At 44.2% G+C, this 288,358-nt stretch overlaps 2 protein-coding genes across 2 annotated transcripts; both read left to right on the top strand.

Moving 5' to 3' along the window:
* Positions 1-84,318: 84,318 nt before the first annotated feature.
* GFER (growth factor, augmenter of liver regeneration) lies at positions 84,319-89,207 on the top strand. Its single transcript, XM_077449375.1, has 3 exons — positions 84,319-84,521; positions 87,565-87,770; positions 88,471-89,207. Exons 1-3 carry the CDS (start codon positions 84,336-84,338, stop codon positions 88,631-88,633), a joined length of 555 nt encoding a protein of 184 aa, XP_077305501.1. The 5' UTR covers positions 84,319-84,335; the 3' UTR covers positions 88,634-89,207.
* Positions 89,208-153,826: 64,619 nt separating this feature from the next.
* SYNGR3 (synaptogyrin 3) lies at positions 153,827-284,857 on the top strand. Its single transcript, XM_077449374.1, has 4 exons — positions 153,827-154,134; positions 248,032-248,266; positions 270,388-270,530; positions 273,164-284,857. Exons 1-4 carry the CDS (start codon positions 154,036-154,038, stop codon positions 273,371-273,373), a joined length of 687 nt encoding a protein of 228 aa, XP_077305500.1. The 5' UTR covers positions 153,827-154,035; the 3' UTR covers positions 273,374-284,857.
* Positions 284,858-288,358: the final 3,501 nt, after the last annotated feature.

Here is a 288,358-nt window from a genome sequence, read left to right as displayed (position 1 = left end):
AACTGGGGGGGGGGGGCGAAGCGCCGCGCCACCTACCTGAAATTTGTTTTGTCAGGTTGGGATGTCTACCATCCCATCAGTAAAAGGCGCATGACAGCCCGCCTGGAGTTTTCCAAAAGGTATAAAAAAAGACAGCACTATTAAGTAAACTGTTAGCCCTTGTACACACGGTCGTCCATCGGATTTTGTCTGACGGATTTTATCCGAAACTGGTGTTGCATACTCACGGTCGGACAAAGTTGATGGAAAATCTGATCGTTCAGAACGTGATGGCGTTATTTCGTTACGACAGGACTACGTTCAGGCTAGTAGCCAATAGCTTTGGTCTAGGAATTTGATCTGAGTATGCGTGGCACTTTATACACACAATAACACTGCGCGGTACCAAAAATATAGGAAAAAGCTGCCAACACGCTAAAACTAGGATTTTTTAGCCAGAGATATCAAATATAAATATAAATATGTAAGCACTAAATATATGCTGCCACAATAATCAAAATGAAAAAGTGAAGGCAGAAAAAATTGATAAATGTGAAAAAGTGAGCAACATATATGTTGAAAAAGGATATAGGAAACCCTATACAGTGTATTCATATAACCATGCATTTTTTGTGAAATATAAACACAAATATGAAGATATAAACACAAGTGGTGAGGTATATAAACACAAATAAAGTTTGTGTCAGGGGCCTCCCCAGATGATGACCCATAGGTCGAAACGTGTCGGGAAGACTCTACCACTGCCTATTTTATCTGATATGTTTGATATTACCTACTGGAATGTGAGTTTGATATTTTACTTTTATTAAAAAAAAAATTCAAAAAACGTTATTACACCATCTTGGCTTTATCCTTCCATTTTTATGTCTTGGTTGATGTCGGAGCTGTCTCTTTAAAAGCTGTTACCATATACAGTCTAACACATTGAAAGAACCATTTGTCTTGGGATCCATACAACCATAGAACGCTGAACCAGTGCCTCAGTATTTGGAACCATAAGCGATTTTTTGACCCCTTAGATATATGTCTATTCGGGTCATTTCCATCCGGTAAGCCTGCGCTTCTTAACCACTTAAGGACCGCCGTATTGCCATTGTATGTCATCACAATGGCACAGGCAGGCACAAGCACGTACATGTACGTGCCTGCCTTCCAGCGGGTGGGGGGTCCGATCGGACCCCCTCCCGCTGGATACGGCGGTCCGTTTCCCTCCGGGAGCGATCCGTGATGAGGGGATGGCCGTTGGTTTCTGGCCACCCCCTCTCGATCGCTCCTGGCCAATGACGAACTTCCTCCCACTGTGTATTGTTTACACAGGAATTAGGAAGTGATGTCATTCTCCTCGGGGCGGTCTTTTTGACCGGACTACGAGGAGAAGACTGAAAGTAAGTGCACCAAAACACTACACTGACACATAGGTACACATAGGTACACAAACCCCCCAGGTTCACCGCCAGGTTTTTATAGCGCTAGGTACCCCGATATACTACCCAATAATGGTTTTAACATCCTGATTGCCCCTAGTTAACCCTTTCACCCCCTTTTGCCACTGTCACTAAGCGATCATTTTTCTGATCGCTGCATTAGTGTCGCTACTGTCGCTAGGTAGCTAGTTATTTTTTTAGGTTCACCGCCAGGTTTTTATATCGCTAGGTACCCCGATATACTACCCAATAATGGTTTTAACATCCTGATTGCCCCTAGTTAACCCTTTCACCCCCTTTTGCCAGTGTCACTAAGCGATAATTTTTCTGATCGCTCCATCAGTGTCGCTACTGTCGCTAGGTAGCTAGTTATTTTTTTAGGTTAACCGACAGGTTTTTATAGCGCTAGGTACCCCGATATACTACCCAATAATGGTTTTAACATCCTGATTGCCCCTAGTTAACCCTTTCACCCCCTTTTGCCAGTGTCACTAAGCGATCATTTTTCTGATCGCTGCATCAGTGTCGCTACTGTCGCTAGATAGCTAGTTATTTTTTTAGGTTCACCGCCAGGTTTTTATAGCGCTAGGTACCCCGATATACTACCCAATAATGGTTTTAACCCCCTGATTGCCCCTAGTTAACCCTTTCACCCCCTTTTGCCACTGTCACTAAGCGATCATTTTTCTGATCGCTGCATTAGTGTCGCTACTGTCGCTAGGTAGCTAGTTATTTTTTTAGGTTCACCGCCAGGTTTTTATATCGCTAGGTACCCCGATATACTACCCAATAATGGTTTTAACATCCTGATTGCCCCTAGTTAACCCTTTCACCCCCTTTTGCCAGTGTCATTAAGCGATAATTTTTCTGATCGCTGCATCAGTGTCGCTACTGTCGCTAGGTAGCTAGTTATTTTTTTAGGTTCACTGCCAGGTTTTTATAGCGCTAGGTACCCCGATATACTACCCAATAATGGTTTTAACCCCCTGATTGCCCCTAGTTAACCCTTTCACCAGCGATCACAGTATAAGTGTCACTGGTGACGCTGGTTAGCCAGTTAGTTATTTAGGTTCCCCGTCAGGTTTTTATATAGCGCCAGGGACCCCCATATACTACCTAATAAAAATTTGAACCCCCTGATTGCCCCTAGTTAACCCTTTCACCACTGATCACCGTATAAGTGTTACGGGTGACTCTGGTTAGTTTGCTTTTTATAGCATCAGGGTACCCACCATCTATTACCCAATAAAGGTTTAACCCCCTGATCACCCGGCGGGTGATATCAATTAGGTTTTAGGGTCTGCGTCGCCCCAGGCAGCGCTAGGTTAGTGCCAGTACCGCTAACACCCACGCGCAAAGCATACACCTCCCGTAGTGGTATAGAATCTGAACAGATCAATATCTGATCTGATCAGATCTTTACTAACGTCCCCAGCAATTCTGGGTTCCAAAAAAACGCATTGTTAGCGGGATCAGCCCAGATACCTGCTAGCACCTGCGTTTTGCCCCTCTGCCCAGCCCACCCAAGTGCAGTATCGATCGATCACTGTCACTTACAAAACACTAAACACATAACTGCAGCGATCGCAGAGTCAGGCCTGATCCCTGCGATCGCTAACAGTTTTTTGGTAGCATTTTATATTTAAATCCGGAAGGCAGTGCTTGGTTTTCGGGGTCCCGTACGTGGCTAGGCTCCCAAAAAGTCCCCCACATGTGGTATCCCCGTACTCAGGAGAAGCAGCAGAATTTATTTTGGGGTGTAATTTGACTTCTGCCCATAGCATGTGTGAGCAATATATCATTTAGTGACAACTTTGTGCAAAAAAAAAAAAGTTTGTAATATTCCCGCAACTTTTGGCAAAATATAAAATATTCCATGGACTCAACATGCCTCTCAGTAAATAGCTTGGGGTGTCTACTTTCCAAAATGGGGTCATTTTGGGGGGTTTTGTGCTATTTTGGCATTTTATGGCCTTGGAAACTGTGATAGGTAGTGAGGAGTTAAATCAAAAATTTGCACCCTTAGAAATCCTGAAGGTGGTGATTGGTTTTCGGGGTGCTGTGCGCGACTAGACTCCCAAAAAGTCCCACACATGTGGTATCCCCATACTCAGGAGAAGTAGCGGAATATATTTTGGGGTGCAATTCCACATATAACTATGGCATGTGTGAGCAATATATCATTTAGTGACAACTTTTTGTAAAAAAAAAATTTTTTTTAATTTTTTGTCATTATTCAATCCCTTGGGACAAAAAAAAAAATATTCAATGGTCTCAACATGGCCCTCAGCAAATAGCTTGGGGTGTCTACTTTCCAAAATGGGGTCATTTGGGGGGGTTTTGTGCCATCTTGGCATTTTATGGCCTTCAAAACTGTGATAGGTAGTGATAGGTAGTGAGGAGTAAAATAAAAAATGTATGCCCTTAGAAATCCTGAAGGCGGTGCTTGGATTTCGGAGTCCCGTACGTGGCTAGGCTCCCAAAAAGTCCCACACATGTGGTATCCCCGTACTCAGGAGAAGCAGCAGAATGTATTTTGGGGTGTCATTTCACATATGCCCATAGCATGTGTGAGCAATATATCATTTAGTGACAACTTTGTGCAAAAAAAAAAAAGTTTGTAATATTCCCGCAACTTGTGGCAAAATATAAAATATTCCATGGACTCAACATGCCTCTCAGTACATAGCTTGGGGTGTCTTCTTTCCAAAATGGGGTCATTTTGGGGGGTTTTGTGCTATTTTGGCATTTTATGGCCTTCGAAACTGTGATAGGTAGTGAGGAGTTAAATCAAAAATTTGCACCCTTAGAAATCCTGAAGGTGGTGATTGGTTTTCGGGGTGCCGTGCGCGACTAGACTCCCAAAAAGTCCCACATATGTGGTATCCCCATACTCGGGAGAAGTAGCGGAATATATTTTGGGGTGCAATTCCACATATAACCATGGCATGTGTGAGCAATATATCATTTAGTGACAACTTTTTGTAAAATTTTTATTTTTTTTTGTCATTATTCAATCCCTTAGGACAAGAAAAATAAATATTCAATGGGCTCAACATACCCATCAGCAATTTCCTTGGGGTGTCTACTTTCCAAAATGGGGTCATTTGGGGGGGGTTTGTACTGCCCTGCCATTTTAGCACCTCAAGAAATGAGATAGGCAGTCATAAATTAAAAGCTGTGTAAATTCCAGAAAATGTACTCTAGTTTGTAGACGCTATAACTTTTGCGCAAACCAAAAAATATACGCTTATTGACATTTTTTTTACTAAAGACATGTGGCTGAATAAATTTTGCCCTCAATGTATGACTAAAATTTAGTTTATTCGATTTTTCTTATAACAAAAAGAAGAAAATATCTTTTTTTTTCAAAATTTTCGCTCTTTTTCCATTTATATCGCAAAAAAAAAAAATCGCAGAGGCAATCAAATACCATCAAAAGAAAGCTCTATTTGTGGGAAGAAAAGGACGCAAATTTCGTTTGGGTGCAATATTGCATGACCGCGCAATTACCAGTTAAAGCAGCGCAGTGCGAAATTGGAAAAAGACCTCTGGTCCTTAGGCTGTTTATTGGTCCGGGCTGAAGTGGTTAAGGTGGTGGGATTTGCACTGCAGTGGAATTTTCATGGTCAAATGTGATTTGGATTCCGGTTTTCATCACATTTTGTTGGGACTCATGTTTGTGTATTTATTATTACAAAATATGGACTCTACTTAATCATTATTTGTGTTTATATACCTCACCACTTGTGTTTATATCTTCATATTTGTGTTTATATTTCACAAAAAATGCATGGTTATATGAATACACTGTATAGGGTTTCCTATATCCTTTTTCAACATATATGTTGCTCACTTTTTCACTTTTATCAATTTTTTCTGTCTTCACTTTTCATTTTGATTATTGTGGCAGCATAAATTTAGCGCTTACACTTTATATTTGATATCATGCGTGGCACTTTGTCCGATCGGAATTCTTTACACACAATCAGACAAAGTCCGATCGGAACATGTTGTCAGAAAATATTATAGCCCAGCTCTAAAAATTTGTCGGTCTGATATTCCGACGGAAACAGTCCGATGGAGCCCACACACTGTCGGATTATCCGACAACGCGGTCCTATCGGACATTTTCCGTCGGAATGTCCGACCGTGTGTACAAGGGCTTAGAGCTGAAACTCAAAGTGATATGAAACACAAACAAAACAATGAAACAAAGGGAGCTGCGCTGTGATAAACCAAAAATTTATTTAGACAAATAAAAACAACAAAATACATTGAATGTGTGTACGTCACATCAAAATACACATATATTGATATACCCTCCAAACCCAAAGTCTATAGTGCTGAATGCTCAAAATTAAATGTGCGCTAACACGATATACACAAAGTCTATAACCGATGAAGTCACCCCTATGATAGTATTGCAACACCCAGTAATAAATCTTTATCAGATAGAAGACGGTGTGAATCCACATCTTAACTACTTTCCGTTCGCACTACAGCCGAATGACGGCCACAGCGCGGACCTGAATTTCCGGGAGGCCGTCATATGAGGGTCTCCTCTTTGCACGCTCCCTGCGATGTGATCACCGAGTCACCGAGACTCGGGCGATCACAGATACGAGTAAGCAAGTAAGACCACTTAAACACAAAACCTTTTTCTGACATTTGTTGGTTTCAAGTTGAAATCATTTTTTTTTGTTTGCTAGAAAATTACTTAGAACCCCCAAACATTATATATATATATATTTTTTTTTTTTTAGTAGACACCCTAGAGAATAAAACGGTGGTTGTTGCAATATTTTATGTCACACTGTATATGCGCAGCGGTCTTTCAAATGCAATTTTTTGGGAAAAAATTACTTTAATGAATAAAAAAAAAAAAAACATAATCAGTAAAGTTAGCCTTTTTTTTTTTTTTTTTTGTATAATGTGAAAGATTTTACGTCTACGTGATCTTTTTATTCTAAGCAAAAAAATTGTGATTCTCATTGTGGCCAGAATCCTGCAACTCTACAATAAAGTATTTTGTCTGACCTGGAACAACTATATAGATCAGGAGTTCTATCTTCACTTGCCGCATGCTTGTTCCGGCCAATGATTTAAAAAAATGTATAGAAGCCAGGGGATCAGCAAAATGTAAATGCATTTTTTTTTTTGCGTCTTCATCTGCTCTGCAGTTTTGCCTTATGGCTGCCTTATGCCTTATTTTTCCTTATGGAAAATAAAAGAATTATTTTATTTTCCATGTATTTTTCACTGTAGGTTTGTTTTACAGTAGAGTTGCAGCTTCCAATAGGTCTTTTTAGAGAACCTATACTTTCAGTTTTTTGTGCACCGTGTGTGCACCTACCGTAGCGCAGTTTCTTTTTCCTTTTTTCCTTATTTTTCCTTATGGCTGCAGGAGGTTTATGTTTGCACGGCCGATCAAAAATGCACAATTTACTGCCAATAACAGAGGCGTGGGCAGGAACATGGATTAAGTATGTTTCTTTATTATCAGTCTTAACATAATTCTGTTTACCTAAAGATGAATCACAGAAGCTGATAAACATTTACTGAGGTTCAGGCAGGTGGAAGGAGGAAATAGTTACAGATATAACTGTATTCTGGGAATATCCAGCGAGAGATTGAAAGTGCTTGTGGCTAACAAAGAGCGGCCCGTATGTAAATTTCACTACAAGGAAGGAGTCACCAACATAAAGCAAAAGACAATACAGGTATATGAGATCACACGTGCATAAAATGTGTAAAAGGTCAGCCTTTGTTATACTTGTAACTTGCTATACTTGCTATATTTGTAACCTGTGGCATAGAAATAGCAACCAACATGTCTGCAATGGGGCCTGGGGGTGGAGGGGGCCCCTTATGTAAACATAACACATATCCATCACTATATCATTAATCACTTTTTCAGGCACTTTTTGCTTACATTTTTAACATTTTTTGCTAGAAAATTTCTTAGAACCGCCAAACATTTTTTTTTTCTTTTAAGCAGAGGCCCTAGAGAATAAATTGATGCATGTTGCACTGTTTTATATTGCACAGCATTTGTGCACCTGTTTTTCAAAAGCAATGTTTCCTGGTGCCTCCATGGCAGCATACCTGTGACAAGCTCCGCCTTGGCTCCTCCCTCAGGACTAGTGAATATTATAAAAGAAATCGTTAGCACAGCCCCAGCATTCTCCTTTTTTTCCTCATACCTCATGGCAGTGAATCCTGGTCGGCGTCCTTACCTTCTGCATTCGGCAGCTTCCGTCCGGGTTCAAGCCTCTCCCGGACGCAGTTCCTTCTCTTGGGCAGCTAAACGCGCTTATAAGGTTGGAAGTCCCTTCTGTAGGATCTTTTGGGACAAGCAGTTTGTCTCTTAAGTAAGAGCTTTATCTGCAAGTTGATCAGGCACCAGCTCGTTCATGGTAACAGAGGCAGCAGCTATTACTACATTTCTTTTTTTCCCTCCTTCTTTCCTTCCCCTTTTAGGTTTTACATCTTTGGCTTTTCTCTTTCTCCCCTTCGTCCTTTCTCTTTCTTCTTCCCTCTCTATCTTCCCCTCCTCAACTTTCCATTTCTGTCTTTCTTTTGACCTCTCATTTTTTCTTTTATTTTTCGTTGCTTCTTTTAGAGGAAAAACCCCTCTCCTAGCCCCTGCCATTGTTAGCTCCGTAGGAGCCGCGCGCGCTCAGCCCCGGCACTTTATTCGCCCCCTCGGCGTTCCCCGCGGTGCTCTGCGCATGCGCCGGCGGTGCGAGGCTTCCGGGTTTCCGTTCCGCCGGTCGGCGCATGCGCAGTAGTTCCCGGGGGGCCGCCGCGCCCATTTTGGATAAGGGCATCGTGCCCTGCCTCTCCTGTTTCACTATTTATCTCCCTGTCGGCCTCAGTGGGACGCCTGTGGCCGCAGGGAGTACTGCGTCTGAGAGCTCCAGGGAGCAAATACCCATTCCTTTTAGGTAAAATAAATAAATAAATAAATGTAAAAAAAAAAAAAAAAAGGGGAGCGATTAATTAAATAATTTAAGATAAATATATTAAATTATTATATAAACAAAATTAATAAGAATTATTTAAATAGATGTTCATCTGGGTTAAAAAAAAAAAAAAAAAAAAAGACAAAGGTAGAGAACCCATTGTTTATAGAGGTAATTTCACTTTTACCAAGTCAAGACGTGGTGGGTTGATCTTTCTTCTCTAAAACTATTTTCTTAGCTGCTGTTTCTGCTAATCCGTCTAGTATGAGCCATTTGCCGCACGCACAAGATCCTACTCTACACCTGAGGTAAGGACCTACGTCCAGGTAAGTCGATACACTTTTTTAAAAATGGATAAAAGAGTGCACTGTGGCTGGTACTTTTATGTATTTCAGTCCTGTATGCCAGAAGACGTCTAAGAAGACCTCAAGGCAACATGGAGACGATGATGACTCTCGTCACAGCAGGTCATCCAGGGGAAAGCATCGGCCCAAAAGCGCCGTCATTCATGCTCCCCGAGACCTAGATCTCCAAGATGTCAGCCCTGTGGGGCTACCCCACTTCCAGACAAACTGATCTGTCGAAATTGCATCAGGGACTATGCAGCGGACAGAGAATCTGAAAGTCTCCAAGTGGCAGACCTACTTAAGAAAGCAGTAAATGATTCCACTGCGGAATTGGTAGCTACAATGCCGACGCAGCCAGCATCTCCTCCTCAGGAGCAAACGGCTGAGGCTCCCATTCCCGGGCCGTCCACAAGTGGAATTTCTTGTCCGACCCTTGCATCTTCCTCTAAAATCATCAGGAAGAGAATGCCATCTCAGTGGAATCATCTGATGACCTAGATGCCTCTGGCTTTGCTTTCGCCATGGTACAGCTTTCTGTACAGGCAGTTAAACAAGAGAGCGGCTGGGAAGAGACCAACACAGAGGTTAAAAGTCTAAATCGTACTTCCCCTTTCTCAAATGCCAGATATCCTTTTTCCCTCTCATGGAAGGGATGTGATTGAAGAAGAGTGGAAAAAGACAGAGAAAAGATTCTCCATTAATCAGTTGGGAACGTTATACCCTCTCTGAGGCTAGTTCCGCAGTGCTGGAGGGTTCTCCAGTGGTCGATGCAGCAGTGGTAAGGTTGGCAAAGAATGTCACGTTGCCCCTGGAAGACTCATCTTCTTTAAGGTCCCACTGGACAGGAGGATGGATCTGGATCCAAAAAGGCTTACCAGATGGCAGGCAACGTCTGTAAATCTGTGATAGCTCTGACATCAGTGTCAAATGCACTACGTGTCTGGATTAATAATATAGATTCGGCAGGCCAACAGGAAATCCCAAAGGAGGATGTAATCAAGGCCTTGGATGAGCTGAAGCTCTCAGCAGACTTTATTGGTGAAGCCGCCATTGATTCAATTCGTTGCTCCGCAAGGGCAATGCTCTTGGAAAAGCACACAGTCTACGTTCCTCAAGACCTGAAGGCAGAGACCAGTGCCTACCCCACAGGATTCCACTAAATCCTTGGACGCCAGGCCAGCCCAAGCTATGGGGGCCAGGTTAAAACACTTCTCAAAGATCTGGGAACAAAAGTGCAGGGATCCTTGGGTAGTCTCCACAGTCAAATACAGCCATTTCTGGTTGTCCCTAGACAAATCTCCCAAGGACTTCTTCTCCCCGAAAAGGGTGTCAAGGTTCCCTCCAAATAAAAAAAAAAAAAAAAAAAGAGCGGAGGCACTACAGCGATTTCTTCTCTCCTTGCAAGAACAGCAAGCAGTAGTCCCAGTGCCTCCATCAGAGGGTTTTTCGGGTTGTTACTCCTGTATTCTAGTCCCCAAGAGAAATGGAGGGTGAAGACCTGTGATAGGCCTAAAGAGACTAAACCCCTTTATCTTCCTAGAAAAATTCAAACTGGAGTAACTACAGATGATTATTCATGTAGTCTAACCAGGGGACTGGTTATTGTCAATAGGCTTGCAGGACGCTTACCTGCGTATACCCATACTCCAGTTCCAGAAGTATCTGAGATCCATTTGGCTTCAGCACGTCGCCAGCAGTCTTCACAAAGACCCTGATTGCCATCATAACCCCTCTGAGGGAATTGGGGCTTCAGGTATGCCATTACTTGGACGACACTCTACTCCTGGCGGAGGATCCAGCCCAGTTAGGGGAACACAGGAACATTCTTTTGACAACTCTAGCAGAATTCGGATGGAAGATAAACCAGGAGAAAAGTCACCTTTCTCCAACCTAGGAGATGGTTTATTTGGGTGCGCTGTTCAATAAAAGGAACAGAACAGTGGCTCCCCCACCTCAGAAGGTGACATCCATTATTCAACAAATGAAGAAAGTGAGTACGAGATCCTACCTGACAGTCTCAAACTGTTTGGGCCTGATAGGCCAGATGTCGTCTTGTATCCCTATGGTCCCCTGGGCCCATTAGCATTTGAGACATTTCCAGCTGGAGTTCTTGAGACTGTGGAACAGACGGTATCTATCCCAAACCATACACTTGACGACCTTGATGCTCAGGAGTCTACGTTGGTGGATGAAGAAACAGACACTTCTGATTCCGCGCCCATTAGGGCATGTCGACTGGATCACAATTACTACCGATGCCAGTGCAGCAGGTTGGGGAGCACACTGCAACCAGATTTCAGTGCAGGGAAGACGGTCCTTCCATACAGCAGGCTTGGTGTCAAATGTCCTGGAGGTCAAGAATGGCCTACCTCGCATTTCTATCCCTAGAGTTCAAGATTACAGGGAAACCAGTTCTCCTCCAAATGAACAACAGGGCCGCAGTATCTTATGTACACCGGCAAAGGCGGACACACAGCAGGTCCCTCCTGAAGGAGGTGGAACCCATAATTCTCTGTGCAGAAAGGAATCTAAAGGACCTGAGGGCAGTCTATCTGCCCGGTCATCTCAACTCGAGGGCCAACAGCCTTTTCCACAGGTTCATTGATGCCAACGAATGGTCTCTACACCCGGAGATTTTGACTGGATAGTGAACTAGTGGGGTCCCCTCGAGCTAGGCCTATTTGCAACAGCATTCAATACCAAACTCCCAAGGTTCGTTTCAAGGCTTCCTCACCCCCAGGCGGAGACAATAGATGCCCTCTCAGCCCCCTGGGCATGCAACCGGGCCTATGCCTTCCCTCCACGGCCTCTCATTCCAAGATTCTTGTCAAGACTTATGACAGAAACCACGACGGTGATAGCGGTCATACCGTACCGGCCAATTCCCCACAGCAATGTATCTGAGTACCCGGCCTCCAGTCAAGGTTACAATAATACCTCTTCTCCTGTCGCAAGGATGTCATACCCATCCAGGCCCCCGCAGGCTGGACCTTCACATCTGGCAGCTGAAAGAGAAAGGTTCCAATCCCTAGGGTGTTCCAATAAAGTGATCGCAACCTTGCTCAAGGCAAGAAAACCACCCACAAACGGCATATACGATAAAGTGTGGAACAAGTTCAGGGCCTTCATGCTTGGCAGAAGCTGTGATCCAGGTTCCCCATCATCCTCTCAAATTCCTGAGTTTTTACAGGTAGGCCTAGACCTAGGCCTTGTAAGAGGTACACTAAAGGTACAGGTATCAGCGATTTCAGCAGCAACCAGTAGAAGATGGGCCGAGGATCCTTTAATAATCCAGTTCTTCAAAGCTGTCAAAAAGATCCGACCGCCAACAAAACAATCCTTTCCCACTTGGGACCTTGCTATCATCCTTATCGTCCTTAGCCAATCCACCTTTCTGCCCCTTCGGAGTCAGCATCACTCTGGAATCTAACCTTGAAGCTAGCCTTCCTGATAGCTATAACCTCTGGCAGACGGGTTTCAAAGCCCCAAGCTTTAGGAACAGATCAAATTCACATGATATTCTATCCGGTCAGAGTAAAACTCAGAACAGTGCGAGGATTTATTCCCAAGGTTGCATCATCCTTGAACATGTCGGAACCTTGGGCACTCCCAACATTTTCTGAACAGGACTCTGGCTCTTTTTATGAGCTGGACATTGCCTCCACTTTGAGATGCTATCTGCAGGGGATCCATCAGGCTGTTTATAATTCCCTGGGATAAAAAAAAAAAAAAAAAAAAAACAAACAAAAAAAAAAAAAGAAAACAAAACAAAAAAAAAAAAAAAAAAAACAAAAAAAAAAAAAAAAAAACAAAGGCAAGGAGGCATCAGCAAGAACGATTGACTCATGGATCGTTAAACTCATCCACAAGGGGTACAAGACAAATGGGCTGGAACCCCCTTCGGCGCTCAGGGCGCACTCCACCAGAGCGGTTTCTGCCTCTTGGGTGGTAAGAGCGAATGTGTCAATTGAGACTATTTGTAGGGCAGCGACTTGGTCGTCCCAACATACGTTCCGAAACATTACAGGGTGGACCCAGGGGCTCTCTCATCAGTGGAGTTTGGCATATAGGCAGTCACATCAGCTTTTGCTTCTTATAAATAATAATTTCTTTAAAATAAACTTCTAAGCATCATCCCACCCATCTTTAGCTAGTTATTTGTCACAGGTATGCTGCCATGGAGGCACCAGGAAAACAGAAAATTGTACCATACTTACCGTAATTTTCTTTTCCTGGTGCCTATCCATGGCAGCATACAATCCCACCCTCGGTATTCTATATTACGGAGAATGCTGGGGCTGTGCTAACGATTTCTTTTATAATATTCACTAGTCCTGAGGGAGGAGCCAAGGCGGAGCTTGTCACAGGTATGCTGCCATGGATAGGCACCAGGAAAAGAAAATTACGGTAAGTATGGTACAATTTTCTGTTTTTATGTCACAGGGTATTTGTGCAGCGGTTTTTCAAATGCAATTTTTTGGAAAAAATACACTTTTTTTAAAAATTTTAATGCAAAAAAAAACTAACAATTTTTTTTGTAAAATATAATTTTTTGCTAGAAAATTTCTTAGAACCCCCAAACATTATATATGTTTTCTAAAGCAGAGGCCCTAGAGAATAAATTGGTGCATGTTGCAATATTTTATATCACACGGTATTTGTGCAGCGGTTTTTCAAATGCAATTTTTTTGGAAAAAATACACTTTTTTAAAAAATTTAAATGCAAAAAAACACAACACATTACAATTTTTTTTAGTAAAATATAATTTTTTGCTAGAAAATTTCTTAGAACCCCCAAACATTATATGTTTTTTTTTTTTTTTTTTTTTAATAAAGCAATGTTTTATGTCACAAGGTATTTGTGCAGCAATTTTTCAAATGCATTTTTTTTGGAAAAAATACACCTTTTAATGCAAAAAAACACAATACATTGTGTTTTTACAAAACAATTTTTTTTTTTTATAAAAAATAAAAGATAAATAGATACCAAACATGTCATGCTTTAAAATTGAGCATGCCCGTGCAACGGTGATAAGCGACAGAAATTTTACTATGCATAGGTGACACTTTAAAAGCCTTTAGGGTTACCAGTTTAGATTTATACAGGAGGTCTGGTGCTAGAATCACTGCCCGCGATCTGACGTTCACTGTGATACATCAATGTTTGAGGCACTTTAAAAAATCTTTTATTATTATTTATTTAGTTACATTTTTTTTAAATCACTTTTATTGCTGTTACAACTAAACATCCCTTGTGACAGCAATAGGCATGTGATAGGTATTCTTTATGGAGAGATCTAGGGTCTAAAAGACCCCAGATCCCTCCTCTGCCTTTAAAAGCATTTGATCGCACTGAAAGTGATGTAAGTTCCGGGTTGCTAAGCCAAACCAGTCTTTGTTCAGCTCTATGATCAGCCCTATCAGGGGTTGACACCATGTTTTACTGCACAAAGTGACACCAACCCTAGTGACACTACTGCCTCTCCCCCCAGCTCTGCCATTCATAGAAGCCAGTACTACAGCTCCTATGAATGAGACAGGATCTAAGAATGGAGGGTAGATGAATGATGGATAGGTCAACCCCCTCCATTCAAAGATCATATCACATTAATGAAAGCTGTAGTACAGCTTCTATGAATGGCGGAGCTGGGCATAAAAGGGCGGTCATAGTTGGGCACTCTTGATGACAGCCTGTGTCGACTCCTTAGTTGTATTAACCCTCACCGCTCTAGAAGGTTACGTAGGGGGGAGGAGGGTGTGGAAGGAGGCATCAGCACAAAGGACACTGACTGTAAGTTATGTCCCTTGAACTGATTTTTGTGTTTTGTTCTTTATTTTGGTCACACTTAGGCTTTGAAAACAACTTTTGGATTGACATTAGCATGTTAAAGCTTTTATGAGATTTTATCTCTTGTGTTTAGATCTACCTTGGGTACTAGGCCCAGAAACAAAAATGTGATAAATTGCAGTTTATCAATCCATCTCACCAGCTTACCAGCTTACGTGGGGCATGATGATGTCATACCTGACGTCTTCCTGATAGACGATAGGCATGCCCCAGAAAGACATCATGTATGACGAAACATGTCGGGCGGAGGCCCCACGTAACCCCGGAAGTGAGGGTGATTTTTTTTTTTTATATCTGACCCTTTGAGATTTTTGAATGAAATCTAGACACTACCTGGATATTGTAAAAGCCGGTCCATGACTGCCGTTTGACCCCACAGAGGACTATATCTGCAAGCGCTTATGACCTCACTTCAATAGGAGGTCTACACCTTCTGGTAAGAGTTCGTACTCACAGAGTGACCAGTATATGGATAACTCCTTACCCTTGGTGGCGGCGGGATAGCTTTGGATCATTCCATAATTATGGAACTTTTACTCACCTGTATTGTTCTAATCACTGGATCAGTATTTTTTTTGTTTTTAATTTGAATTAGCGTGGCTTTTGTATATACAGTGCCTTGCAAATGTATTCACCCCCCTTGGCATTTTTCATGTTTTGTTGTCTCACAACCTGCAATTAACATGGATTGTTTGAGGATTTGCATCATTAAATTTACAGAACATGCCCACAACTTTGAAGATGTTTTTTTTTTATTGTGGAGCAAACAAAATTGGACAAATTAACAGAAAAAGTCAATGTGCATAACCATTCACCCCCCTAAAGTCAATACTTTGTAGAGCCATCTTTTGCAGCTGTCTCCTATGAGCTTGCCACATCTTACCACTGGGATTTTTGCCCATTCCTCATTGCAAAACTGCTCCAGCTCCTTCAAGTTGGATGGTTTGTGGTTGTGAACAGCAATCTTTAAGTCTGACCACAGATTTTCTATTGGATTGAGGTCTGGGCCTTGACTAGGCCATTCCAACACATTTACACGTTTTCCCTTAAACCACTCAAGGGTTGCTTTAGCAGTGTTTTGGGGTCATTGTCCGGCTGGAAGGTGAACCTCCGTCTTAGCCTCAAATCACACACAGAGTGGTACAGGTTTTGCTCAAGAATATCCCTGTATTTAGCACCATCCAACTTTTCCTCAACTCTGACCAGTTTCCCAGTCCTGACTGCTGAAAAACATCACCACAGCATGATGCTGCCACCACCATGCTTCACTAGATGGTGTTCTTTGGGTGATGTGATGTGTTGGGTTTGTGCCAGACATAGTGTTTTCTTTAATGGCCAATAAGTTAAATTTTAGTCACATCAGACCAGAGCACCTTCCTCCATACATTTTGGGGGTCTCCCACACTCCTTTTCACAAACTCAAAACGTGCCATTTTGTTTATTGTTGCAAGTAATGTCTTTCTTCTGGCCACTCTGCCATAAAGCCCAACTCTATGAAGCGTACGGCTTATTGTCCTCCTATGTACAGATAGTCCGGTCTCTGCTGTGGAACTCTGCAGCTCCTCCAGTGTTACCTTAGGTTTCTGTGCTGCCTCTCTGATTAATGCCCTCTTTGCCTAGTCCATGAGTTGTGGTGTGTGGCCGTCTCTTAGCAGGTTTGTTGTTGTGACATGTTCTTTCCATTTGGTAATGATAGATTTGATGGTGCTCCTAGGGATCATCAAAGATTTGGATATTTTTCTATAACCTAACCCTGATTTATACTTCTCAACAACATTGTCCCTTACTTGTTTGGAGAGTTCCTTGGTATTCATGGCAGTGTTTGGTTAGTGGTGCCTCTTGCTTAGGTGTTGCAGCCTCTGGGGCCTTTCAAAAAGTTGTGTATATGTAATGACAGATCATGTGACACTTATTCTGCGTATACACGACCGGACTTTTCAACGGACTAGGTCCGACGGTCTTCCTGACAGACTTTCCGAAAGAACGGACTTGGCCACACACAAGTACACCAAAGTTAGAACGTGATGACGTACGACTGGACTAGAATAAGGAAGTTCATAGCCAGTAACCAATAGCTGTCCTAGCGTCGGTTTTCGTCCATCGGACTAGCATACAAACTGATTTTTCGACCGGACTTGAGTCCATTGGAAAGATTTGAAACATGTTTTAAATTTAAAATCCGTCTGATTTTTAGACAACAAAGGTCCGATGAAGCCCACACCCGATCGGATTCGTTCTGTCGGACCTAACCCGTTGAAAAGTCCAGTCGTGTGTACGTGGCATAGGATTGCACACAGGTGGACATCATTTCACTATGTGACTTCTGAAGGTAATTTGTTGCACCAGAGCTTTTCATTATTATTATTATTATACAGTATTTATATAGCGCCGACAGTTTACGCAGCGCTTTACAACATTAGGGTAGATTTTATGGGCTTCATAACAAAGGTGGTGAATACATACGCACATACCAATTATCAGTTTTTTATTTATGAAAAATAGTTTTATGTACAGTGGTGTGAAAAAGTGTTTGCCCCCTTCCTCATTTCCTGTTCCTTTGCATGCTTGTTACACTTAAGTGTTTCGGAACATCAAACCAATTTAAACAATAGTCAAGGACAACACAAGTAAACACAAAATGCAATTTGTAAATGAAGGTGTTTATTATTAAAGGTGAAAAAAAATCCAAACCATCATGGCCCTGTGTGAAAAAGTGATTGCCCCCTAAACCTAATAACTGGTTGGGCCACCCTTAGCAGCAACAACTGCAACCAAGCGTTTGCGATAACGTGCAATGAGGCTTTTACAGCGTCCTGGAGGAATTTTGGCCCACTCATCTTTGCAGAATTGTCCTAATTCAGTTACATTAGAGGGTTTTCGAGCATGAACGGCCTTTTTAAGGTCATACCACAACATCTCAATAGAATTTAGGTCAGGACTTTGGCTAGGCCACTCCAAAGTCTTCATTTGGTTTTTCTTCAGCCATTCGGTGGTGGACTTGCTGGTGTGTTTAGGATCATTGTCCTGCTGCAGAACCCAAGTTCGTTTCAGCTTGAGTATACGAACAGATGGTCGGACATTCTCCTTCAGGATCTCTTGGTAGACAGCAGAATTCATAGTTCCTTTTATCACGGCAAGTCTTCCAGGTCCTGAAGCAGCAAAACAGCCCCAGACCATCACACTACCACCACCATATTTTACTGTTGGTATAATGTTCTTTTTATGAAATGCAGTGTTCCTTCTACGCCAGATATACTTGGACACACACCTTCCAAAGAGTTCCACTTTTGTCTCATCGGGTTCACAGAATGTTGTCCCAAAAGTCTTGGGGATCATCAAGATGTGTTGTGGAGAAATTGAGACGAGCTTTGATGTTCTTTTTGCTCAGCAGTGGTTTTCTCCTTGGAACTCTGCCATGCAGGCCATTTTTGCCCAGTCTTTTCCTGATGGTGGAGGCATGAACGCTGACCTTAACTGAGGCAAGTGAGGCCTGCAGTTCCTTGGACGTTGTTGTGGGGTCTTTTGTGACCTCTTGGATGAGTTGTCGCTGCGCTCTTGGGGTAATTTTGGGCGGCTGGCCACTCCTGGGAAGGTTCACCACTGTTCCATGTCTTCGCCATTTGTGGATAATGGCTCTCACTGTGGTTCGCTGGATTCCCAAAGCTTTGGAAATGGCTTTATAACCCTTTCCAGACTGATAGATCTCAATTACTTTCTTTCTCAATTGTTCCTGAATTTCTTTGGGTCTCGGCATGATGTGTAGCTTTTAAGGATCTTCTGGTGGACCTTACTGTGTCAAGCAGCTCCTATTTAAGTGATGCCTTGATTGTGAACAGGTGTGGCAATAATCAGGCCTGGGTGTCTAGAGAAATTGAACTCAGGTGTGGACAACCACAGTTATAGTATGTTTTAACAAGGGGGGCAATCACTTTTTCACACAGGGCCATGATGGTTTGGATTTTTTTTCACCTTTAATAATAAACACCTTCATTTACAAATTGCATTTTGTGTTTACTTGTGTTGTCCTTGACTATTGTTTAAATTGGTTTGATGTTTCGAAACACTTAAGTGTGACAAACATGCAAAGGAACAGGAAATGAGGAAGGGGGCAAACACTTTTTCACACCACTGTATATATTTTTTGAATTTTACTTGACCAACTTAGAATATTGTGTTCTGATCCATCACATATAATTCAAATAAAAAAAACCCATTGAACTAAAGGCTGTAATGTAACAAAATAGGTAAAAAAGCCAAGGGGGTGAATAATTTTGCAAGGCACTGTATACATCATTGAGAACACACCTGGATGCACCGGAAAGTATTTCAGGACAAATGGCCAAGTGTCTCATCACCCATCTCAGAAAAAAAAAACATTGTAGACGCCACCATTGTAGAAATCGTCCTAAATTTCACAATCTTGTGTCGCTGATAAGAAAGGACAATAAGTTACAATTTATGACAACATGTGATAAATTTACTTGTGTCACAGAGGTGACAACCCAGGATATAGACCATTGCATTGCAGTGACTCAGGAGTCATTTCTGTCGTAATATGAAGCTTTTTGTGTCCCGGGAGAAAAATATGTAAACAGTTCGATCGTCTTTGCTTGTGACTTTTGTCTTGTACTCCTTGAAGAAGAAAATATGTGATATCATTCTGTACATTTATGTTCTGTTTATGTGAATCACCTTTAGCCCTCATATTGCTACATATGCAGATTCTATAAGTGGAACTGCAGGCGAACATCTAAATACGTCGATAAAATACCTATAACTGTGTTTCCTGCCAAAGAATTTCTACTTCTGTCCATCCAGCCTTGAGATTTACACAGCTCTGCCACACAGCGCAGTCCTGTCTGGCAGGTCAAGACTTGACTTTTTATCTGCTGCACTTCAGTGACACTTACAGGTCTTGCTCCTCCCCCAGCAGGAGACTGGACAGTGAAAGGAAATGCAGCAGACTGATAAGCTTATTGCTCCATCAGTCTGCTCTCTCCTTCTATTAGAACGTTTCTTATACTGCAGCATAGCTAATTGTCTCCTTGTGCTGCTTCTCCCTTCTCCGATCTAAGCTCTGCTATACAGGAACTGCAAGACACAGATACCAAGCCAAAATCAGGTGCATACACTGATTATATTTAAAAAAAAATGTGGTGTACCCACTACTCGCCTGCCATAGAGCAGAATGACCGCAGTAAGTGGTTTCATTATACTGACTGGGTGTGATATGATGTCCAGCAGGACAAGCTGCGATCGTGCACCTGCGGGGGCACGCAACACGGTGATCCATGGTGTGGAGTGTCAGTCTGACACATTGCATCTCCGATCGAGGTAAAGAGCCTCTGACGGAGGCTCTTTACCACGTGATCAGCCATGTCCAATCACAGCTTATCACAATGTAAGCAAGATAAGCCATGTATCAGCTTTTCCTCCACTCGCTCTGACAAGCAGCTGCTCTCCTGACAGGGGGGTCATTACTGATTGATTATCAGTGCAGCCCCCCTGAAGATGCCCACCAATGACCATCAGGAATGCCCACCAATGGCCACCAGGGATGCCCACTAATGGCCACCAGGGATGCCCACCCCTGTGGCCACCAGGGATGCCCACTAGAGCTCACCAGGGGTGTCAATCATTGCCCATCAAGGATGGCACTCTGTGCCCATCAGTGATGCCTGGCAGCGCCACTGATAGTGCTGCCAATCAGTGCCATCTATCAGTGCCGCCTATATGCATAGCTCCCAACTGTCCGTGATTTTGAGGGACTGTCCCTGATTTGGAGCAATGTCCCTCTGTCCCTCTTTCCTCCTCATTTGTCCCTCAATTTGGTCTTATCTATATAGTTGTATATAAAATGCACTTTTTATCTTTCAAAAAGTGTTTCCCAGTGCTAAACCTTTCATCCAATTTCTAAATTGCTGCATTTATAAGTTTTAAAAGCCAATATAAAGAAATAGTAGTGGTAAAAAAAAAGCCCTTGTGGATTTAATTAACTTTTTTTGTTAATTCTCCTTGAAGGGGGTGTGGCAGGGGGCGCGTCCTATGTCTACATTAATTTGCTAGTAGGTGTCCCTCATTCCCATCTCCAAATGTTGGGAGGTATGTATATGTGCCCATCAGTGCTGCCTATGAGTGCCCATCAGTGCCCCCCATCAGTGCCTATGAGTGCTGCATATAAGTGCCACCTCATCAGTGTCATTTCATCAGTGCCCATCAGTGAAGGAGAAAACGTACTTATTTACAAAATTTTGTAACAGAAACAAAGAAAAACATTTTCAGCCTTTTTTTACTTGTAACGCAAAAAAATAAAAACCCCAGAGGTGATCAAATACCACCAAAAGAAAGCTCTATTTGTGGGAAAAAAATGATAAAAATTTTGTTTGGGTACAGTGCCGTTTGACCGCGCAATTGTCACTCAAAATGTGAAACTGCTGCAAGCTGAAAATTGGTCTGGGCAGGAAGGTGTATAAGTGCCCGGTATTAAAGTGGTTAAAGATGTATTAACCCTTTCTCTGCTGGGTCAGTACTGGCCTGACAGTGGGGGGGGTGGTTTCACACACAATTTGGTGGCTGTAGCCACTCCTGCCTGTCTTTTTGTCCGCTATGTAATTGTAGCACCCTGGAGTTTGACCTCATTGCACTTTTCTCTTCGACCACTAGGTGGCCAGGTACCTGGTGGTACTGGATATGATAAAGGCATTGCAAGGTCAGGTTGTGGGTATATGGGGGATCTCAGGTAATGGGCAGGGGTTTTCTTGGATCCCTTGGCCTGCTGGGAGTAGGGTTGCCACCTTTTCTTCAAGCCAAACAGCCGCAACAGCAAACTCTGGTACCTGCCGTTACTGTTCACACCAGCCCTAATCGCCAATGTGAACGTAGCCTCAATATTTTAGGTTTAATGTACACTGCTGATGGTAAATGGACGTTCAGAGGCAGCTGGCTGCCTTTTTCAGCTGCCCCTGAACTCATCCAATGTTATCTTATGTGTCGTCTTTAGGCAGTTGCGTTTAGCAGACATGGGCGCCATCAAAAAATTTGTTTTGGAAGCAAAAATAGGAAAAAGAGCTGCGCCAAAAAAACATATATAAAAAACGACACCAATAGAAAAAACTAATAATTAAACCAATACTATAAATAAAAGTTCATGAAGAATTTTTTGTATTGACGAGAAAGAAATCGATCGCACCACAGTGATTCCACACTTCCTTATGACTACTGTGCCCAGCCACGACAAATAAATGCGCTTGCCAGACGGTAAAGTGTAAGGAGTGTTTATGATATCAAGCTAATGACAGCTCCTCGCCTCCACCAGACGCTTTGCAAATCAGGAACCAACGATCCATGTATTGAGGATTCATATGATGCTCCACATTTTCCATTACTACCCAATGTATACGTTCAGAATATAAAAAGAGAGAAGCTTCCCATAGTGTAAAAAACGTCAGTAGTCGTTTAATTGTAATAGAAATACACTTACATAAAACCAAAGATAATCGCACTTAAAAACAAGCTGGCCGGCAGATCGGGAGCCCGTCCTCCTCTCGTAACACGTGGTGACATCACAGCGTGCCCTCCCATACGCGTTTCATCAGACGTGACGTTTTTCCCCATTGAAAACGTCACGTCTGACGAAACGCGTATGAGACAGCACGCTGTGATGTCACCACGTGTTACGAGAGGAGGACGGGCTCCCAATCTGCCGGCCAGCTTGTTTTTATGTGCGATTATCTTTGGTTTTATGTAAGTGTATTTCTATTACTATTAAACGAGTACTGAAGTTTTTTACACTAATAGAAATACACTTACATAAAACCAAAGCTAATCGCACATAAAAACAAGCTGGCCGGCAGATCGGGAGCCCGTCCTCCTCTCGTAACATGTGGTGACATCACAGCGTGCCCTCCCATACGCGTTTCATCAGACGTGACGTTTTTCCCCATTGTTCCCCATTGAAAACGTCACGTCTGACGAAACGCATATGAGAGAGCACGCTGTGATGTCACCACGTGTTACGAGAGGAGGATGGGCCCCCAGATCTGCCGGCTGGCTTGTTTTTATGTGAGATTATCTTTGGTTTTATGTAAGTGTATTTCTATTACAATTAAACGAGTACTGAAGTTTTTTACACTATGGGAAGCTTCTCCTTTTTTATATTCTGAACGTATACATTGACATACATATTAATGGAAAATGTGGAGCATTATATGAATCCTCAATACATGGATCGTTGGTTCCTGATTTGCAAAGCATCTGGTAAAGGCGAGGAACTGTCATTAGCTTGATATCATAAACGTTCCTTACGCTTTACCGTCTAGTAAGCGCATTTATTTGTCGGTGGCTGGGCACAGTAGTAAAAAGGAAGTGTGGAATCACTGTGGTGCGATCGACTTCTTTCTCTTCAATACACAAAATTCTATGTATATTGGTTTAATTATTTGTTTTTTCTATTGGTGTAGTTTTTTATATATGGTTTTTTGGTGCAGCTCTTCTTCCTATTTTTGCTTCCATTTCTATGTGTGTGTATCCCACAGTGGAGCAGCAGCCTTAAATTACTTGGACATTCATTTGTCAATTCTTTCAATTATTATTATTATTTAATTTTGTTTTATATATTGATTTTATATTTATTTACTTAACACATATTTCTTTCTTATTCATAAGGAGGAAAGAAAATTTATTTTTTGGACCTCAGTGTGGTTTTACCCCCCTTGTTTTAAAAAAAAAAATAGTTTTATTTCTTTCCGTTCTGTTTCGTTTTAAAAAAAAATCGTATTTCATAATTCGTGTCTGAAATTCAATTCAGATTCGTACGAAATACGAGTTTTCGTTAGATTCGTAAACTTTTCGATAAAATAACGAAAGTTCGTTATGATGAATTTATCACTATGAGGGGGGGGTAGAGGAAGATAGTACCGTGAAAATTGGAGGATCTCAAGGAATTCAGTGGCAGTGAATCAGTGGGTCTAGTGAGAGACCGGGAGCTTAGTAGTAAAGATACACTAAAGCACATAACCCCCCACCCAACCATCTAATTTTTTGAGCCTGTAGAAAATATAGGGTACTGAAGTTTGTCACCATTTCACAGGCGCATACAAATTTAAGGTTGGACATGTTGGGTATCTGTTTACTCGGTGCAACCTCGTCTTTTATATTTTACCAAAATGTGAGTAGTTTATTGCATTCGCTTGCCCTTAAATTCACTTTAGTGTGTTTTTTACTGAAATTTGTGGTAGACCTTCGCGATATTAACATGTGACATAAAAAATTGGAACTACCCCTATTTTATTCTCTTGGGCGTCTCTGCTTTCAGAAAATGTATCATGTTTGGGGGTTTTGTGTAATCTTCAGGCTGAAAATTATTTTTTAAACATGTGTGCAAAAAATGCAAAAATGGCTTTGGCAGCGAAAAAGGTTAAAGCATATATAAAACCAAAACCAAAAATGGAAAAAGTAATGTGTTGCAACTGACCAGTTCTTAGAAGAGGGGGCTGCATTCGTTTTCTTTTCTTTTTTTTTTTTTTTTGTAATCCTGCAAATAACACACTTCTTGTCCCCATGTGGCTACACTTATTTATTGCACTGTATCTATGGAGGGGGGCCATGGATTTCATCCAGGCTGGACATGTCTTTCTCTCTTCATCTACATTACATGGGGATGAGGTGATTAGTAGTTCACAGAAGGAAGATAACATTGTGCTTTTGGTTCAGCTCACAGGACACTGCATTTCAGATAAGATCAACAGCTATTTGCCCTATGTGCCAAAAATGTTCTGAGACCCCCATATGCAGTCACCACATGTACAGTAAGACTGTTAAAGTGACTGTAAAGGAAATGAAAAAAAGTCTATATTTACCTTTCTGTGCAATAAAATTGCAGCAGCGGCCCGTCCATAAGGGGCGCAGGGGCGCTGCCCCCTATCAATGCGTCCGGCCCCCTAATCCACATGCCGGGCACCGGGCGCATTAATTCCAATGTTTTTTTTTTTTTCATTTTTCAAGCACATGATTAGAGCCAGAGGCTGTAATAGGCTTCAAAAAAGGATGGTTTCGGGGCGCAGAGAGTGTGCGCCCCAAGCACACCCACTTGTATGACAATAACGAATGAGGAGGAGGGAGGAGATGCACAGCGAAAGCTGCCGTGATGCAGAGGAGAAGGAGACGCGATAGAAGCTGCTACCCACAGGAGCGCTGGCCACCTGTGACCTAGATGGGGTAAGTGTGGGGCTGGATAACCGACTGGGGGGGGAGGGTGGTGGCTGATCGGGGAGGTGGTTGTTTGCCAACCCCCCCCAAAAAACACCACTCGCCACTATAGAGTTGCCCAGAGCAGCCCAGCTCCCCCGATGGCACTCCTGGCTCCTCCTCTCTTGCTGGTGCCCCCAATAGTAAAGCTATTTCCATAGGGGCACTCATGCGGGCTTGCTCCTGAGCCTCGCTGCTGCAGCATACCTTGGCAGAGGCAGTGGGACTTGGTCCAGCTCCCCACCACTGGAGTTGATTGACAGGAGTGGGAGCTAATTCTATTGATATGCCCAGGGAGGAGGGACAAAGCCAGGAGAGCTGCAGCTCCCCTGCACAGCGCCGGATCGTGATGGGGTTCAGGTAAGTATGGGGGGGGGCTGAGGGGGTGAGTCTGTGACACAGAAGGTTTTTTTGTCATAATGAATAGAATGCATTAAAGTAATAAGGAAGCTGCAATATATAATTTTTTATCATTTGTGTAGATAGCCTATAGGTTGCAGTCACACCTGAGTGACGCGGCACATCACTTTTTAACCATGTTTTTGGCACAACAGCATAGGGCAGCCTATTCATGTTTGAATGGGCTGCCCCTAAGCACAAAAAACCCATCAAAGTAGCAAATGTATTTTTTCTCGGCACCTAACCCATTTTTTGTTACGCTTTTTTGATGTGTTTCTTGTGTGTTTTGTTGCACGACAAACAGGCAACAAAAACGTGTGACTGCTACCCGTGTTTGATGTGCCATAATGAAATAATGGCACCACAAGCACAGTGCGCACTTTGCCACGTTTTTTGTGCCTTTCTAGAAACGCAGACAGAAACGTGCGTTTGAATGTGACTTTAATGGTTAAAGAGCTGCATTTATTGTTTATTTTATATCTGATAGAAGTTTGGTTTTAATAAGGCAGTGCACAAACAAGAATAAAATTACTCTTCTTTCGTCATGACAGCCAAACAACCATAAAAACAAGAATTGCTACAATTTATTGTCGCATTGCAACATTTGTAAAATTACTTGGTTATGTAACTATTCTAGAGTACAGTCACACAAATATTTTTTCTTCAGCTTTAACGAAGCACAATGGGGTTGGTACCCAAAATACCCAATCATGCAAAGAAGCATTCTGTTCTCTCTGTATTGCTTCCTTTGTGTGCTGCCAGTCCCTCTGCTTTCTAATTAAAAACTGACCACACTAGGCATGAGAGGACACCCATGGTCAGTTTGGAACTCAGCCTGCTCTCCTCCAATGTTCAGACATTATTAAAGCCTTTGTTATCCTAAAAAAAAATGGATCCTGTTCCTTTAAAGCACTAATAACAGCACAGTGCTTATGCTATGTAATTTTGCCCCCTGTTTTACCTGAAATACCTGGCTGATTTTGCCTGGTTCTGCCCCCCCCCCCCCCCCCATAAACTGACAATGGTTTATCATGGCTACTGAGCCCTGACACCATGGTCAGTTTACACGCCTTTGTCATCCGCTCTCTCTTCTGTCCTCTACCCCTTTCCCTCCTTGCCTGCCAGCTGTGCTAGTGCCTGCCCCTCCCTTCCTGCTGCTGAAAAAAGTTATAATTTTTAGGTAATTCTCTGTTTTGTTTAAAAACTCCAGTGTCTGTGCTTTATTAAAAAAAAATGCCTCTGTATATCTTATTTTCAAGCACCTCTCAGCGCTCACGTGACTGCCCGCCGCTTTCCTCCTCTCCTCCCCCCTCCTCCCAACTGATTCTCAGCTTCTTCCTTTATAGCTGTCAGTTGCCCTTCTTTTTATTTGCTCCAGTTCATCAATATCCTTTTGGTGAATTGGTGCCCAAAGTCTTATTATATTTATTACAGGTATTTATATATAGTGCGACAATGATATGCAGTGCTTTACAGTGAGGGGGAAAAAGTATTTGACCCCCTGCTGATTTTGTATGTTTGCCTATTGAGAAAGAAATGATCAGTCCATAATTTTAATGGTGGGTTTACCATAACAGTGAGAGAACAACAACAAAATTATCCAGAAAAATGCATTTCAAAAAAGTTATAAATTAATTAGCATTTTAGCCCTGGTTCACATTGATGCTACTTTGAAATCGCGCTACTTCACTTGAAGTAGCACGATTTCAAAGTAACAAGGTCTGTGCAATTTCAGGGAATACTTGATAGACATCTGTGTGGCTTCATACACAGATGTCTATTGAAGTCACACCTGAAATCGGCAAAGGTAGTGCAGGAACTACTTTTGCAAATCGGTGCGGCCCTGCAAAATCAGTGTCGTACAGATTGGAGCAGAGCCATTGCCGCTGATAGGCTGCGACTTGTCATGGGATTTGATCTCTTAAATTGCATGACAACTTGCTCCAGTGTGAATCTAGGCTTAATGAGTGAAATAAGTATTTGATCCCCTATCAATCAGCAAGATTTCTGGCTCCCAGGTGTCTTCTATACAGGTAACGAGATTAGGAGCTTTCCAAGGATATCAGGGACAAGATTGTAGACCTACACAAGGCTGAAATGGGCTACAAGACCATCGCCAAGCAGCTTGGTGAGAGGGTGACAACAGTTGGCACGATTATTCGATAATGGAAGAAACACAAAATAACTGTCAATCTACCTCGGTCTGGGGCTCCATGCAAGATCTCACCTTGTGGACTTTCAATGATCATGAGAACGGTGAGGAATCAGCCCAGAACTACACCGAAGAATCTTGTCAATGATTTCAAGGCAGCTGGGACCATAGTCATCGAAAATTGGTAACACACTACACCATAAAGGACTGAAATCCTGCAGCACCCGCAAGGTCCCCCTGCTCAAGAAAGTACATGTACAGGCCCCGTCTGAAGTTTTTGCTAATGAACATCTGAATGATTCAGAGGAGAACTGGGTGAAAGTGTTGGGGTCAAAGGAGACTAAAATCGAGCCCTTTGGCATAAACTCAACTCCCTATGTTTGGAGGAGGAGGATTGTTGCCTATGACCCCAAGAACACCATTCTCACCATCAAACATGGAGGTGGAAACATTATGCTTTAGGGGTGTTTTTCTGCTAAGGGGACAGGAGAACTTCAACGCATTAAAGGGACAATGAACAGCAACATATACCATCAAATCTTGGGTGAGAACCTCCTTCCCTCAGCCAGGGCATTGAAAATGGGTCATGGATGGATATTCCAGCATGACAATGACCCAAAACAAATGGCCAAGACAACAAAGGAGTGGCTCAAGAAGAAGCACATTAAGGTCCTGTAGTGGCCTAGCCAGTCTCCAGATCTTAATCCCATAGAAAATATGTGGAGGGAGCTGAAGGTTTGAGTTTCCAAATGTCAGCCTCGAAACCTTAATGACTCGGAGAGGACCTACAAAGAGGAGTGGGACAAAATCCCTTCTGAGATGTGTGCAATCCTGGTGGCCAACTACAAGAAACATCTGACCTCTGTGATTGCCAGCAAGGGTTTTATCACCAAGTACTAAGTCATATTTTGCGAAGGGGTCAAATACTTATTTCATTTGTTAAAATGCAAATCAATTTATAACTTTTTTGAAATGCATTTTTCTTGATATTTTTGTTGTTAGTCTGTCTCTCACTGTTAAAATAAACCTACCATTAAAATGTATAGACTGATCATTTCTTTGTCAGAGGGCAAACATACAATCAAGGGGATCAAGTACTTTTTTACCTCACTATATATATATTGAACAATTTATATCAGTCCCTGCCTCCAAGGAGCTTACAATCTAAAGTCCCTAACTCACATTCATACATACACATACTAGGGCCAATTTAGGCAGGAGCCAATTAATCTACCAACATTTATATAAATGGAAAATACCGCGCTAGATACCAAAAAAAAAGAGAAAAAACAACTAAAAATAAAGATAAAAAGCAGCTGCTAAAAAATGTGAGATACACACAAATACACATATAAAGTTCAATAAAGCAGCGCTAAGAAAAAAATAATAATTACAAAATATAATAGTGATGTGAATAAAGTCCAGAACAGACACACACAATGAGTGTGTGTGAACTCCACACACAGCAACTTATGTGTTAGCAAAAATATATATAATCCATATAGTGCACACTGGTAATATTCTTGTGAACACCTCTCAAAGACAGTGCGCCTCCACCACATAGAGTGCGTGCTTACCAAAAGGCAAGCTCTAATGAGCCTGCGGTTAAATACCCAGCCAGGGCCTCTGTCCGGAAGCGTGTTGAATATCCATAGGTATTGATTGGGAAGAATTTTGAACTAAGCACCAGACGACCAGGGAGGCTCCATGGTCCAACATGTCATTGGAGTGTGGGAGGAAACCAGAGTACCTGGAGGAAACCCACACAAGCACAGGGAGAACATGCACACTCCATGCAGAAATTTCCCAGAGTTCTATATAAGCCAATTTCTATCCATTTACAGATACAATTACATGTTGTCCAATTATTTAGTGGACGTGGTACTTTACACAATTCCAAACATACTAGGACATTTTTTATCAATGCCCTTTGGAAACATCAGTGTAGTCATTTCATCACCTGTAATGAAATCAACAGGTGTGTGTAGGCCCTTATCTCTTTTGGATAAACAGCTCCTTTCATTTAATTAGAACAATCAGGTTTTTATGGAAAGTTTATCAGAATATTGACCAGCGTTCATGGCTCATTCTTCTGGAATGGTTTGGTAAGGTGTAGAGACTCTACAATGAGTAATATGTTAAATATATACCTGATTGCTCAACGTACGTTCTAAATAAATTGTATAAAGCTGGGTTCCCACTATTGCGAATTGGATGCAGCTTTCTCCACATCCAATTTGCACGACAGGAGATTGTGACCGGCTGTCTATGGAGCTGGTTCACACACCCTTGGAGCAGCTGCGGAGCGAATTGCACAGGAGTCCTGTGCGTCTTTGTCTCCTTTTTGGGTCCTAAAATAATGTAGTGCCTACCATAGAACTCTTTACGTGGAGTCACATTCTGTGTCTACAACAAACTTTAGTATTCGGATGTGCCTCAGCTTAGTAATAGTGCAAATAATGTAGATTGTAGAGCAAAAAAAGTTGAAGATAAGGTGAGATTGATCACAACTACATCCTACAAATCGCTGGCTTAGATTGAAAGAAGGCCCAACTATAACTAAATTTGTAACAGACATCCACAGATTATAGATAGGAGATAAAATTCCTTTAAAGTAGAATTATAGGCAAAACTTTTTTCATTTTGGATAAAGCACGGGAGGGTTATAACCCCTGTCAAATTATTTTTTGCCATATGTGTCCCATTAAGGAGATTTCCTTTCACTTCCTGTCCTATGGCCAAACAGGAAGTTAGAAGAAATCCCTGTAAATGAAGGGAATTCCTGGGGTGCCTCTAGGTCACCAGAACTAGTGTCCCCATTGGACGATATGCCCTCTATTACTTTTTGGGAACAACCCAATATTCTACTTTTACTTACAATGATAATGATAAACAGGACAAATAGAGAGGGTGAAATTACTTAATGGGGGCACAGATAGCAATATGAGTTGACAGGTGCTCTAATGCACAACGCTCTATCCAAAACGAAAAAAAAAGTTTTACCTATAGTTATACCTTAAAGATCACTTAGTGAATAGTAAGCACAACAAATCTCTTTTTTTGTAAGTAGATGTTTTATGCACAATGGAAAGATATACAGTGCCTTGAAAAAGTATTCATACCCCTTGAAATTTTCCACATTTTGTCATGTTACAACCAAAAGTCTAAATTTATTTTATTGGGATTTTATGTGATAGACCAACGCAAAGTGGCACATAATTGCGAAGTAAAAGGAAAATGATAAGTGGTTTTAAATTTTTTTTTTTTTATGAATAAATATGTGAAAAGTGTGGAGAGCATTTGTATGCCCCCCCCCCCCCCCCCCGAGGCAATACTTTGTAGAACCCCCTTTCACTGTAATTACAGCTGCAAGTCTTTTTGGGGATGTTTCTATCAGCTTTGCAAATCTAGAGAGTTACATTTTTGCCCATTCTTCTTTGCAAAATAGCTCAACTTCTGTCAGATTGGATGGAGAGCGTCTGTGAACAGCAATTTTCAAGTCTTGCCACAGATTCTCAATTGGATTTAGGTCTGGACTTTGACTGGGCCATTCTAACACATGAATATGCTTTGATATAAACCATTTCATTGTAGCTCTGGCTGTATGTTTCGGGTCGTTGTCCTGCTGGAAGGCAAACCTCCACCCCTGTCTCAAGTCTTTTGCAGACTCTTATGCCGCCTACACACGACCGGTTTTCCCGTCGGAATAAACTCCAAAGGCTTTTCCGACAGAGTTCTGACAGAGTTCCGCTGAAACTGTCATGTGTACACACGTTAAGAACCCGATGACGTACAGCATGTACTACAGGACTAGAAAAAGGAAGTTCAATAGCCAGTAGCCAATAGCCTCCGTCTTGTACTTGCTTCAGAGCATGCGTCCTTTTTGGTCCATCAGAACAGCATACAGACGATCGTTTTTCCCGATAGGAATTGATTCCGTCTGAAAGATTTAAACCATGTTCTATTTCTAGGTCTGTCCAAATTTTCATTAAAAAAGTCAGATGAGGCATACACATGATCGGAATATACGATGAAAAGTTTCCGTTTGACTTTTTCTGTCGGACATTCCGCTAGTGTATAACAGCGACATAACAGGTTTTCTTCTAAGATTGCCCTGTATTTGGCTCCATCCATCTCCCCATCAACTCTGACCAGCTTCCCTGTCCCTGCTGAAGAAAAGCATCCCCACAACATGATGCTGCCACCACCATGTTTCACAGTGGGGATGGTGTGTTCAGGGAGATGTGCAGTGTTAGTTTTCTCCCACACATAGCGTTTTGCTTTTAGGAAAAAAGTTAAATTTTGGTCTCATCTGACCAGAGCACCTTCTTCCACATGTTTGCTGTGTCCTCCACATGGTTTCTCTCAAACTGAAAATGGGACTTCTTACGGATTTCTCTCACCAAAGACTTTCTTCTTGCCACTCTTCCATAAAGGTCAGATTTGTGGAGAGCACGACTGATAGTTGTCCTGTGGACAGATTCTCCCACCTGAGCTGTGGATCTCTGCAGCTCCTCCAGAGTTACCATGGACCTCTTGGCTGCTTCTCTGATTAATGCTCTCCTTGCCCGGCCTGTCAGTTTAGGTGGACGGCCATATCTTGGTAAGTTTGCAGTTGTGCCATACTCTTTCCATTTTCAGATGATGGATTGAACAGTGCTCCGTGAGATGTTCAAAGCTTAAAATATTTTTGTATAACCTAACCCTGCTTTAAATTTCTCCACAAATTTATCCCTGACCCGTCTGGTGTCTTCCTTGGCCTTCATGATGCTGTTTGTTCATTAAGGTTCTCTAAAAAAAACTCTGAAGGCTTCACAGAACAGCTGCATTTATACTGAGATTAAATTACACACAGGTGGACTCTATTTACTAATTAGGTCACTTCTGAAGGCAATTGTTTCCACAAGATTTTAGTTAGGGGTATCAGAGTAAAGGGGGCTGAATACAAATACACGCCACACTTTTTAGATATTTATTTGTAAAACAAATTTGAAAACGATTGATCTTTTTCCTTCCACTTCACAATTATGTGCCACTTTGTGTTGGTCTATCACAAAAAAAACCCAATAAAATACATTTACATTTTTGGTTGTACCATGCCAAAATGTGGAAAAGTCCAAGGGGTATGAATACATTTTCAAGGCACTGTATATACAGGTTCATCTCAAAAATTTGAATAACATCAAAAAATTATTTTATTACAGTACGTAATTCAATTCAAAAAGTGAACCTCATATTATATAGATTCATTACACACAGAGTGATATATTTCAAGCATTTCTTTACTTTCATTTTTATGATTATGGCTTACAGCTAGGGAAAACCCAAACTTTAGTATCTCAGAAAATGTGAATATTACATAAGACCAATAAAAAAAAAAGGATTTTTGTATAGGTATGCACTCAATACTTGGTCGGGGCTCCTTTTGCATGAATTATTGCATCAATGCGGCGTGGTATGGAGGCGATCAGCCTGTGGCACTGCTGTGGTGTTATGGAAGCCCGGGTTGCTTTGATAGCGGCCTTCAGCTCCTCTGCATTGTTGGGTCTGGTGTCCCTCATCTTCTTCTTGATAATACCCCACAATTCTCTAGGGGATTTGCTGGCCAATCAAGCACAGTGATACCATGATCATTAAACCAGATATTGGCACTTTTGGTAGTATGGACAGGTGCCAAGTCCTGCTGGAAAAAGAAATCAGCATCTCCATGAAGCAGAGGGAAGCATGAAGTGCTCTAGACTTTCCTGGTAGAGGGGGTCGCTGATGTTGAACTTGATGGACCAACACCAGCAGATGACATGGCTCCCCAAATCATTACTGACTGTGGAAACTTCACACCTCACACAACTTGGATTCTGTGCCTCTCCACTCTTCCTCCAGATTCTGGGACCTTGATTTCCAAATGAAATGTAAAATTTACTTTCATCCGAAAAGAGGACTTTTGATCACTGAGCAACAGTCCAGTCCTTTTTCTCCTTAGCCCAGGTAAGATGCGTCTGGCGTTGTCTCTGGTTCAGGAGTGACTTGACACAAGGAATGTGACAGTTGTAGCCCATGTCCTGGATACGTCTGTGTGTGTGGTGGCTCTTGAAGCTCTGACACCAGCCATAGTCCACTCCTTGTGACTATCCCCCAAAAATTTTTGAATGGCCTTTGCTTCACAATCCTCTCAAGGCTGCAGTTACCCTGTTTATGCAACTTTTTCTACCACACTTTTTCCTTCCACTCAACTTTCTAGTAATATGCTTGGATACAGCACTCTGTGAACAACCAGCTTCTTTAGCAATGACCTTTTGTGACTTACCCTCCTTGTGGAGGGTGTCAATGACAATCTTCTGGACAACTGTCAATTCAGTTTTCCCAAGGATCGGGTAACCTACTGAACCAGACAGAGAGACCATTTAACCACTTGACAACTGGGCACTTAAATCCCCTTCCTAACCAGACCAATTTTCAGCTTTCCGTGCTCTCACATTTTTGAATGACAATTACTCAGTCATGCAACACTGTACCCATATGAAATGTGTGTCCTTTTTTTCATACAAATAGAGCTTTCTTTTGGTGGTATTTAATCACCACTGGGTTTTTTATTTTTTTGCGCTATAAATCAAAAAAGATGGACAATTCAGTAAAAAAATAAGATAAAAATCTTTGTTTCTGTTAAAATGTATTAGCGAGTATTGGCAGAGTATTGGCGAGTACTGGCAGAGTATTGGCAGAGAATTGGCGAGTATTGGCAGAGTATTGCAGGGTATTGCAGGGTATTGGCAGAGTATTGCACAGTATTGGCAGAGTATTGCACATTACTGCAGAGTATTGTACGTTATTGCAGAGTATTGCGCAGTATTGGCACAGTATCTCTCCCCTCTCCCCTTGCACTGTACAGATTGGTACAGAGAGGGGAGGGAGGAAACCGGTGTCATGACATGACGCCGGTTTGTTTACAAGTGATCACTCCATCATTTAACAGAGCGATCACATGGTAAACGGCCGCTACAAGCGATCCGTGATGCGTCGGGTCTTCTGGGAGAACGTCTCATGGACGTCCACCCAGAATAAGCCGACCGCGCTGTAGCCGTCTTTCGGCTATGGCCCGGTCGGCAAGTGGTTAAAAGCTCAGGAAACCTTTCTATGTGTTTTGAGTTTATTAGATGATTAGAATGTGACACCATGGGGTTGATTTACTAAAGGCAATTAGATTGTGCACTTTGCAAAGAGCAAGTGCAGTTGCTCCAGAGCTTAGTAAATGAGCAGAAGCTCTCCTGACTTCCATCATCCAATCATGTGCAAGCAAAAATGCATTTTTTTTAATTTTCCTTGCACGTGATTGGGTACTCTTTGTGTAGTGAAGCTTTACCTCATTTACTAAGCTCTGAAGCAACTGCACTTGCAGAGTGTAACTTCCATTTGCAAAGTGCACAACCTATTTGCCTTTAGTAAATCAACCCCCATGAGTCTACAATATTGAACTTCTTCACAATATTCTACTTTTATGAGATACTGAATTTTGGGGTTTCACTAGCTGTAAACCATAATCATCAAAATTAAAAGAAAGGAATGCTTGAAATATATCACCCTGTGTCTAACAAATCTATATAATATATGAGTTTTCACTTTTCAAACTGAATTACCAAAAAATATAAAAAATTTACTTTTTGATGATATGTAATTTTTTTGAAATGTGCCTGTGTATTTATATATATATATATATATATACATATACAGTATTTATAAATATTATATGTATGATGCAGTAATATACTTGTTAATATTCAAACTCGTATAGTTTAGATTTCTACCATATCTGCACTCCTCTGAGGAAGTGAATGTTGTTCATGAAACGTGTAAGGAGCAGATATACCCCTAGTGAAAAACGATGTGAAATATGTAATCTGTAAATATTATATGAGTTATTTCAATGGTGGAAAAAGTATGTAAAAAATACAATATATAAGATAATTAAGGTCACCAACCCCATAACAATATATCTATATTTTATGAGTCTGTTAAGAAAAAAGAAAACAGGTTTTTATGATATTTCTGTTGTATACCCATAAAGTCCTAACTAATATTTATTTTTTGTGAAAGTTTACAGGAAATGTGTTTCTCAATTGTCTCTTTAATTGGAGGCACTTAACCTTCACACACAGCATTAATAACAGATAATGCAGGTTGTACGACCTTAGATGTGACGCAGGACTCTGGAATTTGGAAAGCACTGTTGTTATAGACTTTTGATTAGTTGTGTGGTCACTAGGACAGAACTATTGTTGTACATTCTGGATTATTCTGGAGCATCACTTTTTTTCTCAGAGAATGGGTGCAGGAACTCAACCATGTCCGCCACACACACATACTTGCCCCATAGTTCCCCCTAGTTCCTGCTGAAAAAAGCCCTGATCTGGAGTATTCTGCCATAAGCACTGGATTATTTTTGCGGGCTCTGGAGTATCAACTCTGGAAAATAACCCCCCCCCCCCAGGTCTGCACTCATCCCTCTATGGTCCCCCCCCCCGTACTCACCCCTCCATGGTCCCCCCTTTACTAATCCCCCCACTTTCCCTGCAATCACTCTCATTAAAACAGCTGCTGTCTAACTAATTGCCCAAAGGTAACAATACTTAATATGTACAAAATGAAGCTACCAAGAGGAACTCATAATTCATATTTGCAACTGGGTCTGGAGAGGAGTCAAGAGTGGGAGTACCGCCAGGATGGGGGTCATGGGAGAAGTAAAACGTGTGGACTGTGGAGAGGAAACTATAGGTTAAAACCAGAGTCACCAACCTGGGGCCGTCTAAGCCCTGCATGGTGTACCTGAGAGGAGGTCAGTGACAGCGCTGCCAGGCAAGTCTGAGGGGGGAGTGAATACATTAATATTAGGGGGCACTGATATAAAAGTTTCCCCCTTATATCAGTAACACCCCCATTCTTTCTGTGGAAGGTGGTCTCTGGAAACCAGAGTCCCCCCGCCACGTTCCAGTGGTGCCCCTTGAACAATGGACCAATTTTACCACTTTTAACTGGAATTTGCTTTTATATATATATATATATATATATATATATATATATATATATATATATATATCATACACTCTTCAAATGTGCTTTACAATGCATGCTTTTCCCTTTCAAGAAAAAGGAAATAATGATGTTTTGATGTTGGGCTGGTATAATAATGCTATGGGGCTGGTATGACATTTTTTCCAGGGCTGGTTTTTATTTCCAGTTTGGCCCTGCATGCTGGTATATTAATTGGCTCCTGTCTAAACTGGTCCTAGTATGTGCATGTATGGATGTGAGTTAGGGACCTTAGATTTCAAGCTTCTTGAGGGCTTTTGTATAGCACTGCATAAATTGATGGTACTATATAAGTACCTGTAATAAATAATTAAAGTGATTGTAAAGGCTCGTTTTTTGTTTTTTTTAATAACAAATACGTTATACTTATAAGAAAAAAATCGATGCATTTACTCACATTCCCTCCAAAGTGTACATCACCACTGCGCTACAATTACCATTTCTTGTGAGATATTTATACACACATATTTGCACGTGTAGCACTGTATATATATATATATATATATATATATATATATATATATATATATATATATATATATATATACTTACAGGTGTGTATGGGATTGCTATTTTTGTTTTAGGGAGTGTGAATTTAAGTAATAATTCTCTGGCCTTAAAGGAGAATTATCACACTGATTTGAAATACGTTATACTTACCTGCTCTGTGCAAAGGTTTCGCACAGAGCAGCCAAGATCCTCCTTTTGTGGGGTCCCCCAGTGGCGCTACTGGCTCCTCCTCCTCATCACGTGCCTCCAAGGAGAGCCGCATTTCATGGGGGGCACTCGGGCAGGCGCGCTCCCGAGTCCTGCTGCTGCGTCTATTGACACAAACAGCAGGACTCAGCCCTGCCCTCCGGCTCCCATGTCACTGGATTTGACTGACAGCAATGGGAGCCAATGGCTCCTGATGCTATCAATCTATCCAATGAAGACCCGAGACACCGACTGGAGCTGCTCTGCTCGTCCTCTACGCTGGAAAGTTCAGGTAAGAAAAAGGGGTGAAGCTGCACCACAGAAGTTTTCACGTTAATGCATAGAATGCATTAAGGTGAAAAACCTTGAGGGTTTACAACTTTTCCGTTTTGAATTTTTTTGAACAGCGAGAGCGTCATCACAGGATATCACTTGTGTGGCAAATAATAATTTTTTTTGCAGAGTAAATTTGCAAGAGTATTTTTCCTATTAAATATAATATATCATTAGATCTAATATAGACTCTAGCCCCGATTTAAAGGATAAGTTCACCTTTTAGGGCATGTTATATGTTACACCCATAATTTGAGTGTAATGAGTAACAAGCTCCATAACCTGCTCCCTGATCCCCCAGTGGGTGGGGGATCTTTGGGGGATACAATCCTTTGCAGGCTCCTGAGGGGAAAAATAATAAATGTACATTTTCTTCCCTGCATTTATTATATAGCGCACCTACTCCTGATAGGTCCCGCAATTTTTCCCAAGTTCTATTCCCTAGTGGGTACAAGCAGCCAGGCACATTGTAGCTTCCCACTCTCTCCTCCCATAAACAAGGCAGGACGTGTGTTTTTTTTTTTTTTGATTTATTGCTTATTAAATTTGGGTAGGGTGCAGAGGGAGCCTTAAAATACTCAAGATTCAGTGCAAAGGGTAATCTCTCTGACTGTAACTGTCATTTCTGGGAAGGCCATGATCAGTGGCCTCACCTTAGGATGCCAATGACGAGGTGGTGCTGGATCCGCGGTAGGGCTCCTAGAAGCTTAAAGAGGCTGCTCTGCTCATCCACCTGCTGCTCCTTGCTCCAGCATGCCTCCCGGACAAACAGGAAGTGGGTACTGAGACCCAATTGGCCTGGGAGTCCTAAGATTCCGAGGCAAGCGGGTCTCAGGACCCACTTCCTGATTGGCCAGGAGGAGAAGCAGGAAGACATTAGCGAATATTAATTTGCTAATGTCACACAACTGAGTGGACTCATGGCACAGTGCTCTGCTCCCCAAGCCCACCCTTTTTTGAAGCCAATTAGAACCTCAGTCTCTAATCATGTGCTTAAAAAAAAAAAACATTGAAATCCATGCGTCTGGTACCCTACATGTAGGTTAGGGGCCGGGCGCATAGATTAGGGGGCGCTGCCCCTGCGCCCCTAATGGAGCAGCCTCCACTGGTGAAACCCATCCTGAGGCTAGTGACAAGAGAACTACATCTCAGGGGGCTCCAATGTAAGAGTATTCCTAAGCCAATAAGTCTGGGGCAGACTCTTCTAGACATGTGCGATTAGTTTTGTTACAAATCAAAATTCAGATAACATTTTCGTTATTCGGATATCCAGAATCTCCAACACACAATAGTAACAAATTTCAAGAATCTGAAATAAATTATAAAGGAAACAATGAATTCATTTGTATCCATTTGTTTCAGTCAGACATGATGTGTTAGTTTGGGCCTTTCGTTAAAGCGGTAGTAAACCCGCTATTTTTTTTTTTTTTTTTTAACACCTGCAAAGCAAAAGGCATAATGAGCTAGTATGCACCGCATACTAGCTCATTATCAAATACTTACCTTAGAACGAGGCCCCGACATCTGGCACGATCCACGCCGAGGGAGCTGACATGCTCCCTCTGCGTTTCTTCCGGGTATTGCGGCTCCGGCGCTGTGAGTGGCCGGAGCCGCGATAGCGTCACTCCCGCGCATGCCACTGCCGGATTTTCAGGCCGAGAATCCCCTCGTGCGCATGCGCCGCTGCAGTCAGCGGCGCATACCGAGGGGAATATCTCCTAAACCGTACAGGTTTAGGAGATATTTTTTTTACCTACAGGTAAGCCTTATTATAGGCTTTCCTGTAGGTAAAAGTTACAAAAAAAGAGTATACAACCACTTTAATGTTTAAAGCATCTGAAATAAAGTAACTAGACTTGTGCACAACGGAAAATTTTGTTTTGTTTCTATTTGTTTTCACTGGTAAAATACATAATTTTGTTCTGTTATATTCGCTATGTTACATGTTATCGTTTTCAGATAATTTGCTAGTTCTGTAGAGTGTCGATATTCTTTAAACCAAATAGATTTGTATTTTGATTCGATGTTTATGTATGTATATATATATTCGCGATAATGATTCGTAGTTTGGAAAGTCCTTTGTTTATTGAATCTATTAACACACACAATGACAATATCTCTCCTCCTCTGCTCAAATACAATACAACACCCTTCTCAGGAACGCACTTTGCCAGTAATCCAGCCTCCAGCACAAAATAATCAGCTGATTGGACTGTAAGATTTACTCTGAGTTGACCTTTTGTTTCATTAGATCTTTAACGAATAAACAAATCATGTCGAATTCATTCGTTATATCCGCTATAATTTCTTTTGTATAAGTTGAAATTCGTTATTTTTTGTTTGGAAGCATCCAAATGTCCGAAAGATGCAAAATTCGGCCAAATTTCGATTCGTTACGAGACGTATTGCACATGTCTAAATGTAACTACGTAACAAATTATCCAAATTTATTGGGCTCCATTCAATTTTATTCTAGTGAGCGTAGCGTGAATATACTAATAAGATTCTTTTTGTATTGGGCTCAATTTTGTCAGACCATTTATTATTTATTTAACTGCTTGCTGACCGCACTATAGCTGAAAGATGGCTACAGCACTGTCGTCTAGTTCTGGGAGGGAGTCTTTTTATGTCCTCCCAGAACCCTGCCCCCCTGCGCACACCCTGGGCATGCATCGTCCTTTGGGCACAGCTGATCACAGATCGAGCTAAAGGGCCAATTACAGCGGCCCTTTACCATGTAATCAGCTATGTGAAATCACAGCTGATCCCATGTAAATAAATGCCAGTTATCTGCATTCCCTTTCCTCATCGCTGTCACTGTGTGAGGAAAGGAATGCCGATAATCAGCTATCCTCTGACAGCACCCATTTACACTGATAATCCGTGCCCTGATCATCAGTGCAGCCCCATCAGTGCCAATCAATAGCCATCAGTGCCGCCTATCAGTGCCTATCAGTACCGCCTCTTCAGTGTCCATCAGTGCAGCCTCATCAGTGCCCATCAGTGTAGCTCATCAGTGTCCATCAGTGCAACCTCATCAGTGTCACCCAGTGAAGCCTATGAGTGCCCATCAGTGCAGCCCATCAGTGTCCATCAGTACAGCCTCATCAGTGTCCATCAGTGTAGCCTCATCAGTGTCCATCACTGCAGCCTCATCAGTGTCCATCAGTGAAGCCTCTCAATGCCCATCACTGAAGAAGAAAAATTACTTATTTGCAACATTTTATAACAGAAACTGAAAAAAAAAGTTTTTTATATTTTTTCAAAATTTCTGTATTTTTTCGTTTGTTTCGCACAGAATAAAAAACCCAGTGGTGATTAAATACCACCAAAAGAAAGCTCTATCTGTCTCAAAATTATAAAAATTTCATATGGGTACAGTGTTGCATGACCGCGCAATTGTCATTCACAGTGCGAAAGCACTAAAAGTTGAAAGAGGGTCTGGGCAGGAAGGGAGTGAAAGTGCCCAGCAGGCAAATGGTTAATTTGTATGTGCACGGCCGAACAAACATTCAGTTGGGAGTAAGGAAATGAATTCAATTTAATAAGATAACAAATTAATATTTACGTTTCGGATGAAAGTGGCGCGGTAGTCTTTGACTCTTTGATAACCAGCTGATTCTTTTTGCACTACACACAAAATGGAAACATATTGCAATAAATACAATAAGGTATAAAACTGCAAAAAGATGATTCCTACTTATTGTGTTTGAGTTGGATGATCTCCAGTCTATATCATCCAATCAGCTCATTCAATTTCTCTTTGTGGGTTGGACTAGGAGGGATGACCAAGAGTGCATAAGTAATCTCCTAAAATACCAAATTACCATGTTAAAACGAATATATCCAATCTTCTGAAAAATAACTTCCGAAAATACCAATCAATTTGGAACAACAAATATGCAAAACAAATCTGAATATTCAAAATGAATTCTGAAAACAAATCATTTTAACATAACGATTATTACAAAACAAAATGACTAACTTAACAAATTAATCAGAAACAAAACAAATGTTTCCGTACTTTCCTTTTTGCGCATCTCTGGTCACTTCAAGAGTTAACAAGGACAATCTCTAGGATCGTTTTTATACTGGTACTTACTTTGTGCTTGAATGCTTTCCTACAATCCCAGACAACTTCTGTGCGCCTCCAGGTCAGATCCTCTTTGGACTTCCTGTAAACTTCTCCCAAAAACTTTGGACGCGCTCTCCTTGAGCTGGAAAACAGATGGCCTCTTCTAAACTTCAGCTAAGTGACCCAGAGGGCCACAGCCCTTGGGCTTGGTCTTCTTCCACAGGAACATGGACCCTGCTGTTCTAGGCCCTGGCCTATTTATATAACCTCATCCCCCTACTGGACATTTTTCCTGTCAGGGATTTGCTGAGGCCCGTAATGAATAGGCAAGTCTTTCATCCACTAAATTCTGGAACCTACCAGAAATCACGGGAAAGCAGTCAAACCTGCAACCAGCAGAACCCAGAACAGCCAAAAGCAATTGAACTTCACTCCACTGGCTAAAAAAATGAAATTTGCCTCAAATGTTAGCAGCATATCTAAGAGGGTGCTACAATATTTTTTTCTCAAAACGTGAACTTCATTTTTCAACCAAATGGTGGTTCAGTAGAAAACTTACAAATACAACATTTTAAATGAGTGTGCACAGTTATAAATGACATTGGTGACCCCCCTCTTACGCTGTTTAAATTATGTCAAACTTTAATTTCACAACCCACTTTCTGGAAACTTCCCAAATGATAGTTTGTTGTCACCTTTTTTAGCTATTTCCTTATTTGTTATACAATATCTCATAAAAGTGATCATATGTGATGCTGAGCCTTCGGGATTCAAAGAACTGAAATCCAATGAATGAAAGGGGTTGGCCAGGGTCAACCAGGCTAGGGAGGAAAGTGCTGGATGATGATGGATGTCCTCAGCCAGGAAAGGAGGCAGGCTCTGTCTGACTTGCTTATGTTAGTAAATAATAGAAAAGCAAGGCTTGTACAGTATAGGAGTATACTACATATAACAATATCTCACAAAAGTGAGTACACCCCTCACATTTTTGTAAGTATTTTATTATATCTTTTCATGTGACAACACTGAAGAAATGACACTTTGCTACCATGTAAAGTAGTGAGTGTACAGCTTGTATAACAGTGTAAATTTGCTGTCCCCTCAAAATAACTCAACACACAGCCATTAATGTCTAAACCACTGGCAACAAAAGTGAGTACACCCCTATGTGAAAATGTCCAAATTGGACTCAAAGTGTCAATATTTTGTGTGGCCACCATTATTTTCCAGCACTGCCTTAACCCTCTTGGGCATGGAGGTCACCAGAGCTTCACAGGTTGCCACTGGAGTCCTCTTCCACTCCTCCATTATGGCATCATAGATCTGGTGGATGTTGGAGACCTTGCACTCCTCCACCTTCTGTTTTGAGGATGCCCCACAGATGCTCAATAGAGTTTAGGTCTAGAGACATGCTTTGCCAGTCCATCACCTTTACCCTCAGCTTCTTTGCAAGGCAGTGCTCGTCTTGGGGGTGTGTTTGGGGTCGTTATCATATTGAAATACTGCCCTGCGGCCCAGTCTTCTCATGCATTTCAGTATGTCATAGTACATGTTGGCATTCATGGTTCCCTCAATGAACTGTAGTTCCCCAGTGCCGGCAGCACTCATGCAGCCCCAGACCATGACACTCCCACCACCATGCCTGACTTTCGGCAAGACACACTTCTCTTTGTACTCCTCAACTGGTTTCCGCCACACACGCTTGACACTATCTGAATCAAATAAGTTTATCTTGGTCTCATCAGACCACAGGACATGGTTCCATGTCCTGAGGCTTCCTTCTGGGGTGACAGCCATACAGACCAATTTGATGCAGTGTGTGGTATATGATCTGAGCACTGACAGGATGACCCTTCAACCTCTACAGCAATGCTGGCAGCACTCATACGTATATTTCCCAAAGACAACCTCTGGATATGACGCTGAGCACGTGCACTCAACTTCTTTGGTTGATCATGATAAACAAAAAAAGAGATAACATTTTGAAAAAAAAGCAATATTTTTTACTTTTTGCTATATCCCCCAAAAATATATAAAAAAAAATGTTTTCCTCAGTTTAGGCCGATATATATTCTTCTACATATTTTTGGTAAAAAAATCACAATAAGCGTATATTGATTGGTTTGTGCAAAAGTTATAGCGTCTACAAAATGGGGGATAGATTAACCTCCCTGACGGTATGATTAGTTCTGGTTTTAGGTGCTGAAAGCGGTACAATTATTTTCCATGGAAATTTGGCGTTTTATATTGTAGTCCTGTAATTCTTAGGAATAACTCTCTTAAATCTGTTCAAACCAGAGTCTAGCAGACATCCCAGGTATGATAAAGTTTATAATATAATAAATAATAATAAAAATTATTCAATAATGGAATCAAATCCAAAAACACAGAAATTTGCTAATTTGCAGAATTGTCGATGTCATTAGATTTAGTGGTTGATGACGAATTTCCCCACAAATCGCTATCACTCTATTCTGCAAGTGATTCTAATTTATTATCGCTGTTTTCTAGTTGGTCTAAAATTACTTTTGACATAAAGGGACACTTTTTGGTTGCTATGGACAATCTCCAAATTTCAGGCAGAAAAAACAGTATTTATAATATAAAAGTGCATGCAGGGCACTGCACAGACCACTAGGGACAAAGGGGGTGTGTAATTTTTTTATACAGTACTGTAATCTGTAAGATTACAGTACTGTGTGTGCTTTGTGTGTTGTTACTTTTTTGAATTTGGCGCCAATCTCCGCTCCCGTGCGCCGTAACGTCGCAGGGAACGGAGCTCGGCGGCACTCGGGCACTGTGTGAAACGAGCGGAGGACAGCTCGATCACACAGCGCGGAAGACATTGCTGGATCCAGGGGACAAGGTAAGTAACCTCTCCCTGTATCCAGTGATGCGATCCCGAGTCTGGCTCGGGGTTACCGCTCGTGGAACTAAAATCCCAGCCCGAGCTAGACTCGGGATTACCGCCAGGGAGGTTAATGGCATTTTTATTATTATTTATTTTCTTTTTTTTATTAGTAAGGGTGGCAATCTGTCATTATCGTGACTGTGACATTATGGCGGATATATCGGGCACTTTTGACACTATTATGGGATCATTATCATTTATACAGTGATCAGTGCTAAACAAATGCACTGTGTTACTGTGATTACTGTGTAAATGACACTGGCAAGGAAGAGGTTAAACACTAGGGGGCGATCAAGGGGTTAAGTGTGTCCTAGGGAGTGATTCTAACTGTGGAGGGGATGGGCTACTACTCACATGACAGTGATCACTGCTCCCGATCACAGGGAGCAGTCATGTCACTAGGCTGAATGGGGAAATGCCATGTTTGCATCTCCCCGTCCTGCGGCTCCGTGACACGATTGCCGGGACACCGGCAAACATGGGGTCCCGTGGGCATGGTCACGCTGTACGTGGCGGGCGCACCCACTAGCCCCGCCAATTAAAGGGGACGTGCAGTTACGCCCATTTGTCCACCGCTGCCATTGTGCTGTCGTATATCGGCGTGCAGCAGTCGGCAAGTGGTTAAAGCCCCTGTATGTTTTTACTCAATTTTTTTATGCAAGAAAAAAGAAGCAACAAGGATGTTTGGAGTTGCCAGCTCTATTCTTTGTATTTATGTCTGTACCAGTGTAAGAGAGAGCATCAGAGCCAGAGCACTCACTGTGGATCTTATTACAAACATGCAAAGGACTAAAGCCCACATGATCGGACTTCCCGATGGGAAATGTGTGATGTCAGGCTGTTGGCAAAAAATCCAATTGTTGTCGGACTTTATCAATTTTCCGCCAACAAATGTCTGTTGTCAGATTTACCAATCGTGTGTACACAAGTCCGTCGAACAAAAGTCCAAAGTACAAACATGCATGCTCGGAAGCAAGGACGAGCCGGAAGCAGTCGGTCTTGTAAACTAGTGTTTGTAATGGAGAATTAACATTCGTGACGTGGAAAATTATGCAATCTCCAAATGCAGCGCACAATTCTCTTCTTCAATGGGATAATAATGAAGCTGCTTTGCTGGTGATACTGATGGAGTTATTGCAAACAAATTTTCAAAGGCTTTTTTTCCAGTAATATCAAGAATAATATTATGCTTTTTTTGTTTTGTTTTATTTGGGCAAGTTACCACAACACCATTATCCTATAATTTTATTTATTTTTTTCAATAATTTTTATTGATTTTAAGTAGAGAAAATCAAGGTACATCAATCAAACATCAACATGCGGTAAAACAGCAGATAGGAGCAGACAACATAGTACATGCATGTGAGTAACATATGGTGTCAAATAGTTCAGATAAGAAACAAAGGAAGAAAATAAAAATGTAACAGAACGTGTTATTAAATGAGGCCGGGATCTAAATAGATCACAGAAAAAACGTTGAGGTAAACTACCGGGAGTGGGTAATCTTAATCAAGATAAATTGGCGCAGTAGAGAGGGCCTAAATAACTATTCGTCTATAATCACATATATTGCTGAGGGTGTATCTCACACCTACACCCTATTGCGTGAGGACCTGGGAGGAATGACAGAAGGTCTCCTACCACCCCGAAAAGGGCACTTGCTGTGGCAGGCGACCCCCCCCATCCGACCCAGTCCCAGTTAATCATTCAGTGTCCAGGCGAGTATAAGGCCATCAGAGGCCAAACTAGTTAAACATGAAAAGTATGGAAAACTAAATACCTCAATTGAACCAGGTACTCCAATGCGGAGCTGGACCCACTAGGGTCTTAGCTCCCAGAAAAACCAAGTAGGGCTATAGTAGCGCTATGTTACGGCTATGAAAGATGAAAAACCGCGCAAACTAAGAGGTGGGTAATAAGTATTGCAAATTGTGCATGAATCGTAGAAGAGATGGGATCAGTCAACTCAAAACTCTGCGAAGATAGGTCAAATAAGGAGGAGTAAAAATGGGGGAGGGGGATAGAAAGAAAAAAGGGATCGAGACAAGGAGAGGAGTCAGAAGGGGGGGAAGGGAGTCAACCAGGGCTGGGGACCGTAATCAAGTTTATAAGCCCGGGAAAAGGGAAATTTTGTGGAAGGTGGCCCAAGGTTCCCAAACCCTCTTAAAGAAGCAGGATCTATCCTGAATGCGACTAACAATCTTCTCTTGTGTCATAATCCAGGAGATTTTTCGTTTCACTGCCGTGAATGGGACTGTATTTTGTTTCCAGTGTGCTGCTATGGTGATTTTGGTGCCCAGGAGGATAAAAAACAGGAGTGCCTGAGAGGGCTTATTGTCTTTTTCCACTTTGAGGTTAAGTAGCGCCACCTCAGGGCTTTGGGGCACCGGAACTGGCACAAGCTTACGAATTAGGGCAAATACCCTATTCCAAAGGCCCCTAATGTGTGGGCATGTCCACCACGTGTGGATTAATGATCCTACATGACCACAACCGCGGAAACAAAGTGGGGACACCTCGGGATAGATCTGAGCCAGCCGAGCAGGAACTCTGTACCACCTAGTGATAAGTTTAAGGCTAGTTTCAATCAGGGATACGTTGAGGATCCCAGTGAAGGATCTTTGGAAGCAGGTAAACCATAAGTCACTATCCCAGGAAATATTAAGATAATTTTCCCATGTTAAAGCATAGGGTGGTTTAGCCACTGAAGAAGCTAAAGATGTATAAATTGTTGATATCCCTCCCCTCTGACTCGCGATGTCTGCACACCAAGACTCATATGTCGTGATAACCGGGGGATCAGGTCTGTTGGGCCATCTTGAGTGCAGGAAATGGGTGAGTTGGGAGAATCTACATTTTTTGGCAGGGGGCATCTCAAGTTTTTTCAAGCAAAAAGCAAGAGAGATAGGGCCTGATGCGGTAAAAAAGTTGCCAATCCTAAATAATCCTTTGTTGAGCCACCAACTGAAAGCCAGGATGTTCATACCTGGTGGGAAATCCGGGTTATGGAAGATGTGCGTTAAGGGTCGGAGATCCGAGATCAGTGCATAATTTTTGTGTAGCTGATCACACAGGGCTAACAAATGAGAGAGGGTGGGTGACATGATAGGGGGTCTGCTTTTAGGGGGGGACCAAATGAGGTAGTCAATGGTGTGATGGGGAGTAGCCTGTCTTTCCATAGATACCCAGTCAGGTTTGGGACCCCGGGCATAGACCATTGAAATCTGGGCCAATTGTGCTGCTTGATAGTACCACCAAATGTTCGGTAATGCTAAACCTCCTTGCATTTTAAGTCTATATAAAAGATGTTTCGAACCTCTACAGCCCTTGGAACCCCAGATAAATTGCAGGATTTTGGATTGAAGTGGTTGGATTTGTGATTTCTTTAGTGGGATAGGGAGGGATCTAAAAAGGTACAGGAGACGGGGAAGGAAGGTCATTTTGATCGCAAAAACGCGGCCTAGCCAAGAAAGGCCAAGTCGTGACCAGGTTAATAGTTCCTCAGATAGTTTCGAGAGGGCGGTGGGATAATTGTCCGAGTACAGAGTGTCCACACTAGGTGTTAGGTTAATGCCCAGGTAAGGTAGAGTAGCGGGGCACCACGTGAATGGGAAGTGGTTTTGTAGGGTAGTTACTAAATTCAGGGGCACCGAAACATTTAAGGCTAGGGATTTCGAGGCATTCACTTTCAAGCCCGAGGCTTGTCCGAATGTATCTAAGAGTGCGAATATGTTGGGTGTGGAAATCAGTGGGGAAGTGACAAAAAGGAGCAGGTCATCCGCGAAAAGAGCACATCTATGTTCTTGTTGGCCGCAACGGACTCCTCTGATTTCTGGGTGGGATCTGATGGCAATAGCCAGGGTCTCAATTGCTATGGCTAACAGCAGGGGTGAGAGAGGACACCCCTGTCTGGTGCCCTTTTCAATATGATACGTCTCAGAATAACATCTTTGCACTTGGGGTAGAATACAGAGCTCTGAGGGTCCCTAAAAAGAGAGGACCAAAGCCCCATCTCTCCAGGACATTAAATAAGAAAGGCCACGTAAGCGTATCAAATGCCTTTTGTAAATCAATAGACAGTAAAAAGCCTTCTTGGGAGGGACTGCCATCCCAACGTGAGTTAAAGCGGAGGTCCACCCTAAAATGGACCTTCCGCTCATCGGATTCCTACCCCCCTCCGGCGCCACAATTGGCACCTTTCAGGGGGGAGGGGGGTGCAGTTACCTGGATAATCCAGGTAACTGCACCCACTTCCGGGCTAGCTCTCTGCGGAAAGGGGCGTACATTACGCCCCTTTCCGCAAGTGCCCGCCCCCTTCCGCAAGTGCCCCGCTGCCTGCTGGGAAACACACAGATCCCAGAGGCAGCGGGGACCGTCCTCATTGCGCAGCGCGGCTCGCGCATGCGCAGTAGGGAACCGGGAAATGAAGCCGAAAGGCTCCATTTCCTGATTCCCATACCCAAGATGGCGGCGGCAGCACTCGAGTGTCGATCTAGAGATCGGCTTCGGGTGCCGACATCGCGGGCGCGCTGGACAGGTAAGTGTCACTATTTTAAAAGTCAGCAGCTGCAGTATTTGTAGCTGCTGACTTTAAAAAAAAAAAACGCGGAGTCCCGGCGGACTCCCGCTTTAAGGATGGAGATGATGTCAATTGCTCTCCGTATCTGATCCGGTCCTTATCTCCCCGGGATAAAGCCCACCTGATCCTTGTGTACATACCGTGCAATAAATGTTGAAATCCTATTGGAAAGCACCTCAGTTAAAATTTTAAGATCATTATTTATGAGCGAAATCGGACGATAGTTTTGTACCAAGGATGCGTCCTTGCCGGGTTTGGGGATAACAGAAACATAGGCTAAGTTTAGGGCTTTATCCAGGGGAGAACCAGAATGGGGCAATGACCGAGGCAAATTTCTTATAATAACCCACAGAGAATCCGTCAGGGCCCAGGGCAGAGTTAGGTTTGAGTCGTTTGATCACTTCAAGGACTTCGGGAACCGAGATCGGTTCCTCCAGTAGACTAGCATGGTCTGGAGATAATTTTGGGAGGGGAATAGAGTCCAGGAATTCATCCACTGAAGTCCGTGGATCAGCCTTATCGTGTTTATAAAGGGAGGTGTAAAACTTGTGGAAGGAAGACATTATGCGGAGGGGATTCTGTGTCAGAACCCCGTCCGGGTCCCTGATTTTCGGGAAAGCGGAGGACCGGAGCTTCGGGGATAGTTTGGCTGCTAATTTTGCCCCCATCTTGTCTCTCTGATAGTAAAACCGTGCTCCCGACCATCTCAAGTGCTTTTCAGCCTCAGTAGTGAGAGCTAAATTGAGGGCAGTTCTGGCCGAGTGCAGGACTTCTAAAGATTCTCTAGTGGGATTACTTTTGTGGGCTTTGCTTAGCAATCGGAATTCCTTGGAAAGCCTTCCTTCCCTTCTTTAGTTGAGAAGAAATTTGGATGATCTTCCCCCTAATAACTGCTTTATGTGCGGCCCATAAAACTTCCGGGGAGGTGAAGGCGTTTGGTGAAATACTCTTGTATGTCAGTAGAGATAGCAGCACAATGAGCAGGGTCACTAAGAAGGCCCTCATTAAGTCACCAAGTAAATCGAGTGCTTGGGTTGTGTGCGCACTGAAAGTATAGGAGCACCATGGAGTGGTCAGATAATGAGGTGTCCCTGATTTCCGACCTTAGAGCCAGGGGAATGACGTGTGACTGGACAAAAATGTGGTCAATCCTGGCGTGTACCTGGTGAGGGGCTGAATAGTGTGTGAAGTCTTTACATGTGGGGTTCTTTTCCCTCCAGATGTCCACCAAACCCATCGAGTGCAAAGTGTCTGCAATTTTAGTGCTCTGCTTAGGAGGTTTCCTATTGCGTGCGGAACTTTTCCCTGCTTTATCCAGAGAATGGTCAAAAGGAAGGTTTGTGTCTCCTCCCATTATTACCTTATCCTCCAATAAAGGGCTCAGCGTGGACATCATGGAGCGAAAGAAAGTTGATTGACCCTTATTAGGGGCGTAATAGGATACAAATGAATAAGAGATTCCTTCCAGGGATCCCTTAACCAAAATAAACCTGCCTTCCTTATCTCTAACCACGTCTGTGGACGCGAATCTAAGGTTCCTGTTCCCATATTGCTACCCCCTTCGTTTTGTTTTTGGCATTGGACAGGAAGAACTGAGGGAAACGACTATGCAGGAAGGAGAGATTGTAAGAGGCCTTAAAGTGAGTTTCTTGCATGAGAACTACATCTATCTTGTGGGAGTGGTAAAGTTGAAACAGTTTTCTCCTTTTGATAGGAGAGTTTATACCCTGCACATTATGTGTCGCCACACAGAGGGCAGGAGGGGTCCTGTGGTCAGACATCGCGAGTCAGAGGCATTAGCAAACACTTCACAGAGGGAGATCTTACCGTAGCCTTACGAAAGCAGGGGTCGTCCCTGGCAGGAGAGGCCGCAGCATGAGGGACTGTAGTAGACAGTGGAGAGGGACCCTGGTAGACCCAGAAAAGAAAAAGAGGAGAGAAGGGAGGGGTGATGAGTTGACCGATCCTGTAGAGAAAAAACAGATGACATAACATCCACCTGGAAGCTCTGGTTAGCTTTTGAAGAAAACCAAAATAAACTTGTGTAACAGAAGAACTGTCTGCAGGGGAGGAAGACAAAAGTCAGTCCCCAGCAGGTAAAACCTGAGATTCAGCATCTCAGGTAAAATTCCCAACTAAAAGGGAAGTGTGGGAGTCTCTGAATGAGGGGAAAAAAACCAGGACTGGTGGGGGCGCAGTGCAAACCACTCCGACCAGACCCCACCCAGGGCCCAATACCCATTTAATAGAAGAGGAAAGCAATAATAACCAACATCAATAAACATCAAACATAAGCATAAAAAAACAAAAAAGTTCACATATGGAGAGCCATAAGCTTGCGATAGCTATCTTTAGCCAAACGGAGAAGAATGTCAAGTCACAGTGTCAGCGCCAGGCGTTGGCAGTGATGGGGATGGGGAGAAAAAAGAAAAGGGGGGGGGGGGAAGAAAAAACCGGATAGGCCAAAAGGCTCGTGTTGAGAGTCTTTGGGGATGTCCGTGGCGGTGCGGATAGCACCCTTCAGAAGTGGGATGAACCCAAAAATGTAAAAATGCGCAGATTATGCGCTATCTCTATTGAGAGCAGATTAAAGGGCTAGTATCAGTAAAAAAAAACACAGACATTTTTAGAAAAATCTTCCTCTTAAGGTGGACGCCCGTCCTTAGAGCGCTTCGCTTTCTGCTTTTGCCATAGAGGTTTGTTGGGACTTGCCGGGGGCGGCCTCTTTGTGGAACCTGAGGACTTGGAGTCTGCGGGGCTAGCCGGAGATTGTGAGATGAGGCCCAATTGTAGAAGGAGGCGTTCGCCATCATTGAAGTTAGAGAAACCATGCGGTTTGTTAGAGTACGCGAAGTTCAATCTGAACGGGAAGGCCCAACGGTATGCAATGGAGTTTTGCGTGAGAACTTGTAAGAGGTTTCAAGGATCTCCTCAGTTGGATCGTGTATGGGGATAAATCCGAAAAGACTTGGACTGGGTGGCCCTGGAAGGACAGGTTTTCAGTCTCTCTGGCCTTTCGCATGACCTCTTCCTTAGTCTTGAAGAAGTGGGGTTTGACCACAATGTCTCTAGGTAGACCATCTTGGCGTGGGGGTTGAAGTGCTCTGTGTGCACGATCAAGCTCTAGACGATGGTCTGGAAGATCTGGTAGAAGGGAAGAAATGAAAGCGCGTACCACGGTATCAGTATCCTTAAATGATTCGGGCAGGCCTCTGAGCCTAAAATTATACCTGCGGTTCCTGTTTTCAAGGTCATCTAACTTGGAGTAAGCAGCATCCAGCTGCTCCTGTAGCTCAGATATTCTATCAGTATTCTGTATGGTTCTGGCGACAGTCTGATCAGTTTTAACTTCAATCGCCTCAATCCTGGCCCCCAGCTGGTGTAAGTCAGCTTGAATAATAGAGGTGATATGGGAGGCGTTCTGTGCTAGGCCCCTAGAAAGCATTTTGGAGAATGTCTCCAATAGGGAAGGGAGATCAGTGGGGGTAGATGAAGCAGCCCCGTGAGCCACTGGTGAGGAAAGATAATCCTCCATAGGAGTGAGTGGGGAGCCCTCATGATATCTCCCCAGCAAAGATTCTGTGGATGCTGGGGAGATAGTATCATCTGTGGGTAACTCACGGTGTGATGAGAAGGATCCTTGGTGTGTGGATCGGAAGGGCCACGATCCGCGATGGATTGCTCCGGATTGTGTGTCAGACCTTGTGCAGAGGAGACGGCGTCCGCCATCATGGCAACAGTCTCAGCCTGGATCTCCGGGTCTAGTTGCCGGGATAAGCTGCGTCTCGCCGTGTTGCCTGTCAGCCGAGCGGATGGCTCTGGTCCGCCGCGGTGTTGAGGCGAATTTCTGCCGGTGAGTTCTTCTCCGGGTGGCGCTATGGTGAGGTATCTCGGCCGAAGTGAACGGAGCTCTCAGGACATGCGACCGTCCATTGAGCTGCCGCCTATCCTGTAATTTTTAAGATCAAAGATACAACTATGTTGGTGTCCCTTGTCAATTTTACATTGTATTTTTTTTATGTAACTGCCTACTCCCAAACTGTCATTTGAAGTAAAACACATAACCAAGTATTATTCTACACAATTGTTTTATTGTGCATTAAAAAAAGGAAACAAATAAAATTAGACATGCTATCTGCCAATTTAACTTAACCAAAAAGTGCATTCTATGCATCCAAAAATATAGAAAATATACCAAATCCAACCATTATTCAACCAAAAAATAATGTCAAAGAAATAACTCCAAGGCCAGTAATAAATAACACGGTATCTCCTCCGATTCCGCGACATGTCTGGTTGATGAACGGCAGTTCAGAAACAAACTGAAAAAAAAGCACGAAATGAAAAGTGCGAAATAAAAAGCGTTAATCAACATTCACCAAACATACTAACACGAAATTAGCAGAAGGAGCCAAAAGGTGGCGCTAAAGAGCTGAAAAACAACGTAGTACGTCACTACATTTGTATTTGTTGACCAACAATTGTGTGGCGTGTGTATGCAAGAAAAGTTTGGGCCAATGCCCTTCAGACAAAAGTCCACGGTGTTGTTGGCCAACAATTCAATCGTGTGTACGAGGCTTTACACTGATTTTGAGCATTGCATTACCTGCTTTTACCCTTTTTAAGGCCTTTAGATCCTCAGACTCTAATCAGGTGCTTAAGAACAAAACAAAAAAAAACATTGAAATCCATGCGTCCGGCCCCCTGCATGGAGATTAGGGGCCGGGCGCATGGATTATGGCGCCCCTGCGCCCATAATGAGCAGGCTGTGAGCAAAATCAATACAGTCAATAGAAAGTACATGGATTCATACAGTATATACACATACACTCCCAGACATGTGCAATGCACAAATGTGGATGCGCAAACTAATGTTTGTATGTCTGCATCTACATGTGGGTAGCATTCAAAACATGTTTAGCTAACATGTAGATGTTGAATTAAGATTTGTGAACTTCACTTTGCAAATTGTGAACCAAAAGCAAAGAGTGTGAGTGCCGCTCAGACTCCAGAGGATCCTAATCTGTGAGCCAGCTGCTGTGAGTGCTGGCTTGGATGGAGCTCGTCCCGGTGTCTTGTCCAATACTGTCCCCCATCGGATAGTGTCTGCCCTGTACTGCGCTTGCAGTACGGAGGACAAGGAGATGCCGAAGTCTCCTGTGCACTGAGTTCAGGTTCAAGCCCCACCATCCAAGTGTACATAGAGTTAGAATAAAAAATTGCAGAGCGAAGCGAGGCCGTGCCCGAAGCGTGGCGAGCAAAGATGATGCTGTTTAACATCATCTATCGTATGTCCACTTGCATGGTGGGGCTTGAACCTGGATTCAGGGCACAAGACACTATTAAGTGCGCAGGCGCCGTTCATCCTCTGAGACTTTTGGCATCTCCTTGTCCTCCATACTGCGCATGCGCTGCGCCTGCGCAGTATGGGACGGACATTATCCGATGGGGGGACAGTTTTCGGCAGAACACCGGCTCCAAACTTCAATATGTAGAAAGAAAGGTGTCCTGTAAGCTGCAAGCCCTGTGTAGGAGAGTATGTAACAGCCTCAGTCCACCTACAACCAGAACCCCCACCCCCAGGAGAGAGTAGTGTAGCATGCTGCGTGGCCGGGGAGCACAGCATGAACAGAAGTGCACAGAAGCTTCCAAAGACTGGGTGACTTAAATTCATGGAAGCTGGAGGGAGCAACTGTGGATAGCTCTGACTCTTAAATTCATGGAGATGGCATTCTAGTCTAGAGGGGAATTATTCAGAGTGATTCTTATCATCTTAACTGGAATCGGTGAGTAGTAAATCTTCAGTCAGATATGCCAAGTAACAGAAGAAGCAATAGTCTGCAGTGAGCATTCTACAGGGAAAATACCTTTACTAGGCCAAGGCCATGGATGATACCCATCAAAGTGAAATCTCTATGGGCATCTCATATACTCCTTTGTTTCTTCCAAGTTATATCCTGGCAATAAAGAGAAAGAAAACAAAATCATTGACTATTTAATGTCTTTACATGGTGCAGGGTGATTGGCGGATTGCTATAACCAACTCAGCAGCCCTTGCAATAGGGTGACCAGACATCCCCGGCTTCTGGGGACAATCCCCGAATTGAGGACACTGTCCCCGAAACAAGTCTGTCCCTGGTTTTATCCCCGGATTGGATTTGAACAGAGGCCGGCGCAATTTCAAAGACAGTCAGTGCAGAATAAAAAAAAAAATATCTGAATTACGACCCCCCCCCGCTCTGCAGCACCTACTAGCTTAGGGGGGTGGGGGTGTATTTTTTTTCATTACCTGTGCCCCTTTCTTATGATCATGTGCTGGTGGAGAGAATATTTCTTCAGTTTCGGGTGCATGCCCATTCCGTTCCTGCTCGCATGTTCTTCTGTCTTGGCTCAAGTCCTGGTCAGCCACCTGCCCATCTCCTTGCCTTCCCTGGCCGAGTGATCTTCCTCTGTTCCCCACCCAGTAATAGCCAGGGCCCGAAGAGTAAGACTTGACAGGCTGTGAGGCGGGCAGAGGCTGCGATAGGCAGAGATTCGCTAATTTCCGACATTACTAGTAAAAAAAATATGTCCCCGGATTTCATTAAAAAATTCTGGTCACCTTACCTTACAAGGGTACCGCTACATAAACAAAGCATGTCCCTGTTCTGCCTAGTGTCATGATAGAGATCACCGCTCCCTGTCATCGGGAGCGGAGATTTCTGTCATGTGAGTAGTAGCCCACCCCCCCAATTAGCATCACTTCCTAGGACACACTTAACCCCTTGATCAGCCCCTAGTGCTTAACCCCTTCCCTGCCAGTGTTATTTACACAGTAATCAGTGTATTTTTATAGCACTGATCGCTGTATAAATGACATTGGTCCCAAAATAGTGTCAAAAGTGTCTGATGTGTCCGCTATAATGTCGCAATCATGATAAAAATCGCAGATCGCCGCCATTGCTACTAGAAATTTTTTTTATAAAAATGCCATAAAAGTATCCCCTAGTTTGTAGACGCTACCAATCAATATACGCTTATTGCAATTTTTAAATTTTTATTACCAAAAATACGTACAAGAATAAAATCGGCCTAAATATTTTTATATATTTTTGGGGGATATTTATTACAGCAAAAAGTAAAAAATATGTATTTTTTTTTTTTCAAAATTGTCGCTCATTTTTTGGTTTATAGCGCAAAAAATAAAAAACACAGAGGTGATCAAATACCACCAAAAGAAAGCTCTATTTGTGGGGAAAAAAGAACGTCAATTTTGTTTGGGTACAACGCCGCACGACCACGCAATTTTTAGTTAAATCGACACAGTGCAAAATCGCAAAAAGTGCTCTGGCCAGAGAGGGGGTAAAATCCTCCGGGGCTGAAGTGGTTAATATCACAGTCTTCTGATACACAGGTGCTCCTTCCTGAACACACATCTTTCTTCCATAAGACTGCACCTCATTTCTTCTCAGTCCTCCACTCTGTTTCTACACAATGGCACTCTTGTATGAGCTTTGGTTTTGCTATCTCCAATCTCAGTATGATGCATTCTTTCTCCATTTCTCCTGTCCGTTTTTACTTGGTTAATATCTTGTGGTGCTTCCTTGTTGGAGACAGATCAATGCGTGTTTGTCCAAAGTTTAAAAAAAAAATCACTTTTCCCCACTTCACAAATACCTTAGCCATTTCCTTGTGACAGTAAATATGGTGAGGTTTTGGATGACACTTTCGAGAAGCATTGTTAAACAGCAAACATCTGATTATATAGTAATTGTTTGCTAGCTGAGTTTACAAGACACATATTTGCATGCTTGCATAGTTCACTTGGTCAAAAACAAAAGTCACCTTTCCCTTGTGTTGAACCTTCCACAAACTGCTCAAAATCCTTCAAGTCCAACATTGGGCGCATAGAAGAGTGCCGGCAGAAGAAAGACCAAATGTGGCCTAGTGAGTCTGACACATTTTCTCATATACATACAGGGCCGTTTTTAAGGAAGGGCAAAAGGGGCAGCTGCCCTGGGCCCTGTCATTGTTGTGGGGCTCAAAGCAGCTGCCTCATACTTGCCAACTATCCTAGTTTAAATTCCCTCGTCTCTTGAGGTTTTAGTCCTGTGCTGTGCCCCGATATCTCAGTGTGAAGTGCTGTTACTAATGCTGCCCAGCTCTGCCCTATTGTTGTGTGTGTACAGATGACTCACCTGCAGACCCTGTGTTTACATGTAAATTACCAGCATTCATATTTAAATAGCGGCAACATTCATATGTAAATAGCGACAGCCGGCAGCATTCATATGTATATCATGCCTCCCTGAGGTCATATCCACAGTAATCTCTAGCAACCAATCAACAAGCAGAAATCGTGTGCTGTAACCTCTAGTAACTAATCAGTGAGCCGTAATGTGTGCTGTAACCTCTAGCAACCAGTCAGTGAGTGGTAATGATACACTGTAACCTCTGGCAACCAATCGCAATCGCTGCCTGATCTGATTCAGTAAACTGATTTTCAGTCTAGCTGCTATTTATTGTATGTCTCAGAGCAGGTGGAGAGCAAAACTGCATGGGGGGGGGGGGGCAAGAAAAGTTTTGCCCAGGGTCCATCAATATTATATACATCCCATCACCATGCTTGACTGTAGGCATTACCATTTCAAACAGGGGGGCCGGGGATCTATGGATTTTGTGGGGGACCCTATGCCATTTTTTTTTAATTGGCGCAGGGTTCCCCTTAATATTCATACCAGACCCAAAGGGCTTGGTAATAGACTATGTGGGATCCCATGCTGTTTTTTGCAATTACTTTTATCTGTATTGCCGGGACCGACAATTCATTATAGCCGGGACTGTTCTAAACACGGGAAAATGCAACACTTTATAGGCATACTATAGACACCCCCCAGGCATGAAATTGAAAGGAATATTTCACTTTTATTGTTTCACTTTAAGCATTATTAAAATCACTGCTCCCAAAAAAAGGTCAGTTTTTAAAACTTTTTTTTTGCATTGATACATGTCCCCTGGGGCAGGACCTGGGTCCCCAAACACTTTTTATGACAATAACTGGCATATAAGCCTTTAAAATGAGCACTTTAGATTATTCATGTTCGTGTCCCATAGACTTTAACATTTTTTTTGCCTGTTCAGTATGTTCTGGTGCGAACCGAACTGGAGGGGGGCTTGGCCCATCCTTACTCCTCACCTGATTGCCACCACACATGCTTGACACCATCTGAACCAAATAAGTTTATCTTGGTCTCATCAGACCACAGGACATGGTTCCAGTAATCCATGTCCTTAACCTGCTTGTCTTCAGAAAACTGTTTGCGGGCTTTCTTGTGCATCATCTTTAGAAGAGGCTTCCTTCTGGGATGACAGCCATGCAGACCAATTTGATGCAGTGTGTGGCATATGGTCTAAGCACTGACAGGCTAAGCCCCCACCCCTTCAACCTCTGCAGTAATGCTGGCAGCACTCATACCTCTATTTCACAAAGACAACCTCTGGATATGACGCTGAGCATGTGCACTCAGCTTCTTTGGTCAACCATGGCGAGGCCCATTCTGAGTGGAACCTGTCCTCTTGAACCATTGTATGGTCTTGGCCACTGTGCTGCAGCTCAGTTTCAGAGCACATTCACACCTGAGCATTTTCAGCTCATAAAACGCACAAAAAAATGCCTAAAAAATGCCCAACAAGAAAAATCCCATTCATTTCAATAGCACCTGTTTATATCTGAGCGTTTTGTCACCTGAAGCAAACGCTTGAAAAGTGCCTTAACCTCAAAAAAGAACATGAGCTTCTTTGGGGCAGATTACAGGTGTTTTTCTGCTTTTTACATTGTTGACCTGTACAAAATAGCTGCAAAAACACGGCAAAATCACAGAGAAAATGTGGTAAAAATCAATGACTTTGTAATGCTCAGGTGTGAATGCAGCCTCAGGGTCTTGGTAATCTTCTTATAGCCTAGGACATCTTTATGTAGAGCAACAATGATTTATTTTCAGTTCCTCAGAGAGTTCTTTGCCATGAAGTGCCATGTTGATGGGGCATAATTCCTCCCACTCACACCAACAATGGGGCACTAGTCTTCCCACTGAAACCAATGACGTGACACTATTCCTTCCAGTGACACCAATGATGGGGCACTATTACATAATGATGGGGCATAATGCCTCCCTCTGACACCAATGATGTGGCATAATTCCTCCCTCTGACACCAACAACGGGGCAATCTTCCTGCCACTGACACCAATGATGGGGCATTATTCCTTCCACTGACACCAATGCTGGGGCATTATACCTTCTGCTGACAACAATGATAGGGCACTATTCCTCCTCCTTCTAACCACAGGCACTAAGTAATCGTCTTACTCCCACTGACCACCCAGCCTGAGACATTGTTTACTCCTACTGATGCTGGGGCATTTCTTCCTTTAGACCTTTCATCATTTTTTTTTTGTATTCACAAATGTTTAATTTTTTTGTTTGTTTAACAAGTTAAATCATAAGTCATAAGCTGGCAATTATGGTCAGCCAAGTGGAAAAGAATGGGGAAATGCAAGACACAAAGAATGAGATACATAATATAAAAAGTAAGTAATTGAAGCTCCAGGTGGTTCTTTATGGTTATTGGTGTAAGGTAAGAAACATGTACCTATACGGGAATTTTTCTTAAGTGATATAAGAAGTAATTATGTGCAAAATGGAGGAAAGGATTATGTGTAAGACTATATTTCAAAGGATTGCAGAATGGGTGAAAGGAGAAGGGAACGAAAAAAAAAAAAAAAGTAATTATGAAAAAAAGAGGGGTCCTAGGGGAGGAAAGGGGGGGGGGGGTATAAGGACGGGGAGTGGGTCCCATGAGGACCAGCGTGCCACCAACCCTATGTGATGTGATATGATCAATTCAGTTACACAGAGTGAAGAGAGTTGTCAAGATTCATGTGGCTATTGTAGCCCAACCGTGCAGTTCAGACCTTAAAGGGATAGTTCACCTTTACCACAAAACTGCCTATGCAGATAAGGGGCATCTGAAGATAAAAAGAAACTGTGCAGCTCTGACTAAAGTTGAATAAAGCCCTTGCAGTAAGTGTAGGCCATTTACATAGCTTATGAAGCCTGACTGCATTACTCCCAGAACTTTGCTCTCGGCATGTTGCTAAGTGAGGCCTAGGCAGTCTGGTCATCTCCTGTAGTCGCATTTGCAGTCTGGTCATCTCCTGCAGTCGCATTCGCAGTCTGGTCATCTCCTGCAGTCGCATTCGCAGTCTGGTCATCTCCTGTAGTCACATTCGCAGTCTGGTCATCTCCTGTACTATGTCGCATTCGCAGTCTGGTCATCTCCTGTACTATGTCGCATTTGCAGTCTAGTCATCTCCTGTAGTCACATTCGCAGTCTGGTCATCTCCTGTAGTCACATTCGCAGTCTGGTCATCTCCTGTAGTCGCATTCGCAGTCTGGTCATCTCCTGTAGTTGCATTCGCAGTCTGGTCATCTCCTGTAGTCACATTCGCAGTCTGGTCATCTCCTGTAGTCGCATTTGCAGTCTGGTCATCTCCTGCAGTCGCATTCGCAGTCTGGTCATCTCCTGCAGTCGCATTCGCAGTCTGGTCATCTCCTGTAGTCACATTCGCAGTCTGGTCATCTCCTGTACTATGTCGCATTCGCAGTCTGGTCATCTCCTGTACTATGTCGCATTTGCAGTCTAGTCATCTCCTGTAGTCACATTCGCAGTCTGGTCATCTCCTGTAGTCACATTCGCAGTCTGGTCATCTCCTGTAGTCGCATTCACAGTCTGGTCATCTCCTGTAGTCGCATTCGCAGTCTGGTCATCTCCTGTACTATGTCACATTCGCAGTCTGGTCATCTCCTGTATTATGTCGCATTCGCAGTCTCTGGTCATCTCCTGTAGTCGCATTCGCAGTCTGGTCATCACCTGTAGTCGCATTCGCAGTCTGGTCATCTCCTGTAGTCGCATTCGCAGTCTGGTCATCTCCTGTACTATGTCACATTCGCAGTCTGGTCATCTCCTGTACTATGTCACATTCGCAGTCTGGTCGTCTCCTGTAGTCGCATTCGCAGTCTGGTCATCTCCTGTAGTCGCATTCGCAGTCTGGTCATCTCCTGTAGTCGCATTCGCAGTCTGGTCATCTCTTGTACTATGTCGCATTTGCAGTCTGGTCATCTCCTGTAGTCGCATTCGCAGTCTGGTCATCTCCTGTACTATGTCGCATTCGCAGTCTGGTCATCTCTTGTACTATGTCGCATTTGCAGTCTGCTCATCTCCTGTAGTATGTCGCATTTGCAGTCTGGTCATCTCCTGTAGTCGCATTCGCAGTCTGGTCATCTCCTGTAGTCGCATTCGCAGTCTGGTCATCTCCTGTAGTCGCATTCGCAGTCTGGTCATCTCTTGTACTATGTCGCATTTGCAGTCTGGTCATCTCCTGTAGTCGCATTTGCAGTCTGGTCATCTCCTGTACTATGTCGCATTCGCAGTCTGGTCATCTCCTGTAGTCGCATTCGCAGTCTGGTCATCTCTTAGCATGTCGCATTTGCAGTCACTGTATTTTATGTGAAATATATATATGCATATGAGCGTATCATTTTTTTTTTTTTTTGGTGGGGGAGTGGATCTTGGGATCAGCAGTATTTGGTCAGGGTTCTGACTGGTTTTTGTAAGTAAGTCATTTTGAGCAGCTTTTTGGGTTCTTATCTGTAGTTTGTGTCATCACATATCTAGTAGTTATGATTTCCCAGGAACTGAAACAAAAGAAAAGGAGAACGTCTAGGGAAAGTAGAGAACAGTTCATTACTACCGTAATTCTTAAAGTGATGTTAAGAGATATATATATATATATATATATATATATATATATATATATATATATATATATATATATATATATATATATATATATATATATATACTGTTATCAGCAGACCCCTAGCAATACAGTACCTTGGTATGGATCTATGGCTGGAGGAACTGTCTGCAAAAGCCTGAGCATTGCACCCGGAATCTTCTGTGTGGATGCATTTATTAAACCCTTAACGCTGGCGCCTCCTGGTCCTTTAAGGGGTTTCAGATGCAGAGAGGCAGGGAAGGGTTTCTGATCATGTGACCACCACGGTTGGCTGTCACAGCGGTCATATGATCGAAATGCTAGCTGCTAGTATGCATCAGGAGTTTACCGGTACCCACCGGCTACCGTGTTGGGAGCACGCAGGGAGCGTAAGTAAGTTGTTTTAACTGGGCTGCATATATGCGATCACTCTGCGTTAAGGCTAACACCAGTAGGGGTTAAAAGAGAAGTTCAGGATTTAAAACATATATATTTTTAAACCCGGGCAATCTCTTGTGGGGTCCCTCAAGGTTCACCCCTGTCACCAGTGCTCTTCAACATCTACATCCGCCCACTCCTCAAAATCATCAAATTATCAGACCTCTGCTTCCACTCATAAGCTGATGACACTAAACTTTACTTTTGCATCACCGGACAACAAGACCATCATCAGCAACTAGAAAAAGCCGTAACTTTGATAGATGACTGGATGACCACTAGCTCCCTCAAACTCAACGAATCAAAAACAGAGCTTCTTCTCCTACACCAAAACTGAAATTCCAAAACTAAGACCCCATTGACACCTCCCACCATCTTTGGACAGTCCATCTCGCCAAGCACCAAAGCCAAGAGTCTCGGAGTCATCTTTGACTCAGAAATGTCAATGGATGCACAAATAGGATCAGTAGTCAGCGGATCTCACCATCTCCTCCGCCTGCTACATAGACCCATCCCCTTCATTCCAACAGAAGACAAAGCAACAGTAGTTGGAACAATCATTATCTCCTGACTCAACTAGGCAAACTCCCTCTACATAGGGCTACCCCAATATCAACTTGCGTGCTTACAACTCATCCAAAACACGGCGGCAAGACTAATAGGAAGGAGGAACCTACATTGGCTAATTGTAAAGAATCGGATTACATTCAAGACCCTCTGCCTCACACACAAATGCATACAAGGAAACACTCCTCAATACCTACTCGAGAAGATAACACACTACACATCCAACCACAGTCTTCGATCATCTAACCAAAACCTCCTTCTCATTCCCAAATCCCGCTACAAATCAAAGGGAGAATGAAGATTCGTAGTCCAAGGACCACGGCTATGGAACGCTCTACCAACTTACATCCGTATGGAAGAAAACCACCAGGTGTTCAGGAAAAAACTCAAGACCTACCTCTTCTAAGAAGCTAGACAACACAGGCTGTTACTAGTAAAAACAATAAAAAAAAAAAAAAAGTCCCTAAATCTATCCCAAAGTTTGTAGGCACAATAACTTTTGCGTAAACAAATCAATATAACCCTATTGCGATTCTTTTTACCAAAAATATGTAGAAGAATATATATCGGCCTAAATATGAAGATATATTTTTTTTGGATATGTAAAAAGTTTACAAAACATTTTTTTTTTTTTCAAAATTTCGCTCTTTGTTTATAGCACAAAAAATTTAAACCACAAAGGTGATCAAATACCACCAAAAGAAAGCTCTATTTGTGGGAAAAAAAGGGTACAGCGTCCTGTAACTGCGCAATTGTCAGTTAAAGCGACACAGTGCAGTATCGCAGAAAATGGGTAGGGTAGCCACGCCCACACTCCTTGCGCATGTGCGATCGCATTTTAAACTCTTATTGAGGATTTTTTTTCTCTCTGCTAGCAGTCAGCTGTTTTAAACATGTTTACTTGTTTTTTTGTCTATGACTCGGTGGAGTCTTTTTAACTGTTTGAGCACTACGCTTCAATAAATCCCCTGTTATAATTGTATCACACAATTTGGAGCATTTTTTTGTTTTTTGGTGATACGTTTTGGATATCTCCCATAAGTGACCAGCCAAGTCTAAGCCCTTGTACACACGGTCGGACATTCCGACAACAAAATCCGACTGATTTTTTTCCGACGGATTTCGTCCGAAACTGGTGTTGCATACACACAGTTGGACAAAGTTGCCGGAAAATCCGATAGTTCGGAACATCATGACGTTTGTACGTTACGACTAGACTACGTTCAGGCTAGTAGCCAATAGCTTTGGTCTCGTAATTTGATCTGAGCATGCGTGGCACTTTGTCCGATCGGAATTCTCTACAAATGATCGGACAAAGTCCGATCAGATCATGTTGTCGGAAAATTTTATACCCGGCTCTCAAACTTTGTTGGTCGGACATTCGGGCGGAAAAAGTCCGATGGAGCCCACACACAGTCGGATTATCCGACAACACGGTCCGATCGGACATTTTCCGTCGGAATTTCCGACTGTGTGTACAAGGGCTTAGAAGTAGGAGACACCTGTAAGAATGGAATAATCCTCGGCACCTGGACATCCGCAGTGGGTTCTGTGATCTGATCTGCCTTTTATGACCTCCCCTAACAAGGGGGTCACTGGGGATCTGGTAAGTCTCCATCTTATAATTGGTGATTAGAGGTGGTCAAATTGAACGAGTTAAATTGTCAAGACTCATAGTGTTTTTTATGCACAGGATTTTGTTGATTATTTTTTTTTCATATATATGGACACTTTATTTATAGATGAACTTTGAGTCATGAGGCTTGAGTCACTTTCTGGCCCTACCTTCTATACATTACTTTAAATAAAACAAAATGATACATACGCAAGCTATGTATTAGAGCTACACAATTCAGGATAAACTGAGAATAAAAATAGAGATCACGATTCTGAACAAACAACTAAACAAAATTACATATCTTATGTTAATTGCTGAAGTCTATTAAAAATATTAAATTAATCTGAAAATTAAGATTTTTTTTTCACAAAATTGTCATTGTAATAGGTTATTTCTCTCACATGGCATGTGTATACCACAAATGACGCCCCAAAATACATTCTGATGCTCCTCCTGAGTATTACGATACCACATGTGTGGGACGTTTTCACAGCCTGGCCACATAGAGAGGCCCAACATGCAAGGAGCACCATCAGGTGTCCTTGGAGCATAAATTACACATCTAACTTGTTGACTACCTATTACACTTTTGAAGGCCCTGGAGCACCAGGACAATGACACGTGGCACTGATACGTGACACTGATGACACGTGACACTGATGTGGTACTGATGACAGCTGGCACTAATACGTGGCACTGATGACACATGACACTGATGACAGATGGCACTAATATGTGGCACTGATGACACATGACACTGATGACAGATGGCACTAATATGTGGCACTGACACATGGCACTTATACGTGACACTGATGACAGATGGCACTAATACGTGACACTGACAGAAGACACTAATAGGTGGCACTGATGACACTTATGACAGCTGGCACATATATACGTGGCACTGGGGACAGATGGCACTGGAGACAGGTAGCACTGGGGACTAGTGATGGACGAACTTCCGACGGGACGTTTCGCGAACGCGAAACGCGAACGGGCACAAACGTTCGCGAAAACGACCGTTCGCCGCGGGCTCCATTGACTTCAATGGGAGGCGAATTTCGCAAACCTTTAGGTCGAATTTGCGGCCACGGGGTAATTATTAGGGGGTAGCACGTAGTCCCACCACCTGGACAATAGCATAATACATGTATGAGGTGAATTTGGGATCGATAACTACAAGCATTTTTTTTTTATTTGGGAAATTGTTCTGACAATTCAGGACTATGGAGCTAATGAAGGCAATGGAGGAGAGGGAAGGTCAGGGACCAGGGTAGGCAAACAAGAGGGTGCAGGAGATACAGAGCACTGACAGCAGCACCGTAATACAGAGCACTGACATCAGCACCGTGACATACAGCGCTGACAGCAGCTCCGTGACATACAGCGCTGACAGCAGCTCCGTGACATACAGCGCTGACAGCAGCTCCGTGACATACAGCGCTGACAGCAGCTCCGTGACATACAGCGCTGACAGCAGCTCCGTGACATACAGCGCTGACAGCAGCACCGTGACATACAGCGCTGACAGCAGCTCCGTGACATACAGCGCTGACAGCAGCTCCGTGACATACAGCGCTGACAGCAGCTCCGTGACATACAGCACTGACAGCAGCTCCGTGACATACAGCGCTGACAGCAGCTCCGTGACATACAGCGCTGACAGCAGCTCCGTGACATACAGCGCTGACAGCAGCTCCGTGACATACAGCGCTGACAGCAGCTCCGTGACATACAGCGCTGACAGCAGCTCCGTGACATACAGCGCTGACAGCAGCTCCGTGACATACAGCGCTGACAGCAGCACCGTGACATACAGCGCTGACAGCAGCTCCGTGACATACAGCGCTGACAGCAGCTCCGTGACATACAGCGCTGACAGCAGCTCCGTGACATACAGCGCTGACAGCAGCTCCGTGACATACAGCGCTGACAGCAGCTCCGTGACATACAGCGCTGACAGCAGCTCCGTGACATACAGCGCTGACAGCAGCTCCGTGACATACAGCGCTGACAGCAGCTCCGTGACATACAGCGCTGACAGCAGCTCCGTGACATACAGCACTGACAGCAGCTCCGTGACATACAGCGCTGACAGCAGCTCTGTGACATACAGCGCTGACAGCAGCACCGTGACATACAGCGCTGACAGCAGCTCCGTGACATACAGCGCTGACAGCAGCTCCGTGACATACAGCGCTGACAGCAGCTCCGTGACATACAGCGCTGACAGCAGCTCCGTGACATACAGCGCTGACAGCAGCTCCGTGACATACAGCGCTGACAGCAGCTCCGTGACATACAGCGCTGACAGCAGCTCCGTGACATACAGCGCTGACAGCAGCTCCGTGACATACAGCGCTGACAGCAGCACCGTAAGCAGCCCCAGGAGGAAGTCAGCACAGCACAGGGATGGTGTGATCCCCTCATAATAAGAACCCCCAGGAGGAAGTCAGCACAGCACAGGGATGGTGGGAGCCCCTCATAATAAGAACCCCCAGGAGGAAGTCAGCACAGCACAGGGATGGTGGGAGCCCCTCATAATAAGAACACCCAGGAGGAAGTCAGCACAGCACAGGGATGGTGGGAACCCCTCATAATAAGCAGCCCCAGTAGAAATATGACACCGCTCAACCTCTTCAAAGAGGAGGGTAGGGGCATATAGTACGGTGTGCTTTTTTGGGTCAGGGAAGTGAGCCAAATGAATTAAGAAGGTTTGTGTGCTTGATTCCAAAAATTGTTTATAGACATATACATGGTCTACTGATCACATGTGTTGAATTCCTCCGAGATCCATGCCTCATTCATTTTTAGAAATGTGAGGTAGTTAACACTGTCGTGAGCTAGGCGAGTACGCTTATCGGTCACAATCCCCCCTGCTGCGCTGAACGTCCTTTCGGACAGGACACTGGATGAGGGGCAAGCCAACAGTTCGATTGCAAATTGGGCAAGCTCTGGCCAGAGGTCAAGCCTGCCCACCCAGTAGTCTAGGGGTTCATCACTCCTCAGAGCGTCCACATCGGCCGTTAACCCAATGTAGTCGGACACCTGACGGTCTAGGCGTTCCCTGATGCTGGATCCGGATGACACCTGTCGATGGGTCGGCTGAAAGAATGACCTCATATCCGAAGTCACCAACACATCTTCAAACCGGCCTCTTCTTGCAGGCGCTGTTGGATTGGTACCCGCAAATCCTTCTCTGGGAGTGGGAATTGCTCCTCTGCCAGCGCACGCAAAAGCAGAATGCAGCATTTCTCGAAGCAAGGCCTGGAAGTGCTGCATTCTGACAGCCCTCTGCGACGGCGGTAACATTTCCGCCATTTTGTGTTTGTACCGGGGATCTAAGTACGTTGCCACCCAGTACTGGTCCTTGACCCTCATGCTTTTTATACGGGGGTCCCTATTAAAACACTGGAGCATGAAGGCCCCCATTTGCACTCAAGCGGAAGGTATGTGGTGGTGGTGGTGTTGTTGGTGGTAGTGTCTTTGGGGGTGCACATAGCAGAGAGTGAAGAAGAGGGTGCAGATCGAGAGGATGAGGAGGGTGCAGAAGAATAAGGCTGAGTGAGCCACTCAACCAAGTCTGGTGCGTCCTTTAAAGTAATTGAACGCACCTTCTGCAACTTCCCACTTTGGCTCAAGGCTGTTGCTCCTGCCCTACCCCTACCACCCCTGCGGAAGGGCCTGCCTCTTCCTCTGCCTGTCATTTTTTAAATCACCCTGTGACAAAACTCTTAGTCCCTATACCGCTGAAGGACTGCTGCAGTATAGGGCAGCGGTCAGCAGTAGTGCACGTCAACCCTATGTATTGTGGACCGATAGCGGTCCTTACAGAACAGCAGACTGTACTGCACTCAGGCCTATGTACCGTAGCACCCTATACCAAGTTACCAGTCCTTATAAAAACTTTTGTGGACCAAGCAGGTTGTGTGTTAGTGATTAGCAGACTGTACGTCAGTCCCTATACCAATGAAGGACTGCTGCAGTATAGGGCAGCGGTCAGCAGTAGTGCACGGCAACCCTATGTATTGTGGACCGATAGCGGTCCTTACAGAACAGCAGACTGTACTGCACTCAGGCCTATGTACCGTAGCACCCTATACCAAGTTACCAGTCCTTATAAAAACTTTTGTGGACCAAGCAGGTTGTGTGTTAGTGATTAGCAGACTGTACGTCAGTCCCTATACCAATGAAGGACTGCTGCAGTATAGGGCAGCGGTCAGCAGTAGTGCACGGCAACCCTATGTATTGTGGACCGATAGCGGTCCTTACAGAACAGCAGACTGTACTGCACTCAGGCCTATGTACCGTAGCACCCTATACCAAGTTACCAGTCCTTATAAGAACTTTTGTGGACCAAGCAGGTTGTGTGTTAGTGATTAGCAGACTGTACGTCAGTCCCTATACCAATGAAGGACTGCTGCAGTATAGGGCAGCGGTCAGCAGTAGTGCACGTCAACCCTATGTATTGTGGACCGATAGCGGTCCTTACAGAACAGCAGACTGTACTGCACTCAGGCCTATGTACCGTAGCACCCTATACCAAGTTACCAGTCCTTATAAAAACTTTTGTGGACCAAGCAGGTTGTGTGTTAGTGATTAGCAGACTGTACGTCAGTCCCTATACCAATGAAGGACTGCTGCAGTATAGGGCAGCGGTCAGCAGTAGTGCACGGCAACCCTATGTATTGTGGACCGATAGCGGTCCTTACAGAACAGCAGACTGTAACGCACTCAGGCCTATGTACCGTAGCACCCTATACCAAGTTACCAGTCCTTATAAGAACTTTTGTGGACCAAGCAGGTTGTGTGTTAGTGATTAGCAGACTGTACGTCAGTCCCTATACCAATGAAGGACTGCTGCAGTATAGGGCAGCGGTCAGCAGTAGTGCACGGCAACCCTATGTATTGTGGACCGATAGCGGTCCTTACAGAACAGCAGACTGTAACGCACTCAGGCCTATGTACCGTAGCACCCTATACCAAGTTACCAGTCCTTATAAGAACTTTTGTGGACCAAGCAGGTTGTGTGTTAGTGATTAGCAGACTGTACGTCAGTCCCTATACCAATGAAGGACTGCTGCAGTATAGGGCAGCGGTCAGCAGTAGTGCACGGCAACCCTATGTATTGTGGACCGATAGCGGTCCTTACAGAACAGCAGACTGTAACGCACTCAGGCCTATGTACCGTAGCACCCTATACCAAGTTACCAGTCCTTATAAGAACTTTTGTGGACCAAGCAGGTTGTGTGTTAGTGTTTAGCAGACTGTGCGTCAGTCCCTATACCGCTGAAGGACTGCTGCAGTATAGGGCAGCGGTCAGCAGTAGTGCACGGCAACCCTATGTATTGTGGACCGATAGCGGTCCTTACAGAACAGCAGACTGTAACGCACTCAGGCCTATGTACCGTAGCACCCTATACCAAGTTACCAGTCCTTATAAGAACTTTTGTGGACCAAGCAGGTTGTGTGTTAGTGATTAGCAGACTGTACGTCAGTCCCTATACCAATGAAGGACTGCTGCAGTATAGGGCAGCGGTCAGCAGTAGTGCACGGCAACCCTATGTATTGTGGACCGATAGCGGTCCTTACAGAACAGCAGACTGTAACGCACTCAGGCCTATGTACCGTAGCACCCTATACCAAGTTACCAGTCCTTATAAGAACTTTTGTGGACCAAGCAGGTTGTGTGTTAGTGATTAGCAGACTGTACGTCAGTCCCTATACCAATGAAGGACTGCTGCAGTATAGGGCAGCGGTCAGCAGTAGTGCACGGCAACCCTATGTATTGTGGACCGATAGCGGTCCTTACAGAACAGCAGACTGTAACGCACTCAGGCCTATGTACCGTAGCACCCTATACCAAGTTACCAGTCCTTATAAGAACTTTTGTGGACCAAGCAGGTTGTGTGTTAGTGATTAGCAGACTGTACGTCAGTCCCTATACCAATGAAGGACTGCTGCAGTATAGGGCAGCGGTCAGCAGTAGTGCACGGCAACCCTATGTATTGTGGACCGATAGCGGTCCTTACAGAACAGCAGACTGTAACGCACTCAGGCCTATGTACCGTAGCACCCTATACCAAGTTACCAGTCCTTATAAGAACTTTTGTGGACCAAGCAGGTTGTGTGTTAGTGATTAGCAGACTGTACGTCAGTCCCTATACCAATGAAGGACTGCTGCAGTATAGGGCAGCGGTCAGCAGTAGTGCACGGCAACCCTATGTATTGTGGACCGATAGCGGTCCTTACAGAACAGCAGACTGTAACGCACTCAGGCCTATGTACCGTAGCACCCTATACCAAGTTACCAGTCCTTATAAGAACTTTTGTGGACCAAGCAGGTTGTGTATTAGTGTTTAGCAGACTGTGCGTCAGTCCCTATACCGCTGAAGGACTGCTGCAGTATAGGGCAGCGGTCAGCAGTAGTGCACGGCAACCCTATGTATTGTGGACCGATAGCAGTCCTTACAGAACAGCAGACTGTACTGCACTCAGGCCTATGTACCGTAGCACCCTATACCAAGTTACCAGTCCTTATAAGAACTTTTGTGGACCAAGCAGGTTGTGTGTTAGTGTTTAGCAGACTGTGCGTCAGTCCCTATACCGCTGAAGGACTGCTGCAGTATAGGGCAGCGGTCAGCAGTAGTGCACGTCAACCCTATGTATTGTGGACCGATAGCGGTCCTTACAGAACAGCAGACTGTAACGCACTCAGGCCTATGTACCGTAGCACCCTATACCAAGTTACCAGTCCTTATAAAAACTTTTGTGGACCAAGCAGGTTGTGTGTTAGTGATTAGCAGACTGTACGTCAGTCCCTATACCAATGAAGGACTGCTGCAGTATAGGGCAGCGGTCAGCAGTAGTGCACGTCAACCCTATGTATTGTGGACCGATAGCGGTCCTTACAGAACAGCAGACTGTACTGCACTCAGGCCTATGTACCGTAGCACCCTATACCAAGTTACCAGTCCTTATAAAAACTTTTGTGGACCAAGCAGGTTGTGTGTTAGTGATTAGCAGACTGTACGTCAGTCCCTATACCAATGAAGGACTGCTGCAGTATAGGGCAGCGGTCAGCAGTAGTGCACGGCAACCCTATGTATTGTGGACCGATAGCGGTCCTTACAGAACAGCAGACTGTAACGCACTCAGGCCTATGTACCGTAGCACCCTATACCAAGTTACCAGTCCTTATAAGAACTTTTGTGGACCAAGCAGGTTGTGTGTTAGTGATTAGCAGACTGTACGTCAGTCCCTATACCAATGAAGGACTGCTGCAGTATAGGGCAGCGGTCAGCAGTAGTGCACGGCAACCCTATGTATTGTGGACCGATAGCGGTCCTTACAGAACAGCAGACTGTAACGCACTCAGGCCTATGTACCGTAGCACCCTATACCAAGTTACCAGTCCTTATAAGAACTTTTGTGGACCAAGCAGGTTGTGTGTTAGTGATTAGCAGACTGTACGTCAGTCCCTATACCAATGAAGGACTGCTGCAGTATAGGGCAGCGGTCAGCAGTAGTGCACGGCAACCCTATGTATTGTGGACCGATAGCGGTCCTTACAGAACAGCAGACTGTAACGCACTCAGGCCTATGTACCGTAGCACCCTATACCAAGTTACCAGTCCTTATAAGAACTTTTGTGGACCAAGCAGGTTGTGTGTTAGTGTTTAGCAGACTGTGCGTCAGTCCCTATACCGCTGAAGGACTGCTGCAGTATAGGGCAGCGGTCAGCAGTAGTGCACGGCAACCCTATGTATTGTGGACCGATAGCGGTCCTTACAGAACAGCAGACTGTAACGCACTCAGGCCTATGTACCGTAGCACCCTATACCAAGTTACCAGTCCTTATAAGAACTTTTGTGGACCAAGCAGGTTGTGTGTTAGTGATTAGCAGACTGTACGTCAGTCCCTATACCAATGAAGGACTGCTGCAGTATAGGGCAGCGGTCAGCAGTAGTGCACGGCAACCCTATGTATTGTGGACCGATAGCGGTCCTTACAGAACAGCAGACTGTAACGCACTCAGGCCTATGTACCGTAGCACCCTATACCAAGTTACCAGTCCTTATAAGAACTTTTGTGGACCAAGCAGGTTGTGTGTTAGTGATTAGCAGACTGTACGTCAGTCCCTATACCAATGAAGGACTGCTGCAGTATAGGGCAGCGGTCAGCAGTAGTGCACGGCAACCCTATGTATTGTGGACCGATAGCGGTCCTTACAGAACAGCAGACTGTAACGCACTCAGGCCTATGTACCGTAGCACCCTATACCAAGTTACCAGTCCTTATAAGAACTTTTGTGGACCAAGCAGGTTGTGTGTTAGTGATTAGCAGACTGTACGTCAGTCCCTATACCAATGAAGGACTGCTGCAGTATAGGGCAGCGGTCAGCAGTAGTGCACGGCAACCCTATGTATTGTGGACCGATAGCGGTCCTTACAGAACAGCAGACTGTAACGCACTCAGGCCTATGTACCGTAGCACCCTATACCAAGTTACCAGTCCTTATAAGAACTTTTGTGGACCAAGCAGGTTGTGTATTAGTGTTTAGCAGACTGTGCGTCAGTCCCTATACCGCTGAAGGACTGCTGCAGTATAGGGCAGCGGTCAGCAGTAGTGCACGGCAACCCTATGTATTGTGGACCGATAGCAGTCCTTACAGAACAGCAGACTGTACTGCACTCAGGCCTATGTACCGTAGCACCCTATACCAAGTTACCAGTCCTTATAAGAACTTTTGTGGACCAAGCAGGTTGTGTGTTAGTGTTTAGCAGACTGTGCGTCAGTCCCTATACCGCTGAAGGACTGCTGCAGTATAGGGCAGCGGTCAGCAGTAGTGCACGTCAACCCTATGTATTGTGGACCGATAGCGGTCCTTACAGAACAGCAGACTGTAACGCACTCAGGCCTATGTACCGTAGCACCCTATACCAAGTTACCAGTCCTTATAAGAACTTTTGTGGACCAAGCAGGTTGTGTGTTAGTGATTAGCAGACTGTACGTCAGTCCCTATACCAATGAAGGACTGCTGCAGTATAGGGCAGCGGTCAGCAGTAGTGCACGGCAACCCTATGTATTGTGGACCGATAGCGGTCCTTACAGAACAGCAGACTGTAACGCACTCAGGCCTATGTACCGTAGCACCCTATACCAAGTTACCAGTCCTTATAAGAACTTTTGTGGACCAAGCAGGTTGTGTGTTAGTGATTAGCAGACTGTACGTCAGTCCCTATACCAATGAAGGACTGCTGCAGTATAGGGCAGCGGTCAGCAGTAGTGCACGGCAACCCTATGTATTGTGGACCGATAGCGGTCCTTACAGAACAGCAGACTGTAACGCACTCAGGCCTATGTACCGTAGCACCCTATACCAAGTTACCAGTCCTTATAAGAACTTTTGTGGACCAAGCAGGTTGTGTATTAGTGTTTAGCAGACTGTGCGTCAGTCCCTATACCGCTGAAGGACTGCTGCAGTATAGGGCAGCGGTCAGCAGTAGTGCACGGCAACCCTATGTATTGTGGACCGATAGCAGTCCTTACAGAACAGCAGACTGTACTGCACTCAGGCCTATGTACCGTAGCACCCTATACCAAGTTACCAGTCCTTATAAGAACTTTTGTGGACCAAGCAGGTTGTGTGTTAGTGTTTAGCAGACTGTGCGTCAGTCCCTATACCGCTGAAGGACTGCTGCAGTATAGGGCAGCGGTCAGCAGTAGTGCACGTCAACCCTATGTATTGTGGACCGATAGCGGTCCTTACAGAACAGCAGACTGTAACGCACTCAGGCCTATGTACCGTAGCACCCTATACCAAGTTACCAGTCCTTATAAGAACTTTTGTGGACCAAGCAGGTTGTGTATTAGTGTTTAGCAGACTGTGCGTCAGTCCCTATACCGCTGAAGGACTGCTGCAGTATAGGGCAGCGGTCAGCAGTAGTGCACGGCAACCCTATCTATTGTGGACCAATAGCGGTCCTTACAGAACAGCAGACTGTACCGCACCCAAGCCTATGTACCGTAGCACCCTAGACAGACCAAGTTACCAGTCCTGATAAAGAGCTTTGTGGAACAAGTGAGTTGTGAATGATTAGCAGACTGCAGCAGAAGGGCAGCAGTCAAGTATAATATTCTTTCTATATTTGGAAGAAAGAATATTATACGTGTACAAGCCTATTACCGTACCACTGATACCAGTCCTGAAAAGAACCTTTGTGGAACTAATAGTAACAGCAAGTCTTTAAAATTATCCTCACTGCCTGACACACTGCTTCCTGCCTGTCCCTATACAAATTGGCAAAAAAGAGTAGGCTGGAACGATTAGCTGGAACAGCTCTTTTGTGGACCTGATAGTAACAGCTAATGATGATGATGATGATGATGATGAAGAAAGACTAATCTGGCTGAGCTGTCCCTAAAATAGCAGCATACAGCGCTCTGTCCCTTTATCTAAACTGACAAAAGAAACTCAGGCTGCTGACCTAACACCTATACCAGTCCTGAAAAGAACTTTTGTGTACCAAATAGCTAGCGTTTTCTCTGTCCCTACTCCACACAGGATCCTTTCCCTACAGTGACAGAAGAAAGAATGTAAAATGGCCACCGGATCGGGTGTATTTATAGGTTAGGGGGAATGTCCAAGTGTCCATGAGCTGTCATGTCTCAATTGGTTGTCCTGTAACACATGATAAACGTGTCACGAAAGGTTAAAGTTCTTGTATACATTAAACACGTAAGTCCGCCGGGGCGAACGACGGAAAAAGGCGTTCGAACCCGCGGACGGCGAAAGTCGGAAATTCGCCGCGAAACGACCGCCGGGCGAACCGTTCGGCCATCACTACTGGGGACAGATGACACTGAGAGCACTTTATTTTACACTTTTTTTTATGCTGCTTTTGATGCTGCAGCCGTTCGCTCTCCCTCCTCACACACTGTCTCTGTATGAGGGGGGAGAGCCGGCGATGAGAGATGATCTTATATGTTTACATGTGAGATCATCTCCCATTGGACACTGCGTTCGAGTGCTAAATGGCTGCTGTGATTGACCATTTAGAACGATTTGTGATTAGCTGTTCAAGGGACACGGCCAACACAAAACTTCCCTGATGAGCGCCCGCGGCGGCACGCATTGGGGAAGTAAACAAGAGGACATCCAGGGACGTCCTCCTGGAAATTGGAGTCTGTGCTGCAGCCATCTATCGGCTATAACGTGGACACCTAGTGTTTAAAACGTAAACAGGCGGGCCCCCTATTGTAGGGTGACCAGACATCCCTGGTTTCCGGGGACAGTCCCCGGATTGAGGGCACTGTCCCCGGAGCCAGTCTGTCCCTAGATTTGTCCCCGGATTGCATTGGTATGGAGGGGGTCATCTGTTACTCTCGCCCTGGGTGAAACATTTGGGGGGGTACACAATCATTACTGTGCCCCCCCCCAAGTGTGCTGTGTTGCCCCCCCTGCCCAGAGACTCCTGTAGTCTAGCCTGTCCCCCGTGATCCCTCTGGTGAGGGTGGCCCGTGTGTGTGTGAGAACAGCGGAGGGGAGAGGCACTGCAGAGCATACGGCGGCTATTGGAGAAGCTTTTGGCAGGGGATACTGATGAGCAGCTGGGTGTTGGGAACAGTACCTGGTGCTGGGAAGAGCCCTGCTTCGATAGATTATCATGGAGGCCATGGAGAAGTGAGCAAAATCAACCAATCTACACTGTTCATGTGGGGGGGGGGGGGGTGAGTAGTGCATAAATCAGGTAGGTCAGTGTAGTGGTCAGTATAGAACTCAGGTAGGTCAGTGTAGTAGTCAATATAGGAATCAGGTAGGTCAGTGTAGGAATCAGGTAGGTTAGCGTAGAGGATAGTGTAGGAATCAGGTAGGTTAATGTAGTGGTCAGTGTAGGAATCAGGTAGGTCAATGTAGGTCAGTGTAGTGGTCAGGGTAGGAAACCAGGTAGATTAGTTCAGTGGGCAGGTAGGTCAGTGTAGGAATCAAGTTGGTCAGTACTACTGTACTAGTGGAAGGGACTCAGGGAGTGCTAAAAGTCTGGTGGGGGTGCACATTTCTTGCCTTGTCCCGGGCGCTGACAACCCACACTACACTTCTGCTGCATATATAATTTGAGGAAAATATGCGTATAAAATAGTTTACCATTTGGCAATTAAAAAAAAAAAATATGTCCCCAGATTTCATTTTAAAAATCTGGTCACCTTACCCTATTGGGCGTGGCCCATGGGCTTGAGCCCATTCAAGCCCAATGGCAAGTCCGGCCCTGTGTGTCAGCAATGATCGTATAGGGAAAACACATGTTAAAATGCTATTTGCATGGCTCTCACATTCATTTGTTTGCTTTAATACTTGACTTAGCACAAGTATGCAGATAATCACCTCTGATTTTCTTAATCTACAAACTCATTCTCGGCTGGTAGCTAAGAAAATACTGAATCAAGAGGTTCTGCAAAACAGGCAACTTATACCGACCTCAACAATCACAGCACTTTATCTCTTATAGCATGTTGAATTTAACCCTTTCACACTTAAGTCTATTTCTGATTTGGTGTTTACAAGTTAAAATACATATTTTTTGCTAGAAAATTACTTAGAACCTCCAGACATTATACCTATATTTTTTAGCAAAGACCCTAGAGAATAAAATGGCAATTGTTGCAATATTTTATGTCACACAGTATTTGCACAGCTGTGTTTTAAACGCAACTTTTTGCCAGTCTGTCCCTAGCCGCCGGAAGAGGCGGATCGTGAAACGGGTCACCCAGTGGGATGGGAGGCTCGGTCAGAACGGCGGGAGGCGGCGGGAGGGGGGACGTTCCCCCCCACTCCTCCGGGATAACAATCGAGAGGCTTTTAGGTTTTTGTGCCTTTTACTGAAGCGTGGCTTCTGTCTGGCTACTCTACCATACAGGCCTGATTGCAACACTCCGTTGCAGAGATGGTTGTTCTTCTGGAAGTTCTCCTCTCTCCACAGAGAAATGCTGGAGCTCTGTCAGAGTGACCATTAGGTTCTTGGTCACCTCCCTGACTAAGGCCTTTCTCTCCTGATCGCTCAGTTTGGCCCGCTCTAGGAAGAGTCCTGGTGGTTCCAAATTTCTTCCATTTACAGATGATGGAGGACACTGTGCTCAATTGGACCTTCAATGCTGCAGACATTTTTCTGTACCCTTCCCCAGATCTGTGCCTCCATACAATCCTGTCTCGGAGGTCTACAGACAATTCCTTGGACTTCATGACTTGGTTTGTGCTCTGACATGCACTGTTCACTGGGGGACCTTATATAGACAGGTGTGTGCCTTTCCAAATCATGTCCAATCAACTGAATTTATCACAGGTGGACTCCAATCAAGTTGTAGAAACTTCTCAAGGGCGATCGGCGGAAACAGAATGCACCTGAGCTCAATTCATGGCAAAGGCTGTGAATACTTATGTAATTGTTTTCATTTTTTATTTTTAATAAATTTGAATTTGTAAGGATTTCAGACCAACTTCTTTCACATTGTCATTATGGGGTATTGTTTGTAGAGTTTTGAGGAAAATAACAGATTCAATCAATTTTAGAATAAGGCTGTAACATAACAAAATGTGGAACAAGTGAATTTATCTCCCATCGGTGTGAATTTAGTAAACTGAAACCTTGTTGGGTGCTCTGGCATTCTGCACATCACAGCTGATCTTGGCAATGCCTTATTAATAAGCATAAAAAAAAATTCTGAAGAGGCAATCTCATGTAATATAGTATATACAAGTCCATTGGTACAAGATGACTGCCCTCTACTGGTCATCATGCATTATTGTTAAACCCAGGTAAAATTGCATGATAAATCCACTTTAAGACCCCTTTCACACCACACTGCCGATAGCGTGGGCAGTAAAACGCCGCTATTTTTAGCTGCGTTTTACCGCCAGATTTGCGGCACATTTCGGGCGATAGCAGGGCGCTTTTACCCCCCGCTAGCGGCCAAGAAAAGGTTAAAAGCGCCGGCAATACACCGCAATAGCAGCGTTTTGCCAGCGGTATTACAGCTCTGCCCCATTGATTTCAATGGGGAGCAGCGGTGGAGGAGCGGTAAACACACCGCTCCTTCACCGCTCCAAAGAAGCTGCTGGCAGGACTTTTCCCCGACGTCCTGCCAGCGCACCGCTGTAGTGTGAAAGCCCTCGGGCTTTCACACTACATACAATGGTGCAGCTTCTTTAGGGTGGATTGCAAGCGCTGTTTTTAACACTATAGCGCCTGCAAAATGCCCTGGTGTGAAAGGGGTGTTAGATATAAGGCCTCGTGCCCACGTACGTTTTTCCAGCCTCTTTTTTAGCGTTTTTTTTTTCAGCTTAAAAACGCCTCTACATGTTAGCCTTTGGTCTCATGCCCACCATTGAGCTGTAAATGGCATAGCCATTTAACCTGCAAAAAGAAACCCAGGACCAGTGCGTTCCAAGGCTCCAGCGCTAGAGCTGTAAAAACGTCAGACGCCGGCAAAAGGTGTTATGCCCTGTACACACGGTTGGAAATTTCGACGGAAAAGGTCCAATCGGATTATATTGTTGGAAAATCTGATCGTGTGTGGGCTCTATCGGACTTTTTCCGTCTGAAAAAAATTGAGAGCAGGATCTCAAATTTTTCAACATAAAAATCCGATCTGACTTTTTCCGATCGTTTGTAGAGAATGCCAATCGGACAAAGTGCCACGCATGCTCAGATCAAATTACGAGACCAAAGCTATTGGCTAAAAGCCTCAACGTAGTCCCGTCGTAACAAACGGACATCACCACATTGATGTTCGGATTTTCCGACAACTTTGTCCGACCGTGTGCATGCAACACCAGTTTCTGACAAAATCCGTCTGAGAAAATCCAACGGATTTTGTGGCCAGAATGTCCGACTGTGTGTACAAGGCATTAGGCTACATGCCCATGGACGTTTAAAAAAACAGGCTGTAAAGCCAGTACAGGCACCAGGAAAAAAGCAGTATTAGAAACGCAATTTTATCTGCGTTTTGCATTGAATTCAATGCATGTTACTCTGTGCTGGCATTCAGCCGCGTTTTTCTGTCTCTGTTCCAAATTAATGCTTCCCTATGGAAGCCAATTGATTTGAATAGAGGTTGCACCAGAAGTTGGATCAATAGGATTTGACTTGTGGTGCAACTTGCGTGCTGAGAATCTTGAGTTCAGAACCCAGCGAATATTTTTTTTTTTTAATTTGCGTGAGGTTCTCCCTTAGGAGGCCATTCGGTCTGGTATGGATCTTAAGGGGAACCCCCACACCAAAAAAATGGTGTGGGGTCCGCCCAAGATCCATACCAGACCCTTATCCGAGCATGCAGCCCTTTAGGTCAGGATAGGGGGGGTGAGCGCCCCTCCCTCCTGGACCATACCAAGCCATATGCTCTCAACATGGGGAGTTGGTGCTTTGGGGCAGGAGGGCCTTGCGCCCCCCCACCCCAAAGCACCAACTCCCCATGTTGATGAGGACAAGGGCCTCTCCCCAACAACCCTGGCTTTGGTTATTGGGGTCTGCAGGTGGGGGGGGGTGTTTCGGAATCTTGGGTCCCCTTTAATAAGGGGGCCCCCCACCCTATGGAAATGAGTATACCCCCTACCTATTCACCTGGGGAAAAATGTGTCAATAAAAAAAACATACTACACAGGTTTTTAGAGTAATTTATTAGGCAGCCCCGGGGGTCTCTTCCGACTTCGAGGGTCTGTAATGCCATGTGCGCAACGACTTATATAGGCATGGGGCAGGGTCACCGGGTGAAGTCATCCAGTGACCCCGCCCCTTATCATGTCACAGTCCCATTGGGACTTTAAAAACCTGTGTAGTGTTTTTTTTTATTGACACTTTTTCCCCCAGGTGAATGGGTAAGGGTACAATGTACCCCATACTCATACACATAGGGTGGGGCTCAGCTGGGATCTAGGGGCCCCCTTATTAAGGGGGGCTCCCAGATTCCGATAAGCCCCTCGCCCGCAGACCCCGACAACCAACCCTTTCCTGACCTGCCGGGCTGCGTGCTCGGATAAAGGTCTGGTATGGATCTTGGGGGGACCCCATGACATTTATTTTTTTGGGTGTGGGGGTTCCTCTTAAAGCGGTAGTAAACGCGCTAATTTATTTTTTTTTTTTAACACCTGCAAAGCAAAAGGCATAATGAGCTAGTATGCACCGCCCATTATGAAATACTTACCTTAGAACGAGGCGCCGGCATCTGGCCCGATCCACGCCGAGGGAGCTGACATGCTCCCTCTGCGTTTCTTCCGGGTATCGCGGCTCCGGCGCTGTGAGTGGCCGGAGCGCGCGGGAGATTTCATTCAGGCCGGTCGGCCACTGCCGGATTTTCAGGCCGAGAATCCCCTTGTGCGCATGCGCCGCTGCAGTTAGCGGTGCATACCGAGGGGAATATCTCCTAAAACGTACAGGTTTAGGAGATATTTTTTTTACCTACAGGTAAGCCTTATTATAGGCTTTCCTGTAGGTAAAAGTTAAAAAAATGAGTATGCAACCACTTTAAGATCCATACCAGACCGAAGGGCCTGGTATCGTCCTGGGGGGGAACCTCACACAATTTTTTTTTTACATTTTCGCTGGGTTCCGAACTCAAGATTCTCAGCACACAAGTTGCACCGCAAGTCGAATCCTCTTGATCCGACTTCTGGTGCAACCTCAATTCAAATCAATGGGCTTCCATAGGGAACCATTGATTTGGAATAGAGACAGTTAAACATGGCTGAAAGCCAGCGCGGAGTAACATGCATTGAATTTAATGCAAAACGCAGATAAAATTGTGGTTTTAACGCCGCTTTTTTCCTGACGTCTGTACTGGTTTTACAGCCTGCTTTTTAGAACATCTGTGGGCATGTAGCCTTATTGTTTTATTGTTTTACATAGATCATTCACATCAGTCCCTGCACCCCCCAAAGGAACTTATACCAAATGCTGTTTAACAACTTATGACAATATTCACAAAAATGTTCTAACAAAATGAAAAGGGATTACTTATATCATCAGCAAAACAAATGGCAAATTTAGGGCACCATCACTTCAGACCTGCCAAGTAGAAGTGTGGCATAAACAGGGCAACAAGCACCAGAAAACATTTTGTATGATTGTAGGAACTATTTTCAATATTCTGCCTTCATTTGGTGACTTTTTTTTGGACAATCCCCCCAAAAAAATAAAATAAAAAAATTTCGGTACTGGTTGTTGATACTTCTGTTACTTCTGCAGCATTGGTTTTAACCAATTGAGGATGGAACACTTCCCCCCTTAATGACCAGACCACTTTTTGCGATTCGGCACTGTGTCGCTTTAACTGACAATTGCGCGGTCGTGCGATGCTGTACCCAAACAAAATTGACGTCCTTTTTTCCCCACAAATGGAGCTTTCTTTTGGTGGTATTTGATCACCTCTGCAGTTTTTATTTTTTGCACTATAAACAAAAGAATAGCAGCAATTTTGAAAAAAAAAAAAACACACATTATTTTTTACTTTTTGTTATAATATATATCCCTATTTTTTTTTTTTTTTTTACTTTTTTCTTGCTCAGTTTAGGTCGATATGTATTCTTCTACATATTTTTGGTAAAAAAAAAAAAAAAAACACACACACACACAATAAGAGTATATTGATTGGTTTTCGCCAAAGTTACAGCATCTACAAAATAGGGGATAGATTTATGGCATTTTAATTATTTTATTTTTTTACTAGTAATCGCGGCGATCTGCGATTTTCAGCGGTACCGCAATATTGCGGCAGACAAATTGGACACTTTGACACATTTTTGGGGCCAATGACATTGATACAGCGATTAGTGCTATAAGAATGCACTGATTACTGTGTAAATGACACTGGCAGGGAAGGGATTAAGCACTATGGGATGATCAAGGAGTTAAGTGTGTCCTAGGGAGTGATTCTAACTGGGGAGGTGGCCTACTACTTACATGACAGCGACCTGATGACAGGGAGCAGTGATCTGTGCCGTGTCACCAGGCAGAACTGGGAAATGGTTTATGTAGCGGTACCCTCGTAATGGGTGCTGAGTTGGTTATAGCAATCTGCCAATCACCCTGCTGCCGACCTCCCATGCACCATGTAAATAAATGTCACTGGCAGGGAAGGGGTTAACACTAGGGGGCGATCAAGGGGTTAACTGTCCTCCCTGGGTGTGTTCTAACTGTGGGGTGGGATGGGATTGACTAGGGGAGGAGACCGATCGGTGTTCATGCTTAGTATGAACACATGTTCTGTCTCCTCTCCTCTGACAGAACTGGGATTTGTGTTTACACACACAGATCCCGGTTCTCACTCTGTCATGAGCAATCGCGGGTGCCCGGCGGTCATCGTGCCCACCAGGCACTCGCATCGGCTCTGGAGACACGCTGCCGGGGTGCATGTGCCTCCTACAGCTACGACGGCTCGCCCAGGGGAGCCATCCTGCCACAGTATAACTGCAGCGGCTGGTCAGGAACCAGCTAAAGGGAGTGTGGAGGGAGCTGAAGGTTCGAGTTGCCAAACGTCAGCCTTAAAACCTTAATAACTTGGAGAGAATCTTCAAAGAGGAGAAAAAAATCCCTCCTGAGATGTGTGAAAACCTGGTGGCCAACTACAAGAAACGTCTGAACTCTGTGATTCCACCAAGTACTAAGTCATGTTTTGCGAAGGGGTCATATTCTTCACCGTTCTCATGATCATTGTAACTCCCTGTTGTGAGATCTTGCATGGAGCAGCAGATCGAGGGAGATTGGCAGTTATTTTGTGTTTCTTCTATTTGCGAATAATTGCACAACTGTTATCACCTTCTCACCAAGCTGCTTGGCGATGGTCTTGTAGCCCATTCCAGCCTTGTGTAGGTCTACAGTCTTGTCCCTGACAGCTCTTTGGTCTTAGCCATGGTGGAGAGATTGGAATCTCATCGACTGCTTCTGTCTTTTATGCAGGTAATAAGCTGAGATTAGGAGCACTCCCTTTTAGAGAGTGCTCCTAATCTCAGCTTGTTACCTGTATAGAAGACTCCTGGGAGCCAGAAATCTTGCTGACTGTTTGGGGATCAAATACTTATTTCACTTATTAAAATGAAAATCAATTTATAACTTTTTTTGGAATGCATTTTTTTGGATATTTTTGTTGTTCTTCTGTCTCCCGCTGTTAAACTAAACTTACCATTAAAATATAGACTGATCATTTCCTTATCAGTGGGCAAACGTGAAAAAACAATCAAATACTCCCCCCCCCCCTCCCCCTAAACGTAAATCCTTAATGGCACCCCAACCATGGCCGGCAGACATGTATTTTTGCATGTGACAAAACCCACAACTCATAAAAATGCATTTGTTGCAAAAACAGCAAAGCTCCGCGCCCAAAAGCTGCAGACGCTTTTTTAGTACGTTGCTGGTGCGCAGGGTAACACTTTCAGATGAAAGGTCCCCCCTATGCGCATCAAGAAAAACAGTGCAAAAAGAAAAAATAAGAAAGTTGCACGCTGGGTGTAAAGCAGCTAAAACACCAAATTTCCAGAATGGAAATACCGGTTGCCTGGCTGTTACACCAACCTGCTGGTGTCAGTACTGACTTGCAACAAGCAAACAGATCAGCAAAGCACCAGGGCACAGGTTAGTCATGGCTGCCAGGCAGCTGGTATTGTGAGAGGTCGCACTGCCATGGCATGCCTGCCTGAGGATAGATTCTATTGAAGTGGTTTCTTATGAAGGAGGTGTGTCCTTCCTGGAGGTGTGCTGACGTCACACCCCTCGCTCCTCCCTCAGTGACAGGAGCTTCATCCCAGCGGCCGGGCTCCGCCCCCAGCATGCACTGCGACAAACCAACATGGCGGCGCCCAGTGATAGACAGCGTGCCGGTCCCATGGCTGGTTTCCCGATGCCTGTACCAGGAGGAAAGGCGAAGGAGGAGGACGGACAGGGTACGGAAGGGAAGGGGAAGAAGCCGTGCCGGGCGTGTGTGGACTTCCGGAGCTGGATGAAGGACCAGAGGAGGCAGAGTGCCAACCCCCAGGTGAGGAGGACAGGAACGACATTCACCTTAATCTACAGAACCCCTCCCCTCCACCTTATATAGAGGACATCCCCCGCCCATCGCCATATAAGGAGGGACATTCACCTGAGACTGACATGATCTCTCATAGAGGTCAAAATCAGCAAATAGAACCTCCAAACATTGTATATTATTTGGCAGCAGAGACCCTGGAGAATAAAATGGTGGCTGCTGCAATTTTATATGTTGCATGATATTTGCACAGCCATTTTTAACCGCATCAATATATCCGGCACTTTTACCCCTTCCTGCCCAGTGTGGTTGCCATCTCATCCCTTCAAACCCAAACACATATTAATTACACAGGTTCTGTGGCTGATTAAGTTGGTAATTAAACTGACTTGGTGTCTTATCTGCATTCAATTAGCCTCAGAAACCGTGTAATTCATATGTGTTCGGGTTTAACCACTTGCCCACTGGCCACTTAACCCCCTTCCTAACCAGACCAATTTTTAGCTTTCGGTGCCCTCACACTTTGAATGACAGTTAGTCATACAGCACTGTACCCAAATAAAATTGTTGTCCTTTTTTTCACACAAATAGAGCTTTCTTTTGGTGGTATTTAATCACCGCTGGGTTTTTTTTTAATCAATCAAAAAAGACAGAAAATTCTGTAAAAAAAAAAAAAAAAATCTTAGTTTCTTTTAAGATTTATTGCAGAGTATGGGCAGAGCACTGCAGATTATTGTCACTGAGCAGCGCTGTGGGCACTACACATCCAGCCCACAGCGCTGCTGCCATTTCTCCCCCTCTCCCCTCTCACTGTACCGATCGGTACAGGGGGGGGGGGGGGGGGAGCGGCGTCATGACGTGATGCCGGATTGTTTACAAGTGATCGCTCCGTAATTTGACGTCCCAGAATAAGCTGACCGCGCTGTGGCCGTCTTTCAGCTATGGCCCTGTTGGCATGTGGTTAAAGGGATGAGGTGGCAACCCTACTGCCCTGGCCGATTTTCAGCACTGTTGCACTTTGACAATCATGCAGCACTGTACCCAAATTATGTTTTTTTTTTTTTTTATCATATTTTTTTTTCTCACACAAATAGAGCTTTTTTTGGAGATATGTAATCACCACTGAGGTTTTTATTTTTTTGCTAAAGAAAAACAAAATGTTTTTTTCTTAGTTTGTCTTAGAAAATTTAGTAAATAATTTTTCTCCTTTTACTAATGGGCGCTGACAGGGCTGCACTGATGAGGAGGCACTGATAGGCGACGCTGATGGGCAGCACTGGCTGGCATCACTGTTGGGCTGCACTGATTACCTGTACAGATCTCCCCTGTGAGGAGATGCCTCTGATCGGCTTTCCTCACCTCGCACTCAGTCAGTGTGAGGTGAGGAGAGCCGATAAATGGTGCTTACATGGACACAGCCGATCACATTGGTAAAGAGCCGCGTCCCGGGGTCACAGCGAGCCCCCGATCGCCGTGCCGCCATTGGCAGGCGAGAGGGGTGAGACTGGGGCCATGTCTCGTAATGTTGTCCCAGAACGAGAGGATGAAAATAAACATGCTGTGGAGATCCCCGACTGTCATTTGACTATAAGGCAAAGTGATTAACGTGCACATTTGTAGGAGAAAATACACTTCAATGAATTTAAGTGCACACAAACACAATACCCAACTTTTGGCAAAATCTAAAAGATGATGTTATGCCGAGTAAATAGATACCTAACGTGTCACACAAACTGCGCCCACCCATCGAATGGTACCTAGAAATCTCCATAGGCGACACTTTAAAAGCCTTTACAGGTTACCAGTTTAGTGTTACACAGAAGGTTTGGTGCTAGAATTGTTGTACCAAATGTGTGGTATGATCAATATCTACATATACGTGTGAGACTTGTGTACACATTTGCCTTGTGACAATGCCTAGGGCAGTGATGGCAAACCGTGACACCCCAAATGTTTTGGAACTACATTTCCCATGATGCTCATGCACTCTGCAGTGTAGTTGAGCATCATGGGAAATGTAGTTCCAAAACATCTGGGGTGCCAAGGTTCACCATCACTAATCTAGGGTCTATTAGACTCCAGATCTTTCCTCTGCCCTGAAAGCATCTGATAAACTGAGATCGGCTTGATCAGATGCTGTACGAGAAGCTGCTAATGGTGCGTAAACATCAAATAGTAACTGGAAGTGACAAAATCCTCATGGCTTCTGATTTCTTACATTACAGATGAGAGGCGGGTATGGATGTACTTTCCTCCCCTCTGAGTGAACAATGGGACCAAGCGGCAGCACTTCGGGCTCCCCCCATCATGAGGGAGGGTCCAGTAAAGGTGGTGGTGGTGGAGGAGGGGGGCCTTCTGTGCCCTGTAGAAGTGCCCACTTCTACATGAAAGCCCATCGCCTATTTACGAGGAACCCGCATAGTATATATGACTCCAACCCCCCCCCCCATCACCTCATATATACAGGATGTCCCCCCCTCATCGCTCCCTGTATGGAGGACATTGCCCCATATGGGGAGGATCATGCCCCCCCCCCCCATATGGAGGTCTATTCCACTCTTCCTACTCCTTGCCCCCTATGGAGGACTTCTCCCTCTCCTCATATAGAGGACTAATCACCCCTCGTATGGAGGATCAAATGCCGCATCAACCTCCTCGTCTTGTATGGGGGGACCATTCTTCTGCCCCCTACCCCCTCCTTGCCTCGTATGGGGGACCATTCTTCCACCCCCTCCTTGCCTCAAATGGGGGACCATTCCCCCCCTTCACTCTATTCAATCCGAATGGAGGAATGTTCCCCCCCCCCCCCTCACCCTTTTTGCTTTGTATGGAGGACCCCCCCCCCCCTTCGTATAGAGGACCAAATTCCACACCCCACCTCCTTGCTTTATATGGAGGACCATTCTTTCCCCCTCTTTGCCTCATATGGAGGACCACCTCCCCCCCCCCCCACTCTGCTCACCCCCGTATAGAGGGCCACCCCCCACTCTCCTCGCCAAGGTAGGTTAGATAGATGTGGAAAATAATGCTTAGATTTTTTTTCTTATTTTAGGACATCGATATTGAGAAGGAGCGGCCCCCTGAGTGTCCACTAGACCGGGAGGAGCTCGGCCGAAGTACCTGGTCTTTCTTGCATACAATGGCTGCCTATTACCCAGATAGTCCCAGCACTAAGCAGCAAGACGAAATGAAAAGCTTCATTAACATATTTTCCAAATTCTATCCCTGTGAGGAATGTGCAGATGATCTAAGAGAGAGGTTTGTTGGGGTTTTTTCCCCTTTTTTATTTTTTGTGGATCAGTTTATATACAACAGAACCATTTTATCATTTTTTTTTTTTTTTTTTCATAAATATTAAATTGCTGAATTCCAGGCAAATTACTATATTTACAGATGAAATGCATATAAGGGAATTGTGTTTCTTGTCTACGCAGATTCATAGGTCACCTGGAGATTATTAGTTGCTGCCCTGACCTCATATACTGTTCCTAAGCTTCTGATAGTGTATAACAATATCAAATCACAGGACCGGGTATGCTATCCCCTATCATTCACTATTTCATATCATGTGCAGGAGTCGTTATGCCGGTGATGTAAATTTGGCTGCGCATGCACTTCTTAGTTGACATGCCACAGACTGTAAGCAGGCAGGTAGGTTTATTTTCTTGCAGATGAGACTTTGCATATGTTTCCTGCACATAAGTTTTTTGTTTTTTTTGTAATGTTGCCTTTATTTCCACTTTTAATGCAGCAGGAAGAGATAAGGTCTCAATTGCCAGATAAGGTTGTGTTGCATGGCAGAGCTGTAAAAATTTTAGAACTGGATGGACATAAATACTAATCTTTTGTCGAGTCAACCAACTCCCATATATGCATTTCACCTGCGTATTTAGCTGTTTGTCTGAAGTTTAGCTTTAAGCAAGTAAAATAATGACCAGTGTGAATTTCCCATTTCCAGGCTAACTATCACTCAGCCTGACACAAGCAGCAGACATAACCTGTCCCAGTGGATGTGTATACTTCATAATGATGTCAACAGGAAGCTGGGCAAGGTAGAATTTGACTGTTCCAAGGTGGACGAGAGGTGGCGTGACGGCTGGAAGGACGGATCCTGTGATTGATTGGACATTCCTTGTCTGGATCTTTAGAACAGTTGATACTTTTTCAACAGATACCAGTACAAAGCCATAACTTATGTTTTCTTTAGTTCTTGAGACCTTTCTGCTAGTCCAGAATGTAGCTTTTGCCAACAGCTGACTAGTTTGATGCTTTTTTTTTTTATAGGTTCTAAACATAAGAAAAGTAACAATTTTTAGTTGTTAAAGTGGAAGTAAATCATCCTATCGTTTTCAGCCATGGAAGCCGCCATCTTGGCCTCTGATATTCAATGGCCATAATGCTGCACATGTGATCAGTTATGACAGTTTAGTTGAGAGCAGTGCCCGAAATGTAACAGATTTTTTTTTTTTTTAAACTGTTAAATCTATGGGTTAATTTATAGAGAATTATACCTGCGCTTGGTGAAACAAAAAAACAGCAGCTGAACACTATAACCCAGATATTGGGCACCAAAATGTAATTCAGAATATAAAGTGCAGAGCTAAAATTAAACTAAATAATTCATGATGACACACTGCATATAGCATGTGATAAACAAAAGGTGCATACATGCAATAAATCAATATATTGTGACAACTTTGCCTAGTATGCAGTAAAACTAAAAAATAAATAAATTAAATTCATGTATCAATGGTACAATGCCTATTAAGCATATAATAAACCATAAAATGCAAACGTGCAATAATTAACCACTTCAATACTGGGCACTTATACACCTTCCTGCCCAGACCAATTTTCAGCTTTCAGCTCTGTTGCACTTTGAATGACAATTGCGCGGTCATGCTACACTACCCAAACTACATTTTTGTCATTTTGTTCCCACAAATAGAGCTTTCTTTTGGTGGTATTTGATCACCTCTGGGATTTTTATTTTCCGCTAAACAAATAAAAAAAGACCGAAAATTTTGAAAAAAAAATGTTTTGTTTCAGTTACAAAACTTTGTAAATACATTTTTGGCTGCACTGACGGGCACTGATAAGGCGGCACTGATGGGCACCAATGAGGTGGCGATGATGGGCACTGATAAGTGGCACTGTTTTACTGTAACATATGGTACTGATGGATGCCAATCAGTGCCAAACAATGCCTGCCAATCTGTGATGCCCATTGTGGGCACTGATAGGCATCCCTGGTTTTCTAGGTGACATACCTGGTGGTGGGCATCCCTGGTGGTCCAGTGTGGGCATCCACGGGGGGGGGGGGGCGCTTGCGCTGATAATCGATCAGCACAGACCCCCCCTATCAGAGGAGCAGCTGATAGGCTCTCCTCTACTTGCATCTGACAGACACGATTGAGGAAAAGCCGATCACCGGCTCTTCCTGTTTACATTGTGATCAGTTGTGATTGGATACGGCTGATCATGTGGTAAAGAGTCTCCATCAGGGACTCTTTACTTGGATAGGAGTTGTGGTGTGTCAAGACTGACACCGCAACAACGATCGCTGCAATGCATGCATTCAGGGGTGCACAGCGGCTTAATATCCTGAAGGCGTCATATGACGTCTGGTCAGTTTATTTAAACCACTTTGCCGCCGTCATTTTGCTATATGGCGGGCGGCAAGTGGTTAATGACAAAATAGTGACAACAAAAATTTGGGCAAAAAAGTTCATATGTGATGGATATTCAATAGCTGATATACAGTAAAGGAGATCCCATATAGATGTAAAGTGTTGACCAGGTATTTGACAGCGTGATACCCATCTCCATAGTAGGTTTAAGGGCTTACCAGAAAGCCTGCGACCACCCTTACTCAGGGTGCAACACAGAGGTTAAATCCTCTTACATAAGTTGAGCTTGTTTATTTGCATCCATTTGTCCTGTACATCCTTGTGCAACGGCGATGATCAAAAGCCTGAAGTTCAGACAGCCTCAGCAGCAAGATGTTTCTATATGCAAAGAGACAAGAGACTCCAGATAGTGTAATATTGTCTCTCTAACAGTTTTATTGGAAGTGCTGCACACACAGGTTTCAAACTTGGAGTAAATCCCCAGAAAAAAACAAGCCAGACGCGATTTCTTACAAGTTACAGGTCCATAAAGGTGATCGCGCGAAGAGTGTGTGCATATCGTCCGAAGATCGTTTCGTCTCATGTGACGTCATCAGTGGTACTCCCACACTATAAATACTCCATTGACAAGATAAGTGTGCGTGATCGCTTTTATGGACCTGTAACTTGTAAGAAATCGCTTCTGGCTTGTTTTTATTCTGGGGATTTACTCCGAGTTTGAAACCTGTGTGTGCAACACTGCCAATAAAACAGTTAGACAATATTACACTATCTGGAGTCTCCTGTCTCTCTGCATATACAAACATCTTGCTGCTGAGGCTGTCTGAACTTCAGGCTTTTGATCATCGTCCGGGGGGGAAAACAAGGATGTACAGGACAAACGGAGGCAAATAAACAAGTTCAACTTATGTGGAAGGATTTGTTTAACCTCTGTGTTGCACATGAGATTACTCGCTTCACTGGGTATCTGTAAGAGTTTACAACCACTTTAATGGACCTATTTGATGTGTTAGCAAAAATCAACTTTCTGGCAAAATTCCTACTTTTAGGTGCACTTGTGATGTAACAAAAAGAAACACAAGCCCTCAACAGAGTTAAAAACAATATTTTTTGCCATATTATGACAGTAGTAAGGAGGATCCCACCTCCTCATATACATCTGTTGGTCCATAGGTGCTGGGGTCTTCTTCCTCTTAGCATTGATGTTGGCTGAGCTGAGCTTTTCCTCCTATGTGCAAGGTGTTACTCCCAGATCTCAATCCCCTGCATCACACAGTAAGATTCCCTGCTCCATGCTATTTGATCTGTAGGGTATATAAACATAAAGATGTTTGCTCGCAAAGGAATTTGCGATCATGGCTTCTGTTTCCATGTTAGTAGAAGGAAATCTGGGAAGCCAGGACACAAGAGCTGGAATATCATGGCTTGGGGAATGCAGAGGTTGCAGTTTCAGATTAGCTGTTGGCTGGATCAGTACAGGCTTGGATGCCAGAGTGGATGAGTAGATGGCCCCTGCCTACTGCTGTATTCATACAAAGCACTCGCAACTTGGAATACCCAAACGGCAACTGCATCTAAATAGACTTTTCCACCTGGCTCCTTCGATTTTATTCTTTTTTTATTTTTTATTTTTTTTTGTGGATTTTTTAAATTGAGGTTTGTAGTGCTGACAGGGCGACCCACTGTGCACATTTTGGCTAATTCAGCGGGAATTTGCAAAATTTGAGCCATGGACCGCTAGCTTTAGTTTTACAAAATTTGCAGTTAATGCACCTAGAATGAACTGGAATATCATTTGACACAAACAGAAATACCCATCTTTGTAAATAGTATTTATTTCTGATCTTGTTCCTTTTTTATGCCTGCACAGAATTTACGTGACCTCCCAGAAATGTATAGCTTGGTATAACAGAAGGGCTAGCAGTAATCCTACTCTGACTTTACTGTCAGCTACTAATAGCAGCAAGAGGGGAGGCGCAGGGAAGAGATGGCTCACACACACCAGCTGACAGTCAGGGAGGGAGGGGGGAGAGATAAGAGGATGGTGGAGGCTTGTAAACTGAGCAAACAATCATTGACCAACAGCCATGATTACCAGGGGTAGTTTACATAAGGTGACACGGGAGTGACCAGGTTTTTTACAGCATAGAAAGGGACAGATTAGACAGCACAAGTGCTATGCTGTTTAACCTGCTTTAAAGGAAAATTATATCTATATTTTTTTATTTTTTGGGTTACAAGCTCTTTAAGAAGGCATTATATATGCGTTGATATTTGACAGTAGAATGACAGGGATGGGCTTAAAGCCTAAATTTAGGAAAACATTTTTTAAAACAAAAAATAGGCACAACGGACGTAACATGCTGGTGCCAGGTCTTAGAGTGGAAATCTGCCCCCCTTCCATCCCCTCCAGCCATAAACTTCAGGTGCTACAGCAGTAAATATCATTTACAGCTTTAAGATGGTACTGTACTTAGGATTGTGTTTTGTGTTTTTATCTTATTGTGTTGTTGATTTAATGTGTGTTAACAATGTTACTAATTTTCTCTTCTTTTGGTGTGATTGGCAAATTAATTTGTGCTGTGCCTTTTGCGCTTTGCATTTTTAAATATGCTTTTGTGATTCTTAGATAATTGAGATTCCTCCAGAGCAGAGACGGCGGCCATAATTTATGAGCATATTTGTAAAATGAACTGTCTGTGTTGCCGTTGGCAAAAAAAAATCAGCTTTATGCTTCTGTGTTCTGATCTGCACTGGTTTCATGAAATAGAAGCTGATTGTTTGCTTTAAACAGACAGCAATAAAACACTGACAAGGCATCAAACCTAAATTGGACACTTGGTTTACCTGTTCACATGTGTTCCCTTTCATTCTTTACACCCCACTCACACCCAGTGCGGCTTTGAAATCGTGCTACTTCAGTGCGATATCAAAGCCGCACATCAGTCGGATTTGCACTGCCGATTTCATCATGACTTTATACAGCAGAAGTCTATGCAAGTCGCAATGAAATGGTCAAAAAGTAATGCAGGATCCTTTTTCAAAATCACTGCGACACGAGTCACGGCTATTTGACCGGTTCCATTGTTGACAATGGGATGCAACTTGTCATGTGATTTGGAACTGTCAACATGCATGACAAATCGCAACGGTGTGAACGAGGGTTAAATGTTTTAAATATAGAGATTTGTAGATTGCACAGACCCTCTAGCTGCTAATCAACCTGCTTACCGCTAGACAGCTGCTGCGACGTCGGCCACACAGGGAGTGCATAGGCTTCAATGAGCTGGCAAACTCATAAAGTGTTGGGTCTTGCAAGTGAGCTTGCAGGCAATTAACAGAAACTAGGCCATCTTATAATCATGAGAAATTAAGTAGATTGTGAAGTCAACACTAGGCAGTAACCCGACAATTTCAGTATAGTTTTCTAAAAAAAAAATACAACTGAAATTAAATCCAAATGATGGGGGAGGTTTGGGTGACACCAATTTGATCAAAAGTGATCAGATTTTTCGGTCACATTTATTCAGGCAACTTCATTCCCATCTCCATGCAGTTGATCAGAACTACCAATTTGCATCCTCAATTGCAATGCTGATTAATCGCTCTCCTAAACCTCCCACAAGTATAGCCAGCTTTAGATGAAGGGTGTGTTCACACCAGCTAATGCCCTACAGTGCAGTGGCTGGTCCCCCCCCCCTAAATTAATTTCATTAAAGTGGAACTTCATCCTAAAGGTGAATGGTTTTTGCTCCCCCCATACACATTTAAAACCACTTTCTACAATGCATTAAAGTATTCACACCCCTTCAAATTTTCCACATGTTGTCATGTTACACCCAAAATTTTCAAGAGATAGAGGTTCTAGGGGTGCCGGGGCAGTTGCTGATACTGTTCCCTTTGCATCCAAACCCAAGAGTTTTTTTTTTTTATATATATGGACTATCTCGGTACTTGGTAGGAAAACACAGATAATGCGTTATAAAGATTACAAATTGTTTAATAAAGACAAAAAATTATACATCAATAATGTTAAAATCATATACACAGCAGTTTAACAAACTACCAACGGGTTCCTCGGTAAGGTCTCTGTTGAAGAAGGGTATAGAAAATTCCCTCTACCGGTTTTGTGGCGAATCGCTTCTTCAGGAGGACAGTCTATAAAGTAAATAGAATATTTACACATAACAAAATAAACAAAACAGAGTATGATGATATAACAGAGAATTTCCAATCAATCGAAAGTGAGGAGATCAGCTCACCCACACGGACGGAGGCAGCAGATCACAGGACCCATCGATTTCCCCCCCCCTTTATAACTCATTATCTGTGTTTTCCTACCGAGATAGTCCATATATAAAAACTTGGGTTTGGATGCAAAGGGAGCAGCATCAGCAACTGCCTCGGCACCCCTAGAACTTCTATCTCTTGAAAATTACTAATCTGGATGATGGTACTTTTATTTGCGCTGCTCTTATTTTGTACATGAGGCTATACTCATCTTATTTTTACACCCAAAATTGTAAATGTATTTTATGTGATAGACCAACACAAAGTGGTACATAATTGTGAAGTGGAAGGAAAATGATAAATGGTTGTCAATTTTTTTTTACAAATAAATATGTAAAAAGTGTGGGTTGTATTTGTATTCAGCTCCCCTGAGTCAATAATTTGTAGAACGACCTTTCGCTGCAATTACAGCTGCAAGTCTTTTTGGGGATGTCTCTACCAACTTTGCGCCTCTGGAGAGTGACATTTCTGCCCATTCTTCTTTGCAAAATAGCGCAATCTCTGTCAGATTGGATGGAGAGCGTCTGTGAACAGCAATTTTTAAATCTTGCTACATATTCTCAATTGGATTTAGGTCTGGACTTTAGGCCACTCTAACACATGAATATGCTTTGATCTAAACCAGGGGTGCCCAACCAGTGGCCGGGGGCCACATGTGGCCCGCGGAGCCCTCTGATGTGGCCCGCGACCTCCTTCTAAGGGATGGCAGATTGGCAAGCCCAGATCATGGGTTGCAGACCCGCCATCACAGAGCATCTGCGTTAATGAAGCCAGCAAAGCAAGCAGCTGTGGAGCAGAGCTGTGTAAGTTGATGCTTCCTGTATAGCGCCATCTCTTGCCACAGGCGGAGTGATACCAAATGCACTCTGCTGGGGACAGCAACAGCAAGCGATACCTGAATGGAAGACTGTTATTAAAGGTCAGTTTATTACTAAAATGTGTATATGGGCAGATCTGCGCAGTGGTTACTGAGCTGCTGTCGAACTGATCCGCAGGTGCAGTGCACCTTCAGGTTACCTGCACTGAGGCATAGACTTCTGTTATTACCTGCGGGTTTGGTGAGCTTTCAGAAAGTGCACCACACCTGCAGGATATAATAGATGTCTATGGCAAAGTGTAGCTAACCCACAGGAAAGACACAGGTGCACCGCACTGCATTAGTGTGAAAGGCCCCTTTCACACAATCAGTATAACTCAATCGGACCCTCCATTCACCTATATGAAACAGCAGATGTAAACGGATTTGTGTCCTTTTAAACCCGCCTACCTCCAATCTGATTCACAAAAAAAAAACAAAAGGGGATCAATCCCCTTCTGTCAGGGCGGTTCGGAGGACACATAGAGTAGAGTGGGCTGTGTCCGCTCTGCACGGACCTGTCATCCGCCTGCTCTGCTCATTGTGGCCCGCGACCAGTTACCAAGTCGCTTAAATGGCCCTCGCTCTTCAAAAGATTGGACACCCCTGATCTAAACCATTCCATTGTAGCTCTGGCTGTATGTTTAGGGTCGCTGTCCTGCTGGAAGGTGAACCTCCGCCCCAGTCTCAAGTCTTTTACAGACTCTTAACAGTTCTTCTAAAATTGCCCTGTATTTGGTTCCATCCATCTTCCCATCAACTCTGACCGGCTTCCCTGTCCCTGCTGAAGAAAAGCATCTCCGCAGCATGATGCTGCCACCACCATGTTTCACAGTGGGGGTGGTGTGTTCAGGGTGATGTGCAGTGTTAGTTTTCCTCCACACATAGCATTTTTGCTTTTAGCCCAAAAAGTTAAATTTTGGTCTTATCTGACCAGAGCACCTTCTTCCACATGTTTGCTGTGTCCCCCACATGGCTTCTCGCAAACTACAAATGGGACTTCTTATGGCTTTCTTCTTGCCACTCTTCCATAAAGGTCAGATTTGTGGAGAGCACGACTAATAGTTGTCCTGTGGACAGATTCTCCCACCTGAGCTGTGGATCTCTGCAGCTCCTCCAGAGTTACCATGGACCTCTTGGCTGCTTCTCTAATGCTCTCCTTGCCCAGCCTGTCAGTTTCGGTGGACGGCCATGTCTTGGTAGGTTTTCAGTTGTACCATACTCTTTCCATTTTTGGATGATGGATTGAGCAGTGCTCCATGAGATGTTCAAAGCTTGGGATATTTTTTTTTTTAGAACCTAACCCTGCTTTATACTTCTCCACAACTTTATCCCTGACCTGTCTGGTGTGTCTTGTGTGTTCCTTGGCCTTCATAATGCTGTTTGTTCACTTTAACAAACCTCTGAGGGCTTCACAGAACAACTGTATTTATAGTGAGATTAAATTACACACAAGTGGACTTTATTTACTAATTAGGTGACTTCTGAAGCAAATTGGTTCCATTAGAACCAGACTAGGGCTGAATACAAATGCACACCACACTTTTAACATTTATTTGTAAAAAATTTGAAAACTATTTATCATTTTCCTTCCACTTCACAATTATGTGCCGCTTTGTGTTGGTCATAAAATCCTAATAAAATACTTTTATGTTTTTTGGTTGTAACATGACAAAATGTGGAAAATTTGAAGGGGTGTGAATACTTTTTTATGGCACTGTACCTGATTTGGATATTAATTGAATGAATTGATTAGGTAAGCCATTGTATGTAATTGTTGGTGAATCGTAGAGATTGTACAGGCTTATTCTAATGTGTGAGCCAGATTAATGCTGCTCTAAACATTGTAATCATTTTATATGATTGTCATCTATTTATTGAACATTCTGTGATTTTGTACGGTGATCAGAATTGAAATGATCTATTTTGTTGAAATGTTTGATAGTTGATCAGAGCAACTTCTATATTGTATACGTTTTGATATAAATAAAAGATGATTTTTTTTTCTTTTGTCTGCTAATAAAAAATAAAAAAAATTTAACTGTAGTTTTTATTATCGGTTCACCACAACATGAACATGTCACAAAATATATCCAGGGCTGAGATGTGTTGGCTATGCATAGAACATATAGTCTCATTCTAATCCATGCAGTAATACACATTGGGGGTTATTTACTAAAGCAAAATCCACTTTGCACTGAAAGTGCACTTGGAAGTAAAGTCGCTGTAGATCCGAGGGGGACATGCAAGGAAAGTAAAAAAAAATGCATTTTAGCTTGCACGTGATTGGATAATAAAATCAGCAGAGCTTCCCCTCATTTCAGATCTACCCCTTAGATTTAGAGCGACTGCACTTCCAAGTGCACTTGCAGTGCAAAGTGGATTTGCCTTTTGTAAATAACCCCCGTTGCCATACTTTTTCACATTTTGCTATGTTCTGCAAGAATCCGATTTGACTGACTTGAGGCACCCACAAAGGAGCACACCAGCATTTTTCCCCAAAATACAGCCTGTATAACAGGTGATAACAGGTGTTCTTGAAAAACATGTTGTTTTAACGGTCCATGTGTATTGCCTAAATCGTGAAGCCATTATTAATGGCCACACTGCTAGCAAGGGCAAGCCTATATGATTTGTTTGGCACTACCCCCTTCTACACTTTCCAGGATGACTTTACACCAAAGGATCTACTGTATTTATTATTATTGATTTATATAGCGCCAACAGTTTACACAGCGCTTTACAATGTATAGGGGGAGACAACACAATTACAGTACAATACTAAAGGTACAGGAGGGCCCTGCTCATAGAGCTTACATTCTAAAGGGAGGGGGTGGTGGTACAAAAAAAATAGCTGCAGAGAATGATTTGATGGGGGTGGGGGTATTTATTAAACATTTGTTATGTGAATGTCGGACGTATTTGTGCAAGTTGAATGAAACGTCCTGTATTTTTTCTAACAGATTAATGACTGTATTATCAGCTGCATCTGGCGACCAACATTCAGTATAGATTACTAAAATACTTCAATGAGAAAAACTATACTGCAGTACGGGCACTAGATGGTGCAAGTGATACAAGCTTTATATTTAGAAAAACATTATGGAACATTTTGTTCAATTTGCGTGAATGCTTCTGATGTTTGTGCAGCAAATATTTTATAAATGGACCCCTTAGCCCTTGTACACACGATCGGAGATTCCGACGGAATGTGTCCGATCGGAGCGGTTTGTCGGATATTCCGACTGTGTGTGGTCTCCATCGGACTTTCCGTCGGACCAACTTTTCCAACTTGCCAGAAATATTTTCCGACAAACTGGTCAGATCGGACATACTCCGATCATGTGTAGAGAATTCCGATCGGACAAAGTGCCACGCATGCTCAGATCAAATTCCTACATTAAAGCTATTGGCTACTAGCCTGAATGTAGTCCCATCGTAACGAAATTACGTCATCACGTTCTGAATGATCGGATTTTCTGACAACTTTGTCCGACCGTGTGTATGCAACAGTTTCGGACAAGATCCGTCGGACAAAATCCGACGGATTTGGTTGTCGGAATCTCTGACCGTGTACAAGGGCTAAGAGTATGCTGAAATCCAACATTTCCTATTCCTGATATGTGCCTGTACATGGTACCTGTATGGAAAAATATCCTGTTCTCTTTGTAGTGCTTCCTTTGTGTGAAATCCCTGGTGTTCCTGCCAGTCCCTTTGCCTTTCTATTAAACATTGACCACACTAAGCATGAGAGCCCAGAGTGGTTTGTTTTCTAGCTGTGCCTGCTTTCCTCCAATGATCAGGCTCTCCACCCCCTGCACAAACATAAACATGGGAAGATCAGTGTGCTGCTGATTATTCTCCTCCAGCTCTTTGAGCTCTTTTTTCGGGTGGAGAACAGAGGGTATGTGATCAGTTATAAAAAATAAAATAAAAAAGGTTGTGTGTGTACAGCGGGTAAAATAAGTATTGAACACGTCACCATTTTTCTAGGTAAATATGTTTATAAAGGTGCTATTGACATGAAATATTCACCACATGTCGGTAATAACCTATGCAAACCATACATACAAATAAACCAAAACAGTTCAGAAATTAAGTTGTGTAATAAAATGAAATAATTAGAAAAAAAGTATTGAACACATGAAGAAAGGAAGGTGCAAAAAAGGCAAGGACCGCCAAGACACCGGCTAAAATCTAACAGTAATTAGAAGACAATCCTGCCCCTTATAAGTGCAAATTAATATCAGCTGATTCAGTCTCAGCTGATGGCCTATAAAAAGGTGTCTCATCACCAAGGTGTCACACAAGAAACCTCTCATGATGGGTAAAAGCAAAGCGCTCTCATGACCTTTGCAACCTTATTGTTGCAAAACATACTGATGGCGTTGGTTATAAAAGGATTTCTAAACGTCTGAATGTTCCAAAAATAGTAGAGTACTGGATAGGGGATTTTAAAGGTACATGTTTCAGCTATACACTACAACGTGTTATTATAAAAGTACAAAAAAACTTCTCTTTATTTATACACAACACTCCAATAAAATGGATACAGACATATATTCACAGTCATAGGTATATACACAGAATCCCTATTAGCGACACCATTAAATGCTGCAATTCCATACTTAAAATACTGCATCCAAAAACATCTTTCGCCAAAAATGGCTTCATCAGGAAAAATGGACGAAGTTGTTCAGAAGTAATTTTTAGATAAATTCTGATATAGATTCTCAACCTCAACATAGGTCCAGGGGTGAGCGCTTACAGGGAGTCAACCAAAAATGTCATCTGACAAACATTTTGCACTCCGTGGTCAAACGCGGCCATGTTTAGTCACCCGTAGGGGGGGATGACTTGATGTAAATTTTATCACAGCGGATATTGAATAATAGTACCCCTTTTAATTCCTAAATTTATGCTGAATATATCTAGTATTACTATTGGGAGCTCAAGCACATGGAGGCCAGGCAAGTAACACAGCACACCTCTTAAGGTATAACGTCTTGACACGCACACCTGAAAAATCAGTTGGTGTGCGTTATCACTTGAAAGAGGGAAAAAAGCCAAACCATTGTTCCTCCATGATACAAACTAAGGTATGTTCTCAATAGATGGTTCCACATGTTTTGTTCTCCATGCTGAACCTCAGCTCCTCCCTGAGCTGAATGTTCCAGTGAGCACTGTTTGGGCCATAATCTGGAAGTGGAAAGAACATAATTTCACCATAAACCGGCCACGGCCAGGTGCTCCTCGCAAGATTTCTGACAGAGGAGTGAGAAGAATTATCAGAAGAGTTGTCCAAGAGCCAAAGACTACTTGTGGAGAGCTTCAGAGAGACCTGGAATTAGCAGGTACAATTGTTTCAAAGAAAACAATAAGTAATGCACTCGACCACCATGGCCTGTATGCACGCTCACCACAGAAGACTCCATTGCTAAAAAAAAATCACGTTGAAGCTCGTTTATAGTTTCCTGCACAACATTTAGACAAGCCTGTGAAATACTGGGAGAATATAGTCTGGTCAGGTGAGACCAAAATTTAACTCTTTGGGTGCCATAATACACATCATGTTTGGAGATCAAATGGCACATCACCCCAAAACCCACAGCAAACTTTGGAGGTGGGAACATCATGGTGTGGGGCTGTTTTTTTAGCATACGTACTGGCAAACTTCATATCATTGAAGGAAGGATGAATGGAAAAATGTACCAAGACATTCTTGATAAAAATCTGCTGCTATCTACCTGGATGATGAAGAGGAAACGAGGGCGGACATTTCAGCAAAACAGACAATGATCCCAAACACAAAGCCAAGGAAACTCTCAAATGGTTTCAAAGAAAGAAAATAAAACTGCTAGAATGACTCAGCCAATCATCTGACTTGAATCCAATAGAAAATGTATGGGAATAACGAGAGTTCATAGAAGAGGCCCACCGACAGGGCCGGTGCTACCACTAGGCAAACTAGGCAGCCGCCTAGGGTGCACTGATGCTTAGGGCACCTGGCCACTGGTGTTCCTACTCTCTTCTCTCTGCAGCAAGCAACTAAGTTTCAGCAGACAGCCACCGCTCCGTTCATACATAGTTTCAGAGGCACAGTGGCAGTGGAGGACCGTGTCTGTGTCCCGACTCCCAAATGAATGGAAGCAAGCAAACATTCATTGATGGGTGCTGGTAGGCTGCATTGATGGGCCCTGGTGAGGCTGCATTTGATGGGCACTTCATTAAAAAGGTGGGGTATACATGGGCAGGGTAAAGGGGTGGAGTCAGGGGTGGAGTCAAGGAGGGTCGGCAAAATGAGGTTTCGCCCAGGGTGTCAAAAATCCTTGCACCAGCCCTGCCCACCGACTCTTCAAGATTTGAAGACTGTGTGGAAGAATGGGCCAAAATCACACCTGAGCAATACATGCCACTAATTTCTCCATACAGGAGGCGTCTTGAAGCTGTCATTACCAACAAATGATTTTGTATGAAGTATTAAATACATTTCAGTTAGCGTGTTCACTTTATTTCTGAATGTATTTGTTTTGGTCTCTTTGTATGTATGGGTCGTTACCGACATGTTATGAAAATTTGTCAATATCACCGTCATGTGCAATACTCATTTTACCTGTTGTATATGTGTGTCTCTCTCTCTCTCTCTCTCTCTCTCTCTCTCTCTCTCTCTCTCTCTCTCTCTCTCTCTCTATATATATATATATATATATATATATATATATTTATGGCCGATACGTATCTGAACAATACTAGTTTATCATAAGATACCCTATATGAAATGGACCTGAAAGTGTGCCCTGGTCTAATGGACGGTATACCAAAATAAGGGGGCATACCCAATGATTAGAAATGAATGAGTTTGAAGAGAAATGTTTTGAGAAATGCCCTAAAAAGGGGATGGGAGGGTGGGTATTGCGCACAGGAAACCGACAAAGACCACAGGCGAGTGGGCTGGTTAAATACCCCCCAGGCTCCTCCCATAAATTCAGGCCACCATACTGGCCTTCTTACTTATGGCCGAAGCCCTATGGCCGATACGTATCTGAACAATACTAGTTTATCATAAGATACCCTATATGAAATGGACCTGAAAGTGTGCCCTGGTCTAATGGACGGTATACCAAAATAAGGGGGCAAAAACACTTAGGTAGGGGTAAGAGAGTTTTATTGTTTTCAGCTTTATCTTTATTGAGCCAGTTGGGTGAATGCCCGAGACATTTCTACCTGTGGGTTAGGGATGTATCGAGCGAAGCAGGCCGATTTCCACCTGCCCAATCTTTTGATGACGTGGTCCGGGACCCCGTGCCGGGATGCGGATGAAGCTACTCCAATGCGGAAGGAATGGCTGGAGTACTCACCGGGATTGAGGAGCAAATTGCGGAGGAGAATCCTTACATGCTTAATGAACTGGCGGTTCGTTAATGGTTTGACCGGGAAGGGCAACAGAGGACTAGAGTCCGGGAGCTCGGGTAGTAGAGAGAGTAACTGCGAAAGTACAGCGACCGGGCACCAGGCGTTGTTGGTTTTGTAGAGGTGGATATCTACGCCGGTGCCTGCCTGCTGAGTCTTGGTTACCGAGAGGTGGAGAATGAAGTGGTCCTGGTGACGGATCAGATGACGTCTGCGAAGGACTGGACTGTGTGTGCTGTTATGGGTGAACTCGCTGGGCCGTAGAAAGCCATAGTAGGCTAAATAAATGGCCGCCTGTATGACCAGATTGGGGAGAACACCGAAGGGGTAGCTGATAAGCATGGTGGACATGTCCCTGAAGATGGAACTGGTGATGGGGAGCCGCTTGACCTTGTCTGGTGATTGCTGTTTCTGAATGCCGCGCAGGACGGCTCGGATAGCGTGAGACGAGAAGATGGATGGTTTGGTAGGATCCTGTAATGAGAGGTAGTGCTGTATGCCAGCTAAGTATAACCGGATGGTGTTGAAGGACAAGGCCAGTTGACTATGGCAGTACGAGGTGAGGGCTAGTATATGCCTGGCATCTGTTGGGGTGCCTACTGAGGAGGCAACCAGAAATGTATTGAACGCTTTCCAGGCTACCTGGTAGGCTTTCAGCGTGTTGTCTGCGAGTGATCGGTTGATGAGCCGAGTGGCTCCATGTAGATGCGGCTCTAGTCCAGGGTCAACTGAGACCAATGTGGGATAGGAGCTGACACCGTATCTGCTCCGGGAACCTGCCGGAAGAAGGACAGGAGATTAAAACGAGACAGTGCGTCAGCTGCAAGGTTGTACTTTCCTGGGATAAACGTGCAGTATACATTAAACTGATGTCGCAGAGACAGCTGCACCAGCCTGCGAAGGAAGGACATCACGGAGAGAGACTTAGACCTGCCTTTGTTGATAATTTCGGCTGTGGCCTGGTTATCAGTGGTAAAACCTATGGTTTGTCCTGTCCAGGTATGACCCCAGAGCTGGGCGGCTGCTACAATGGGGTAGAGCTCGAAAAGGGATGAAGACTGACTAAACCCAGGGATCAAGAGTATTTGAGAAGGCCAGGGTCCGGCGAACCAATGGTGGTCAAAAATAGCCGCAAATCCTGTGGAGGCTGCGGCATCTGTTACTACCTGTGGCGAGAGAGGTGAGATGGACGGGATGAACAGGGAGATACCGTTCCAGGTGGACAGGAACTCGTCCCACATTGATAAGTCTGCTATGGCTGCGACATCCAGGCTAAGGACTTGATCCGGGTCTTGTGCCTGAGAAAGGCAGACCAACAGGCGTGAGATAAAGGAGCGACCTTGTGGAATTATTCGCATGGCAAAGTTGAGCATGCCTAATAGCGCCTGTAGCTGCCTCTTTGTACATCCCCTGGTGCAGGTGAATTCGTGGAGGACTGCCCTGATGCGGGTCAGTTTGTCGAGGGGCAGGCTGGCCTGCATGGTGCTGGTGTCGAGATTGACTCAGAGGAAGGTGATAAATTGTGCGGGCCCGTCAACCTTATGTTCGGCGATGGGGACGTTGAGATTCCCAAAGACGGTCCTTAACTTACCAAGGTCCCTTGGAGGTATGCCCGGCTGTTCAATCAATAGAAAGTCATCCAGGTAATGGATAACTTGCTGACAACAGGCCTTGTGCCGAAGGATCCAAGCAAGAGACTGTGCGAACGTGTCGAACAGCCAGGGGCTGCTCTTGGAGCCAAATGTTAATTTAGTGGCGAAATAATATTGGTCTCTCCATTTAATGCCGTGCCAGCACCAGAGGGATGGGTGAATAGGCAACAGCTTAAAGGCATCGGATATGTCGGCTTTGGACAGCCACGCACCTGTGCCTACTTCAAGGATGGCCTGAATCGCCATGTCCACAGAGGCGTATTTTAATGAAAATTCTTCTGAAGGAATCAGGGAATTTAGGCTGGGAATGTGGGAAGAATGAGGCGCAGACAGGTCGTACACCAAACGATTTTTATTTGAAAACTTGCCCTTGACAAGCCCAATAGGGCTAACTCTCCACATATTGAAGGGGGGCTGTGTGAAGGGGCCTATGACGAAGCCTCGTTCCACCTCGGTTTGCAGCAACTGGTCAATGGCCTGCACGTCGGAAGCTGCTGAGCGGAGGTTTCCGCACTCGTAGGTTGTGTGGGGCAGGGAGATGAGGCCGGTGTGGAAGCCTGTTGTGAAGCCAGCGATGAGGAAGGTGGCTAGTGAAGGAGTGGGGTGCATGGTGAGGTAGAAGCCCAAGCATAGGACGTCTATGCGGCTCAGTCATGAGCCCTTGCGAGCTTTAACCTCACACAGGTTCCTGGGGTGCGCTCTGTGACATATGACACAGACGTGCAATAGGCGGCACTGGCTAAAATTACATGAGCCATAGTTGTAATTATTGCAAATGGCCCCATGCTTCGGACCGAACGTCCAAACTTGTCCACTTGAGCCTTTGGTGTAGGGCCTGATGAGCCTTGGCCTGTGCCGGAGGTGGAGGGGAACTCTACTGGGCGGCTAGCCGTGACGTTGGCGCACCAGGAGGTGGTATGGGTGGAGGACTGGCAGATGGCACACAGAGGTGAACGAAGGCCGGCAAAATGCCGGCAGAACAATTCGGTGTCCATAAGGCTCCAGTCCGTGGGTGATTGGAACTGTGCCAGTTTAGCGGCTACTTTGGCGGAGAAGGAACGATGGTAATCGTAGAAGGCGAAGCCTCCGTATTTGTAACCTAGGTCCACCACTGTGTGGAGGTACAAGTCCAGCTCTTCCCTTCTGGCGGGGGATGCTGAACAAATGACGTCTCTAAGCATCCCAAAGGCTAGGGCAAACTCTGGGATGGAGAGTTTGCGGTTCAGCCTAGGATCCTTGGCTTTGAGGACTACGGAGACGTCTCCCCATGTGTAGGCCTTGTTTTCTGCAAGGTTGTGGACTGAGATAAGCAGGGAGGCAAGGTTGATATCCTTGCCGTCCAAGATGTCCTTCCTTATGCTGGCCGGCACCAGATGTGCTGGGTGGACAACAGGACATGTCCCTGCGTTACCTGTCGGCAGTGGTAGCGGGACTGAAACTGGAACAGGGGTGGTTGTGGCTGGGTGAGCCTCTAGAAGCGTCACTCTGGTCTGGACGTCCGTGACCGTGTTGTTTAAGGACGACACCATTGAGTGCAGTTGAGAAATAGCCGCTGAGATTGACTGGAGAGAAGCCTGAGGTGGGGTACTGGGCCCGGCTGTAGCTGGCGGGGTAGAGAGGAGACTGAAAAGCTCTGCCTTCCTAGCGGTAGCGGGGAAGGGAATGCCCTTGCGTCTCAGCTCTGCTGTCAGCCTGGGGATAGTCCAACCCCTGTAGGACTGTATGCTGTCGCTCACTGAAGGCGGGCGAGGAGACAAGGGGGTGGCAAGGTCTTCGCTGCCGACTTGGGACATGGCTCCAGGTGAATCGTGCCCTAGGAGTGATGTCCTATCTCTCTGGGGACGAAGGATGGACGACCGGAACCTATAGAGGGTGACATAAGTCAAGACTGTTTCTCTATTTTACCAAGCGAATCCACCTGTTGCTGAGTGCCAAGGCGGGAGCGAACGTGTATACATATATATATATATTGTCACAAGCCTTCACATATATATATATATATATATATATATATGTATGTATGCCAGCATGGTTGCTGTCGCATTTTTTACGCCTTCCCCTCTCTCTCTTTTTTTTTTTTTTTTACCTGGGAAGATAACGTCCAAGCTGGTGCAGGGTGGACCTACTGAACTTGACTGACCTGGAGAGAGAAATAACAGATGACAAACTGGTGAGGGGCCTAACAAGTAAACTGAAGAGTGACGTAAACGGTTGGCTAATACGAGCAAGGTGCACCGGTGAGTAGACAGTTTCGTCATAATTCCTTTCATTATCACCACCATTTGTTCATCATTTTCTTTATTTTTATTTTTTTTATTTTTTGCTGTCCCAATCCGACGTATCATTTGTGTAAAGGATAAAGTGTGGGATGACCTGTGTCCAATGCGGGAGCGTAAATAAGTGCTGTAATTGTGACCGTACAATAAGGCAACCTGTGGAGAAAGTGAAATGTGGCCGTTCCATCTGGGTCACACCGAACCGAATCGATGCATCACGGATGCTACTGGATTCGAGTCGGAGCGCTGTAAGTGACAGTGAAATGAAGTATGATTGCCATGACAGAGGCACGAAATGGTCGTGTCGCAAGTGCGACTGACAACAAAGCAGACTCTGGAGCATGTACTGAAATGTGGAAAATAACCTGGGGCGAACCGGAACGAATCGGTGCATGTGAAGGTGTGACTGGATTCGAAACCGGAGCGTGACAGTGAAATGAAATGAACAACTTCTGTCATGACAGAGGCCTGGATCGGCCGGCCGCGAACTGAGACTGGAACCGAACCGGTCTCTGGAGCATGCACTGAAATGAGGCTGAAAAAATACCTGGGGCCGTCCGGACGAATCGATGCACAGGGATGCAACCGGATTCGAACTGAACGCACTACGTGACAATGAAATGTTTCCCATGATAGAGCTACGAATCGGAGAGGACGCAGCCTGCGTCCTAGAGCATGTACTGAAATGAGGCCAACGCAACTGGGACACGTCGATCGAACCTGTGCGTTGAGAATGCGACTGGTTTTGATTCGGAACGTAATAGGTGACAGTGAAATGATTCCCATGACAGAGACCCGGATCGATTAGCAACGAGTGGGCTCTGGAGCATGTACCGAAATGAGGCCGAGCAACTAGGGGCACACCGGAACGAATCGGCGCATTTAGCAGATGCGACTGGATTCGAATCGGAGTGCAGTGTGTGACAGAAATTAGTGAAATGATGAAATGACCTACATGAGCCAGCTGTGGCAGAGGTAAAAATCGTTGTGCCGTGTGATGCGACTGGCAACGATTTGTCTGTGGAACACGGTGATGAGGCAGACAACATAACAAGTTACGAAAATGGTGCAGTTTTTTGTTCAAGCAATTTCTACTGAAATGAGGCCCGTGAAATGAAGGGCGCTGCGAAAATGGTGCGTTTTGATAACGGTTTCGTAACGAATGACTCAAGATTTTCAGGGTTTAACGATACTCAAAAAATAGAAATGTTTCTAGTAAAGGAAGGTCAATCGAGACCCTTACCTGCGGCAGTCGAGCCAGAGACGTTGTACAAAACACGAACGGGAACGAAAACCACGAGACTTCTAGTAGAGAGAAGTTATCCGAATGGCAACGAAACTCGAGCAGTCGGCCTAGTGACGTAGTATTGCGCACAGGAAACCGACAAAGACCACAGGCAAGTGGGCTGGTTAAATACCCCCTGGGCTCCTCCCATAAATTCAGGCCACCATACTGGCCTTCTTACATATATATATAGAATGTAAATTTATATCTATTCAAAACATATTCAGGAACTAACTGATTGCATTAGACATAAAGGCTCTGTACTAGAGGCAACATTAAAGCGGAATTCCACCCAAAAGTGGAACTTCCGCTCATTGTACCCCCCCCTCCGGTGCCACATTTGGCACCTTTCGGGGGGAGGGAGGACAGCATACCTGTCTTTCACAGGTATGCTTTCCCCACTTCCGGAAGCCTCAGCTGTGGGTATTGACGTCACGGCTGGGGCTCCCTCCTGCTCCCTCTGTCGCTGGGCCAGTAGGAGAGAGGAGCAAAGCCTCACGCATGCGCAGTAGGGTTCCTGGCATGAAGTCGAAAGGTCACACTGCCAGGTTCCATTACTCGCAATGGAGGCGGCAGCACCAAACAGCTGATGGAAACATCAGCTGCGGGTGGTGACATCGCTGGACTCCAGGACAGGTAAGTGTCCGATTATAAAATGTCTGCAGCTGCTGGCTTTTAATTTTAGCAGGGGTGGGCGGACCTCCAATTTAAAAGAAGTATAAAAATACTAATTTTATTAGTCACAGTTGGTTGATAAAATCACAACTAGTTGCATTGATACACTTTCGAGATTTTCACACATATATCATGAATCAGTACCATTTTCCCATACCAAAAAAAAAAAAGGTATCCATAGTCCGTTTGGGGGTTTTTAACACATTCTTCAAATTCAAGCTTGGACCGATGCTTCTTCAGGGACCGAATGCAAAAAAGTCACTACTTCCAACAGCAAATAAACGTTTATTCGTTTTTGGTGCAACTGATACCCTTCATCACCAGATGGCCATCAACAGTGAAGATTGCTCAATATTGCCCCAAGCCACATGGGGGAGGGGTGGCTTCAAGGCACTGGACCAGATAGGGAGGAGACAGAGGCAATAACAGAATGGACACCAGTAAAACAACATAACTAGCAGTCCATGGCATTCAAAGCCGGCTTCCCAGGATAGGGTGACCAGATGTCCCCAGTTTCCAGAGACAGTCCCCGGACTGAGGACATTGTCCTTGGATTGGATTTGAATTTTGGCGCCCCATCCTTCTATACCTCCCTTTTCAGCCTGACCGCTCAGGGACCTCCTGACACCATAATAACTTCGATGAAATTTCGATGAATAATTGCGATGAAGTCATTACAGTGCCAAACTGTTCCTTTAACATTTGTAGTCTTATAACAGTTGTCTATTAATATTTGGTTATTTATGTTCGAAAGTATCCTACGTGTTGTTACCATGCAATCTTTTACTGTTCTGAATTGTTCATTTATATTGTTATTGTTGAATTCTTTGGTAAGAATAAAATACAAAATATGCATTGAAAAGTTTTTTCTCTATCTTATCTTTTTAACCCCTTAACGTTCTGCTCCACCGTTTGGTAGAGCACATTTTGAGACATGCTAACTCATTGAAAAATGTGGACTTTAACGGGTTAACATTTGGTAGTCATACCCCAAAAAATTCTAAGTATTTTTTGTTTTTAATCTCATAGACAAAATGTGAGAAATAATGTATATATCAGTGATGGCGAACCTTGGCTACCCAGATGTTTTGGAACTACATTTCCCATGATGCTCATGCACTCTGCAGTGTAGATGAGCATCATCGGAAATGTAATTCCAAAACATTTGGGGTGCCAAGGTTCACCATCACTGGTATATATCATACAATCATTCTATAAACACATACCACACTCAATGCATATATAATTTGAGGAAAATATGCTTAGAAAATAGTTTACCATTTGCCAATAAAAAGAAAAAAAATATATATGTCCCAGGATTTCATTTAAAAAATCTGGTCACCTTATCCCAGGATTTGGTTGATTGTTTTATCTTTTATATCTATTCACAGTTGTTTTGCTTTTTGTTTATTTTTTGCAAGGTGAGGGTTTACATGCTGTATAGTTCAATACTCGAGCAACAAAGAATATTTAAAAAGAGCTTTTGTTGTTATTCCCCTTTAATCTGGACCTGTAGTAATTCCTTTCTGCCACTAGATGTCACCTGGGTTGAATAATGGCCAATGTCATACAGTTTCTTTGAGCCCATACTGTCATGGACACACTCCTGGAGTGGTGTCGTCATGAAGCGTCTGAGTATGAGTGAGCTGCAGGGGCCATTCAACACATCAGTAGGGAGCCCCCATTGCCTTCAGAGAGAGAAAGAAGGGCCTGTGATGTCATCAGACCAGCCAGAAGACCTGTGTGCAAAAGGAAGGTACCTGTTTATAATATACCGTATTTGCTGGCGTATAAGGCGACTGGGTGTTTAAGACGACCCCCTATTTTTCAAGTGAAAACATAGGTTTTGGGCAATACTCGCGGTATAAGACTACCCCCCTTCTGAGGCAACACCATTTAAAAAAAACATTAGAACCATTAAAAAACACAAAGCAAGAATGCCAACTACTCATCCGCCATGCTGTGATATGTCATAAAGTAAATCAAACAATAATAACACAAACAGAGATCTATTGAATGCCACAACTCTGGAAAGTCAAATTTTTCACTAACCAAACCTATACCACTTTTGGGTTACATTCTATGGGAATTGTCCACCAAAATGCATTTAATAACCCCCCGTCATATGTCCCAGATGTACCTGTCCCTCTTGGGTGCCTGGGACCTCAAAGGCAAACAGCAGGATGTATAGTAGTAGTAGATCAGTGAATGGATTTACCCAGGGAAGTATAGTGAGCGGTGTATTATTTTAATGGATACAACGCCTGCTTGGATTGACAGAGGCTGTAGCATCATCAGCCCTTGCCTCTCTCTCTCTCTCTCTCTCTCTCTCAAAGCCAATCCGAGCAGGCTACTCTATGTAGCCTGCTCGGATTGGCAGAGGTTGTTACTCCAATCCAAGCAGGCTCTGTATTCATTAATAGAATACATCGGATTGGCTCAAGGCGTATACTGTTTGTAGTTGAAGCCACATACAGTATTAGCAGACATTTGGGGGCTGACGTCTATTGGGCAGCATTGTATACCCGGCGTATAAGACGACCCTCGATTTTTGGGCATTTTTTTAAAGTGTAAAAGGTAGTCTTATACGCCAGAAAATACAGTACATTTTTCTCTCATTGGCGATCCATAATAACTTCCCATCGCTAGCACCATTCATGTGATCAAATTCCAAGGCATTGGTCACATGTTCGTTCCTGAAAGAGAACAGAATTCAGAAAGAACCCCTGAATGGCAAGCTTTGCTTGAACCCTTTCAGATATGGTCACATGACCAAGGCTCCAGTATTTGGAACTATCTGATTACTGGACCAGTGCGTTTTGGGACCCCATGTAAAGATTAAACGTTTCCAGTGACGCAGCGGCATTATGACCCTTAACTTGCCATGGGCCTGAATCATCCAGCTGTGAAATGCGATCTCACAATTTAAAAGTGTGATACCGAACTCTATGATCACATGTGATTATAAAATTTGCTTTATAAACCACTTGAGTCCTAGATGCCAATTTTTAAACTGCACTAGTTCAGCGGTTATTTGCTCCATTCGTGTTTTAATACCGTGTCTGCCACATTTAATGCTGAAACCCGTATCAACATTGAAGCCATCGGCATGGCAGCCAGGCAAGGGGCATTTTCACCAGCCAAGGCCAGCAATTGCATCCTCCATACTTCTCTGAGGGCAGTTTCAACGATCATTTACACTGTAACAGAGTTTCACTTTTTTAACAAGCCCATTAACACAATCCTGTTCAACAGCAAATCTCATCTGCATTGTGAGCCTGATAATGACCTATATTTCCATGGAACTCGTGGATATTCCGTAAGTGCTGGTACTGACACTGATGAGCCACACGAGGAACGCGCTGTTCTTGAAGGTTCTGTGCTCACATGGTGATGACTGTACACATTCTGCCCAGCACATCTGTTCTGGGTGGCACTGCTCTTTGAGGATTGCATTCATGATTTTGGCGCATTTTTATGCGTGATTTGAACAGTTTTATACAGCATTTTTGAGCTTTGGCCTTTTTTTTACTTAGCCAATAGAGAAACCTTATCATCTGTTGCATCATTTGTTGCTAGGTTTTCCAGCTTTTATAGCTTTTCTATCTGCTTTTTTTTTTTTTTATTTCTTTATTTATTATTATAATTTATTTATTTTTTTGTTAGGGTAAGGGGTTAGGATAAAGGTTGGAATAGGATTAGGGGTTATGGTTATTATTCATTTATTTTTGTTATGCCGCGTACACACGACTGGACTTTTCGACAGCAAAGGTCCCACAGAACAAATCCGTTGGACAATTCGATCGTGTGTGGGCTCCATCGGACCTTTGCTGTTCAAAAATCTGACGGACTTTAGAAATAGAACATGTTCAAATTTTTCCGCCGGATTCAGTTCCTATGGAGAAATCCACTCGTCTGTATGCTAGTCCGATGGACGAAAACCGACGCTAGGGCAGCTTTCGGCTACTGGCTATGAACTTCCTTATTCTAGTCCGGTCATACGTCATCACGTTCAAATCCATCGGACTTTGGTGTGATTGTGTGTGGCCAAGTCCGTTCATTCGGAAAGTCCGTCGGGAAGACCGTCAGACCTAGTCTGCCGGAAAGTCCAGTCATGTGTACGCGGCAATACTACTACTAATAATAATAATAATAAAAAAAATGAATAAATGTAAAATAGATACAAAAATAATAAATACAATAAATTAATATTATGTAATAATAAATAAATAAATAAATAAATAATCTCAATCTTAACCCTTAAAAAAAGAACTAAACACCCTAACACACAATATATAAATTATTATTATGATTATAATAAAAATAATAATTTACTTTTTTGTTCAGGTTTGGGTGTTTATTATTATTTTATTATTATTAATAATAATTGAGCTAATACATTATTTTAAGGTTAGGCGTTAATTATTCATTATGTATTATTACATATTCTTAATCTATTTATAATAATTTTTAGTTATTTGGGTATTTTACATTTATCTATTCATATACAGTATCTCACAATAGTGAGTACACCCCTCACATTTTGGGCCAATTTGGACGTTTTCACTTTTGTTGTCAGCTGTTTAGACATTAATGGCTGTGTGTTGAGTTATTTTGACGGGATAGTAAATTTACACTGTTATACAAGCTGTACACTCACTACTTTACATTGTAGAAAAGTGTAATTTCTTCAGTGTTGTTACATGAAAAGATATAATAAAATATTTACAAAAATGTGAGGGGTGTACTCACTTTTGTGAGATACTGTATTATTACAATTTTATTTATTTTTTTTACATTTTTTCATTTCAGCAGAAAATCATGCAAAAATGTGGGACAATACACACAAATGTTCACAAAAACATGCAAATAGTGTTTACCTTCACTGCACGCAAATCTGCCCAATTTGAGCTCCAAAAAAAGCTCCAGAACTTTTTTGAGATTCAGGCAACTTGTAGTATAACCATTTCCGTAGAGACTCATTTTTTATTTATTTTTTCTCCTCCAGAGTTTTGAAGCTTCAAGCTACAAAATGCTGAGGTGTGAATGGGTGCTGAAGGAGACACTTTTCCATAGCTATGAGTACATGGCGTCTGCAGCCTGGGAATCTGCGATCCGTGCCACAAAAGCCGAGCCGGCCTCAAAACAAGTCAAGCTGGAAGAGAATATTTTTTTTCTTGGCAGAACGCACTGGTAAAGGTGATCCTTCCACATCAGTAACCAATACAGGTGTCATCTGCGGCATCACGTATATCTTCATTGGTCCATGAAAGCGACATTTCTGTTTCTTCTGAGAAAGGTTATTGTTACAGATCAGTACAGAGGATCAGTAATGATTTGCACTATTGAAGTAAGTGGTGCTACTGATACCTTTAAATTTAAACTTTTGCTGAGCTGAGTTTTACTTCTGAAAATGCCAGTTGTCTGGCTGTTGTACAGATCCCATGGCTTCAATACTGGCCTGGAGCAAGTGTGCAGAATGGATCTAGCCATAGACTTGTTCTGGGCTTGTGACTTAGTTATTACCAAAGCCAGAGCCAGCCAGGCAAATGTGGCTTTCCTTATGAAAATACCTGGTGATCCTGCCATGGGAGAGGGGTGACAACTGTCTCCCTATTGTGCTCTTGACTTGTCAACCTCAGGAGCATCACATGACTAAGGAAGGGGTCCTGCGCAGCTCAGAAACTTTGCACTTCGTTGCTGTGATGTGATCTCTCTTCAATAAAAATAAAAAGTGCCAACTTTGAAGCTCAGTGGTGTGCTGACAAATATTCATGCGGCTGAGTTGTCAACTTGTCACATGGGCGCCTGTGACTATAAGCAGCTGTGCCGACACACACACTGGGCAGACAGAGCCCACCTTTGTCTTTATCAGGAAGCTGGTGCAGCGCCATGATGTGCATGTGACAATTAAATGAACGCTTATAAGGAAGACTTTGCTGGAAGAGGCTGCAGGAGACCAGCAGCACTGAGATGCAGAAAAGGTGAAGAACAATACTTTGAGTCAAAAAATGGCAGCTGTTTATGATAGATAGTGCTATGGCAAAATAAATGCTACCCAGTTGGGGTTTTAGATCTATTTTAAGCCCACCATGCATGTTACACTCTCTTCTTGATCTTAGTTTAATTTGTAAAAAAATGCTCTCTCCAACATTATTCATACCCTTAGTTACATAGTAGGTGAGGTTGAAAAAAGACACAAGTCCGTCAAATCAAACCTATGTGTGTGATTATATGTCAGTATTATTTTGTATATCCCTGTATGTTGCAGTCGTTCAGGTGCCTATCTAATAGTTTCTTGAAACTATCAATGCCCCTCGCTGAGACCACCGCCTGTGGAAGGGAATTCCACATCCTTGCCGCTCTTACAGTAAAGAACCCTCTGCGTAGTTTAAGATTAAACCAATTTTCTTGTAATTTTAATGAGTGGCCACGAGTCTTGTTAAATTCCCTTTTGCGAAAAAGTTTCATCCCTATTGTAGGGTCACCAGTACGGTATTTGTATACAGGACTGGTGCAAGGATTTTTGACACCCTAGGCGAAACCTCATTTAGCCACCTCCCCTTAGCCCCACCCCTGTCTCCACCCCCTTTTTGCTGCCCATGTAAACCCCACCTTGTTTGAATGAAGTGCCCATCAAATGCTGCCTCACCAGCGCCTATCAAATGCAGCCTCACCAACGCCCATCAAATTCAACCTCTCCAGCGCCCATCAAATGAGGCCTCACCAGTGCCCATCAAATGCGGCCTCACCAACGCCCATCAATGCAGCCTACCAGCGCCCATCAAATGCAGCCTCACCAGAGCCCCTCAATGCGGTCTCACCAGCACCCATTAATGCAGCCTATCAGTGCCCATCAATGAATGTTTGCTTGCTTCCATTCATTCAGGAGTTGGGACACAGATACAGTCCTCCACTGCTGCTGTGCCTCTGACGATATGTGTGAACAGAGCAGCGGTAGTCTGCTGACACTGAGAATTAGTTGCTTGCTGCAGAGAGAAGAGAGTATGAACACCAGTGACCGGGTACCCTAGGCAGTAGGGTGCCCTAGGCAGCAGGGCGCCCTAGGCGGCTGCCTAGTTTGCCTAGTGGTAGCACCGGCCCTGTTTGTATATTGAAATCATATCCCCTCTCTAGCGTCTCTTCTCCAGAGAGAATAAGTTCAGTGCTCGCAACCTTTCCTCATAACTAATGTCCTCCAGATCCTTTATCAGCTCTGTACTCGCTCCATTTCCAGTACATCCTTCCTGAGGACTGGTGCCCAGAGCTGGACAGCATATTCCAGATGCGGCCAGACCAGAGTCTTGTAGAGAGGGAGAATTATCGTTTTATCTCTGGAGTGGATCCCCTTTTTAATGCATGCCAATATTCTGTTGGCTTTGTTAGCAGCAGCTTGGCATTACATGCCATTGCTGAGCCTATCATCAACTAGAACCCCCAGGTCATTTTCCATCCTAGATTCCCCCCGAGGTTCTCCCCCCAGTGTATAGATTGCATTCATATTTTTGCCACCCAAATGCATTATTTTCCATTTTTCTACATTAAACCTCATTTGCCATGTAGTAGCCCACCCCATTATTTTGTTCAGATCTTTTTGAAAGGTTTTCACATCTTGCGGAGAAGTTATTGCCCTGCTTAGCTTAGTATCGTCCACAAATACAGAGATTGAACTGTTTAGCCCATCCTCCAGGTCGTTTATGAACAAATTAAATAGGATTGGTCCCAGCACAGAAACCAACTACCCACCCCTGACCATTCCTTGATTACCCCCCCCCCCACACTTCTGTAGTAAGAGCGATGGGGATGTCTGGAGTGCTCTATATAAATGGAACTTCAGAAAAAGCCCTCACGTGTTCGGTGTATCCATTAATGGCTCTGATTGAGCAATCAGCGGATGGCTTGGTTCACAGACACAGTGTACAGAGCCCATCCGAGCAGCTCTATACCATGTCGTTACAAATGTAAATGGTGTACTGTTTACATTGAAGAGCCCACCCTTGCCCTCACAACGGGGGTCTCCAAACTTTCTAAACAAAGGGCCGGTTTGCTGTCCCCCAAACTTTAGGGGGGCCAGACTGTGGCCATTGGGAGTAGAAATTGTCCTGGCATCAATGGGGGAGGCATTGCATTTTTGGTATTGGGGGAGGAAAAGTACCCCATCATTGGTGTCAGTGGGATTAATAGTGTCCCATCATTGGAATCCATTTTGGAATTCTGCCCAATCATTGGCATCAAAGGGAGAAATAGTGTCCCATCATTGGTGTCAGTGGGATTAATAGTGCTCTATCATTGGAATCCGTTTTGGAATTCTGCCCCATCATTGACGTCAAAGGGAGAAATAGTGTCCCGTCATTGGAGTCAGTGGGAGGAATATTGCCCCGTCATTGGAGTCAGTGGGAGGAATAGTGCCCCATCATTGGAGTCCCTGAGAGGAATAGTGCCCCATCATTGGAGTCAGTTTGAAGAATAGTGCCCCATCGCTGGCATCAATGGGAGAAATAGTGTCCCGTTGTTGATGTCAGTAGCAGGATTATTGAAACATTGTTTGGTATCAGTGGAAGGAAAAGTGCCCAAGGGCCAGGTAAAGACAAGTAAGGGGCCACAGTTTTGAGACCACTGCCTTACAACATTGAAAAGAACTAATAAATTAATGATTTATTCATTGGTTCCAGATCATCGGATCAGCAGATTTAGGGTAGGAGGGGGTTGATTGTGGAATAATTTTCAATCCCCCCCCCCCGTCTCGTACATCTGATCTCCATCCTATCTCTAGTGACCTGTATATTAACTATATCTCCCTTGTGCTGCACATCTCAACGTGGTAGTTGCTTGTGATACATAGTAATATAGCAAAATAAATCTTACCCAATTAGGCTTTTAGATTATTTTTCTTGTTCAAATTGGTAACATATTAAGGTGTGTTCTTTGGTATATAATGAATATTACAAAATATACAGTGATCAAGAAATACAAAGAAGTATTCATAACGGACCATAAAACAAGTTAGGGTGGTAACGCAATTATGTGGACACAGGACCTCCGGGGTGTTCAAAGACACCTATGGCAAAGGCACTTTAAAGTGAGCGCAGGAGAAAAGTACCACTTCGGGAGTTGGAGACAGAAAAGGTTTTTTTTTTACACCAATATATCACGCTACCAATGGTGTACATTGGGAGGGGGGATGAGAGAGAGAGGATAGAGAAAAAACAGTCAAGAAAGGGGGGAAGACGAAGAGCAGAAAGCTGCGAGAGAGAGGTCAGGGGCACCACATGAGCCCAAGTCTTGGAGTACTATAAGTGTGGGGGGGGGGGGGGGGGTGTCAAGGTTCTAAGAGGGATTTGTTGAAATCCAAAGATAGAGATTGATCTACCCGTGGTTGCCAAATTTGAAGGTGCTGGGGGATTCTATCTTGAATAGTGGCCTCAATTTTACCGTGAATCATGGCTTGGGTGATTCTGTTTTTAACTTAATGCATAATTTAGGGGATTTCCAAGCTCTAGATATCGTTTGGCCGCAGTCATAAGCTGTAGAAGGAGACTGAGCTGAGCTCCTGAGCTCTAGTGCAGTCTAAGGTGACATGGTTCAATAGCGCAAGAGAGGGTCAGGGTCTAAAGAAACATGGAGCAAAGCAGAAGCCATATGGAATATTGAAGCTTTTAGATTATTTTTAAGCTCACAATATATGTTAAAATCTGACTATACAATGTTTTTACAATCAGTTGGTATATCTAAAGGAGATTGTATGGCCAGATTGTGACAAGGGTGGTGAGCTTCAGAGAATAACAGTACTTTTAGTACTGTGCTTTAAGCTCAACTATTGATGGGCTTCTCAATAAGAATAAATAGGAAATTTACTGTGCATGTGCAGACTGGCAGGGAGACTTTTGTGCATCACCCAGTAGCCTCACTACGAATATCTCCATGGTCCATGAACAGGTAAGTAGAGGACTTGAAAGACTTCCTGGAGAAGAGGAGACACATCCAAAAGCTTGCCACTTCTGCTGCTTCCCAGAGCATTCTGATTTATAAAACTCCCAACACTTCCAGTATTGACACCGTTCCATCCCGCTACGCATTCAAAATGGTCACTTTTTATTTTAGGCTGACTTAAGGACCAATAGAATGGAAAGTGCAGGCAGCAGTGGGCAACCAATCTCCAACACTGCCTGGAAATGTCAGTAATTTGGCCCCGGGATTTGGCGTAGCGGCAGGGTCCTTGGAGGCCACCTCTGTGTTTGCGCTCTGGAGCTGATTTTTCATTCTTTATTTGCCCACAATGTTTCTTTAAGCCAACTAAGATCTGCAAAAGATGGAAAGGATCGCATCTGGCTTAATAAACACTTTTTGGACTTGTCTTCACTAGAATTTTCACTACTTCTCTTTTTTTTCAGAAACTTTTCTAACCACAATTAAAATATAATTTTTGATAAAATTCCCTACTAAGATCTGTGGCTTAATCTTGCCTCTGTAAGCAAAAATCTGAGGTGTTGTGCAATGTATAATACGAAAAAGTGCTTGCTAATGAAAATTCTCTGATTTCTCTTGTATTGAATTGTATTGTAACTTTACTGTCCCTCCATTTAAAAAAAAATGCTGCACATACTCTTTGCACTATATAAATCCTTCATAATAAAATAATAATATCTATGAAGCCACCAATCATTCATTAGTAGGAATTATCAAAAAGGGTTGAGTTACTAAAGCAAATAGGCTGTTTACATTGCAAGGGAAAATGCACTTTGTGCCAGAGCTTAGTGAAAGTGGAGAAATTTCTCTTTGCAAAGAATAACCAATCACTTGCAAGGAAAAAACTAATTTTGCAAATTATTGGACAAAGGAAGACAGCAAAGCTTCAGCCTATTTGCCCTTGGTAAATCAACCCCATTGTATTAAAATCCTTGTCCAATCAATGCATTTCTTCCTTAGTGAGCTTCCCTCCTCCTTAGGCATAAACATGTATAGCAGGCACCACTAAATGGCAGACCTGGATCCGGACTGAGTCAATGTCTCATTCAAACCACCACGGCTCAACCATTTAGAAGACGATCTGCCCAGCAGTAATCCCTGCAGCTGCTGTGATTCTCACAGAGCCAACAGCGGGCAGAATGGCAGCTCTGGACAGAGGGCATTGACTGCCCAAAGTTAACAAGTAGGTAATTGGTTGCTAGGATGCAGGGCAGTCCTAGCAACCATCCATCAGCTTGCAGCTCCCGCCCTCCTCCCACCATGCAATTGTTATTTAAAGCGATGCAGTGGCATATCGCAAAAAATGGCCTGGTCAGGAAGGGGGCAAATCCTTCTGGGGCTGAAGTGGTTAAAGTCCAAGCAGTGACCTATTTTAACCTTCAGTTTTTTTTGTCTGTTTTTCATTGGTGAAATTTCTTTCACTTCCTGTCCTGGTATAAACATTGTTGCTGTGACAGGAAGTGGGGGCAATGGGGACAAAGACAGCAAATAAAGCTAAACTCTGGGAATTGCAAAAAAACACCCTTGCAGTGGAACTCCGCCCTCACATTCTTAGGAGATGCATCATCTTGAGCCAGCCAATCAAGATGGCTGAAGACCAGCATCTGGAAGAAGGCAGTGAGAAGCTAATGGTGCCATCAAAGGACTTCACTAATGTCGGACCATTGGAGCTAAGGTACTATTATGGAGGATGTTTCACTTTAATCTAAGGTTAGAGGAATAACCCTCTAGTGTGTGCTACTAGAAGTGAGAGTAGGCAAACTATAGTCTGGCCCAGGGATAAACCTGAGTCATTGAATCTGGGTCAGAGTTATTGCAGGCCAGGGCTGAATAACTCATCCTGGCAGCTCTTTGGTGCCTCCCCCAGTCTCTAGAATGTTGGAGAATGTTCTAGAAAATAGTGGGCAGAGGCTATGGGGGGTCGCCGTAAATATGTGGGGGCTGTTGGCCAATCCCCAGGCTGGAGGTCTGGCAGAGAGAGATAAATAAGCCTCTAAATAGACATGAGGCATGACAGCAGGGGAGTTGGGTGGAAGATGGAAAAGCAGTGATGAGGGAAGCTGTCAGTGGCTCTTGAGGGACCCCTGCTGGGGGGTTTACCTCAGGCTAGAGCTTGGGAGGTTTGCCTGGAAGGATCCCACCACAGTAGGTAGCTGGAGGAATTCAAGCCAGAGAGGCAGTGGAGAGAGCAAGGAGAGAAAGTAAGTAGATCAGCACGGTGCAGGGACAGACAAGGGGAGAGATTGCAGCAGACTGTAGCAGTGCTCTCTTGAAAACAGCATTGTGCCAAGTCGTTATCAAACCTTGCCCTGGGGAATCTCCATGTGTATGTCAGTCAGGAAGACTGGGAACAGGAAAGCAGCCACGTTCGGCTGGTGGCAGCCAGGAGGGCTGGCATTTTCTGCAAGTAGTGAAACTGGGATCAGTGGCCACCGGGAAGCAGAAGGTGATGTTGAATGCTGCTCCTTATGTGTTACTTTGCCAAGGAACTGAAACTTCCTGTCTGTAATGGGCTGTTGCTGAACTGACAATAAACTGTTAGTTCCCTCAGGATTGATCCAGCAGAAGCTATGCACAGAGGAACCAAGTTTGTGCAGTAGGAAGAAAGAAGAATCTGTAAGTGTCCCTGAATTGCTGTTTTTGTTGTTGTTGTCACACTGCCCCCCCCCCCCCCCCATAATACCCATTCAAGTTATCATCCCCTAATAAAACAAAACAAAAAAAAACCCAAGCCAAAGACTGATTTTCTGTGTCTGGATGAAAGAAGAAAATGCTGCATGACTGGCCGTGTAGCAGTGGGGAACCCCAAATTCAGCAACTCCTATGGGTTAGTGCTACACATACCTTATTCCTCCCTCCAGGTAGGTTTCATCCGCGCTGTGCGACCAGGCCCCTAAAGCTTGTGCAAGACACAACAATGAAACATATCAGATACAGTATAGCTCTGGTTATTTTTGTTAATGGTTCGCTAGGAGGTTAAAAAAATGTAGCTCAAGCTGTAACATTTACCTCTACTTTGGTGCTACCCCTTGCAATACCTCTTATTCACCATAGGAGGTCCTCTGGGGTTGAATGACACAATATTCTGAGTACAGGTGCCATAGACCCACCCCTGAGGGAGCATCTCACAGTGTAATGATACAGAGAGCTGCACTGACATCATCATGCCTCATTGAGGTCTTTCCACTTTGCCGAAAAAGATCTAAAGAGGACCCTGCACATCACACATCCAGCCTCAAGAATCTGCAAAGGATAAAATAGACATAAAAGCAAGCCTCGGGGGTAGGGGGTAGGAAGGAGATCCTGAAGTTGTACTTTTACAATACATACAGTGTATTGACACAAGATTGGTCAGGATTTATTAAAATATTTTAATAAAGGATTTTAGTGTATGCTTTGTTTTAACACTTTTTAGAGCTGGACTAAAATTATGCCCAACATGTATATGTTATATAATGGTATCGGTTAAAACAGTGATGTGCAATGAATGAATGCAGGATAAATTGACAGTGCAACTAGAATGTTAAAATGTTATGCAATCCGTGTTGAACCGGGTATAACAGTTTAGGGAATCAATTGCAGTCAGTGGCATTCTAGCAGTAGTTCCCACACTTGACCACTAGGTGACAGTGAAATATGACTGATTCCTAGCAAACCGGAAACTCACTTGCAAAATAAACTGTGCAAATCAATATAAATGCCGTTACTTGCAGTTCTCTGGGAAAGGGGTGCAACACCTCTCCCATTAGGAGGCTGGCTGTACCTGATAGTTAGGGTAGCTGACCACAGGAATCCTGTGGTAGGTGCCACAAGCAGTACCGGGACAGGTTTTTCAGTGCCCAGGGCACGGATGTAGAACAGCGCCCCCATCCCATTTTCCTAATACATTCAGTAGAATGGGTGTACCACCATGTGCCCATTCTCAACCCACTTTAAACCAGCTGCCATGGTTGCCACAAAGTGTTCTCAACATTTCTGGCCAATTTCTTGCTTTTTAGCATAGCGAAGGTACTTGCATATGCCCGGTGTGTTTTTTCTTTTATTCTGTCAGCTGTGGGCAGATGGGGTTGGGAGTGGGCAACTGGAACATTGTGGCATCAGTAGCTCTCAGAGTAGAAAGTAATCTGTGCCCCGCTGGTTGCTAGTCACTGATCTGGGAATTGGGTGTGATGAAGAGGCGCCCTCCCTACCACTGTGCCCTGGGCAGCTGTTCCTCCTGCCCACCCCTTGTCCCGGTCCTGTCCACAAGGGTATACAGTAGTTGGAGAAGTCTGTGGTCTGGAAGTTAAGGTGGTTGAAGGTAATGCCAACCCACTGAAAGGGCAGTAGTCCTTCTGGCACAGTGTCCACCACAGTGACTGGGCCTTAACCACTTCCTATAGTAAAGTAATGACAGGCAAGATGCCCTCTCGTTCTGGGACGACGTCATCTGACAGCTCCCAGAACCACCGCCTTCGCACTGACAGAGTGTGTGATGAGGAGGGCCAATCAGCAGCATCTCCTGGCAGGGGAGACCTGTACAGGTTATTATGGCACTGATCATCAGTACCATGATTACAGTACAGCTCCAGCAGTGCCCATCTGTCATGTACTTAGTAGAGGAACCTGATATGCAGAAGAAGGCCTCTCCTATGCCTCTGACTCAAGGCCCCTGAAAGAGCAGACAGGAGGAGCGGGCGTGCAGAGTAGCACGAGTGCCTGGCAGGATCACTAGCAGGGGAGTCGGTCCAGAGTTCTTGATGACACCGTGGAGGGTTGCCAGTTAGATGAGAAGCTTGGAACAGTGGACTGGCTGGAGCAGGCTAGTATCTGGATGCCACACACAGTAGTGCAGAGAGCAACAGGCAGAGAGGAGATTCCAAGTGGAACGCAGGAGAGTGGAGGCAAGCCGGGTCATACACAGTCAAGTAATACTGGAACAGATGCGGAGGCAGGAGCAGGGTCAAGGCACAATTTGGGTCCGTAACAGGCAGGCAGCAGAATAACCAAAGTAGAAGGCAGGTGCAAAATCAGAGACAAGCCAGGGTCCGATGAAGGTGGATGGCAGGAGTAGTCAGAGGTAAGCTGGATGAAACACAGAAACGAATGCAGAGTCACAGGTATAACAAAGGTGAACATTGTAGATCAGACAGCATTGAACCTGTGTACAAGCCTGGTTTAAATAGTCAGTTTGGCGCCAGGAATTGCACACACATTTCCTTGCACGCTTGCGCATGCACACTGGCACCCGCAACCGCGCACCAGCCTGCACAGCTCTTCTAATGAGGATTCTGGCATGATCTCCCTGACACTATCAGTGAAACCAATCAGTGTCCATTAGTGATGCCAGTCAGTGCTGCCTTTCAGTTCCCATCCTTGCAGCTTATCAGTGCTGTATATCCGCGCCGCCTATCAGTTTCCATCCTTGCCGCTTATCAGTGCTGTATATCCGTGCCGCCTATCAGTGCGGCATATCAGTGCCCATCAGTGCGGCATATTAGTGCCTCTTCATCAGTGCCCATCAGTGCGGCATATTAATGCCTCTTCATCAGCACAGGACTAAAACCTCAAGGGACAAGGGAATTTAGACCAGGATAGTTGGCAAATATAAGGCAACTGCTTTGGGCCCCACAACAAGGGGCCCCAGGGCAGCTGCCCCTTTTGCTCTGCCTTAAAAACGGCCCTGGCTGTTGGGATGCCTTATCAAGTCCTAATGAAGTATATGTAGACCTGATATGTAGCAGAGTTTACATAAAAAGTAAAACATTTTTGGCTAGAGTTGAGATTTAAAGCGGGAGTCCGCCGTTTTTTGTTTTTTTTTAAAAGCCAGCAGCTACAAATACTGCAGCTGCTGACTTTTAAAATAATGACACTTACCCGCCCAGCGCGCCCGCGATGTCGGCACCCGAAGCTGATCTCTCGATCGTCTCTCGGGTGCTGCCGCCGCCATCTTGGGTATGGGAATCAGGAAGTGGAGCCTTTCGGCTTCATTTCCCGGTTCCCTACTGCACATGCGCGAGTCGCACTGCGCAATAAGGATGGTCCCTGCTGTCTCTGGGATCCGTGTGTTTCCCAGCAGGCAGCGGGGGACCTTCGGAAAGGGGCGTAGATTCTGCGGAAAGGGGCATACCTTCTGCAGAATCTACGTCGGAAGTGGGTGCAGATACCTGTACAGTACAGGTACATGCACCCCCCTCCCCCCTGAAAGGTGCCAATTGTGGCGCCGGAGGGGGGGAGGGTTCCAATGAGCGGAAGGTCCACTTTAGGGTGGACCTCCGCTTTAAAAGGTTCTTTTTGTAGTTAGACGACATTTTAAGATTTCAGGTTGGCACGGTTTAAGTGTAAGCAGGGTGCTTTAGAGTTTTTGAAACTTTACAACCCAGGGACATGTAGGGGGACATTGGGTTTTGACCCAAAAATCAGATCATAAAAATGACAGAGCCATACTCATGGCACGGAAAACTAATATAAAGTGACTGAATATTCCCTTTAAAATTAAATGATTGAGCAGCCCAATTCATTAGTCCTGTATCATGAGTTTTACAAATCTAAATCTTTTTTACATGTATGTCTTTCTAATGAATGCTAACCACATTACCGGACTACACAAGTCATACGCCAGCGTTCAGTCTTGCATATGTGATTTAAACCCTATATTTATTACCCCCTCATGATCTAGCACATCGTAAAATACTCTGCATGTTGAGGTTTTGAGAAATTCTGATGCGCACAGCCATGTCTCAGAGCACGCACTAATAATAATTTAGCACCTCGCCATTAATAAGCAGTAAGACGTCATGTTCATTGATCTCCAAGGAAGAGACAACACTTTAAACGGCAGAGGATCTCCGGAAAGTCTTCTCATGGCCAGAGAGGTGAGTCACCAGCATTTGATGAAGATAAATTCAGCTCCTGGGTAATGCTGTTACACATTATTCTCTAGAGTTCTTCTAGATGCTATATCACAGAGTTCTAATGTCGCGGTGACATAAAGCAGATGCTTTCTGGTGCTACTTTCAATATGTCTGGCTAATCATCTCTGGCCAGCACATTCATCTTATGTCTTATGATTTGTCTGTATACACAGGGCAGGCTTTAGGGTTCATATAAATCTCGAAGCCCTTGTACACGCAGTCGGACATTCCGACAACAAAATCCGTCAGATTTTGTCCGACGGATTTTGTCCGAAACTGGTGTTGCATACACACGGTCGGACAAAGTTCTCGGAAAAGCCGATCGTTCGTAACGTGATGACGTTATTTCGTTACGACAGGACTACGTTCAAGCTATTAGCCAATAGCTTTGGTCTAGGAATTTGATCTGAGCATGCGTGGCACTTTGTCCGATCGGAATTCTCTACAAACGATCGGACAAAGTCCGATCGGATCATGTTGTCGGAAAATTTTATACCCCTGCTCTAAAACTTTGTCGGTTGGATATTCCGACAGAAACAGTCGGATGTAGCCAACACACGGTCGGATTATCTGACAAAACGGTCGATTGTAAATTTTCCACCGGAATGTCCGACCGTGTGCACAAGGACTAAGACACCTATGATCACCCAGACAAGAAAAAAGGAAAAGCGATTCTAGGAATTTGATCTGAGCATGCGTGGCACTTTGTCCGATCGGAATTCTCTACAAACGATCGGACAAAGTCCGATCGGATCATGTTGTCGGAAAATTTTATACCCCCTGCTCTAAAACTTTGGCGGTTGGATATTCCGACAGAAACAGTCGGATGTAGCCCACACACGGTCAGATTATCTGACAAAACGGTCGATTGGAAATTTTCCACCGGAATGTCCGACCGTGTGCACAAGGACTAAGACACCTATGATCACCCAGACAAGAAAAAAGGAAAAGCGATTCTAAGGCTGGGTTCACACCTATGCGAATTGGATGCAGGTTTCCCCGCATTTCCAATTCGCATTACAGGAGATTGTGACCAGCTCTCTATGGAGCCAATTCGCATATCTCTGTTGTGGCTGCAGAGTGGGTGTGCGTCTTTGGCTCCATTTCAGGGCCAAATTCAGGCAAAAATTTGGTCCTGATTTGTCCCTAAAAATGGAGAACAGGGCGCACCAGACCCCTGCTGCGAGCCGCATCATCATCAGAGGTGTGAACCCAGGCTAAGTGTAGACTGTAGTGTACTTTAATAAAACAAAACAAAAGGCCACTCACATCATGTACATAAAAGATCTGAAACACGCCTGTGGCACAGGAGGTTCCATCCATGAGGCAGGAGCAGATCCAGAGTCTAGTGTCGAGAGGGGCACTGCTAGAAAATATGTTTTTTGGGGGCAATTTATCAGGGAAATGGCTGGTGTTGGCGCTTCAATCATCCTGGCACCATGGTTGTTATGGTGTCAGGATGATTGAAGAGCACCATTTCTACTATTACATTGTAATATAAAATGAAATGGTTCAACTCATAATGCAGAATCAGAGGGAGCCCAGAGGGTGTCACTTGCCACATTGCCTGCCACCAAATGCAGATTGTCACTTGCCACCTCACTTGCCACACATTGCGGATTGTCACGTGCCACATCACCTGTCATCAGATGTGGATTGTCACTTGCCACGTCACCTGCCACACTGTGGATTGTCAGTTGCCACATCACTTGCCACACATTGCGGACTGTCACTTGCCATGTCACCTGCCACAAATTACAGATTGTCACTTGCCACGTCACCTGCCACAAATTACAGATTGTCACTTGCCACGTCACCTGCCACACATTACGGATTGTCACTTGCCACGTCACCTGCAACACATTGCGGATTGTCACTTGCCACGTCAATCTGCATCTGCTATCCAGATTGTCACTTGCCACTTCACCTGTCAGAAGATGTGGATTGTCACTTGCCACATCCCTTGCCACACATTATGGATTGTCACTTGCCACTAGGGTTGCCGCCTGCCACACGTTTCAGATTGTCACCTACTGTGTCACTTTCCTGCTAAAGTGGTCTTTTGCTGTTTCCCAGAGTGAAGTTAGGCAGCAGAGAGATGATGTAATCTCTCTGCTGCCCATGGCTTCCCGCACTGTGAGGGCAGAACTGCAGGGATGCAGGGAGGTGAGAGATGATGTCATCTCCCTGCTCCCCTGCACGCCGGCTTCCTGATTGGCTAGCAGCCCACTCAAACACCGAGTCGCCCAGCTGCCACCCTCTCACCCACCCACTCACTGACCTAGCCGCCAATGGAGCCGCCTGCACTGTCACCCACGGAGCCGCCCACCCACAGAGCCGCCCACACTGTCACCCGCGGAGCCACCCACACTGTCACCCGCAGAGCTGCCCGTCCACGCTATGACCCGCAGAGCCACCTGCATTCCCGGAGGGGGCAATTGCTCTGTTGCCCTGCCCTCTGGATCCGCCCCTGCTGTGAGGATAAATGCAAAGCACTGCTTTCACTGTGGGTAGACATACAAGGAAGCTGGCTGGAATCTCCCAAGATGGTACTGAAGTGCAGCGTGGACCTCAACGTTTGCAAAGTGACTAGCAGGGTGAAATGTGTGGATGTTAAAACACGTAGCGACCCCACATGGCCATTGCTACATATATATGGATGCATTAGTGATGTCAACCCACAATTACAAGGGACAAAAACATTTGCCAACAAGATCCTGCATAGAATACTGTGGTGCCGTGTAAATGAGCCTCCTGTGGCACGACCCTTGCCAATTTTGGCATAGCACAAGCTCTGAAACACGTTGCTCTCCAGCCCCTCCCCGGTGATGTCTCTCCGCAGACGCTGCCGTCCACGCTGCCCTCATGTACTGTATTAGGAGAGTCCGGTCAGCTTCCTTTTATACCTACCCACAGTAACAGTGGACCTTGGCGTAGTTCCTCTTGGATGGAACCTCCTGGGCCTCGGGTATATTTCAGATGAGCCTATCTTTAATGTACAAGATGTGAGTGGCTATTCTGTGGATTTTATTAAAGTATACTACAGTCTACACATAGAGGCACTTTTCCTTTGGATTTTTGCATAAAGAGTTTGCTTCTGCTTATTGGATCAGCTAGCCCTAGTGGATGGACTTTTTTGGACTTCAGGCATGAACTTATCTTAAAGCGGAGCTCCAGTCTCCACAAATCTTATTTAAAAGCACCAGCATTGGAACTGGATCCCAGCTAGGCTTGCTCATGCTTATCCTGGCAGAAGTGACAGATGTTTTCGGAATTTTGGTCACTGTGGGGATGTCCTACATGTATCTTTCCCACGCTTGATTGGTGTCAGGTCACCTTGAGGCGAGGTGACAGGTGCACACCGTAGGAATCAGGAGTGCACCGCAAGGTTGTGGACCCTACGGCTGACTGCTGCGGACGGGAGACAGGTCCCACTGGGGTTAGAGTGTAGGATGCCCTGTGGCGCGGAGTCTAAGAGCCAGCAGGTGTTCACCAGAGCCTCGAGTGGTGAGGATGGACTTGGCTGCAACTGGCTCCAGGTCGCGACCCCCAGGGTCCCCCAGCTCACACCCACAGTAGGCAACAGGAGGATAGGGATGGTGAGGGACAAAGCCAAGGTCGGGGCTACAAGCAGACAAGAATAATCGGGGACACGCCAAAAGGTCAGGATCACAGGAAAACAGGGATAGTCAAAGACACGCCAAAGTCGGTAAAGGAAAACAGTAGCAGAGCACACGGCAGGAAACAGGAAGCTAACACACAAAGGAATACACAATGGTTGATCAGCACTGATGGCCTGCAGTGCACAGGTTAATATGGGGCTCCCTGATAGGGCCTGGGGTGGAGCCATGCTTAGAGGAGAGGTTATAAAAACCACCAGGTGGAAGTGGCTGGCCTCTTAGTCTGAACACATGAGGGGAGGTAAGCAAACAGGAACATCACTGCATAACCATGACAATTGGCTTCTGGTCCAGGGTCTTTGGCCTATTACAGACGTTATTTCATATTGCAGTCTGTAAGGATGCCCGACTGGCTCTCTTACATTGCCCTATACTGGGCCTTTTTGCACCCCAGCAGAAACTGGCCACATACCGTTTTATCTCAGCCAAGAGAGACATTGGCCATGCCTGAAAGACTCTGTCTGTTGCTTTCCAGGGGGTGAAAACCACAATGACCGCTCTGATAATTGGTGAGCAGATATCCAGTATACTGAAGGATTCGTATTTGAAATGTTTGTAAATCTGGGAACTATGGATAAGTTACGCCTTCCCATCCTTGCCCCCGATTAGTTATGGTCGGCATTAAACCTTGTTTCTGCAGGTCTCGCGTCCCTGGTACTCACCCTCTCTTGGGGCCCCTCTTTTTCCTCTGTTTTCTTTCTCTTTTTTTTCTCTGCTTCTCCTTCTTCTCTTCCATCCTGATATGAAGGCTAGCAATGTAGACTGCTGTACTCCAGGGTAATATAGTCTATGACATATGCCTAATTTTCAACCTGGTCCTCTATGGCCCCAGTAACGGTTTATTGTTATATTACTCATTACGCATTCACGCGTTGCTTCTCTACATACCTGTTTGATGTCGCCACTGCGTGGGCAAACCATGGCTTGTTATGACTTTTGAAACTTCAATAAAAATATTGAAACAGAAAAGCACCAGCATGATTGTTATTACTTGTACTGCAACAATTGGCTATTATTATAACTGTATTCATACCAGTTATTGTGATATCTGTAATCGATCACACAATCTCATCAGCAGGCAGGGGCTATGGTGAACGTGGGCATCTGATGCCCACTGCTGTATACTTCTGGGATTTAGTGCAGCTGGCTTGGCATTCATGCTAAATTTATTGAAGAAAGGGAATGCCAGAAGCAGATGCTGCTGGTTTTTATCATTTCATGAGTGGGCAAAAAGTTCATGGAAATGGATTAACCTGACCCATCAATATTCCCTATAAGAGTTATTGGGAGATGGGCATCCATCTGCTCCTATAGAAATGGCATTTTCACCTGATGTGGCCTTTTTCCATCTTCTTACTTTTTGGACTGAGCATATACACTGTATGTCCAAAATACTGTGGACACAGTCCCAACATCCTCCAGGACTGTGACATCATAAGGGGCGAGATAACCATGTGACATCACCCGGTGACCCTGCCCCTTATACCTATATAAGTCGCAGCACAAGGCGTCCCTGCCATTACGGCTGGAGAGAGCGTTGTGTCAACATTGGAAGGAAGAAGAAGAAGAAAAGAAGGAGAAGAAGGAGAAGAAGGCGACAGCGACAAGACCGGGCCAACGCTAGTAAAAGAGCTGTAAGAAGATAGCGGAGGCGGCCAAGAAGTACCGAAGAGCGGGACAAGACCCCTGAAGTCGGAAGAAGACCCCCGGACGGCGGCGACGATTAAGAAGAAGAAAGCCGGTCTCCTCCTCTAGTAAAAGAGATAGTAAAAGAGCAGAAAATAGTGGAGGAGTCCAGCGAGAAGACCCCATCAAGACAGAAGAAGACCGCCGGAGCTGTCTAATAAAGTACTTTAAATACCTGTGCTGTGTTTTTTTTATGTACACTTTTTTCCCTAGGTGAATGGGTAGGGGTACATCATACCCCATACTCATTCACATAGGGTAGGGGGCCGGGATCTGGGGGCCCCCTTATTAAAGGGGGCACCCAGATTCCGATAAGCCCCCCGCACGCAGACCCCAACAACCAACGGCCAGGGTTGTCGGGAAGAGGCCCTTGTCCTCATCAACATGGGGACAAGGTGCTTTGGGGTGGGGGCGCCGCAGGAGTGGTCTGATAAACCAGGCATAATGTGGATGGTAATTGTAGTGCACCCCCTAAGGAGCCACAGATGAACTTGGATCCCCCACTCTTGCACAGCCAGGCACACCAAAGGCACTCCAGAGTCAGAGAACAGTCCGTGACTTTGTTTTTTTTGTTATTTATTAGGGGTTAAAACTTAGGTGGAGATGGGAGGTTGAGGGATTGCCCACTTGACTTCAGCAAAACTTTGACAACAACTTCAGGGACATCTTCCTTTATACAGTCTATATACAGTCTCCGTGTCACTCCTCCTGCTCCACTCCACACTTGCTGGTTCCAGCTGAATCACTGTTAGTAGATCTGACAAGCTCTCAGTGAGATCCAGCAATGGCCCCTTACAGGCAGAGGCTTGCAGCCCCTTGTTGTGTAGCAGATGTCAGTAAAACCACTTGCCCATCTCCTCCTGTGGCTACTGATCCCAGCACCACCTCTTCAGGCACTGCCAACCTACCTGGCTGCAGCTGCCTTTTTTTACTAAAACTCTTCACCAGTCCATCCGGGTGACTCTCTCAGGAGATCTCCTGGGGAAGGATGAAGTTTTAGGGACACCACTGTCTTCAGGGAGAACTGGCTACATGAGGCAGACTCCCCCCCATGTAAATCCCCAACTGCGCTGATCTACTCATGCTGTCCTCTCTCTTGCTCCCATGCCTCCAGGAAGGACTTCCTTCATGTGATGTGGTAGGATCCTTCCAGCCCAAGGCGGGACGCCCTCCAAAACTAGGGGGCACCCCTGAGGGCCTCCTCAGCACTATAGCTCCATCTTCCACCCAACTGCGCCTGTTGGCATGGCTCATGCCTATCTGTGAGGTAAGCTCTTCCCCCTGCCAGCTCACTACTGGGGGATTGGCCGAGGCCTCATAAATATTACAAGCACGTCCTCCTAACCTTATGCCCACTAGCTCTAGAACAATCTCTAATGTTCCAGAAACAGTGGAAGGCACCAGAGGAGCTGTAAGGATGAGTCATCCAGCCCTGACTCACTGAACACTTACCCAGATTCCACAGCTCTGTCATATTGGATGCAGGGTGTCTGTGAACAGCAATTTTCAAGTCTTGCCACAGATTCTGAATTGTATTTAGGTCTGGACTTTGACTGGTCCATTCTAACACATGAATATGCTTTGAGCTAAACCATTCCATTGTAGCTCTGGCTGTATGTTTAGGGTCGTTGTCCTGCTGGAAGATGAACCTCTGCCCCAGTCTCAAGTCTTTTACAGACTCTAACAGGTTTTCTTATAGGATTGCCTGTATTTGGCTCCATCCATCTTCCCATCAACTTTGACCAGCTTCCCTGTCCCTACTGAAGAAAAGCATCCCCACAACATGATGCTGCCATCACCATGTTTCACGGTGAGGATGGTGTGTTCAGAGTGGTGTACAATGTTAGTTTTCCACCACATATAACATTTTGCTTTTAGGCCAAAAAATTAAACTTTGGTCTCATCTGACCAGAGCACCTTCTTCCATATGCTTGCTGTGTCCCCCACATGAAAATAGGACTTCTTATGGCTTTCTTTCTTGCCACTCCTCCAGAGCTACCATAGGCCTCTTGGCTGCTTCTTTGATTAATGCTCTCCTTGTGCGGCCTGTCAGTTTAGGTGGATGGCCATGTCTTGATAGGTTTGTAGTTGTGCCATACTCTTTCCATTTTCAGATGATGGATTGAACAGTGCTCCGAGAGATGTTCAAAGCTTTTTTATAACCTTACTCTGCTTTAAACTTCTCCACAACTTTTCCCTAATCTGGTGTGTTCCTTGGCCTTCATGATGCTGTTTGTTCACAAAGGTTCTCTAACAAATCTCAGAGGGCTTCACAGAACAGCTGTATTTATACTGAGATTAAATTACACACAAGTGGACTCTATTTACAAATTTGGGGACTTCTGAAGACAATTTATTCCACTAGCTTTTAGTTAGGGGTATCAGAGTAAAGGGGGCTGAATACAAATGCACACCACACGTTTTAGATATTTATTAGTATAAAATGTTGAAAACCATTTATCATTTTTTTTTTTTTTTAACACTTTGTGTTAGTCTATCACATAAAATCCCAATAAAATACATTTACGTTTTTGGTTGTAACATGACAAAATGCGGAAACTTTCAAGGAGTATGAAAAATTTTTAAAGGCACTGTAAGCCCAGAGTGTTAAACATAGCTAAAACTAGGAGCTGCCGCTAGAAGACCAAAGAGGGCGCTTACATTCCAACCACTGGAAGAAAACAAAAGAAACAACAGAGCAACCCCAAAGTGTAGCATTAAAAAATAAAATAAATGACAATTTAATAAAAAAATAGAAATGTACTCACAAAATGCACTCACAAAAGTACACATGAGTAGGGCAAGGCATAAAGGTGACTTGGGAGCCAGAAATGTCTGAGGGGCAACCAGAGGACCACCAGCCTTGACCATTGGCTGGGGATGAAGCATACTGAAGATGGAAGAAGCCATTGACACTGCAACTGCAAGTGATGTTCAGCCTAGGACTGGAAATCCCAATGGCACTGTAGACACATGTGTTGTAGACGGGGGCGGACTGACAACTCATGGGGCCCCCGGGCCATAGGAGATTATGGGGCCCCCAGGCAATCAAACATTATGGGGCCACACAGTATACACAAACACACACACACAGTATACAATCACACAGTATACACAGACATGTTTCTATTGGTTGAAAAGGTACTGGAGAGGTGGGGCAGCTATAATCTCGGGATTTTTAGACCAAAAGGATGTCACTAAGGGACATTTCAGAGACAGATGTAAAAAAAAAAACACAGATTTTTACATACTTTCCATGGTTTTACTGAGGCTGGCAACCCTGATGGGGCCCCCTAGTGGCACGGGGCCCTTGGGCAGTGCTCGAGTGGCCCAATGGTCAGTCCGCCCCTGGTTGTAGACACATTTCATAGCTGATTGGCTGCTTCATCAATATCGATTAAGTGGTTTTAGTGTTGCGCAAATGGGGGAATACAAGAAAGGAGGGGAGAGGGAGGGGGGGGAAGGGGGGAGAAAGAGAGGGAAGGAGAAAAGAAAAAGGGGAAGGGGAAGAAAGGGCAGGGAGGGGGAAGGGGAACAGATGAGTATGCAGGTAAAGGATAAAAGGGTAAAGGTCAAAAAATGCTAGTGTAAAATTATGTGTCTGGGTGTGCACAAATCCTTGTTCGGTACGTGCTAAACTAAAATAAATGTTAGAGAGTGGCAATCAAATATAGATTCTGATAGAGTGCCATACAAATAAAAACTCACAGTAATGAATGAATGCCTGAAACAATAGACATACAAATCGTGGGTGCTGTGCAAAACTGCAATAAAATATGCTGACAATAAATAAATATATAACTTAAGGTGATAGTCCAAAATATAGGACTAAGGCCCCTTTCACACTGACGTCCCGTTCAGGCCCGCCTGTCAGTTTTTCAGGCGGACCTGAACGGGTGCTCCATAGAGCTCTATGGAGCGTCGGATGTCAGCGGTGACATGTCCGCTGACATCCGACCCGCTCCGATCCGAAAAAGTGTGACGGAGGAAAAAGCTATTTTTCCATCCGTCTGCGGATCGGATCAGGTGACGACGGGCACTGCGGTCCGTCGTCATCCGATCTCCCATAGGGGAGAGCGGCGCTGTGACAGGTCCGTCCCTGCGCAGTGTGCAGAGACGGACCTGTCATCTCCCTGAGCAAACTGATATCCACGGGGCGGATCAGAACTGATCCGCCCCGTGTGAAAGGACCCTAAAAGTGTACAGTGAGAATAATCACATAAGCACAATCCCATGTGACATGCCAAGTGGAAAAAACACAGATATTAATCAATCCAATATAACAAAATGCATGTTCCATGCGGTGTTTATAAAGTGCCAAGTGAAAAAAAATATACAGATAACAATCAATCCAATATAACAAAATGCATGTTCCATGCGGTGTTTATAAAGTGCAAATAGTGCTAGCAGCAAAAAAAACGTTACAACACAGGTGAAATGATAAACACATAAAAATAAGGTGCTGGTAATCAGTCTGGGATATTCAGTCCTGTGGACCTGCTGTGTTCTAAGGGGAGGCACTAGCTTTGAACTTCAGTGATCCATGCAGGCATACATGTGCAGTGACTTAATCCTCCTATTTATCCAATACGTGGATGGATGTGCCCTTACCTCACGGCTGTGAGGTTACAGCCTTAATAGTATAGGTGGATAACTGGCTCCTGTTCCTGGGATAGGTATGCCTCACAAGATAAAGAGATAATGTCCCATAGTGTAGTAGTTTCAACCAATTGAATTTTATTTAAGTATAGTGACAGGGTACTCACATTCTGAGTGAATAAAAACTGCAGTAATAGAGCAACAAGCAGAGTAACGAACGGTGCGTTCCAATGTCCTTCCTAGTGTCTCTCTCACTTCCTTCATCAACCTGTCTACACTGGGCTATCCTAACCTTTGGCAAATCTAATTCTTGACAAATACACAGAACTCTGAGCACAGACAGCGATCTGTTTCTTATCCCTCAAATTAACTCTGAGTTCAGGGAGAAAAAGCAGACAAATCTGTTAGTAAAAGCAACACACATTACACACCTTACACTTGTCAGGCACACAGTTAACCCCTTGATTGCCCCTTGATGTTAACCCCTTCAGAGCCAGTGCCATTAGTAAAAGTGTACAGTATTATCCTTTATAATTGTATTAGTGTCACTACCGTAGTGACATCAGTGTCAGTTAGTCAGCTAGCGTCCCTCCCAGCCAGTATCAGTTAGCATCAGATTGTCCACCACAGTATCACAGTCTCTTCAGTCTCTTCTCTCCTAATGAAAAACAATGGAAAAACTGTCAGAAACAGGATGAAGAAGGAGGTCAAATGCAGGTAAGTAGGAGGTCAAATCAATGCACCTGTCAGTGAACCATAAACACAAGCCGAACGTCCTTTGACACAGGCATTAATTCTCACCGTCAAGAGCTCCACGTAAGAAATGACCAGCAACAAGCACTCATCAACAAGAACTAATAAGATGGAATTTGGTTCATAAAGGTGGCTCAACTATTTTTGTAGTAAGATCTTTGTATTCTATAGTATTGTTTATTTTTTATTTTTTTATTGTTTTTTGCTGATGTTTGACCATTAAAAAAGTATCTTTTGCACAAGAGGCATTAAAGGTCATGCAAGGGCATTGTCTTTTGCCTTAATCGATCTGCATTAAAATAGCCCACATTTCCTGTTTCAGAAAGTTGGAGTTATGTTAGTAGAACCAGGCACACATTATGTAAGTAGATTTATCATTTATTATGTATTGCTGTAGGAAGAAAATGTTTCCTAAAACAATTGTGCCAATAGCTGCCTCATATCCTTTAAAAGTCTAAGCAAAGGTCTACTGTGCCTAGTTGGTATTATGCTCCTTCGTGAATGCTTTTCTGGCACAATTACAAATTTTGTTCCATTCTTAAAGTATATGTAAACCCCAAATCATTTATACACTTTAACATGTTATTATAAATTAAGTCGCTTTCTGTATTTTTTAATCTGTGGCTTTTTTTAAATGGTGATTCTGCCATTAGTGTCTTTGTTCCTGTTATAGAGTGACAGTACTTTGTCCCTGTCTACCAATTGTGATGTTATGTTGTCACCCTGTCACAGGGTTGCCAACCGTCAGTAACTTTACTGACAGCTTGTAAAAATCTGTGATTTTTTACAACTGTCAGTAAATATCAGGGGCTGATCATTTGTCATGCTGTGCTGACTTTTTAAAGCGGTAGTAAACCCGCTAATTTTTTTATTTATTTTTTAACACCTGCAAAGCAAAAGGCATAATGAGCTAGTATGCACCGCATACTAGCTCATTATGAAATACTTACCTTAGAACGAGGCCCCGACATCTGGCCCGATCCACGCCGAGGGAGCTGACATGCTCCCTCGGCGTTTCTTCCGGGTATCGCGGCTCCGGCGCTGTGAGTGGCCGGAGCCACGATATCGTCACTCCCGCGCATGCGAGCGGGAGATTTCATCCCGGCCGGGCCGGCCACTGCCGGACTTTCAGCCGAGAATCCCCTTGTGCGCATGTGCCGCTGCAGTCAGCGGCGCATACCGAGGGGAATATCTCCTAAACCGTACAGGTTTAGGAGATTTTTTTTTTACCTACAGGTAAGCCTTATTATATTCTTTCCTGTAGGTAAAAGTTAAAAAAATTAGTATACAACCACTTTAAGTGTAAATCTGTAAATTACTTGTTATGGAAATTGTGAGTAGAAAAAAGTGCAGTGCTAAAATATATGAAGAAAGTTGTTGGTCACAGCTTACAAAAAAGTGCAAATTAGTAACCATATAATGTGAACAGTGTTACCATAAATCGCATATAAAACAAGAAAATTATAAATAATGCCAAAAACATGCATAAATCGCATACAAAAAAAAGAAAATGCTAAATACTGCCAATAAATAAAACTAACATAAATCAATCAAAACTGAGGAATATACAAGACCAAATGATCATATATATATATATATATATATATATATATATATATATATATATATATATATATATATATATATATACATATGGAGAGTGCTATAATAAAAGTGCAAAAAATATGGTAAAAAAAATATATAGTAAATATCAAAAAAAAAAGTCCATAAAAGTGACTAAAAAATCTTCATATGAATATGTGACTTGGTGTGATCGCTTGACCCCCGTGATACCTGTCACCTCTATTAAAAGGAAGGCTTACCAGACCGCCAGCGCCCCCCCCCCCTCCCCTTACTCATAGAGGTCAAAGAGCGTGAATTGGATCACAGATCCCCAGAAATGAACTCCAGATCTCCTGGGCTTTCTTGATCTCCTGGGCGTCTCTTGTTAATAACCTATAGCAGCTCTTCTCTGCTCTGTCAGCAGCCTATTTAGAGAGCCAGCACAGGCGCGTGGACGTCCGTTGTTGACGAAACGACCGTTGGGTAGTCACGCCCACACGCTCTGCACATGAGCGATCGCTTTTTAAACGTCTGTATACAGGACTTTTTTACTTGCTAGCAACTGTTTGTTTTAAACTTTTTATGCTAATTGGAGACTTGTGGAAGCTCCCAAACAGCATTGTGTCATTTACTCCAATAAATCTTTTTGATGAGACAATATCACACTATTTGGAGTATCATATCTTTTTTGCAAGATTTGCACAATCTTTTGAACACTTGGTATACTTACCGTGATTGAGAGACCGTTTGGGACACAGAGGTTATTGACAAGAGGCGCCAGGAGATCAAGGAAGTCCGGGAGATCTGGAGTTCATTTCTGCGGATCCATGATCCAATTTGCGCTCTTTGACCTCCCTCAGTAAGAGAAGGAGCTGGCAGTCTGGTATGCCTTCCTTTTACTAGAGGTGACGGGTATCACGAGGTCAAGCAATCACACCAAGTCACTTATTCATATGGAGATTTTTTAGTCACTTTTATGGCCTTTTTTTCAGATATATACTATATATATATTTTTTTTTTATTATTATATTTTGTGCACTTTTATTATAGCACTCTCCATGTATATATGATCTTTTGGTCTTGTATATTCCTCGGTTTTACTTGATTTATGTTACTTTCATTTATTGGCAGTATTTAGCATCTTCTTGTTTTATATGTGATTTTATATGCGATTTATGCAAGTTTTGGCATTATTTAGCATTTTCTTGTTTTATATGCAATTTATGGTAATACTGTTCACATTATATGGTCACTAATTTTCACTTTTTTGTAACTTGTTCCCAACAACTTTCTTCATATATTTTAGCGCTGCACTTTTTTCTACACATTTACTTTATACCTTATATCTGGGTTATAGTGTTCGACTGCTGCTTGCTGTTTTTGCCAAGTGTGGATATTACCCACTTTTTTTCATTTGTTATGGAGATTGTCAGTGTTTCCGTATCATGTTTATACTGTTTAAACATTGATTGTGTTAGTTTTCAATAGGAGTTATGTCATTTTTCAGGCTGTCAGTAAAAAAATGTGTTCCGTCAGTAAATCTTCCACGTTTTGTCAGTAAAAAATGCAGTGGTAGGTTGGCAAACCTTCCCTGTCACATGGAGACTGCAAAAGGCCATTTCAACACCATCAGCAAACCCAAAGTAAGAAATGCCATGCAGCGATTGCTGGAGTGCATATAGGCAGAAAATATTTGAAAAGACTGCTGGAGATCAACAGCACTGGAATGTAAAAAACTATGTAAAAGGGTGAAAAAAACATGGCATTTGCCTGTTATACACAATGCTTTAGCAAGATAAATATTCGGTTTGTGTTGACATCTCAGATAAAAGACAAAACCAAACTTTTCCCTCCATATGCATTTTATAGGAAATTCCAACAATTAAAAAATGAAAACACTACTATGTTGCTGTAAATTTGCTGGGAACTAAAATAAAATTTAAGGAGATATATTATATTGCCCAAATCTATCTAAAGTCACTTCTTCAATATCTGACACTCCCATCCCCTCCCTGCCCAGGAAAGGCAAGTTTTCAGTACTGTCATACTTTAAATGACAATTACTCAGTCAGGCAACACTGTACCCAAATAACATTTTTATATCTTTTTTTGAGACAGAGCTTTTTTTTGGTTGTATTTAATCACCACTGGGGTTTTTATAAATTAAAAAAATACTAAACATTTTGAAAAACAAAATACATTTGTTTCAGTTTAAATTATCTTTCTTCATAAATTTAGGCCAAAAGATATTATGCTACATTTCTTTGGTAAAAAATAACCCAACTAAGTGTATATTATTTAGTATGTGTGAAGGTTATAGAGTTCACAATTTATGGTAAATATATTTGAAAATTGATCAGTCCTGATGTACTGGCTGCCTATCTCATTAGTCAAATGACCCCGAATGACCTCTTTTTGGAAAGTAGGCTGTCCAAGGTATTTAGTAAGAGGCATGGTGAGTTTTTTGAAGTTGTCATTTTTTTATCCCAATTTTTTGGAAAATGAAGAAATGTTATGTCTCACACACAGCATAGGCATACTTATAATTACACCCCAAAACACATTCTGCTATGCCTCCCAAGTATGGTGATATCACATGTGTGAGACTTTTTCACAGCCTAGATGCATAGAGGGACCCAAAATCCAAAGAGCTCCTTTGGTCTTTCATAGAGCAAAAATGACATGTAAATTACGCATCTTATTTCCTAATTACCCATCTTATTTTTAGAGGCCTTGGAGCACCATTACAGTGCAAACAACCACAAAATGACCAATTTTGAAAAGAAAACACAAAGTATTATCTAAGAGGCATCATGAGTCTTTTGAAAATGTAGATTTTTGACACAATGTTTTTAATAAAATGCAGGAAAGAAAATGAATTATTATTATTACTTTTTTTTACACAAAAATGTCAATTAATAGGATATTTCTAACACACTTTATAAGCATATTTAGAATTACACCCCAAATCACATTCTGTTAATCCTCCCAAGTATATGGCTACCACATATATGAGACTTTTTCACAGCCTGGCCACACAAAAGGGCCCACAATCCAAGGAGCACCTTCAGGCTTTCTAGGGACATAAACTGTGCATCTAATTTCCTGACTACATTTTTGGAGGCCCTGCAGCACCAAGACAATGGAAATAACCATAAAATGACTACATTTTAGAAAAAAAGAACCCCAAGGTATTTTCTAGGCATGAGGAGTTTTTTGAAGACTTAATTTTTTTGCTACAGATTGTTTGGAAAATGCGTAATGAAAATGAAAATGACCTTTTTTACACAAAGTGGTCAATTTAATAAGATATTTCTCACACACCGCGTGGACATACTTAAAGTTACACCCCAAAACACATTCTGCTACTCCTTCTGATTATGGTGATACCAAATGTGTGACACTTTTTCAGTGCCTGGATTGATTATGTACCAGACATTGTATCTTGTGTATCACAAATCAATTGTATGAAAACCAATGTACTGATTTGGTCACCATTATATGAGCGGTTAGGGAATGTAGCTTAGTGTAGCGTCACTTATAGCATTCCCTGTTACTATAAGCCAAGCAAGCCTAGCCTACTGGTATGTGGCTGTCCCCCAGGAATGCAGGAAGTACAGGAGGCTAGAAAGGAAGAACAAAAGAGTTCCTTTAACTGTAGAGGCAGTGGCTTGGGGTATACACGTGCTGGGCCTACAATGCTCTGCAGCTGTGGAAGGAATTATACTCCCTGTATGTGTATTGATTTTGACCTTTTCAAGTGAATGGGGTTGCTTGTGTGGGATCCAATGGGTTAAAGCTGGTGGTGGTGAGAAAGTGATACAATGCATCCTCACTGCCTGCCAAATGCTCTCTGAAGAGTGATCCGGTGTGTGATGAGTGAACTGGTGGGAAGTTGATTAGAGACAATATGACTGGTGTGGAGGTGATCAGGGACACTGTATCACACTTAACTAGAGTAGTGGAATGGTGTAGGCTTAAAAACGAAAAACCGTGGATACAGACAGAACAAGCAGCGACAGATATCCCATTGGAAGGATTAGTGTGGATTCCAGATACAGAAATACCAATGGGATTGAGAAAACATCCAATACTAGGGGAGACATTACGAATAACTAAAAGAGTATTCAGGAAAACATCTATTTCAAGAATTCCCAGTCCGCTCCTTCCTATCCTTGGTACCCCAGCATTTCTACCGGGAATGACAGATCCAAAGTTTAAAACAATACAAGATAGAGGTATGAGTAGAATTTGTCATTTCTCGGTAGGCAACCGGTTAATGACTAAAAAAGATATTGAAAAAGGAATGACATTAGGATTAGACCCTTTCAGAATGAGGCAATTAGAAGCCTTTATTAGATCTAAATCAAAGGTATACGTAGAAATAAGGGCATTGACTGAGTTTGAAGAGATCTGTTTGAAGGGAGAGGAACTGAGACATCTGATGTCTTATTTTTATAGTATGTTAATAGAACAGGAGACTTCACAAGATTTGCCCTTTTTACAGGCCTGGGAAAGAGATTTAGGGACTACGTTTTCCCCAGAACAAAAGGATAAGATGCTGTTGTTTAATCAAAAGGCCTCGATGGCAAGCAGATATCAAGAAGGGGGATATAAGATCCTTACTAGGTGGTATAGAACACCAAAAGTGTTACATCAAATTTACCCCCAGATATCAGAGATATGTTGGAGATGTCATGGAGCAGAAGGAACATTATTACATATATTTTGGGAATGTCCAAAAATTAGAGTGTTCTGGGAGATGGTAGCCGATACTATTGTAAGGATTACAGGAATTGACCTGGGAGATAAACCGGCAACTTTTCTGCTGCTGGACATCCCAATGGCAATAGAAAGATTCAAAAATTCTTTGCTGAGACATTTATTGATAGCAGCAAGGGCATGTATCCCGGTTCTGTGGAAAAAAAGCAACCCTCCAGCTAGAGCACAGTGGTTTCAGAGAATTGCAGAAATCCAACAAATGGAAAATTTAACAATGACAATGAGAGATCAAGACGAGAAATATCAGAAGATCTGGGCTCCATATCTAAATTATAGAGAAAGTATGATGTGAAACATTTCGAAATATGATAGAGCAGGCGGGTGGTGGTGGGGGGGGGGGGGAGTGAGGGGGGGGATTATAGTGAAAATTCAAACTTTTTTTTTTTTTTTTTTTTCTTGTTTGTATATTTATTTATTTATTTTTCTGGGAGGGAAGGGTGAGGGAGGGGGGAGGATGACATGGAATTGAGGTACGGATTGAAATATTATAAGACTGTTATAGCTGTTAAAGAAGTTGTAGATGTAAAACGAAATGTAATGTGAAATCTATGGAAAGAAAAGATGAAAAAATAAAGAATTTATAAAAAAAAAGAAAGTGATACAATGCATCCTCACTGCCTGCCAAATGCTCTCTGAAGAGTGATCCGGTGTGTGATGAGTGAACTGGTGGGAAGTTGATTAGAGACAATATGACTGGTGTGGAGGTGATCAGGGACACTGTAACTGGGATGGGGGGGTGATTATGAACTATATACAGGGCTCAAGTCCTGCGGGAACGCATGGGAACGGAGTTCCTGTACTTTTTCCACAACAGGAACTTAGTTCCTGTTAGCAGCTGTGTCCTGCAAGACTTTGAAGTATATGAGCTGTGTGGTAGGTGCTACACCAGCAGCCGTCCGACACAGCTAGTAAGAGCCGCACACCAGGGGTGGACTGACCATTCAGGCATTGTCAGTAGGGGGCCCCATAACTGCTTCCTCTTCGATCTACCTGTCAATCATAGCTAGCTGATGGGTAGATCAGGTCTCTGCTGCTAAGAGATTGTATTTAGTCAGACCTCTCATGATGCGCTGATGAGAGAACCCAGAGGAGGAGCACAGCTAATCTGCTCACAGGACATAAAAAAAGGGAAAAACTGCGCTACGGAATACAAATGGTATTGGACGGAAGCTGCAATTCAAATGTACACCAAGAATACACCAAACAGAAATAGAAAAAAGAAAGAACTGCGCTAACCCCAAATACCCAAAGTGAGTAGGGTATGTATATGTGCCAGACCCACAATATGGGTCTTAGTATCTTAATGTCTCTGAGACCACCTCCAAAATATAGTGCAAACCATATACAAATAAATGCAATTAAATACAAAAACAAACCATAAATGCGTGTCAATGATGTGAATTCCCCAAACACAATATGAGTATATCAAACTCTGTGCATATACCCCTAAAGAGTAAAAAAATAGAATATGGAAAAAAATATGTTTGCAATTTTTACATAAATGAACTATCGAAAAAATTATATTTAGAGACACTCTATATAATGTCCATATAGTCATATACCAAAAAATAATAATAGAATGTCCATATGGTAAACGAACACCAGTGAAGTAAAACTTCAAGTGAAGTACAGCAGTGAAGAAAAACTTCAAACAGCTGAGTTACAAATACACAAATTAAAAATCTTCTCCAGAGATGTAATGTGCTTTTCCCATCACCGAATGAGTGAATTGGCTTCTTACCAGATCCAAGCGACCCCCCGTTACAGAGGGTCACCACAGGCGACAATAGTCAAAGGATATCCGGATAGCGCTTCCTCCTCAGGCGATCCCAAATCTTTCACGCGATAGGGTTATGGCTGTTATTCCACATATCACTCCCAACTCAACGTGGTATCACATAGGGAAAAACATAGGCTCCAGATAGTGTAAAACCAAATGACTTTAATTTGCAAAAACGAACGTATACACTTACATAAAAGACTTTAAAAGCAGGTTCAAAACAGAAGCGTGCACCGGCCGGATACACACCAACGCAGAGACCAACCCGTCCTTCCTGGTCCAAAAAGAACGAACACGACTGGGGTGACGTCGACACGTTCGCACCGCCCTACGCGTTTCGTAATAATTTACGTCGTCCAGGGGCCCCTGGACGACGTAAATTATTACGAAACGCGTAGGGTGGTGCGAACGTGTCGACGTCACCCCAGTCGTGTTCGTTGTGTTCCGTCAAATGTGACTTTCACCCCAGTCGTGTTCGTTCACTCATTCGGTGATGGGAAAAGCACATTACATCTCTGGAGAAGATTTTTAATTTGTGTATTTGTAACTCAGCTGTTTGAAGTTTTTCTTCACTGCTGTACTTCACTTGAAGTTTTACTTCACTGGTGTTCGTTTACCATATGGACATTCTATTATTATTTTTTGGTATATGACTATATGGACATTATATAGAGTGTCTCTAAATATAATTTTTTCGATAGTTCATTTATGTAAAAATTGCAAACATATTTTTTTCCATATTCTATTTTTTTACTCTTTAGGGGTATATGCACAGAGTTTGATATACTCATATTGTGTTTGGGGAATTCACATCATTGACACGCATTTATGGTTTGTTTTTGTATTTAATTGCATTTATTTGTATATGGTTTGCACTATATTTTGGAGGTGGTCTCAGAGACATTAAGATACTAAGACCCATATTGTGGGTCTGGCACATATACATACCCTACTCACTTTGGGTATTTGGGGTTAGCGCAGTTCTTTCTTTTTTCTATTGCTCACAGGACATGCAGGGAGAGAGGTGAGCTGAGGGAGGAACATCAGTTTGGGGTGGTAAGCTGAGCACAATACCCGGCAAAGTTTAATGCCAGGAGGGAAGTTTATGTGGAAATATGTGAAGGGTTGGAATAGCAGCGAGAGTGTGTTAGAGCCCTGCAGAGTTTGCAGCCCCCCAAGATAACATACATCTCCTAAGCAGGAACACATCACTATCTCCCCAAGCATTCTGTCCAGATAATGTGCAGTTAATTTATGACCTTTCCGTTTAACCCTGTGTTATCCAAACTCTGTTCAATGAAAAATGTAAACTCACCACATAAACACTCTATATACAAAATAACATTCCTCAATAAAGATCAGAACATGATGTTCACCTTTGCATGGAAGCACAATTGAATGAATGCTGATTATTTAGAGAATTATCGTATTTATGGTTATTGAGAATTTTTTTTTTTATATACTAACAGTTAAGCTTCATACACACAATACGAAAATTGGATGAAAAATACCACTTTTGAAGTGTTCGTGCATATGAGTGTATCATTTTTTTTTTTTGGGGGGGGGAGTGGATCTTGGGTGGGAGTTCCCACACTTTTTTCCCCAGGACTTGACCCCTGACTATATAACTAGTGTGGTGGTGATCAGGGACACTTTAACTGGGATGGCGGTGATTATGAACAATATGACTGGTGAGGGGGTGATCAGGGGCAATGTAACTGGGATGGCGGTGATTATGAACTATATGACTGGTGTGACGGTGATCAGGGGCAATGTAACTGGGATGGCAGTGATTAGGAACAATATGACTGGCGTGTTGGGGATCAGGGGCACTGTAACTGGGATGAGGGTGATTAGGAACAATATGACTGGCGTGTTGGGTATCAGGGACACTGTAACTGGGATGACGGTGATTAGGAACAATATGACTGGCGTGTTGGGGATCGGGGGCAGTGGGACTGGTGTGGTGGTGATCAGGGATACTGTAACTGGGATGGCGGTGATTAGGAACAATATGACTGGCGTGTTGGGGATCAGGGACAGTGTATCTAGTGTGGAGACAATCAGGGACACTGTAACTGGTGTGGTGGTGATTAGGCACAATTTGACTGCTGTGATGGTGATCAAGGACACTGTAACTGGTGTGGCGGTGATCAGGGGCACTGAAACTGGTGCAGCGATGATTAGGGGGACTGTGAGTGGGTGGTGGTGATTAAGAACACTGACGTGACAGTATGTAGAAAAAAATATATTTTTATTTAAACTTTTTTTTTATTATTCACATACTGTCACCAGAGTAGTGCAGAGTTATACTGTACAACTCTGAGAAGGTGATCAGCATTTTGTTTTCACTATGATTGCTTGTACTGAGACGTTCACTTTAAAAGCAATCACTTTAAACTTTTAAAAATGGCTTCCATTTATGAATCATTGTTTACTATTGTGACTGGCTACAGCTATTACATAGTGCAGGGCCGCTGTGATTGGCCCTGTACCATGTGATCACTGTGACCAATGATTGGTCACAGCGATCACATGGTTACTGGGCCAGTCACAGTGCTGCGGTACCGAGCTCTGTGATCCACTGTGTCCACTGGAAACAGTAGTCACAGGACTGCACTGCTGGTTTAAAATGAAAGTGAATTCTGTGATTAGAGATATCTATTAACAATGTATAGATGGGTTAAAAATAAAACAGCGATGCACACTCTGAAATGAGGCCAGCACATTGCTAGAGATGATTTATGAAAACAGGAAAAGCAAAATTAATATAAGAATTAAGGAAGAAGTATAAAGCCCCATACACATTATCATATTTTCTGCTGATTTTTTCTTTCAGATTTACCAAAACCATATAATATGAGGTCAAACCTTAGGAGTTTCAATTTGTATGCAATCAGGCAGGCCCTTCTACTACATGGTTTTGGTAAATCTGAAGACAAAAATCAGCAGAAAATCTTATATGGGGCTTAAGAGTAGGTAAACCCCTGTCAGGTAATTTTTGCAGTCTGTGTCCCTCTGGGGGGATATAACTCCTCTTTGATTCCCTGCAAAGGTAAAGCATAATGGACTACTATACATCGCATAGTAGTCCATTATGTGTCACTTACCTGACACAGGAGCCTGTCCCCTGTAGTTCCGAGCGTCCCCTGTAGTTCCATCTTCTTGGTGGGTCTCCGTGGGTCTCGCTGCTCTGGCGCTGTGATTCGCCGGAGCAGTGATGACGTCACTCCCATGCATGCGCACGGGAGCCGACACTCGCGGCATATCGCCGCAATCTGCGGCTTACCCAGTGCGCCGCAATCTGCGGCTTACCCAGTGCGCCTGCACGCCGCTGTCTACGGCGCCGTAGACAGCGGTGGCTGTCTTCAGGTAAATATCTCCTAAACCGTATAGGTTTAGGAGATATTTCTTGGACCTACAGGTAAGCCTTAATCTAGGCATACTTGTAGGTTAAAGTGGTTTGTAAGGGTTTACAACCACTTTAATTTCCTGTCCTGAAGACGCAAGTGGAAATGAGAGAAAACATACCCCAAAGTGAGAGGAATCCCCATCTTAGATAGTTGTCACTGGAACATTTGCTCCCATTGGCAGATTTTCTCAGAGCTTTGGAACTGGTCACAGCAAGGCTCCTTTTACACAAACATTCTGATTGGGTCCACCTGTCCGTTTTTCAAGCAGACCCAATCGGACCATCCATTCTTCTCTATGGAGCAGCGGGTGTAAACGAACATGTGTACTGTTTACACCTGCTTACATCCAATCCGATCTGCTAAGTCCAGTGGATCAGATTGGATGGCAGGCGGTCCGTTTAAACCTGACTGCCCAGAGAGTAGAGTGGTCTGTGTCCGTGTCTGCTTTGCATAAGCGGAGCGGACACAGACCTGTCATCTGCCTGTTCAGCGTGGATCAGCGGAGAGACCCTCTACTGAGCAAGAGGATCACAGCCGGTGTCCGTCCCGTGTGAAAGGACTGTCAAATTTTGAATTTCCTTGGTCTCTCTCAGTAACAGTGGTAGGCAGGATAAATAAAGGAGTGTATCTACCCAGTGGGGACACAGACAGCAATGAAAACTGACAGGCCTAACCCTTCCCAAATATATCCAAAAAAATAAAAGTTTTGCCTTTACATAAATTTGAAGCTGAATTCTCGGATAAGTGAATATTGTCTAAATACAAGTGTCATCAGTATTCTTCTATGAATCTTGGTGTGCTTTGTGTCTTTTTTCCATATCTGTGCAGTAATCCAGCATGAGACTTCCTCTCTGTGTAGGAGCTTCCTGTAATAAAGACCGCTCACTGCTGCTCTCTCTCCTTGTGCAGGGTGACTGGTCTTGTCTCCACCCCTTCCTGTCCTTTTCTGCAGGCACCCTGTAGTGGGTGGAGCCTGCTGGGCTCTGCTTTCTGCACAGGCTATGTACAGCACAGTGATGAGATTGCTGCTACACATCTGGTGCACACAATATACATTTATATTGTTTGCGGCTTTTGAGGAATAGATTTTCAGGAAAGGTTTTGTACCCTGGGTTCAGCTTTAACGACTAGGTGACCAGTGCACGATGATTTACGTTGGCACAATGGCACGGCTGGGCAAATGGGCGTATAGGTACATCCCCTTTAAGACGCAGCATTGTGGGCGCGCGCACCGCGTGCTCCGTGACCGCGCCGGCGGGTCCCGTGGACTCGAAATCCACCACGGCCCCGCGGTCGTGTCACAGAGCGGAAGAACGGGAGATGCCTTTGTAAACAAGGCATTTCCCCGTTCTGCCTAGTGACATGACAGAGATCACAGCTCCCTGTGATCATGTCGTCATGTCAGTGGTAGCCCATCCCCCCACAGTTAGAATCACTCCCTATGACACCCTTAACCCCTTGATCGCCCCCTAGTGTTTAACACTCCTTCCCTGCCAGTGTAATTTACACAGTAATCAGTAAATTTTTATGGCACTAATCGCTGTATAAATGACAATGGTTCCAAAATGGTGTCAAAAGTGTCCGATGTGTCCGCCATAATGTCGCAGTCATGATAAAAATCTCAGATCATTGCCATTACTAATAAAAAAAATAATAATAATAAAAATGCCATAAATCTATCGCCTATTTTGTAGACGCTATAACTTTTGCGCAAACCAACCAATATACGCTTATTGTTATTTTTTTACCAAAAATATGGAAAAGAATACATATTGACCTAAATTGAGAAAGAAACTTGTTTTTTTTATATATTTTTGGGGGATATTCATTATAGCAAAAAGTAAAAAATATAGTTTTTTTTTTCAAAATTGTCGCTCTTTTTTTGTTTATAGCGCAAAAATAAAAACTGCAGAGGTGATCAAATACCAACAAAAGAAAGCTCTATTTGTGGCAAAAAAAGGACGTTAATTTTGTTTCCGTGCAACGTGGCACAACTGCGCAATTGTCAGTTAAAGCGACGCAGTGCCGTATGTGCTCTGGTCAGGAAGGGGGTAAACCCTTTCCGGGGCTGAAGTGGTTAAAGTGGTGTTGCCACCAAAAAAATAAAACTACTTAAAATTCGTAAAAAAAATCAAAAAAAAATAATTGGCAAAAAAAAAAATTTTTACTCACCTCTAAATACCGGTTGCTAGGGGGTCCCTCGTAGTCTGCCTTCTTCATTGCCCGGGCTGGTGACATCACTTCCCCTCGCGCCGCACATTCACCCGGGACCTGTCATGTGTCCCAGGTGACTGTACGGCGTATCACGGCGCCCTGCGCCGCTCGCGCATGCGCAGTGGGTGCCCGGCTGTGAAGCCACAGCCGGGTGCCCACAGTATGTATGACGGCGCCGCGAGCGGAGCGAGGGGGGGGCTTCGTTCCCCCGCATCGCTGGACCCTGGGGCAGGTAAGTGTCCGATTATTAAAAGCCAGCAGCTGCAGTATTTGTAGCTGCTGACTTTTATTTTTTTTTTTTTAGGGGGTACCCCACTTTAACTAAGGCTTTATCTAAAGATGCAATATGATTGGCTGCTTCTAGTAACAGTTTTTCTTGCGCTCTGGATCTCTGTAGAATATCTGTTTCCAAATACCAGGCACGCCACCAAAAATGATAATTTTTCGGTCTGACTGGTCCCTTTCTGTTTGGTACGACCTGAACAAATCAGAAGAATCTAAAACTATATAGAGGCATGCTTTAATCTTTCCCAGATCTAAGCAGATTTTGCAATTTAAAAGATGGGATTAATATGTGCATAAACTGGATTAAAATGATTGAAAGCTGAAATCGAATTAGTTGCTGTCACAATTGATAGTATGGAACAGGGGCGTTGCTAGGTCTACAGATCTGGGGCTAGAGTCCATAGCAGTGTAGTAAAGAAAGTCATACGCTTGGGTGGGCATACACATGTACTGTATATACAGTAATATACGCATGTATATATTTCCCCAGAGAGCCCCCACTTACATCAGGGTCCCCAGAGAGCACCCCCTTACAACAGGGTCCCCAGAGAGCCCCCGCTTACATCAGGGTCCCCAGAGAGCCCCCCTTACATCAGGGTCCCCAGAGAGCCCCCCCCTTACATAAGGGTCCCCAGAGAACTCCCCCCTTACAACAGGGTCCCCAGAGAGCCCCACCTTACAGCAGGGTCCCCAGAGAGCCCCTCTTACAACAGGGTCCCCAGAGAGCCCCCCTTACAACAGCGTCCCCAGAGAGCCCCCCCCCTTACATCAGGGTCCCCAGAGAGCTTCCTCCTTACATCAGAGTCCCCAGAGAGCCTCCCACTTACATCAGGGTTCCCAGAGAGTCCCCCTTACATTAGGATCTTCAGAGAGCCTCCTCCTTAAATCAGGGTGCCCAGAGAGCCTCCCCTTTAAAATCAGGGTCCCCAGAGAGCCTCCCCCTTGCATCAAGGTCCCCAGAGAGCCTCCCCTCCCCTTGGGGACCCCTGCAGAGACTCGGGGCTATGGGCCCCAGATTCGGGGCTATAACCCCAAAAGCCACCCCCTAGTAACGCCACTGGTATGGAATAATAGAAGCTTCTAGTGCTAATTTATTTTTCCATGTACAGGCTTCAGGACTTCCCTTCTCACACTTAATTCACTACTTATGGGAACAAGCATGTAGCCAGTGAAATGTTGGATTACTTGATATACATGTGTTTGTTCTAGGTCAGTGACCAACGACAGCAGTTTCCAAGTCAACAATGGCAGTTTTCTCTCAGCTAAGCCCCTATGGGTGAAATGCGTCAGTCAAGGGTGGTCTTCTGGTGAAAAACTCAGCATGTGCTTTGCTGGTTCAATAAAGTTTTTCAGTGAAGTGATGCCATCAGTGTGCAGTTGCTTTTTCCCTTGCGCAAGAATGGCAGCTCCCATATTTCAATCATGACAGCTTTCCTTGAGGCTCACAGCGCCCTCTGAAGAGCAATCTGTGGTGGATCACTTTTCAAAGGGCATTTGACAGGCAGTAAGAAGTGATATGTAACCTACTCACCACCTACTTTAACCCTTTAATTGCTGCACTACTACATCGCAAACATGTGCCTTGCACGCAGTCGCGGTGTGGTTGCGGCGCAGCTCTATAGGACTGTAGTCATGTTGGGCAGCGGCTTTACCTGCTAAAATGCTGCTTACATTTAGCCGTGGCTGTGAAGCACAACATTGTGGCCACAGCATGTGTACAACCGTGAACGGCTGTATGTCAGTGTTCAGGACGCATAGCTCCCAACTGTCCCTGATTATGAGGGACTGTCCCTGATTTGGAGCAATGTCCCTCTGTCCCTCTTCCCCCCCATTTGTCCCTCATTTTGGTCTGATCTATATAGATGTATATAAAATTCACTTTTTATCTTTCAAAAAGTGTTTCCCGGTGCTAAACCTTTCATCCAATTTCTAAATTGCTGCATTTGTACATTTTAAAAGCCAATATAAAGGAATAGCAGTGGTAAAAAAAAGCACTCGTGGATTTAATTAACTTTTTTTTGTTATTTCTCCTTTTAAGGGTGTGGCAGGGGGCATGTCCTATGCCTGCTTACATTTGCTAGTAGGTGTCCCTCATTCCCATCTCAAAATGTTAGGAGGTATGCAGGACGCACTTGGGGGGGGGCTCACCACATATAAACCGCCTGGTTTTATTGCCCCTCCCTGGCTGCACATGTGAATGGGGCCTAAAAAAATACTTAGGTGATCTCATTATTGAAAAAATGATTTTATGATCAGTGCGATGTATTTGTTCTAGTTTTTTAGTTCTAGTTTTTTGTTACTATCAGGGCCGGTGCTACCACTAGGCAAACTAGGCAGCCGCCTAGGGCGCACTGGTGCCAAGGGGCGCCCGGCCACTGATTTCCCTCCGCGTCTGCATGCTCTGCAGGCTGCAGCATGTAACTAACTCAGCCTCAGGCAGCTGCTCCGTCTGGCCGGTAGTGTAATTAGAGGCACAGCGCAGCACTGGAGCCAGCGCTAGAGGAAGCAGAGTCGACACTTCCTGTATAGTGCCACCTCCTGTCATATGGGCAGGGCAAAGGGGGTGGAGTCAGGGGTGGAGCCAATGGGGGTGGTAAAATGAGATTTCGCCTAGGCTGTCAAAAATCCTTGCACCAGGCCTGGTTAATATTAATACAGTAATTAATACAAATTGGGTGGAAAATTTAGGGGTGTGGCAAATGCATTTTTTTTGTTAACATTCAATGTTTTGTTTTGTTAAATTAAGTTTTCAAATGGAGTGCAATAAAACAAATTCAGCAAACATAAAACTCCCCACAAGGGCGGTGCTATACAAGTACAGTATATACAGTACAGTATTCTGTACATACAGTTTATGTTAAATAAAAAGGTTATTCACACAGCCATCAAAATCGCAATCGGAGTGGAATACAATTCAAGCGCGAATGCATTTTTTTATTATTTCCCTAAAATTTGTTTGATTTAGCGTATCCCCTGGATGACCGCACATTTGTTTTTTCAATCAGGATTTTCATTTGTATTTGACTGTGTCGCAGCGCCTTCAATTACCCCGTGCAGACAGTTGCTAGTATTTTCGACACAATCCAAATGAAATATTGTGACCGTTTTCCGATATATTCCACTTTCATTTTTTATTTTTTAAATCGAATAAGAAAAAAATTCGCTTAATTTTATTATCTGCAATACAGCTGGTGGCAAAAATTGACATTTTCCGATCTTGCTGCTTTCTGATTTATTAAAGAAAAAAAATGTAAAAGCGCACAAATTGTGAAATTTGAAACGATCGCGCGCAGGGGGTGGGGGGGCATTGCCAATTATTTTTCACTATAGAGACAAAGCCTCAGACTCAGCGATGCAATAAGCAGATAGATGGTGTTTATTAGAAGAGCTTTGCTTTGTATATTCTGCAATCCTCATCCATGGAGGAAATGCCTTACCTTCCAAAACCACCTTAACCCTGACTACCAGAGGGAGAGAATGGAGAGCATCAAAAGGAGAGGAGGGAGGGTGAAAAGAGGGGGGGGGGGAGATAAGGAGAGGAGAACTGTGAAGGATGATAAGGAGGAAGCAGAAGAGGGGAGAGGAGAGCAGAGGGAGAGAAGGACTGGTGGAGATGAGGGAGGAGCAGCATGAGATGAGGTTGTAATGCTCATACACTCAGCACCACAGACAGAGACTGAGTGCACAGACTGACAGCAGCAGGAGGAGGAGGTGGGGAAGGGTGCAGACGGACAGAGGGACAGCGCAGGGGGAAGGACAGCCGCACTGCCAACAGCTAAAGGAGAAGGCAGACAGTGAGACACAGAGGGGTCAGCTCAGCTCTGACATTGCAGACATGGAAGGAGCCTCTTTTGGAGCTGGAAGGGCAGGAGGGGGCTTTGACCCTGTAGAATTCCTCAAACAGCCCCAGACCATTGTCAGGATATTATCTTGGGTAAGTGATGCTCTTGGTCAGACCATCCTTTAAGGGGTGGGGGTAGAATGGGTATCACTGATTATATTTTCTAGATTCTAACAGTTGAGCTACATTGTCACCAGCGAAGAATGAAAATGAAGATAGATCTCTAGCTGCTGTTTATTATTAGGTGACAACGCTTGGGAATGGCCCCATACCTGAGCTTCTGGTTGGTTTCATGGTTTAGATGCCAGTAGACCATTAACAAAGAACCAGTACCTAGGTGGTGGCAATCTTATATTTCCCATAGGTGATGTTTTCTATCTATCTATCTATCTATCTATCTATCTATCTATCTATCTATCTATCTATCTATCTATCTATCTATGTTTTAAATTGGGTAGAGTTTTCTGTAGATTTAGCTTATGATCCCAGTTGCCTTGATCTGTGCCCACAAACCTAGGCTCGGTGACATGGGCACCTATGTCTATGGTTTAGATGCTAGCATAACAGGAGAACATTAATGGAGAGCCAGCCCCTTGAAGAGAGCAATCATATAATATGATCCCAGTTGCATTGAGATGTTCCCACAAACCTAGACTCGGTGACCTGGGCACCTATGTCCACGTGCTAAATGCCACCATAATATGAGGACATTAATGGAGGGCCAACCCCTTGAAGGGAGCTATCATATAATATGATCCCAATTGCATTGAGATGTTCTCACACATCTAGGCTTGGTGACATATAGGCACCTTTGTCTACCATTTAGGTGCCAGCAGAACATGAGGACAATAATGAAGGGCCAGTACCTCAGAGGTGACAATCATTTAATATGATCCCAGTTGCATTTGAGATATGCCCCACACCTAGGCTTGGTGATATGGGCACCTATGTCCACTATTTAGATGCCAGCAGAACATGAGGACATTAATGGAGAGCCAGGACCTTGCAGGTGGCAATCATATAATATGATCCCAGTTGCATTTGAGATATGCCCCACACCTAGGCTTGGTGATATGGGCACCTATGTCCACTATTTAGATGCCAGCAGAACATGAGGACATTAATGAAGAGCCAGGACCTAGGAGGTGGCAATCATATAATATGATCCCAGTTGCATTGAGATATGCCCCACACCTAGGCTTGGTGATATGGGCACCTATGTCCACTATTTAGATGCCAGCAGAACATGAGGACATTAATGAAGAGCCAGGACCTAGGAGGTGGCAATCATATAATATGATCCCAGTTGCATTGAGATATGCCCCATACCTAGACTCGGTGATATGGGCACCTATGTCCACCATTTAGGTGCCAGCAGAACATGAGGACATTAATGAAGGGCCAGGACCTTGGAGGTGGCAATCCTTCACAGAAGTGATATCTATCTATCTATCTATCTATCTATCTATCTATCTATCTATCTATCTATCTATCTATCTATCTATCTTTTTGCTTATGATCCCAGTTGCATTGAGATGTGCCCCCACACCTAGGCTCAGTGGCATGGACACCTATGTCCAGTATGTAGAATCTATCAGACCATCTATCTATATATCTATATATTGCTTATTATCCCATCTATCTATATATCTATATATTGCTTATTATCCCATCTATCTATATATCTATATATTGCTTATTATCCCAGCTGCATTGAGATGTGCCCTCACACCAAGGCTCGGTGACATGGGCAGCTCAGTCCAGGGTTTATATGTTCCCAGATGCAGACCACTTTGGCCATGTAATAAAATAATAATAATAAAAAAAAAAGGGATGGTATTTTGCAGCTGGTATTATCACAAAATAAAAAATAAGACATGGAAGAAAACGGTGTGGAACAGACATGATTATGTTCCGCTGTCTTCTTTCATTGGCTCATTTGCAGGAGATGGGACCGCCGAGCATAAGGGAGGAGATGGCTTCTGTATGCAAAGGTTGTATGCAGTGTGTATTGTGAGAACACACGCACAGAGCGCTACGTGTTATAATTACCATCCATGCACACACACTCTCCTGTGGCTGCACAGCCTTGTAATCATGTCAAAGCTTTGTAGTCCCAATGTATTATTAAAACGAACATTATTGATAAAAGAGTTGAACTGAATCTCTTCCTCTCTACTGCAGCTTTAAAGTGGACCTGTCATCCTGTACAGTGAAGGCAGGCTTTTTTTTTTCTTAGGGTTCGGTCTATTGGTTCGGGGAATTAGTGGCCACATTAGTCATATTGAGGTTTGTGTGCTTTTAAAATGGTTACATGGTAGACTTGATTTTCAGTGAACTTGAAGAAGGACCCTACCCTGGCACTCTTTACTCTAGGGGTTTGTGTGCTTTATGCGATTTGGGTACCGAACATTTGTGGAGGGGCATGCACTTGGCCTTCTTTCCACTAGCAGTGATCCTTCACAAACTGCACTGTGATTGGTTGTCCTCTCACTAAAAAGCATTCTGGGTGCATCATGGCAGGCCCTTCTACTACATGGTTTTGGTAAACCCGAAGGAAAAAATCAGCAGAAAATCTGATAGTGTGTATGGGGCATAACAGTAACTCTTCCTGTGATCCTAACACTAATTCATCCTATAACCCTAAAACAAATTATCCTTCTAATCCTTAAACTAACACATCCTATTACCCTAACACTAACTCTTCTTGTAGTCCTAAAACCAACCCACCCTATGACCCTGACACTAACTCTTCTTGTAATCCTAACACCAACCCACCTATAACCCTAACACTAACTCTCCTTGTAGTCCTAACACCAACCCACCCTATGACCCTAAAACTAGCTCTCCTTGTAACCCTAACACCAACCCACCCTATAGCGCTAACACTAACTCCTTGTAATCCTAACACCAACCCACCTTATAGCCCTAACACTAACTCTCCTTGTAATCCTAACACCAACCCACCCTATGACCACGACGCTAATTGTCTTTTTAATACTAACACCAACCTACCCTTTGACCCTGACACTGATTGTCATTTTAATCCTAACACCAACCCACCCTAAAACCCTAACACTAACTCTCCTTGTAATCCTAACACCAACCCACCCTATGACCCTGACACTTGCTCTCCTTGTAACCCTAACACCAACCCACCCTATAACCCTAACACTAACTCTCCTTGTAGTCCTAACACCAACCCACCTTATTACCCTGACACTAGCTCTCCTTGTAACCCTAACACCAACCCACCCTATAGCGCTAACACTAACTCCTTGTGATCCTAACACCAACCCACCCTATAGCCCTAACACTAACTCTCCTTGTAGTCCTAACACCAACCCACCCTATGACCCTGACACTAGCTCTCCTTGTAACCCTAACACCAACCCACCCTATAACCCTAACACTAACTCTCCTTGTAGTCCTAACACCAACCCACCCTATGACCCTGACACTAGCTCTCCTTGTAACCCTAACACCAACCCACCCTATAAACCTAACACTAACTCTCCTTGTAGTCCTAACACCAACCCACCCTAAGACCCTGACACTAGCTCTCCTTGTAACCCTAACACCAACCCACCCTATAGCGCTAACACTAACTCCTTGTAATCCTAACACCAACCCACCCTATAGCCATAACACTAACTCTCCTTGTAATCCTAACACCAACCCACCCTATGACCCCGACACTAATTGTCCTTTTAATACTAACACCAACCCACCCTTTGACCCTGACACTGATTGTCATTTTAATCCTAACACCAACCCACCCTAAAACCCTAACACTAACTCTCCTTGTAATCCTAACACCAATTTACCCTAGCCCTAACACTAACTCTCCTTGTAATCCTAACACCAACCCACCCTATGACCCCGACACTAACTCACCTTGTAATCCTAACACCAACCTATAGCCCTAACATTAACTCCTTGTAATCCTAACAACAACACATCCTATGACCCTGATGCTAACTCTCATTGTAATCCTGACACTAACCCATCCTCTAACCCTATCACTAACTCTTATGGTAATCCTAACACTATCCCACCCTCTAACCCTAACACTAACCCTCCCTGTAATCCCAACACTAACCCACACTGTAACCCTAAACCTAATACTAATTCATCCTGTAACTGTAAACCTAACACTAACCCACTCTGTAACCGTAAATCTAATACTAACCCTCAAATTTACCATTCCTATAATCCCAACTCTAACATAAACCCATTCTATAGCCCCAACACTAGCACTTCCTGAAAACCCCAACACTAATACTAACCCTTCCTGTAATGTTAGACCTAAAATGAACCCTCTACCTAGTTTCCATGGGAGCTAGGTTCCATGGGGGCACTCGTGTGGGCACGCTCCTGAGTTTTGCTGCTGCTTTCATTGACACAGACAGCAGGACTCTGCCCTGCTCCCCGGCTCCCGTGTCACTGGATTTGATTGACAGCAGTAGGAGCCAATGGATGCCACTGCTATCAATCTATCCAATGAGGACCTGAGACACTCATGCTAAAAAATATGCACTGTACTAATGACACTGGTAGGGAAGGGGTTAACATCAGAGGCGATCAAAGGGCTGACTGTGTGCCTAGCCAGTGTTTTACTACAGTCGGGGAGGTGCTTTTACTAGTGGGAGATATGGATCAGTGTTTCTGCTTTACGGAGACACAGGATCCATGCCTTCTGTATATGACAGAATGGCAATCTGCCTTGTTTACATAGGCAGGCTGGCATTCTGTCAGTGTACCGAATGATCAGCAGGTCTGCGGGACCCACTTATCAGCTTCTGGCCGTCGGTGCACACTTGCGCCTAAAACCCGAATGTGCAGAATCATATATATATAATCCTGGCCTCCCTGTCACAGTAAATTTGCTATGGGGCGGTCGGGAAGTGGTAAAAAACAAGATCTCAACCCAAGCCCTAACTCTCTAAGGCCTCTTTAACACTGACTGTCCGTTCAGCTTTTAGACATTTGCTAGCTCCTCAGCAACACCTTGCTGTCAGGGCCGTCTTTAATATTGATTGGACCCTGGGCAAAACTTTTTACATATGAAGGCTGCTGCTATTTACATATGCATGCTGGTTATTTACATGTAAGCACAGGGTCTGCAGATGAGTCATCTGTACACAATAATAGGGCAGAGCTGGGCAGCATTAGTAGCAGCACTTCACACTGAGATATCAGGACACAGCAAGAGACATTGAAATTTAAACTGGGATAGTTGGCAAGAATGGGGCAGCTGCTTTGGGCCCTACAACAATGACAGGGCCCAGGGCAGCTGCCCCTTTTGCCCTGCCTTAAAAAAAGCCCTGCTTGCTGTATGTTTAAATTAGAAGGTTTAGTGGCTTCCAAGATTCTACTTCTCATAGCAAGTAAAGCAGAAAAGAGATGTGATTTCAGTGCCATTGTTGTGAACTTTTTTTCTGCATGTTCAGAATATGTATAAGATTTAGGCCGGGTTCACACCGCTGCGATGCGGGAACGCCGCGAATCCGCGGCGTTTTCCCGCATCGCATTACTCCCGCCGGCAGTTCACACTGCCCTATGCGGACGGCTGGGAGTGTCAATGATATGTTAATGACACCCCCAGATCCGTCCGCATATCGCAGTGCGATCTGCCGACTCGCACAGGAATCGGATCGCATGGTGTGAACCCCCATGCGATCCGATTCTGTTGCGGACCAAAAAAAGGGTCCCGTGCGAGTTTGCTGCGGGAGCGATGCGAATTCAGCCATACTATCTGTATGGCTGAACTCGCATCGCTACGGAGATCGGATGTGATTTGCGGTGCGAATCACATCCGGATCTCCCCCCGCAGCAGTGTGAACCCAGCCTTATAGTGCACATTTTGAGAACAGGGTCACTTTAACAATGTTAATATTTTTCCGTCTTAGATATTTGCTTATGGTTTGGTCTCAGTATCAGATAACTAAACTCTACTTTCATTTTCAGTGTGACCTAAAGTCTTTACAGAAACCGCCTGGCAACATTTTATCACACATTATTGTTGATCCACATTATTTGTTGATCCATAAAATAGAAGCAAAACAGAGACAACCATACTGAAGGCAGAACTGATCCTCCTTTAAGTACTTTGGCAATGTCATTAATCTCTAGTTAAAAGAGAAGTATGGATTGTTTTTTTTTTTTTTTAATTCGTACTTATCTAGGTGGTGTACACCTGGGTGTCCCCTGCCAGCTTTAAATGGGTTGTAAAGACAACTTTTTTTTAAAATAACAAACATGTTATACTTACCTCCACTGTGCAGCTCATTTTGCACAGAGTGGCCCTGAACCTGCTCTTCTGGGGTCCCTCAGCAGCTGTCTCAGCTCCTCTGTGCAAGAACCAACCACCTTCATGCAACCTCTCTCACATGGTGGTTAGTTCTTGCGGGTGTGCTGACAGGATGTATTAAGGTGAAAAAACACAAACCTTTACAACCCCTTTAAGACTTGAGAACTGAGAGAGCAAACATCGCTGATCGATCGGTTCTCAGAGCTCCCTGAGCAGACAGCTGGTGACTGTCAGTCACCGCCTCTCTGCTCTGCCCCCCTCCCTTGCTCATTGGCATGCTGGGTTGTGGAGGGGGCGGGAGTGGCCGGCTCAGGCTCTTAGCGGCTCCCTGAGAGGCTGAGCTGGGTGACGGTCTAGGCATGTGGGCAGATCCTGACCATATGGTCACGATCTTGCCCAAGCCTAAACTGGCTCCGTGACATCAGCTGACAGCGGGCTTCAAACCTCTGTCTGCTAAAGACGGGTCACAGGAGTGCAGAACAAACTGCACTCCTGTGATACAGAGTAAAAATAAATAAGATCAATAAACTGTTTTAACCACTTCAGCCCCAGAAGATTTGGCTGCTCAATGACCAGGCCATTTTTTGCGATTCGGCACTGCATCTCTTTAACTGACAATTGCTCAAAATTTCCCACAAATAGAGCTTTCTTTTGGTGGTATTTGATCGCCTCTGTGGTTTTTAATTTTTGCGCTATAAACAAAAGAAGAGCGATCATTTTGAAAAAAACACAATGGGGGTTTTTTACTAGGAAAATCCACTTTTCACTGCAAGTACACTTAGAAGTAAAGTTGCTGTAGACCTGAGGGGGACATGCAAGGAAAATAAAAAACAGCATTTTAGCTTGCACATGATTGGATGATAAAATCAGCAGAGCTTCCACTCCACTTCCCCTCAGAGCTACAGCAACTGCACTTCCAAGTACACTTGTAGTGCAAAGTGGATTTGTTTTTCGTAATAATAAATATCCCACATTTTATAATAAATATCCCACATTTTTTATCAAAAAAACAATTTTTTTCCTCAGTTTAGGCCGATATGTATTCTTCTAAATTTTTTGGTAAAAAAAAAAAAAAAAACCCCGCAATAAGCATATATTGATTGGTTTGCACAAAAGTTATAGCAGCTACAAAATAGGGGATAGTTTTATGGCATTTTTATTAATAACTAGTAATGGCGGCAATCAGCGATTTTTATCAGGACTGCGATATTATGGCGGACATATCAGACACTTTTGACACATTTTTTAAACCATTGACAATTATACAGCGATCAGTGCTACAAAAATGCACTGATTACTGTGTAAATTTGTAATTTGTAAGCTCTAAGGAGCAGGACCCTTTGATTCCTCTTGTACCAAATTGTAATGTAACTGTAATGTCTGCCCTCATGTTGTAAAGTGCTGCGCAAACTGTTGGCGCTATATAAAACCTGTATAATAATAATAATAATAAATGTCACTGTCAGGGAAGGGGTTAACACTATGGGGCGAAATAAAAAATGAACATAGCATAGCTTTCTATAGTGTTTATTTGCCTCAATCCAAAGTACCTACAGTGATTTCTGTCTGCTCTCTATTCCCTCTGCTATCTGCAAAAGTCACTTCTGAGAAGTTATACTAATGCCACAGAATCTCAGAGGGGTGGTCCCTCCACACCCTCCAGCACACAGAAGCCTCAGCTGTGCATGTTTCCCTATGAGACATTGTAGGGGGAGGAGTATTCACTCAGGTCACAGATTACACTCAGCTCTCCTCTCTGGGCTGTGCATTTGTGACATCAGATGGCTGCCCCCTGCCCCAGGGAGCGGGCATCTGATGTAACACATTGCACAGCCCAGAGGGGAGAGCTGAGTGTAATATGTGACCTGAGAGAATACTCCGCCCTCTACAATGTCTCATAGGAAAACATAGTTTAGAAAATCATTGTGCTAACCAGTGAGAGGGTGAAAAAATAGTGCTACGCTTAGCGCTACATTTCCACATCCCTTTATCATAGGAAATGCACAGCTGAGGCTTCTGTGTGCAGGACGGGCAGATGTAACAGATGTAACAGATGCTGTGAAATGTGTTACATCAGATGCCCGCCCCATTTAAAAAAGTTGTGTAAATTGTGTACTTTGGAAGACTGTAGAGGAGAGACTGCAGATAAACCGGTACAACTTATGTAGGAGGATTTGTTTCATTTGAGGTTAGTCACTTATGTGGGTATATTTAAGGGTATAAATGTGATTGGGTGGGAGCAGGAAAGAGAGAAAATAGACTTGTCCTCATCCAACAGTACATAAAAAACTATCCTACACTGACGGACTATATCGGCCACAGAAAGGAGACATATTAAGTAAAATCATCATCATTTTTTTTTAGAAAACAGTGGGAGCAGGGTAGGTAGAAGGGATATTTTGCCCAGAGATAAGCTTTGACCTCTGTTTTGGACATTATACATAACATAAGAGGCACCATTACAAGGTATTTGAGGGCACTATACAAAGTGTAGTAGCCCATCAGAATTGACCATTCACACATGTGACTGCAGTAAACTGTACGGGGTTGCTACACTTTACATATGACCCCTGTGTGCATCCCTATGAGAGAAACCCAGAAATCGCACACTCCACCACACTCCATTGCAGAAAGATTCTAGATTTTGCTGGCCGAATACTTGAGGAGGCTTAAATAAATAAAGGAAGTAAAAAGAATAAAGTCTGCCATTTATTTTAGCTTCCGGATTGCAGAGCTGCAGGAAAGTCCCTTGTAGACACAACTAGCAGCTGTGTCATTGGGCTGGGCTTATACTTTGCACCTCGATCGTATATCATGGATGTAACACGGATACTTTACATACGGTGGCTGCTCATTTTAGATAAAAATGCGCCTCCTTATGTTGTTGCAAGTAACATTTCATTCATTTCATTTCCAAAAATGGACAGTGACTTCACGTGATTTCTGTATTTCAGCATTTGTTTTCTATGTGGCCTTATGGTGATTATCATTGATCAGGTGCAGAAACACATCATTCACTACGTATACAGGTATACCCCACTTTTAAGTACACAATGGGACCAGAGTATGTATGTAAAACGAAAATGTACCTAAAGTGAAGCAATACCTTTTTTCACTTCTCAATACATGTATTGCATTGCAATAGTCATTTACAAGTATAACTGATTTCCTAGGCAAGCTGGCCGCAGGGCTGGTGCTACCACTATGCAAACTAGGCAGCCGCCTAGGGCACCCAGCCACTGGTGTTCCTACTCTCTTCTCTCTGCAGCAAGCAACTAAGCCTCAGCATCAGCAGGCTGCCACCTCTCCGTTCGCACATAGTGTCAGAGGCGCAGCGGTTAGCGGAGGACTGTGTCTGTGTCCCAACTTCCCGAATGACTGGAAGCAAGTAAACATTCATTGATGGGCACTGGTAGGCTGCACTGATGGGCGCTGGTAGCCTGCCACTGATGGGCGCTGATGAGGCTGCATTTGATGGGTGCTGGTGAAGCTGAATTTGATGGGTGCTGGTGAAGCTGCATTGATGGGCGCTGGTGAGGCTGCTTTTGATGGGCACTGGTGAGGCTGCATTTGATGGGCGCTGGTGAAGCTGCATTGATGGGCGCTGGTGAGGCTGTATTTGATTAGCGCTGGTGAAGCTGCATTAATGGGCGCTGGTGAGGCTGCATTGATGGGTGATGGTGAAGCTGCATTTTATGGGCGCTGGTGAAGCTGCATTGATGGGCACTGGTGAGGCTGCATTGATGGGCGCTGGCGAGGCTGCATTGATGGGCACTGGTAGGCTACATTTATGGGTGCTGGTGAGGCTGAATTTGATGGGCGCTTCATTAAAAAGGTGGGGTATACATGGGAAGGGCAAAAGGGGTGGAGTCAGGGGTGGAACCAATGGGGGGCTGCGGCAAAATGAGGTTTCTCCTAGGGTGTCAAAAATCCTTGCACCAGCCCTGGCTGTCCAACCCCAAAATCTGATAGACTGGGAGCAGTGCCATGTCAAGCTGACAAAGATTTCCAGTAGACGCCAATGTTAAAAACCGAGTGTAGTGCCATGTCAAGCTGATGAAGATTTTCCATAGACGCCAATGTGTCCGTACTCGCGAGTGTACGTGAAGTGAGGGTACGTAAAGCGGGGTATGCCTGTACGGTAGTTTGAACAAGAACTAAACCCTCCTGTCCTTTACAGCCAAGGAAGCTGCCATCTTAGCCTCTGTTTGATCTGCAGGTGCCATGATGCTGCACATGTGATCAATTATGACATCAGCCATTCGATGGCTTGATGTAAAGAGCACAAGCAACTGTGACAGTTATCATTCATGACATGTTGATGAGTTTAGTACCACTTTATGGCCTTATGCACATGGATAGTTTGAGGCTTAAAATATGCTCTATCATAAAATCATGGCATTTTTCTCCACTTTGGGAGCCAACAGGGGCGGGCTGTCCATTAGGGGCACCCAGCACCGCCCCTCTTTCTAGGCCACCCCCTATATGCAATGGATAGATTCATGCATAGCATGAATCTATCCATGGCCGCCACAGCCATCCTCTATTCATGCGCCCGGCCCCATTCCGGGCACCGTTGCATGAATTGCAGCAGCCAGGTTATTTTTTAAGCCCCTGATTAGATCCAGAGGCTCTAATAGGCTTTAAAATAGGGTGGGTGGCCTTGGGTTGCAGAGAAACGCATCCGGAGCCCACCCAGGTGTGTTGCAACAGCAAATTAATATTTGCTGTTGCAACACTGATCCTCCTCCCGGCCAATCGGGAACCGGGTCTGATACCCATCACCCGATCGGCTGAAAAAACAGGCGATCCTGTTGGACGCCTAGAAGGAGGGGAAGAGACACACAGTGGAAGCGAGGAGGAGAAGAGCTACGATGCCTGGATGCCCGGTCCCCGTTAATGCCTGGATACCCGGTCCTCGCCGATGTCTTGGATGCCCGATCCCTGCCGCCACTCCTTAGATGCCAAATCCCTGTCGCTGCTCCTCGGATGCCCACCGATACCCACCGCCTAGATGGGGCAAGTGCCAATGGACCGACTGGCGGACAGCAGGGGGGGAGTGGGGGGGGGTTGAGTTGCAGTGGGGGAGTTAGATTGTTTGCCGCCCCCCACAAACAAAAAAACACCAGCCGCCACTGGAGCCACACCTAGAGCATAGTGGATGGCTGTACGTGGCTGTACTCTGGTAAATACAGCACACACATGCATGTATGACATAATCCCTGAATGTAAATTACGTCATATGGTCATGCGTGTGCTTACATCAATGCATAAAAGCATTGGCATATACCCGAGTACAGCTATGTATGAATATTCACGTCTGTTGGTCTCTGTATGCACCACCTGCGGCTCCCTGGGATTTGACACTAGAGCATATTTTAAAGTGATACTAAACAGAGACGTGTTAATTGCCTTAATTCATTCACATAAATGATATATACCATGCCACTGTATTGTGTTTTTTTCATTCCTCTTAAAACCTTATTCCTCTAGCACTGTTGTGTGATCACATGATCTCTCCCTTTTCTTCTGCATCTGCAGGGAAAAATCTTTGGAAGAGGCTTCTATTACACTGCTGATGTATCCTCTCTACAGTGTGAGTCTGTGTCTGCACAGCCGTGATTGGTGCTGTGCCAGTCACATGATTAAAAACTAAAACGTTTCATAAGAGCAATTCAAATGAAAGGGAGTGTCATTTACCACTATGTATATGCCCACAGGGTTGTCACCTCTTCTTGAAGCCAAACCTGAACAGTTTAGCGGCCTGGAACACCTTTGGGTGGCCCAAGGAGAGTAGTAATGCAGTGCACAAAGCATGCCACAGCGAACAGTGGTTGTGGGCCCTGCCCATCCCCCCCATGTGATGCCCAACCTGCCCCCAGACAGCCACCTGCAGCTCCTGGGCAGCAACAGATTTGTATGTGACTATCTTGGTTACTTGGGGGGCCACAGCCCAGTTTACAGAATATGTTTGGATTTCGACCTGCCTGAATCCTGGACACATGATTCAAAACCTGGAACAGGTGGCAACCCTACTCTACTATAGCCATGTGGGCTGCACACATAAGAAAAAGGAGAAAATGAAGAGCTTAGATGGGAAAATAAATTAGAGCATGCTCAGTAGAGGACACAAGCTGGTCTACACAATCTCAGCCTGCAGTTGGGACATAGAGAAGATGAGAGGGACAGCTGAAGGCAGGATCAATCAGGTATCACTTTATACAAAGCAAATGCACACTCTGTTATAAAGCATGTAATGAGAGTTTTACTGGATTTAATGACACTCTAACCGCTTGCCGACCGCCTCACACCGATATACATAGGCACAAGGGCTGGTACAGGCAGAATTGCATTCCGTGTATGTTGCCCTTTAAGAAGCGGCCCGCGGGCACGCCCACGCCACCGGCGGGAAGCTCTGTGAGTCGGGTCGCGGGTCCCGCAGACTCGATCACTGCGGGGATACCTGCGATTGCCTCACGGGGAGGAAGAACGGGGAGATGCTAATGTAAACAAGCATCTCCCCGTTCTGCCTAGTAACAGTGTCACTGATCTCTGCTCCCTGTGATTGGAGTAGAGATTAGTGACGTGTCACATGTAGCCACGCCCCCCACAGTTAGAATCACTCCCTAGGACACACTTAACCCCTACACTGCCATCTAGTGGTTAACCCCCTTCAGTGCCAGTGTAATTTACAAAGGAATCAGAGCATTTGTATAGCACTGATTGCTGTGTAAATGCCAATGGTCCAAAAAATATGTCAAAAATGTCCGATGTGTCTGCCATAATGTCACAGTCACGATAAAAAATCGCTGATCACCGCCATTTAAAAAAAATAAATAATTATTAATAAAAATGCCATAAAACTATCCCCTATTTTGTAAACGCTATAAGTTTTGCACAAACTAATCAATAATCGCTTATTGCGATTATTTTTACCAAAAATATGTTGAAGAATACATATCGGCCTAAACTGAGGGAAAAAAGAAAAAAGAGTGAAAATTTTGAAAAAAAGCAATATTTGTTTACTTTTTGCTATAATAAATATCCCCCAAAAAATATAAATAAAAAAAACATTTTTTCCTCAGTTTAGGCCAATGCGTATTCTACATATTTTTGGTAAAAAAAATCGCAATAAGCGTATATTGATTGGTTTGCACAAAAGTTTTAGCGTCTACAAAATAGGGGATAGTTTTATGGCATTTTTATTATAATTTTTTTTTATTAGTAGTAATGTCGGCGAACTGCGATTTTTTATCGTGACTGCGACATTATGGCGGACACATCAGGCACTTTTGACATTATTGTAGGACCATTGTCATTTATACAGCGATCAGTGCTATAAAAATACACTGATTACTGTTTTAATGACACAGGCGGGGAAGGGGATAAACACTAGGGGGCGATGAAGGGGTTAAGTGTGTCCTAGGGAGTAATTCTAACTGTGGGGGGGGGGCTACCTAGAACATTATAGTGATCGCTGCTTCTGATGACAGGCAGCAGTGATCTCTGTCATGTCACTAGGCAGAACGGGGAAATGCCTTGTTTACATAGGCGCTTCCCCGTTCTGCGGCTCCGTGACGCGCTCGCCGGGAGACCAGCGAACATCAAGTCTGCCGGTCCCACGGGCACGGTTACGCTGTACGCGGCGGGCCTGTGCCCGCTAGCCCCGCCAATTAAAGGGGACGTACAGGTGCGCCCGTTTGCCCACTGCTGCCATTGTGCCAAAGTATTTCGGCGTGCGGCAGTCGGCAACTGGTTAATAAATGGACAAATGTTGCATGACCTCAAACTAAAGAGGGAAGTTCAAAATTAATCTTAGAAAGTATTATTTTACTAAATGAATAGTTTTTTCTGCTGTCACTTTTTTGGGTTTCTATGAGAACACAGGAGCGCACAAGCTCATCCTTCTGCTCACTCTTCTAAATCCTTCCGCACAAGTATCATAGAAAACATCCTTGTGCTGATGCCAAATCGGTTTCAGGTAGTTACACTCTTTGTATTTATAAATGCATGTTATGCCCTGTACACGCGGTCGCACTTTCGGATGGAAAATGTGCGATCGGATCGCGTTGTCGGAAGATCTGATCGTGTGTGGGCTCCATCAGACTTTTTCCGTCTAAATTTCCGATACACAAAGTTTGAGAGCTGGATCTAAAATTTTCTGACAACAAAATCCGATCGTTTAAATTCCGATCGTGTGTAGACAATTCCGATTGCACAAAGTGCCTCGCATGCTCAGAATAAATTAAATTTATAGTCCCGTCGTACGTGTTCTACGTCGCTGTGTTCCAAACGATCGGATTTTCTGACAACTTTGTGCGACTGTGTGTATGCTAGACAAGTCTTTCCGAAAGCCTCCGAGAACGCCCGAAAATAGCCGAGAGCGCCCGAAGATAGCCGAAAAATACCCAGAAGCCGCAGAGAGCGGCAGAAGGGGATAGAAACAGCGGGGGATCGGCATATAACACGCACCCCCGATTTCCCCCTGATTTTAGGGGGAAAACGTGTGTGTTATACGCCAATAAATACGGTAAATGCAGTTACTTATAGCACTTGTATTTAATGCAGTAATATTGAGTACAGGGCTACATTATTTTCTGTCATTTAGGTTGTGTTCACACTATTGCAAACTGGATGCGGGATCTCCACATCCAATTTGCAAGAGCAGGAGAATGTGACTGGCCCTTTATGGAGCCGGTTAACACATCTCCCATGCGGCTCCGGTGCAAATCTGCACAGGAGTCCTGTGCGTCTTTTGGTCTGTTTCAGGTCCGAATTCAGCCCAAAATTCGGGCTGAAATCGGACCTGAAACGGTGAACCAGGACGCACAGGGCAGGACTTAGGGTGGTGGGGGCCCCTGGGCTTTAGTCACTTTCGGGCCCTACCTACTATACCTTACCGCATTTATCGGCGTATAACACGCGCTGGCGTATAACACACACCCCAAGTTTAGGAGGGAATTTTAAGGAAAAAAACTTTTAGGAGGGAAGTTTACGGAAAAAAACTTACATTTAAATGCCCATCAATACAGTCTTATCATTGTCCATCAGCAGCCTTGCCCATCCATCTGCAGCCTTGTCCCTCCATCTGCAGCCTTGCCCATCCATCTGCAGCCTTTTCCAGTGTCATTGTAGCCTTGTCAGGGTAGCCTTGTCATTTGCAGCCTTGTCATTGCAGTCTTGAAGTTTAAAAATGGTGCCGCCGAGATACAGAGTCCTGTGTATCTTGGCGGCTCTCGGGTCCTCTCGGCGGTGTAACGACATAGTCGGCGACCCATCGCAGTTTGTTATGGAAGTGACGTTCCATCGCCGCCATCTTGGTACACCCCACACTTGTCCACAATAAGGATACGCTAAGAAGGGGTAAAGCGCACATGTTGTTACACCCACCGAAGTTTTGCATTTTACACATATTTATAACAGTAAAGTCAGTTTATATTGTGAAATACAGGACTTAGAACTCCGTCTGACTACTTAGATTTTGATTTTTAAAAGCTGCTGCAACCCTGCTCATCTCACAGGTTTGCTAATCTGACAGAAGTTCGCTGCTTTTAAAATTCAACATCTAAGTAGTCAGACAGAGTTGCAAGTTTCTATATTTCACTATATACTAACTTTAATGTTCTAAATACATCTAAAATGCAAAACTCAGTTGGGTGTAATAACATGTCCGCTTTACCCCTTCTTGGTGTATCCTTACTGTGGACGAGTGTGGGGTGTAGCAAGATGGCGGCGACGGAACGTCCCTTCCGTAGCAAACTGCAATGGGTCTTTTAAAGCGGCTCTCGGGTCCTCTCACAGCGGAGCCAAGAGTAGCCGCGTGTACTCAGCTCGGCTCACAGTCACGCCCAGTCCCTGTGTTATGTCCATCATAGGGCGGGACTGGGTGTGATTGTGAGCGGAGCCGAGCCGAGTACATGTATCTCTGCGGGGCCTGTGGGGCCCCCTATTGGCCGGGGCCCATGGGCTTGACTCCAGTCAAGCCCAATGGTAAGTCCGGCCCTGAGGATGCACAGGACTCCTGCTGGGAGCCGCATTGGCATCCAGTGTGAACCGAGCCTCATATCTGCCTAGAGTTTAGCTTCAAGTCAGGGTTGAAAAACTTTACCCTCGATGAGTTCAATCGTTCTCTGTTAATTTCTTGCAGGTATTTACAGTGCCTTGAAAAAGTATTCATACCTCTTGAAATTTTCCACATTTTGTCATGTTACATCCATGTATTTAATGTATTTGATTGGGATTTTATGTGATAGACCAACACAAAGTGCCACATAATTGTGAAGTGGAAGGAAAATGATAAATGGTTTTTAACATTTTTTACAAATAAATATGTGAAAAGGGTGCCATGCATTTGTATTCAGCCCCCTTATCTCTGATACCCATAACTAAAATCTAGTGGAACCAATTGCCTTCAGAAGTTACCTAATTAGTAAATAGAGTCCACCTGTGTGTAATTTAATCTCAGTATGAATACAGCTGTTCTGTGTAGCCCTCATAGGTTTGTTAGAAAACCTTAGTGAAAAATCAGCATCATGAAGGCCAAGGAACACACCAGACAGGTCAGGGATAAAGTGGCAGAGAAGTTTAAAGCAGGGTTAGGTTATAAAATAAAATATCCCAAACTTTGAACATCTCATGAAGCACTGTTCAATCCATCATCTGAAAATGGAAAGGCCATACATGGAGTATGGCACAACTGAAAACCTACCAAGATATGGCCGTCCACCTAAACTGACAGGCCGGGCAAGGAGAGAATTAATCAGAGAAGCAGCCAAGAGGCCCATGGTAACTCTGAAGGAGCTGCAGATCCACAGCTCAGGTGGGAGAATCTGTCCACAGGACAACTATTAGTTGTGCTCTCCACAAATCTGCCCTTTATGGAAGAGTGGCAAGAGGAAAGTAATTGTTGAAAGAAAGCCATAGGAAGTCCCATTTGCAGTTTGTGAGAAGAGATGTGGGAGACACAGCAAACATGTGGAAGAAGGTGCTCTGGTCAGATGAGACCAAAATTAAACTTTTTGGCCTAAAACCAAAACGCTATGTGTGGCAGAAAACTAACACTGCACATCACCATGAACACACCATCCTCCACTGTGAAACATGGTGGTGGCAGCATCATGTTGTGGAGATGCTTTTCTTGAGCAGAGACATGGAAGCTGGTCAGAGTTGATGGGAAGATGGATGGAGCCAAATACAGGGCAATCTTATGCCGCGTACACACGAGAGGACTTATGTCCGGCAGACTTCCAAAGGAGTTCCGCCGGAGTTCCGACGGAGTTCTGGCGGACTTTTCGACCGAACGGACTTGGACACACACCATCACACCAAACTCCGACGGAGTCGAACGTGATGACGTACGACTGGATTCGAATAAGGAAGTTCATAGCCAGTAGCCAATAGCTGCCCTAGCGTCGGTTTTAGTCCGTCGGAGTAGCATACACACGAGCGGATTTTTCGAAGGGGACCGGGTCCGGCGGAGTTCCGTCGGGAAAATTTGAAGCATGCTTCATTTCTAAAGTCCGTCAGACTTTTGCGAAGCTAAAGTCCGTTGCAGCCCACACACGATCGAATAGTCTGACGGACTCAGTCCGTCGGACTTTGGATGTCGAAAACTCCGCTCGTGTGTTAAGCCCTGTACACACTATCAGATTTTCTGCTGATTTTTAACTTCAGATTTACCAAACCCATTTAATATGAGGTCAAACCTTAGGAGCCATTTGTATGCAATCAGGCAGTCCCTTGCACTACATGATTTTGGTAAATCTGAAGGAAAAAATCTGCAGAAAATCTGATAGTGTGTATGGGGCTTTAGAGTCTGCAAAAGACTTCAGACTGGGGCGGAGGTTCACCTTCCAGCAGGACAACGACCCGAAACATACAGCCAGAGCTACAATGGAATGGTTTAGATCAAAGCATTTTCATGTGTTAGAATGGACCAGTCAAAGTCCAGACCTAAATCCAGTTGAGAATCTGTGGCAAGACTTGAAAATTGCTGTTCACAGACGCTCTCCATCCAATATGACAGAGCTTGAGCTATTTTGCAAAGAAGAATGGGCAAGAATGTCCCTCTCTAGATGTACAAAGCTGGTAGAGACATCCCCAAAAAGACTTGTAGCTGTAATTGCAGAAAAAGGTGGTTCTACAAAGTATAGACTCAGGGGGGCCGAATACAAATGTACCCCACACTTTTCACATATTTATTTGTAAAACATTTGGAAAAACATTTATAATTTTCCTTCCACTTCACAATTATGTACCACTTTGTGTTGGTCTATCTCATCAAATCCCAATAAAATACATTTATGTTTTTGGTTTCTCTTCCTAGTGGGGGCTTTTCAGGAAACTCCTAGAGCTATACAACACTCTACAATATTGTTGTGGTCTTCTCCGATTATGCTATTGGCTTATGGAGGGGAAACTGAGAAGACAGCAGATAAGCAGGTTCAACTTATGTAGGAGGATTTGTTCTATCTCTGTGTATCACCTGAAGCCAGTCACTTCACTAGGTGTATGTAAGGGTTTACAACCACTTTTTTTCAGAAGGAATGCAGTTCCAGTACTGACTGTATGTAGTGGCAAAGGGTGCTGGGGTGTGCTGCAGGGTCTATTGATGCTGGCTGTTGGGTAATCTATTTTAGCATTCATCTATTTTTTCAGGGTGGTCTATTGTTGAGGAGCTCTATTATTGTTGGAGGGGGACCTACTGTTGTGGGAGGTGGGTCTTATATTGCTGATGGGTAAGTTGTTGCTGTAAGAGATCTGCTGTTGAGGGAGGGGTCTATTGTTGCTGGCTGACAAAGAGTCTATTGATGGTGGCTTTGGAGAGGTCTGTTGCTGCTGCCGGGAATCTGTTGTTGCTAGGGTGAAGATTTGTTGCGGGTGGTCCATTGTTGTTAGGGGGATCTATTGTTGCTGGTGGGGTGCCCTATTGTTACTTGCTGCATGAGATCTATTTTACTGCTTTTCATGTTATCATTACCAAATTCCATACAAATTACTTTGCTCCAAAAAATTATACTTGGTTTTATATTCTCTAAAACGGCAGTACTTGGAGGTGTGTAGAGGGTGGAACCAAGAAATGATGCCCGGAGGTGGATAGGGGTGGAACCAAGAAATGATGCCCAGAGGTGGGTAGGGGTGGAACCAAGAAATGATGCCCAGAGGTGGGTAGGGGTGGATCCAAGAAATGATGCTCGGAGGTGGGTAGGGGTGGAACCAAGAAATGATGCTCGGAGGTGGGTAGGGATGGAACCAAGAAATTATGCCCGGGGGTGGAACCAAGAAATGATGCCCGGAGGTGGGTAGGGGTGGAACCAAGAAATGATGCCCGGATGTGGGTAGGGGTGGAACCAAGAAATGATGCCCGGAGGTAAGTAGGGGTGTAACCAAGAAATTATGCCCGGAGGTGGATAGGGATGGAACCAAGAAATGATGCCCGGAGGTGGGTAGGGGTGGAACCAAGAAATGATGCTCGGAGGTGGGTAGGGGTGGAACCAAGAAATGATGCATCCATCCTGCTCCTTTGAATTTCGTTGTCAGTCAAAAATGTATGTTGGTTTAACCCACTATTTATTTGAAAAACAAACAAACTTTCTTAGAAAATTCATAACAATTTTTGTTTGGAATTCTGCCCTTCTATGGCCAGCTTTAGTCTTCAGATAGATCCCTGTGGAGCTCCGAAGACCCTAGTCCCAGGCCTTACATAGGACCATGACCACTGCCCAAGTAGAGATAAAGCCTTGCTACTTTCTGATGGAAAACAAACACACATCTATGTGCAACTGTATGTACATACCACCATCAACACTCCAGGTAACTGAAATGAAAGTCCATAGAGTCCAAAATGGGGGACAACTGGTGGAAGGTATTTTTGAAGCTCCTAGGTTAGAATCAAGGAAGGGTGCAAGAATTAGTATAAAACAATGTATGATCACTTTATTGAAACATACCACAATAAATGCAATAAATCTGTTTCATGTCATGGCACTGTAAATCATAACTTTATACTTTGTACGGGAAGTAAATTGCCTGAGCAGAGAGGCTGTATTCACTGTTTGATATACAAGGCCTAATTTCCAGTTATAATTGGAATGTTCCATTAATATTAGGCATTTGCTGGTGTAGCACTACAGATACCCCCTAGAGGGCTGCTGGATTTTTAGTTCCCCCTTGTTTTTGTTGTTTTAATAGGGGGAGACAACGTGGATTGAGGAAAAGGGTTTATGCCCAACTTGACTTGATAGAACAACTTGAGGACAACTTCCTTCACTATAAACACTTAAAAAATGACAAATCCTGGACTGTATTCCCTCTGAAACAATATCAGTCTCTATGCAATTGGCAGTAAGAATTCCTCTTGTAGGAGCTCCGTGTCCCCTTAGTGGAGTTTAGCAAAGTCTCAAACGTGTAGGAGCTCTATGTCCCCTCTCTTGAAAATACAAGCCCTCCTAGCTGCCTTGTAAAGAGTCCCAGGACCAGGGATCGGGTTTAGCTGGGATATTGTCCCTTGGAAACTTGCTGGGGTGTGACGTACTCATGCTGTCCCTGGAATCCCGCTGTTTTGCAAAAGTCTGCTGTTCAGGCCTCCTGCTGCCCAGGTCCTACAATGCTAGGCAGGGTGTCTCCTAGAAGAGACTGAAGGGTAGTGGAGATCACTCTCGTCAGCTTCTTTCCTTCCTCAACTCCCAGCCTGGAGGCAGAGCCCCCTGAGCCTTGGGGTTCCCTCCCAGGCTCCACAACACAGCCTCAGCACTCTATCTTCCACCTGACAAAAAAAATCCCTGTTGGCCAGACTCCACCATATTTCTGGGCTGACCTAAACACCCTGCAAGGCAACCTACCTGGGGATTGGCCAGATTCCGATGAATATGCAAATCTCAGCCTCTTTGCCTCCACCCACTAGCTTCTAGAAATTTCTAGCTGCTTCTAGGCACCCTACTTGGGGATTGGCCATATTCTGAAGAATATGCAAATCTCAGCCTCTTTGCCTCCACCCACTAGCTTCTAGAAACTTCTAGCTGCTTCTAGAGCCAGGGGGAGGTACACAAAGAGCCCTCCAGCCTGACCTACAGTAACCCCGACCAATTACCCAGAGTCAACAGACTACTGAGCGTCAAAATACATTTTCTTGCTCAGGCTTTGCTAAATTGATTCATGATAACTTCAATAAAACATTATTTGAAAAAAAAAATACATTTTCTTCACAAGTAGACTACACACTAGTGGGTGCTACACTGGCCTCTTGGACATTCTGAGACTTATAGTTGCTCAGCGACTATAGGATCCCAGCTATATCCGATGCTCATACACAGGCAAAACATGTTGCAAGGTACAGCAATGCATAGCAATGTTCCATAGTGTGTTGTGGTACAATTTTTTACATGTCTGGTTTTTGGGGTGTTGTGGTGCATTGGAAGCCCATTGATTTCAATCGGCTGATTTAATACAATGCACATTAACCTGTGATCTAACGCACATTGATGCAAATGTTTTAGATCGGATCATCACCATCCAAGATATTTATAGAAAACGGGTCCTTAGTGTCACTATAGGGGACTGATTTTGCTACGAGAGAGTTTTGCTCCATTGAATTAACACAAACGAGCAAGAAGCAGACAACGTCACCGCGACATGCCGTTCAACTACTTGAATGTCAATAATAAAATTCAGATTGGAAAGAGTTAATGTTTATTGGAAGGAAAGCACAGCAGCCTATAGGGTGGTAATCTCCATTCTTCCAATAAATGGAATGATCAGTGGGAATGAAACCCACAATGACTGTACTGAAAGGCGTCACTGCACTGCCTTTTAAACTACAAGGTCATTTCAATGTCATTAAAAAGGAAAATGACCGGATGACGTCTGTCTGCGGTGTTTTTATATTTATAGAAAAAAAAGCTTAAATGTTTTTAATTTTTAATTTTTTTTTTTGCTTCGCCCTTGCGTATTATTCGCTCAAGCGTAGCATTTTAGCCATTGAAAAAAAAGAGTAGAAGAGCCTTGATGCTGGAACAATGGGATTTTCTTTACTCTCCAGTGTCATTTATAGGGCTGTATATTGATATAGTGGAGAGGCAGGGCTCTCCTGTCAGACAATAGACCTCACTCTTCCTGGAAACAGCATCACGGATTGCGGTGTGTCAGCGTGACATCAGCAATGTCAATAAAGCTGTGCTGTGATTGGTGGAGGGATGCCGGCAATGGGGATGCCACTTTTTACAGCTAGGGAGATGGATGGATACAATGATCTAATCCTACAAAAAGGAAGAGAGTACAGCTGCTTGATTTCCCGTTATAGCAGGAGCTGTGATTTTTTTTTTTTTTTTTTGCATTTGATATATATTTAGCATGGATCTCTCGTACCTTGGGTGGATATTATTTTAATGAAGTTAGCTATTTTTAGAAGCTGAAAGGAACTTTATGAAAAGAAGCGACACACTGAGTATGTAATTCGTTGCTTAAACAGTGCCAAAACAGAGCTTTATAGGGAACGTATAGCTTTTATATATTTTTTATTTTATTTTTTATTAAGGACTTAAAAAATACAGTTATTATTATTTATTTATTTTTAGATAAACACATATGAAATATTGCAAAAAATATATTTTTTTCTTTAAGCTAGTCAAATAAACAGTATCTATAAGATTAATTGATATTATTTTTGTTTTAGCTGGCAAAAAATAAAGTAATGATGAGAATAATTCACATTTTTTTATTTTATTTTTTAAGCTAGACAAACATGAAGTATTGATAAGAATAATTTTTTTTTTTGTTTTGTCTTAGCTTAGCAAATATTAAGTAGTGATAAGAATAAGCCTGACCTCTCTAAAGTCGCAAGTTCAATAAATTGGCCCTTTGTCCAGAAAGTTTGGAGACCCCTGCTCTAGAGACACAGGGGGTTATTTACGAAAGGCAAAGCCACTTTGAACTGAAAGTGCACTTGGAAGTGCAGTCGCTCTGAATCTAAGGGGTAGATCTGAAATGAGGGGAAGCTCTGCTGATTTTATCATCCAATCATGTGCAAGCAAAAATGCTGTTTTTTTATTTTCCTTGCATGTCCCCCTCGGATCTACAGCGCCTGCACTTCCAAGTTCACTTTAAGTGCACTTTCAAGTGCACTTGCAGTGCAAAGTGGATTTTCCTTTAGTAAATAACCCCCATCGTGACATTGAACTCCCAAGGCAACCTATACCTATGAATAACGGAAACAAGTCCAAAATTTCACCTACTACTTCCAAAACAGAGGAGTGGCCTGGCTGTGTATAGTTCATGTCGTCTCAAAGCTGGGTGTAATTCTCAGTATCTGTTCCTATTGTGTATGTATGGACTCTGCACAGTACCACTTCTCCCATCCTGCATACTGGGGGAAATTCTTGGTTAGTGATGGACGAACTTCCGACGGGACGTTTCGCGAACGCGAAACGCGAACGGACACAAACGTTCGCGAAAACGACCGTTCGCCGCGGGCTCCATTGACTTCAATGGGAGGCGAATTTCGCAAACCTTTAGGTCGAATTTGCGGCCACGGGGTAATTATTAGGGGGTAGCACGTAGTCCCACCACCTGGACAATAGCATAATACATGTATGAGGTGAATTTGGGATCGATAACTACAAGCATTTTTTTTTTATTTGGGAAATTGTTCTGACAATTCAGGACTATGGAGCTAATGAAGGCAATGGAGGAGAGGGAAGGTCAGGGACCAGGGTAGGCAAACAAGAGGGTGCAGGAGATACAGAGCACTGACAGCAGCACCGTAATACAGAGCACTGACATCAGCACCGTGACATACAGCGCTGACAGCAGCTCCGTGACATACAGCGCTGACAGCAGCTCCGTGACATACAGCGCTGACAGCAGCTCCGTGACATACAGCGCTGACAGCAGCTCCGTGACATACAGCGCTGACAGCAGCTCCGTGACATACAGCGCTGACAGCAGCACCGTGACATACAGCGCTGACAGCAGCTCCGTGACATACAGCGCTGACAGCAGCTCCGTGACATACAGCGCTGACAGCAGCTCCGTGACATACAGCACTGACAGCAGCTCCGTGACATACAGCGCTGACAGCAGCTCCGTGACATACAGCGCTGACAGCAGCACCGTGACATACAGCGCTGACAGCAGCTCCGTGACATACAGCGCTGACAGCAGCTCCGTGACATACAGCGCTGACAGCAGCTCCGTGACATACAGCGCTGACAGCAGCTCCGTGACATACAGCGCTGACAGCAGCTCCGTGACATACAGCGCTGACAGCAGCTCCGTGACATACAGCGCTGACAGCAGCTCCGTGACATACAGCGCTGACAGCAGCTCCGTGACATACAGCGCTGACAGCAGCTCCGTGACATACAGCGCTGACAGCAGCTCCGTGACATACAGCGCTGACAGCAGCTCCGTGACATACAGCGCTGACAGCAGCACCGTAAGCAGCCCCAGGAGGAAGTCAGCACAGCACAGGGATGGTGTGATCCCCTCATAATAAGAACCCCCAGGAGGAAGTCAGCACAGCACAGGGATGGTGGGAGCCCCTCATAATAAGAACACCCAGGAGGAAGTCAGCACAGCACAGGGATGGTGGGAACCCCTCATAATAAGCAGCCCCAGTAGAAATATGACACCGCTCAACCTCTTCAAAGAGGAGGGTAGGGGCATATAGTACGGTGTGCTTTTTTGGGTCAGGGAAGTGAGCCAAATGAATTAAGAAGGTCTGTGTGCTTGATTCCAAAAATTGTTTATAGACATATACATGGTCTACTGATCACATGTGTTGAATTCCTCCGAGATCCATGCCTCATTCATTTTTAGAAATGTGAGGTAGTTAACACTGTGGTGAGCTAGGCGAGTACGCTTATCGGTCACAATCCCCCCTGCTGCGCTGAACGTCCTTTCGGACAGGACACTGGATGAGGGGCAAGCCAACAGTTCGATTGCAAATTGGGCAAGCTCTGGCCAGAGGTCAAGCCTGCCCACCCAGTAGTCTAGGGGTTCATCACTCCTCAGAGCGTCCACATCGGCCGTTAACCCAATGTAGTCGGACACCTGACGGTCTAGGCGTTCCCTGATGCTGGATCCGGATGACACCTGTCGATGGGTCGGCTGAAAGAATGACCTCATATCCGAAGTCACCAACACATCTTCAAACCGGCCTCTTCTTGCAGGCGCTGTTGGATTGGTACCCGCAAATCCTTCTCTGGGAGTGGGAATTGCTCCTCTGCCAGCGCACGCAAAAGCAGAATGCAGCATTTCTCGAAGCAAGGCCTGGAAGTGCTGCATTCTGACAGCCCTCTGCGACGGCGGTAACATTTCCGCCATTTTGTGTTTGTACCGGGGGTCTAAGTACGTTGCCACCCAGTACTGGTCCTTGACCCTCATGCTTTTTATACGGGGGTCCCTATTAAAACACTGGAGCATGAAGGCCCCCATTTGCACTAAAGTGGAAGCGGTGTGGTGGCCTGGCTCCTGCTCATCATCCAGGATAATGTCGTCCTCTTCATTCTCCTCTCCCCATCCTCGCACAACAGGGATCCCAGAAAGGTTTAAAGCATGCTCTTCTTGCTCCTGCTCATCCGCCCCGGCACCATCCTCCTCTGACTCCTCATCAGACTCCTGTTGTTGACTTGTCTCAGATAGAGTAGCCCCCCCTGGGAATTCATCCAGCATTGCGACTTCCTCATCTTCCCGCTCCTGCTCCTCCACAGCCTGATCAATGACACGACGCAATGCACGCTCCAGAAAGAAGGCATAAGGTACCATGTCACTGATGGCGCCATGGCTGCGACTGACCAGTTTGGTGATCTCCTCAAATGGCCGCAGAAGTCTGCATGTGTCGCGCATGAGCAGCCACTGGCGCGGTGAAAAAAAACCCAGCTCCCCAGAACCGTTTCTTTCGCAGAGTTCATACAGGTAGACGTTAACTGCACGTTTCTGCTGGAGCAGCCTATCAAGCATATAGAAGGTTGAGTTCCATCGCGTCGGGCAATCGCAAATAAGACGTCTGACCGGCAGATGGTGTCGCCGCTGAATGTCAGCAAGGCGAGCCATGGCCGTGTAAGATCTTCTGAAATGGGCCGAGATTTTCCTTGCCTGCCGCAAGATGTCCTGGACCCCAGGGTATTTGACAAGGAATCGCTGCACGACCAAGTTTAAGACGTGTGCCATGCACGGCACGTGCGTGATTTTGCCCTGTTTCAATGCGCTAAGCAGATTGGCACCGTTGTCACACACCACTTTACCAACTGTCAAATTGAGCGGTGTTAGCCACTCATCTGCCTGTGAACGCAAAGCTGAAAGGAGTGCCGGGCCAGTGTGGCTCTTTGCTTCCAGGCACAACAGACGCAGCACGGCATGGCAACGTCTCACCTGGCATGTGGAATAGGTTCTGGGGAGCTTGGGCGGTGCAGTGGAAGAGACGCTAGCAGCGGAAAAGGAGGAGGCAGCTGAGGAGGAGAGGGAGGAGGATGGAGTAGGAGGAGGAGAAGAAGAGTCAGGCCTGCATGCAATCCGTGGCGGTAAAACCAAATCTACACGGGTGCCACGGGTTACATGCTTGACGGCCGTCAGAAGGTTCACCCAGTGGGCAGTAAAACTGATATACCTTCCCTGCCCGTGTTTGCTAGACCACGTGTCTGTGGTCAGATGTATCTTGGCACCGACACTGTGTGCCAGAGATACATTCACTTGCCGCTGAACATGGCCATATAGCTCTGGGATGCCCTTCTCTGAGAAATACTTCCTTCCTGGGACCTTCCATTGTGGTGTTCCAATGGCCACAAATTTGCGAAAGGCCTCCGAGTCCACCAGTTTATATGGCAGTAGTTGGCGGGCTATGAGTTCTGACAAGCCAGCCGCCAACCGTTGGGCAAGAGGGTTATCCGGCGTCATCATTTTTTTACGCTCAAACATTAGGCCCACGGAAGCCTGCCTTTTTGCAGAAAAATGTGAGCTTGGCGTGATGGAAGGTGGAGTGGAGGACAATTGTGAGGAGAGAGGAGAAGGAGAAGTAGAAGACGAGGCTGGACGGTGAGAGCCTGCAGTGTGGCTTTGTGTGTTCCGTTGCTCCCACTGGGCTCGGTGATGGCTGCTCATGTGCCTTCTTAAGGCGGTCGTCCCTAGGTGAGTATTGGGCTTACCGCGACTAACGCGTTGACTGCAAAGATTGCAGATGGCAACGCTATTGTCAGCAGCGGACACGTTAAAAAAAGCCCACACTGCGGAGCCATGTGCCGGTGTCCTGGGAGCGCCAGATGTGACCGTACATGGTCGATGACTCGCTCCTGATACATTTGCAGTCTGCTTTGTCCCTGCTGTGCAATGTAAGTCATTGCTGCTTCTCCTCCCTATCTGCTGGTCCATATCTCCCTCTGAACTCCCCTCCTCTTCCTCTCTTGTGGGCACCCACGTGACATCACTAGACACGTCATCATCAACGTCACCTTCCCCACCGCTATAAGTAGAGTAGGCAGCAACACCGGGGACCAACCTCCTCCTTGGGCTGATCTGGGTACTGGCGTCAGACTGCTGAGTAGCGCTTGTTGCTACCTCCTCTTCCTGATCCAATACCAAGAGTGGCTGCGCATCAGAAATGTCCTCTTGATATGGATCGGAAAATAATTCCAGTGACTCAAGCGGAAGGTATGTGGTGGTGGTGGTGGTGGTCGTGTTGTTGGTGGTAGTGTCTTTGGGGGTGCACATAGCAGAGAGTGAAGAAGAGGGTGCAGATCGAGAGGATGAGGAGGGTGCAGAAGAGTAAGGCTGAGCGAGCCACTCAACCAAGTCTGGTGCATCCTTTAAAGTAATTGAACGCACCTTCTGCAACTTCCCACTTTGGCTCAAGCCTGTTGCTCCTGCCCTACCCCTACCACCCCTGCGGAAGGGCCTGCCTCTTCCTCTGCATGTCATTTTTTAAATGACCCTGTGACAAAACTCTTAGTCCCTATACCGCTGAAGGACTGCTGCAGTATAGGTGAGCGGTCAGCAGTGGTGCACGTCAACCCTATCTATTGTGGACCTATAGCGGTCCTTACAGAACAGCAGACTGTACCGCACTCAAGCCTATGTACCGTAGCACCCTATACCAAGTTACCAGTCCTTATAAGAACTTTTGTGGACCAAGCAGGTTGTGTATTAGTGTTTAGCAGACTGTACGTCAGTCCCTATACCGCTGAAGGACTGCTGCAGTATAGGGCAGCGGTCAGCAGTGGTGCACGTCAACCCTATCTATTGTGGACCGATAGCGGTCCTTACAGAACAGCAGACTGTACCGCACTCAAGCCTATGTACCGTAGCACCCTATACCAAGTTACCAGTCCTTATAAGAACTTTTGTGGACCAAGCAGGTTGTGTATTAGTGTTTAGCAGACTGTACGTCAGTCCCTATACCGCTGAAGGACTGCTGCAGTATAGGGCAGCGGTCAGCAGTGGTGCACGTCAACCCTATCTATTGTGGACCGATAGCGGTCCTTACAGAACAGCAGACTGTACCGCACTCAAGCCTATGTACCGTAGCACCCTATACCAAGTTACCAGTCCTTATAAGAACTTTTGTGGAACAAGCAGGTTGTGTGTTAGTGATTAGCAGACTGTACGTCAGTCCCTATACCGCTGAAGGACTGCTGCAGTATAGGTGAGCGGTCAGCAGTGGTGCACGTCAACCCTATCTATTGTGGACCGATAGCGGTCCTTACAGAACAGCAGACTGTACCGCACTCAAGCCTATGTACCGTAGCACCCTATACCAAGTTACCAGTCCTTATAAGAACTTTTGTGGACCAAGCAGGTTGTGTATTAGTGTTTAGCAGACTGTACGTCAGTCCCTATACCGCTGAAGGACTGCTGCAGTATAGGGCAGCGGTCAGCAGTGGTGCACGTCAACCCTATCTATTGTGGACCGATAGCGGTCCTTACAGAACAGCAGACTGTACCGCACTCAAGCCTATGTACCGTAGCACCCTATACCAAGTTACCAGTCCTTATAAGAACTTTTGTGGACCAAGCAGGTTGTGTATTAGTGTTTAGCAGACTGTACGTCAGTCCCTATACCGCTGAAGGACTGCTGCAGTATAGGGCAGCGGTCAGCAGTGGTGCACGTCAACCCTATCTATTGTGGACCGATAGCGGTCCTTACAGAACAGCAGACTGTACCGCACTCAAGCCTATGTACCGTAGCACCCTATACCAAGTTACCAGTCCTTATAAGAACTTTTGTGGAACAAGCAGGTTGTGTGTTAGTGATTAGCAGACTGTACGTCAGTCCCTATACCGCTGAAGGACTGCTGCAGTATAGGGCAGCGGTCAGCAGTGGTGCACGTCAACCCTATCTATTGTGGACCGATAGCGGTCCTTACAGAACAGCAGACTGTACCGCACTCAAGCCTATGTACCGTAGCACCCTATACCAAGTTACCAGTCCTTATAAGAACTTTTGTGGAACAAGCAGGTTGTGTGTTAGTGATTAGCAGACTGTACGTCAGTCCCTATACCGCTGAAGGACTGCTGCAGTATAGGTGAGCGGTCAGCAGTGGTGCACGTCAACCCTATCTATTGTGGACCGATAGCGGTCCTTACAGAACAGCAGACTGTACCGCACTCAAGCCTATGTACCGTAGCACCCTATACCAAGTTACCAGTCCTTATAAGAACTTTTGTGGACCAAGCAGGTTGTGTATTAGTGTTTAGCAGACTGTACGTCAGTCCCTATACCGCTGAAGGACTGCTGCAGTATAGGGCAGCGGTCAGCAGTGGTGCACGTCAACCCTATCTATTGTGGACCGATAGCGGTCCTTACAGAACAGCAGACTGTACCGCACTCAAGCCTATGTACCGTAGCACCCTATACCAAGTTACCAGTCCTTATAAGAACTTTTGTGGACCAAGCAGGTTGTGTATTAGTGTTTAGCAGACTGTACGTCAGTCCCTATACCGCTGAAGGACTGCTGCAGTATAGGGCAGCGGTCAGCAGTGGTGCACGTCAACCCTATCTATTGTGGACCGATAGCGGTCCTTACAGAACAGCAGACTGTACCGCACTCAAGCCTATGTACCGTAGCACCCTATACCAAGTTACCAGTCCTTATAAGAACTTTTGTGGACCAAGCAGGTTGTGTATTAGTGTTTAGCAGACTGTACGTCAGTCCCTATACCGCTGAAGGACTGCTGCAGTATAGGGCAGCGGTCAGCAGTGGTGCACGTCAACCCTATCTATTGTGGACCGATAGCGGTCCTTACAGAACAGCAGACTGTACCGCACTCAAGCCTATGTACCGTAGCACCCTATACCAAGTTACCAGTCCTTATAAGAACTTTTGTGGAACAAGCAGGTTGTGTGTTAGTGATTAGCAGACTGTACGTCAGTCCCTATACCGCTGAAGGACTGCTGCAGTATAGGTGAGCGGTCAGCAGTGGTGCACGTCAACCCTATCTATTGTGGACCGATAGCGGTCCTTACAGAACAGCAGACTGTACCGCACTCAAGCCTATGTACCGTAGCACCCTATACCAAGTTACCAGTCCTTATAAGAACTTTTGTGGACCAAGCAGGTTGTGTATTAGTGTTTAGCAGACTGTACGTCAGTCCCTATACCGCTGAAGGACTGCTGCAGTATAGGGCAGCGGTCAGCAGTGGTGCACGTCAACCCTATCTATTGTGGACCGATAGCGGTCCTTACAGAACAGCAGACTGTACCGCACTCAAGCCTATGTACCGTAGCACCCTATACCAAGTTACCAGTCCTTATAAGAACTTTTGTGGACCAAGCAGGTTGTGTGTTAGTGTTTAGCAGACTGTACGTCAGTCCCTATACCGCTGAAGGACTGCTGCAGTATAGGGCAGCGGTCAGCAGTGGTGCACGTCAACCCTATCTATTGTGGACCGATAGCGGTCCTTACAGAACAGCAGACTGTACCGCACTCAAGCCTATGTACCGTAGCACCCTATACCAAGTTACCAGTCCTTATAAGAACTTTTGTGGAACAAGCAGGTTGTGTGTTAGTGATTAGCAGACTGTACGTCAGTCCCTATACCGCTGAAGGACTGCTGCAGTATAGGTGAGCGGTCAGCAGTGGTGCACGTCAACCCTATCTATTGTGGACCGATAGCGGTCCTTACAGAACAGCAGACTGTACCGCACTCAAGCCTATGTACCGTAGCACCCTATACCAAGTTACCAGTCCTTATAAGAACTTTTGTGGACCAAGCAGGTTGTGTATTAGTGTTTAGCAGACTGTACGTCAGTCCCTATACCGCTGAAGGACTGCTGCAGTATAGGGCAGCGGTCAGCAGTGGTGCACGTCAACCCTATCTATTGTGGACCGATAGCGGTCCTTACAGAACAGCAGACTGTACCGCACTCAAGCCTATGTACCGTAGCACCCTATACCAAGTTACCAGTCCTTATAAGAACTTTTGTGGACCAAGCAGGTTGTGTATTAGTGTTTAGCAGACTGTACGTCAGTCCCTATACCGCTGAAGGACTGCTGCAGTATAGGGCAGCGGTCAGCAGTGGTGCACGTCAACCCTATCTATTGTGGACCGATAGCGGTCCTTACAGAACAGCAGACTGTACCGCACTCAAGCCTATGTACCGTAGCACCCTATACCAAGTTACCAGTCCTTATAAGAACTTTTGTGGAACAAGCAGGTTGTGTGTTAGTGATTAGCAGACTGTACGTCAGTCCCTATACCGCTGAAGGACTGCTGCAGTATAGGGCAGCGGTCAGCAGTGGTGCACGTCAACCCTATCTATTGTGGACCGATAGCGGTCCTTACAGAACAGCAGACTGTACCGCACTCAAGCCTATGTACCGTAGCACCCTATACCAAGTTACCAGTCCTTATAAGAACTTTTGTGGAACAAGTGAGTTGTGAATGTTTAGCAGACTGCAGCAGAAGGGCAGCAGTCAAGTATAATATCCTTTCTATATTTGGAAGAAAGAATATTATACATGTACAAGCCTATTACTGTACCACTGATACCAGTCCTGAAAAGAACCTTTGTGGAACTAATAATAACAGCAAGTCTTTAAAATTACCCTCACTGCCTGACAACACTGCTTCCTTCCTGTCCCTATACAAATTGGCAAAAAAAGAGAACGATTAGTGGTTACTGGAACAGCTCTTTTGTGGACCTTGATAGTAACAGCTAATGATGATGATGATGATGATGATGATGAAAGACTAATCTGGCTGTCCCTGTAGCATACACCGTCCTTTCCCTTTCTCTAAACTAACAAAAGACACTCAGGCTGCTGCAAGAATCAGCAGCACAGCAAACCTATCAACACCTAACACCTATACCAGTCCTGAAAAGAACTTTTGTGTACCAAATAGCTAGTGGTTTATCTCTCCCTACTCCACACAGGAACCTGTCCCTATCTTAACAGAAGAAAGAATGTAAAATGGCCACCGGATCGGGTGTATTTATAGGTTAGGGGGAATGTACAAGTGTCCATGTGCTGTCATGTCTCAATTGGCTGTCCTGTATCACATGATAAACGTGTCACCAAAGGTTAAAGTTCTTGTATACATTAAACACGTAAGTCCGCCGCGGCGAACGACGGAAAAAGGCGTTCGAACGTGCGGACCGCGAATGTCGGAAATTCGCCGCGAAACGACCGCCGGGCGAACCGTTCGGCCATCACTATTCTTGGTATCTATTCTTATTCTGTATGTATGGACTCTGCACAGTACAGCTTCTCCCGTCCTGTATGCTGGGTGTAATTCTGTCTTATCTATTCTTATTCTGTATGTATGAACTATGCACAGTACAGCTTCTCTTGTCCTGTATGCTGGGTGTAATTCTCACTATGTGTTCTTATTCTGTATGTATGAACTCTGCACAGTACCATTTCTCTTGTCCTGTATGCTGGGTGTAATTCTCAGTATCTGTTCTTATTGTGTATGTATGAACTCTGCACAGTACCAATTCTCCCGTCCTGTATACTGGGGGAAATTCTTGGTATCTATTCTTATTCTGTATGTATGAACTCTGAACAGTACAGCTTCTCTTGTCCTGTATGCTGGGTGTAATTCTCGGTATCTGTTCTTATTCTGTATGTATGGATTCTCCACAGTACCACTTCTCTTGTTCTGTATGCTAAATTTAATTCTCAGTATCTGATCTTATTCTGTATGTATGAACTGTGCACAGTATCACTTCTCTTGTGCTATATGCTGGGTGTAATTCTCAGTATCTGATCTTATTCTGTATGTATGAACTCTGCACAGTACCACTTCTCTTGTTCTGTATGCTGGATGTATTTCTCAATATCTGATCTTATTCTGTATGTATGAACTCTGCACAGTATCACTTCTCTTGTTCTGTATGCTGGGTGTAATTCTTAGTATCTGGTCTTATTCTGTATGCATGGACTCTGCACAGTATCACTTCTCTTGTTCTGTATTCTGGGTAAAATTCTCAGTATAGGTTTCCCCTGCAAGCTCATATAGGTGTGATAATCAGATGTCCCCACACCATATAGTAGACAAGAAACATACGTATAAGATAATAGCACAGCAGTGAAATAAAAAGCATTAAAATCACATCAAAAACAAGACAGATTTACCAGCAACAGCTCAGAATGAAAGTACTATTTTCCCTAGAAAAAGACATAAAAGTGAACTGTTTACAAGATTCATAGTGGCACAAATAAAGGAGAAGTCTAGCCATAGAAATAGAGAACTTAAACCTAGCTTGGTTCTCATTTTGTATTGTAAACATTTTAGTTTGGCACATGGTATGCAAGTCATTGGATTTCTTTAAACAGCCATGACAGTCAAATCAAGCCTCAATTTGCAAGAATTAATGAGACTCAGCCAGCAATGGGTATCTGTAACAATGCGAATCTCTAATCTAATGGGTATAACAGCTCAGCCTTACCAATCTGGAATTACAATTTTTTTTCCTTATTTACCAATATTCTCTCCTCGTCAGAGCTGAGTGTCAGGACTGAAATCAGGCTGTAGGTACAGCATCCTGTGTCCTGTCCCTTGACAAAGTCTGTTGGTGACGAAATGTGTCAGAAGGAGAGGCTGCATTATGCACGCTATTTTATTCTTCCCCTGGCCATTCACAGAGAGTTATCCTGGTTTACCTGGCAGGGTGAAAATATTTGTTTGCAAACTAGTGTGGTTTTTCAGCACATGTACTAGTGAGTGTATTTCTCTTTATGTTCAATTAATATTTTAAGAAGGTTTTCCACTATCAGAGTCTTTATATCTCGTTGGCATGGCTGTGACAGGAAGATCCGAACTCATAAGATCAGAGCTGTGGATTGATAAACACAAGCACTGATAGGCTCTTTAAAGAGGAATCATTTTGCGCTGTATGCCTAATGTGTTGGGATTCACACAAATAACTTTCTTGGGTAGTAAAGAATGATGATGATGATTCAAGAATACAATGTTTTATTGTGCAGAGAAGAAGAATGGCAATATAGAAACATTGGATATTGTATTTAAAGCGGAGTTCCACCCTAAAAAAATGTTTTCCTTTAAATTAGGGCTGTGGAAATTAAAGATTAATTCCTCAATTAATCAATTCATTTTTTTGATCGATCAAAATTCTTATGATCGGTACTCACCTCTCCACCGGCTTCCGGGGATTCAGGGAGTTCAGTCGGAGATCCGGTGACGTCACGGACATCGACGTCACTGGAATCCTCCCCCCTTCCCCAAGTGCCTCCGTCTGCTAACGAAGGGAGTTCGGTGACGTCAACATTGTAATTGAACGTAACACGTACGGGGGAGGAGCTACGCATGACGTCACCCGCTGCTGCCCTACAGAACTGACACAATTGTCGGCTTTACATGCTGTGTTTTTATCATCTTTATGTGAGTAGTTTGTGTTTGAACACAAAAATTAAATCTTAGGCCGCGTACACACGGGCGGACTGTTCGCCCAACTTAGTTTGTCAAACAATCCAACAAACAGTCCGCTCAAAATTTGCATGAGCGGACTTGACCACACACGATGAACGAACAGTCCGCTGAAAGCGTGCGCGATGACGTGAACGGCACGTACGACGGGACTAGAAAAACGACGTCCTATACACTGCAATGCAACCTTCGGCGTGTAAATCCTTTCTGAGCATGCGCGGAACTTAGTTTGACGAACAAGCCTACACACGAGCGGACTGTCCGCTCAAACCAAGTTTCAGCGGACTGTCTTACGGGAATTCCGAAAAACTTTGTTCGTCAGACTGTCCGCTGAAACTGTCCGCTGAAGCCCACACACGAGCGGACTGTCCGCTGAAACACTGTTCAGCGGACAAAGTTGGGCGAACAGTCCGCCCGTGTGTACGCGGCCTCATACTTAAGCGGTGAGCACTTAGATGTTTTCTTTCTACCCATGACCTGGTGTCCTTGCTGAGATCTAAGGAGACGTGAGAGAAGTTTATGCTCCGTGTTAACACTTTAGATACCCGCTTGCATGACCACCTGTTTGCACAGGGGTCCATGCCATGAAGTGAGAGTGATTAGTTAGACCGGAGGTGGAGGGATTCTCATGCTACTGTGGAAAAAAAATGACTTGTGTCAGTGCTACAGTTTGAATCTAAAACGTATTTGTGTGAACTGTGAAGTTAAGTCATGGATTGTAGAACCTAACTAGTGTCGGGTGATTGTATATAGTGTATACCACATTTACCACTGACTAATGCAGAGTTGCCATGCAAGGAGATCAGCTAAAAATAGTTGGATCTGTATGTGCGTTATAATTAACCGAAATTAGTCGATTAATCCATTTAAAAAAATCGATTAATCGAACACGAACATTTTAATCAGTAACAGCCCTACTTTAAATTACCCCTTTGAACCTATAAACAAACATTTGGAGGACATTTTTTTTTTTTAGACTTACCCTAAACACCCTGTTGCTATGCAGTCCTCCTAATCTGCCACTTCCTGGTCTGCGGATCTCCTCGAGACTTCCTCCCTCGCCTATGCTCCTGGAAAATGATGACACAACATTTCCCAGGAGTCTGTGGGCAGTACAAACAATCTGCGCTACGGCTGCTGTTGAATCGCACATGCGCGAGATCGAGAGGTGTTACCCATGCATATTCCAGGAAGTGATCTCGATTTGGGCTTCACATGCCCACATTAATAATGGAAACGGCCACAAACAGAAGATTGCAATATTACAGTAAGGATTTTATATCTTTGAAGAATGTACTAAGATCATTGTATTCTTTTATTTAGATTTCGTTAGCAATAATACTAGGATAAAAAAAAAAAACATATATATATATATATATATATATATATATATATATATATATATATATATATATATATATATATATATTTTTATTTTTTTTTTCGTCGGAACTCAGATGAAAAAAATAACGAATAACGAATAACTCCGATTTTTTGGGGATTTGGTTATTTTGTTTGTTTTTTTTCTTACTTTTGCTGTTGTTACTTTATTGTTACAAATGTACTGTATTTCATACATTGTATGTATTTCAGTTTATATTGGATAATAATTTCATTTGGTGTATGAATGCACTCCCCTAATAAATATGTATTTTTCACTGCATTTTGGAACTTGCGCTGCTAATCTGATCATTAAGAAACATTGATAAAGTCGATGAGGGCACAGCAAGTACTTGCCTGTTTTTTTTTTTTAAAGGGAATTAAATACAATGGGGGTTGACTTACTAAAATCAGAGAGTGCAAAATCTGACGCAGCTCTGCATGGTAGCCAATCAGCTTCTAACTTCAGTGTGTTCAATTAAGCTTTGACAATAAAACCTGGAAGATAATTGGTTTCTAGGCAGAGCTGCTCCAGATTTTGCACTCCCCAGTTTTGGTAAATCCATATTGTATATGCAAAGAAATAACTGGAAATGTTGTAACTATCCACCATCCTCGAATATCCACAATCACAATTTTAAAGAAAAAGGGTGCTATCAAAATCCAAGAAAATGCCGAATTTCATCTACCAACCCATCCTCCCCAACATTACTTGGTCTTGCACCCCAGAATTGTAAACTGCCAATAAATGGAAGAAAATTCAGCTGTTTCGGCAGGTATTTAATTTCAATCATCTTAGGCCATTCCCACGCAACAGGAGTCAATCTGATGATTGACTTCTGTCAAACAGGACTGTTGGAGTCAGGCTAATTGAATACTTTCTATATAAAAAGACTTATCTATAGGCAGATCTACCTTCCTCATTATCCGTTTCTTCTTCCTTTTCCCAACGCCTATCCAACAGATTCCCCCACCTCACCTTTTTAAGCATAAAAAGTTAAAGTGTTACTTAACTCAGGACCTTGCATTCACTCTATCTGGTCTCCCACAGTACACATAACATGGAAATGCACTTATTTTATTAAATATAAACTGCTAAATACCTTTTCTCATCAGCAATATATAGCAGTCTTGTGACATATCAGTGCCTGGTTAAAGCTTGTAGGAAGAGTTTTCATTCTCCTCTGACTGTCCTATGAGGCTGCAGCATCCCTGACTCTCTGTCTGGACAGTGCTGACACACACTAAACTGAGCATGTGCAGATTGTCTCTAAAGGCTCTGTGTTATCAGGAGAGGGATTGGGACAGTCATCATCAAGTGGAGAAAATATGGCACAGCAGTGGCATTACCAAGAACTGGATGTGCCTCCAAAATTGATGAAAAGACGAGAAGAAAACTGGTCAGGGAGGCTGCCAAGAGGCCTACAGCAACATTAAAGGAGCTGCAGGAATATCTGGCAAGTACTGGCAGTGTGGTACAGGTGACAACAATCTCCTGTATTCTTCATATGTCTGGGCTATGGGGTAGAGTGGCAAGATGGAAGCCTTTTCTTATGAAGAAAAACATCCAAGCCCGGCTAAATTTTGCAAAAACACATCTGAAGTCTCCCAAAAGCATGTGGGAAAATGTGTTATGATCTGATGAAACCAAGGTTGAACTTTTTGGCCAAAATTCCAAAAGATATGTTTGGCTCAAAAACAACACTGCACATCACCAAAAGAACACCATACCCACAGTGAAGCATGGTGGTGGCAGAATCATGCTTTGGGGCTGTTTTTCTTCAGAGACCTTAGTCAAGGTAAAGGGAACTATGATCAGTTCCAAATACCAGTCAATATTGGCACAAAACCTTCAGGCTTCTGCTAGAAAACTGAACATGAAGAGGAACTTCATCTTTCAGCATAACAACCCAAAGCATACATCCAAATCAACAATGGAATGACTTCACCAGATGAACATTAAAGTTCTGGAATGGCCCAGCCAGAGCCCAGACCTGAATCCCATTGAAAATCTGTGGGGTGATCTGAAGAGGACTGTGCACAGGAGATGCCCTCACAATCTGACAGATATGGAGTGTTTTGCAAAGAAGAGTGGGCAAAGGTTGCCAAGTCAAGATGTGCCATGCTGATAGACTCATACCCAAAAAGACTGAGTGCTGAAATAAAATCAAAAGGTGCTTCAACAAAGTATTAGTGTAAGGGTGTGCACACTTTTGCAGCAATATTATTTTATTGTTACTTCCCTCCAACTAAAAGGTTTGTTATAGGTCACATTCAAAGATGGACAAAGTTCAGAAATGATTTGTCTTTGTCTTTTTTTTTACATAACAGAAATCTGACATTTTAACAGGGGTGTGTAGACTTTTTGTATCCACTGTATCTCCCAGCTTATTCCCTGAATTATTCATAGTTTATCCTTAAAGTATGTAGCTCATCTAAATAGAATTTCTGCGGTGTTCCTAATAAATTTACTCTCTTTATAATCATTCTTCAATACCAATATTTACTCTGGATATCAAATGTTTGTTTGTGTTAATGGGTGCAACGCATTATAATTTTAACAATATCGTTTTTTTCTGGAATACTGGAATTATACTGGAATTATTATATGCATTTATTATTATTATTATTATTATTAATATGTCATTCTTACCTGCTCTGTGTAATGATATTACACAGAACATCCCCGCTCCTCCTCCTCCGTCCCCTGCTGTTCTCAGGCACAGCGCTGGATCAAGATTGGGCTCAGGGAATTATTTGAGGGGGCCGAGGGGAGCTGACAATAGAACGTTTTTTTCCCTTAAAGCAGAGAATACATTAAGATAAAAAAAAAAAAAAAACCTTCAGCCTTTACAACCACTTCAAATAACAAAGAACTACACAATGTTTCTTTTTTTGCCCTATTATATTTCTTGTATAACCCTTTTCCAAGAGCCTTTTAATTATTAAAGTGATTGTAAACAATCACCTTGTAAAACAAGCTATTCAGTTTAACATAGAAATGAAAGGCAAAACATTTTGTATAGACATAAAATACATTATAAATACCTTTTTTCCTCTTTTTTTTTTTTATAAGTGATTACATTCCCTCTGTTCTCAGCTGCATAAGAGCTGGGGGAGGAGAAGCAGCATCACACTGATCTTCCCAGTGAATGGATGTAGAACAGGGACGTGTCAGGACAAGTCTGATCATTGGAGGAGGGCACACTAAGTTCCCAGCATAGCTAGAGAACTGGTCACGCTGTGCTCTCCTGCTTAGTGTGGTCAGTTTGTAATAGGAAAGCAGAGGGACTGACAGGACACCAGGGATTTCACATAAAGGAAGCAATACAAAGAAACAGGATACTTTCTCATACAAGTACATGGTACAGCAGGCACATATCACGAATATGAAGTGTTGGGGTAACAAGCGTTTTAAGGCTTGGTTCACACTGAGGCGTTGCGAGAAACCTGCGAATCCAGTGCGGGGTTCCTGCATTGCATCTGAATCGCACAGTGGTTCAAACTGGCATATATGAACTGCTGGGAGTGTCAATACAAAGTTAATGACACCCACAGATCGGTTCACATATCGCAGTGCGAACTGTCAATTCAGACATGAATCGGATCGCATGGGTGTGCGATCCAATTCTGGTGTGGACCAAAAAAAGGTCCTGCATGCCTTTGGTCCGAATGCGATGCAAAATTCAGCCATACGATCTGTATGGCTGAAATCGCACCACACAGACATTGCATGTGATTTGCAGTGCAGTGCGAATCACATGCGATATCGCACAGTGCACCAGTGTGAACCGGGACTAAATCTGACTCTTTAAAAAAGGATTCTCCTCACCTAAACAGTTTCTCCTGATGAGTAAATATTTACCATATGGAATGCATTTACCCAATTAAACTGAGTGCAACCTACTAGTAAGCAGTTGGTTTAGAGTACAGTGTGCATGCTAAGTTATTGTCTTCTCATATTACTTTCATCACATGATTGTAAAATGCAAATTAAAATTGTTCAGACATTCCATAAACTCATCCTGTTCTTCCCGTTTACCATCCCAGACAATAAACTAGTCATCTATGTAACTGTCCCATAACAAGATATGGCATGGGTACAAAGACAAGGTGTCATCTGAGATAAGATGGCGCTTCCACCTCCCCAGGAATAGATTGGCGTAGGCAGTGCTTTTTTTCTCAAAGAATAGGTGCAGGAACTCCCCCTTCTAAGCCACTTTGTGTCTGCCCTCCCTACCCACCTCTGAGCACTGACCCTTGGTTCCGCCCCTATCCACCTCTGAGCACTGACTCTTGGTTCCATCCCCTACCTAGCATCCAGCATGGCCCCTTTTAGAGAATATAGAGCCAAGTATCATTTTGTAGTGCTAAGTAATTTGTATGGAATTTAGTAATGATAACAAGAAAAGCAATAAAATAGATCCCCCACAGCCAGCAACAATAGACCCCCAGCAGCAGCAGCAGATCCCCACAGCATCAATAGACTCTCCAGCAGCCAGAAACAGTAGACCCTCCCTAAACAGTAGATCCCTTCCAGCAACAATTGACCCCCCCCCCCCCCCCGTAACAAAGGATCCTTCACCAGCAACAATAGATTGCCATGCAAAAATAGATCCTTTCCAGAAACAATAAATACCCCAACAGCCAGTATGAGTAGATCCCCAGCACCCTTTGCCATTGCATGCATTTAGTGCTGGAGGTGCCGGAACTACGTTACCTTGCATTCCTGCTGAAAAAAAAAAGCCCTGGGTGTAGGACAAAGAAAATCATGTCTTCATTGCTACATCCTGCACCTGGAGGTAGCATCCGAAGGGGGTTAAATTGTGCAAGGTATCTCTTCATCTGTGATGTGTTTCATTGTAGTTACCCTCCGTGGATGATCTTTGTACTATAGAAATGGTGTTCTTTTGTTTTCTAAGATGGCACACGTGTGAAAATCTGAGGATACATATTTGGATCTAAACCTTAGGATATGCTGTGATTTATTACTTCGGAACTGATGCTGGATGATGTACCTTGCTTGATTTGCCATATTACACGGAACATTAATATGTTCTTATGTGTGTGGCATTTTTGCTCTCGTCTGTAGTGAACTGTGACTATTTGGGTATGCCACTGTAATAACTTGGTTTACATGAATGTTTCTCATTTTATGAAGAGGACTGTGATTAAGGATCCAGTGACTCATTGGGTGTACTGCTGTATAATTCTCTCCTGCACCCAGGGCTGTCTTAATGAATGGGTACACCTGGGCACTGCTTAGGGGTCCCAGGTGCATGGTGGCCCCATAATCAGGGCCAGGACAAGAGGGGGGGCAGGCACTGTGATGGGGGGGTGCACTGACAATTTGACTGCTCGTGCTGCTCTTCTTTGACAGGAGTAACTGCAATGCCACTCCTGTCAGAAGGAGCAGTCGCTGGATTCTGCTAGAAAGAAGGTTCAGCTTTCTCCCCCCTCCTGCAGGGAGCAGAAGAGAGCCAGTACTGCGAAATAACCTCAGTCTCAGCTTTGGGGGGGGGGGGGGAGTAGCTGCCTTCATTGCATGCAGGTGGGAACAGCATTTGTAATCTGTGAATACAAGGGGGGGGGGGGGGCACTAATGCAAGGGGGCACTGTAATGGGGGAATCTGATGTATGGGGACACTGTAATGGGAACACCTGATGTTAATGGACACTGTGATGGGGACACCAGATGGATAGGGACATCTGATGTATAAGGACACTTTGATGGGGATATCTGATATAAGGGGACACTCTGATGAGGACACCTGATGTATATGGGCACTGTGATAGGGACAATGTGATAGGGACACCTGATGTATATGAGCACTGTAATGGGGACACCTGATGTATATGGGCACTATAATGGGGGACACCTGATGTATATGGGCACTATAATGGGGACACCTGTTGTAAGGGGACACTGTGATGGGGGAACCTGATATATGGAGGTGCTGTGATGGAGGAACCTGATGTATTTAGACACTGTGATGTGGAATCCTATTGGTTGGGGACACCTGATGTATGGTTACATTGTGATAGGGGAACCTGATATTTGGGGACACCTGATGCAGGCTGGTAGGGGCCCCAGCGCATTACTTTGCCCAGGGGCCCATGATGCTATTAAGATGGCACTGCCTGCACCACAAAGAGGCCTGTGTAATACATTTACTGCATTCTGTTCATTCATTCAGTATTACGGTGATCCATAATCAGTGCACCATATGGTCAGGCGTTCACATTTGCCAACTACAGTCTGTGATAATTAACTCACACACAGCTCAACTTTATGTGTGAATGAATTCTATGCTGGATATCTGTACCATCCAACTACGAGGAGAAAAATATACTGTATATCTAACATATTTATTTACACATCACCCTTTATGGGGCACTTATAAGTGAGGACTTCCTCTTTCAGCTTCCTCTATGTTCTGTTATAAATAACAGTGATGCATTATTGACACTGAATGTAATGGGCGAAGAGAAGATAGGCTTGTTCCGTTTGCTGAAATACGCAATATTGGAACTAACTTAATATATAAAATGTTTGCTTGCTTTTGGATATTATAGTTGGGAATTATCCATATTTCTTTGAGACTCCTCCAGGGAAGTTCACCTTATTTAATTATACATACCAACATATTATTGTTCGGTAACATCCTTGTGACAAAGGTATAAGACATAAGCTAGATATGCAAGTTTATATGGACTACTATGACCTATGAAAGGGATCCTTTTGAATTGTGGCTTTTTCTTTTTTGAATGTTTTTAATATAAGGTGGTCTTTTTTCCGGCTAAAGGAAAGAAAGAGGGAAGCGCCACCTAAGTGCAGCATCAAACATTAGGGTTTATTATCACAGGTCGAAAACATTCACAGGAGATAATAAGTAAACAGACTTATAGTATAGGGTATTGTCCACCACCCCTTCTGCTCCTTCTAGAGCAGGGGTCTCAAACTGGTGGCCCTCCAGCTGTTGCAAAACTACAAATCCCATGAGGCATTGCAAGGCTGACAATTACAAGCATGACTCCCAAAGGCAGAGGCATGATGGGACTTGTAGTTTTGCAGCAGCTGGAGGGCCGCCTGTTTGAGACCCCTGTTCTAGAGACCTTTAGACGAAGGAGGGAGCGCCAAGCACGTAGCCTGACCTTCCCAGCCACCTCTTCTCCTCCTAGTGACGCCACGTCCACAGGTGAGTTCCACGCTGGTCGGTGTGGACTTCCTAGTTTCCAACAGGGTGTCAATTCCTTATCCCAGGACCCAGGCGGCCCCTGCAGGACATAGAGGAGTGGCGGACACTACACTATATGATAAGCCTGTTTACTTATCTTCTGTGAGTGTTTTCAACTTGTGACAATAAACCCTAATGTTTGATGCTGCATTTAGGTGGCACTTCCACCTTTTTTTCTTTTTGCATTTACACAGAACTGGCTCAGCTCCAAGGACAGCAGACATTAGTGCACCACGGCACATGCACCTTGTGTATGGACTTTTATAGTAGTATTAACCTTGGACTTTAAGGACAGCTACAGCTCAACCTGTTGTTCACCCTCTTGAGCTGTTTCCACATATATTCCATGTGCTGGAATATTGTGAATTTATATATTGTTTCTTTTTTTCTGGCTAATAGATTACATTTTTTTGTAACAAGAAAAAGTTTTTAGCATATGTCTTTCTTTATATTTACAATGTACAGCTGCAATGCCTCAAAGAGGAACTAAACCCTTTTATCCTTTTCAGCCAAGGAATATGTTCACACTATTATTTTTTTTTCGTTCAACCTGGCTGAAGGAAAAAAAACTTGACAGCTCAGGTCTCATCTCCCCTACTGTGCTATTGTGTTCTGACAGGGCCCCCCCTGCCAGAACACATCGGTCAGCGCTCTAAGCCATTTACTGAGAGCGCTAATCGGGAGCCGGTTGGCAGACCTTTTTTGGCCACGCCCAGTTTGACAGAAACCAGCCAAAAATCCGGCTTCTGTCGGCCTGGCTGCAGTACACACGGGCCGAATGCCGGTCGGTTTCTATTGAACCAGCCGACGCCACCCAATATTTTGCCCATGTGTACTAGGCTTTAGCCTCTGTTTGATCTGCAACTGCCATGGTGCTGCACATGTGATCAGTTATGCCACCAGCCATATGATGGTTTGACAGTTTGGATGGGAGCACAAGCAAATGTGACAGCGAGCATTCCCGGCGTGCCAAGAATATTACTGTTTTGAAATCGATGGGTTTAGTCTCGCTTTAAATTTATTTTGAAAAGTCCCATATCAGTATTATTTTGAAGTCAGGGTGTCCTGTTATCTGATATACCACCCTCTGCACAGCAATAAAGACATGATCATGATTCTAACTTTTCTCCACTCTAACCAAAACCAGTGTCAGGTCACCTTGAGGCAAGGTGACAGATGCACACCATAGGAATCAGGAGTGCACCGCAAGGTTGTGGACCCTAAGGCTGACTGCTGCGGATGGGAGACAGATCCCACCGAGGTTAGAGCGTAAGATTCGCTGGGACGTGGAGTCTAAGGCCGCGTACACACGGGCGGACTGTTCGCCCAACCTTGTCCGCTGAACAGTGTTTGGGCGGACAGTCCGCTCGTGTGTGGGGCTTCAGCGGACAGTTTCAGCGGACAGTTGGCCGAACAAGGTCTTACGGAAATTCCGAAAAACTGTCCGCTGAAACAAGGTTTCAGCGGACTGTTCGCTCGTGTGTAGGCTTGTTCGGCCAACTAAGTCTCGCGCATGCTCAGAAAGGATTTCCACGTCGGAAGGTTGCATTGCAGTGTATTGGACGTCGAAATTTTCGATCCGTCGTGCGTGCCGAAACGTCATCGCGCACGGTTTCAGCAAACTGTTCGTCCGTCGTGTGTGGCCATGTCCGTCCATGCTAAGTTTGAGCGGACTGTTTGCCGAAACTGTTGGACGGACAAAGTTGGGCGAACAGTCCGCGCGTGTGTACGCGGCCTTAGAGCCAGCAGGTGTTCACCAGCGCCTCTAGTGGTGAGGATGGACTTGGCTGCAACTGGCTCCAGGTTGCGACCCCCAGGGTCCCCCAGCTCGCACCAACAGTAGGCAACAGGAGGATAGAGATAGTGAGGGATAAAGCCAAGGTCGGGGCCACAAGCAGACAGGAATAGTCAGGGACACAGGCAAACAGGGATCGTCAAGGACACGCCAAAGTCGGTAACGGAACAACAGAAGAGCACACGGCAGGTAACAGGAAGCTAAACAAACAAGGAATACATAATGGTTGATCAGCAGGGTTGGCCTGCAGTGCACAGGTTAATATAGAGTTCTCTGATAGAAGCTAGGGTGGAGTCATGCCAGAGGATGGATTACAAAAGCAGTCAGGTGAGGGTCGGCTGGTCTCTAGAGATGAACACATGGAAACAGGTAAACAGACAAACTCTATTGCATAACCATGACAACCAGGAGTTGGGATTTTATATCTTCCGTGTCCAAATTCATTACCCCAGTTATGCAGCTTCTCTATTCAGCTCTAACATACTCTTTTAATTGTTTTGTGATATGAAGTATCTCTTTTCTGTTTTTAAAGGTTAGAAGGTAAGAGATATGGGGCAAAGGCAACCGTGTTTATGTAAGGATAGGTTAGAGGTTCCTAAGGGGATGATGTTGTTCTCCCTTAAGAAGTGCTCTGCATGGCCCTGTGACTGGTGAATTCTTCTACTTAAGAGAGTATGCATGGCTTTGCCCAGTTTGGTAGGAGCCTAAAGGTTGTGAGGTTGGGTTAAACAGAGAGCCAGAGGATGAGAAGCCACTATGTAATCGGTGTCCGGGTTTCCCCCAATTCAGGGGAGTATTGCATTGTTGGCGTTGCTTCCCTGATGGTCTTAAGAGTATACCTCCTCTGTTGAGGGAAGGGGTTACAGTTCCTGGTCCTCCATACAGAGTAAGCCTAAAGTGTTCTTGTTGGCAACACTACGGTCAATTTCACACATGCAGACAGTTTTGTCTGTTTTTCATACATCCTTTGATGGATGAAAAGTGGACACCCATGCAACTCAACCCATGATCCATTTACATCTGCTTCCGTCAACATCTGGTTTTTGGAACGGATCAAAGCCCTGTTTTCTTCCATAAAATATACGGGTCTGGGGAAAAACGGATGTAAACGCAACAGCATTTGGGGAAATGAACAGAAAGGGGAGATAAAGAGCAGCAGGATCAGCAGGATCAACCAGGTTTATTGCAGAATACAGAAAATACATTTACACTGAGTATGAACAACATGTAATACACTATTTACTGCTAGTATTTATGATAGGGGTTTAGTGGCACTTTAACCCCTTTGCACCCACGAGTTAGTCAAAAGATGGCTACAGCGTGGGCCTGTGCGCCCTGTGATCAACGAGTCAATGAGACTCGGCTGATCATAGATCGGAGTAAGGGGCTGATCCCGACCCTGTACCACGTGATCAGCTGTCAGCAAATGACAGCTGATCACGTGATGTAAACAGAGCTGGCAATCGGGATATCGGTCCCGAACACGGAGAGCCGCCCCGCCTCATCTGTGCCCACCAGTGGCACCTACCAGTGCAAATCAGTGCTGCCTATCAGTGCCCTCCAGTGCCACCTATCAATGCCCACCAGTACCACCTATCAGTAACGATCAGTGCTGCCAATTGGACATGTACATTAGTTTTCGTCCGAATGGATTTTCGTCCAAATTTCAGGTATTTTCGTTATCGTTTTAACAAATGATAATGAGTGTGCAGAATCCGAAAACTGAAAGATCCGACATAAATAAATACTTTATTTTCGTTTTCGTTGTGACAACAGTTCGATATAGATAGGAGATTCGACATGACACTGACAATAGTGATCTGTGTCCATCGAACCTATGGTTGAATGTGCCTAACCTTAGCTCTATTAGTCCAAGATTATTCGTCATAGAGAGAAAAGATTCGACATGAAGATTCAACGAAGCAGTCGGCGCGAGTGGACATTCATGGTCAAATGCTCTGCCCATAGGCTATAGAAGAATCCTAATGTTGGTTGAGTACTAATAACAATTAATAAATATAATTATTACTAGTGTCATACAACATTAGAATTCTACTATAGCTTGTAGGCGGAACATTCGACCGGAAATGTACGATTACGACGTCGTACAGTTTAGCTTCTTCTTAGAACATTTGAACAGACACCATAAGCCTTCAATGACAGAATCGACCTTAATTATTTGAGATTTTCGGACGAATGCATTTTTTTAACAAAACAAAATAGATAAAAAGGAATTTCGGGAGTAACTAAATAAATGTATTTTTCTGACGAAAACGAAATTCAGAAACGAAATATTTCAGTGAGCACATGTCTACTGCCAATTAGTGCCCATCAGTGCCTCATCATCAGTGTCACCTACCAGTGCTTATCAGTGGCCATTAGTGCCATCTATAAGTGGCCTTCAGTGCCATCTATCAGTGCCCTTCAGTGCCGCCCATCAGTGCCACCTATTAGTGCCACCTATTAGTGGCCACCAGTGCTGCCTCATCAGCAACCCATCAGTGCTGCCTTATCAGTGCCCATCAGAACAGCCTATCAGTCAGTGCCCATCAGTGCAGCCTCATCAGCGCACATCAATGAAGGCGAAAAAATACATGTTTACAAAATTTTATAACAAACTATGAAAAATGTTTGTTTTTTGTTTTTTTTTGGTCTTTTTTTTTGCTTGTTTAGCAAAAAATAAAAATCCCAGTAGTGATTAAATACCACCAAAAGAAAGCTCTATTTGCGTAAAAAAATTTTTTTAAAATGTAATTTGGGTACATACTAGCACATTATGCCTATACTTTTCAGGGAAGAAGAAAGGAAGGTATACCGACCAGGGAATTCATTTGGAATCATTAGACAGGTGGAAAAGAGAATCGGATACTGTGGTGTGTGTGTGTGGGAGAGGTACGGGTGGAGCCGTGGTTAGCCTGTAGGAGGTCCTGTCCCAGAAAGAAAGAGGAATCACATAGTCAGGCACAGTCATTTAAGAAAGTGTGGCTTTTCAGTTGGAGAACTCTATCTGCAGTTAAAGATGCCTGCAGAAAAGCATCTGCAATAAAAGTCCAGTTCTGCCGTGGTGTAGGTGACACAAGGAGGTTTTTCATCTGCTGTAAAGCCACCCCTGAACCTTGGATGACATATGTATAGCACTATTCGGTTTGGTCCACATAGTCCCTGTTATGCTTTCCTATTCTTTTCTATCTGGTATTTGCATCTTGCACTTAAGCTAAAAATATGTTAAGTTAGTCACAAGTTGTCAGCTGATGGCTTTCTGAAGAGGCATACGAGTTTGCTAGTGCAGAGAAAAAAAAAAAAAACCCACCAAGGTCTTTATTATTGATTGGACCCTGGGCAAAATTTTCTTGGGGCCCCCTCCATGCAGTTTTGCTCTCCACCTGCAGTACAATAAATAGCAGCTAGACTCAAAATCAGTTAACTGAATCAGATCAGGCATATTGCGATTGGTTGCCAGAGGTTACAGTGTATCATTACCGCTCACTGACTGGTTTCTAGAGGTTACAGCACACATCACGGCTCACTGATTAGTTGCTAGAGGTTACAGCATATGATTTCTGCTGGTTGATTGGTTGCTAGAGATTACTGTGGATATGACCTCATGGGGGCATTATATACATATCAATGCGCCGGCCGCCCCTATTTACATATGAATGCTGCCGCTATTTACATATGAATGCCAGTAAATTTACATGTAAACACAGGGTCTGCAGGTGAGTCATCTGTACACAACAATAGGGCAGAGTTGGGGCAGCATTAGTAGCAGCACTCCACACTGAGATATTGGGACACAGCACAGGACTAAAACCTCAAGGGACAAGGGAATTTAAACCAGGATAGTTGGCAAGTATGAGGCAGCTGCTTTGGGCCCCACAACAATGACAAGGCCCTGGGCAGCTGCCCCTTTTGACCTGCCTTAAAAACGGCCCTGCGGCAAGGTGTACCAATCCTTCTACATTCAACTAAATTAGGCTTTGCCATTTCTATCTACTTTGAGGAGATTTCACGTCACTTCCTATTCCTGTGAACATGTCACTGAAACAGGAAATAAGGAGATATCTCTCACATGGGGACATCTCCCCCACCCTGCGAATGGACAGTGAAAGGAGAAGCAGTACACTGATGAGCTCATCTCTCTGTTGCTTTTTTCTCAGCTACTTCTTAGCAAATGGGAAAAAACACGAAACCCCCTTAGTGAGTGGGACTTTTTGAGTTAACAAAAACAATACTTGTATCATATAAAACAGAAGTTTATTACAAAATAATATATTCAATAAAAAAAAAGACTTAAGTCATCAAGGACAAAAGAGTGCATTAACATTTGTATGGATTACGATATATATACAGACACATGTAGGCTTAATGGATGAACCTGACGTTTCCAGCTTGATGCCCTTCTTCTTAAATGTTAATGCACTCTTTTGTCCTTGATGACTTAAATCTTTTTATTTAATATATTATTTTGTAATAAACTTCTGTTTTATATGATACAAGTATTGTTTTTGGTCACTCAAAAAGTCCCACGCACTATAATGGGGTTTTGTGTTTTTACTATAATTTGGGATGTGTGACCTCAAACATTTGATCCTGCAGGTCTTGAAATCCCTTTCCTTCTTAGCAAATGAGCATTGAAACACAGCAGATTGGCTCGTTGGGAGGTTTACCCTATCTCAGTTTGAGCTCTGCTGTTCAGGGACTACAAGAGGCTAATGCCAACCAAATTCAGGTATTTACACTGCCTGCATTAAAAAAAGATTTACTGGTATTTTTTAATGAATAGCAAGCTGCATTAATGCGCACAGTGCTCTGAACGGTAGTCTGAGGAGACCTGTAATGGACAGTGCTCTGGATGGTCTGAGAAGACCTGTAATCAGGGCCCTACCATGGGACCCAGTGGTACCATGGGTCCCGAGCGGCACTTTCAGGGGGGTGGCAAACTGCCACCCAGGAGCAGTGGCAGGTCTGCCGTCCGCTGCTTATTCCACAGTGAGGGAGGCCAGCACCACTGCTGTTAGAGGCCCCCACCTGTCTCCATACTATTGCAGGGCGGAAGCAACATTTTGACATCGCTTCCACCCATAGCTTTTAAAGGGCCTTTTTTTCAATTTTTTTTATTGCATTTTAATGTAAATGTGAGATCTGAGGTCTTTGACCGCAGATCTCATATTTAAGAGGTCCTGTCATGCTTTTTTTCTATTACAAGGGATGTTTATATTCCTTGTAATAGGAATAAAAGTAACACATTTAAAAAAAAAAAAAGAATAGTGTAAAAATAAGAAACAAAAAGGTAAAACAAATAAGGAAAAAAAAATTTTTTTAATGCGCCCCTTCTCCCGAAGCACTGGTGAGTAGCGCCTGCATATGCAAACAGTGTCGCCTTGATTGGTGGAGCGAGAACAATCATTCTAGCTCTAGACCTCCTCTGTAACTCAAAACATGCAACCTGTAGAATTTTTTAAACGTTGCCTATGGAGATTTTTCAGGGCAAAAGTTTGTTGCCATTCCACAAGCGGGCGCAATTTTGAAGTGTGACATGTTTGGTATCAATTTACTCGGCGTAACATTATCTTTCACAATATAAAAGAAATTGCACTTGTAAGACTGCTGCGCAAATACGATGTGACAGAAAGTATTGGAACAACTGCCATTTTATTCTCTGGAGTGTTAGAAAAAAATGTATGTTTGGGGGTTATAAATAATTTTCTAGCAAAAATAACAGTTTTTAACTTGTAACTTGTAAGTCAGCAACTACAAATACTGCAGCTGCTGACTTTTAATAATCGGACACTTACCTGTCCCAGGGTCCAGCAATGAGAGGGATCGAAGCCCTGATCATCTCCCCCTCCACTCGGCGGCCCCAGCATTTTAACTGTGAGCGCCCGGCTGTGGCTTCACAGCCGGGCCCCCACTGCGCATGTGCGAACCGCGCCGCGCGCGTGACTGGCTGCGCAATCATCTGGGACCTGTCACATGTCTCAGATGATCGCCTAGAGGGAGGGGGGAGAGGTGATCTCCCTTCCTGCGCCATGGAAAGTGACATCAGGAGCCTGGGCACTGACGAAAGCAGACTATGAGGGACCCCCTAGCAGCAGGCATTTAGAGGTGAGTAAAAAAAAAAAATTCTCCAAATGTTTTTTTGTTTTTTAAGCACATTAAGGCTGGGTTCACACTGCAGCGGTTACGAGAACCGGATGTGATTCGCACCGCACTGCAGTGCAAATCACATCCGATCTCTGTGCGATGCGAGTTCAGCCATACAGATAGTATGGCTGAATTCGCATCGCACCCGCCCCAAACTCGCACAGGACCCTTTTTTTGGTCCGCAGCAGAATCGGATCGCATGGGTGTTCACACCATGCGATCCGATTCCTGTCCGAGTTTGCAGATTGCACTGCGATATGCGAACTAATCTGGGGGTGTCATTAACGTTTCACTGACACTCCCAGCAGTTCGCATAGGGCAGTGTGAACTGCCGCCGGGAGGTATGCGATGCGGGAACTCGCATCGCTGCAATGTGAACCAAGCCTAATACATTTTTTTTTTTTTCTGGGGTGGAACTCCACTTTAACTGTTTAAGCAAAGGCAACCATAATGACTATCTATACATTTAATAATTTATTTATTTCGTTTTATTTATTTATTTTTTAACTCCAACTCTAAACTGAAACTTGTTTTCAAAAATGCAGCTTTCCTGCTCCTCCTGTCAGGAAGTTGTGATTCGCAGCTCCCAATATTGAGTTTGCATACAAAGTGCTGTAGGCGATCGTCAATTACCCAAAGCTGAGACATCTGCAGAAAATTAAATATGCAAATGGCATAATTGGCTGTTTTCCAGTAAAAATCTTACATGCAGTACAGAACTAACTGCCAGGCAGATTGTAACCCATTGTGTGCCGCTACGTAGTATGGTGATGGGGTTTTTAACAGCCCCCCATAACAGTATGGGATTCATACTGGTGTGTGTATGTGCAATGATGTACTGGTGTGTGTGTGCGTGTGCGCGCACAATCATGTATTGGTATGTGTGTGTATGTGCAATGGTGTGTGTGTAATGGTGTATTGGTGTGTGTTTATGCAATGATACTTACCTTTATATACAGTATATGTGATTTGTGTGTATATTTGTTGAATGGCTCTCTAATGAGGCCAACTCTGCAGCGCAGAACAATACATATACCATTTAGTGTTCTGCTTTGCTTAAAAATAGGTCATGTGCATTTATTGATTGAATATGGTGCCTGGTGCATTTAAAAATGAACAGGCTGCCTTAATGCAGAAAATGTTAATGTGTGCTGTAATATGCATTAACAAACCCCAATAAAAGTGTGACTCGAGCCTTAGTGCTAGGGTTCTGCTCACTTTACTAATAGTTGACAAACAATAAAAAGAGTGCCATGAAATAGTATGGGTATGGCAGATGCTGGAATCCAATGTGTACTTTCTAAACAACTCTATAAATGTCACCCAAATAATTATCCTTACTTCTCAGGGATGGCTGTTTGTGCTGTTACTCATTTGTATTCCTCCCTGTTGAAGTACAAATGTCAGCTCAGTTGGCCTCTATGGAAGTACTGACCCATTTCTCTGGGTTGTTGGGAGGTAAAACTGTTTATCAAGCAATCCTTTGTTATCATATAATAATGTAATAATGTGCCTGTTATCATCAATGAGCTCAGTTTGGGGATAGACTGACCTTAAAGCTTAAGAGAGAAGTACCAGTATGTTTTTTTGTTTTTTTAATGATCATACTTACCTAACTAAATGCACCATCGTCTGATGCTGCATCTGTCCTAGAGCTGCAGGATTCTGGCTAAAATGAGAATCACGATTTTTTTGCTTAGAAGATAGATCAAGATTTTTGTGGCGTAAAATCATCTTTCACATTAAAACAACCAAAAAATTGGGCTAACTTTACTGTTTCTTTTTTTTTTATTCATTGAAGTGCATTTTTCCCCAAAAATTGCATTTGAAAGACTGCTGGCCAAATACAGTGTGACATAAAATATTGCAGCAATTGACATTTTATTCCCTAGGGTCTCTGCTAAAATATATATAATGCTTGGGGGTTCCAACACGAACTGTGAATGAGGGAGTGAATTCTGGCACTGACCACTAAGACTATATTGATTGGTTTGCGCAAAAGTTATAGCATCTACAAACTATGGGATAGTTTTTATTTTTATTTTTTACTAGTAATAGTGACGATCAGCCATTATATTTAAAAATGACACTGGCTGGGAAGGGGATAACATCAGGGGCCAGCAACGGGTTAACTGTGTGCCTAGGTTGTGCATACTCACTGTCGGGGAGGTGCTTTGACTAAGGTAAGGAAAAGATCCATGTTCCTGCTCAGCAGAAACACAGGCTCAGTGCCTTCCCTTCTGACAGAAGGACAATCTGCCTTGTTTACATAGGCAGATTGTCATTCTGCCTGTGTAATCGGTGGGCGCCGGCAGACATCAAGTCCGTGGCACCCACTGCTGGGCTCCCGCTGTGTAGAATCAGATCAGGAGCGGGTTGCCGGCAGCACGTGGGCATGCGACCCAGACCTGGAAAGTGTCAGATTACATACTTGGTATGTGATCTGGCGCAGAGCGGATGCCCTGCCTCAGTATACATGGGTGGCCATTAAGTGGTTAAACAAGATGACAAATTTGGGTTGTCCCCAAGACAGTAATAGAGGAGAAATCTTCCAATGGGGACACTAGTCCTGTTGACAGACAGGGACTCCCCACTTTGGATGGCTTTCCCCTCACTTCCTGTTGTAGCTATGGGACAGGATGTAAAGGGAAACCCTTCCAATGGGACACAGATGGCAATAAAAAACTGAAAGCGGTTATAATCTGCACTTTCTCTATACAAAAGGGAAACAAATAACTTTAGTTTTGCTTTAAGCATAGGGCATATGGTATGATATCCAACGACAATTCCCTGTACCAGGTGTGGTATACTTGACATGCCTTTATTGTGAAGAGGGAGTTAGTGAGGAAGATGAGGATACTCTGCCAATGAGTGATTGTTCTATGGGGAGTCTGGAATGTGCTGACTGGGGCACTTAATACTGAGTTTAGTTTTATAATATATATGAGAGCAGCACCACCGCGTTCATTGTCATTGGAGTGTGAAATACGACGCTGGATGTGCAATGCTACACCTCTCCTTCACACTGAAAAAACACAATCCTCTCAGCCAGTGCCTCACAATACATAATAGCATGCTATCTAAATGCTAAATAAACCCAATTAAAGACACAGTCCATCCATATTCCTTTAGTCTTGAATTTATAAAAAAAAAATAGCAGTGTTATTCCCAGTATGTGACTGTGGCTAGGAACCCCTGTACCTACAGTCTCATAGCTGTATATCAGTAGTGTGGGATCTAAGGCACCTTTGCCTCTGATTACCAGTCTCAGGAGATTTGGAGTAATATTTGGTGATGTCATTACTGTTCTGCCTGCTAAAGGTTTTGATACAAAGGTGCACCGGAAAACGTAATCTGTGACAAAACATGTAGGGCGGTGCTGCATACTGACGTCATTGCGTTTACACTGATCCCGGAAATGCGGGTGTATTGTTTTGCCGGCAAGACTGTACAGTTGGCAAATATATCTCTTATTGGATGTAAGTACAACTTTTAATTGTTTTAATAAACTAGTAAACAATTTTACGCCATTGAAGCATCTCTTTCCCTTAATACATCCATTCATGTCAATTGATGTGTCTGGTCTGGAGTTAAAGCGGACTTCCGCTGAAAAAAAATAATTAAAAGTCAGCAGCTACAAATACTTCAGTTGCTGACTTTTAAAATAAGCACACTTACCTGTCCAGGGCCTCACCCGAAGCTGACCCGTCCCTGGATGCAGGCGCCGGCATCTTCAGTAAGGGAATGGCAGAAACCATGAATCAAACTGAGACAGAAGTACAGTTAAATCTCACTGGTTTAATAATAATAAAAAAGGTAAATAGAGTAAATATAGTCAAAACATAGACAGAGTTCAGGAGCTGGAATGGATAGTCAGACAAGCCAAAACGTCAGGGAGCCAGAGATGAGCGTAGTACAACAGCAAGCAGGATCTGGAGCCAGAAGGAATGTCATCCAAGCAAGTCTTTAACAGGAACGCAGGAGAGCGTCTCTAGAGATGTGACCAAGGTAAAGGCAGAGATCATCTAGGCTGGGCGGCTCAAGTAGGCAGGACTGACGATCAGGATATCATCAACAGGTGAGTCACTGTAGAGCGATAGGAGCTGGCAATTAGCCGACAGCTAAGCGGCCAGCTCAGAGAAGGAAGGGCTGAGCCCAGCCCTGACACAGAATCAAGAAGTGAAGCCTTGTGGCTTTCACAGCCGAGTACCCTACTCCGCATGCGCGAGTCACGATGTGTGTTCTGAGTGGTCCCCTCTGTCTTCTGGGACCTGTGTATCTCCCAGAAGATAGCGGGGGGGGATGGAGGAGGGGCCAGACATGGCGTAGATCACAGCGGATTCTGCACCGATCTTTCGCAGGAAGTGGGAGCAAATGCCTGTATTAGGCAGGTATCTGCTCCCCCCTCCCCCCTCCCCCCTAAAAGGTGCCAAATGTGACACCGGAGGGGGGGGGGGGGAATCCAAAAAGCAGAAGTTCCATTTTTGGTTGGAACTTCGCTTTAAAGGGATTGTAAAGTGAATTTTAAAAAAACAAAAAAAAACAAACATGTTATACTTACCTCCACTGTGCAGCTCGTTTTGCACAGAGTGGCCCCGAACCTGCTCTTCTGGGGTCCCTCGGCAGCTGTCTCTGCTTCCTCCCGCAGGTGCTTCTCATGTTCATGCAAGCTCCCTCGCATGGTGAGAAGCATCTGCGGGCGCGCTCCCGTGATACAGCCGGCGGCTATAGCCCCTCGTTGTATCACCCGGCCCCCCGGGGATGTGATTGACAGCAGCGCGAGCCAATGGCTGCGCTGCTTTCCATCCATCCACTCCAGCCAATCAGCGGCCAGGCTGAATGATGGAAAGGACGTCGGGGGACGAGCGCGGGACTTTCGAGGGGTGAGGTAAGTAAAACGGGGGGGGGGGGGGGGGGGGCTGGGGGCGCAGGCACTGTCAGATGTTTTTTCACCTTAATGCATAGAATGTATTAAGGTGAAAAAACATTTACCTTTACAACCCCTTTAAGGAGAGACGGTCCAAGGTCCTTAGACGGGCATGCAACATCTCACCAATGGGTGTGATGATTGCTCGTTTGACCTTATTACTAGAGAGTGTCCCTATTACCAGAGCTGATGGTATTCACATAAGGAGTATTTTTCACTTGAGGTGCTGGAGCTCTGAATTCATTTTTAAAGAAAATTGGTTTATTACTTTTTCAATATTTTTTCACCATTTCATGTGGACTTTATTCATTATATTGCATTTTTTTCTAATGATTTATATGTAGCACGACTTTGATTTAATCTTTGATTTATATCTGATACAAAGAAGCAAAGCCCTGCCTCTACCAAGATGGCCACCTTAACATAGAGCCACAGTTTAAACGAAGCCGTGCTAAGGGTGCTTAACCACCTTCAGACCGGAGCATTTTGCTGGTAAATGACCAGAGGTCTTTTTACAATTTGGCACTGCGCTGCTTTAACTGGTAATTGCGCGGTCATGCAATGTTGTACCCAAACAAAATTTGCGTCCTTTTCTTCCCACAAATAGAGCTTTCTTTTGATGGTATTTGATTGCCTCTGCGATTTTTATTTTTTGCGATATAAACGTAAAAAGACCGCACATTTTGAAAAAAAATGATATTTTCTACTTTTTGTTATTAGAAAAATCCAATAAACTCAATTTTAGTCATACATTTAGGCCAAAATGTATTCAGCCACATGTCTTTGGTAAAAAAAAAGTCAATAATTGTATATTTATTGGTTTGCGCAAAAGTTGTCACATCTACAAACTAAGGTACGTTTTCTGGAATTTACGCAGCTTTTAGTTTACGACTGCCTATCTCATTTCTTGAGGTGCTAAAATGGCAGGGCAGTACAAACCCCCCCCAAATGACCCCATTTTGGAAAGTAGACACCCTAAGGAAATTGATAAGTGGCATGTTGAGCCCATTGAATATTTTTTTTTTTTTTTTTTTTTTTTTTTTGAGTTTCAAAAGAGCTTTATTGAAACATAATAAAAAATGTAACAGAGGGTCTCCCACGCAGGGGAGTCGTGAAGAAGGAGTTTACACAACAGAGGTACTATCATGACTAGCAAAAGTTCTATAGTTTGCAAAGTGGAGCGCAGAGTGAATGGAACAAAACCCATCAGCCTGCTCATATCTGAAATTTTCTCAATTACAACATTGAGCAAGGCTCCAAAGTCAACTTGAGGCAGGAGTTGCCCCGAGCCCCCAACACCCCTTCCGGGATCTTGCTGTGTCAGGAACTCAGAGCCCTCCCAAACTAAGGCAAAGCACTGTTAGCAGGGGCCCGCTCTGAGCAAGGTCTAAATTTTCAGCCTCTGTTAGTTGGGACAAAAGCAGATAAGGAAAAAAAAGTAGAGGGGAGGAAGGGTTAGGGAAAGAGTTAGAGGGAGGAGGGAGGAATGAGAAGAATAACATGAAGAAAAAGGGGAGTAGAGAGGAGACCTCAGGAAGGGCCCGACCTGTCTGAGGGAGTACCCCTAGTGGGGGGAAAAGAGAACAGGTTATAACCAAGTGAGATCCCCACATGACTCGCCCAGGGTTCCCATATGCTCTTGAAACGGTCAACTTTGTCAAGAATTATACCGGAAGTCTGTTCTTGGAGCATGATCCAAGTAATCTTTCGTTTAGCATAGTGGAGGGAGACTCTAGGCGATTTCCAGGCCCTGGCTATGGACAATTTTGCCCCAATAAGGATAAATTGGGCCAAAATTCGAGAGAATTTCTTCGCACGAGGGATATCTTGATTGAGGAGAGCGATTTTGGGGTCCTGGGGAATTCCAAGCCCCGTGACTTTGCGGATGAGGTGAAAAACACCATTCCAATAACTTCTGATTCTGGGGCATTCCCAAAAAGTATGGATCAGGGATCCTAGGTGGCCACAGCCCCTAAAGCAAAGTGGGGAAGATTGGGGGAATATAGATGCAAGTCGTTGCGGGACTAAATACCATCTGGAAATCACCTTGAGGCTGGCCTCCATTAGAGAGACGTTGATGATCCCCTTGAACCCTCTCATAAAGTTGCAGTGCCAAGTATCCAGGTCCCAGTCGAAGTCCAGATCCCGCTCCCATTTCAGCATGTATCCTGTCTTAACCTGTGGATCTGCTAGAGCTGCATAAATCAGGGAGATACCACCTCTCATAACCTCAGCTGATGTGCACCATTGTTCATAGAGAGTGACTGTCAGTGGACCTAATGTACGAGAGGAAAGTGAGTGTAGAAAGTGAGAGATTTGGCGGAAGCGAAATCTCTCGGTCAGAGGCATCTCTAATTTTGAGATACACTGGTCTAATGTGAGGGGACCATTAGAGTTGACGTAGTTCCCAATTCTAATGAGACCCTTGTTGAGCCACCATTGAAATGTTTTGACGTTAAGTCCAGGTGGAAACTGAGGATTGTTAAAAATGTGTGCTAGAGGGCGCCACGGGGAAGTCAGGGAGTTCCTGGAGTGAACCGAATCGCAGAGGGCCATTGAGTGAGACAGAGTGGGTGACATAATCGGAGGCCTGGACTTGGGGGGTCGCCACATGAGAAAATCTATGGTAAAGTTGGGAATGGCTTGTCTTTCCATTTCCACCCAATCCGGTTTCTTACCGTTAGAGTAGATGCAGGAGATCTGGCTCAACTGTGCCGCTTGATAATACCACCATAGATTAGGTAGTCCAAGTCCTCCTTTTCGTCTTGGTCTGAAGAGAACCGATTTGGGTAGTCTATGAGAAGAGCCGCCCCACACAAAGCGGAGTATAGCAGAATGCAAACTGTTGATTTGGGATTTGGGAACTGAGATAGGGAGCGAGCGGAAAAGATAGAGGATTCGGGGGAGTAGGGTCATTTTAATGGCATTAACTCTGCCTAGCCAGGAGAGCTTATAAAGGGACCACTGATCCAGATCCGCCTTCAATTTGTTAAACATCGGGGGGAAATTGTGCTTATAGAGTAAACCAATGCTCGGGGTAAGGTGGATCCCCAAGTAGGGAATGGACTTTGGGTTCCACGAAAAGGGATACTGGGATTGGAGTTTTGCTACCGAATCCGAGTTAACGGAAACGTTGAGAGCTACTGACTTGGTCATGTTGACTTGCAAGCCAGAGGCTTGCCCAAACTCATGAAGCACCCTTAAGACGTTGGGAGTGGAGATGAGTGGTGATGTAATGAATAGAAGGACATCGTCCGCGAATAACGCGCATTTGTGTGAGGAGGGGCAACAGCGCACGCCGTGGATATCAGGATGAGTCCTAAAGGAGATTGCTAGCGTTTCTATAGCTATCGCGAATAATAGGGGGGATAACGGGCAACCCTGCCTAGTACCCTTGGCAATGGGGAAAGGGTCTGATAGATGGCCTTGAAGTTTGATCCGGGCACTAGGATGGGAATAAAGGGCGGAAAGAGTATTGACAAATTTGTGGCCAAAACCCCATCGCTCTAGTGTGCGGAACAAATATGGCCAGGTAACGGTATCGAAGGCCTTTTGGAGGTCGATGGATAATAGGAAACCCTCCTGGAGAGGACCGCCATCCCAGCCCGACTGGAGGATGGATATTATGTCTATAGCTCTCCTCACCTGGTCCGGCCCCTGCCTGCCTGGAATGAAGCCAACCTGGTCCCCATGGACATATGAACCTATGAAAGAGCCCAATCTGTTTGAAAGAATCTTGGTCATTATTTTCAGATCATTATTAATTAGGGAAATAGGTCTATAATTGCTCACTAGGCTTAGGTCTTTATCAGGTTTAGGTATTACTGAGATAAATGCCAGGTTGGCTGTCGGATCCAGGGAAGACTTATTGTTGAGGGAGTTGAAGAATCGGGCCAGGTAAGGAGCCAGGACTTCTATAAACTGTTTATAGTACTTAGTAGAAAACCCGTCAGGGCCAGGGGCCGAGCCAAGTTTAAGTCCTTTAATGACTTCTCTAACCTCCTCCTCCGTGAAAGAGGATTCCATAAGCTCCCTATGGGAGTCTGAGATTCTGGGGAGTGCGATACCGTCCAGGAAGGCCTCCAACTGTGGAGTACCAGCGGGGTTGGTGTCCGAGTATAGATTAGAATAGAATTTATTGAAGGCCTCTAGAATCTGTTTAGGGTTTTGGGTCAGTTTACCGGATAGGGACTTTACTTTGGGGAGGGCCTGGATCCTGTGCCGGGGGGAAAGCCTCGCAGCCAGCTGAGGGCCAAATTTATCAGTGTGAAGATAGAATCTTCCACTTGTCCATTTAAGGTGGCTCTCTGCACTGGAAGTCAGGGCCAAATTCAAAGCAATTCTAGCGGTATCCATTTTGGCTAATGAAGTGGGTGATGGATTTTTCTTGTGCGCAGTACTCAGTACCTGGAAGTCCCGTTCCAGATTGACTACGCTTTGGGCTTTTTCCTTCTTGAGCTGGGAGGTCAGCTGAATAATTTTACCTCTCATGACCGCTTTATGAGCCCCCCACAATGTGCCCGGGGAAATTTCAGGAGTGTCATTAAGTTGAAAGAACTCTTTCAGGTCTCTCTCCAGTTGCGTACAGTGTATTTGGTTGGCAAGGAGGGACTCCTTGAGGCGCCATTGGGGGGGGCCCGCCGGAGCTAGAAAGCCCACGAGCTGAATGTAAATGACGGAATGATCAGACCATGGAACCTCTTTAATGCAAGCCCGAGATAAAAAGGTGATATCCGCCGAGTGGACAAAGATGTGATCTATGCGGGAGAATGTCCTGTGTGGAGCTGAAAAGTGAGTGAAGTCCCTAGCATCAGGGTGGAGCTCTCTCCAGGAGTCTATCATCCCCAGAGAATGAAAAAGTTTAGCAATTTTTAGACTCTGTTTAGGGGGACGTTTCAAGTGGGATCTACCATTGGAACTCTTATCCATAAGGTGGTCAAACGCGATGTTTGAATCACCACCCATGACCACCTTACCCTCCAGGTGGGAGGACAAGGCAGTCAGCATGGACGAAAAGAAAGGAGCTTGGTTTTTATTGGGCGCATAATAGGAAACAAAGGAAAAAAGGACATCGTTAATAAGACCCTTAACCAGAAGATATCTCCCTTTGATATCTCTGATGGTTTGAATGTGGGTGAACGGGGTATGTTTAGAGAATAAAATGGCGACCCCCTTCGTCTTGTCCTCAGCGTTTGCTAAGAAGAAGGTAGGGAAATTCCGGTGTAAGAACGTGGGGTTATAATTTTTGGGGAAGTGGGTTTCTTGAAGCATAACAATATTAAGGCCCCTAATGTAGTAGCTGTGAAGAGCTTTACGTCTTTTAGATGGGGAGTTTAGGCCTTGAGTATTATGTGACGCTATCTTGAGCGTCGTCTTATCAATATGCGGATCAGCCATGGTTATCAGAGTGTGGGAACAGGGTAGGGAATGGCAATCTTACCCTGGGTAGGAGAACTTGTTTGCTGTTCCAAGGTGCAGGATACATGTGCTGAAATGCGTCGTAGACTGAGAGGCGGGATCTCCCCGAGGGCTCCTGAAAAGAGAAGAAAGTAGAGAAGAAAAGAGTAAGAGGAGGAGGGAAAGTGGGGGAGGGAAGGAGGGGGGGGGGAGAAGGTGAAGGACTCGAGAACGGGAAAACTCGGATCCTTCTGTGGTGGGTCTGGGATGGCAGAGCCCACCTCGAGCCTCCTGAGCCAGGAGGGCCCGAATCAAAGGCAGTCTGAAATCAGACTGCATTCCTGAAGACCCTAAGGGAGAAATCTCCGCAAAGGGGCAGCAGGTAGAGTGGCACACGGCACTAAGCCCCGCTCCGGCACCGGCGCCTCTATCGACATGCCAAAAAAAAAGAAGAAAATAGGTGCCAGCAGGCAAATACAGGGAACCATATAAAAATTTAACAAAGAGAAAAACAACCAGAGAACATATCAACCTTGAAGAACTTATCAACAAATAAGATCCGGGACTGTCTAGCAAGATAGTGAGACCAATTACTAAAAAAACAAATGGTATCAGTACGACAGCAATGTTAGGAGAGATGTGTCATGGGCAGGGGGGGGGGGGGCGGAGAGCACGGGATGTTAGGTGGATGTTAAGGAAAATCTAGGCAGTCATTCACACCCTGTAATAATAAATAAATAAAAAAATAAATAAAAAAAAGGGGGGGGGGGAAGGGAAGGAGGGAGCCAGGGGATTGGGAGAAAAAAGAAAAAAATCACATATCGCAAAATGGAAAAACTGAGTTCAGAGGGTCCTTAAAAGGACCGGAGGGAAGCCGGAAAGTCCATCGGCCCCTCCCGATAATCATCAGGATTCAAAAATGAAAAAGGAAAAAAAAAGGTCAGTGGCCCAGAGGCCTTAAGGGTTCAGGAGTCACTTTTGAGGTGCAGAGTCGCGTTGCCTCTTCGACTGTTGCTTCACCCACAGGGGGGCCAATGGGCTGTTCGGGGGGGGTCTTTTAGATGCGTTCGGCCGGCTCTCCATCTGGATGGATTGTAGCTCTTGAGTAATGAGCCCAAGTTGCAGGAGGAGGGATTCCCCGTCAGGAAAGTTGGTAAAGCTGTATTGTCTATCTTTCCACTGGAACTGGAGGCGAAATGGAAAGGCCCATCTATATTTGATCGAGTTTTGATTTAGAACTTCCAGAAGGGGCTTGAGAGTTCTTCGCTTTTGAATCGTGGCGGGAGAGATGTCTGCGAAGACTTGAATTTTGTTGCCCTGGATGGTGAGATTGTCACGATTGCGGGATCGCAGCATAATTTCCTCTTTAATTCCATAAAAGTGAGGCTTGATCACAATATCACGGGGTAAGCCGTCCTGACGGGGGGCTTGTAGCGCTCGATGGGCCCTATCCAGCTCTAGCTTGTGGTCTGGAACGTCTGGGATAATGTCCTTAATGAAGGCCTTGACGGTGCTTTGAATGTCTGTGACAGATTCAGGCACACCTCTGATGCGGAAGTTATACCTTCTGCTTCTATTTTCTAAATCATCTAATTTAGAAAGGGCTGAATCCAGTTGTTCCTGCAGGGACTGTATGCATTTAGAGTTCTGGTTAGTGCGAGCTGCAGTATTATCTACTGCCTGTTCGATCACATCTATTCTGGCCCCTAGATTCTGCAAGTCAGCTTTGATTGAAGAAGTTATCTGAACAGCATTTTGAGCTAGGCCTGCTGCCAGCATTTCAGAAAAGCTACTGAGGAGCTGTGTCAGGTCAGGTGGATGTATAGGCTGAGGGGAGGCCTGCAGGGCCTCAGCCAGGCTGTGTGGAGAGATGGTTTGAGGTGAATAAGAGAAGCCTGCCAGCGATCTATGGATCAAGGATATGGTAGAAGCAGGAGAAGTCTGGGGGTCCTGGATGTTACTCACGGCAGTGGAGGAGGGCTGGGGAGGAGGGGGATCCGCTATATCGTCCCTGGTGTCCGTGTCCCCGCCGGGAAGAGGAGCGGTCGCCATCTTGGACGGATCAGGCTCGTCTAGGCCGTAAAGTAACTGGCGGCTGGCGAACGTTTTTGCCCGGCCTTTGGGCATATGTGCGGGCTCTTGGTGTCTTCCGGAGCTCGATGTAACGTTCGGCGGAGGTTCCCGCTGGCTGGAAAAGCTAATGTTAGCGCCGAAGGGCCGGAGCGGTACGGAGCTCCCGATCAAGGCGTCCGACCGGAAGTCCCGCGCATGCGCACCGAAATGAGCCCATTGAATATTTTATTTTTTTGCCTCAAGCGATTGAATAATGACAAAAAATAATTTTTTTTTTTTTTTTTTACACAAAGTTGTCACTAAATGATATATTGCTCACACATGCTATGGGCATATGTGAAATGACACCCCAAAATAAATTCTACTGCTTCTCCTGAGTACGGGGATACCACATATGTGGGACTTTGTGGGAGCCTAGCCGCGTACGGGGCCCCGAAAACCAAGCACCGCCTTCAGGCTTTCTAAGGGCGTAAATTTTTGATTTCACTTCTCACTACCTATTACAGTTTTGAAGGCCATAAAATGCCAAGATGGCACAAAACCCCCACAAATGACCCCATTTTAGAAAGTAGACACCCCAAGCTATTTGCTGAGAGGCATTTTGAGTCCATGGAATATTTTATATTTTGCCACAAGTTGCGGGAAAATTACAAACTTTAATTTTTTTTAATTTTTTTTTCACAAAGTTGTCACTAAATGATATATTGCTCACACATGCTATGGGCATATGTGAAATGACACCCCAAAATAAATTTTGCTGCTTCTCCTGAGTACGGGGATACCACATATGTGGGACTTTTTGGGAGCCTAGCCACGTACGGGGCCCCGAAAACCAAGAACCGCCTTCAGGTTTTCTAAGGGCGTAAATATTTGACTTCACTCCTCACTACCTATTACAGTTTTGAAGGCCATAAAATGCCAAGATGGCACAAAACCCCCACAAATGACCCTATTTTAAAAAGTAGACACCCCAAGCTATTTGCTGAGAGGCATGTTGAGTCCATGGAATATTTTATATTTTGCCACAAGTTGCGGGAAAATTACAAACTTTTTTTTTTTTTTTCCACAAAGTTGTCACTAAATGATATATTGCTCACGCATGCCATGGGCATATGTGAAATGACACCCCAAAATAAATTCTGCTGCTTCTCCTGAGTACGGGGATACCACATATGTGGGACTTTTTGGGAGCCTAGCCGCGTACGGGGCCCCGAAAACCAAGCACCGCCTTCAGGCTTTCTAGGGGCGTTACAGTTTTGAAGGCCATAAAATGCCAAGATGGCACAAACCCCCCCCCAAATGACCCCATTTTGGAAAGTAGACACCCCTAAATTTAGGGGTACACTAGTGAGACTAGGTAATAAATGGCGGGTGCCCTGAAACTATAAAAAAAATAACTAACCAACCAGCGTCACCTGTAACAGTTATATGGTGATCACTGGTGAAAGGGTTAACTAGGGGGCAATCAGGGGGCTTTATGCGGTAGTATATGGGGGTCCCTGGCGCTATAAAAAGCTGCGGCGAACCTAAATACCTACCTGCCTAACTAGCGTCACCTGTGACACTAATACAGTGATCAGAAAAACGATCGCTTATTAGGCTGGGTTCACACTGGAGCGATGTGGGAACGCCACGAATGCGCGGCGGGTTCCCGCATCACATGCCTCCCGGCGGCAGTTCACACTGCCCTATGCAAACTGCTGGGAGTGTCAGTGAAATGTTAATGACACCCCCAGATCAGTTCGCATATCGCAGTGCGATCTGCAAACTCGGATCGCATGGTGTGAACACCCATGCGATCCGATTCTGCTGCGGACCAAAAAAAGGGTCCCGTGCGAGTTTGCGGCGGGTGCGGCGGGTGCGACACGAATTCAGCCATACTATCTGTATGGCTGAACTCGAATCGCACAGAGATCGGATGTGATTTGCACTGCAGTGCGGTGCGAATCACATCCGTTCTCATAAACCGCTGCAATGTGAACCCAGCCTTAGTGACACTGGCGACGGGGGGTGATCACGGGGTTAAACCTTTATTGGGGGGGTTAGGGGGGTACCTTAGAACTAAAGGGGGCTAACCCTAACTGCCCTAACAGTTATTACAGTCACAAATGACACCCGCCGGGTGATCAGGGGGTTAAACCTTTATTAGGTAATAAATGGCGGGTGCCCTGAAACTATAAAAAAATAACTAACCAACCAGCGTCACCTGTAACAGTTATATGGTGATCACTGGTGAAAGGGTTAACTAGGGGGCAATCAGGGGGCTTTATGCGGTAGTATATGGGGGTCCCTGGCGCTATAAAAAGCTGCGGCGAACCTAAATACCTACCTGCCTAACTAGCGTCACCTGTGACACTAATACAGCGATCAGAAAAATGATCGCTTATTAGGCTGGGTTCACACTGGAGCGATGCGGGAACGCCATGAATCCGCGGCGGGTTCCCGCATCGCATGCCTCCCGGCGGCAGTTCACACTGCCCTATGCGAACTGCTGGGAGTGTCAGTGAAATGTTAATGACACCCCCAGATCAGTTCGCATATCGCAGTGCGATCTGCAAACTCGGATCGCATGGTGTGCACACCCATGCGATCCGATTCTGCTGCGGGCCAAAAAAAGGGTCCCGTGTGAATTTGCGGCGGGTGCGACACGAATTCAGCCATACTATCTGTATGGCTGAACTCGAATCGCACAGAGATCGGATGTGATTTGCACTGCAGTGCGGTGCGAACCACATTCGTTCTCATAAACCGCTGCAATGTGAACCCAGCCTTAGTGACACTGGCGAGGGGGGGTGATCACGGGGTTAAACCTTTATTGGGGGAGTTAGGGGGGCACATTAGAACTAAAGGGGGCTAACCCTAACTGCCCTAACAGTTACTACAGTCACAAATGACACCAATGCAAAAAAAAAAAAAAGCAATTGGTGTCACTGTGACTGGGGGGGCAGGGGTAATTGGGGGGTGATCGGGGGGTAAAGGGGGGGTGTGAGTGTGCCTGGCATGTTCTACTGTGTAGTGTAGTGCTTGTGCAACTCACCGATGCTCTCTCCTCGGTGCCGGAACGAAAAATACCGACACGGAGGAGAGAATACATCACTTCCTCTCCTGTGTTTACATTACAGGAGAGAAAGTGATGTCACGGGACATTTTCATTCGTCGGGAGCGATCGTGAGGGGGTGGCCATGAATGAATGGCCGTCCCCTCGTCCGGGATCGCTCCCGAACGAATACCGACCGCCGCAGGCACCGGGCGGGGGCCCGATCGGGCCCCCGACCGGCGGGCAGGCAAGGACGTACATGTAAGCCCTTATGCCTGCCCGTGCCATTCTGTCGACGTACATCGTCATGCGGCGGTCGGCAAGTGGTTAAAGTATGAAAATTGTCTTGTGTTGTCCGCACACTGGAGAGCTGGACCGCTGCTCTAACACAGAGTACAGTGGTCAGTGGTCCCGTTTTCCAACATTTTGACACATTCTAATACTCCAATCAACAGGCCACTCAGACACCATGAGTATTATTGATCAGAGCATTGTCAAGGGGGAGTTTTCTCTGTGTGAAAGCAGCGGTGTGGCTCTCCAGTGTGCTGCCAAATCACGACAGCTTAAACCGCTTGCCGACCCGCCACAGTAGATTTACTGCGGCAGGATGGCTCGTAAAGGCGCAATCACGGGCCACTGATCGGCTGAGCAGACGACAGAAGAGAGCCTTGTGTAGGTAAACAATACAGGGCTCTCTACAGACAGCAGCAAATGTGCTGTTTTTGTTTTCTTCCTGCAAAGCCGGGAGTAAAAAACAGTCACATTGCTTAGTAAAATCCTCACACAGTACACACACTAAACATTTAACCCCTTGAACGCCCTAGGTATTAACCCCTTCCCAGCCAGTGTCATTAGTACAGCACTGATCACTGTATTATGCCGCGTACACACGACCAGACTTTCCAGCAGACTAGGTCCATCGGACAATCCGATTGTGTGTGGGCTAGTTCGATCATTTTTTCAGGAAAAAAATCAGATGGGCCTAGAAATAGAACATGTTTCAAATTTATCCGACAGACTCAATTCCGACAGACTAAAAATCGGGAAAACCGTTCGTCTGTGTGCTAGTTTGACGGACCAAATACGACGCAAGGACAGCTATTGGCTATTGAATTTCCTTGTTTAGTCCTGTTTACGTCATCACGTTCAAAGCGAACTGTGTGTGGCCAAGTCCGTTTGTTCGGAAAAGTCCATCGGACCTCTGCCGAAAGTCAGTTGGGAAGACCGTCGGACCCAGTCCGTCGAAAAGTCCAATAGTGTGAACACGGCATTAGTGTCACTGGTGATGTCACATGTGCGCGTTTTCCCGCGATTCGCGTTTTTACAGCTCTAGCTCCACGCCACGGAACGCACTGGTCCTGGGTTTTTTTTACAGCTTAAAAACGCCTATGCCATTTGCAGCTCAAAAACGCCTAGGTGGGCATGAAGCCATAGACTAACATGGACAGCCGTTTTTAAGCTGCAAAAAAAGCTCAAAAAAGTGGCTGTAAAAACGTCCGTGTGCATGAGGCCTAAGTCACTGATTACCACCATTACTAGTGTAAAAAAAAAAAAAAATCCAGTATTTATACCATAGTTTGTAAACACTATAACTTTCATGCAAACCAATCAATATACGCTTATTGGATTTTTTTTTTTTTTTTATAAAGACATGTAGCAGAATACATGTTGGCCAGAATTTATGAAGAAATTTGATTTTAAATGTTTTTTATTGTATATGTTTTATAGCAGAAAGTAGAAAATATTGTGTTTTTTTTTCAAAATATTTTTGTTTATATGGCAAAAAATAAAAAAAACCACAGAGATGATCAAATACCACCAAAAGAAAGCTCTGTTTGTGTGAAAAAAATAATGTCAATTTTATTTGGGTACAGCGTTGTATTACCACGCAATTACCAGTTAAAAATAGCCGAGTGCTAAATAGCAAAAAAAAATAAATAAAATGGGCTGCCAATGAAGGGGGTAAAATTCTTCCGAAGTCCAAGTAGTTAACCCTTTAAGCGCACACATAATTATAAAAAGACAGCCCAACATAACAGGTACAATAAAAAAAAATGTTTAACACAGCCCTCCACAGATGGATTATCCTTACTTGTAGGTATGGAGAAGCATGGGACCCTTTCTCCATCTTACCCCTCATCTTCCCCAGATCAGCAGATTTGAGCAGACTCAGATAACCAGCCTCTGGTTTTGGTCTGATCTACTATATAGATCAGACCAAAATGAGGGACAAATGAGGTGGGGAAGAGGGACAGAGGGATATTGCTCCAAATGAGGGACAGTCCCTGAAAATCAGGGACAGTTGGGAGCTATGGTTTTTGTTTTCATCTGGAGGAGGAGCTTTCTCAGCTAAGCCCACCCTTCTGCCTGTGTGCCTGAGCTAAGGGCAGATGGATTCCAGGAAGTAAATGCTTCATGAACCATCTGCCCTTTCTCAAGGTAAGTAGAGCTAGAAATACTAGGAGGGTGGTTTGCAAAGTGATTTTTCAACAAAATAAAGCATAAAGACATGGATAGATGGGCAAGCTTGCTTTGAAAATTAAAAATAAGTGTTCAGTTTCAGTTCCAATGACGCGGGAGCTGGGGTCGGGGGTGAGTCCTGCTGTCTGTCTGTAGCTTGCACGAGTGCCCCCCAAGGAATGCAGCTCTCCATGGCGGCACTCGAGAAGACGAGGAGCCAGGGGCGCCACTGGGGGACCCCAGAAGAAGAGGATCGGAGTCACTCTGTGCAAAACCCTTGCACAGAGGAGGTAAGTATAACATGTTTGTTATTTAAACACTTGCTGACCAGCTGCTGCAGTTGAACTGCAGCAGAATGGCACGGCTGGGCGAAAACAACGTTATGAAACATCACTTCGCCCTGTGGCCATGCCCTACTTTGCCCTGTGGCTACGTGCTCTCCCCCCAAGCCGATGCGAGTGCCCGGCAGTCTCGATCACGGAGGGGCTCCCGCAATCGCCCACTGACACACACTGTGTGTAAACACAGTTTCTGGTTCTCTGAGGGGAGAAGTGACAGATTGTCTGTCCATACAGAGTATGAACAGGCATCTGTTATCTTCCCTGCACAGTCCCCTCCCCCCTTCAGTTAGAACACACACTAGGACACACTTAACCCCTTCACTGCCAGTGACGTTTTTACAGTAATCAATGCATTTTTAATCTCACTGATCACTGTATTAATGCCAGTGGTCCCAAAAATCTATCCCCTATTTTGTAGACGCTATAGCTTTTTTGCAAACCAATCAATATATGCTTACTGCGATTTTTTTTTCTACCAAAAATATGTAAAAGAATATGTATTGGCCAAAACTGAGGAAAAATTTTTTTTTTTATATATTTTTGGGGATATTTATTATAGCAAAAACGTAAAAATATAAATAAAAACCGCAAAGGTGATCAAATACCACCAAAAGAAAGCTCTATTTGTGGGAAAAAAAGGACATAAATTTTGTTTGGGTTCAATGTCACACGACTGCGCAATTGTCAGCTAAAGCGACGCAGTGCGGAATCTCAAAAAGTGCTCTGGTCAGGAAGGGGGTAGAATCTTCTGGGGCTGAAGTGGTTAAAAAATAAAAAATAAACTTTATAACCCCATTAAATAAAACATCACCTCCTAGTTGACCACTCCTTTACTGCAGTGGCCCCAAACATTTTGGCAGGAGGGTCCAGTTTTGTGGAAGAAAATTTAACCAGGAGGCATGATATAGCCAGCCTATGACTGAGCTGGGGTGATATAGCCAGGGAGATCTAGACAGCCAGACATGCTGCATTTTATCATTTTACATTGCCCAATCACAATTCAAGTACTGTATTGTATCTCCAATGGGTGGGTGCTTTTGCAATAGAAACAATCTGGGCTTTTTTTCTCAGAGAAAAAGTGCAGGAACTCCCCCCTTCTAAGTCACGTTGTGTCTCCCCCTACCCACCTCCAAGCCCTTACCCTTGGTTCAGCCCCTACCCACCTCCAAGCCCTTACCCTTGGTTCAGCCCCTACCCACCTCCAAGCCCTTATCCTTGGTTCAGCCCCTACCCACCTCCAAGCCCTTACCCTTGGTTCAGCCCCTACCCACCTCCAAGCCCTTACCCTTGGTTCAGCCCCTACCCACCTCCAAGCCCTTACCCTTGGTTCAGCCCCTACCCACCTCCAAGCCCTTATCCTTGGTTCAGCCCCTACCCACCTCCAAGCCCTTACCCTTGGTTCAGCCCCTACCCACCTCCAAGCCCTTACCCTTGGTTCAGCCCCTACCCACCTCCAAGCCCTTATCCTTGGTTCAGCCCCTACCCACCTCCAAGCCCTTATCCTTGGTTCAGCCCCTACCCACCTCCAAGCCCTTACCCTTGGTTCAGCCCCTACCTACCTCCAAGCCCTTATCCTTGGTTCATTCCCTACCCACCTCTAAGCCCTTACCCTTGGTTCAGCCCCTACCCACCTCCAAGCCCTTATCCTTGGTTCAGCCCCTACCCACCTCCAAGCCCTTACCCTTGGTTCAGCCCCTACCCACCTCCAAGCCCTTACCCTTGGTTCAGCCCCTACCCACCTCCAAGCCCTTACCCTTGGTTCAGCCCCTATCCACCTCTGAGCACCGACTCTTGGTTCCACCCCCTACCCAGCTCCCAGTATGACCTTTTTTTTTTTTAGAGTGGATAGAAGCAAGTATCATTATGTAGGGCTAAGTAATTTGTATGGAATTTGGTAATGATAACAAGAAAATCAATACAATAGATCCCCTGTAGTCAGCAGCAACAACAGATTTTTCAGCAGCCAGCACCAATAGACTCTTCAGCAGTCAGCAACAGTAGACCCCTCCCTAAACAGTAGATACCTTCCAGCAACATTTGACCCCCCCCCCCCATAACAAAAGATCCTCCACCAATAACAATAGATTTCCACACAAAAATAGATCCCCTCCAGCAACAATAAATACCTCAGCAGCCAGCATCAACAGACCCTCCATCTCACCCCACCCCACTGCATACATTCAGGGCTGGAGGTGCCGGAAATGCATTCCCCCACGGAAATGTCCTGGAAATGATAATAGGAAATGTTGTATAGACAAAAGCACTGTAGCTCATTTTTGGTTGGCATTGCCTCCAGCTTTGAAGTGAAGCTGTACCTTTTCAGCTTCACTCTTGAGTATCCTCATCCTCTAGCACTAGCTGGCACACCAGAAGTTGAAACATAGCCAACTCATCCATCCTCCAAGACAGAGGGCGCTCCTTTACTACAAGCAGAAAGTCTTGAATAACTTCTAAAGATCCCCCTGGTTGCTCTTGCATCTATGGCCTTGTTTGGTACCTTTGCTTGCATTATTCCCTATGTATGCTTTCCTCCATCTGTAGCACCTAATATCCAGCTATGTGATAGATTTACATCAGATACCAAATAAAAGAAGACATATATACAGTTCTAGCATTAAGGGGTTTTTTTTCTGGTCACCAGGTGCTTAAATTTTGCAGAAACGAGAAGCAGTTGGTACAAATATAGAATCCCCCTCACCACAGACACCCACACAGTCAGTCATCTGTGAAATAGAAGAGATGAAAGGTTATAAAAAGGTCACCAATAACATTTTGAACCTTGAAGATTTTAATGTACTTTTAACCGCCTCACGCCCGCCCGCCCGCCCGCCGTATGACGTGACGGACTTTGACCGGGTATATCTGAATGATGTCGTTTTCAGCCATCGATTCCCTACACCATAACAATGATCATAGCGGCTGTTCCGCCGCTTGATCGTTCTTACGGGAGGCGAGAGGGGACGCCCCCCGCTGCCCTCCGATGCTTCTACCAACTCACCGCTACGATCGGTGAGTCAGACAGAGGATCCGCCGGCCCCGGATGTTAATCATAGAGATTAAGAGGACCAGATGGTCGCCAGAGACTCTATGATTGTCAGAGGCCAGGCACGATGTTATGATGTCACGCCCGGCCTCTGCATTCAAATAAACGGAGTCGCTTCGGCTGGGAGTCGGTGATCTTTTTTTTCTTTCTTTTTTTTTTTCAGGCTTCTGAGGCCAAGTGGTGAGATGAAGGGTCTTAATGACCCCATATGTCACTGTAAAGAGGACCTGTCATGTCATATTCCTATTATAAAGGGATGTTTACATTCCTTGTAATAGGAATAAAAGTGATCAAAAAAATATTTTTTTTTGAAAAAGTGTAAAAAAAAGTATAATTACCAATAACATTTTTTTTTTTTAAAGCGCACGCAGAAGCGAACGCATACGTAAGTCCAGCCAACATATGAAAACGGTGTTCCAACCACACATGTGAGGTATCGACACGAACGTTGGAGCGAGAGCAATTATTTTGTCCCTAGACCTCCTCTAACTCAAAGCAGCTAACCCGTAAAAAAATTTCAAGCGTCGCCTATGGGGATTTTTAAGTACCGAACTTTGGAGCCATTCCACGAGGAGCGTGTGCAATTTTGAAGTGTGACATGTTAGGTATCTATTTACTCGGCATAAATTCATCATTCACAATATGCAAAAACATCGGGCTAACTTTACTGTTTTTTTCTTTTTTTTAAAAGCACAAAACTGTTTCTTTCCCAAAAACAAAACGCATTTGAAAAATTTCTGCGCAAATACCGTGCGAGATAAAAAGTTGCAACAACCGCCATTGTATTCTCTAGGGTCTTTGCTAAAAAAACATATATATATATACATATATATATATATATATATATATATATATATATATATATATATATAACGTTTGGGGGTTCTATGTAATTTTCTAGCAAAAAAAATATCATTTTTAAATGTAGGAGAGAAATGTCAGAATTGTCCTGGGTGGCAAGGGGTTAACCAGTCAAGGCAAGTTCAAATTTCTCCTGCAAGGAATTGGTTGGTCTAAGGACAAATAAAAAAACTTGCGAGCAGGACGTTTTCTTTTTTCTTTTTTTTCATGCTATGTTTTTACTGCAAGATTGACTGCAATACGTATATATAGGTTGCAGATGGGTTACTGAGGTTATGGCTGAACCTACCAGCCATAACCCCAGTATTTTGATTTTCAGCCAGGGCTGGCTTTCTTATGGAAGCGATCCGAGCGGGTCATTAGTTGCTTGATTGGTTACTGATTCACTTTCTAAACCGCCGCTCGACTGTGTTTCTCGGGCTTACCGTTTTTACTGGGAAATGATCCAACAGTGCTGATCACCTTGGCCTTGGAGGATCAGAGTGACGTTGTGACGTCACTTACGGTCTAGGGTGGTAGTAAAAATATTTTTATTTTTAAAGCAAAAGATCTACATTTTTTTTTTTTTGATCTTTTGGTTTTAAAGGTAAGGAAGAGATTTGGGGTCTTTTTGACCCCAGATCCCTTTCTTAAAGAAGACCTGGCATCCTATTTTCTATTACAAGTAATGTTTACACTCCTTACCATAGGAATAAAAGTGATTAAAAAAAAAAATTAAAGGGACCATGTAAAAATAAAAAATAATATAAATAAGAAAAAAATGGAAAGCGTCCCATCCCTATGCGCTTGCGTGCAGAAACAACTCATATGAAAACTATGTTCACACCACACATGTGAGATATCGCCAGTAAGGGCAATAATTCTAGCACTAGATCTTTTCTGTAACGCTAAACAGGTAACCTGTCATTTTTTTTACAGCATCGCCTATTGAGATTTTTATGTCCTGTAGCTTGTTGCCATTCCACAAGTGTGCACAATTTTAAAGTGTGAAATGTTAGGTATCTATTTACTCGTAACATCATCTTTCATATTTTCCAAAATAATTGGGGTATATATTGTCTTTAGATGTTTTTAAAAGTATTTTTTTTCCACCGCAAACATCGCCATTTTATTCCCTAGGAATATATAATGTTTGGGGATTGTAAATAATTTCCTAGCAAAAAATACTGATTCAAACTTGTAAACAAAAAGTGCCAAAAAAGGCTTCAAGATGATATAGGTGTCTTACCTTCCTACATGCAAAATGCTATAGAGCAGCCATTCTTAAGCAGGGTTAATGCAGAGGCTGATAGGGGTCCCTTGAGCTGTAACTGACTGACCACCTATTTTATGGTGCCTGCATAGTTCCACAGCCAATGCCACTAGACAGAACCAGCAGCATGAACTAATGATCCTTTAGGCTGTGTTTTTAGGTGGCATTCAATAAGGTTTGCATTCTTCTGCATGACCACCAATGTAAGGAGCATTTTCCCATTTGACCAATGAATTACATTTCGTAAGGGTTCTCCAAGACCTAAAAATTATTTTAGGGGTTCTTCTGGGATACAAAGGCTACTATAGAATGTACAATGAGCTGAGCATGCACACCAAGCTGTCCAACCTGCATTCTTGGCGCACCTTGGTGCTGGGTTGATTGAACACCTATGTGCATGCACTAGGGTTATGTCATCTGAGCTCAGCAGATCAAGATGGCCAAGGACGCACTGCCAACACATCACTGTATTGGCAGTACTGAATAATTTAGTTACACTTTAATGTGCTTGAATAGAGTATAGAATATAAAGGGTCAATCCGTTTAAATCAAATTTTATTGTGATTGGTAGATGCTAGAGAGTTAAAGTGGTTGTAAACCCTTACAACACACTTTGACCTACAGGTAAGCCTAGATTAAGGCTTACCTGTAGGTCCAAGAAATATCTCCTAAACCTATACGGTTTAGGAGATATTTGCCCGAAGACGGCACCGTCAACGGCGAATATGCCGCGCGTGGCGGCTCCTGTGCGCATGCGCTGAAGTGACGTCATCGCGGCTTCGCCGAATGACAGCGCCGGAGCAGCGAGACCCCACCAAGAAGATGGATGCGCCGGACTACAGGGGACAGCGGTGACATCGCTGGCTCCTGTGTCAGGTAAGTGACACATAATGGACTACTATGAGATGCATAGTAGTCCATTATGCTTTGCCTTTGCAGGGAATGAAAGAGGAAGTAAACTCATCAGGGTTTACTTCCTCTTTAATCAACCTTACACTTTCTTATATGTCTTTAAAAGTCCTAATTGGTACACATTTACATTTATACATCTATGCATGAGACACTAAAGTGAACCTCTGCAGGGAAAGTGCACAACTTCATGTTATTTGCCCCTCTCCAACTGCATACACCTTTTTTTCCAAAAGAAATATCCACTACTTTTGGATATGTGAGAATATCTGATTCCCTTTCCTTCTTACCACGTGGCAGTGATGGTGCTTGGTGATTGGCTTAGAGCTGTCAAATGTGGGCAGAGAGAAATTTTTTAACCCGGTGTAAGCGCCATCTCACGAGTTAGAGCTTACACAGCATCAGATTAAAGGGGACTGAATAAAAAATCCACGCCACACTTTTACGATATATATATATATATATATATTTTTTTAATTGAAAACCATTTTTCCTGACAGACTCCATGGCAGCCTACGTGTGGGTTTAGTCCCGCCTCCATTACCCTATAGGACGACACTCCCATAAATCTTGCCAGAGGCCGTGTTCTTTTTTTGTCCTCCTCCATAGGACCTAACATGTGTCTTTTTACCCTGAAGACTTGCATTTTTTTCTGCGATACGGACCGGCCGAGCGACTTGGAGTTGCATATTTCCAATAAGCTCTAGCTACTAGCGGAGTATGGAAAAGGGGCATATGGAAGAGGCGCTGAAGAGGTGTATGCCTGGTCACTGACAGGTGAAGCCGCGTGATTAGTCGTGAGCCTAGCTACTAGCAGGTGACTTTCGCCCCCCCCCCCCCTCCCAGAAGTCCGGCATGTGTGGGGACCTACCTCGGCTGGTGTCCGTCTACAGGAGTGGTGAGCTGTTTGTTTTTTCCATGGCAGCCTTTCTGTGTCAGTTCTGTATGTTTCTTTGCTGTTTTGCAGTGGCTTTTCTTTCCCCATACACCGCACAGCGCTGTATCTGGCTTGCTGGGCGGCTGGTTTCCTTGCGTTCCAGCCGCCCAGTTACTTCCTCGTTCGCTGCTCGGTCGTTCTGCGCATTCGCGAGACCGGTGCGAGGACGAGGCTTAGTTTGCGCATGCGCGTTGCGGGCTTCGCGCATGCGCACTAGCATTTTTATGACGAAATTCGTGACGTCATTAAGGCGGCAGTTTTAAAAACAGAAAACAACTTGCAGTGATTCTGGGATACTTGTAAAGCCTGCAGTGCCATTCCTGAGCCCTGGTTTCTCAGCATTAGGTATGTGTCTCTGTTAAGGTCAGTTTATCTCTGCCTCCTCAGCTGTTTTCTGGGTTTAATTGAGGCTGTTTTATCTCCAGCCCTGATGGATCCTTTGGATACCTCACCGCCTGCTAGTGGCCAGCCCTCTCGGAGAAGGTACTTGTTTTTTTGGGTTACCTGCCGGGGGGGGGGGGGGGGGGCGACAGTGGAACATTAGGGAATGTTCCACTAACACTGCTGGGTTTTTCCCTTTTTCAGCCCTTCTAGGTCTACTCAGCGACGGAGTTCTCACCGAGGAAGTGATTAGTCTAAATCCCACCGCCGGCATTCCTCTTCCAGATCCAGACGACATGATTCTCCTGCGAAAACCAGTCTCCATAGCCGGGAATCTTCCCGCCCTTCAACAGCCTGCCCAGGTAACGCAGCTGAAGGTTTATGCTGGGGATGCAGGACGCAGGTTCCTGCTGACAAGTTCCTTTGTGATGCCTGTTATGTTAAAGCGACAGGTGAAAGGAGTGACTCTGACCAACAGCTGAAGTCTATGGTTGGAAAGATTGGTCAAGGACAGTCTAAAGAAATTTGAAGCCCCCCAGTTGTCTCCCAAAGAGTCTCCAAGGTCTCCGGGGAGGGATGCTCAGGCCCAGGACACATGGGATTCCTCGTTGCCTAGCCATCCGTCTGCTGTCCTCTCAGAGAGTGAATCTGAGGAGGAAGAGTCTGGTTCGGGTTTTGACTTTGCCCTGCTCCCTCCCTTGGTCAAAGCTATCAAGGAAACACTGAACTGGGAGGAGCCGGTAGTGGCCCCGGCGAAACAAAGAGAGTTTTTTAAGCAGTTAAAGAAGGAGCGTATTAGCTTCCCTTTCCTCTCAGAGTTGGGAGAAGTGATCTCGGATGATTGGAGTAAGGTAGAGAAAAAGAATTCTCTTCTATCTAAAATTCAGAAACTTTACCCTTCTAAGGTAAGGACGCTCTGGATAGGAGATTTGATTCTGACCTGAAGAGGATCTATCTTACGGCTGGCATGGCCTGTAAGCCGACCCTGGCCTTAGCGGCTCTGTCTAGAGCGATGGAAGTTTGGTCCGATAGTGTTGATGAAACACTCAGGAATGTTTCTGAAGATCTGGCCAAGAGTTCTCCCATTCAAGAACTAAAACTGGCTTCAGCCTTCTTAGGAGAGGCCTCGATCGATATTATCCGACTGGTGGCTCGAGTTATGCTCTCATCTGTAATTGCCAAGCGTGCCCTGTGGCTCCGTCCTTGGCTAGCCGATGCCGCTTCTAAGCAGGTTTGGTGCTGTATTCCTTTTGATGGTTCTTCCCTTTTCAGCAATAAGCTGGATAGTGCTATGACTCGAGCCACTGGGGGTAGGTCGGGATTTCTCCCCCAGGATAGGCGACTGCAGAATCAAAGGAGATTGTTCCCAAGAAAGCAGGGTCAAGATCGTGCCAGGGAGGCACGCACTTACAGGCCTGGACGGAATTTTCCAGATCTTGGAGGTCCAGACAGACATCTCTCAAAAAATCCGCAAAGGGCAGTTCGATGGGGGAAAAGGAGCCTACTTAGTCCTTTTGAGATCGTGCCCGTCCAGGTGGTCCGGGTAGGAGATCGTTTGTTCCGCTTTCGGCACGTCTGGGCGGCCTTGATCCAGGACCTTTGGACTGTCAAGACGGTTTCCTCCGGGCACACGTGGTCGTTCAGCAGTGTCCCCAAACTCAAGTGTGTTCCCACATCCTTTCCAGAGTCGGAAGAAAAAAGACAAATTCTTCTAACCTACATAAAATCTTTGTTGGATCAAGGCGCCGCTATTCCTGTTCCAGACGATCAACGCGGCTTGGGAATGTACTCCCCTCTTTTCCTGGTCCAGAAAAAGAACGGTACGTGGAGACCTGTAATAGACTTGACACGTCTAAATCGCTTCATAAAAAATTCAAAATGGAAACGCTGTCCACGATTCAACATTCAGGGCAGCCAGGAGACTGGCTTGTCTCAATAGACCTCAAAGACGCCTATTTTCACGTCCCAGTGGCCACAGAGTTCCAACAGTTTATTTGTTTCTCCATTGGCCAGCTTCATTTACAGTTTACCTGCCTTCCTTTTGGTCTGTCAACCTCTCCTCGCACATTCTCGAAGGTCCTTCTAGCAGTCGTAGCATTGTTGAGAGTCAGGAAAATCCGGATTCATCATTATCTGGATGATTTGCTTCTTCTTGCTCAGGACAAGGATTGTCTCTTGAAACACAGGGATCAAGTCATCGCATCCCTCAAGGAATTCGGGTGGCTCCTGAATTTAGAGAAAAGCCAGTTAGTTCCTACACAGTCTCTCGTGTTCCTCAGCGCCCTGTTCAATACGGCAAAAGGTACCATCTCTCTGCCCGAGGAGAAGATTGCAGTAGTACGGGACAGGATCCACCTCGCTCTCTTCGTCTCGTCTCAGGGCTCTTCATTGCCTAAAGATCATAGGCACCATGGTGTCTACTATACCGATGGTGAAGGGGGCACAGTGGAGGATGCTCCCCTTTCAAATGGGTTTTCTTCGCCAATGGTCGGGAGAAAAGGTCCAGTCCAGCGAGATTACTCAGACCATGAGAGGTTCCCTCCTCTGGTGGCTTCGTCGGGAGAATCTATTGAATTGCCACTCTCTTTTTCCAATCAAATGGATCTCAGTAACGTCAGATGCCAGCAACAAGGGCTGGGGGGCACATTGTCTATCGGAAGTGGCTCAGGGCATTTGGGGTCTTTCCCTCTCGGGGAATAGTGTCAAATGTGTTCGAGCAGCCTTCCTAGCGCTGTTGGCATTTCCGCATCTGGTAATGAGTGCATCCGTAATCCTCAGGCTGGACAATACGACTGCGGTCGCATACGTAAGGAAGCAAGGGTTCACCAGAAGTCGGTCTCTGCTGAGGGAAGTGGATCCAATAATGCGTTGGGCTCAGAGGAATCTGGCCAACCTAACAGCAGCTTATGTGCCTGGAGTTCTCAATGTCCAAGCGGACTTTCTATCACGAGTCCACTTGGACAACAACGAGTGGACCCTTCACAAAGATGGGTTTCAGTGGGTTCTATCCCTGGGGATGTCTCCAGAAGTGGATCTCTTCGCCTCCTGTTTCAACAGGAAGCTAACAAGGTTTTATTCAAGGTTCAAGGATCAGCAGGCCTACGGGATAGATGCCCTATCAGAGCAGTGGTGGTTCCACAAGGCATACACCTTCCCTCCAATTCCAATTATCTTTCAGTTCCTGAAGAGACTCAGATGGGAAGAAGTGGAGGTGTTGGCAATAATTCCGCATTGGCCCAACAGGCCTTGGTTTCCTCTCCTATCCCTCCTCAGCTTTCGGGACCCAGTTCCTCTTCCGTCCGGAGGGGACCTGCTCTCCCAGGGGTCGATTCTCCATCCATGTCTGGCTCACCTTCAGTTGAGGGTCTGGTTCTTGAGAGGGGAAGGCTGGAAGCACTGGGATGTCCTAAGGAAGCCATTTCCACCCTCTTAAGTGCAAGGAGAAGAAGTACTAATAAGGTGTATGAACGGATCTGGACCAAATTTTTTTTCTTATGTGTCCTCCAGAACCAGTTCCTACGTTTTACCCACAGTTCAAGACGTTTTGGGTTTCCTGCAATCAGGCTTGGGCTTACCCTTATCAGTTAGCTCCCTTCGGGTTCAAGTCTCGGCTATTTCCGCATTTACAGGGGTTCAGTGGGCTAAGCATGCCCTTATCCAGCAGTTCTTCAAAGGCGCAGTAAGATTGAGACCCCAGAGAAAGTCCAGATTCCTTAAATGGGATCTGCCTCTAGTGCTGGACTTCTTTTCTCTTCTCAGTAAGGCTCTTTCCATCAGAGAACTCACCTTGAAAACTGCATTCCTAGTGGCGGTCACCTCGGCGAAACGAGTATCAGAGATTCAAGCTCTAGGAGTCAAGGAGCCTTTTCTAACTTTTTTCCGGACAGAGTGGTCCCAGTTCCAATGTTGGGGTCAAACCCTAAGGTCACTTCGGTTTTTCATGAAAATCAAGAAATCTCTCTACCCTTATTCAGATCCTCGGATTCCTCGGAAATTCATCCTCTTGATGTTGGGCGCTCATTAAAGCTCTATTTGGAAGCTACAGCTCCATTCCGGCAGTCGGACTTCCTGTTCGTTCTGTTCTGTGGGAAGAACAAGGGCACTAGAGCATCAGTCAGGTCAATTGCGGCATGGATAGTTCAAGCGATCCAGTGGGCATACAGAGTAAGGGGCTTGGCTCCTCCTCAGGCGGCAGGGGCGGGCTGGGCCGGGGGGCAGGGTGGAAATTTCCCCCCAGGCCGTCTTACTTTTAATCAAAACAGCCGCTGTTTGCTGACACTTTTTTTTTTTTTTTTTGAGGAAGTTGGCCGCCGATTGGCTGTGTTGCTGCTGCGCTGCATTCTGGGAGTTGTAGTCTGGTGGGTAGAGACTGGAGGGAACTGAGCAGCGCAGCAGGTAACTCCAACTCCCGGCAGGGAGACCTATCACTTCACAGGGGGGTCGGCCAGCCAGCAACTTCAAGCTATCATTCTCCTGCTGCTCTGTTCCTAGCAGCTGCACCTGCTTTGTGCTAACTCTCCTACTGGCTGCAATGTATCACTCTTCACTCCTTTAACCTCTCTCTCCTTCCAGGACACATCACGTTTGGTTTGTTTCTGTTCAGTTTCTTCCTTCATTTTTCCCAGGCTGATTTCACTCATGCTTTATCCCCCTCCCCCTCCCTCTGTGTACTCATCTCTCCCGGCCGGCCGGTACAATCTTGCTGTAGGTAAGTCAGACTCTCCTTGCACCAATCCACTTATCTTTTTCCCATTCATTTTATCCTCTCTTCTGTTTTGTAATTCTGCTCTCCTCATATAAATCACTGTAGCCTCTCAGCTCTGGGCATTCCACACATGTACTTGGGCTGACACCCTTTCCATCCCAGCTTACTTTTATCTAATACAATAGTTCTGTCAGAATCATGCCTCTAACACATGCAGCCCTTCACTCTCTCTTATACTACAGAATTTGGGCTTTTTCACACTAGTGCAGTGACTGCCATTTTTCCACACTGGAAAAATACCAGTCACTGCTAGAGCACATAGAATACAGCTGTTCTCTATGTGCTCCATTTACACTGCAGCGCAGTCCAGAGGTGCAGTAAGCTACAATAAAATACAGTAAGGCCAGGTTCACACCGGAGCAATGCGGGAACGCCGCGAATCCGCAGCGTTTTCCCGCATCGCATGCCTCCCGCCGGCAGTTCACACTGCCCTATGCGGACTGCTGGGAGTGTCAGTGAAATGTTAATGACACCCCCAGATCAGTCCGCATATCGCAGTGCGATCTGCAAACTCGGACAGGAATTGGATCGCATGGTGTGGACACCCATGCGATCCGATTCTGCTGCGGACCAAAAAAAGGGTCCTGTGCGAGTTTGCGGCGGGTGCGATGCGAATTCAACCATACTATCTGTATACTATCTGTATACTATCTGTATGGCTGAACTCGCATCGCACAGAGATCGGATGTGATTTGCACTGCAGTGCGGTGCGAATCACATCCAGTTCTCGCTTCCGCAGCAGTGTGAACCCAGCCTTATTCTACATTTTATCACAGTGCACCGGATGGCACTGACATAGTTATCAATCAGTCCTTCTCAAACTGACAGCAATGCAGCAGCATTTTTTTTCCTTCCAGTGACCCCACAGCACGTCACAAACATTATGGCACTATTACCCCGATTCCCTCCTCCACCTGGGGGGGGGGGGGATGCAGTTTTCTATCTTTGCCTGGGCACTGGATGACCTTGTCCCCGCACTACACAGAGGGATCACCTGCAGAAAAGAATCGGGAATGGTACAGTACATGATGTCCTGCTGGGAGCTGGCCATTCCCTGTGGGTCCTGCTGGAACTAATCATGGCCTGTTGGCAGTGGCGGCTGGTGCTAAAATATTTTGGGGGGGGGGCAAACAAACTGAAAAAATTTGAAAAAAATACATCATATGCAGCCACTGTGCCATCAAACGCTGCCAGTGTGCCCAATGCTGCCAGTGTGCCAAAATCTGCCAGTGTGACGCCCGCTCGCCTTCTGCCCTGCACTTACCCTGTCTTGTGGGGCAGCAGGTGACAGCAACATGCGTCTCCTGCACTTCTTCTCCCGTCAGGCGTCCAATAGCGGCACCTGTTGTTTCAGCCAATCAGGTGACAGGTAACATGACCTGAGCAACCTGATTGGCTGTGAGGCAGGTCAGTGTTAGGAAAACGATGTCTTTGGTTCTCTAACACACCGATGAGTAATCAGCCCACTGTTTTTCCCTTTCGGAAGCCTATTAGAGCCCATGGCTTTAATCAGGAAGCCTATTTGAGCCTATGGCTCTAATCAGGCATTTCCAAAGAAACTCTGCCGCTGTAATTCATATGCATGGCACCCAACAAGGGACCAGGCACATGAATAGAGGGCGGCAGCGGCGACCATAGATAGATTTATGCAATGCATGAATCTATGTGAGAGAGCGAGTGACACGGGGGCGGCGTTCCTGCGCCTTTATGGACGCACCACCGCTGCCTGTTGGTCCTACTGGGAGCTGGCTATGGCCAGTGGCCAGCAGGACCCAGAGGTGAGCAGGACCCACGGGCTGGGAGATGGGCATGCACCTGTAGGTCCTGCTGGGAGCTGATCATGGCCTGTAGGGCTCTGCTGGCTACTAGCCATGGGTAACCTTGTAATACAAGGTGGGCATTGATAGTGAACTGATTCAGGGTTAAAGTGGGCCACTTGACTGGACTTGCCCCCCAGGCCTAAGGCTGTCAGCCCTCCCCTGTCAGGCGGTGTCGGCGTATTCGACCAGAAGTCTTTCTATCTCGTGGGCGGCCTCTCGCCACGTGGCTCCTGATGTGATTTGCAGGGCGGTCTCGTGGTCTTCGATTCACACCTTTATGTCTCATTATTGTGTTGAGCCGGCGGCTCTATCCTCAGTTGACTTTGGAGTCAAAGTTTTGTCGGTTGAAGGTGTCAAATAAATCTTTGTTAAGCAGCCTTTTTGCCCACCCGGGTGTGTCTTGGCGAGTTATTTCCCACACGTAGGCTGCCATGGAGTCTGTCAGGAAAACTGAAAATTTATGTCAAATACTTACCGTAATTTTCCTTTCCTGATGGACTCCATGGCAGCAGGAGTTCCCTCCCAAATGGCTGGAGTAGGATAGTTACCGAACACGGCCTCTGGCAGGGAGCAAAGATTTATGGGAGTGTCGTCCTATAGGGTAATGGAGGCGGGACTAAACCCACACGTAGGCTGCCATGGAGTCCATCAGGAAAGGAAAATTACGGTAAGTATTTGACATAAATTTTCCGTTATCATTTTCCTTCCACTTCACAATTATGTACTGTGACAGAGCGAGGCTCTGTCCCTATAAAATTGGAGGAAAAAGGGATCTCCAACCCTGTGTCCAGGTCTGGATGATAACGAGCAGGGTGTGTGCCCAGCTGCAGACAGGCCATATAATGAAAGGATGTTGGGAATGGAGTGTGAGGGATGGTGGAGTGGAGTAGCTTGAAGCTGTGTGCTGCCAAAGAGCCCAAAGCTGTGTGTTAAAGGGCTTGAAGCTGTGTGCGCGTCCAAGGAGCCTAAGACTGTGTGCGTCCAAGCAGTTTGGTAGACGGAGCAAGTACCTATAGCAGCACTACTGCTGAAGAGTAGCCAGGTGGGCTAGCATTTTCATTTGGATTTTTTGTGTATTTAATGTAAGCTTGGACCCCTGCGTGGGATTTCTGGATGGACTAATATTTTGTTTTCTTATAATAAACGTGGGCTACCAGGCCCTTAACCATAAACGCCTGCCTGATGTGAACTAAAAAATGCATCTACCAATTGAGCTAAACACCCCAATATCACAGTACGTTTTTGGTTGTAACATGACAAATTGTGGAAAATTTCAAGGGGTGTACATACTTTTTAAAGGCACTCTATGTAACCATGGTTGATAAACTTGTCCAAAGCATATTTTGGAATATGTAATCTCACGGTCATTGTTCTTGTATGGCTATTTCTTGAAAGAAAAAAACTAAGGATTAAAAAAAAAAAAAAAAAAAAAGTTTTGGATCCAGAAGAATGACAAGTTGGGAGATTTATGAGGACACTTGTGAAGGTCAAGAAGATCAAAAGTGTTATATAAATAGAAATAAAAAATCCCCCAATTTTCTGTGAGTTGAAAAATCCCCAGTTACATTTTGGTGCTTTCCAATATGCTGTTATGGTAAAATGTAACCACATTGTTTGTCAAATACAGTAATAGGAGCAAGTAACAAGACTGACTCAGACACGCCTTAGCCCTTGTACACACGGTCGGAAAATCCGATGAAAAATGTCCGATCGGACCGTGTTGTCGGATAATCCGACAGTGTGTGGGCTCCATTGGACTGTTTCCGTCGGAATATCCGACGGACAAAGTTGGAGAGCTTGGCTATAAAATTTTCCGACAACATGATCCGATCGGACTTTGTCCGATTGTGTGTAGAGAATTCCGATTGGACAAAGTGCCACGCATGCTCAGATCAAATTACGAGACCAAAGCTATTGGCTACTAGCCTGAACGTAGTCCCGTCGTAACGAATGAACGTCATTGGGTTCTGAACAATTGGATTTTCCGACAACTTTGTCCTACCGTGTGTATGCATGACCAGTTTCGGACAAAAACCATCTGAAAAAATCAGATGGATTTTGTTGTCGGAATGTCCAACCGTGTGTACAAGGGCTTAGAGCAAATATTCTCAATCAGGGTTCCTCCAGAGGTTGCTGGGGTTCTTTGAGCTTTGGTTGGATGACCTCCTATCTGATGATGCCTGCATCATTCCAGGGCCAACACCACTTGGCAGAGCCAGTGACATAAGACCAGTAATTTTTCATTTGTCTGTACGGGTGCCATTCTGACCGCCACTGTAAGGGACATTCTTCCCACTCACCCTCATGAATTCATTTTAGCAGGGGTTCCCTGAGACCTGAAATATATTTGAAGGGTTCCTCTGGGGTAAAAAGGTTGAGGAAGCCTGCCTTAGAAGGATTGGCTTCAGGAACAAGAGATTTAGACCTTTTTTACAAAGGCGGTTGACCTGATGGCTTTCCAACAGGGCACTTCTAGCAGTGAGGTCCCATTCACACCCGCATGAAGCGACACATTTTATTAGAGCATTTTTTGGTGCGTTTGTCAGACGACAGCATAGGGAAGTCCATTGACCTAAACGAGCTTCCCTACGCATGACCAACACAACAAAAAGTACAATTCCCATTTTGGCACGGAGCTAAAACACGTTTTGCATTCTACGTTTTCCTGCTCAACAAAACGCGAGGCTTCTACCCATGGTTGGAGGTGCCATTAAAAAATAATGGCATGACAAGCTCATTGCATGTTTTGCTGAGTTTGTAGCGCGTTACCAAAAACGCTTCCAGGAATAGGCATTTCTCCTGTTAGTAAGATCTGTTTTGCTCTCTGTACCAGTAAATATTGCCAAGGCCCCGTTCACACCTGAGCGATTTTTTGCTTGAAGCTTTTAGTTCTAAAACGCTCAACAAGCCAAATCCCATTCATTTCAATGCCCCCTGTTCATATCTGAGCATTCTGTCACCTGAAGCAAAATGCCTTTCACTCTAAAGAGTACATGAGCTACTTTTTGGCAGATTACAAGCTTTTTTGGCCCCATAGACTTCAATGGAATTGCCTGACTTGAGCGTTTTACGAGTAGTTTCTGCTCAAATAGCAGCTCTCCACCTGTAATTTCCTTTCCCTCTCCTCCCCTAGTGCTTTCTATTGGCTAAATAAAAACACCTGAAGCTGTAAAACGCTTTAAAAATGCTTGTAAAAAGTTACAAAAATGCTTTAAAAAAATTCCCCCCGAAAAACGCGATGCTCAGGTGCGAATGGAGCCTTAAAGCTTAATGAAACTTGTTAGGTGCTTGTATAATGCTACAGCCAGCACCACCCATAGGATCTGTATTTAAAGTAATACTAAAGGAAAAACTGTCTGAAAAAATCTAAAGGTTAAAATTTTTATGAAACATAAAATGGCAGTTACATAGTTGGTGAGGTTGTCAAAAAAAAGACACACGTTCATCCAGTTCAACCTGTGTGTGTGTGTGTGTTTGTATGTCAATAGTACATTGTACATACCTCTCAACGTTTTGAGATGGGAATGAGGGACACCTACTAGCAAACGTATGTAGGCATAGGACACACCCTCATCACACCCCTTTAAAGGAGAATTAACCAAAAAAAAGGTTAATTAAATCCACAAGGGTATTTTTTTTTACCACTACTATTCCTTTATATTGGCTTTTAAAATGTACAAATGCAGCAATTTTTAAAAATTGGATGAAAGGTTTAGCACTGGGAAACACTTTTTGAATGATAAAAAGTGTATTTTCTATACAACTATATAGATCAGACCAAAATGAGGGACAAATGAGGAGGAAAGAGGGACAGAGGGACATTGATCCAAATCAAGGACAGTCCTTTGAAATCAGGGACAGTTGGGAGGTATGCATTGTATACCCCTGTATGTTGTGGTCTTTAAGATGCTCATCTTATAGTTTTTATTAATTATTGATGCTCCTTGCTGATACCACTGCTTGTGGAAGAAAATTCTACATCCTTAATGCACTGACAGTAAAGAACCCTCTACGCAGTTTAAGGTTAAAGCATTCCTCTTCTAATTTTAATGAATAGTTATGTGTCTTTTTTAAATTCTCTTTCACTGAAAAGTTTTTTCCTTATGTTAGGGTCACCAGTACGGTATTTGTACATCAATATCATATCTCCTCTCAAGTGTCTCCTCCCCAGAGAGAATAAGTTCAATTCTTGTAGTCTTTCCCCATAGCTGAGATCCTACAGCCCCCTCATTAGCTTTGTTGCCCTTCTCTGGACTCTCTCCAGCACATCCTTCCTGAGGACTGGAGCCCACAACTGGACAGCATACTCCAGGTGCGGCTGGACCAGAGTCTTGTAGAGGGGAGAATTACCATTTTATCTCTGGAGTTAGTCCCCTTTTTAATGCATGCCAATGTTCTGTAGGATTTGCTTGCAGGAGCCTGGCATTGTATGTCATTGTTAAGCCCATCATCTACTAGGACACCCAGATCCTTTTCCATCCTAGATTCTCCCAAAGGTTTTCCCCCAAGTGAGTAACATGAATTTGTATTTTTGGCATCCAAATGCATTATTTTAAATTTTTCATTTGCCATGTAGTTGCCCACCCCATTCATTTGTTTAGGTCTGCCTTTAAGGTTTCCACATCTTACGTAGAAGTTATTGCCCTGCTTAGCTTAGTATCATCTGCAAATACTGAGGTTGAGCTGTTTGTTTATCTCCCTCTAGATTGTTTATGAATAAATTAAATTAAATAGGATTGGTCCCAGGACAGAACCCTGGGGGACCCCACTACCCACCCCTGACCATTCCGAGTACTCTACATTTATCACCACCCTCTGAACTCGCCCTTGTAGCCAGTTTTCAATCCATGTACGCACCCTATGGACCATGCCAACGGACCTTATATTGTAAGAAAACTTTTATGGGGACCTGTGTCAAATGCTTTTGCAAAATCCAGATACACCACGTCCACGGGCCTTCCTTTATCTAGATGGCAACTCACCACCTCATAGAAGGTTAGTAGATTGATTTGGCAAGAATGATTCTTCATGAATCCATGCTGATTACTGCTACTAATATAGTCCCTTATCACCGCCTTCAATAATTTGCAGACTATTGATGTTAGGCTTACTGGCCTGTAGTTCCCCGTTTTTAAATATTGGTGCCACTTTGGCTTTTCTACAATGAGCTGATACCATTCCAGTCAGTAAACTGTCCACAAAAATTAGTTGTTTATTATACTCAGTGCTTTACCAAACTCAGTACCGGTTCACACTGTTGCATGTTGCGAGATTGCATGTGAGTCACACCGCACTGCAGTGCAAATCACATGTGATGTCCGTGTGCTACAATTTCAGCTATATAGATAGTAGCTGAAATCACATTGCATTTAGACTAAACTCGCACAGGACACTTTTTTGGTTGGCACCAGAATCGGATTGCATGGGTGTTCACACCTATACGATCCGATTCATGTCCAAACTGACAGTTCGCAGTGTGATATGCGAGCTGAAATCGGGGTGTCATTAACAATGTATTGACACTGCCCGCAGTTTGTATGTGGGCGTGCGAGTCAGGTATGATGCGAGAACCCGCAGTGGGTTCGCAGGGTTCCCGCATCGCACAAGTGTGAACCAGCACTAACTGTCATCCACTTAGGACTTACACTTATGGTAATGTATTTGTTGAGATCATGCGTTACTGTCTAAATGATCTTTTGCCTTGATACAGTATATATTTTGTTTTACATAAGAATGCTGTTATCTGAGGCCAGCTGTGTGTCCTATCGATTTCACAATTTAACTGACAAGCAGATTACTCGAGGAGATAAAATGTTAAAAAGGGACCTTCCTCTCTATATTAGGTAATACATTGAAGTACACAAAGTACTGTACATAGAGTCACTCCTGAGTCTATTCTACCAGCCAGCATTAATTGTTAGGAGTCATTTACAGGATTATAGATTAAGCATTTGCGTTACATTTCGGGCCCCTGGCGAGAACGCTTTTAACCACAAAAAGGGGTTAAAAACTCCCATTTTCCGGCGCTTTGAAATCACTTTTAAGGCGCTTTGAAAGCACTGCCCATTCATTCCAATGGGCAGGGGCGTTTTGGTAACGCTAAATACATCGCTCCCAACCCGCCCCAAAGATGCTCCTTGCAGGACTTTTTTTCCAGTCCCACAAGCACACCGTCCGAGTGTGAAAAGGCACACTTGAATGAAAAGGAGGCGCTTTTCATCCACTTAGCAGAGGCTATTTCTAGTGCTAAAGTGCCTGAAAACCATTCCAGTGTGAAAGGGGTCTTATAGGCTCAGTTCACAGTAGCCCGACCCCAAAACCGTGCGACTTTCAGTGCAACTTTGGAATCCAATTTTGATACGACTTTGATGTGACTTTTTACACTCATTGCAGTCATACCAAAGTCAGACCAAAGTAGTGCAGGAACCTTTTCTAAAGTCAGACAGACTTTTGTAGTATCAGTTAAGAAAGTTTTCATAGGTAAACATTGAATTTCACATGTCATCAAACATGGGGTCTTTAAATTTCCAGCATCCAGCAAACACTGAAATATTCGTTTTGGGTGGTCCGACACTTAAACAGGAATACTTCTATTGAGGCTTCCCCAAAACATTGCATGTGCTGCTGTAAGCCAGTGGTCTCAAAACTGTGGTTTCCCCTGGGACCCTTTGTTGCCCTTGGGGGACTAATCCTCACACTGACACCAACGATGGAGTATAATTACTCCCAATGACACCAACAATGGGGCACTATTCCTCCTACTAATATGAATGATGGGACATTGTTTACTTCCATTGACACCAGGGCATTTTCTTCTGCCACTGGCCACAGTCTGGCCCCCCTAACGTCTGAAGAACTGTAAACTGGCCCTTTGTTCATTGCATTCATCAATGCCGTGTGATGGGGAGAATGCTGCCCATTTAATTCCATACCAAACTGCTTCAGATCAGCAGTGTACCATGTCTGCCTAATAATTCACTGTGAATGCTTGCCTGACCTCCTTATAGTGGAGTTTTGTATGTAGGTGATTGATTGGAATTGATCCTCTCTGTGTGATATAATGCTCTCTGCTAGGTCACATGGAAAATAATAGAATGCAAACCCAGAGACTGAATATAGAAAATGATTATCCCTCAATCACTGTGTCTAATCTGCTGCATCCAAATACAAGATTTTGTTTGGTCAGTTTAAACTTTTGTATATTTTTATATGCGCAGGTAATGCATATTTTTCAATTTTTGATGGAGTGGAGAAGAGTTAAATCTTTTGTTAAATTTTAATTGCTGTCTATGGATTCACCACTTTACTTGTCCAGGTGACCAACGTCAATAAGTCCAAAACTGAAGAAAAATCCCATATGATAGAGTTGTCACTAGAACAAAAGGGGAGGGTAAATCACCCAGTGGGATCACTTGTCCCTATGACAACTCTCTAGGATGGGAATCTTGTTCACATTGGAGAGATTTCCTCTTATTTCCTGTTGCGTCCTCAGGACAGGAAGTGGAAGGAAATCTCCCCAGCAAAGCACAGGCAGCAACATAATAAAATTGTCAGGAGTCTTTAAAGTGGATGTAAACCCTCACGTATACCCAGTGAAGGGAACAGCCTCTGGTGATACACAGGGATGAACCAAATCTCCCTATATAAGTTTTACATGTATATCTACTGTCTTTTTGTGTATATACTGTTTAGAAAGTGGACATCGTGGTAGGAGATTTTCTCTTCCTGGTTAGCACTGCAGTGAAGCCTGGGCATACAGCCAAGACAGCTGATTGGAGGAAAGACACACCCCCTCTCCTCATAGGTAGAGACTTTCAGATCTGTTTGTTGAATAGTTCAGCACTCTGCTAATCTATTTAGAACATCCTCCCCAACACAACACTCAGGCTGCTTTTATGGATGGGAGAACTTGTCAGAAGTTATCAAGCTGATAACAGAAGAACAGAGCAGGAGACAGCTATGGGGCATAGTGCTTTGAAGGGAGATAACAAAACACTGCAGAAATGTGCCCAGCTCAAATTTCTTAAATCCACTTTAACTACTTCAATACAGGGAACTTTCACTCCCTTCCTGCCCAGGCCATTTTTCATTTTTCCTCCCACTGCCACCAACAACGGGGCACTATTCCTCCTACTAGCACCAATGATGGGGCACTATTCCTCTCACAGACACCAGCAATGGTGCGCTATTCCTCCCCCTGACACAAGCGATGGGGCAGGCACTACTCCTCCCCCTAATACCGAATATGCATTGTTTACTCCTTCTGTTTCCAGGCAAATTTCATTTACCATTGGCCAAAGACCAGCCCCCCTAAAGTCTGAAGAACACTAAACTGGCTCCTTGTTTAGAAAGTTTGGAGACCCTTGCTATAGAAGAACGCTAGGATTCCATACACACAACCCTGGTTGAGAAAGCCTGCTCTAAGCCCTAATCACAAGGAACACCCAAATATCGAACAGGGAGAATGTGTGTATGTATATATATATATATATATATATATATATATATATATATATATATATATATATATATATATATATATATATATATATATATATATATATATATATATATATATATATATATATATATATATATATATATATATATATATATTTGTATGTGTGTGTGCTTTATACATGGATTTGCACATATGTTTATATATAAATATGTACTTTTTTTTGTGTATGCATGGTTCAAGGACCACTAAACAGTGGTACTATTATTGTCTAAACCGCTGGCAACAAAAGTGAGTACACCCATATGTTCAACTTAGCACCTCATGGCAAAGAACTCTCTGAGGATCTGGAAAAAATAATTGTTGCTCTACATAAAGATAGCCTAGGCTATAAGAAGATTGCCAAGACCCTGAAACTGAGCTGCAGCATGGTGGCCAAGACCATACAGCGCATTAACGGGACAGGTTCTACTCACAACAGGCCTCGCCATGGTCGCCCATGCTCAGCGTCATATCCAGTGGTAGACTTTGGGAAATATATGTATGAATGCTGCTAGTATTGCTGCAGAGGTTAAAGGGGTGGGGGGGTCAGCCTGTCAGTGCTCAGACCTGCACACTGCATCAAATTGGTCTGTATGGCTGTTGTACCAGAAGGAAGCCTCTTCTAAAGATGATGCACAAGAAAGCCTGCAAACAGTTTGCTGAAGACAAAGAGACTAAGGACATGGATTACTGGAACCATTCCCTGTGGTCTGATGAGACCAAGATAAACTTATTTGGTTCACATTGTGTCAAGTGTGTGGTGGCAACCAGGTGAGGAGTACAAAGACAAGTGTGTCTTGCCTACAGTCCAGCATGGTGGTGGGAGTGTCATGGTCTGGGGCTGCATGAGTGCTGCCGGCACTGGGGAGCTACAGTTCATTGAGGGAACCATAAATTCCAACATGTACTGTGACATACTGAAGCAGAGCATGATCCCCTCCCTTCAGAGACTGGGCCGCAGAGCAGTATTCCAACATGATAAAGACCCCAAATATACCTCCAAGATGACCACGGCCTTGCTAAAGAAGCTAAGGGTAAAGGTGATGGACTGGCCAAGCTTGTCTTAAGACCTAAACCCTATTAAACATCTGTGGGGCATCCTCAAACAGAAGATGGAGGAGTGCAAGGTCTCTAACATCCGCCAGCTCCGTGATGTCATCATGGAGGAGTAGAAGAGGACTCCAGTGGCAACCTGTGAAGCTCTGGTAAATTCCATGCCCAAGAGGGTTAAGGCAGTGCTGGGAAATAATGGTGGCCACAAAAAATATTGACACTTTGGGCCCAATTTGGACATTTTCACTTAGGGGTGTACTCACTTTTGTTGCCAGCGGTTTAGACATTAATGGCGGTGTGTTGAGTTATTTTGAGTGGACAGCAAATGTACACTGTTATACAAGCTGTACACTCACTATTTTATTATACCATTTGTGATATTTGTACAAAAAAAGTTTTGTAGGATTGAAAAAAAAAAATTGTTCACCAAGGTCAGATTAAATGGATGCCGTTATTTACTAACCTGACATTTTGAACCCTTTCAGGTATTCTCCATCGTGGTATTTGGCTCCATAATAAATGAAGGTTACATCAACATTGAGAGCCCTGAACTGCACTGTGTGTATAACAGAAACGAAGGAGCGTGCAACTATGCCATCTCCATTGGAATCATTGCCTTCTTCGCTTGTGTCTTCTTCCTCATCCTGGACATTAACTTCCCACAGATCAGCAGTGTAAAGGACAGAAAAAGGGCTGTCTTGCTGGACATGGGCTTCTCAGGTCAGTGTCACTAACTTCCATGTCCATTCAATTATAACCATAAATTGACCAAGGCATTTCAACCAAGTCTTTCCTCTTCGGTGGTCTGCAGTCCAGGGCTGCTGTCTGATATGGGTGTGTTGGATTATGTATGCACCCCATGTTACTGGACTGCTGTTCTCATGCCGTGAATGTGCAAACAAACCCCATCTTTCACTGCAGACATCCTCAGCTCAAAGAGTGGAACTGTACAGACCACAACCTTAAAGTGGACCTGTCATTAAAAAATAATGCACGATTCATTAGGGCATAGTTCATCACTATTTTGTATAAGAAAAAAACAACAACTTTCCTCTTGTGGCAAGAAAAGCTATCCTGCACAAATATATTTACCCTGATTGCCCCTCTATCTCATTGTTTGTGGATAAACTGTCTTATGTTTTTAGTATGGATTGGGTGGAGGCCTTCCTACATAGTGAAACACAGGCACACATTTTTTTGATGTTTGGGAATATTTCATTCAAACCTTTCCAAATGATACTCAATAATCCATAGTACGATGGTTCCAATATACTCAATGGTATCAAACTAGACTATTAAGTAATGACCATCCAATTAATATACCACCTCTCATCTAAACCATATTTCATTCCACTAACCAAGGCCCCCCCTTCCTCTACTTGCTCTATAACGGACCGACCACCATCCATCCAACGTGTACTGGCTAATGTCTACTATTAGACCCTTGACATATGTAGGGCCTAAGCCCATTCATAGACCACCTTAAAACCTTACCCAACCTAGCCCATAAATAATATATGACTTTACAAGGGTGTGGAGTAAATGGCCAGCCAGCCTTTTATTAATATAATATATAAAATTTAATAAATAACTTTTTTAAACTTTTTTACCGTTACTTCAAAACCTTTTTAAATGGGTCATAAACAAAGTGCAACCACCAAACCACTGGTCACTGTGAACAACTATCTGAACTTTGAACTCTTTCCTCCAGTCGGAAACCCTGGACTCGGAGGCGGTACCCAACGTGTCACAGTGACCTACCCTTTTTTAACCCTTCTGGGTTAACTCCTCATAACCCGAAAGTACAATAACCACCCCCATCCCATGGATGGGTACTACATGTTCCATACATGTACCTCTCCTTCACCTCCTCCAACGACCCAAAAGACTGCCAAAGCCTAATAAACCCTTTTCATTCCTGAAAACAACTATTCCCCCAAAAACACCGGGCGGGTGGGTGTGAATCTCTTCCTCCTCCGCTCGAGACTGACGTCATATCCTCCCTCCAGGCACATTACTTTTTGCCTGCGTACCGCCCAGCCCCTGACCACTCCCCCTTCTTAAAGCTCTGACATCCCTTTCTCTTAAAGTGGCACTGTGCTATTCCCAGCACTGTCATGCCATCCCTCCACCTATGTCCTTGTGTCTTCTGCTCCGGGACTTTCTGTACACTAGTTCATTCTCAAACAGTATTATCATCACCGTATTGGCCAAATGTTGTGACCACCTTTATTGTCAACTGCATTCTCATGCCAAAAAAAAAAAACTTTCATAGCTGGTAAAAAAAATCTCAAACTCTTGAAATCTTGGCGGATCGCATGATCTCCAATTCCCAGGAGTTGTGTTTATTCAACATCATTAGACGGCAGAAAATAAATTGGCTTCAGTCAGGCAGACCCCGTCTAGCAGACTTGAAGTTTGAAGGATCAGCATGGTATGATCTCTGAGCACCACTAGAAGGTTGTGGTGCATGTATGACTGCTCCAATGTGCATGAATACATTTAAACTACAGAGAAACAATGTTTTTAAAATGTTAACTTGTATGTAAACTCTTTTTGGTTTTGGACAGAGTGATGAAGGGTTGCATCATCTGTCTAATTTTTATTGTTGTCTATGTCGCCAGTCCTGAGAGATTTACTCCTCTATTTGTAGCAGTGGTCATTGTCATTGAAGGTGACAGGAAAATCTAAAATCTTAGAGTTGTCACAAGATGAAGAGATGAAGGTAAATTATCCCATGGTGATTGGGGACACATGATTTGGTGAGAACTGTCTGAGACTAAGTTCACACCAATGCCTTTTGCAGTGCATTTTCAGTTTTGCAGAAAAAAAACTACAGTCCATTAAAGATGATTTCCTATGTGTCACGTTCACATCTGTGTGTTTCAACCGGTGCATGGTTTGAAACGTCAGGGTCTTTTTTGGGAGGTGTAGTCCAGAATGGTGAACACTCCCTCTTCTGTGATGCAGCAAGGCAGTGCATGCTGAGATATGACCTACAGGAAGTGACGGAATCAAAAAGCATTTTTAAAAATTCAAATACAAGGCTGAAAATTGAAAGCTTCTGTAGATAAGGTGAGGGATGCATCTCAGATCCATCCAAACAATGCCTTATCTTCAGTTGTCAGCCATTTGGTCTTCATAATACACCATGCATTATCAAAAGCTTATGGGCAGATTGTGGGAAGTCTACTTTTTGGAAGAACTTCATAAAATAGTCAGTGACTTCTTAGCAACTAGGCAACAATGCGGTGACAGCTTAACAATCTTTACATTAGGAGCATCCCCCCAAGTCACATCAGGGGTCCCCTTCACAAATATCAGAGTCTGCTCTAACATCAGACTTCCCCCTTGGATCAGGATCCTCAGCAGATAAACATTGGCTGCCCAGCAATGTATATGTGAGCGTGCGGATTGAGTAGGTAAGGATTAAAATTTCTCTCAAGTTTTTATTGCTATCCGTGACCTCATTAACAACATGGCGTGTTTGGTGGGCGTTTTCGCTGCTGAACGCGACTAATGCACTTCTATGGGGGGGGGGGGGCGCTGCAGTCGCGTGTGATACAGGTGATTGCGGTGTGATCAGAGCTTTTTTCTAATGCCGCGTACACACGGGCGGACTGTATGGCGTACTTAGTTCGTCATACAATCCGACGGACAGTCCGTCATACTTTCGAATGAACGGACTTGACCACACACGGATACCCAAACAGTCCGTCGAAAGCTTGCGCGATGACGTGTACAGCACGTACGACGGGACTAGAAATAGGAAGTCCAATACACAGCAAAGCACCCTTCCGCCGTGTAAATCCTTTCTGGGCATGCGCCATTCTTAGTCCGTCGAACTAGCCTACTGACGAGCGGATTGTCTGCTGAAACCAAAGTACGACGGACAGAATTTCGAAAAATCCGAAATACTTAGTACGCCAGACTGCACGCTGAAAAAGTCCGCTGAAGCCCACACACGAGCAGACTGTCCGCTGAAATGTGTTTCGACGGACTAAGTACGCCATACAGTCCGCCCGTGTGTACGCGGCATAAGAGAATAGGGACTGGAACTCCTCCCTTCCAAAAAATTCCTTAAAATAGACACCCCGGCGACAATAGATCCAAACCAGCAACAATGGACTCCTAACAGCCAGCATCAATTGACCCTCCAGCAGCCAGCAACATTAGACACCTCCCTGAACAGTAGATCCCTCCCAGCAATGATTGATCCCCTGCATAAGACCCACCCCCAGCAACAATAAATCCCCCACCAGCAATAATAGCCTCCCCAGCAACAACATAACCCCCCCTGCAAATATAGATGGAATCCCCAGCAGGCCAGCATCAATAGACCCTCCAGCACCCTTTACCATTGCATTCATTCAGTTCTGGATGTGCCGGAACTGTGTTCCCCCACGGTCCTGTTGAAAAAAGCCCTGGGTGCGATAGTATGGCATTTATAGGGTTGAATCAGGCAGTAAAAGGGCTCTTCACATCTCCTCCTCACCACTAGGCATGGGCGAATGGTTCAGTCGGAGCGTAAGTTCGGGCTGAACTTTCGCTGTTCGGACGTTCAGCGAATAGCCGAACAAACCCCCCCCCAAATCGACCACAATGCATTGTGGCGCTTAACAGTGCATTGTAAGCCCTGATTGGCTGAAGCTTTCACTGCTTCAGCCAATCAGGGCACAGAGCACTGTCAGAGCCATGATTGGACACTGTCATCATGACTTTATCCAATCATGGCTCATTCCCGCCCCACAGTATAAAAGTATTCTTTCAATGGCACCCATTTTCTGTGTGAATTTGGCGTGGAGAGAGATGGAACATGGCTCTGTTCAGTGCTATTAGTTAGTTAGTGTGCTATACTGTTCATCAAGAGCACCTCTATAGGGTTATGGTGGGAAGGTGCCCTTGACACCCAAAGAGTAAGTTTGGGTGTCACCGTGGCTTACGGTGGGAAGGCGCCACCGACACCCAAAGACCAATTTTTACACACCTGTCACTTCTATACAAAGTGACACCATAATGTATCCAAAAGATCTCTAATCTTGTGCACTATATTGTGGTCTCATCATACACACTGGCACCCCAGCTGTTGCTGAGCAAAATAAAGGCAGCTTGCAGCAATTATTGCTGCAGCAGATTCTAGACATGGTACAGATCTGCTACTTTACAGGTAGACTAAGGGGACCCCCCCAGGCACTATATTGGCAGGCATTTTTAATTTTTAGGCTTTCACTATAAAAATCTAAAAAAACCCTGCTCATTTAAAAATTATGTTTTTTACAAACTTTTTTTTTTATTGATACATGTCCCCCACCATTGTATGTGCAATTACTTGCATATATAAGCCTTCAAAATGGGCACTTTTGATTTTTGATGCTCGGGTCCCATTGACTTTAATAGGGTTCGTTATCTGGGTCTGAATTTTCGCGGTGTTCAAAAAAAGTGCTGGTGCAAACATCTGAACAACAGTATATAGTCTCATCACTGGCGCAGAGAAAATGCTTCATTCTGCCTGCAGCAGACTGATGACATAATCAAAGCCTAGGCAATGTCACTGACTGTGGCTACATGAAGAAAAGAAAAAAAAAATCTAGAAAGAATTTGTATTTAGTTGTTTACATACAATCCAATAAGAAGATTTTTATTTCAGTTATGTTTTGTTCTCATACAATTCTTAAAACCTATACATACATATTGCTTTTAAAGCATTTGTAAAGTAAATTTGTTTTTATTCTAAACATTTTATATATACCTGCTCTGTGCAGTGGTATTGCACAGAGCGACTCCGATCCTTCTCTTCTGGGTTCCCCTACTGGGCGCTTCTGGCTCCTCCTCTTCTTGGTGTGCCACTATAGGAAACCGTTTCCTACTGTGGCATACCTGTGGTCTCACTTCCGAGCTGCACTGCCGGCCTCTATAGACACAGACGTTGCAGCTTGGCCTCGCCCCCAGCTACCTCATTACAGGATTTGGCTGACAGCAGCAGGAGCCAATGGCTCCTGCAGCCTCAGCAGAGCCTGTGAGAGTGAGGAGAAGTGGAGAGAGTCGCGACAGATGAGCAAAGTGCTGGATCGATACAGGTAAGTATAAGGGAGGGATGAGTGGGTGATACACTTCCTTAAACATCTTTTACCTTAATTATTATTATTATATTATTATACAGGATTTATATAGTGCCTACAGTTTGCACAGCGCTTTACAACATGAGAGCAGATAGTACAATTACAATACAATTCAATTCAGGAGGAATCAGAGGACCCTTTTTGTAACAATCCAGGAGGGAGGGTCAAGTGATACAAAAGGTAATAGCTGTGGGGGAGGAGGTGATGGAGAAAAGTAAAGTACAGTTGTTAGGTGGGGGGCAGGATAGGCTTCTCTGAAGAGAAGGGTTTTCAGAGATCGTCTAAAAGCAAACAGAGTAGGAGATAGCCAAACAGATTGGGGTAGGGAGTTCCATAGCTTAGGAGAGGCTCTGGAAAAGTCCTGGAGGTGAGCATGGGAGGAGGTGATGAGAAAACCACAGAGCAGGAGGTCTTGGGAGGAATGAAGAGAACGATTAGGTTGGTATATTGTTTAGTCATGTAGCTGGGGACAGAGTTGTGGATGGCTTTGTATGTTGTTGTTAGAATTTTGAATTTAATTTGTTGAGTGAGTGGAAGCCAGTGGAAGGGTTAACAGAGAGGGGTAGCAGACATGGAGCGGTTGGTAAGGGGGAGAAGCCTGGCAGAACCATGATGGACTGAAGGGGGGTAGAATATGTAAAGGTAATCCTTCAGTAGACGAGGCGAGAGATGACCAGGGAGTGAACTAGGAGCTTTGTAGTGTCATTGGTTAGGAAGGGGTGTATTTTGGAGGTGTTGAGGAGCTTGAGGCAGCAAGATTTGGGCAGTGTTTGGATGTGGGGCCGAAAAAATTGTTCAGAGTCCAAGGTTACACCTAGAACCTTGGCATGCGGGGACGGCCTGATTGTAGTGCTCTTGGCAGAGAAATCAGGGGAAGGGGCACATGGGGGGTCATGAGCTCAGTTTTAGATAGATTGTGTTTGAGGAAGTGGTGTGACATCCAGGCTGATATGTCTGTTAGTAAGTTAGTAATGCATGAGGAGACTCAAGGAGTGAGCTGAGGGGTAGAGGGATAGATTTGGGTGTCATCAGCATAGAGATGTTATTGGAAGCCATTGGAGGCTATAACCTGATCCAGGAAGGAGGTGTAGATGGAGAATAGAAGAGGTCCAAGAACAGAACCTTGGGGAACCCCGATATAGAAAGCGAGAGGAGAAGAGGAAGCCCTTGTACACACGGTTGGACATTCCGACGGAAAATGTCTGATCGGACTGTGTTGTCGGATAATCTGACTGTGTGTGGGCTCTATCGGACTGTTTCCGTCGGAATATCCAATGGACAAAGTTTTAGAGCTGGGCTATAAAACTTTCCGACAACATGATATCCGATCGGACTTTGTCCGATTGTGTGTAGAGAATTCCGATCGGACAAAGTGCCACGCATGCTCAGATCAAATTCCTAGACCAAAGCTATTGGCTACTAGCCTGAACGTAGTCCCGTCGTAAACGAAATAACGTCATCATGTTACGTACGATCAGATTTTCCGACAACTTTGTCCGACCGTGTGTATGCAACACAAGTTTCGGACAAAATCCGTTGGACAAAATCCGTTGGACAAAATCCGACGGATTTTGTTTGTCGGCATGTCCGACCATGTGTACAAAGGCGAAGTAGAATTGTAAGTAAAGCTAAAGGTGCAGTTGGATAGATAGGATGAGAACCAGCGAAGATTGCAGCCACAGAGACCAAAGGAGTGGAATTTTTTGAAGAGGAGGTCCACTGCGTCAAAGACAGCAGAGAAGTCCAGGAGCAGGAGTACAGAATAGTGTCCATTGGTTTTAACTGTTAGCAGATCGTTTGTAAGTTTTAGGAGGGCAGTCTCCGTGGAGTGTTGAGGGCCGAGTCCAGACTGAAGGGGATCAAGAAGGTTATTCACGGAGAGGTATTGCAAAGAATGCATTAAGGTAAAATTTGTTTAGGGTTTACAACCACTTTAATGCTCTTATTATGCAGCATTTAGGTGTTTTTCATTGGCCTTTTCAGTAAAGGACAACTTTGTATTAAACATATATTGTTCATGGGTGTACGTACGCTGAGACTGATTATGGCCTGTAGTGGCTATGAGTCAGACGCTCGCTGTTCATATTGTTGTAGGCAGTGTATGCTGTAATTATGCATTGTTTGCCCATTAGCTGAGCCTAAGCCCAGAGTCTACTCCATAGCTGGCATTTAGGAGCGCATGTTCCCTCCATTGCCGTGTTTGGAACACAGAGTTATTATTAATTATACCCCGAGTAGAATCTGGACCCTGCACTTTCAGCTCATTGTGGAACATCTAATGAGTTCCTTCACTCTTGTCTAATGGCTGCAGCGGTGAGATCACTCCATAAAGAGGACCTGTCATTCTTTATTGTTGTCACAAGAGATGTTTACATTTCTTGTAACAGCATTAAAAGTGATCATAAAAATTTAAAGGGACAGTGTAAAAAAAAAAAATGTAATAAAAAAAAAAGCTTGTAAACAGTGTTCGCACCACATATATCACTGTGAATGTTAAAGTAAGAGCTACAATTCTAGCACTAGACCTCCTCTATAACTCTAAACTGGTAACCTGTAAACATTTTTAACGGCTCACCTATGGAGATTTTTAAGTACCATAGTTTGGCGCCACTCCACAAGTGGGACTGCAGCATTGCAGCGGACAAATCTGACCCTAAGAGACACTTTTTGGGGACCAGTGACACCAATACAGCGATCAGTGCTAAAAAAAATGCACTGATTACTGTATAAATGACACTGGCAGGGAAGGGATTAACATCTGGGTGATCAAAGGGTTAAATGTATGTATTTTTTTTACTGTGTGGGGGATCGCTGTTCCTGATCAGTAGGAACAGCAGATCTCCATGTTGTCCCCTGTCATAATGGGGATCTGCCTTGTTTACATAGGCAGATCCCTGTTCTGCCTCTATGTACCAAAATCGCGGTTGGCCCGTGGACATCTGGTCCACCAGGCACGCGCATCGGCTCCTCCACCGTGAAGCAGACGCATGTGTGTGCCCAAAGTATCTATTGCAGGAAACAACGTACATGTACTTTGTTTCCTGCAATAGAGCCGCCCTGCCGCAATATATATGCGGTTGGCGGTCTTCAAGTGGCTAAAAATGTCAGTGTACTTTCTGTGCCTAGGCACACCCATTCTATAGCTGTATATCTGCAGTTTGGAATCATCTAAGGCACTGGTATTCTCACAGGATTTGGAGTGAGATTTGGTGAGTCACTACATTGCTTATCAGTGTTCTCCTTGCTGGAGAGGAAGCCGTACATGGGGACCTAAAAGACAAAGCTCTCTTTGATTCTGCTTCATTCTGTAGATCTGTGCTTTCTATACCGAAGTTGCAGGCAGAGAAGATGAATGCCAGGAGCAGGATTACAACCAAACAGGATGCTTCTTGTATCAGCTAAAGCAGAATTCTAGGATAACCTAACTAATCTTAAAAATACTACCTTCCCCTTCTGGCATCTATGCTTACTAATCTGTGTAAAATGCATATACTTGCCTATATTAACGTCCCTTAGATCTGGTTACGTGATCCAGATCACCTGTGTCAGCAAGTGCTGCTGCATAAGAGAAGAGGGTGCGGTGTCAACGGATGGGCCATAGTAGGCCTCTGGGTAATGGAACCGGTCGGGCATTAGCAGTTGCTGTGCTCTCTCCTCTCCCCTGAAGCTGGCCTCTGGCTGACAAAGGGGAGGTCATGTGACTGGACTGGAGTACCATGCAAATAGGTAAGTATACAGATCTTTCTTACACTTATAGTCTAGCAAGCGTAAGGAGGGGAGAAGGAGTATTTTTAAGATTAGTTAGGGTTACCTGGAATTCTACTTTAAAGTACATGTATAGGTAACTCTTATACACACATGCAAGGGAAGTGCATGGATAGCCCAACACTACTATACATATGTGCTTTAATAATTTCAAAGATAAATACCTCTTGGTGGTTTTAGTGCAGCTATGGCTTGCTCAGTCTCCGCATGCTCCTCCTTAATGGAAGAACTACAGGAGACATTGTTGGTCCTCTTCTACAGTGAAGGGCCGGCAGGACTAAATCATCCTGCTATCCTATGGGATGAATGTTCAGATAGGGTGACAACGCTTCTGCAAATTGAGCAGTGTTTTGCTGCATTATCAGCCTTTTAAAGTGTTGCAGAATGGGCGATGCTTTTAGCATCAGCAAGTAAAACGTTGGAGGTGCAAAAGGTTAAGAGCACTTGGGATTTTGTGAAAGGGAACATATAGGGAAGTACTGTTGGTGAAAAAAATCGATACACTTCAAATGCAAAATTCTCTTTTTAGAATGGAGTGTGCCAGCATCAGAAGTCATATCCCCACCATCTGCTTCAAAGCTCTCATCAGTTTTGTCACACACTTCCGTCTAATCGGTTACAAAGAAATTTTGCGGTTTTATTGCATGCTTGCATTTCCTTATTTTATTGTTTCTTCACAATGAAGTGAAACTCTCAGTTACATGGAATTGTTTTTAGAGAAAGCTGGAGATGTCTGTGTCTACATGTTTGTACAAATTACTCATGACATGTAATGGTCCTTTCGACCAGTGGCACAAGATGTACCTGCAAGATGTAAAATGTATTTTTTAATTAGTATTTTTTTTCTTTACTTTTGTTAAACAAAGTCTTTTCTTTGAAACAGGGCTGTCAAACTCAACTTCATGGCAGGCCGCATCAGCATTATGGTTGCCTTCAAAGAGCCAGTTGTATCTGTAAGCCCCCGTACACGCGGTCGGAAATTCCAACCACAAAATCCGTCTGATTTTTCCCGACAGATTTTGCCCAAAACTGGTGTTGCATACACACGGTCGGACAAAGTTGTCGGAAAATCCAGTCGTTCAGACCATGATGACGTTCGTTCATTCCGACGGGACTACATTTAGGCTGGTAGCCAATAGCTTTGCTCTCGTACTTGGATCTGAGCATGCATGGCACTTTATTCGATCGGTATTCTCTACAAATGTTCGGAAAAAGTCAGATCGGATTTTGTTGTCGGAAAATTTGAGATTCTGCGCTCAAATTTTTTCCGTCAGAATTACCGGCACAAAAAGTCCGAGAGAGCCCACACACAGTCTGATTTTCCGACAATATGATCCGATCTGACCTTTTCCGTCGGAATTTCCGACTGCGTGTACGGGACATAAGACTATACAAATGTATTGAGGGCATTTTCTTTTTCAGAGAACGGGTACAGTAAACCAACCAGGCCCCAACCCCCGCCCCCCTCCAAAACGCATTGAATGGTGGGTGTGGCCAAATTAATCAGTGAGAGGATCTTAAAGGGTCAATAAATACCGGGAGTGTGTTATGTGCAGAGTTCAGGAGTGGGCTATGTACAGAATGCAGTTTTAGGGGTGTAGAGTTCAGGAGTGTGCTATGAACAGAGTGCATGGTTGAGGAGTGCACTACATACAGAGTGCAGGGATCAGGGGAGTGCTTTGTACAGAATGCAGTTTCAGGGGTGCAGATTTCAGGAGTGGGCTATGTACAGAATGCAGTTTTAGGGGTGCAGATTTCAGGAGTGTGCTGTGTACAGAGTGCATGGTTGAGGAGTGCACTACATACAGAGTGCAGGGATCAGGGGAGTGCTTTGTGCAGAGTCCAGTTTCAAGGGTGCCCTATACGCAAAGTTCAGGGGTGCCCTACATACAGAGTGCAGGGTTTATCTCGCCTGCACCCCTTCTTGGCTCTGACCTCTGCATCACTCTCCCCCGACCCCCACCTTTCTCCACAGCTCTTATCTTTCTCCTCATCAAAAGCTTCCTCACATATAACCTTCCCGGCCCGGCTCTAGTACCTCCTGGCAGTATAGGCTCTCTCATTTTCAGGGAGATCATTGGTCAACATTGCAGCTTACCACATGATGCCCCATCCCACACCGCACCTGCATCTCCCTTGTCCCTGCCGTGAGTGCAGGACAGGCAGAGATCTATGAGAGTGGCTGAGAGGAAAGTTGTCCTTGTAAGCGCAAAAGACTTCTGTGTTTACAAGTGACATTGGCGAGCAATAAGTGAAGGATGAGAGCCACATTCCATCTGAAAAAAAGCCCTGAGTTCGAGGGCCACATGAAATAGCCTGGAGGGCTGGATTCGAGCCAAGGGCCTTGGGTTTGACACTTTAGAGCAGGGATATGCAATTAGCGGACCTCCAGCTGTTGCAAAACTACAAGTCCCATCAGACCTCTGCCTCTGGGTGTCATGCTTGTTGCTGTCAGAGTCTTGCTATGCCTCATGGGACTTGTAGTTCTGCAACAGCTGGAGGTCCGCTAATTGCATATCCCTGCTTTAGAGTATAGAGCTTTAGTGTATAATTGCACCAAGATGGTTAGATTTCAGCCAGAATTTGATAGGTGTGTAAAGGTGTTGAGCAGTCCGCTAGATTTAGGGCCTTTTATGCTCCTTTTGGCTCCTCCATAGAGGCATGCAATGCAACTTATTTGTGGGGCATAGTTATGAAAACTGGAAAGAAACATGTGCTCTAGAAAAGTAGAGGACTTGCCCCAAGTAACCAGCTTTCTTGTTCCTATTTAAAGTGGTTGTAAACCCTTACAACCAACTTTGACCTACAGGTAAACCTAGATTAGGGCTTACCTGTAGGTCCATCAGGGTTTACTTCCTCTTTAACCACTTCCCGACCGCCGCACGACGATGTACGTCGACAGAATGGCACGGGCAGGCATAAGGGCTTACATGTACGTCCTTGCCTGCCCGCCCGGTGCCTGCGGCGGTCGGTATTCGTTCGGGAGCGATCCCGGACGAGGGGACGGCCATTCATTCATGGCCACCCCCTCGCGATCGCTCCCGACGAATGAAAATGCTCCGTGACATCACTTCCTCTCCTGTAATGTAAAAACACAGGAGAGGAAGTGATGTAATCTCTCCTCCGTGTCGGTATTTTTCGTTCCGACACCGAGGAGAGAGGATCGGTGAGTTGCACCAACACGACACTACACAGTAGAACAGTGGTCCCCAACCTTTTTGGCACCGGGGACCGGCGTAGTTGAAGAAAATTGTGCCAAGGCCCAGGGGGGCGTATGCAGCTTTTCGCGGGCAATTTATCGGGCGATGGCTGGCGTTGGCACTTCAATCATCCCGGCACCATCATTGATATGATGTCAGGATGATTGAAGCGCATTATTTCTATTATTACATTGTAATATATAATGAAATAGTTCAACTCACCATAACGCAGAATGTGCCAGAGTGTCACTTGCCACGTCGCCTGTCACCAGATGCAGATTGTCACTTTCCACGTCGCCTGCCTTCAGATGCAGCTTGTCACCAGAAGCATTTTGTCCCTTGCCACGTCGCCTGGCACCAGATGCTTTTTTGTCCCTTGCCATGTCACCTGCCACCAGATGCAGCTTGTCCCTTGTCACGTCACTTGTCACCAGATGCAATTTGTCCCTTGCCACGTCACCTACCACCAAATGCGGATTGTCACTTGCCATGTCGCCTGCCTTTATATGCAGCTTGTCACTTGCCATGTCATCTGCCACCAGATGCATTTTGTCCCTTGCCACGTCACCTGCCACCAGATTTGGATTGTCACTTGCCACGTCCCCTGCCATCAGATGCAGCTTGTCATTTGCGGCATCGCCTGCCATCAGATGCAGCTTGTCATTTGCCATGACACCTGCCACCAAATGTGGATTGTCACCTGCCACCACATGACTGTTGTCACTGCAGTGGTGGCAGCACAGGTGTGCACATTAGTTCAGAGGCAAGCCTGCACTAATGGATAGTAAGGAAGAACAGCAGTGGGGCGCCAGTAGTGAGCAATGTTCTCACCTGCCTCAGCTTCAATAGTGTATCAGTAAAGCGGGCGGGCAGTGAGAGATGAGCTCATCTCTCTGTTCCCCCGCCTCAACTCCAGCGTTATAGCATCCCCGCTGTGAGTGCGGAAGAGCGGCGATGCGGGCGGAGATGATCTCATCTCACTGCTCGCTCGCCTCCATATAGCGGCCCCGCTCTGAGCGCGGAACAGCGGTAATGCGGGCGGGCGGTGAGAGATGATGTCATCTCTCTGCCTGCTCCGCCGCCGCTCATCAGAGTGCAGCCTTCGCGGCCCGGCTGCAAGCAGGCCACGGCCCGGCAGTGGGCCGCGGCCCGGGGGTTGATGACCCCTGCAGTAGAACATGCCAGGCACACTCACACCCCCCCCCCGATCACCCCCCCCAATTACCCCTGCCCCCCCCAGTCACAGTGACACCAATGTCATTTTTTTTTTTTTTTTTATTTGCATTGGTGTCATTTGTGACTGTAATAACTGTTAGGGCAGTTAGGGTTAGCCCCCTTTAGTTCTAATGTACCCCCCTAACCCCCCCAATAAAGGTTTAACCCCGTGATCACCCCCCGTCGCCAGTGTCACTAAGGCTGGGTTCACATTGCAGAGGTTTATGAGAACGAATGTGATTCGCACCGCACTGCAGTGCAAATCACATCCGATCTCTGTGCGATTCGAGTTCAGCCATACAGATAGTATGGCTGAATTCGCATCGCACCCGCCGCACCCGCCGCAAATTCGCACGGGACCCTTTTTTGGCCCGCAGCAGAATCGGATCGCATGGGTGTTCACACCATGCGATCCGAGTTTGCAGATCGCACTGCGATATGCGAACTGATCTGGGGGTGTCATTAACATTTCACTGACACTCCCAGCAGTTCGCATAGGGCAGTGTGAACTGCCGCCGGGAGGCATGCGATGCGGGAACCCGCCGCGGATTCGTGGCGTTCCCGCATCGCTCCAGTGTGAACCCAGCCTAATAAGCGATCGTTTTTCTGATCGCTGTATTAGTGTCACAGGTGACGCTATTTAGGCAGGTAGGTATTTAGGTTCGCCGCAGCTTTTTATAGCGCCAGGGACCCCCATATACTACCGCATAAAGCCCCCTGATTGCCCCCTAGTTAACCCTTTCACCAGTGATCACCATATAACTGTTACAGGTGACGCTGGTTGGTTAGTTATTTTTTTATAGTTTCAGGGCACCCGCCATTTATTACCTAATAAAGGTTTAACCCCCTGATCACCCGGCGGGTGTCATTTGGGACTGTAATAACTGTTAGGGCAGTTAGGGTTAGCCCCCTTTAGTTCTAAGGTACCCCCCTAACCCCCCCAATAAAGGTTTAACCCCGTGATCACCCCCCGTCGCCAGTGTCACTAAGGCTGGGTTCACATTGCAGTGGTTTATGAGAACGGATGTGATTCGCACCGCACTGCAGTGCAAATCACATCCGATCTCTGTGCGATTCGAGTTCAGCCATACAGATAGTATGGCTGAATTCGTGTCGCACCCGCCGCACCCGCCGCAAACTCGCACGGGACCCTTTTTTTGGTCCGCAGCAGAATCGGATCGCATGGGTGTTCACACCATGCGATCCGAGTTTGCAGATCGCACTGCGATATGCGAACTGATCTGGGGGTGTCATTAACATTTCACTGACACTCCCAGCAGTTCGCATAGGGCAGTGTGAACTGCCGCCGGGAGGCATGTGATGCGGGAACCCGCCGCGGATTCGTGGCGTTCCCGCATCTCTCCAGTGTGAACCCAGCCTAATAAGCAATCGTTTTTCTGATCACTGTATTAGTGTCACAGGTGACGCTAGTTAGGCAGGTAGGTATTTAGGTTCGCCGCAGCTTTTTATAGCGCCAGGGACCCCCATATACTACCGCATAAAGCCCCCTGATTGCCCCCTAGTTAACCCTTTCACCAGTGATCACCATATAACTGTTACAGGTGACGCTGGTTGGTTAGTTATTTTTTTTATAGTTTCAGGGCACCCGCCATTTATTACCTAGTCTCACTAGTGTACCCCTAAATTTAGGGGTGTCTACTTTCCAAAATGGGGTCATTTGGGGGGGGTTTGTGCCATCTTGGCATTTTATGGCCTTCAAAACTGTAACGCCCTTAGAAAGCCTGAAGGCGGTGCTTGGTTTTCGGGGCCCCGTACGCGGCTAGGCTCCCAAAAAGTCCCACATATGTGGTATCCCCGTACTCAGGAGAAGCAGCAGAATTTATTTTGGGGTGTCATTTCACATATGCCCATGGCATGTGTGAGCAATATATCATTTAGTGACAACTTTGTGAAAAAAAAAAAAAAAGTTTGTAATTTTCCCGCAACTTGTGGCAAAATATAAAATATTCCATGGACTCAACATGCCTCTCAGCAAATAGCTTGGGGTGTCTACTTTCTAAAATGGGGTCATTTGTGGGGGTTTTGTGCCATCTTGGCATTTTATGGCCTTCAAAACTGTAATAGGTAGTGAGAAGTGAAATCAAAAATTTACGCCCTTAGAAAGCCTGAAGGCGGTGCTTGGTTTTCGGGGCCCCGTACGCGGCTAGGCTCCCAAAAAGTCCCACATATGTGGTATCCCCGTACTCAGGAGAAGCAGCAGAATTTATTTTGGGGTGTCATTTCACATATGCCCATAGCATGTGTGAGCAATATATCATTTAGTGACAACTTTGTGTAAAAAAAAAAAAAAAAAATTTTTTTTGTCATTATTCAATCGCTTGAGGCAAAAAAATAAAATATTCAATGGGCTCAACATGCCACTTATCAATTTCCTTAGGGTGTCTACTTTCCAAAATGGGGTCATTTGGGGGGGGTTTGTACTGCCCTGCCATTTTAGCACCTCAAGAAATGAGATAGGCAGTCGTAAACTAAAAGCTGCGTAAATTCCAGAAAACGTACCTTAGTTTGTAGATGTGACAACTTTTGCGCAAACCAATAAATATACAATTATTGACTTTTTTTTTACCAAAGACATGTGGCTGAATACATTTTGGCCTAAATGTATGACTAAAATTGAGTTTATTGGATTTTTCTAATAACAAAAAGTAGAAAATGTCATTTTTTTTCAAAATTTTCGGTTTTTAACGTTTATATCGCAAAAAATAAAAATCGCAGAGGCAATCAAATACCATCAAAAGAAAGCTCTATTTGTGGGAAGAAAAGGACGCAAATTTTGTTTGGGTATAACATTGCATGACCGCGCAATTACCAGTTAAAGCAGCGCAGTGCCAAAGTGTAAAAAGACCTCTGGTCATTTACCAGCAAAATGGTCCGGTCTGAAAGTGGTTAAACAATGGCCTGTCCCAAATGTCACTTTATGCAAAAGACAAACCTCCTGAGACCCAGTCTGTTTGGACAATATGGAAACTTGCTCACTCAACAAGATCCACAGTTATCCAATTCCTAGTCTGATCTTGTAAATTTGACATTAAAGCCATGCATACATGTCTGCAAATTTGTCCAGTTCAGCAGGGACTAGACGAATTTCGATTCATGTATGGGAAGGGTGGTTGAATTAGGATCAGTAGATTGACTTCTGTACAACCACCCTGTTGGATTTTGCCACTCAATCAGTAGGCTGTCAGAATACAATAGCTCGGCAAGAGGATTACCCAATCCTCCTCGAATGTGTGGATGGGGGAAGTAAGTCTTTTTTTTTTTTTTTTTTTTGCATTCAACCCGCTGGTTGAATGGGAAAAAAAAATAAAAATGAATTTATGGGTTCCTTAAAGCGGTGTTTCCTCAAAAAAATAAAAAAAATTAAAAGGCAACAGCTAAAAATACTGCAGCTGCTGACTTTTAATAATCGGACATTTACCTGTTCCAGGGTCCAGTGATGCGGGGGATCAAACCCCCGCTCGTCTCCTCCTCTGCTCAGTGGCACCGGCATTTTAATTGTGGACGCCTGGCTGTGGCTTCACAGCTGGGCACCCACTACGCATGCACGAGCCGTGCAATCATCTGGGACCTGTCACGTGTTCCAGATGATCACCTAGAGGGAGGGGGAAGAGGTGATCTCCCTTCCTGCGCTGAAGGAAGTGACATCAGGAGCCCAGGCACTGAAGGAGGCAGACTATGAGGGACCCCCTAGCAACAGGCATTTAGAGGTGAGTAAAAAAAAAAAAATTCCCCAAATGTTTTTTCTTTATTTTTTTTATAAGCACATTAATACATTATTATTTTTTTGGGATGGAACTCCACTTTAAGGCACCACACAAGTCAAGACTGTGGGCAGGGTGGCTAAGAAGGTCATGTTTTCCTATTCTGCATCAGTAGGCCTAGAGCTGACAACTGAAAAGGCAAACTGTCACCCTACTCTGATAACAGTTTGGAGCAGAAGTGAGTGATCTACACGGTCCACTGTTCCACAACATAAATGCACGCATGGTGCAGAGGCAGAAACAATAAGGACTCATCTGGGGGTTATTTACAAAAAGGCAAATTCACTTTGCACTGCAAGTGCACTTGGAAGAGCAGTCACTCTAAATCTAAGGGGTAGATCTGAAATGAGAGCAAGCTCTGCTGATTTTATCACCCAATCATGTGCAAGCTAATATGCTGTTTTTTATTTTCCTTTCATGTCCCCCTCGGATCTACAGCAACTTTACTTCCAAGTGCACTTTCAGTGCAAAGTGGATTTTCCTTTAGTAAATAACCCCCTCAGTCTTCAGCGAAATGTCAAAATGCATTGCAATCAATGGAAAAGTTGCCATTACCAGGGCTTTGCCTACCAGGGCAGTTTCTTGACAATTTTTGGACACATTTTAAAATCTGCCCTTTTTTGCTAGGAATACTGTAAACTCACCAAAAAGTATATATTTTATGACAACAGAAATCCTGGAAAATAAAATGGTGGTAGTTGCAATTTTTTATGTCGCACAATATTTGCGCAGTTATTTATCAACCTCATATCTTCAGTAAAATACATTCCCTACCTTATTTGGTAAATAATGCATGTTTGCATTGAATGCTTGAAAAACTAATTTTAGTGCAAACAAACACAATACTATTCCCATTTTTTTGGTAAAATATAAAGGATGGGGCTGCATCGAGTAAATAGATACCAAACATGTCAAGTCTTAAAATTGCGCACGCCTGTGAATTTGCCTGTGTAAAAACAATGGTACCCAAAATTCTCCATAGGCAATGCTTTAAAAGCCTTTACAGGTTATCAGTGAGTTTGCGATATGAAGGTCACGTGACCCATTTTTCGGAAATATCGCATGGGGTAATAAAAGAGTCAGGTCATCAAAGTAAAATATGGAATGTGAGGTAAATATTGCAAAAAAAAAAAAAAGATAAGTCATTAAAGTCAATTCACTATAGAAAACACACAATCGTTGTTTATCACCTGCCATTAGGCAGTCAGTATATTAACAACGTACAAAATAATAGTGAGGGAAACTCTGCACTGGCTAGTAAGTTAAAAGTATACAACATAACAGTGTGGAAATGTTCTCCCCCTGAGCTCAATAAATAAATAAATAAATAAAAATAAATAAATAATAAATTGTAACATTTCACCAGAAAGAGATCGATCTGTGAATGAAAGCACTATAATGTTTTCACAGTTTTATATTATTTCTGTGTGCATTTTTTACAGAATTATCTTCCTCTGAAGCAGTGTTAGCATGTAAAAAAAATTGTGAAAAAACGCCAAAATGAATGCTAAATTTAAGTGATAAATATCGCATGTTTTGTGTGAATTAACTACTTTTGACATAAATACTGTAAATAAGTTATTTTAATTTGAAAATTCATGTGGTATTTATCTCTTATGCCACGTACACACGACCGAATTGTCCGGCAGACTTAGTCCGGCAAACAAACAATCCGCGATGACGTACAACACGTACGACGGGACTAGAAAAAGGAAGTTCAATAACCAGTAGCCAATAGCTTCCTTCTCGTACTTGCTTTTGAGCATGCGTCATTCTTAGTCTGCCGGACTAGCACACTGACGAACGGATTGTCCGCTGAAAGCCAAGTCCGGCGGACAAATTTTGAGCCAAAACTACTTTCTAAGTCCGCCGGACTTTACGATGAAAAAGTCCGCTGGAGCCCACACACGATCTAATTGTCTGGCGTACTGTGGTCCGGCGGACTAAGTCCGCTGGACAATTTGGTCGTGTGTATGTGGCATTAGTGAACTGACCCCACAGTCGGGAAAAAAAAAGTGATGGGGTTTTAACTGTTCCCTACCTAAAACAAAAGTTTTGGCTATAAAGTGGGGAAAATAATTATTTGATCCCCTGTAGACTTTATAAGTTTGCCCACTTACAAAGAAATTAAGGGTCTATCATTTTTATCATAGATATATTTTAAATGATATAGACAGAAAATCGACCATAAATCCAGAAAAAGCACATGATACAAATCTTATAAAGTGAGCTGCAGTTCATTGAGTAAAATAAGTATTTGATCCCCAAGCAAAACATAACTTAGTACTTGGTGGAGAAATCCTTGTTGGCAAGTAGAGAGATAAGACGTTTCTTTTAGTTGGTTACCAGGTTCGCACACATTTTTGGAGGGACTTTGGTCCACTCTTCTTTACAGATCTTCTCTAAATCTTTAGGGTTTCTTGGCTGTCACTTGGCAACTTGAAGTTTCAGCACCCTCCATACATTTTCTATAGGATTAAGGTCTGGAGACTGACTAGGCCACTCCATGACCTTAATGCGCTTCTTCCTGAGCCACTCCTTTGTTGCCTTGATGGTATGTTTTGCATCATTGTAATGCTGGAAGACCCATCCACAACCCATCTTCAGTGTTCTGGCTGAAGGAAGAAGGTTCTTATCTAAGATTTTACAATACATGGCCCCGTCCATTTGCCCCTCAATGTGGCAAAGTCAGCCTGTACCTTTAGCAGAGAAGCAGCCCCAAAGCATAATGTTTCCACCTCCGTGCTTGACTGTAGGGATGGTGTTCTCAGGGTCAAAGTCAGCATTTTTCTCCCTCCAAACACGGTGAGTCGAGTTAATGCCAAAGAGCTCAATTTTAGTCTCATCTGACCACAGCGCTTTCTCCCAATCCTTCTCTGAATCATTTAGATGTTCATTGGCAAACTGCAGAGGGGCCTGTACATGTGGCTTCTTGAAGAGGGAGACCTTGCGTTTTTGGTTTGTTTGGTGACTATGGTTCCTATTGCCTTGAGATCATTCACAACTTCCTCCTGTGTAGTTCTGGGCTGATCTCTCACTTTTCTCATGATCATCCTTACCCATAAGGTGGAATCTTGCATGGAGCTCCTGAAGATTGCTGATTATTTTGTATGTCTTCCATTGACGAATAATCGATCCAGCAGTTGTCTCCTCACTAAGCTTCTTACTGATGGTCTTCTAGCCCATTCCAGCCTTGTGCAGGTCTACAATCTTGTCCTGACATCCTTTGACAACTCTTTGGTCTTGTCTGTGATTTTGAGGTTTGAATGAAAGAAAGAGATTCTGTGGACAGATGTCTTTTATACATATAACGAGTTGTCGTTGGGATCACCTTCTTAAATTGACAGGACTAATCTGTGTACCACATGATCACATACTGTAGACAGTCAGTGGGAGCCAGAATTATTGTTGGTTGGTAGGGGATCAAATACTTATTTTACTCACTGAACTGCAACTCAATTTATAACACATGTATCGTGTTTTTCTGGATTTTTGGTTGATATTTTGTCTCACACTGGATGCTGCACATGTCTGGAAGAAATACACAAAGCACACCAAGACTCTAACACCCCTTTCACATCAGGGCGTTTTGCAGGTGCTATAGCGTTAGAAATAGCGCCTGCAATCCGCCATAAAGAAGCTGCACTATTGTGTGTAGTGTGAAAGCCGCAAGGGCTTTCACACTACAGCGGTGCGCTGGCAGGACGTCAGAAAAAAGTCCTGCCAGCAGCTTCTTTGGAGCGGTGAAGGAGCGGTGTGTTTACCGCTCCTCCACTGCTGCTCCCCATTGAAATCAATGGGGCAGCGCTGTAATACCGCCAGCAAAACGCCGCTATTACGGCGTATTGCCGGCGTTTTTAACCCTTTCACGGCCGCTAGCGGGGGGTAAAAGCGCCCCGCTAGCGGCTGAAATGCGCCGCAATTCCGCCGCAAATCCAGCGGTAAAACGCCACTAAAAATATCGGCCGACGCAATGGGCGGTGTGGTGTGAAAGGGGTCTAACATTAAGACATTATTTGTTTACCCTGGAATTCTACTTTACAGGTATAATTTTTATTTTTAATGGTCCAAAGGGCTTTAAATTAGGTTCATTATTTATTGTTTCAGCTACTGAGAAATTGGAGGTCTTACCATGCTCCTAGTTTTGTTGCAGAATATCACAAGGACCATTATTTCTCTGTATTTATCTATCTATATACAGTGAATACGTTTTTGCATTTTGGCAGTAGTCAATTGAAGGGTCTAAACATTATTTTTGCTCAGGGGTCTTTGGTGAACATCATGATGAGTGGCTGTCTCTGTACCATCCTTGTTAGCTCTGCTGTCCTAGGCCATGGTCTTTACCAATTATAGTCAATCCATTATTGGTTAATATAAGGACCATCGCAGATGTACTTTTTTTTTATTATTATTATTATTATTTATTTATTAAATTTTTTCTCATTACAAATTTCACATTTTAACAAAAAAAAAAAGGAAAGGAAACATATATAATTTTCAGTCAATACATTTTATCCCTCTCCTTCCCCCTCCTACCTCTCCTCATAATGAATTCTATATATTTTTCTTCTTTAATAGCTTATTAAGTCTGCTCTTTTTAGGTTATTATTTTGACATACCTCCACGTCTTCTTAAATTCCTGACAACATTTCCATTTATCCATTGCTCCCCCCCCCCATTGCAGATGTACTAATAACCACATTGCACAAGTGTGTTCTCAGCTCATACAGAATATTACTGTCTCTCTTTGCCTTCTACAGCGTTTTGGGCCTTCCTCTGGTTCGTGTGCTTCTGTTTCCTGGCCAACCAATGGCAAAGAACACCCTACTCACCAGCAGTGGACCAAGCATCTGACGCGGCAAGAGCTGCCATCGCCTTCTCCTTCTTCTCCATCATCACTTGGGTAAGATAAGGACTGTTTGTTGGGTATCTGTGGCACTGGCCAACAGATGTAACACTTTGTTGTCTAGTGTTATTATGGGTGTGGAACTTGGATTCAATTACATTTTACTACATAAAAATTATAATATTACATTAGTTGTCAGTGGAGAGGGGCACTATGACTTTGGCCATGAGAACCTTGATTTTCATCCCCAGAACCAGTAAGGCTCCATGCACACTGAAGCTGATAAACTGCAGTTTATTGGCGTTTGGGCGTTTTTTGTAAAAGCCCATAAACTCCACTCTATGTTAGCCTATGTGTCCATGCACACATGGACGTTTTTCAGCTTTAATGAGCAGTGGAGTTTATGGCCTTTTTTCTGAACGCCAGAAATTCGCGTTCAAAGTGCCGTTTTTCAGCGGCAAAAAACGACAAACGCTCATTAACGCTCATTAACGCTCGTTCATTAGTGTTCGGCATTCTATTTTTCAATGCATTGTGGGATTTTTGGAGTGTCCTCTGTGTATTTTTATAAAAAACGCTCATTAACGCTAGTATAAAACGCTGTTAAAAGCAGGTTTTTCAACCAGCGTTTTCTGCCAGCAATCTGGCGTCCAGAAATAGCTTTTTTGAGCTTCAGTGTGCATGGAGCCTAAATTTGTAGGATGAAAGCAATAAGTAAGTTAACTATCTTTGTTGTTTGATCATTAAAGGATACACACTATTTGCATTCAGCCAAAGAAATGTGTACCCTAGTCCTCCAATGATCACGAAGAGAGTCCCTTTTTAATTTCATGTTGCCACAGATGATAGATTTATTGATGACCTATTTCATAAGAAAACAGTTTAATGATTAAATGTTCATGTCAATTTCATACAAATTAATATAAAACTCATAATGAACGTCCATTAAAATACTGTACGCCCGCAAATATCTGTGGTTTTACTTATTTCACAAACAAACTTTATAGTTGCAAGGCAATACCTAGACAATAGTGAATTAGTGCACATGGAGATCCGACCCAGATCTGGCACAATCACTGATAACTGAATAACCTACAACTTATTATTATCATTATTATTATACAGGATTTATATAGCGCTTTACAAAATGCAGTTATAATACAATTTGGTACAAGAAGAGTCAGTAAGATTCAGAGGACCCTGCTCGTTAGAGCTTACAATCTAATGCCGCGCACACATGATCAAATTGTCCGGCGTACTTAGTCCGGCAAACAATCCGGCGGATAGTCCGGCAGACTTTCTACCGAACGGACTTGGCCACACACGGACACACAGAAAGTCCAGCGTTTGCTAGCGCGATGACGTACAGCACGTACGACGGGACTAGAAAAGGGAAGTTCAATAGCCAGTAGCCAATAGCTTCCTTTTCGTACTTGCTTCTGAGCATGCGTCATTCTTAGTCCGCCGGACTAGCATACTGACGAACGTATTGTCCGCTGAAACCCAAGTCCGGCAGAAAGATTGGACTGCAAAAATACTTTCTAAGTCCGTTGGACTTTACGCTGAGAAAGTCCGCTGAAGCCCACACACGATCGAATTGTCCGGTGAAATGCGTTTTGGCGGACTAAGTACGCCGGACAATTTGATCTTGTGTACACGGCATAAGAGGGAGAGTCAAATGATACAAAAGGTAATAGCTGTGGGAAATTAGCTTTTTTTTTCAGGGATCATCTAAAGATGCATAGATTAGGAGACAGTCGGATAAATTGGGGTACTGAGCTCCAACGGATGGGAGAAGCTTGGGAGATATCATGGAGGTGAGCATGGGAGGAGGTGACAAGCGAGCTAGAGAGCAGGAGGACTTGGGAGGACCGAAGAGTGCAGCTTGGTTGAAATTTTGAGATCAGGTTAGTGATGTAGCTGTGGGGCAGAGTTGTGGATGGCTTTGTAAGTTGTTGTTAGTACTTTGAATTTTATTTGTTGGGTGGGTGGAAGCCAGTGGAGGGAATGGCATAGAGGGACGAAGAACACTGAACGGCTGGTAAGGTGGATGAGTCTTGTAGCAGCATTCATGATGGATTGAAGGAGGGATAGCCTATGTAAAGGTAATCCGAAGGTAAAGATAATCCAATAAGGAGGGAGTTGCAGTAGTCGAGGAGAGAGATAACCAGGGGACACAGACAGTAAAAAGTGACATAGGTTTTACCCTTTTCTATTCTGTCTACAACCGAAAAGTTTTGGATATAACCACAATTTAACAAAGATGCACTATATTTATAGTGCATCGGGAAAGTATTCACATTGCTTCACTTTTACCCCATTTTGTTATGTTACAGCCTTATTCCAAAAGGAATTAAATTCATTATTTTCCTCAATATTCTACAAACAATACCCCATAATGACAACGTGAAAGAAGTTTGTTTGAAATCTTTGCAAATTTATTAAAAATCAAAAACGAAATAAATCACATGTACATAAGTATTCAATCTTTGCCATGACACTCAAAATTACTCAAAGATACTCACCCCCACTCAGATTATTTAAATAAAATGTTTACGTGGAATTAGGTTTGACTTTATGTCTTATTAGGAACAGTGCTTTCTATTCCCATGTATCATTTCTTTTCAACCCATCTTGCATGCCATGTCCTAACCCCCCCCGCTAACCCTATAACCTAACTTTTCCTCTAGGTTGTCATGGCAGTGATGGCCTTCCAGCGATTCCGACTAGGGACCGACATGTCTCTCTTTGCGACGGATCAATTCGGAAGTGGACCCAACGGCGAATACCCAGGATACCCAACGGGCAGTGGAATTGAGAGCACGGAAACCTATCAGAGCCCTCCTTTCACTGAAAATGCGGACATCAACCCCAAGGGGTATCAGGCGCCCTCTTACTGATGGAGAGGAGGCAGCGCGGATGTTTGTATGCAGATAAAGCAGGTGTGCTGACACAGTACAGAGTATGGAATGACTAGTGCATTCTGCTCTACACTTTATATGTGTTAACCAGTGCTGGATTTTCTTCCTGTAGTTCCATGTACAGTGTACTCTGTACTGTGATATTGATTGCTTGTTTGTGATATCTTCGGAAAAGGGTTTATTTTATACTTTTTTTTAATGGTATTCTTATTTTAGACAAAGTGTTCCCTCTAAGGTAGGCCAACCCTCATTCAAAGTTGTGAAGGTTTCTTTGGTGTGGCTAGGACAGACATAAGAAAGAAAAGGTTGGACAGGATATCAGATGACTGTATAGGTGCCATACAATTGCTGATAGACCTCCTTTGTTAACCAAGCCATTTGTAGACTCCAGTTGACTTGAAAAGCTTCCAAATATCCACAAGGATGTTAAATGGCCCTGCCAGAAGATTCCATCATATGCGGGCTGTACCAACACCTTACGCGCCTCCATATCTGCCGGTTTGGCCTTCAATGTGGTTGGCCAAATTGATTGCCGGTCAGGACACTTGCAGCTGAGTAGTTGAACCTGTAACTGGGCCTATTTGTCTACGTATAGGACATTTGCTTTCAGCTGGGACAAGAACCTAGAGGAAGGTACCTAGACAGATCTATCTCTGTTTAGTCTTCAAAGTTTCCCGGGACCCATTTCCCATACAGTACATGAGTGTTGGAGCCATACCACACCTGAATTAATGGCTCTGTATTAGGTAAAAAGGCTCGGCTCAGTGCACTGCATTAAAGGATGTGAGGATGATGGGGCACGACTAGAAGTAACATATCAAACATTTAAGGGATACTAGAGATGAAGCTTTACTGCTTGTAGGTTTCTGTGTCACACAAGCTCATTTATCCAACTTTGTTTTAAGGTCCAGGTTGCATTGAAGGGGAGTGTCCAATGATTGGAGGTAGTGAAAATGGAAAGTAGTGCCAAGAAGTTTTCTGCCGTGCAAATTTGTACCAAAGTTTACACTGCCTTGGATAACATAAAAGGTTGGAACTTCATCAAAATGCATGGTCTGCTAATCCTGTAGACACCCTATGTAAAAATGCACTTTAAATAACATCAATTGTAAACATCATTGGGCTTTTCCCCAAGGTCCTGGGAACACTAAGAAGCCCACAACTTGCAAGAACGTACCCCAGCGCCGCACAGGTGCATTTTCTCATGAGATGTTGGATCCATAGCTTTCCCAGGATCCAGGGGGAGGGTCCGATTGTAAGTCCATTTGCTTAGCCATGCTTGTTAGAAGTCAGGTCTAAGTAAAATATTGGTTAACTTTTTTTCTGTTAATGTTTTTTTTCTTTTTTAACTGTGCTTTTTAACGTGGAACAGGGGTCTATAAGATAAATTGAGTTTGGATATTGATGGAGTAAGGGGCCACAAAAATACTGTTCACTGTAATTGTTGTATTATTATGGCAACTTTATCAGCCCAAAATAATATATTGATAGGGGTTTTCTGTTGTCCCTTGGCATGATGCATTCTCATTAAAGTGTTACTAAACCCAGGACCCTGCATTCACTATATCTGGTCTCCCACAGTACACAGAACATGGAAATGCAATTATTTTAGTAAATATAAATGGCTAAATACCTTTTCTAATCAGCAGTATATAGCAGTCTTGTGACTTCTATAAGTGTCTGCTTAAAGCTTGTAGGAGGAGTTTTCATTCTCCCCTGATTGTCCGATGAGGCTGCAGGACCCCTGACCCTCTGTCTGGACAGTGCTGATTGGTCCTGTTGTACTGATCACATGCACCCTCCCAACAAAACAAAAAAAAAAACTCCCTAGCAATACTCACCAAACTGAGCATGTGCAGCTTGCCCCTTAACTATTGTTCTATCAGGAGATGGTTTGGGGACAGTGGAAGAAGGGGAGGATCAGAAAAGACAGGATCAGCCTTTTTACACAATACCAAGAATTAACCCCTTAGGTTCCACAGTGACTATAACAAGCATGCTTTACTGCAGATACAGACTGATTTTACTGTTGTGGGTTTTGTAACACTTTAAGCAAAATACCTGTGAGACAAGCCTCATTTGGAAGCTGCCAAGAATAAAAATGTAATGTATTGAGCTTACAAGTCCATAGATGTGGTGACTGCATTAGCTTTTTTTCAGAATAAGTATATTTTCGGCAAATACAGAAAATACCTGTTGATCAAGCTAAAAATGCAATGTCCTTATAACGTCCTGTTCACTGAACTGAAATCTCATACAATATTATCAGCTTTACCAGTTCTCTTCTGTGAACTACAGAACACCCCCTGTACATTATGGAGATGAGCAGAGTAGAGGGGGAGATATTTGTAGTCCAAATCAGAAGAGCTGCCTAGAGTAAACGTGCTGTTCCTATAGATTAAGAACAGTGGGTGATTATTGTCCCCCCAGGACAGGAAGTATGTTACTTGGCGGGATTATCAGGTGACGATAAAGGGGAAAAAAAAACAGGAAAAATAAAACTAATACAGCCACCACATAAGCTACAATATATTAAATTTTAATGCTTGGGTTTAAATACTCTTTAATGCACAATGCTATGCATTATATCATAAAAACCAGATGATAGCAATCAGAACACTAGGTAGTGGACAGGTATGATATTGTGAATGCTGAGTTTGAATTAAAGAATTGCTCCACCAAGTTGCACATATATATCTCTTGTTGTCTGTTGGCACTCCTCCCCTTAATAGTGCCACCATGATGAAACTGACAGGCCTTTCCTCCTTACCCTTGGCTGACATGTAATTAAGATAAAGTTCAAACGCTAGGTCGGGCAACCAAATACAAAGGCCTCACAGCACAGTGGTCAAAGGGGGAAGGGGTACTTAAAACTCTTTCTAGAAACAGATTATATAACAAATTTACATCAAATGTGCTGAAACTGTGGTCTCCTTAAGGCTGGATTCACACCTATGCATTTTTAATGCTTTTTGCATTTTGCAGATTTGCACTACAGAACGTGTTCCATAGGAAACCATGTTAGATGGACTGTAGTGCAAATCTGCAAAATGCAAAAAGCACTAAAAATGCATAGTTGTGAATCAGGCTTTAGGCCTGATTCACACTTGTGCAGGTTGCAGTTTGCATATTGCAGGTGCATTTTGCATTTTTCAATTCACATCTTTAAACCATTGAAATCTATGGAACCAAAAAACAGAATAAAAAAGGCACAGATGTGAACTATATATCCATAGGAAACCATGTTAAATGGACTGTATTGTGTTTCTGCAAAACTGAAAATGCACAGGCATGAACCAGGCCTTAGGCTGGATTCTCAAATATGCAGTTTTAGTGCTTTTTGCATTTTGCAGATTTGTGCTACAGAAGGTGTTCTATAGGAAACCATGTTAGATGCACTGTAGTGCAAATCTGCAAAATGCAAAAAGCACTAAAACTGCATAGGTGTGAATCCAGCCTTAGGGTGAAGAGCAATGATTGGCCTAAATGAGGGGGATCCTGTAATTTGGGTCCTTGACTTTCTTAAAATGGAAAACTAGTTTAATTAAAGTTCGCCCAAATATGTTGCAGGTAGGCAGTATGTCAGAAAAATTCCAATTAGTGTTACTAAGTGAGTTTTAACACCTTCTATGAGTGGCCATCTTTTGTGGCTTCTTAGGAGTATCTGGTGACTTTGAGATTGGATATGGTGCTTCTTGGGTTCTGTAATGGTCCTGTCCACCCTTGGAATGGTGAACTATAACATTATAATGTGCCAAACTAGAACAGATCCTTCTAATATGGTTCTGTGCACACACGATACTTGAACTTGTTGAAAACCCTACGAAAGACATTCCTGGAATCCGTCTTAATGACAGGCATTTTGTAGTAAGGAAATGACTACATGCAGATAGGAGATCGTTGTACTTCTTGCTTTCTCAGCCATTTTGTGCCTCAATGATGTTGAATCTAAGTGAATTGATTAGCTCCACAGTGCTTCAGCCAACCTAACAGCTTTACCCACTGAATATTGGAAAGGTACACTAAAGTGTCAGTGGTGTCACCTACAATAGAGCAATAAAAAATAAAATCTGTAAAAATAAAGTATTGTGGACAATTGCTCTTACTACTGGTTAGAGCAGGAAGAGATGGACCTGTTATTATTGTCTGAGTCCCCACTGGGAAAATTTCAACTAATTTTATTTTAAAACAGAAAAAGAAGAGGAAATCTCCCTACTGGGTGCATAGGGATTAAGAACTGACAGAGTTTATAACTCTAACCTACCCTATCTACCCATGAATTGGTGCTTACTCTGGCCAAAATTAGATCATATGAAGGTCCATTGTCTATGGGTGTCACCGGGATACCACAGAGAATCCCAGCTGTCTGATTTTGCTAGGTGGAGGAAATACTGGCCAGCCGTGTTGGATATTTTTATCCAACCATTGTTGATTCCAAGCCTGCCCTGAAGGATCGCTGGCTACCCTTTCCCTCCTTGCATGCATCTACCCAAGAACTGGTGATTAATCTGGCCAAAATTGGATCATATGAAAGTCCATTGTCTATGGGTGCCAGCAAGAGACCACAGACAATTTTCAGCTGTCTGATTTGTGAGGGAATGGAGGAAATAGTGGTCGGCCATTTTGTCAAATCACTGTTGGTTCCAAGCCTTCCCTGAAGGTCACTGGCTACCATTTCCCTTCACGCGTGCATTTACTAAAATATGCATGCTCAGATAACATCATGTTTATGTCAGTGCAATTGGGTCCTGGTTACCTCCTGCACTGGGTAATTTAGGGGGACATGAAAATTAATGTACATGGATATTTGTGCTTTCCTTCAAAATTTTAAAAGCTTTTTTGAAGACTGATCATTTCATTTTTTGGTTCACTGCCAGCAAGTTGTTTCTTACAACTCTTCAGAACACTGGTGATGAGATCACTGCCCTGGCCATGTGCTTCACCCACATATCAGGACAACTGTGTAAGAGTCTCATTTTCTCTGTTGGATTTTTCATTCTCTTCTTATGATGGGGATACATCAAGCAGGGAGAGGCACCAAGGCTGAAGAGCAAAGGTGGGGTATATTTTGCAGATTTCACTGTAGGAATTCCGAAGAAATTAAAGAAATTATGTGACTCAACCTGCCAATCTTTACTGAAAACTGAAATGCGATTTTTTTTTATTTATTTATTTTTTTTATTTTTATTTTTTTTGAGTGGACTGACCCTTAAAAAAAGCTATAAATAGTCCTGCTTCCTATTCATAGGCAGCTTTATAGATAAATGTAGCAAACGTTTTTAGATAGCAATATATGATTATGACTTTTTGTGCTTCTTAGAGGGAACACTGAATGTTTTCACAGTGCAGGAATTGTTCATTCAAATCAGCCTGTATATTATAAAGTTCTGTTCACATTGAGTTTATGTACCTGTCAGATCATGTGTGTTTGGTGCAGAGTACCTCTTTTTCTAGATACATGTTTTACGGTAAATCAGAAAAGTTAGGCTGCTTCGCCCCTTGCTAAAGTAGCATAAGAACCAAAACACAAAGGGGCCACCTTGTACAATCACAATTAGCAGGTGATATTGATCAAATATGAAAAAGTGTGATCAAAATAAATTGATATCTCTATCTTTTAGCTACAAAGTAGATGTTAGATTACCATTTATATATTGTTTTGATATATGTTGCTCTTGAGGGATTTACCACTTTTAATGAAGACCACTGCTTTAAACTTCTCCAACCATAGAACTCCCTCAACAAGTGAAATGCTGAAGACCAATACACTTGTACTAACTTTCCTGCCTATGCTACATTGCATTGCTATGCACTGTACTACTCCCTTCCTACTTTAATGACTGACCATAAATGACCACTGTTACCGAAGGCCATTGGTAAACCTACTGAATATAATTATACCCCCTGACTTTCCCAGAGGGCTGCACACAATATTTAAAATATGTAGTTCTACAGAAGTTTTCCAGAGACTGGGGACATACTACAAGTGTGGATAGGACTGATATAATACAGGAAACTTGGCATGGTTCTGCTGGATGCCAACCTCTACCACATGGCCTGCCATTTGACATGGGTCCTGGATTCGAGTCGCCATGGCCTGCTTAAACAATGGGTACAAGTGGAGCTGATTCTAGCGGGGATCCCGATGGAGTCGGTGCCGTGGTACCAAGCAGATTTGCCTTGCCGGATTTTAGACCACCCCACGATGGGAGGATATGTCTGAAGGCGTTCCGCGACTTATCTATCATGGCAATGCCATCGCCGCTCACCCCCAAAGTCTTCGGCTTTCTGGGACTCCAAGACTCAAAATTCTGGGAATTAAAATTGTTTGAGTGCTCCCAGGCCCATCATTTGATTGCCAATGGATGATGGATGAGCAGACGGCAAATCATTGATGATCCGGCTCCTGCGGGCCTATCTTTTTGGCAAAAGGTTCAACTAGCCAACTTCACTGGCTGTTTACCCCCTCCTGAGCCCCTTCAGAGACACCTTACTACCTTTGAACTATTATGTCTGAAACAATCTCCAATACAGCATGCGGTCTCGCAGGCCTTCCAATTGCTGATAGCCCCACCACAGGACTTCAAAATACCTTATATCACCAGATGGGAACGAGAGTTAGGGCTTCAATTTACAGAGAAACAAGTGGACAGAATTCTTCTGTTCTCTTATAATACTACAATTTGTGCTAAACACCAGGGGGGCTGGGTTTAATGTGTTGACCCAGAGGTATCATACACCAGTGAAGATCCAAAGAATGTTGCCCCAATGTTCGGATCTTTGTTGATGTGGGGAGGACTCTGGTTCTCTTCTCCACATCTTTTGGTCCTGTTGCCTGCTGCAGTCCTATTGGACGGAGATCTACCACATTGTCCAAAAATTCACTGACTGGGAGTTACCGAGGGATCCTGCATTCTTCCTCTTGCGCCACCATGAGATTCTGAGCAAGGTTTGCAGAAGATCCATCCTGCCTCTCCTGCTCACAGTCACGAAAAGCTGCATTCCGCTGTTCTGGAAGCAGACACAACCGCCGCCAGAAATTTCTTATAAAATTGTTTTATTGGCATAAGTTTGTCTATTCAGTGCACAGATCTTGTGACTTAAATCCCCTAGTGTTGGGGACTATAATTCTGGCTCCACAGGCCTGGAAGGAGTGTTTTTTTTTCTCTCTCCCCCACACTTGTTTCTCTCTTGCTGCAAGACCCCTTGGGTCTTTTCTGTTCTTTCTTTGTTCTTGTTAAACGGTGTATACCGTGTAAAATATCATGCAGGATACAGGGACTTCGGAGAGCCTGACATTCAAAGTCTGAACCTCATTTAAATGTTCACATCTTTTTACGCAATGGCTTTTGTGATGTAGACTTATTATTGGAATTGTTCCTTGTTCTACACACCACGGTTGTGGTTTCTGTATTTACCGTGAGTTCTCTTTAAATAAAGTATTGAGAAAAATAATACAGGAGACTGGGGATATTCTACATGAGACTGCTACAGATCACTGCTTTATCAACTAATGGTCCCTCATGCTGTACTGGTTGCTGAGGCACAAAAAAAAACAATTGATATCAAAGGGCTGCATGTGGCTTTCAGGCCCAAAGTCAGGTATCAGCACAAACAAATAAGGGCTGTTGCCTGCCACTAGTGGTCAAGAAGTTTCCTGACCTCTGTTGGTAGGGTACTTTATGTTTCCCTTCTCCTGTAGCAAATCGATTATCATTTGTTGTTATCGCAAACACTGGTAGGCCAGCTGTACTGGTTTTGCTTGGGCCAGTTTCCCATCAGCCCTTAGCTACTAGATTCAGATTATCTAGCCAGGGCTCTCCAAATGTTCTAAGCAAAGGGACAGTTTGCTGTCATTTAGACCCTAGCAAGGCTGTACCATGGCAAATGGGAATTAAAAATTCCTTGCCTAGTGGGAATAAACAATGCCCCATCATTGGTGTAAGGCAGGCCATACACGGTTTGAACCTCAACCATTTCAGCAAGCTGAATGTAACAAGTTGATCGATTGATCAATTTGGGTACAAACAGCATTCCAGGTTTTACCTTTGATTATCGCTAGCAGCTGCTATAGCCGCTAGCAATATTCACAGTCTTCTGCCATCGGGGACAGCTTCCCCTGCCCCCACCCCCTTGCCATTCAAAGACAATGGCCTGGCAGGAGGGGCCATTCCCATATCAACATTGTTTGTGTTGATGGGGGGTTACAAGCAAATTTCTTTCCTGCAACCACAGGTTGTAGGAAAGATATTTTCTCTGTTTATGGCCAGCCTTAGTGGGAGGAATAGTGCTCCAATGTTGGTGCCAGGAATTGTGCCCCATCGCTGCTGTCATTGAGAAGAATTGTGTCTCATTGTTGGTATCAGTGGGAGGAATAGTGTCATGGGGAGGAATTGTACCCCATCGGTATCAGTGGGAGAAAATATACCCAATCATTGGTGTCATGGGAGGAATAGTGCTCCATAGTTAGTGTCAGTTGCAGGAATTAGCCTCATAGTTGTGAGTCAGGGGATGGAATGCCATCATATGGTCTGGATAAAGGCAAGCAAACCGTTTGGAGACCACTGATCTAGCATCAGTATTCGGCTTCACTTACAAAGATGGTGATTTCACATTTCATGAGAGAAGGTCAAGGAGAGAACAACTGGAGCAGGCCTCAACTTTCAAAATAAAGTGGAAAACCACTTTAAATATCCTGTGAGGGTTCACATACACCGAACTATTACGAAGGCCAGTCAGACTATTTGTAGACATAATTGCCATAAAATCCCCCCACAGTCGATTTTGGGTAGCTTGGAAGGCCAGTATTGTAAGATAATGACTACGTAGAATTCCGTTAAAATGTTTGGCTGCTAATTGACTTATTGGGCCTACTAAGGCTTAGTCAGTTTAGGACACAGCAGGTCACCATTAAGATCTCAGCAAATACACAGTAAAATATGCAAAGTATTTTTTACACCACTGTTTCTATAGCGATGTAGGAATACTTGTTATTAAATTCAAGGCAGCACACCCATCTTGGGGGAATGATTATGCATAAATGATTCCCAGTCTCTTCTGTATCTGTAGCTACACAAATAGGAGGGAAAAAAAGACATGCAGTTTTATGCATTGTGGAATAGTGCACCGAACTCCCTATGTGCCCATAGGAGGAGCAAAGCAGCCCAAAATACGAAATTCCTTCCAGACCATGACTGCCAGGAATATTGTTATTGAAATGTTTACGTAGAAAAGGTTTTAAATTTTTTTCATTTTGTCCTTTGGATAAACTATACACAGATTGGTGGATAAGGGATCGGGTATGAAAAAGACAGATATGTTTAGATTGCAGCTGTCGATTGTATATTTGATCAATGTTTCATGTATTCTTTCCAAGGACTTAATTGAGGAGTGCGCAGGATAAATTATCAGGTCTTCACTACCATAAAATATACACATTCTTTGCTGTCTTTCTAAGGAGGATTCAGTTCTGCAACCCTTGTGATTTCACTGTTATAAGTAATACTTCTGGATGGATAAAAATATCCAACCTGGCCAAACAAATTTACTTTAGATCAGCCATTCTCAACCAGGGATCCATGGAACCCTAAGGTTCCTCCAGAGTTGTCTAGGTGTCTAGGGGTTTCTTGAGCTGTGGCTGATTTGCGTTCCATTTGATGGTGAATGCATAAGCTCCAGGACCAATGCCACTTGGCAAAGCCAGCAGCATGACAGCAGTTATGTAGGTTTTCCATAAAAGTGTCATTCTGACCACAGCTGTAGGGTTGCATTCTTTCCACTGACATCAATATAAGGGACATCTATTTCCACCCCCCCCCCCCCCATTAACTTGGTTTTAGGTTTCCAAAGATCTGAAAATTGTTTTAGGGGTTCCTTGGTGGTGAAAAAAAAAAGTTGACCAAGTCTGCTTTAGATGATTGCCCCGACTTGCAGACAGTTGAGTAGAGTATAACTATTAAGGCATGCAATAGACCGAGCAAATTCCTTTCCAGCAACCACGGCCATTGTTGACAGGGGAATACCTCCCTTGGAGCCATTGTGTTCTCCTGGCCTGGACTTGCTTTAACAGCCGCTAGCAATAAACGCATGTAAAACTGGGTCTCTTTTGGGAGGCCACAGGTGCTGGCTATTACCACTAGCAACAGACAAAAAACAAGCTCTGGACTGCCGCACTCTTCAGAAGACCACTTTCTTTTATTGGAAAATCACATCACAGCTCAACAAACACAGCGAACAAGGAAAAATTGCTGACGTTTCGCACTAGCTGTAGTGCTTATTCATATGAATTGTTCGCTGTGTTTGTTGAGCTGTGATGTGATTTTCCAATAAAAGAAAGTAGTCTTCTGAAGAGTGCGGCAGTCCAGAGCTTGTTTTTCGTCTGTTACATCTTTGGGTGCACCAAGGAAAGTAGGAATGCAGCGCGTATAACACACAGTGGTAAAGATGTCCCAGGTCTTTTACAACTCATTCGTTATAAGGATCTCCAAACTACGGTCCTTCAGCTGTTGTGCAACTCCACGTCCCATGAGGTATTGTAAAACTCTGACATTCACAGACATGACTGGGCATGATGGGAATTGTAGTTCCTGAACAACTGGAGGTCCGTAGTTTGGAGACACCTTGCCCTGTGCCGCTAAAATGTTTGGGTGTGGCTTAAAGAAAAGTTGGCAACCCTAGATGGGACTAGTACTTACCACAAAAATTCAAGATTGTTTTATGTTGTCACGTTAGTCCTCAGGAAGTGACATTAACATTGCATTTCTGAAATAAACCAACAGGTACTTTATGTACTTACTGAAAATGCTCTTATCCTGAAAAATAAACTAGTACAACCATCACATGTAGGGACCAGTAAGGTGCAATATATTACATTTTTGTTTTTAGGTTTGTATATACACGTTAAATCCTTGCAGAACAAGGGACAACCATTGTGCTAACACTCAACTGCAACCGGTGACAATACTGCTGTACACTGTTATGTTTCCAGTTCATAATGAAATGATAGCATAGGAATGGTTCCCGTTGTCTGTTCTTACCATCTGCAGCTCGTAGTACAGAGACCATGAACAACATATGTTGAAGAAAATCTTCTACCATACATGAAGATTTTCTGAAGAGCTCCAATGTCTTAGTGAATCTTTTTTTTATGTACATTCTTAGCAAATCACTGGCTCGTAAACTGTCTCACCGGGACTTCTTGCCAAACTGTAACCCTACTGTCCTCGGGCCTCTGCACCGCGTGGATGAGGCGGTTTGCAATCTTGTTGATTATACAGTGTGATCTGTGTGTGTGTGTGCCTGCGTGTCTGGACAAAAGTGACATGTTTACAATTTATCTGTATATATTGTATCTCCTGAAAGAACAATCTGTGATTGTGCGTTTTCAGTAGTGTTGTGTCGAAGATGTAATTTGTTTTCTGTACATTACGGATTAAAAAAATAAAAATAAATGGAAAGAAACAATTTCTATATATCTCATCTTTTCCTTTTTACATAGTTACATAGTAGACGAGGTTGAAAAAAGACACAAGTCCATCAAGTCCAACCTATGAGTGTGATTATATGTCAGTATTACATTGTATATCTCTGTATGTTGCAGTCATTCAGGTGCTTATCTACTAGTTTTTTGAAATTATCGATGCCCCCCGCTGAAACCACCGCCTGTGGAAGGGAATTCCACATCCTAACCGATCTTACAGTAAAGAACCCTATACGTAGTTTAAGGTTAAACTGCTTTTCTTCTAATGTTAGTGAATGGCCACATCTTATTTAATTCCCTTAAGCGGAAAAATTTTATCCCTATTATGAGGTCACCAGTATGGTATTTGTACATTTGTATGTGAAATCATATCCCCTCTCAAGCGTCTCTTCTCCAGAGAGAATAAGTTCAGTGTTTTTTTTTTTTTTTTTATAGAAATGTTTTTGTTTTACAGAAAATCTTATTGTTTTTAAGCCCAACTCCAGGCATTTAATTTTCATTGAAATAGGCCCCCTCACAAGTTAAAGTGTTACTAAACCCAGGACCCTGCATTCGCTATATCTGGTCTCCCACAGTACAACAAACATGGAAATGCAATTACTTTAATAAATATAAACTGCTAAATACCTTTTCTCAACAGCAGTATATAGCAGTCTAGTGACTTCTATCAGTGTCTGGTTAAAGCTTATAGGAAGAGTTATGTCTGTTAATGTCAGAGTTTTACAATGCCTCATGGGAAGTGTAGTTCTGCAACAGCTGGAGGGCCATAGTTTGGAGACCTCTGTTTTAAATGATGGAGTGTCATGGGCCTGCCCCTAAGAGCACATTACGATGGCACCCTTCATTTATTGTCTGAAATAATTCTGTGCACGTTATATATGCAAAAGCTGCAAGCAAAAAAAAATACATAAATTAACCACTTAAGCCACTTGGCTGGCCATAGACCAGAGCGTTTTTTGCGAATCGGCACTACGTTGCTTTAACTGACAATTGAGCGATCATGGGACGTGGCTCTGTTGGCGCGATTTTGGGACCATTCACAATTATTCAGCGATTAGTGCAAGTAAAAATGCATTGATTACTGTGTAAATGTGACTGGCAGTGAAGGGGTTAACCACTAGGTGGCGCTGTTGGGGTTAAGTGTGTCCTAGGGAGTGATTCTAACTGTGGGGGGCTGTGTGTGACACGTCACTGATCACCGCTCCCGATTACAGGGAGCTGTGATCAGTGACACTGTCACTAGGCAGAATGCTTTCCCCGTTCCTCCTCTCCGTGAGACGATCACAGGTATCCCCATGGACATCGAGTCCGCTGGACCCGCGATCCCGCTCACGAAGCTCCCTGCGCGCACGGCCGCAACCCGCCTCTTAAAAAGCAACGTACAGGTACGTGATTCTGCCTGTATGTGCCCTTCTGCCGCAGTATATCTGCGTGAGGCGGTTGGGAAGCGGTTAAATATAAATATGCTGAGCTATACTCAATCATTATTACTTAATAAATGAATCACAGTAGTGTATCAAACACATACACTCCACAACAACAATTACTAAAAAATGTCCGCATGTGAATCTGTGATCAAGTCTATACATATATTGGATCTAGTGAAATAAAGCTTCAAGCAAGAGCAGAAGACGTGTGAAAATGGGAACCTCCACCGGAATGCCCTTGGAGCACACACTTACCTCAATACATTGACCCTCCGTATGATCAATGAGATCTACACCAGCCTTTTTTAACCAGGGTGTCTTCAGGTTTCTTCAAGGGTGCCTTGGCAAAATGGCTAGAAATTGCCCAAAATTTGTATACAAGCCCGTGGGTAGAACAAGCCTACTTTTTAGTTACACAAAGCCACAGGTTTTCATTGTGCACATTACAACCTTCTAGCTGTCAGCATCCTAACGAACAATGACGTCATTGGTTGATAAGGAGGACTTTGGGCACCTGCACGCCATCCTTGTTTGACCCTATCCTCCATCAGCTCCGGGGTCACATTACCTGAATGAGATATAGAAAATGAAGGGAGAAGAGAGACATTAGAATACTAGTCAGCACCAGTGCTAAGGTTTATTTACTTTGTAAGAATAAATCACCTAGAACGTTGGGTGTCCTACATGTGTGGATTCTGCTTCATTATGTAAAACTTTGTTTCGTTTTTTGACATTTTAGAAATGTGTGTCTCCAGATTGTGGAGAATTTGAAAGGGTGCCTTGACTGAAAAAAGGTTGAGAAACACTGATCTTCACTTCAACCAGCTGGTTTCTCCTCAAAGGTCCTGCTATCCTCCCCAAGGTTCCAGCAATCTCAGTTTAGGTGGTAGGCAGGTGGATCAGTCCTGGTCAATATTCAAAAGACAATAAAGTCTGGTATAGTGCTCACTGCGATATTGTTGATAAAACTCAAATAAAGTAACACGTACGTGATAAAAGAAGATTTACCACATGTATAATTTTATAGAACGTTTCCTAGTGCTGATGGGGTGGATGACTGCAGTTACTATATGCCGATCTCCTGCTAGTGGCTCCCAGATCTCTTTTTACCATGCTCCATGTAACCATTCCCAGGCCACTCCCTACGCATTTCATCTTGCTGACATCATCGCGGGCTCCAGGCTGAGATGAGCAGAGAGATATTTACGCATAACATTACATCAAAAGGGGCTTCAGAAGTCACTTAGTTTAAAAATATTTTCATATACACCATAACAGGGGACCCCAGGGGTCTTACATTTTGGGCCATAAAAAAAACTGCTAGACATTGGCACAGTGGTAACTTTAAAAGAGCTTTATCAAAAAGAGAAATGTTATGGATTTATATATATTCATCCTTAATGTGTTAAAGAAGAGAGCAGCATCAAGGTCATCACTGCTCCCTGCATCAGCAGAGGAAAGCCCCAGACTAGAGAAGAGGACCCAGTGTGTCATGTGACTGACCTGAAGACAACTGAACAAGGTAAGTATGAGGTTGCATTCACACCTAAGCATAGCATTTTCAAGCGTTTTTTGTGGCATTTTTTGCGGTGTTTTTACCACAATTTGCCGCGATTTTGTGCAGGGCAAAAGGTCACCAATGTTAAAAGAAGAAAAACGCCCAAATCTGCTCAATTCGAGTGACAAAAAAGGGTCTGGAACTTGTTTGAGCTTCAGGCGTTCGGCTTCAGGCAACATGTAGTGGAGATGTGAACCATCTCCATTGAGAATAATATAATTTTTCCCCTCTAGCGTTTTGTAGCTTCAGGCTTCAAGCTACAAAATGAAAATAAAGCAAAACATACATCATGGGGGACCTGGGCTTGGAGTTTAAAGGAAATCTCTCTGGTGAGAAATGTAAGGATGCTGTCAGGAAATGTTCCATCCGCTGGTAATATCTGTCTTTTGGCATGCAATACTGAGGTCCACCAGCAGGTGTCTCCTGGCAGTTTGGAACTGTCAGGAGAGCTTTTCCCTGCTGATGTTAGGCCATCTTTGGGCTGCAGTACTGGCGTCCAC

The sequence above is a fragment of the Lithobates pipiens genome, unplaced genomic scaffold, assembly GCF_037356315.1.
Source record: "Lithobates pipiens isolate NorthernLeopardFrog02 unplaced genomic scaffold, aLitPip1_a1.2 Scaffold_22, whole genome shotgun sequence".
Lineage (NCBI taxonomy): Eukaryota > Metazoa > Chordata > Amphibia > Anura > Ranidae > Lithobates > Lithobates pipiens.
Note: the sequence above shows the minus strand (reverse complement) of the source record. Positions and strands in the feature narration are given on the sequence as shown.

Excerpts from the sequence above, each read along its gene's own strand:
- GFER (XM_077449375.1), top strand. The coding sequence starts at position 84,336 with ATGGCGGCGCCCAGTGATAGACAGCGTGCCGGTCCCATGGCTGGTTTC. Across the intron at positions 84,522-87,564 it reads GGCAGAGTGCCAACCCCCAG|GACATCGATATTGAGAAGGA; the intron begins GTGAGGAGGACA and ends TTCTTATTTTAG. Across the intron at positions 87,771-88,470 it reads GCAGATGATCTAAGAGAGAG|GCTAACTATCACTCAGCCTG; the intron begins GTTTGTTGGGGT and ends TCCCATTTCCAG.
- SYNGR3 (XM_077449374.1), top strand. The coding sequence starts at position 154,036 with ATGGAAGGAGCCTCTTTTGGAGCTGGAAGGGCAGGAGGGGGCTTTGAC. Across the intron at positions 154,135-248,031 it reads TTGTCAGGATATTATCTTGG|GTATTCTCCATCGTGGTATT; the intron begins GTAAGTGATGCT and ends GAACCCTTTCAG. Across the intron at positions 248,267-270,387 it reads GCTGGACATGGGCTTCTCAG|CGTTTTGGGCCTTCCTCTGG; the intron begins GTCAGTGTCACT and ends TGCCTTCTACAG.